Source organism: Oryctolagus cuniculus, chromosome 19 (genome assembly GCF_051225735.1).
Source record: "Oryctolagus cuniculus isolate XC-2025 breed Fujian yellow rabbit chromosome 19, ASM5122573v1, whole genome shotgun sequence".
Taxonomy (NCBI): domain Eukaryota; kingdom Metazoa; phylum Chordata; class Mammalia; order Lagomorpha; family Leporidae; genus Oryctolagus; species Oryctolagus cuniculus.
This window is the reverse complement of record NC_142885.1, coordinates 358,340-646,697: the sequence shown is the minus strand read 5'-3', so window position 1 is coordinate 646,697 and position 288,358 is coordinate 358,340. Positions and strand designations below refer to the sequence as shown.

The window sequence follows — 288,358 nt, the reverse complement described above, 5'->3', positions numbered from 1 at the left end:
AATACGATTTATATTCATTAATCCTTTTTGTAGAGTCTGATTCATCTCCAGCATCCAATCAGAAACTTCCTACCTTTCAAAATCATTTTTCCTTTATAATTTGTTAGTTTCTCTGCACTATGCTAGGTTTGAATATGGTTTTCTCCATAACACATGTTGAAATATGATTGTCTTTTAGATGGTATCAGGAAGTGAGGACTTTCAGGGGTCATTAGGTCATTTAGGATTCATGTTGTCCTGGCAGGACTGGGTTTCTTCTCAGAGGTGTGTGAGTTATTGCTCTTGCAACACTGGATTAGTTACTTCAAGGACAAGTTGCTTTGAAGCCTGGGAACTCTACATGCTTTGTCTCCTGTATGCATATAGTTACCTATCTGCCAGATGCTGTGGCCATGCTCTAGAACCCACTGGCTTCCAGAATCAGCAGCCAAAATCAACCTCATTATAAATTACCCAGTTACAGCAACAGAAAATGAACTTAGTACTGTAACAACCTCCCAATTATCTCTTTCATTGGTGCAATAATATCCTCCTTGTTTTGCATAGCTGTAACTTAACCTTATGTTAAGCATTGACATTCAAATCAAAATGATCTTGTAAAAATTAACATAATTTTTATTGTACTCACCACAATGGAGAAATAAATATCTGAGTTCATGGGTGTGCTAAATATTCTGATTTGATCATTGCAAATGGTATTCATGTATTAGAACATCATATTGGGCTGGGGCCACGGCTCACTAGGTTAATCCTCCAGCTGTAATGCCGGTACCCTGGGGTTCTAGTACCGGTTTGGGAGAAGCATCTGAAAGAGCAGACAATTCACTAAGCCACAGAGGCATGGTTTAAAGATGAAATCCATCAGAGAACACCAAGTATTTTTACAAAAGACTAAAAATAAATGCAGAAAGGCAGGAAATCAGAATAAGAAAGAAAGCATGATTTCCCCAAAGAAACACGACAACATATCAATATTAGAATGTGAAGATGAAGGCCAGCACCGTGGCTCAATAGGCTAATCCTCTGGGTTCCAGTCCCAATTGGTGTGCTGGATTCCATCCTGGTTGCTCCTCTTCCAGGCCAGCTCTCTGCTGTGGCCCAGGAGTGCAGTGGAGGATGGCCCAGGCCTTTGGGCCCTGTGGCCACACGGTAGACCAGGAGAAGCACCTGGCTCCTGGCTTCAGATGAGCGTGTTGCACCAACCGCAGCCCGCCGGCCGCAGCAGCCATTGGGGGGTGAACCAACGGCAAAGGAAGACCTTTCTCTCTGTCTCTCTCACTGTCCACTCTGCCTGTCAAAAAAAATTAATTAATTAAAAAAATGTGAAGATCAAGAGATTGATGAAATGCCTGAAAAGGAATTCAAAAGAATGGAGATACCTTGGAAAGATAAAAATAGATATACTATAAGATGAGCATTCTCACTCTTGAAAATTTACCCAAGGGAAATGAAATCAGCATATGAAAAAGTTAATCTTATGAGCATAACAAAAACTGAAAATATATCATTGTAAAAATTGAGAGGGAATGAGAGAGGAAGAATGAGGAAGGATGGAGGTGTTGGTCAGAGGGAGGGTAGGGTAGAAAGTATCACTATGTCCCTAAATCTGTATATATTAAATACATTAATGTTGTTTACTTTAAATTTTAAAAAATTAGAAAAAGATAAAATCTAGGGTCCCCCTTTGCAATTAATAAGACATCTTGGAAGCTAACAAGTTCTATATCCACTTTCATTGTAACTGGTAGCAAAATAGCCAGGTTATTTAGGCAGATGCCTTTAAAATACACTTTAATTTTCATAACAATGTTGATTTTACTTATTGCATTAAGGTGATTTTTTCCTAACATAACCCTATGAAGTGAGTTGTTATTCATATTTTGTTAAGAATATTTACTAGTATCATGTATTTGGTATGTTGTAGAAGCAAGATTCAAATTACAGAAGATCAGTATCAAAAAACACAAATTAGCATTGCATAATCTTCGGAGTCATACTCACTTTTTAATGATACCTATTCATTTTAATACCAGTACATGAAATTTAATATACATAATGCCTATATTATATATTTGTTACTATCCTTTTTGTATTCATATCTATGTGTTTTCAACTGGAAAATAGGTAAACTACATGTCTGAGGGAAAAATAATGTTAGGTCCCTCTACCATGACTGATAAGACACACAGTGAAGCACACTATCTTTAATTCAGTTCTTCCCTCTGAACTCCATAGCAATCATTCCTGAGAAGTCATTACTCACAATCAACATGTTTGAACTAGTCACTACCAAACAATTAAACTTGCTTGAGGATGGAAACCCATTGCTAATATTCTATACCATTTATACTATTTATCTTCTGTTATGAGTAAATTTTTTACATATATATGTGTATCAATGTTTAATGTTTTAATTACTATTTATGCCATTAAGAGAGGTTAAATATGTTTTTGGAGCATATACAAGTTTATTTTAATATTGCATTGTTTATTTTCCTATTATAACTTAGGAGGTGATGTGATTCTTTCAACATAACATGGTATTTTTATTTTTTTTATAGTTTTTTTTTTTTTGACAGGCAGACTGGACAGTGAGAGAGAGAGCCAGAGAGGAAGGTCTTCCTTTGTCGTTGGTTCACCTCCAATGGCCACTGCGGCCGGCGCGCTGCAGCCAGTGCACTGCGCTGATCCAAGGACCTGGGGCATCCTCCACTGCACTCCCGGGCCACAGCAGAGAGTTGGACTGGAAGAGGAGCAACCAGGATAGAATCTGGTGCCCCGACCGGGACTATAACCCGGTGTGCTGGCACCGCAGGTGAAGGATTAGCCTGCTGAGCCACGGCGCCAGCTGGTATTTTTATTTAAAACTATGAGATAGTGGAGGTGGAGCCAAGATGGTGGAACAGTGAGGGCACGCACTGATGGTCTGGGAAAAGATAGTTTAATAAAAGTGGAGTTACTGTAGCCACAAGAAAAGGCTCAGCAAAAAAATTGCAGAGGAAACTCTTCTGGATCTAGTGGATGTGACACAGAGGACCTACGGGGAGAGCAAGGTCACCCACCACGTGGAAGCTGAGCCGCAGGAGCCACAGCACCGTGGAAGCCGTGCAGCCGAGTCTGGCAGCCAGCGCTGGAAGGGGAGGTGAGATAAAAACTTCGGTAACCCAAGACATTGACGGGGAAAGGCAGAAAGAGCCTAGAGGGAATGAAAGCCCAACTGGGAAAAGTTCATCAGGTGGACTGGAGGAGAGAAAAAATGAACTTAAGGGAAACCGGCACGGACATTAGTCTCTCTCTCCACTCACCTTACAAAGCCGAGCAAGACAAAGAGCAGGTGCCATTTTGTGTATGTAAAGCGGTGCCCGCCATTAGCCAAGCAGAAAAACCTGACTCTGGTGGGGAGAAATAACAGGAGGTTAAGACCTAGTTAGTGGGGCCGGCGCCGTGGCTCAATAGGCTAATCCTCCACCTTGCGGCGCCGGCACACCGGGTTCTAGTCCCGGTCAGGGCGCCGGATTCTGTCCCGGTTGCCCCTCTTCCAGGCCAGCTCTCTGCTATGGCCAGGGAGTGCAGTGGAGGATGGCCCAGGTGCTTGGGCCCTGCACCCCATGGGAGACCAGGAAAAGCACCTGGATCCTGGCTCCTGCCATCGGATCAGCGCGGTGCGCCGGCTGCAGCGGCGGCCATTGGAGGGTGAACCAATGGCAAAGGAAGACCTTTCTGTCTCTCTCTCTCTCACTGTCCACTCTGCCTGTCAAAAAAACAAAACAAAACAAAAAAAAAGACCTAGTTAGTGAAAGTGAGGAGCTAATGAACTGAGACTGTGAAAATCTGAGGGGCTGGCAAGAGAACTCACCGAGTACACAAACTCAGTAACTTGGGCAAACTGGTGAGACTGTTGAGAAATTTGAGACAACATTGAGGGCTGCATAAACTCTGTGTGGTTCCAAGGGTAAGCAGACAAACACCCACAGGGGCCAGATTTCATACATCAACTACCCTCAATTCCACTCAGCTGTGTGGAATTACTTCCCAACAGAGTCAGAAAAAAAAAAGAGAGAGAGCAAGCAAGCGAGAGAACAATCTGGGTGAGTCACCTTTGGCACACCCTTAACCCTGAAGAACCAAACAGAGCTCTCTGGCCACACCCATCAAAGCCTCTAAGGATCCATCAAAAGCAGACAGTCCACTTAATCTAGAGTCACAGTATAACGAGAAGAAACCAAAGAATATCTCCAATATGCCAAACAACAAATGCAGAAACCGAGGTAACAAGAACAAGAAAGACACTATGACGCCCCCAAATGAAATAGACACCCCAATTCAAGATTATGAAGATGATGAGATAGAAGAAATGCAAGAAGAGGATCTCAAAACATTGATAAGAACATTAAGAAGTTCTCAAAAACAAATTGTTAAACTACAGAAATCCTTAATGGACAAGATAGAAAATCTCTCTCGTGAAAATGAAATATTAAGGAGGAATCAAAATGAAATGAAACAACTAGTGGAACAAGAAACTGTGATAGTGATGAGAAATCATAATGAAATGAAGAATTCAATTGATCAAATGACAAACACATTAGAGAGCCTTCAAAACAGAATGAGTGAAGCAGAAGAGAGAATATCGGACTTGGAAGACAGAGAACAGGAAAGGATACAGTCAAATCAAAGAAAAGAAGAGGAAATTAGAAATCTAAAAAATATTGTCGGGAATCTTCAGGATACTATTAAAAAACCCAACATTCGGGTTCTAGGAGTTCCTGAAGGCATGGAGAGGGAGAAAGGATTAGAAGGCCTTTTTAGTGAGATATTAGCAGAAAATTTCCCAGGTTTGGAGAAGGACGGAGACATCCTAGTACAGGAAGCTCATAGAACCCCTAATAAACATGACCAAAAGAGATCCTCACCATGTCACGTTGTAATTAAACTCACCGCAGTGAAATATAAAGAAAAGATCCTAAAATGTGCAAGAGAGAAACGTCAGATTACTCTCAGAGGATCTCCAATTAGACTCACAGCTGACTTATCATCAGAAACCCTACAAGCTAGAAGGGAATGGCAAGACATAGCCCAGGTACTAAGAGAGACAAATTGCCAGCCCAGAATATTATACCCTGCTAAGCTCTCATTTGTGAATGAAGGTGAAATAAAGACCTTTCACAAAACAGAAATTGAAAGAATTTGTTGCCACTCGTCCAGCCCTGCAAAAGATGCTTAAAGATGTGTTACACACAGAAACACAGAAACACGGTCATCAATATGAAAGAAGGTAAATGAAGGAAACCTCACAGCAAAAGATCACAGGAAGTTCAAAACATATCTTTGGCAAAAGGCAGGGCAAAGTTACTACTTATCAATAGTCACATTGAACATTAATGGCCTGAACTGTCCAGTTAAAAGACACCAATTGGCTGACTGGGTTAAGGAACAAAACCCATCTATTTGCTGCTTACAAGAAACACATCTTTCCAGCAAAGATGCATACAGACTGAAAGTGAAAGGATGGAAAAAGATATACCATGCCAACAGAAATGAAAAAAGAGTGGGCGTAGCCATCTTAATATCAGACAACATAAACTTTACCACAAAAACTGTTAAGAGAGAAAAAGAGGGGCACCATATAATGATCAACGGATCAATTCAACAGGAAAATATAACAATTATCAATGTATATACACCTAATTACAGGGCACCGGTTTATTTAAAAGATTTGTTAAGGGACTTAAAGGGAGACTTAGACTCCAATACAATAGTACTGGGGGATTTCAATACTGCACTCTCAGAAATAGACAGATCAACAGGACAGAAGATCAACAAGGAGACAGTAGATTTAAATGACACTATACCCCAAATGGATCTAACAGATATCTACAGAACTTTTCATCCTACACAGAAAGCATTTACATTCTTCTCAGCAGTACATGGACCCTTCTCTAGGACTGACCACATACTAGGTCATAAAGCAAGTCTCAGCAAATTCAAAAGAATTAGAATCATACCATGCAGCTTCTCAGACCATAAAGGAATAAAGGTGGAAATTAGCAACTCAGGAATCCCTAGAGCATATGCAAATACATGGAGATTGAACAACATGCTCCTGAATGAACAATGGGTCATAGAAGAAATCAAAAGAGAAATCAAAAATTTTCTGGAAGTAAATGAGGATGACAGCACAACATACCAAAACTTATGGGATACAGCAAAAGCAGTGTTAAGAGGAAAGTTTATATCAATAGGTGCCTACATCAAGAAATTGGAAAGGCACCAAATAGATGAGCTATCAATGCATCTCAAGGATCTAGAAAACCTGCAGCAAACCAGACCCAAATCTAGTAGGAGAAGAGAAATAATTAAAACCAGAGAAGAAATTAACAGGATTGAATCAAAAAAAAAATTACAAAAAATCAGCCAAATGAGGAGATGGTTTTTTGAAAAAATAAACAAAATTGACAACCCATTGGCCCAACTAACTAAAAAAAGAAGAGAAAAGACCCAAATCAATAAAATCAGAGATGAAAAAGGAAACGTAACAACAGACACCACAGAAAAAAAAAAGAATCACCAGGAATTACAACAAGGACCTGTATGCCAGCAAACAAGGAAACCTATCAGAAATGGATAGATTCCTGGACTCACGCAACCTACCTAAATTAACCAGGAAGACATAGAAAACCTAAACAGACCCATAACTGAGACAGAAATTGAAACAGTAATAAAAGCCCTCCCAAAAAAGAAAAGCCCAGGACCAGATGGATTCACTGCTGAATTCTACCAGACATTTAAAGAAGAACTAACACCATGTCTTCCAAACTATGCAGAACCATCAAAAAAGAGGGAATCCTTCCAAATTCTTTCTATGAAGCCAGCATCACCTTAATTCCTAAGCCAGAGAAAGATGCAGCACTGAAAGAAAATTACAGACCAATATCCCTGATGAACATAGATGCAAAAATCCTCAATAAAATTCTGGCCAATAGAATGCAACAACACATCAGAAAGATCATCCACCCAGACCAAGTGGGATTTATCCCTGATATGCAGGGATGGTTCAATGTGTGCAAAACAATCAATGTGATACACCACATTAACAGACTGCAGAAGAAAAACCATATGATTATCTCAATAGATGCCAAGAAAGCATTTGATAAAATACAACACCCATTCATGATGACAACTCTAAGCAAACTGGGTTTGGAAGGAACATTCCTCAATACAATCAAAACAATTTATTAAAAACCCACAGCCAACATCCTATTGAATGGGGAAAAGTTGGAAGCATTTCCACTGAGATCTGGTACCAGACAGGGATGCCCACTCTCACCACTGCTAGTCAATATAGTTCTGGAAGTTTTAGCCAGAGCTATTAGGCAAGAAAAAGAAATTAAAGGGATACAAATTGGGAAGGAAGAACTCAAACTATCCTTCTTTGCAGATGATATGATTCTTTATTTAGCGGATCCAAAGAACTCTACTAAGAGACTATTGGAACTCATAGAAGAGTTTGGCAAAGCAGCAGGATATAAAATCCATGCACAAAAATCAACAGCGTTTGCATACACAGGCAATGCCACGGCTGAGGAAGAACTGCTAAGATCAATCCCATTCACAATAGCTACAAAAACAATCAAATACCTTGGAATAAACTTAACCAAGGACGTTAAAGATCTCTACGATGAAAATTACAAAACCTTAAAGAAAGAAATAGAAGAGGATACCAAAGAATGGAAAAATCTTCCATGCGCATGTATTGGAAGAATCAACGTCATCAAAATGTCCATTCTCCCAAAAGCAATTTACAGATTCAATGCAATAGCAATCAAGATACTGAAGACCTTCTCAGATCTAGAAAAAATTATGCTGAAATTCATATGGAGATACAAGAGACCTCGAATAGCTAAAGCAATCTTGTACAACAAAAACAAAGCAGGAGGCATCACAATACCAGATTTCAGGACATACTACAGGGCAGTTGTAATAAAAACAGCAAGGTACCGGTACAGAAACAGATGCATAGACCAATGGAACAGAATTGAAACACCAGAAATCAAGCCAAACATCTACAGCCAACTTAAATTTGATCAAGGATCCAGAACCAATCCCTGGAGTAAGGAAAGTCTATTCAATAAATGGTGCTGGGAAAATTTGATTTCCACATGCACAATCATGAAGCAAGACCCCTACCTTGCACCTTACACAAAAATTCACTCAACATTGATTAAAGACTTAAATGACCCGACACCATCAAATTATTAGAGAGCACTGGAGAAACCCTGCAAGATATAGGTACTGGCAAAGACTTCTTGGAAAATACCCCAGAAGCACAGGCAGTCAAAGCCAAAATTAACATTTGGGATTTCATCAAATTGAGAACTTTCTGTACTTCAAAAGAAACAGTCAGGAAAGTGAAGAGACAACTGACAGAATGGGAAAAAATATTTGCAAACTATGCAACAGATAAAGGGTTGATAACCAGAATCTACAATGAGATCAAGAAACTCCACAACAACAAAACAAACAACCCACTTAAGAGATGGGCCAAGGACCTCAATAGACATTTTTCAAAAGAGGAAATCCAAATGGCCAACAGACACATGAAAAAATGTTCAAGATCACTCGCCATTAGGGAAATGCAAACCAAAACCACAACGAGGTTTCACCTCACCCCGGTTAGAATGGCTCACATTCAGAAATCTACCAACAACAGATGCTGGCGAGGATGTGGGGAAAAAGGGACACTAACCCACTGTTGGTGGGAATGTAAACTGGTGAAGTCACTATGGAAGTCAGCCTGGAGATTCCTCAGATATCTGAAGATAACCCTACCGTTTGACCCAGCCATCCCATTCCTTGGAATTTACCCAAAGTAAATGAAATTGGCAAACAAAAAAGCAGTCTGCACATTAATGTTTATTGCAGCTCAATTCACAATAGCTAAGACCTGGAACCAACCCAAATGCCCATCAACAGTAGACTGGATAAAGAAATTATGGGACATGTACTCTATTGAATACTATACAGCAGTCAAAAACAATGAAACCCAGTCATTTGCAACAAGATGGAGGAGTCTGGAAAACATCATGCTGAGTGAACTAAGCCAGTCCCAAAGGGACAAATATATGTTCTCCCTGATTGGCGACAACTAACTAAGCACCAAAGGGGAAACCTGTTGAAGTGAAATGGACACTATGAGAAACAGTGACTTCATCAGCTCTTGTCCTGACTGTTGATGTACAATGTAATACTTTATCCATGTTAGTATTTTTTTGTTATAGTACTATTGGTCAAACTCTGTAATTAACACACAATTATTCTTAGGTGTTTAAAGTTCAAGTGAAAAGTGATCCCTGTTAGGAATTTGGAAAACATTATGCTGAGTGAAATAAGCCAGTCACAAAGGGACAAATATCATATGTTCTCCCTGATCGGCGACAACTAACCGAGCACCAAAAAGGAAACCTGTTAAAGTGAAATGAACACTATGAGAAATGGTGACTTGATCAGCCCTCACCCTGACTGTTGATGAACAACTTAATACGTTACCCCTCTTAGTATTTTTTTGTTTGTTCTACTTAATACTTTTAGTTGAATACTGTAATCAATACACAGTTATTCTTAAGTGTTGAAACTTAACTGAAAAGTGATTGCTGGTAAATATAAGAGTGGGAATAAGAGAGGGAAGAGATGTGCAACTCGGGACATGCTCATGCTGACTTGCCCCAAACAGTAGAGTTAGAAACATACCAAGGGATTCAAATTCAATCCTATCAAGGTGGCATGTACCAATGCCATCTAACTAGTCCAAGTGATCAATTTCTGTTCACAATTGATCATAATGATAGGACTAAGAGCCAAAGGGATCACATAAACAAGACTAGTCTGCAAATACTAACTGATAGAAAAAAAAAAGGGAGCGAACGATCCTACATGGGAAGCGAGATACACAGCAGACCCATAGAATGGCAGATGTCCTAAACAGCACTCTGGCCTCAGAATCAGCCCTTAAGGCATGCGGATCTGGCTGAAGAGCCCATGAGAGTATTTCAGGCATGGAAAGCCAAGACACTCTGGGAAAAAAAATGACCTAAATGAAAGATCTCTGCGAGTGAGATCCCAGTGGAAAGAACAGGTCATCAAAGAAGGAGGTACCTTTCTCTGAAGGGAGGAGAGAACTTCCATTCTGACTATGACCTTGCCTAAATATGATCAAAGTCGGTGAACTCAAAAGGCTTCCATAGCCTTGGCAACTCATGATAAGAGTTGAGTACTGATGCCATAAACAAGAGTGTCAATTTGTTAAGTCAACAGCAGGAGTCCCTGTGCACTTACTCCTCATGTAGGATCTCTGTCCTTAATGTGCTGTACAGTGTGATTTAATGCTATAACTAGTACTCAAATAGTATTTTTCACTTTGTGTTTCTATGTGGGTGCAAACTGTTGAAATCTTTACTTAATATATGCTAAACTAATCTTCTGCCTTTCCAATACATAAGAAAATCTTCAAAAAAAATACAGAGTGACTAGATTTTCCTCCTTCAGTGTAATTCTGAAACAAAGTGACTCATAAATTATATTTAAACAAAGTGAGAAAATATGGCCTTTTTGAACAAGATGGCACCAAAACAAAGAAGCTCCTGCCCCTTCCAAAGTGGATGTCAAGGCAAATGCTGAGGACAAGAAAACAGCACTGAAAGCTATCCACAGCCACCTATAATAGAGAGACAGGGAGAGAGGGAGAGAAAGGGAGAGAGAGAGAGATAGAGGGAGGGAAGAAGGGAGAAAGAGCAAAAGAGAAGGAAGGAGAAGTAGTAGTAGCAGTAGTAGTAGTAGAAGTCGGGGTGGACAAAGAGGAAGAGAAGGAAAAGGAAAAAAAAATAGGGAGGGAAGAAGGAAGAAAGGAATGAAGAAAAACAAATAAAACAGTGTAACTCTGGATGAAGCCCAAAGATCCCTAAAAGTGCACCTCCAGGAGAAACAAGTTAGATTAGCATGCCATCAATTCCCCTGACAGCAGAGCTTCCATGAGGAAGACGGAAGGCCACACACACTTGCATTGCTTGAGGATGTCAAGGCCAGCTAACACCAGATCAGACAAGCTGTGAAGCAACTCCGACTTAGATGTGGCCAAGGTGAACATCCTGATCAGGCTGCTGGAGAGAAGAAAGCATTTAATGAAATGGCTCTGGATTATGCTGCTTGGATTTTATAGCAAAATTGGAATCATCTGAACTGGGTCCAGAGGACCAATTCAAAGTACCCAATTTCATCATTAGCATAAAAGCAATAAAAATACAGCAGGAAGTAAGTTTGAGAATGTCTTCTAGATCATGGTAAAGGATTTAAGTTTAGTTCTGAAATAATGGCAATCAGAGAATTCTGTAAGTGGAATGACATGCTTTAATTTCATTTGAAAGTAAATTACTCTATTTTCTAAATTAATAATAAAACCAGATAGAGAGTATTGAAAATGGAAAACTATGCAATTGAAGTAAAGACGATAGAGCTGCCTGTTTCAATAACCCATAATAAAAATGGTAATTACATGGACCAGAGTGCTAGGAAAGGATAGGGTCAAAAATTGTCATATAAGGGAAATATTTCAAAGACAGTAACAGGGAGGTTTTTATGTACTAATTAGTTTATGTGAAAGGAAAAGAGAGAGAAGATGATTGATGAGTTGATGAGCATCACTATGATTATTTGCAGTTGAACAATTGAAAATTGAAATTCTCAGCTATTGAGATGAATGTCAGATTAGAGAATGTTCTTACTAAACATTTAAATGGGTTATTGTACAGCAGATTAATAGAAGTGAGTAAAAAGAAGAGGTCCAGAATAAATATATAAATTTAGGATTCATTGGTACATAGCTAACTTTTGTTTAATTTTATTAAGTATTTATTTATATATTTATTTATTTGAAAGGCAGAGTGACAGAGAAAGAGACAGAAAATGAGGGAGAGAGAGTGAGGTCTCTTTTTAAAAGATTTATTTATTTATTTGAAAGAGTTACACAGAGAGTGAGTAGAAGGAGAGAGAAAGAGAGAGAGACAGAAGTCTTCCATCTGCTGGTTCATTCCCAATGGGCCACAATGGCTGGAGCAGTGCTCATCTGAAGCCAGGTCTCCCAAATGGGTACAGGGATCATCTTATACTGCTTTCCCAGGCCATAGCAGAGAGCTGGATCAGAAGTGGAGCAGCAGGGATTCGAACCGGCGCCCATATAGGATGCTGGCACTGCAGGCGGCAGCTTTACCTGCTACACCACAGCACCCAAACACCCTGAGAAAGGTCTTTAATCTGCTGATTTATTTCCCAAATAGCCACAAGAGTTAGGTTTGGGCTAGGCTGAAGCCAAAAGACAGGAATTGCATCCTGATGTCCCACATGCATAGTGGGGGCCCAAGAATTTGGGCCATTTTCCACTGTCTATCCAGGTGCATTAGCAGGGAGATGTGTTTGAATCAGAGCAGCAGGGATTCAAATCAGCACTCTAACATAGGATGAGGGTATTACAAATAGCAGCTTACCATATTGTGTCACAACATAACACTGGCCCCTATTTTCATTATTTAAAAAAATTAAATAAAAATTGTAAGTATCCATCAGATATATTTATTTCAACATACACATAAATTATTTAATGCCCAATCAGGCTAAATATATCTATCTTTTTAAACATTATCATTTACTTTGATAGAAATGTTTAAAATCATTTCTTATAGTGTTTTTATAGAAAAATGTGCAGTATGGAGTCGGCACTGTGGCACAACTGGTTAATGCCCTCGCCTGAAGCGCCAGCACCCCATATGGGCACTGGTTCTAGTCTTGCTGCTCCTCTTCTGATCCAGCTCTCTGCTTTGGCCTGGGATAACAGTAGAAGATGGCCCAAGTCCTTGGGCCCCTGCTCCCACATGGGAGACCTGGAAGAAGCTCCTGGCTCCTGGCTACAGATCGGTGCACCTCTATCCATCACAGCCATCTGGGGTGTGAACCATCCAATGGAAGACCTCTCTCTCTGTCTCTCCTCTCTATGTAACTCTGACTTTTGAACAAATAAATAAATCTAAAAAAATTTTAAAAATTTTAAAAAGTGCAGTAAATAATCATTACCTAGGGTGACCTTGCTGTGCAATAGAATATCAGAACTTCTTAATCCTATCTTTGTCTTTGCATCTATTAAATAACCTTTCCTCATCCATATATATTATTTTTAAAATGCATTTATTTGAAAGGCAATGGCCAAGAAAGACATAAAGAGGGCACATCAGAGAGTGTGTCTACCTCTTGGTTCACTCACAAATGTCCACAATAGCAGTTTTAGGCCAGTAAGAAGTCAGAAGTCAAGAATTCCATCAAGGTTCTCACATGTGTAGCAGGAACCCAAACACTGGGTTGTCAACTGCAACTTTCCAGGCACAAAACCAGAAAGCTGAGTCAAACGTGTGAAGTAGCCTAATTTCAAACCAGGCACTACAATATCACATGCAGGCATCCCAAGTGATGGCATACCCACTTTACCATAATGTCTAACCTTATAGATGATATATAAAACCATGGAATTGAAGATATTATCCATGCACTTAATTGAGTACAGAGAGGAAAAAAAATAAAGGCAGGAGTTTTTTCAAGGGAAATGGATTTTATAGAATAAGAATAAGCAGAAAATGAGATTGGAGATAGCTAAAGAAAGAGAAAAAATAAGTGAATATGGATATTCCAGATGTTAGGTTCAGAGGATATTTCAGGGAGATATAATTATTAGCTGATTTCACTGTTAGGCTGAAAAAAGAGAGCTGATAATTGCCAATTTGACTCTGCATGGTTAGGTAGATAATTGGTGACCTGGAATAGTACAACTTTGGTAGAATGATGGAGAAGCATATGACTTGAATACTTGCAAAGAAAGTGTGGAATCAAATCCAGCAAGTTAAAACATTTCCAGCTAATCTGTTGTGAAGGAAGTAGAGAAATGAAATTAGTACAAAAAGTATTAATGGATGTCATGGACAAATTTTTAAAGAGACCCTCATGACACACAGTTCCTGATATTTATACCACTGTATAAACCTCTCCTAATGCTTGTGAATTACTTCAAAGTTATAGTTATGGTGAAAGTGAGGGGTTGTCGCTCACCTTATTACCTCGTATTATAAAAGACTCTATTGCTTACAGATTCTTTCTAAAGTCACCCAGCATCTTGATTGCTGCTTTGCAAATGGCCAGCTCCCTCATACCCTGATGTGCTGACACAAAGAATTTATTAAATAAAAAATTATAAATTTAAGCTTCTAAGTTTGTGCTAATTTGTGTATTTCATAGAAAAGAAAGAAAGAGGAAATCCATGGATATAGGGAAAAAGAACAACTGCACAAATCTACTCAGTTAATCTATAGAAATTAGAAAAGGAAATCAGAGTATATATTTTGATATTTGGTTCCATGTGACAGGAGCCTGAACTTTTCCTTAATTTTAAATTTTTTGGGGGGTCAGTACCTCCATGAAGTGTCATGTTTTCTCACAGCATCATATAGATACAATAGATGCTTCACCTATTTTGTCCCCATATTTTGCACCTCCAAAACTCACATGGCCCTTTTTTTATGCCCTTTATATTTTCTATCCTAAGCCAGCCAACTGCCTGGATTCTCCTGCTAAACAGCACTGAAAAACCAATAAAAATGCTCTGAAGTAGTAGACATGATAGAGAATAAAAATTTGAACTTCTTCAAGGAGAACACCATAGGACAGGGAAAGGAGTCTTGGACTTTTCAGGTGTGATGAGATGCTATTAAAGATTTTTGAATATCAAGATATATTTATTTTAAATCAAATCAGGCTGCCTGCTATTATTGAACAGGATAGATGTGTTGGACAACAATTATATTGCTTATGGTCTTTATGGTCTCTGTGTTTGCTTGGAATAACGAGAAATTATACACCTGTAATATAGAAAAGAGTAGAGGATGTCCAAAAATATAGGAACATGGGAGAATTGAGTGTGTTGAGGACAAATATACAAAAAACTGAAACTTTGAGGCAAGATAGATAATAAAGAGATGTGGGTTTCCATTTGACTTTATTTCAATTTTTATTTTGAAGGCGTAAAGGGAGGAGAAAGTTATGAAAACTTCTGATATAGCAGTAAAGCATATATTAAGTATGAGTGGTTGTAATTGTTCATAATATAATGAACAAAAATTGATTAATGAAATATGTGCATATTCTAAAGAATAAATTATATAGAATAAAGAACAGCATTGACAAGAACAGATAGAATTGTTGTCAAGATGGCATGTATTGGCTATTTTTTATCATATTCTATAAGACTAAACGGTGACATTATTGCTGTACATTTCATGACTTTTAAAGGCATGAATTACCATGTTGGCTAGTTTTTCATAAGGAGATGCACTTTACCAATTAATGTTTTTCAGGAAATATAGTATCTAAAATTCAGGCTTTTTAAACGTGACAACATAGGAAAGAAGATAGAATCCTTGTTTTGGCTATGACATGTATGAGCTTAAAAACTGACATTCCTGATTTTCTGAGAAGAGAGATTTGGAATAAATTGAAAACCAACAACTTTTCTGATAACCATCAGAGAACAGAGATCACAGGACAAACGTGCCTCTCGAAATCTCAAGAGACAGAGCATACTGAAAACAACCACTGAGATGTTTATCTGAGGAAAAAGATACTGGAGATTTACACTGATAAGGACACTTTATGACAGTTTTAGTGAATTGATGGAAGCTAAGTGTAGATTGGCTTGAGACTGAAAACTCCTTTGAGCCACAGTCTTGGGGTACTCCACATTTTTGTGAATTTCAGTTCCAGGAACCACATCAATTTCTCACAGTAAAGAGATGAGAAAGGTCTTTATTCAAGCAGCAGGACGAGGGAAACAACCATTTTGAAATATGCTCCAAAGTTTCTTCATGACAAGCTCCTCCTTCCCAAGAGAAAATAAGTTTATCAGGACCTCATGAACCTGGAGAATGGCAATGAGACAATTCCAAATCTCTTTAGTCTTACTGTGTCACCCAGAAAGATAAGCAAAAGAATCTAACAACTACAAAGATCAAATCCCCAGAATTCAGTAACATCATGGAATACTTTGCTCAGCCATATTTTATGTCACATCAACAGGACTCCTCCAGTAGAGCAGTAATGAGTAAAAATGGAAAGAGCTATAAAACAGATACTGTATTTAAGAAAAATTCTTGGGAAGAAAAAAAAAAGGATTAATCAGGAAAAATGGGAAACAAAACCAATGAATAATGTAAAGTAAGAAAAAAATTTACACATTAGTTCCACATATTAACAAAAACTGTAAGCCATATTAGAAGCCAAGAGAAATCTTAGTTTGAAAAGATCAAGTAAGAAAAAGGATCAGATCTAGACAGGATGTGTTTTTGGAAATTAGTAGATAAGAAATACGTAATAAATACAACTACATGGTAAGGACTGAAATGAAAACATGTTTACAAATGCAAATATAGTGGGTAACGTAAGCAGAGATATGATAATGTTAACAAAGAATCAGCAGAAAATACTGAACATCTAAATAACTGTACACAAATGAAAAAACAATGCCTTTTTTAGGCTTATCAGTAGACTGCACTCAGTCAAGTGGTGAAAAATATCAGTGAGTTTGAGACATGCCAACAGAAACATCCCAAAGACTGAAAATGGATGAAGTTTTCCCAAATTAAAGATAGATTCTGAACTATGGATCCCAGAAGCTTACAGAACAGCATTCAGGATAAAAGGTATGCAAATTAACACAAGGTCAAATCATATTAAACTGGAAAAAACCCTAAAGTGAAAATCTTGAAATGAAATAAACTGGAAGAAAATGATTACATTAACCTTAAAGGAGAGGGAGGGGAAGGAATGTATTGGATTTCTCTTCAGAAGCCATGTAAGCAAGGAGTGAAATATTTAATCTATTGAAAGAAAAACAGACTTAGAAATTTATGGATAATGAAATTATTCTTCAGGAAGTAGAAAAAAGACATATGACAAGAAAGTAGAGGAGGTTTATCATAAAATAAGTTATTCATAGAAAAGAAAAATAGTATAGTTCATAAAGCAAAGATTTACATAATGAACAGTGTCAAGGAGGAAATAAATGAGAGTAAAAATAAATTTTTATTTCCCCTATCCTTAATTGACCTAAATGACAACTCTCAAGTTATAATAGAAGAAACATTAGGTGATTTTAATATATACATAAATTAAATAAGTGACATTAATATTATCATAGATATCAGAGAAGATAATATTGATAATATCTTGATACGTGTCATTTAGACTACCCAGGATATAGCATACTGTTATTTAAAAGTGCACTTAGACTAGCTGTAAATGCATATCAAAAATTCTAGGACAATCCCTAAAAATAATTTTTAAAGAAGTATATTTGTTAAAATAGAAGAAAGAAATGTACTTACAAAGTGAACAATTAAAATCTGAGAAAGCAGAAATAAGATAAAGATAGAAAAGGGAAACAAAGAACAGTAATAATGAATAGAAAAGAATCACAAACAGACAGGGATTAAATGATGCCAATAATCACTATAAATGTGACTATTCTATCAGCTTAAAGACATGGATAACCACAGGTTAGGGAGACATGAAAACAAGATCCTTCTACATGTTGTCTCTAAGAAACCCCCTTTAAATATGAGGGCACAGACATGAAAAGAGAAAGAGCACAATAACACTAATATAAAAAAACCCACAAAACTAGAATATCTATGCTAATTTCAAACAAAGGATATTTCAAGGCCAGGTAAGTTATCTGACATATCAAATAATGATCTCCTATAAGACAAAAGTCTCTTTAGTATGTTAGTAGCTTATATCAGAGCATCAAAATACATGAGGCCAAAACTGAGAGAACTATAAGGAAGAATAGACATCATATTATATTTGGAGATTTCCAAACCTGTATTTTAGTAATTTATAGATTCCGCAAGTTCAAACTCAGAAAACATATTTGAAATGAACAAGATCATTAATCAAAAAGATTGAATTAACATTCATATAATATTTCAGCCACAAACAGCAGAACATTCACTCTTCTCAACTTCTCATAGATAATGAAAAAAGATAAACCACATTTTGGTGAATAAAATATACCTTAATAAATTAGTGAAATAAAAATTATTCAGTCTATCAGTTGATGATGATTTAAACTTGAAATCAGCATTTGAAATATAGTCAGAAAAATCTCAGCACATGTGGAGATTAATGACACATTTTAAAATAATACTTCTAAATTTGTTAAAATATATTAAGGGACAGGCCAGCACTGTGGCATAATGGGTAAAAGCCACTGCGTGCAACATTGGCATCCCATGTGGGTGACAGTTTAACTCCCAGCTGCTCCACTTCCAATCCAGATCCCTGCTAATGTGCCACAGAAAAGAGAAAAAAATAGCCCAGTCTTTGGGCCCCTGTAACCACATGGGAGTCCCAGATGAAGCCCCCAGCTCCTGGTTTGGGCCTGGCCCAGTTCTGGCCATTGCAGCCATTTGGGGATTGAACCAGAGGATGGATAATCTCTCTCTCTCTCTCTCTCAATCTCTCTCTCTCTCTCTCTCTCTCCCTCTCCCTCTCCCTCCTCTCCCTCACCCTCTGTATAATTCTTTCAAATAAAAATTAAAAAGAAAAAAGAATTAAGGATAAAAAAGCAAACTCAGGCACAATAGCAACAAAAATAATAAAATACTCAGTAATACTATTAACCAAAGAGGTGAAACACTTCCATACTTACAATTGCAAAATATCAATGATAAAATTAGATACACAAATAGGAGATCATCCTCTGATCATGATTTGGAAGAATTATTATTATTAAAATGAAAATGCCATATAAACTGATCTATGAAATCCCTACAAGAAGATCAATATCCTTTATATAAATACAGGAAACAATTCTAAAGTTTAATTGTAACCACAATATAATATAATAAGCACACAAACTTGAGCAAAGAAAACACTGGAGGAAGATATAATTCTTCTTGATTTAAAAATGAATTACAAGGGTGGGCACTGTGACGTAGTGTGGTAAGCCTTCACCTGTGGTGCCAACATCCCGTCTCATCCTGCTGATCCTCTTCAGATCCAGCTCTCTGCTATTGCCTCAGAAAGCAGTGGAAGATGGCCCAAGTGATTGGGCCCCTGCACCCTCATGGGAGACCCAAAGGGAGGTAATGTCTCCTGGCTGTGGATCAACACAACTCTGGCCATTATGCCCATTTGGGGAGTGAACCAAAGGATGGAAGACCTTTCTCTCTGTCTCTCCTCTCTGTCTATAACTCTAACTCTCAAATAAAGAAATAAAAAAAAATTAAAAATGATTATAATGCTACAGTAATAAAACAACATACTACTGGCCTAAACAGACTATGGAACAGAGTAGAGATCCCAAAAATAAATCCATGCACATACAGTGAATTGGTCTTCAAAAAGAAGCTACTGCCATCCACATGAAAGACCTGGATGAAGTCCCTGACTCCTGGCTCTTACACTCTCTCTCTCCTTCCCTTTCTCTCCCTGTCTCTGTCATTCTGCCTTTCCTGCAAATAAAACAAATCTTAAGAAAATGATTCTATAAAGGTATGCAGGGGGAAAGCTTAACATTAACATGGCAAAGATTTTTTGGATATGACTGCAAAAGTATTGGAATAAAAGCAAATATAGACAAGTGGGGTTACATCAAACTGAAAAGCTTCTTCACAATAGGCAGCAATCAACAGATTGAAAAGACACTCTGCAGACTGAGCAAAAATATTTCCAAATGCTACATGTAATAAAATGTTAAAATCCAAAATATATGAGATATTAAAATTCAAAAGTTAAGCAACCTAATGGCAAATGGATAAATACCCAAATAAAAATGGTCTTGCAGGGAGACAAAAATAGTCTGAAAAGCCCTGTAAAACTAGAGGAGAAATTGAAGAAATAGTTGTTAATATCATCCCAAATCACAAAGTAACAGATCCAAATGGTTTTACTAGTGAATTATATCAAATGCTAAAATGAAGAAATATACTATTTCTCTGAAATCTCTTCCAAAACAAAGAAGCAGAGGGGACACCTCCTAATTCATTTTATTCAGTCAGTGTTACAGTAAAACCAAACCACATAAAATCATAACATGAAAGAAAACTCAGCCTTAACTCTTATGAATATAGGTCTAAAATCCTCAACTAACTATTAGCAAATTAAATACAATAATACATAAACACAACATGCGCTGGAGAAATGTTATCAAAATTGAGTTATATGAGGCCAATTCAAGATTCAAAAGTCAAAAATTGTAACCAAACTATGCACCAATAAAAGAAGAAAAGCTATACATTATAAATTGTTGAAGCATTCAACAAAATCTAATACACATTTATTGCAATAACTCTCAGTAAATAAGGAATAAGGAGCATTTCTACAACTTTATAAATAGTATCTACAAAACAACCCTATAGTTGACATCATACATAAAGGTAAGAAACTGTAGCTTTCTCCACCATCAAGAACAAAGTATGGATGCTACTTCAGAACTTTTCTATGCAACATCATAATGTTAAACCTAGCTAGTGCAGTAAGAACTAAAAAGGATACCAAAGAGATAGAGTTTTAGGGAAGCAATTAAATGTTTTCACTGATTATTGTACCATCTATCCCCAAAATTTCTAGGTACTGAGAAAAAAAATTCTGAACTAACACACTTATAGCCAAATTTCAGGCTAAAATGCTAACATACAAACATCAATTGTTTATATTTATACTTAGAATGTATGATTAATGATACAATATCATTTAATTAGCATAAAATGAAATATTTGGATACAAAATATATAGAAGATGTACAAGTGCAATATCAGAAAACTCTCAAAAATAATAAACTATATAATAAATTCAGGAACCAGCACTGTGGCGCAGCAGGTAAAGCTACCACCTGCAGTGCCAGCATCCCATTTGGGCATTGGTTCCTGTCTGGTGGCTCCACTTCCAATCCAGCTTTCTGCTGTAGTCTGGGAAAGCAGTAGAAGATGGTGCAAGTCCCTGGGCCCCTGCATTCACATTGGACACCCAGAAGATGCTTCTGGCTCCTGGCTTAGATTGGCCCAGCTCCAGCCGTTGCAGCCATGTGGGGAGTGATTCAGTGGATGGAAAACTTACTCTCTCACTTTCTCTCTCTCTCTTCCTCTCTCTCTCTCACCTCTCTGCCTCTCTGTAACTCTGCCTTTCAAATAAATAAATAAATCTTTAAAAAGATAAATTCAGAAATATTTCTACCTGAAGTGTGGGAAGATTCATTCATTCTTCCCAACCTGATCTCTAAAGCCAACAAAATCTGTATTATCCCAAGCAAACTATTTTACTATTTAGTCAATATCAACAAAATAATTCTATAAATTATTTGGAAATAAAGACAGAATAGTCAACAAAATACATAAAATGAAGAAGAAATTTGAAGACTAATGATACAGGAATTCAAGATTACTGTGAAGTTAGTGCAATCAAGACAGCATGGTATTAGTGAAAAAACAGCCACAGAGATCAATAAGCTGGAAAAATATTGCATAATTAGAACTTCAAAAATATACCCAACACAATTTTGACAAAGGAGCAAAGGCAACTCAATAGAGAAAGAACAGATTTTTCACCAAATGGATTCTAGCAAAAATAGATGTACCTATTGAAAAAATTACTCTAGATGTTGACCTCACACCTCTCATAAGAATTAACTCAAAATGGATAGTACACTTAAGTGTGAGGAAAATACAAAATTCCTAGAAGACAATGTTGGAGAAAATCTAACCAATGGTGGTTTTAATGGTAAATTTTTATTCAGTTGTTTATCATTTTATTTATTTATGTGAGAGGCAGAGACACAGAAAAAAGTAAAAAGACAGATAGACAGAAACAAATAGCTCCTATCCACTGGTTCATGTCTTGGATGCCCATAACAGTCAGTCAGAATTCAATTTGGGTCTCCAATGTGTGGAAGGAACCCCATTGGTTGATCCATCACTATGCCTGCAGGTGTCTGTATTGACAATAAGATGAATCAGAAGCAGCTAGGTCTGAAACTCAGACACTCCACTACAAGACAAAGGCATCTTAACTGCGAGGCCAAAACCCCTGTCATTGGTAAAAATTTTTGAAATCAACATAAAAAGCATAATCCATCAAAATGTTATAATTTAATAAATAAAATACTTGCAGTTTGCAAAAGATCTGATAAACAAAATGAAGAATACAGTGACCAAATGGAGATTTATTTGCGAAACAGACTATCAGATTTAAAAATTTATATCAGAAAACCTCTTAAAACTTTAGAATAAGGCAAAAGCTCCCCTAAAATGACCAAAGAATCTGGATAAAGACTTTAACAAGGGAGAATTGCAGAATATGCAAATGGAAATATGCTCAACACCATCTCTCATTAGAGTATCACATATTAAAATACAAATGATATATCAGTAACATTAGAATGTTAAAAATACCAAAAAAAAAAGACTTCATAAAATGCTGTATACAGAGTAACAATAGCTTTCCTTTAGTACTTTATTGGAAAATTCCATGTATTTTTAACATGGTCTAACAACCACACACCTAAGTATTTAACTAACTGAATTTAAAATTTATGTCCACATAGAACCTACACATGCATTCTAAACAGTTTTAATCATATTCCCCCAAAATTAAGGAAGTAGCAGAGGATGGCTATAGTGTTTGAGTCCCTGTCATGCACATGGGAGACATAGATGAAGCTCCTGACTCTGGCCTGGTTCAGCCCCTACTGTTACAGCCATTTTGGGAGACAACCCAAAGTTGGAAGATGAATCAATCAATTTCTCTCTCTCTTTCTTGCTCTCACTCCCCCCCACCCCCTTCTCTCTATAATCCTGCCTTCTGAATAAGATAAATAAATCATTTAAAAATGAAAAGAAAACACTACACAAATTCTGGTAGACAGACATCCTTCAGTGTATCTTATAAATCCTTAAAATTATCAGAATCATTTAAAAAAAAGAAAATTCTGCTACATTTCATAAAACAGAGGGAGTTAAGAAGATATGACAACAAATGTGACATGGTAACCTTGATTTTACCCTGGGCATTAGGAATAAACTAAATTATAAATAAATCTGTACCAATTATAGATATTAGTTAATAATAATCTATCGATAGTGGTTCACTAATGCAAACAAATACACTATACAATACTATTCTACATTGTTAATAACTGAGGACATTGTTGCACAAAGCATGGGATCTTTCTGGACAATATTCTCAACTTTTATGAAAAAATGTGAAACTTTTCTAAAAATAATATCAGTATCCCTGGGTTTGAATACCTCTGCTTCAAATTCCAGCTTTCTGCAGATGTGCACCTTGGGCAGTAACTATGTGATGTTTTAAGTTGTTGGGTTCCTGCCACTCATGTGGAAAACCCAAAATTAGAGCCTCACTGTCACAGAAATCTGATGAATGAACCAGTGAATGGGAGATCTGTTTCTCTGTCTCTCTCTGTGTGTCTCTGTCCCTTTGTTATTCAAATAAAACAAATAACATTTTCTTTTAAAAAAAAGAAAAGATATTTTTCAGAAGAAGAATCTTCAAATTCTTTAAATTTTGAGGGGCTGGTACTGTGGCATAGTGGGTAAAGCCGTCGCCCACAGTGCCAGCATCCCACATGGGCAACAGTTTGAGTTCTGGCTGCTCCACTTCTGACCCAGCTCTCTGCTGTGGCCTGTGAAAGCAGTAGAAGATGGCCCAAGTGCTAGGGCCCCTGCACCCATGTGGGAGACCCGGAAGAAGCTCCTGGCTCCTGGCTTCAGGTTGGCACAGCTCCAGCTATTGCGGCCAATTGGGGAGTGAACCAGAGGATGGAAGACCTCTCTCTCTGTGCCTCTTTCTCTTTGTGTAACTCTGCCTTTCAAATAAATAAATAAATAAATCTTTCAAAAAATTCTCTAAATTTTGAATTTAATAGAGTAGTAATATTTATTTTAGCTAACAAGATGCTGATTTTGATGCATTTCCTAACTTGACTATTTAGTTGCTTTGTAATTATGAAAATGAGTCACATTATTGATAACAAATAAATAACTAAGTAATAATTTCTCTTTCTTACATGAAAATAACAAAATTTCATTTCTCATGCCTGTAAATCAGAGGATGAAGGCTATGGAAGAACATTAAAATAATAAAAATGAGGTAGTTTCCCAGTTTTAGATAGCATGTTAACTAATTAAACATGTTGACACAAAATTAACTGAAACTCCCTGGGATTTACCATATTTAGCCTAGGAAATCTGTATTTGCAATGACTAAGCAAAGTCTAGCAAAAACAGTGCTAAACATAATATAGTGTAACAAGAATAATTTATAGTTATTTGTGTTGGTCCCATAATGTACTTTAAAATTTTATATTGAAATATGATCATTTCATTATGTTCACTGTGAAATACATGTAAATATATAACTGTCACCCTAGGCATGTTCCTCATTGCAGTTATTCCTGTAAGTTAATTGTTCCCATTTCACAAATAATCTGCTTTTTTTTTATTCTTTTTTTGACAGGGAGAGTTAGACAGTGAGAGAGAGACAGAGAGAAAGGTCTTCCTTCCATTGGTTCACCCCTCAAATGGCTGCTACAGCCAGCACACTGTGCTGGTCTGAAGCTAGGAGCCAGGTACTTCCTCCTGGTCTCCCATGTGGGTGCAGGACCCAAGCACTTGGGCCACCCTCCACTGCCTTCCTGGGCCACAGCAGAGAGCTGGACTGGAAGAGGAGCAATGAGAACAGAACCAGCACCTCAACTGGGACTAGAACCTGGGGTGCCAGTGCTGCAGGCAGAGGATTAGCCTAGTGAGCCACGGCACCAGTCTATAATCTGCTTTTTGACATTCATCTGCTACAAGCATCATTTTCAATATTAAGCAAAGGAAGGATTTGATGCAATATACATATTTATTATCCATTTTATGTACATATTTATAAATTTATATGAATGTATACATTTTAGGTGCTTCAAAACCAATGCCATTGTTGTCTGAATGAGTAACCTGGAACAAGGGTACTGCAAAAAATTATTGAGAAATGAAAAAATACTTGTCTGGGCACTGGAAATATAATACAACAAAGAAAACATATCCAGCTAACACCTAAGTAACTCATTCTTCAAAAATAACAATAACAGTGGAATTAAGTAAAAATTTTATAATAAATGTAATCAAAATGTTAGAAAACAAAACTTGGAGATGTTTATATGAGTGTTGACACAATATTACCTAAAATGCCTATATGACCAAAAGACCACAACAGAAAATTAATGATTAAAAATCTAACTTGGGGCCAGTGCCTTGGCTCACTAGGTTAATCCTCTGCCTGTGGCACTGGCATCCCATATGGGCACTGGTTCTAGTCCTGATTGCAGCTCTTGCAATCCAGCTCTCTGCTGTGGCCTGGGAAAGCAGTGGAGGATGGCCCAAGTGCTTGGGCCCCTGCACCCACATGGGAGACCAGGAAGAAGAACCTGGCTCCTGGCTTTGGATCAGTGCAGCTCTGTCACAGCCATTTGGGGAGTGAACCAACAGAAGGTAGACCTTTCTCTCTGTCTCTCTCTCTCTCACTGTCTGTAATTCTATCTGTCAAATAAATAAAAAAAAAACTAACCCAAGAAGTTGTATAAAGGGGCTGGCATTGTGGTGAGGATAGCTAAATTGCCTCCTCCAATGCCTACATCCCATTTGGAGTACTGGTTCAAGTCCCAGCTGCTTAGCTTCTGATCTCTGCTAATGTGCTTTAGAAAGCAGTGGAAGATGATCTAAGTTCTTGGACTCTTGCCACCAATGTGGGAGGCTGAAATGAAGTTATGGGCTCCTGGCTTCAGCCTGGCCAGTGCCAGCTGTTGCAAATGGCAGATGTGATGAGAAGAACTCTCTCTCTTTCCCTTTAAGATAACTAAATAAATCTTTTTTAAAAAAATTTAAAAAAGAACTTGCATAAATAAAAAATAAAAAATAAGCTAAAAGAAGACAAGAATAATAAATATCATAAGGATAACCATAGGAAATAACTGAATAGAAAATGTATAACACATAAGGCAACAAAGGCAGGTGTTGATTCCTTTGATAATCCAACCAACTAGCTGACAAAACTAAAAAGAATAAAGGAAAGAAATGCAGATATTCAACAACAATGATCAAATAGTGTCATGACTACAAACCTGAAAATCTAATATAATATTGAAATGCAAAGAGGGAATTACAAGAAAATTTACATCAATAAGTTTGAAAAGCTAGACCAAAGAGATAAATCGCTAAGAAAATAGCACTTTCAAGAATGAACAGATAAAATATACGGCATAAATCTTCCCACAACTATGAAACAATCTTACAAAGAAAAATCCCACAATAGATTACTATAACTGAACTATATATTAAACACTGAAATGAGAGATAATATCAATTTTTACTTTTGATCATAAGTTGTAAAACAATTATACTTCTATTTATCAGCAAAACAACTCAAAAAGAAAAAAAGTAACTCAGATATAATATACCACAGCATATATGTGTGTATAAAGCATAAAGTAGATGATAGATGGTAGGTAGATAGATGTTAGATATATACAGAGACAGATACATGCCACAGAACATGAAATTCCATAAAACATTAGCAACATTACAGGAAGTAATACAGAGATGTCAATTTTTCTCCAGGATTACCCATCTACCTATCTAGTATAAACTTCGTAAAAGTTTAGTGAGTTGTTTTATGTGTATGGGATGAATTAACAATTTAAAAAAGTATATAGGAAAGTGGCAGAGTGGCCAAAACACACTTGAATGAGTATAATTTGGTATTGCCCTATTGTATCATTTTTGTAAGTTGATCATAATTCAAATATCAATGTATTGGAGGTAGAATATGAAATCCATTTATATTTTTTGTAATATCTATTTTCAACCTATTTTTAAAAATGTTCTCAGTAATATAATCTCATACATTTAATTCTGTTTTCCAATTGCTTTCTGATGTTCCTTCATATCATGTTAACTTCATGTTTTCATGTATCATTATTTTTCAACTTGAATAGACTGCTTAGTATCAGCAGATATATCTCAACTAATACTTGTATATACATGTAGCTATATGATCACTTTTTTAAAAATATAAATCAAGGTTCCTGTATGTTAAATAATTACTCAAAAGTTTAGTAAGCAAAATTGCAGGTAGTGTGCTATTCCTCCCTTTGCAACTTGTATTTTGTGAGGTGTATTGTGCATATATCTCTCATGTAACTCTGGGAATCAAAGGAGACTGGTAGTGTTTACATTTATTTTCAAATAATAGAATGAGAATCTCAGTGGATCCTGGTTAAGGAACTACTATAAACCATAACAAGATATTTAATGTTCTTTTGTACTCATTGGCTTTGTAATTATACATAGTAACTTTTTTTTAAATGACATGGGTATCACTACAATTTAGTGGTTCTGCAAGTATGCTCATCAGACAAGTAACATAGCCCTACTTGTGAATTTGTTTGAAATATAAATTTTTAAGTCTCTCCTAGTCCTACTAAATAATAAATTTAGACTTGCATGTTGGAATTGAGGAAGATTAAAAAAACTCAGAAAATTTATTCCAATACAAGCTGAATTTTTCTTTTTTAAAAAAAACTATTTTAATTTTTAAAGGTAAGCAAATTTCATATATATAGATTTAGGAACATAGTGATACTCCCCACCTTATCCTCTCTCCTGCCCACAGTCCCACCCTTTTTCTTCCTCCCTGTTTTATTCCCTCTCAGTTTTTACAGTGGTCTACTTTTAGTTTACTTCATACCCATAAGAATAACCATATACTAAGTAAAGAGTTCAATAAATAGTAAGAAGAAAAAAACACTGTTCCTCAACAGTATATACTAGGACTGTAAACAATCATCCAATCTCAAAGTAGCAATTTCACTTCTATACATTTTTTTGTACTCTGTTTGATACCTTAGATCAGGGAAAAAATGGTACTTGTCTTTTTGGGAACAATGTCATATAAAAGGATACTTTAAGTTCATGAGAAATTGAATTAAATGATAAATTTATTTGGTATAAAAATTGAAATCCATGTTTAGTTATCTCACAAATATATTCTCATGAACTTTTTGAAGTACCCTCAACTCATGAGTTTCTGTAGGAAAAGGACTATTAATGCCAGTTAAAAAAAAAAAGAATACAGAGTAACAAAGAAAACAACAACAATCCAGTGTCTTAACCTAATCAACAGAGAAGGGAACCTACAACAAACACCACTAATGCAGAGTCATTGAAATTGTTTTCTCTAGGGGTAAACCTAGTCCCTGATGCCTGCACTATCTCTCTTCAACTGCAGGAATAGTCAGTGAAATATTACAGTAAAAAAGGAAATATAAGGTTTAAATGTCAATTTCTGAGCAGTAAAATATGAATATATTGGATGATGTTTATATAATGGCTAATCCATGAAATATAAAAACAAATACAACTTATAAATGAGATTACTGGAAAGATACACACTCATACACACACACATGAGCAGGAAGTGAATAGAAAATTAAGACGGTTCATGCAGGTGAGGGGCTGTCATTTATGTGGTGCCTGGCTCTTTTCTTCCCAGGGTGACCTGATTCCCCAAGTTCTCAGAAGACATTGGAAGCAAGGTCTCAGTCCCAGACCTTGATCTCTCAGAATAGCTGTGTCTCGGATCTGACCTCATTTTATGTTGCCAACATAAGTTCCATAGACTAGGTAACTACAGTAAATTCTCATCCACCATTAGCTGCAGACAGGCATTAATCTAAACTCTGATCCAGAGATTAGCTATTTTTTGAATATGATAAAATGTGTGGGGTTTTGCTTCTGATTTCTTCTTTTTTAAAAAAATATTTTGACTTTCATTATTTTTGTGGTCTTTCATTTCTTAATTAATTTTTATTGCCAAATAGTATGCCTTATAAAAGATATACTGAACTCTGTTTTTCTTGCACATTAGTATTTGGGTTGCTTTCATATTTGGCTTTCATGAATATTGCTGCAGTGAGCCATTATGGGCATATAAATTTTGTATCTTTTAATGGCCTACCTGGGAGATAACCTGCTGAGGCCATAAATAGTCCCATGTAGAACATGTTGAAAGACTGTCAAATTATTTTTCATAATGCCTGCACTATTTTATTTAGGTATATGATGGTTCCATGTTCTTAATGTCCCTGTCAACATTTATCTATGACTGAATCAGTCATTTTACTATATATGAATTTATATCTTCCTGAAGATTTGATTGCATTTCAAATGACTAATATTTTTTGCTGTATTAAAATTAAATCTCTTACTGAAATCACTGCTTTGTTTTAAAAATTGCATGTTCTTATATTTTGTATTTTTCAAATATGAAATCCAAGTTTTTTAAATTTTTCTTAGTGGTATTTTCAGTTTGATGCTACATTGAATGTTAATGCTAGTTGTACTTTCATAATATTTATTTATGATACACAGAAATATATTTGATACTTATATCTTTATTTTATAATCTGAACATCACTGAGTTTTACTTTGGCATTTTTGTGAATACCTCAGAATGTCTTTTGCTTGCAAGATATGTCTTAGGTGTTACAAATCATGTTTGTCCCTTTGTATGCAATCTGGAATTTTTTCTTTGTGTGTGTGTGTGTGTGTGTGTGATTTTCACAAGTTGTATGAAAAAAAAATTTCTCCACAGTCAAGACAAGTGCTATTCAAAGTCATGAAATCTTAAAATGTTAATTCTACTTCTATAGATTACCATTTAGGTGTTCTATTAGTTATCAAATATCAGAGATTGTATTTGTCCTTTTGTGGCTGGCTTATTTCACTAAGTATGATGTTTTTCAATTACATCCATTTTGTTCCAACTGAAAGGATTCCATTTTTTTTAACTGCTGTGTAGTAAGTGTTCTGTGGTGTACATACCCCATAATTTATTTCATCTTTAGTTGATGGACATTTGGATAGATTGCATATCTTATCTGTAATGAATTGAGCTGCAATAAATATGGGGGTACAGGTACTCTTGCATATGTAAATTTCATTCCCTCTGGATAAAAATCCCAGGAGAGGAATGGCTGGGTTATATGGTAGTTCTATATTCATGTTACTGAGGTATCTTGATACTGTCTTCCAGAGTGGCTATACCAGTTTACAATTCCACCCACAGTGGATTAGAATACCTTTTTCTCCACATTCTCACCAGAATTTGTTGTTTGTTGATTTCTGTATGAAAGCCATTCATATGTGGGTGAACTGAAACTTCATTGTGGTTTTGATTGTATTTTCCTGATAGCTAGTGAATGTGACCATTTTTTCATGTGTCTATTGGCCATTTGGATTTCCCATTTTGAAAAATGACTGTTTAACTGGGTTTTGTGTTTTGCTGTTGTGGAGTTTCCTGATCTGTTTGTAGATTCTGGTTATTAATCCTTTATCAGTGGCATGGTTTGCAAATAATTTCTCCCATTCTGTTGGTGGCCTATTCACTTTGCTGAGTGTTTTTTTTTTTTTTGCAGTGCAGAAATTACATCTCAAATTGATGTAATCCCATTTGGCAATTTTGGTTTTGATTCGCTGAGCATCTGGGGTCTTTTCCAAGAACTCTTGGTCTATGCCAGTGCCTTGTAGTGTTTCCCAAAGAATTATTTAATAATATGATGATATTGAGTCATAGATTTAGGTCATTAATATATTTTGAGTGGATTTTTTGTAGTGAGTAGGGTAATATTCTTGTTTCATACTTCTGCATGTGGAATCCCAGATTTCCCAGTACCATTTGTTGAAGAGAATATCCTTGTCCCAGGGATTGATTTTAGCTCCTTTGTCAAAGATAATTTGGTTGTAGATGTGTGGATTGATTTTTGGAGTTTCTATTCTGATTAATTGGCCTGTACATCCTGCAAATTCTTGGATGTTTTGATTATAAATGTCATGCAGTATATCTTGCGTCATAGAAGGAGTTTAGCAGGATTTCCTCTTTCAATTTTTTGAATAGGTTTAGAAGAATTGGAGTTTGTTCTTTAAATGTCTAGTAGAATTCAGCAGTAAAGCCATTAGTCCTGTGCTTTTTTTTTGCTGGGAGGGTCTTTATTACTGATTCAATTTCTATCTTGTTTTTTTGGTCTGTTTAGGTTTTCTGTGTCCTCATGGTTCAATTTAGGTAAGTTGTATGAGTCCAGAAAATTAACCATTTCTTCTAGGTTTCCTGATTAGTTGGCATACTGTTCTTTGTGGTAATTGCTAATGATTCTTTTTATTTCTATGGTATCCACTGTTACATTTCCTTTTCCAGTTCTACTTTTATTTCTTTGTATTCTTCCTCTTTTTTGGTTAATTAGGCCAGTGTTGTTTCAATTTTGTTTATTTTTTCAAAAAACCTGCTTTTCATTTTGCTGATCTTTTGTATTCTTTTTTTGGTTTCAGTTTTGTCTATTTTTTTCTCTAGTTTTAAGGGTTTTTTTCCTCCTACTAATTTTGGGTTGTTTTATGCTTGTTTTTCTAGGACCTTGAGATGCATTGATAGCTCATTTATTAGGTTCCTTTCCAATATATTTCTTTTTTTTAAGATTTATTTATTTATTTGAAAGGCAGAGTTACAGAGAGGCAGAGTCAGAGAGAGAGAGAGGTCTTCCATTTGCTGGTTCACTCCCCAGTTGGCCGCAAAGGCTGGAGCTGCTCTGATCCAAAGCCAGGAGCCAGAAGCCAGAAGCTTCCTCCAGGTCTCCCACATGGGTGCAGGAGCCCAAGCACTTGGGCCATCTTCTACTGCCTTCCCAGTTCATAGCAGAGATCTGGATCAGAAGAGGAGCAGCCAGGACTAGAATTGGTGCCCAAATGGGATGCCGATGCTTCAGGCCAGGGCATTAACCCACTGCACCACAGTGCTGGCCCCTCCAATTTCTTGAAGTAGTGACCAGTTGCTATAAACTTTCCTCTTAACACTTCTTTTGCTGTATCCCAGAAGTTTTCATATATTGTATTGTCATCTTTATTCATTTCAGAAATTTTTTTCTATTTTTATTTCTTCAGTGACCCAGTTTCATTCAGGATCATATTGTCCAGTCTCCATGTATTTGCATGTGGTCTAGAGATGCTTGAGTGGTTGATTTCCAGCTTCATTCCTTTGTGGTTATAGAAGAAGCATAGTATGATTTCAGTTTTTTTGAATTTGCTGAGACTAGCTTTGTGGCCTAGTATGTGGTCTATCCTAGAGAAAGTTGCATGCACTAGTGAGGAGAATGTACATTCTGCATCTGTAGGATGAAAAATTTTGTTGGAGCTGATGCTGAGGCATAGCAGGTAAAGCTGCCACCTGCAGTGCCAGCATCCCATACGGGCACTGGTTTGAATCTAGGCTGCTCCACTTCTGATCCAGCTCTCTGTTATAACCTGGGAAAGCAGTGAAAATGACCCAAGTCCTTGGGCCCCTGAACCCTCATGGGAGACCCAGAAGAAGCTCCTGACTCCTGGCTTTGGATCAGCACAGCTCAGGGCATTCCAGCCAATTGATGAATGAACCAGCAGATGGAAGGTCTCTCTCTCTCTCTCTCTCTCTCTCTCTCTCTCTCTCTCCTTTTCTCTGTTTGTAACTCTGACTTTGACATAAGTAAATAAATCTAAAACGAAAAGTTCCGTAGATATCGGTTAGATTCTTTTGTTCTATAGCGTCTATTAGCTCTGTTGTTTCTTGCTGATTTTCAATCTGGTTGATTAGTTCTTTGCTTCAAGTAGAGTATTAAAGACCCCATTACTATTGTATTGGGGTTTATGGCTCCCTTTAAATCCATTAACAGTAGTCACATATTCCTGTTGAATTGACACCTTCTTTGTCTCTTTAAAATTTTTTTATGTTAAAGTCTATTTTGTATGATATTAGGATGGCTATACCATCTGTTAACATGGAATAACTTTTTTCATCTGTTTACTTTCAGTCTGCATGTGTTTTTGTTTGGGGGATGTGTTTCTTATATGCAGCAATTAGATGGGTTTTTTTTAATCCATTCAGCCGCTCTGTATCTTTTAACCGGAGAGTTGAGGCCATTTACATTCAAGGTGAATATTGATAAGTAACAACTTGGCCCTGCCATTTTTCCATAAATATTCATATTGTTTACTTTGGTTTTCCTTTAAACTTTTACTTGGAGATTTTCTGGTTTCACCTTTTGTAGCGATGACTATGTTTCTGTGTATAGCATACCCTAAAGCATATTTTTTATGGCTGTAGGAGCAGTGACAAACTCTTGATTTCTGATTGTTATGAATTCTTTATTTCACCTTTATTCATAAGTGAGAGCTTTGCTGAGTATAGTATTCTGGGTTGACAATTTTTTTTGCTTAAGACTTGGAATACATCTTGACATTCTTTCTTAGCCTGTAGGGTTATTGTCGCTCCCCCTCTTCGTGGAGGAGCAACACTGAACCCTGCGCTGTTCTTTCGTCTGCTCGGCCCTCCCCGGGTTTGCTGCTGGTTCTTCCCGGGTTGGCTACTATCCCTTCCACCTCCGTGGAAGGGCAGTTCCCCCTGGCCGCATTCCCCACTTCCGCAGGGGAGCGGCACACCGCCGGCCGGGTCTCTCGGGGGCTGCACGGGTTCCCTTAGATGTTCCCCATAGATGTTCCTGGTGCATGCCGTCTCTCTCCTCCTTTATAGTCCTCCTCCGCCAATCCCAACTCGGCTGAGTATGCTGCTCTCCAATCAGGAGCAAGTCCTACAGTTAATTGGTTGAACTGGAGGCAGCTGTGCGGAAGCTGTTTACTTCTCTCCCAGCGCCATATTGTGGGAGAGCAGATGCATAGAATAAGTCCTAATTCGAGTAACTTAGTCCAGTCCGGATTGCTCCCCACAGATCCCCCTTTCTTTTTATTTTTTAGCGTTGATACGCGCCTGTCTTCGGTGTCCCGCGGAACACACTCTGCTCTACTTGCTAGAGTTGCCACAGGCTCTTACAAGTCCTATCAATCAGGAAAACCGAATCCGGGTCCTCTCTTCGCCATTGTGAGGAGGTTTTTAGGCGCTGATGCATGCCTGTGTTCGGTGCCCTGCAGCGCATGCTCTGCTCTGCCCGCAGGGGCTTACAAAACCTATCAGGCAAACCGAATCCAAGCCTTCTCATTGCCTTATTGTGGGGGAGACTTATTAGTGTTGGTTCGTGCCTATCTTCGGTGACCTGCAGCTCATACTCTGGTCGAGCTTTGCTGGCGCTTACCGCCTTAAATCAGGCAGACCGAATCCAAGCCTTCTAATTGGCATGTTGAGGGGAGGCCTTATTTTTCTCTATTTCTCTATCTCCGGGCATTCCTACCTCTCCCATTTCACTTCTATCTTCCAGCATTCCCATTTCTCTTTTACTTCACTTCCAAACTTCTGTTTCTCTTATCCCTGCGGCTTTCCGGCACCTCGCCCCGCCGGCGGGTTCCCGGCTCTGCGCCGCTTCAGCCCGCGCGCCTCTCTGCGCGGCTTCCCGGCTTTGCGCGGTCCGCGGTCTCCACGCTTAACCCTTTCGCGTCTGAACCACGGCCTACGCCAGCGTTCCCTATCTATTCACGCCCCGTGCTCTCTCTGCACGCGGCGGCTTCCGCGAGTAACACAGCGTAGCTTGCGTCTCCGCCACTAGGATTCAATCTAAGTTCCCCGGGCTAGCCTGGCGAATTCAACCCAGCGTACGTCTCCGCCCCACGATCTGGCTTCCCGTCCTTTGCTCCCCGGGCTAATCAGACGGATCCCAATCTGGCTTGCGTCTCAGCTTCTGGTTTTAACTTTTCACCCCCTATTCCCGGGCTAACTTGAGAATCCCAAAGTGGCTTTCGTTTCCGCCTTGGCCTGCCCCCCGCGGCTTCAATTTCCCTAACATTTTTCTCTACCCGGTATGTTTCCCCAAGCTTTCCTCCAACGATATTCCTCCCTCATTTCTCCTGGCCTCTCCCCACAGTCCGCGTCCGAGTCTGTTTGTTCTAGCTTTCACTTTCACTTTCGACCTTAGAGATTTCTCCCAGCTTCCCCCCGTAGTCCGTATCCGAATCTATGCCTAGGCTTTCAATAGCTTCTTCCGGCTCCTTTTTCGTCCGGCTTTTCCCTAGGCTGTTTGCTAGTCTCTCTCTCCGGTATTTTCCCAGTTCTTCCCGTTTCTTCCCTCCTAAGTTTTTTATCCGTCCTAGGTTTCCTATCCGAGCTAGGTTTCCTATCCGAGTCACGGCACCATTATGTCGCTCCCCCTCTTCGTGGAGGAACGACACAGGACCCTGCCTAGGCTTCATATCCGAGTCACGGCACCATTATGTCGCTCCCCCTCTTCGTGGAGGAGCAACACTGAACCCTGCGCTGTTCTTTCGTCTGCTCGGCCCTCCCCGGGTTTGCTGCTGGTTCTTCCCGGGTTGGCTACTATCCCTTCCACCTCCGTGGAAGGGCAGTTCCCCCTGGCCGCATTCCCCACTTCCGCAGGGGAGCGGCACACCGCCGGCCGGGTCTCTCGGGGGCTGCACGGGTTCCCTTAGATGTTCCCCATAGATGTTCCTGGTGCATGCCGTCTCTCTCCTCCTTTATAGTCCTCCTCCGCCAATCCCAACTCGGCTGAGTACGCTGCTCTCCAATCAGGAGCAAGTCCTACAGTTAATTGGTTGAACTGGAGGCAGCTGTGCGGAAGCTGTTTACTTCTCTCCCAGCGCCATATTGTGGGAGAGCAGATGCATAGAATAAGTCCTAATTCGAGTAACTTAGTCCAGTCCGGATTGCTCCCCACAGTTATTGATGAGAAGTCTGATGTGAGTCTAATTGGAGATCTTCTGAAAGTAAATTGGTGTTTCTCTGGTGCATATTTTACAATCCTTTTTTTATGTTTTACTGTGAAGAGTTTGACTACAATGTGTCATGGTGAAGATCTTTTCTGGTCATGTCCATTAGGAGCTCTGTGTGTTTCCTGTACTTGGACATCCCTTCCTTTCTCTAAATTAGGGAAGTTTTCTGTAATTATTTCACTAAATAGGCCTTCTAACCCATTCTCTATTTTTAAACCTTCAGAAATTTGTAAAGCCTGTATGTTGGGAGATTTGATAGTATCAAATCTCTGATACTTTTTTAGCTTTTTAATTTCTTCTTGCTTTTTTTCTTTTTTTCTGACTGTAAATTTTCCAGAGACTTGTCTTCTAATTTGTATATTCTTTCTTCTGCCTCATTGAGTCTATTCCACTGCCTCATTGAGAGGCTTTCCACTGTATTTATTTTTGTTCCTTGAATTCTTCATATCCAATAATTAATTTGATTTCATTTTAAAATCTCAATTTCATGGGGAAACTTTTTTGTCATGTTTGGATATTAGTTCATGAATTTGTTTTTGATTAATTACAGTTCTATGATTAATTTTTTGAATTCCATTTCTGCTATTTCTTCCATCTATTCTTCACATTCTATTATTTAAGAGTTTTGTTCTTAGCTGGCACCGCGGCTCACTAGGCTAATCCTCCACCTTGCGGCACCGGCACACAGGGTTCTAGTCCCGGTCGGGGCACTGGATTCTGTCCCGGTTGCCCCTCTTCCAGGCCAGCTCTCTGCTGTGGCCAGGGAGTGCAGTGGAGAATGGCCCAAGTGTTTGGGCCCTGCACCCCATGGGAGACCAGGAGAAGCACCTGGCTCCTGCCATCGGATCAGCGCGGTGTGCCAGCCGTGGTGGCCATTGGAGGGTGAACCAACGGCAAAAGGAAGACCTTTCTCTCTGTCTCTCTCTCTCACTGTCCACTCTGCCTGTCAAAAAATAAAAAAGAGAGAGAGAGAGAGGAAGGGGAACTGCTATTGGGTACGCAGCTTCTTTTGGGGGATGATCTAAATGGAATGTAGCCTACAGGAACTACTAATGTGGTGAATCTTCCTTTTTCAGAATATCTTGCATGCATGTCATTACCCACTTTACGGATACCATTGTGTGCCACACCACATTTTTCAAGGGGGTATTCAAATAAAACTTTCAAATCTTTAATTACAAAATAAGGTTTCTTTCTGCTTTTTTCTATCATTTTTAAGTAATTCAAAATTTAAATATGATTAAGAAATTTTATACTTGACTAGGGTAGAACTACCAAGTCTTTAAGATTTTCAAACATTTTATGGTATCTACAAATCTAAGCAAGATGATAAATAGTATACATAATACATATTTGGGAATTTTGAAGAAGTCATTTTATTCTTTAGCTTTAGATATACATCATTTAGTACCTTGGTCTGCCTTTTACTGATATATATTCATTTCATAGTTTAAAAGCTTTGAAGTATTGCCAATATAATTTGTAACCATTATTTAAGGATTAGAAAACTCAAAGTAAAATTAGATTTTGTATGATTACATCACTCAGCAATGATGACTGTGAAAGGACTGTCTTTACGCATTGTCTCAAACATCCTTTTCCTTTACTCCTGAACTGATTCCAGTAATTTCCACTCCCCTGACCATTCAAAATTTGTTCTCCCCAGGTTGACAGTTATTTTTATAAAATTAGAGGTCATCAGCTGGTGCCGTGGCTCAATAGGCTAATCCTCTGCCTAGCGGCGCCGGCACACAGGGTTCTAGTCCTGGTCGGGGCACCGGATTCTGTCCCGGTTGCCCCTCTTCCAGGCCAGCTCTCTGCTGTGGCCAGGGAGTGCAGTGGAAGATGGCCCAAGTGCTTTGGCCCTGTACCTACATGGGAGACCAGGATAAGCACCTGGCTCTTGCCTTTGGATCAGCACGGTGCACTGGCCACAGCGCGCCAGCCACGGCTGCCAGTGGAGGGTGAACCAATGGCAAAAGGAAGACCTTTCTCTCTGTCTCTCTCTCTCACTGTCCACTCTGCCTGTCAAAAAATAAATAAATAAAATTAGAGGTCATTTCTTCAATGTTATTTTATATAACCTGCCAGCAGTATTGTTCTCAACATAAACATCTCCAAAATTGCTTCCTCATTTGTCTTCCAAAATATTTGCATCTAGGGAGTGATTTTAGCTCATTTGTCAAATGTTAGTTGGTTGTCAATGTGTGTGTTCATTTCTGGGGTTTCTATTCTGTCCTATTTGTTTACATGTCTATTTTTGTTCCAGTACTAAGCTGTTTTGATTACAGCAGACCTCAATTATGTATTGGAATCTGATATTCTGATGCCTCCAGCTTCATTTCTGCTTAAGATTGAGTAATTGGGATCTTTTTTCTTTCCATATGAACTTTAAAATCAGTATTTTCTATAATTGTGAAGAATGTCCTTGGTATTTTGATTAGGATTGCTTTGACTCTATCAATTCCTTGGAGTAGTATGGACATTTTGATGATATTACTTTTTCCGTTCTATGAACATGAGAGATTTTTTTTCCCATTTTTATGTCCTTTGTTTCTTTAATTAAGGTTTTGTAATTTTCATTGTAGAGATCTTTCACATTCTTGATTAAATTTATCCCAAGGGTTTTTTTTTCCTATTGTGAATGGGCCTAATCTTACAGTTCTTTCTCAGGCAGAGAATTGTTCATGTATAAGAATGACACTGGTTTTTGTGTGATGATATTATATCCTACAAATTTTCCTAATTCTCTTACGAGTTCTAATAGTCTCTTAGTGAAGTCTTTTGGTTCCTGTATATAAAGGATTATATTATCTGCAAACAGGGATAATTGGAATTTCTCCTTTCCAATTTGTATCACTTTGATTTTTTTTTTTTTTGCCTAATGCCTGACTAAAACTTCCAGAAGTATACTGAAAAAGAATAATGAAAATGATCATCTTTGGTTCCAGACTTAATGAAATTCCTCACAGCTTTGCCTCATTCAAAATGATGCTGCCTGTGGTTTAGTCATATATTGCTTTGATTGTGTCAAGGTATGCTTCTTATATCCTGAATTTTAAAGGTTTTTATCATGAAAGGATGTCATTTTATCAAATGGTTCTCTGCATCTATAGAGAAAATCAAATGGATTTATCCTTCATTTTATTGATTTTAAATAACATATTTATTTCCGTATGCTGAACTACCCCTGCATCCCTTGAATAAATTCTACTTTGTGTCTTATTGATGTATTATTGATGATTTTATTGATGTATTTCATACCATTTTGTTGAGGATTTTTGAATCTATGTCCATTACGGATATTGGTGTATAGTTCTTATTTATTGCATCTCTGTGCTTTTGCAATTGAGCTAATTCTTGTCTCAAAGAATAGATTTGGATTGATTTTATCCCTTTCAATTGTTTTGAATGATTTAAGAAGGGGGATCAGTTCTTCCTTCAGTTTGATAAAATTCAATTGCTTCTGGGCTGGCACTGGGGCATAGAATGTCAAGCTTCCACCTGCAGTTTCTGCATCCCATATGGGTGCTGGTTCAAGCCTCAGCTGCTCCACTTCCAATCCACCTTTGTTCTAATGCACCTTGGGCCCTTCCACCCATGTGAGAGACCCAGAAGGAGTTCTGTGCTCCTGAATTTGACCTGGCCCAGCCCTGACCATTGCAGCCATTTGGGGAGAGAAACAGCAGACTGAAAATCACTTTCTCTGTCTCTCTTCCTCTCCCCCATCTCTGTCTTTTAAATAAATAAATATTTTAGAAATTAATTCAGTCTCTTCTATAAATGATGTTTGGAAAGTTGGATTTCCACTGCTGTAGTTCAAAATCAAACCTATATCTTACTCCCTATTCAAGAATCAACTCACAATGGATCAAGGATCTAAACCTCATACATGAAACCATCACATTACTGGTGAACAACATAGGGGAAAGGCTATTGGCCTAGGCAATAAATTCTTGAATAAGATAGCAGAAGAACAAGTAATAAAACAAACACCAATAAACTAATGTGTTTACATCAATCTAAGAAATTGTTTCATGAACCGGCCGGCACCGCGGCTCAATAGGCTAATCCTCCGCCTAGTGGTGCTGGCACACCGAGTTCTATTCCCAGTCAGGGTGCCAGATTCTGTCCTGGTTGCTCCTCTTCCAGGCCAGCTCTTTGCTGTGGCCTGGGAGTGCAGCGGAGGATGGCCCAAGTGCTTGGGTCCTGCACCCCATGGGAGACCAAGATAAGCACCTGGCTCCTGCCTTCAGATCAGCATGGTGTGCCAGCCACAGCGTGCTGGTTGCGGTGGCCATTTGGGGGGTGAACCAACAGAAGGAAGACCTTTCTCTCTGTCTCTATCGTTGTCTATAACTCTCTCTCTCTGTGTGTCTCTTTCTCTTTCTCACTGTCTACTCTGCCTGGCAAAAAATAAATAAATAAATACATAAATAAATAATTGCACTGTGGAACTCAGCACAGCAACTCCAGAAGCTGCCATTAACTCAAGTAGGGAAGACTACCTAAGGGACAGGTATGAGAAAGAATAATATTAGTAATATTTTGGACCTGTTGGGATTTAAATACACAATAGGTAATCAAAGAGAAGTCTCAAGTAGGCAGTGTGATATACTGATCTGAAATTAAGGAGGGGTTCCTGCACTGTAGATACAAATTAGGAAACCATTAGTACAAACAAGGTTGTACAAATCATTAGAAAGGATATCAAAGATTGAGATCTACAGCACTTCTATATTTAAAAAGGAGGAGATGAGAAATAAAAACAGACTATGATGGGTACACTAGAAAAGCAATAGGAAAACTAGGTGAGTGATAGTTTTCATGCTTATTTCAGAATATGTATGGTTGATAATGAGCAGCATTTGCCATTTTTTATTTTGGATGATAGCCACTCTAACTGGGGTGAGGTGACACCACACTGTAATTGTTATTTGCATTTCCCTGATGGCAGTGATCCTGGAATTTTTTCATCTGTCTTTTGCCCGCCCTTTTTTTAAGGATTTATTTGTTTATTTCAAAGTCAGAGTTACACAGAGAGACAAGGAGAGGGAGGGAGAGAGAGAGGTCTTCCATCCTTTGGTACACTCTCCAAATGGCTGCAATGGCCGGAGCTGAGCCAGTACAGAGGTAGGAGCCAGAAGGTTCTTCTGGGTCTCCCACGTGGGTTCAGGGGCCCAAGAACTTGGGCCATTTCTACTGCTTTCCCAGGCCACAGCAGAGAGCTGGGTCAAAAGTGGAGCAGCCAGGACTTGAACAAACACCCATATGGAATACTAGTACTGCAAGTGGTGGCTTTACCTGCTATGCCACAGTACTGGCCCTATGTTGGCCCTTTTTATTTCATCCTTGGAAATGCTGTTTATGCCCTTGGCACATTTTTAACTGGATTATTTTGTTGTTGTTGAGTTTCTGCAACTCCTTATATATTCTTGATATTAATCATTTATAGGATGCATTTTTCAAATATTTTCTCTCATTGTTTTGATTACCTCTTCACTTTGTTAATTATTTCCTTTTTAGTGAAACAATTTCTATTTTTTTTGACAGGCAGAGTGGACAGTGAGAGAGAGAGAGACAGAGAGAAAGGTCTTCCTTTGCCATTGGTTCACCCTCCTTTAAAATGTGAATATGGTTTATTGCCCTTGTCTATCCTCTTGAAGAACAGTGATTTTCTTACTTGATATCTATTGAATTCTTTACTTAGTGGAGTTTTAAAAGTATGTCATTGTAAAAATTAAAAGAAAATTTGAGAAAAGAAGGAAGAGGGAAGATGGGAGCAAGGGCAAGAGTGAGAGTTGGTGGGAAGTATTACTATGCTCCTAAATCTGTACATATGAAATACATGGAATTTGTTCACCTTATGTAACTAAAAAATTAAAAAAGAATTCTGTTTAGAACTTCAATTTCTTTATAGTTCATGGTTAGATGTGATTCTTTATTAAATGGCTCAGAAATAGAATTGCTTTCATTTTTTAAATTTGGAAGGCATAGAGACAAAGAGATAGGAATGTAATGAAAGAGCTAAACTCTTCATGTCCACTCCATGAGTGCCTAAACACTTGGGGTTAGGTCAGCAGAAAAGGCATTCAATCAAGGTCTCCTAGGTGGGTAGCAAGAGCAGTTATCTGTCTCCCAGGGTCTGGATTATCAGGAAGCTTGAGCCAGGTTCTAGAGCCATAAATGAAACCCAGGTACTCTGACATGGGATGCAGGCATCTTAACTGCTAGTTTACATACCTGCTCCACAAATGAAATATTCTAGCACAACTGAACATTGAAATGCTGAACTGAAAGTTGACCTATCATAAATTTATGTGATAATAAACAGAAACACTAAGGACATGCTGAATATAATATAGCCATTTGTTTCCCTGCCTAGGACTCCTGGAAAAGGATGACATGAGGCAGCTGTGGGAATCTCTTCAGTGTAGACACTTGAGAATTAACTTTTTTTTATTGGAAAGACAATACTGGGTTATGCTGCAAATTTGGGCTTTAGGTTCTGTAATTCACTTTCATGAAATTAATTTTATTTTCCATTTAGAGTTCTGATGGTTTCTTGTAGTAATAATCATTAGTTTTTATGCAGAAGTGTATGTTTACCTACTTAGAGCTTTGAATGTAGTAAATTATTCAAAGGAAATAGCTGCTGTCGAGAGCAGTGCATTTTTAGTAATAATGTCTATTACTGTATGAGTGTCTCTAGAAAAGTTGTCACAGACTTGGTGTTCTTTTCCTTTTGAGAATTACCCTAACAGTTTCCTTGAAAACCCCAGGAGGCCAATGAAGTGATCCTAACCACCCCCAAACTTAGAGAAAGCAAATGAGGACATTGATTTCATCCTGGAAGGTCTTCACTTGTGGTGAAGAAATGAGCAGAACTCATCATACACTTTGGTTATTAACATCTGTTTTGTTTAGATAATTCTGATTTCACAAGCTGGGAATTTGTACAACTGTTGTGTGTGCATGTATATTTTGCTGCATCAAAGTAGCTGCTATATGTTATTCAGATTTGATTTTTTTATATTCTTAGTTATACTGTAGGATTTGTGTGTAGTAAAATCTGATTCTTGCATCACATGCATTTGGGATTGTCTTTTAATAAAGAAATAAGAATTTTAATTACTGTTTTCTGAAGGCCAACTTCATATGTATTTAAATTTCATAGTAGCTCTGCAAAGTCGGTGTTTTATCTCCGCAGATGAGGAGACAGATGCTGAGGAGCAAGATAATTGGCTCAAAGTCTTGTGACAGACTAACATGTTGCAGGACCTGGATTGGAACCAAGACTGGTGAGTTAAGTACATGTTGTCTCTACTACTCAAACCTGAATTACACACTTCTCCATATTTCTTTTTATTGTGCCTTGTCTTCACTCGAGTTTGGCTTACCAGTCTCTCTGGTCCATCCAGCTACAGAAGCTGGGGATGTTGAAGTAGGGCTTGGGGATGGGGTATACGCTTCAGTGCTGCTGAACAGGGTAGAGGCCAGCTGATGAATGGTGATGGCTACAGTTCAGCTTAGGGGGGAAGTATGGCATCTGTTTGATGGCTGACATTACCAAGAAGGCACCAGACCCTGGACAGATGCTTCATGAGGTGGAGAACATACTACAAGCATCATGTTGAAAAATGTGTTTCTCGGCCGGCGCCGCGGCTCACTAGGCTAATCCTCCACCTAGCGGCGCCGGCACACCGGGTTCTAGTCCCGGTTGGGGTACTGGATTCTGTCCTGGTTGCCCCTCTTCCAGGCCAGCTCTCTGCTGTGGCCAGGGAGTGCAGCGGAGGATGGCCCAGGTGCTTGGGCCCTGCACCCCATGGGAGACCAGGAAAAGCACCTGGCTCCTGGCTCCTGCCATCGGATCAGCACGGTGCGCCGGCCACAGCGCGCCGGCCACGGCGGCCATTGGAGGGTGAACCAACGGCAAGGGAAGACCTTTCTCTCTGTCTCTCTCTCTCACTGTCCACTCTGCCTGTCAAAAAAATAAAAAATAAAAAAAAAATTTAAAAAAAATGTGTTTCTCTTCTTGTCTCATTGGAGTCAGCCTAACTGGATTCTTTATCTGTCTTTTCTTCCTGGGGCATCTCAGTTTCTGGGAAGCTTGTTTCTGAATTTTGGAAAGCAAGAACTTTTGGTGTGGACCATCACTCTTTCAGCTGGGGTTGGCTTTTGCTAGCTCAGAGCTTGCACTCTTGTCCAAACTCTTTTCTTCCTCAAACTGCCAGCTGCCTCCATGAAAAAAGGAAAAAACAGCAGCACCCTAGGTTCATTTTCTTATTCGTTCCATGATGCTATGTTATCTCTTTGTCCTAACGTAGTAAGTAGCTGTTCTAATAATCTAATGAATTTTAATTGGCTAATACAAATGTGTTAGAGGAAAACCTGACCTTTTTTTTTTTTTAATAGGGAACTCTATGTTGTCTGTCTTGATCCAACTCCTTGGTGACCTGAGCCATGAGAATTTTAATCTACAGGCTCTGGGAAGACACAAAACCCATGAAGTGTGGGATTGCTCTTGTCCTTTTTTTTTTTTTTTTTTTTTTTTAGTGCCTGTTTGTTGAAGGATGTAACAGTGACCATTGAATGACAAAGTGGCTGCTTTTGGAGGTAGAAGCACACAAGTGTCCAAAAAGCAGCATCTAAACAGGAGATAAAGTGATTTGCTCTTCACATTAGTTGGCAGATGCATTCTTTTTCAGGGAGTGAAGAAGATACAGAATCCAAGTTAGAGAGGGCAGTTTGTAGGGAGGAAGGTGCGGTTGGGAAAATGAGCTTAGGGTGAAGCCTTTCCAATAGTGTTCTCACAAGCATGCATCCAATAAAAGCAATTTGAAAGATGAAATTTAGCCATTCCTTAGTGTTATATATATGACAGTGTCATTGACCCTGTTATCATAAATAGCTATGATTTTTCAGGATGCTGTATAATAGTTGTTTATACTCTAGGGAAAATGAGAAGACTTGGTATATGTACTTTAGAAAATAAAATATTGGCAATATATCACAGATTACCATTTTTATTATAAAATTTTAAAATTGAAAAGCCATGTTTCTTTCCACCGTGACTACTATGGACATGCATTGGTTGTTCAATAAGTATTTGTTGAACTCAATAATAAACAATTGAACCGATGAGTAAAAGCCTATTGATGAATTTCTTGAGAAAAAATAAATCAAGGATTGGATTAAGATGGAGGAATAGAGGGAGCTTACTGTTGTAGAAGATAGTATGAAAAAAGTGGAGAGAGTACAGTCTCAAGGAAGAGTTAGGGAAGAAATGGCAGAGGAAACTCCACACAAATAAGAGGGACACTGTGGACCATGTGCAGGGTGTGGACATGCACAACTCAGAAACCCAGCAGCCAACAACCTCAGCAGCAGCTCAGGAAGTGAGACCAAACTGGAGCAACCCAAGCCACTGGTGATAAAGTTGCAGAAAGATCCTGGTGGGAATCCAGCTAGGAGCCCTAGGTAGGACAGTGTACCTGCCATGTTTCTGTCTCCCTGACCACCCTGAAACTGGCATTCTGTAACAAGCTGATAGAGAGCAGGCATCATTTTGGACATATGTAATAGATGCACCAGTGTCTGCACACCCAGCAAACAGCAGAGCAGAGAAACTTGAATTTGGTGGGGAGAACTGATGGGGGGGCTGGGTGCTCATGACTGTGGGAGGCTTGTGTGCTGGGACTGTGAGAACACTGATGCTGTGTGGGAGGGCTCAGGGTGTGGCTGGGACTTTGGGCAGTCACTGTGGGAAGTTGCATGTACTCAGGGCTCACTGATTACCTGGAGAGGATCAGGGCATATCGGTCTCCCAGATATGTGCCAGGGGTCAGAATATGTGTGGAATCCACTGCTGCTTTCCCAGGAGCATTACTATAACTGGTTTGGAAGTGTAGCAGCCAAAATTCAAATCAGCACTCATATAGAATCCCAGTAGTGTAGGAGATGGCTCAACCCATTATTTTTTTAAACTTTTATTTAATGAATATAAATTTCCAAAGTATGGCTTATGGATTACAATGGCTTCCCCCCCATAACATCCCTCCCACCCGCAACCCTCCCCTTTCCCACTCCCTCTCCCCTTCCATTCACATCAAGACTCATTTTCGATTCTCTTTATATACAGAAGATCAGTTTAGCATACATTAAGTAAAGATTTCAACAGTTTGCTCCCACACAGAAACATAAAGTGAAAAATAATAGATGATTTTTTAAATGAAGATGAAATCAGATCAGACCTATTGTCATGTTTAATCCCAGTGAAAGTCAAGTTGGGAATTGATAATTTCTTCTCTTTTTTTTTTTTTTTGCAGAAGATCAGGTTAGTATACATTAAGTAAAGATTTCAACAGTTTGCACCCCCATAGAAACACAAAGTGAAAAATACTGTTTGAGTACTCATAGCATTAAATCTCAATGTATAGCACATTAAGGACAGAGATCCTACATGAGGAGTAAGTGCACAGTGACTCCTGTTGTTGACTTTACAAATTGACACTCCTGTCTATGGCATCAGTAATCTCCCTATACTCCAGTCATGAGTTTCCAAGGCTATGGAAGCCTTTTGAGTTCTCCGACTCTTATCTTGTTTAGACAAGGTCATAGTCAAAGTGGAGGTTCTCTCCTCCCTTCAGAGAAAGGTACCTCCTTCTTTGAAGACCTGTTCTTTCCTCTGGGATCTCACTAACAGAGATCTTTCATTTAGGTTTTTTTTTTTTTTTTTTTTGCCAGAGTGTCTTGGCTTTCCATGCCTGAAATATTCTCTTGGGCTTTTCAGCCGGATCCACATGCCTTAACGGCTGATTCTGAGTCCAGAGTGCTGTTAAACAGCATTTTGAAAAGAAGTTTTTGGGGCCATGCTATGGCATAGTGGGTAAAGCTGCTGCCTGCAGTGCCGGCATTCCATATGGGTATGACTTTGAGTCCTGGCTGCTCCACTTCTGATCAAGCTCACTGCTATAGCCAGGGAAAGCAGTAGAAGATGGTCCAAGTGCTTAGGTTCCTGCACCCACATGGGAAATTCAGAAGAATCTATTGGCTCCTGACTTCAGCTCAGCCCAGCTCTGGTCATTGTGGCCATCTGGGGAGTGAACCAGCAGATAGATGATCTCTCTCTCTCTATCTCTGCATCTGCCACTCTGTAATTCTGCCTTTCAAATAAATAAATAAGTCTTGAAGAAAAGAAGTTTTAGACTTTGATTAAGTGTAAATTATCCCTGTACTCAATTATAGATTTTAATTTTTTCTTGTATCTAGGAAATCTTTGCCTAACTTAAAGTAAAAAAAAAAAATTTTCTTCTGTGCTTTTTCTTTCTGGAAGTATTGTAGTTTTCAGTACTACAGTTAGATTTGTGGCATACTTTCTTTTCAATTTTGTAAATAGAAGCTATTTTATTGGAAATTAGTATCTCACTGTGCTAACACCATGTGTTGAAAAGGCTATACTTTCTCCCCTGCACTGTGATAGTGCCTCTGTAGAAAAGCTGTTCACTGTGTTTGGATCTTCTCTGGAACCTCTTTTGTGTTCCAGTCATCTGGCTTTCTGTATGACAACAGCACACTTTAGGTTAGTATAAATTTATAACACTTAAAAATCATCCATTTGATTTTATTATTTTTCAGAGTTATTTTGGCTATCCTAGATTCTTTGCATTTTCATATGCACTTATATCAGCTTATTACTTTAAAAATAACCAGGTTGCTAAATGAAAGATCTCTGTGAGTGAGATCCCAGCAGAAAGAATGGGCCATCAAAGGAGATATCTTTCTCTGAAGAGAGGAGAGAACCTCCACTTTGGTTATGGCCTTATCTAAATAAGGTTGGAATTTGTGAACTCAAGAGGCTTCCATAGCCTCAGCAGCTGGAGCTAAGAGCCTTGGGTGATTACTGACATCATAAATAAGACTGTAAATTATTAAATCAACAATGGGAATCACTGTGCACCTGCTTCCCATGTAGGATCTCTGTCCTCAATGTGTTGTACTATGTGAATTAATGGTAAAACTACTACTCAGGCTGGCGCCATGGCTCACTGGGCTGATCCTCTGCCTGTGGCACCAGCACACTGGGTTCTAGTCCCAGTTGGGGTGCCGGTTCTGTCCCAGTTGCTCCTCTTCCAGTCCAGCTCTCTGCTGTGGCCCAGGAAGGCAGTGGAGAATGTCCAAGTGCTTGGGCCCTGCACCCACATGGGAGACCAGGAGGAAGCACCTGGCTCCTGGCTTTGGATTACAGCAGTGCACTGGCTGTAGTGGTCATTTAGGGGGTGAACCAATGGAAGGAAGTCCTTTCTCTCTGTCTCTCTCTCTCTCACTGTCTAACTCTGCCTGTCCAAAAAAAAAATCAGGCAGACTTTATTTTATTTATTTATTTATTTATTTGACAGGTAGAGTTACAGACAGAGAAAAAGAGAGACAGAGAGAGATCTTCCATCTGCTGGTCACTCCCCAAATGGCCAGAACTGGGCCAATCCAAAGCCAGGAACTTCTTTCCGAGTCTCCCACCTGGGTGCAGGGGCCCAAGGACTTGGGCCATCTTCCACTGCTTTCCCAGGCCAAAGGAGAGAGCTGGATGAGAAGTGCAGCAGCAGGGACTCAAACTGGAGCCCACATGGGATTATGGCACTGTAGGCAGAGGCTTAGGCCACTACACCACAGTGCCAGGTCCCAGACTTTATCTTCAAACTTAACTTTACTCTGACTGAAGTTATCCCATCTCACAGATATTCATCTGCATGTTCAGGCTGTTGAAACAAGATGTCGTGTAAAATGCTAATGGACCACGTGATTTGTGAGCTCATTTCCTTTAGCAATAAAATTTTTGTATGATATGTTATGCCCACTTAGATTGTCCCTAAAGACCACCAAGGGGCCTATACCATTGTGAAACACATGAGTTTTATTGCAGGTCTGGGCTTGGGCGATCAACTATCACTGATGCCATGGGTCTGGTTGAAAGCCCCAACTTCAGTGAAGGGGGTTTTTATAGGGTTTTCAGAGACAATCTATACATTCTAGCACCATTCAGCAAATCATCTCATTCCATGGGAAATTCAAAGAACATCTCTTAAAATTGATTAGTGCATCCAGCAGCAGGAATGGACCTATTAAAAGTGGTGGGATGGCTTTTGGGGTTGATGCCTTTTAAAATGATTGGCTAAAGTATAGGGTCTGAGCCACTAGGGTGTATGTGCCAAACTGCAGGGTCTCAGGATATTATCAATTACCTTAAGTGCCTGAAAAGACACCTGAAACTTTAGGTATCTCCCTGCTATCTGATGATTGGCTGTTTCTAGGCGGGGTTTATTGCAAGGGGAGTCCTTTCAGTTGGATAATCTTTGCATTATGGATTAGTCCAGATGTATTCTTCCTCTTTGTCATTTGAAAAGTGTGTAGAATTACATAGGTTTTTCAACTTTTTCTCCAGTTTTGTTTACTTCTTCATCCTGTCACAATGAAATTGATTATGAAAACAGGCTGGTGTTCAGTCATCGGGACAGACAAGTGCTTTTGGATGCTTGGCTCAGGGGCAGTGGTGTGGCTTCTTTATGTTGACACTATCCTTGCTGACAGAGGCCATGCCATGCACTGAGCAGTGCTGTGGGGCCTGCTTCACCATGTCTGAGATTAATTCTAGGCAGCCAAGGCATGAGCCAAGTTTTGCATGGAGCTAAGGCCTCACAGCCAGCATGATTCATGTAGTAACCAGTCCTGAAGTGAGCAATCCTCTGCCTGCAACAGGAAGTCCACCAGAGGCACACTCACTGTCCTCTGTGAGACATGGGGAACTCCTGGCCACACTGCCATGGGTCCTTGCCCCTTGTAGAGACTCCAGCTCCAGGCTCCACCTCTGTCCCTGTGGGACTGTCCTTGTTCTCTGCAGTGATGCTGGCAACCCAGTTTCCTGTAACAGAGAATGGGGAGCCATGCCGGGGTCATGCTGAGGTCAAGGTCGTCAAAGTCAGAGGGGCCTCTGGGTCCATACAGAAGGTGCTGCAGATCCTCAGGCTAAGTTTTACTGATTTTCAAGTGCAAATGACCTATGGCCTGACCAGAGTCACTCCATTTTGTCCCTGATTGTCCTGTATTTTTTTCTAACCAGTCCCACAACTGCTAGCTACTCAAAAACTAATCTTCTGAGAGGTTTTTTTGTAAGTTTATTTACATTAAGTACTGGGAAACTTGTTAATATCCCCAAGATAAGCATAATGTTGCTTGCTCTAGCTCCTGTAACAAATGCTTGGCTTTGTAATTAACTTCAACAAGATATGGTTTTGGCCTTTAGAAGCTTAACTTTGAGCTCCTTCAGGGCAGTGTGATTTGGAGAGCACACGCCCCTGTGCAGCCACAGGCTTTTAGAAATAAAAGACTCCATAATTAGGCCCTGAGACTTCAGCACTTATTAATATTTCTGAAATTAATAATCTGTGTGGGTTCTTGCCATGAATTCAGAGACAAATTCTGAATACTGGCTCAAATAGACCAGATGATAAGCTGAGTTTTTAAGCTTTTATTCAGTGAGAGAAACACATAGGAGAGTGAGGGCTCTATCTAAAGGAGAAAGGAAAGTCTGGAAATTAAGTAGGGGCCATACCAAGCAAGGAGCAGGCCAAGAGCTGTGGACTTGTCTTGTGAGGCCCACACCATCGGGGAGAGTGAGGCAATGGTGTTCTTCCACAGGAAGCACCAGGGACAGGCTTCAGTGAACATGTCCACCTTTATTAATGACCATGTACCTTTTCAAAGGGCAGGCAGAAGGGGCATAACTAATTCTGGGCAACCCTAACTCTATAGGATAGAACCAACACTGGCACCAATATGCATCTCCAATTAGCTTGAAGGTCTCATAGTTAGGGTAGCTTTCCAGGTGGGCCTGGACCACCCCCCGCAACAGTTTACCTAATTAGCAGGTGGGGGTGGGAGAAAATGTGCCTGAGGCTCCCACCTCCCACCATCAAAAAGGCTAGCCACATGGGCTAGGCAGAAAGTCTCACAGGATCACCCACATCTCCCCCCTTTGTTTTAGGGCAAGTGTGACTCTGCTTAGCGTGGCACAGCAACAAGCCGCAGCCCACAATAAGCTTTAAATTAAATTGAAGAATGCCTAGCATGGGGATTAAGGCAGGGGGAAAAGAAGGGCAAAGGGAAAAAGGCCAGGCCCACCATGTTCCAGGCCTTTATAATTGGCAGGCGGTGCACAGGTATGGGAAAGGAGGGGCATGAGATCACATGGGGGCTGGGGACAGTGTGATGAGGGTGTAGCCTTCCAGCTCTTGTCTAATGATATATGACTGCCTGCATCATCCCCCCTTCAGAGACTCCATTCCCTTAATCCTAGGGATGTTGAAGGGTGTAGAATCATCACATCCTCTATAGCTGCTTCCTATTTATGAGGGATGTAGTGCAGGCCCTGCCTGTCCTCAGTCTGGAAGTCTCTATCTCATCTAATAAATTCTCTTTGTGAACTGGAGCAATCTTGGTCACCACCAATGTCTGTGTCCCCTGTATGGTCAGTGACTCCCAGAAGTTGTTGAGTTCTGGAACATATAAGTTTGTTAATTAGTATGAGCAAAACTGGAACATGACCAATTGTAAATGGAGTGCCCCTTTAAGATGAAAAGACCACATCCTACAGACTCCCAGATAGTGGGTGGTGATACATTATAAACCCATTTAGCTCGAGTATAGAGAATTATATTAGAAGAACATATTAGGAGTTTTTTTTAACTTTTATTTAATGAATATAAATTTCCAAAGTACAGCTTATGGATTACAATGGCTTCCCCCCCATAATGTCCCTCCCACCCACAACCCTCCCCTTTCCCACTCCCTCTCCCCTTACATTCACATCAAGATTCATTTTTTATTCTCTTTATATACAGAAGATCAGTTTAGCATACATTAAGTAAAGATTTCAACAGTTTGCTCCCACACAGAAACATAAAGTGAAAAATACTGTTTGAGTACTAGTTATAGCATTAAATCACAATGTACAGCACACTAAGGACAAAGATCCTACATGAGGAGTAAGTGCACAGTGACTCCTGTTATTGACTTAACAAATTGACACTCTTGTTTTTGGCCTCAGTAATCACCCTAGGCTCTTGTCATGAGCTGCCAAGGCTATGGAAGCCCCCTGAGTTCACCGACTCTAATCATATTTAGACAAGACCATGGTCAAAGTGGAAGTTCTCTCCTCCCTTCAGAGAAAGGTACCTCCTTCTTTGATGACCCATTCTTTCCACTGGGATCTCACTCGCAGAGATCTTTCATTTAGGTTTTTTTTTTTCCCAGAGTGTCTTGGCTTTCCATGCCTGAAATACTCTCATGGGCTTTTCAGCTGGATCCGCATGCCTTAAGGGCTGATTATGAGGCCAGAGTGCTGTTTAGGACATCTGCCATTCTATGGGTCTGCTGTGTATCTCCCTTCCCATGTTGGATCATTCTCTCCCTTTTTGATTCTATCAGCTAGTATTTGCAGACACTATTCTTGTTTATATGATCCCTTTGGTTCTTAGTCCTATCATTATGATCAACTGTGAACAGAAATTGATCACTGGGACTAGTGACATGGCATTGGTACATGCCACCTCGATGGGATTGAATTGGAATCCCCTGGTATGTTTCTAACTCTACCATTTGAGGTAAGTCAGCTTGAGCATGTCCCGAATTGCACATCTCTTCCCTCTCTTATTCCCACTCTTATATTTAACAGCGATCACTTTTCAGTTAAGTTCCAGCACTTAAGAAGAATTGTGTATTGATTACATTATTCAACCAAAAGTATTAAGTAGAACAAACAAAAACAATACTAAGAGGGATAACATATTAAGTTGCTCATCAACAGTCAGGGTAAGGGCTGATCAAGTCACCATTTCTCATAGTGTTCATTTCACTTTAACAGGTTTCCTTTTTGGTGCTCAGTTGTCACCAATCAGGGAGAACATATGGTATTTGTCCCTTTGGGATTGGCTTATTTCACTCAGCATAATGTTTTCCAAATTCCTAACAGGGATCACTTTTCAGTTAAAATTTAAACACCTAAGAATAATTGTGTGTTAATCACATTAGGAGTTTTATTGTTAATAACAGAGAGAATCACAGAGGCAGATACACCATGCCTACCTTCAGGAGCAGCACTCTTGATGTGAGGAAAGCAAAGGCTTTACTTTTCTTTTTGCTTAAGATCTCTGGCTTACAGGAATAATCAGGCATGTCTTTTGAGTACACCTGTGAGGACTTGAGAGGTAGACATTTAATCCTAATTTTACTGAGGTAGTCATGTTCAGTAGCACCTGGTAAGGTCCCTTCCATTTAAGCTGTAGCCCATCTGAAAAGGATCTTTCTATGAATGGCTTGTTCAGGGAAAGGTGCTGAAGTTGGTTTGTAGAGGGTCAGCTTTCAGAGACTGGGTCCAGGGTTTGGCATTTCAGGCTGCTATCCACACAGGCTGCAGAGTAATCTCTGGAAAGCACAAGCAAAATGTTTGCCCATCATTATGAGGGGATCAGGCCCCTTCCATTGTTGGGTGGTTGGGTCCCTCCATCAAACCAGAGGCAATTGGGTTGCACCTGTGAAAGGTCTCCAGTGTCTCACTGCTGGTGGCTCTCCAGGGGGTGAGACCTGTAAGAACTTTACGGTGAAAGGAGCAAAGTTAATACACTCATAGTGGGGGTACCGTACTCTCCCCTCTGTTTTTTAATCATAGTCTTAAGGTCCTGCATGTGAAATTAGTGCACAGTGACTCCTATGGTTAATTTAACAATTCACACTCTTTTGTGTGCTGTCAGTGATCACCCAAGGCTCTTGACATGAGCTGTCTAGGCTATGGAAGCCTTCTGAATCCACAAACTCCATCAATATTTAGAGAAGGCTGTAAGCAAAGTGACAGTTCTCCCTTTGAAGAGAGTACATCCTTCTTTGATGACCACTTCTTTCCACAGGAGTCTCACCCAGGGAGACTCTCCATGTAGGCACACCTTTTTGCACAAGTGTCCTGACTTTCCATGCCTGAAATGCTCTTGTGGGCTTTTTAGCCAGACCAGAATGCCTTTAGGGATGACTCTGAGGTCATTGAGCGTTACTAAGAGCAATTGCCATTCTATGAGTCTGCTGTATGGACTGCTTCCCATGTTCAAGCATTTACTACTCTAATTCTATTAATTCTATTGATGTGATCACTTTAACAATTAGTGCCTCCTATATGACCAATCTAAAACTTAATGGAATCAAATACAGTCACTTTTAGACTTAATCATATGTATATATATATATATATATATATATGTTAAAACTTAAAATGTCACTTTCACCATCTAGCCCAAGGGGATTTGGGATCCCATGGTGAAGTAAATCCAGCTGCGAAATTATGATTTAAGCTCTCATTTTGGCTATGTTGTTACACAGAATATGTTAGTCACTCCTTTCATAAGATCTAAAAATCAAACTACATCTTGAGAAATCCCTCAGGACAGAGTCAGTGTCCCATCTTAAAGAGAATAGAGAAATGTGGGAGCAAGTCAGGCTTGCCAGAATGCCCACTGACAATGTCAAATGGACTCTTAGCAAGTGGTTTTAACCATTAAATAATAGCTTATAAAATATTTACTGTAGGTCCAATGCCTTCTATAAATATTAAGAATACATGTATTTAAATATATCTTAAATATCTAACATGATGTGGCTTGTTTAAACAGCAAACAGAAACATAAAACATTTTTTAGTTTCTTTCTATTGACAAATTTAAAACATCTGACAAAGAGATTCAGGTCACATGAATCAAATGTATCTTCAATTAATTTTAACTATTAAATTTATGAGCAATCTTTCCTTTATAAACCAATTAAGACAGAGCTCAAAATAAATTTTCCCATGTAGACATACAATATGAACACACACATAACACAACATACAAGGTAGAACAATAAAGAAGTTTTAGTAATAGTTTCCTAAAATCTTTAGCTTTTTTTTTTATTACCAACCAATTAAAATTACTTTCTGTTCTTGGTCAACTTGATTAACCATACTTTCTTCCCGTAGGAACCTGTAGTGCATTATTCAATTCATCTGTTTACAGAACAATTCAAAACCACTGAATTCAATAGAAGTGGCTGGGAAAAAATCCATCAGAACCTCTAGGAGGGCAGCTAAACACAGAACCAACAATGTTTTAGTTTAGAGCAGCAAATCTGATATACAAAACTGTGGATGAGAAAAAACTTTAAATAGCTATGTTAAACATGATAAACTCATTAACCAATAAGAGGCATTTGCTTACTTTACACAGTATTTTCAAAAGTACCTGTAGGATTTTACAAAACATTTAATTCTTTTAGGCCTCTGGGCCTTTCTCATTAAGATAACCATCATGTCTAGTAACACAAGATCATTAGACTTTTTAACTTTCAGACATTTGTATCAGTGGCATTTTATATTATCAAAACTTAAAATTTAGCATGACTTCACATTTTAACAATACCTGTAATATAACCTAAATAGCCTCATTGATTAGCTGGTGTCTCTTCAAGATGAGAGACATATATCCTTTGACATTTCCAGAAACCTAACTGGAAATATCAAAGTCCAAATTATTTGGAACTTTGATTTTTTTGAATGCCTGTGAAAGATGACAAGAAGTCTTAAAATATCTGGTTAAAATAAGATCCTTAACATCATGACAAAGTATAGACCAGATTTGATCAAATCATAACTCCTTTAAAACGTTGTTTTAAACAATTAGAACTTAAGAGGCATTAAGAGAACATAATAGATTACTTTAAAATAACAGAAAATCTGTCTCTTTGGTTGTTCAAAAGTCAGAAATAAAACCTTAAATTTAAGACCTGGTGCATTGAATCAAATCCCATAATTTGGAACAGTTTTAAGAGTCAGAACTAGGGAAAAAAGAATAGCACCCACATGGGAGACCAGGAGGAAGCACCTGGCTCCTGGTTTCAGATCAGCACAGCATGCTGGCTGCAGCACGCCAGCCATAGTGGCCATTTGGGGGGTGAACCAATGGAAGGAAGACTTTCTCTGTCTCTCTCTCTCTCTCACTGCCTAACTCTGCCTGTCAAAAAAAAAAAGAAAGAAATCAACAAATGACAAAACTGATGAGGATGTGGAAAAAAGTTACCCTGGTCCACTGTTGGTGGGAATGTAAACTGGCACAAGCCACTGTGGAAGACCGTATGGAGATATCTTACAAATCTGATTATAGACCTACCATTTGATCCAGCCATCCCACTCCTTGGAATTTACCCAAACCAAAAGAAATTAGAATATGCAAGAGTTATCTATAACCCCATGTTCATTGCAGCACAATTCACAATAGCTGAGATCTGGGAACAATCCAGATATCAATCAATTGTTGACTCAATAAGAAAATTATGGTATATACACACTATGGCGTACTACTCAGTTATTAAAAAAAAAAAAGGAAAGAAAAAGAAACCCTGTCTTTTGCAACAAGATAGAGGAAACTGGAAACCATTATACTTAGTAAAATAAATGAGTCTCCAAAAGACAGATATCATGTTTTCCCTGATCTGAGGTAGCTAATAGAGTACCTAAAATGTAATGTATTGGAGTTAGATACACATTTTGAGATTTGATGATTGTTTAGAGCTCTTGTCTCTTCCATTGAGGAACAGTGATTTTTTTTTTTTTTTGCTTCATACTATTTGCTGACTTGTTGAACTCTTACTTAGTGTAGGGTTAACTATACAATCATTAAGTAAACTGAAAACAGATTTTGTAAAAGTTAAGTGGGAATGTGAGAGGTAAGAAGAGAAAGGGTTGGACTGTGTGTGGGAGGGAGGGTATCAGGGGAAGTGTCACTTACATTCATTAGTCTGTATATATGAAATATATCAAACTTATCTTAAATAAAATTTTAAAAGTAAATATTTAAAATTCAAAAAATTTATACCAATAACAAGGAGAATTTTAAAGGTGTTTATATATAATATATATGTGTGTGTGTTTAATTTATGACATTACAATATAAATGTACATATATATATAATTTGTAATATAAATATATAGAGAGCAACGTTTTGAAATTTTTATAATGTATTTATCATCAGAAAAGAATAGCTCAGCTTTCTGTAATAATCCAGTTTCTGATCATTACAAGAATGAAGAGTAAGCCACCAAGTTGTAGCTCATAATCTCTGTTTCTCTGTGTCTCCAAGTCTACCAACCTCTAAAATTAAATAAACATACATAATTCTGGGATAGAAATCACATTAAGATCCCACTATTTTCCCGCATAATTTTCAGAAAATATACTAGTATCTAAACACACAGTGGCAAATTTATCTATGTATAAAATATATGTATATTATATATGTTACATATATTCATATATATATATATATCATTGAGGAGGAAGAATTATTACCCTTGGCTAAAATGGCCCTGAGACACTGTGTACCTGACAGTTTCCAGGGCAACTTACAGAATGTTGGGGGTGATGATGATCTTACAATAAAAGTGAAATCACCATGGCCACAGAGTCACAGAGCTAGGATTGGCCTAGAATAAAATATTTGTGCAAAAGAGTGACTACAGTGAATTTAAAATTTTACTTAAATTTTCATTATTAAAGGTTAATTTCAAGTTCCATGAATGTCTGTAAGGCGAAGAATGAAATCTCCTGCTAATGAGTGATGGAACTGGCCTTAAATTGTTCTCATATACTGTGAAAATAAAATTTGTACATCTTCCAGAATTTGATGGCCTTACAATGTTAAAGTAAGTCATGGTAGACTGAAGTTCCCTGTACTAGAATTGGCACAAATTAGGTTATTATTTATTGAGATGGTAATGATAAATGTGAATCAACATGAAAAATAGAGAAATGTATTCAATATATTGACAGTTGTGTGTACAAATGGTAAATTTAGTAGAAGCAGGAATAAGGTTACAAGGAGATGTAACAGATATTAATAAAAATAGCCCTAAATACACATTTAAATACAGAAAATTTGTGCTCTCTTAAATCAAAGAAAGCTTATGCCATTGAATTCAGTAATTTTAAAACCAAGATAAAATTGTCTCGATCCAATGCATGGAAATTTTAAAGAGAATGACAATTTTGATTCTCAAAATATAAGGAAGCTATAAAAAAGTGTCATTGAAAGTGTAAAGGAATGTAATGTTCTAAAATTATTTGATAGGCCATAAAGATGGAGGTTGCTAAGACAACTTGAACATTATTTAGTGCATTCATGATATGAAAATATAAGTGCCCAAGAGAATCATCATTCCTTGGCAGTGCTAAGATTGCTTTCCATGTGGATATTGACATACTCAGATGAAATTAATAAAATGAAAGACAAAATAAAAAATAGAAACCTGATGCACATGGAAATTAAAACTTTGCCTTGCCATTAGTAACAATGTATATTTTAATGTGAGCCATAACTAAAAAATATGTGGATGAATATTTGGTGAAAAAACAGTCCGGAATAAACTGGAAAAATTACAGTATGATACAGACTTGCAGTTTGGAAAATTTCCACAATCAGAAAATAATTTACAGTTCCAGGAGCATCTAGAAACATTAAGAATGTATCCTATGCTGATGACCATGATGGTGCTGGCACTGCAATGTACTCAAATCCTATACACATGACAGTTGCTTGGACAACTTCCAGCATTTAGAATGAGTTGATGACCACACAATTATAAATTAAACCATGGTACCCATCATTTCCCTGTTAGGAATGTCACAAATTGGGTTATTCATTACACATGCAGGTGATAGTAGTAAATGACAAAATAAATATGCATTCCATGGAAGACATTTAATTTTGATTATATGGTGTATAAATTAGTAATTTGGAAGAAACAGAGTCATAATCATATAGAGATGGGCTAATAATGGGATGGTGGAGTAGGGAGGGAGCTTACTGCTCTAGCCCAGGAGAAGATAGTTTTAAAAAAGTGGAAATAGAGTAGTCTCAGGGAAGAGTTAGGGAAAAAATGACAGAGGAAATTCTACTGACATGAGAGGGACATGGTGGACCCACATGGAGGGCATGGTGCCCACGGCTCATGACTCCAACAGCTGAGAGTCTATGCACTAGAACTGGAAAGTGAGGTGAGACAAGACCACAGTAGCCTGAGCCACCAGCAAAAATGTGGCAGGAACCTAGAGGGAATGAGGCTTATATATCTGAGGGAAAGTGTGCCAGCCAAACTAGAGGAGAGGAAAAAAAGGGACAGTACAGACATGTTTCTCTCTCTCCAATCACCTCACAAAGGCATGCAAGCTGATAGAGCAGGAGCCATTTTGGTCATACATAACATCTGTGCCAGCTTGTGTCTACACCAGGCAAGCAGCCAAGTGGAGACTCCTGATGCTGGTAGGGAAAAATAACAGGAAACTAGGAACTTGTGACTGTGTGAAACTTCTGAAGCAGGACTGTGAAAAAATAAAAAACTGAGGGTGTGTAGGAAGATTTGTGGTGTGACTGGGACTTTGAGCACTCTCACTGGGAGAGGCCACAAGCTTGGGAGTTCCTGGTTACCTTATGAGAGACATTTCTGGAGAATCTGAATTTATACTGAGGACTACACAGATCCTTTATGTGGTTCTTTGGACAGAGCGGACAAATATTATACCTGCTGTGAGTCTAATTGGAGATCCTCTGAGAGTAATCTGATGTTTCTCTTATGCATTTTAGAATCTTCTCTTTTTGTTTCACTGTGGCAGTTTGATTACAATGTGTCATGGCAAGGTTGTTTTCTGATCATGTCTATTCAAAGTTCTGTTTGCTTCCTGTACTTGGATGTCTCTTTCTTTTCCCAAACCCAGAAAGTTTTCTGCTAGTATTTCACTAAAAATGCCTTCTAATCCTTTGTCTCTCACCATGCCTGCAGGAACTCCTAGAACCAGAATGTTGGTCTTATTTTTTTTTATATAGTATCCTATAGATTCCCAACAGTCTTTTTTAGATTTCTAATCTCCTGTTCTTGTGTTTGGTTTGACTGTATACTTTTCTGTACTCTGTCTACTAAGTCTGGTATTCTCTCTTCTGCCTCACTGATTCTGTTTTTAAGGCTCTCCACTGCATTTTTTATTTGTTGTAGTGAATTCTTCATTTCATTTTGATTTCTTTTTAATATCTCAGTTTCATGTTCTGTTGAATTCATTTCATCTTGATTCCTCCTGATAATTTTTATTTCATGGGAGAGATTTTCTTTCATGTCCTTAATGGATTTCAGTAGTTTGTGCCTTTGCTTTTGCTTACTTCTATAAAATCTTATGACCAAATTTTTGAGTTCTATTTCTTGCATTTCTTCTCTCATCATCTTCATGACCTAGTATTGGAATGTCATGTTCTTTTGGGAGCATGATGATGTTTTCCTTATTCTTGCTTCTTGGATTCTTGCATTTGGCATTTGTGGAAATACTCTTTTTTTTCTGGCGGTTTTTATCATTGTATTATGACTGTAGATAAATGGACTTTCTGCTTTCACTGAATCTCTAGAGGCTTGTAGTGGGTGTGGCCAGAGAGCTCTGTTCAGTTTTCAAGGGTAAAGGGTATGCCTAAGGGGACACACACAGGTTTGGCATGGTAAATCTTTTTTTAATCAGAAGGGAATTATATTCTGTTCAGCTGAGTTCTTCTCTTCAATGGAAACCAGTGCCTGAGTACTAAATCAAGTGGGTATAATATTCACTATGTCCCAAGGACCACATAAGGATCTGTGCTCTCAATGTGGGACCTCTGTTCTTAGTGAGAATTAACAGTAAATCTAGTCTTCAAACACCTGTTTAGCTGGGAGCCTAGGAAAAAGTGCTCAGGCAAGTAATATTGTGAAAAACTAGTTCTAAGTAATATGAAAGATAACCCAGAGAAAACAGCAGTCCAGCAAATCATTCAACCTCACTGAAACTACCAGCAGCTACATCATTCATTTTCTATTAAATCTATTTATAATAAGATTTAATTTGATGAACACTTGCAAGAAGCTGTGGGGACTTAAACAGGGATGAAGAGCTATTTCTTATGGGTAGTAATGGAGGTGGAATGGATTAGTTGCACAGCTATTATCTAGATGGGAAATAAAAGAGTTACTGAAGCTAGATGCATCATAGCATTTGTAGCCCTGTTATCATGGGATAGCCAAGCAACCTAGGAAAAGTGTTCCTCCTGAGGGTATCCTGAGGCACTAACTGAATGTAAATCAGATTTATATTAATCCAGAAAGGACTTTGTAAATTGGAAGGAATAAAAGTACACATTTTCAATAAAAATGAGGGCCACCTGCAGGAGCAGGGAATAATGCAACAAAAAAAGGTTGTAAAAAATTACAAGTTAAATTAATACAAAAATGTACTACAGGGGCCAGCACTGTGTCACAGCAGGTTAATGTCCTGATCTGAAGTGCTGGCATCCCATATGGGTGCTGGTTTGAGACCTGGCTGCTCCACTTCCAATCTAACTCTCTGCTATGGCCTGAGAAATAGTAGAAGGCCCAAGTGCTTGGGTCCCTGCACCTACATGGGAGATCTGGAGGAAGCTCCTGGTTTTGGATCAGCACAGTTCTGGCCATTGTGGCCAATTGGGGAGTGAACCATTGGATGGAAAATTCTCTCTCTCTGCTTCTGCTCTTTTTATGTAACTCTTTCAAATAAATAAATCTTTTTTTAAAAAAAAATACTACATTTATGCTCCTGCTTCTCTATTGCAATGGGTACCACATGGATAGACTTCATTCCATGTTCTTGTCTCGTCTCAAGGCAATTAGGAATAGAATGAAAAAGAGTAGAAAAGTGGCATCATGAATGAAAAAGGTATTATGCACTCAGTAATACAGGAAAATTCAGATGAGTGTTGCAACTTATAGGGTTTCAGGTTGTCCCTTTAAAGAATGAGAGTAATGTATGTGGCAACATCTACTTGCATATTCAAATAGACCTTGGGTAGTGGAGTCTAATCCAGATGTGCACACAGATAAGTTGAAATTTCTCATGGGTATATAGGTCACCACACACTCATTCCCTTGTGTTGCACACAACACTTATTATCCAGGGCCAGGGTACACTATTATGGCTGGAACATGTGTCACTTGATATGCCTATGGTCACATCATTGGTTTCCACTACAATAATGTGGGGAAAGAGTCCTGGGTGGCCAAAAAAGCAGCTATAAAACAAGTAACTTTGTAATTGATGAAGATGGTATTCCAAATAACTGTTGAAATAACTGTTACTCAACTTTTAAATATTTATTAACAAAATTTACACAAGAGAGCACAGTTCAGTTCATATACTTGATTCCACTCAGAATAATGAGAAACCAAAAGTTCCGGTTGCATAAGAGAAAAATTTCTGAAGAGTGGTTAACCACTCTCTGTCACAATTCATTATGAAAACTGCCCAATACTCACTAAGGTGTGATTCCACCAAAGAATTCTTCCAAACAAATTATACTTCAGGGACTTCTCTCTGTAATCTTGCTATGTTTTGTGCAAGTTTGCCTAATAATAAAGGTATTTCCCATTACAATAAATCATAGGATTTTTTCTTTCTGTGAGTTGTCAGGTAACCATTGAGAGGTGACATATGGTACATGACTTTTCTATACATGTATGTTTTCTCATTTCGGGGTCTCTTCATGTGAATTGATTAATGGCAGAAAAAATTTTTCACATTCATTAAATTGAAATTTTACTGTATGAATTCTCTGGTGTTAGTTGATGTTTCTTTTTTTTTAAGATTTTTATTTATTTGACAGAGTTACAGACAGTGAGAGAGACAGAGATAAAGGTCTTCCTTCTGTTGGTTCACTCCTCAAATGGCCACAGTGGCCAGAGATGCACTGATCTGAAGCCAGGAGCCAGGTGCTTCTTCCTAGTCTTCCATGTGGGTGCAGAGGCCCAAGCACTTAGGCTGTCTTCTACTGCTTTCCCAGGCCACAGTAGAGAGCTGGATTGAAGAGGGGCAGCTGGGACTAGAACTCACACCTATATGGGATGCCAGCATAGCAGGTGGAGGTGGAGGATTAATCTATTGCTCCACAGCGCCGGCCTGATGTTTAATTTCTGGCTATGGTTTTTTGAGGTCTATTGCACTTGAAGAATATTGCCTTTTTTGAGTTGCATATTTATGCAAGCCTGAATTCTATGAAAATATACTTCCACATTCATTACACTCCTGAGAAACCACTTGTGTGAATTTTCTGATGTATAATGCCATTTCTGACAAATGGCTTTTTGTCACACTAATAATATTTCTGAACTTCTTCATTTTCTTTAAAAATTTATGTTATTTATTTGAAAGACAGAGTTAGAGAGAGACAGAGAAGCAGAAAGAGGTCTTCCATCTGCTAGTTCACTCCCCAGAGGGATGAAATGGCTGGAGCTGCAGCGATCCAAACCCAGGAGTCAGGAGCTTCTTCTGGGTCTCCCACGTGGGTGCAGGGCCATCTTCTACTGCTTTCCCAGGCCATAGCAGAGAGCTGGATCAGAAGAGGAGCAACTGGGACTAGAACCAGTGCCCACATGGTATGCCAGCATTTCAGGCCAGGGCTTTAACCTACTGTGCCACAGCGCTGGTCCCAACCTTTCTTCCTTATGGGAGTGCCTATTGTATGGGATGTAATTTCCAGCAAAAGGCTCTGTCACATGGTTATGTTTACTTTGGAAAAAGTCCTTCACATTCATTAAGTTCTCTCCCTTGTTTGATCTACATGTTATGAGGTATTCCTTCTGACAAAAGGCTTTCCCACATTTATTACAAGATTTCCACCATGTAATAAATTCTCTGATGTTATATTGTGTGATTTTAGCAGAGTTTTCCAACATTCATTCCATTCATAAGGTTTCTCCCCCATGTGAATTCTGATGTTTTATGAGGTGTTACTTATGGATAAAGGCTTTTCCATATGCATTATATCCGAAGTGTTTTCCCCCATATGAATTAGATGATGTGCAATGAGGGCTGAATTATGGTAAAAGCTTTCCAAGTCATTATGTCCAAGAGGTTTCTCTTCCTGTGCATTTTCTGATGCATTCTGAGATGTGACTTATTGCCAAGGGCTTTTCTACAGTCATTGCATTCATAAAGTCTCTCCCTGGCGTGAATTCTGTGGTGTGATATGAGCTATGATTTATAACATATGATTTATAAAGGCTTTTCCACACTTATTAGATTCACAAGGTTTCTGCCCTGTGTGAGCTGTTTTGATATGAGTATAACTTATACAAAAAGGCTTTTCCACAGTCATTACATTTATGAGGTTTCTCCCCTGTGTGAATTCGCTGGTGTATGATGAGGTTTGACTTTCGTCCAAAGGTTTTTCCACAGTCATTACATTTATGAGGTTTCTCCCCTGTGTGAATTCGCTGGTGCACGATGAGGTGTGTCTTTTGTCCAAAGGCTTTTCCACATTCATTACAATTATGAGGTTTCTCCCCTGTGTGAATTTGCTGATGTATGAGGAGGCCTGACTTGTGTCCAAAGGCTTTTCCACAGTCATAACATTTATGAGGTTTCTCCCCTGTGTGAATTCTCTGGTGTATGATGAGGTGTGACTTTTGTCCAAAGGCTTTTCCACAGTCATTACATTTATGAGGTTTCTCCCCTGTGTGAATTCGCTGGTGTATGATGAGGTCTGGCTTTCGTCGAAAGGCTTTTCCACAGTCATTACATGTATGAGGTTTCTCCCCTGTGTGAATTCGCTGGTGTATGAGGAGGGATGACTTGTGTCCAAAGGCTTTTCCACAGTCATTACATTTATGAGGTTTCTCTCCTGTGTGAATTCGCTGGTGTATGATCAGGTCTGGCTTTCGTACAAAGGCTTTTCCACAGTCATTACATTTATGAGGTTTCTCCCCTGTGTGAATTCGCTGGTGTATGATCAGGTCTGGCTTTCGTCCAAAGGCTTTTCCACAGTCATTACATTTATGAGGTTTCTCCCCTGTGTGAATTTGCTGATGTATGAGCAGGGCTGACATTTGTCCAAAGGCTTTTCCGCAGTCATTACATTTATGAGGTTTCTCCCCTGTGTGAATTTGCTGGTGTCTGATAAGGTCTGAGTTTTGTCCAAAGGCTTTTCCACAGCCATTACATTTATGAGGTTTCTCCCCTGTGTGAATTCGCTGATGTTTCCTGAGGCCTGACTTGTGTCCAAAGGCTTTTCCACAGTCATTACATTTATGAGGTTTCTCCCCTGTGTGAATTTGCTGGTGTATGATCAGGTCTGGCTTTCGTCCAAAGGCTTTTCCACAGTCATTACATTTATGAGGTTTCTCCCCCGAGTGAATTTGCTGATGTATGATGAGGTCTGGCTTTCGTCCAAAGGCTTTTCCACAGTCATTACATTTATGAGGTTTCTCCCCTGTGTGAATTTGCTGATGTATGAGGAGGGCTGACTTGTGTCCAAAGGCATTTCCACAGTCATTACATTTATGAGGTTTCTCCCCTGTGTGAATTCTCTGGTGTATGATGAGGTTTGATTTTTGTCCAAAGGTTTTTCCACAGTCATTACATTTATGAGGTTTCTCCCCTGTGTGAATTCGCTGGTGTATGAGGAGGGATGACTTTTGTCCAAAGGCTTTTCCACAGTCATTACATTTATGAGGTTTCTCCCCTGTGTGAATTCGCTGATGTATGAGGAGGGCTGACTTTTGTCCAAAGGCTTTTCCACAGTCATTACATTTATGAGGTTTCTCCCCTGTGTGAATTCGCTGGTGTATGATGAGGTTTGACTTGTGTCCAAAGGCTTTTCCACAGTCATTACATTTATGAGGTTTCTCCCCTGTGTGAATTCGCTGATGTATGAGGAGGGATGACTTGCGTCCAAAGGCTTTTCCGCATTCATTACATTCATGAGGTTTCTCCCCTGTGTGAATTCGTTGGTGTATGATGAGGTCTGACTTTCGTCCAAAGGTTTTTCCACAGTCATTACATTCATGAGGTTTCTCCCCTGTGTGAATTCTCTGGTGTACTATGAGGTCTGACTTCCACAAAAAGCCTTTTCCACATTCAAGGCATTTATAAAGTTTCTCTCTTGTGTGAATTCGCTGATGGTTTATGAGGTATGACTTCTGTGTAAAGGCTTTTCTACAGTCACTACATTCATGAGGTTTCTCCCCTGTGTGAATTTGCTGATGTTTCCTGAGGACTGAATTTTGTCTAAAGGCTTTTCCACAGTCATTACATTCAGAAGGTGAATTAAAACTGAGTGATTTTCCACAAGGTTTACATGTGTAAAGTTTTTCCCTTGTATTTAGTTTCTGGTTTATTGCAAGATGTGACTGGTGAATGACAGGTTCAACATACATAATGTACTTATAAAATTTCTTTCTTGTGTGAGTTTGTTGATGCATATTGAGGCTAGCATTTTCATGGATAGCTTTTTCTATTTGCGTTACTTTTCCAAAAGTGACAGTTGACTTATTACAGTTTTCTGCCATATGAACCCTCTCAGATTTACAGAACGTCTTTCTTGTGAAGACTTTTGCTTGTCCAGTGGGTCCAAATGGCTGCTTCATGATGTGAATATTGTCAAGCTGGCTAAGAGGCTCACAGAACTGGAGAGATTTTCCAGGTATCTTAGTGTTATCAAATTTCTCTCCAGCCTGTAGTTGATCAGGCCCACTGGGGGGATACACAGTGTGACATTTATTGCATTCCTCAGGCTTCAATCCTGAATAGATTCCCTTTTTAATAATCAGTGTTGGAACATGGCTTGAATTTAAACTAAGTGTTTTTCTTAATTCAATTCTCTTGAGAGCTGATGTCTTGTTATTTTTCATAAAATCCTGATTCAGATTTTTGTCCTGACTTTTCTGGTTGATCCTAATCAGGTCATCCCTTTTCATGACCACTGAAATGAGAAAAAAGCAATCATGTCACTGAGTCACATGTAAATGTTTCTCCTGGCATACTCAATGTAAAGGGAATGAAGTTACTTGTTATCCAAGTGGCATGAGATGTTCACAAAATCAGTATGAGGTAATTATTTGTGATCATTATATGGTTTTTCTCCTTAATACATTAATATACCATGAGGTTTCCCAATGTTCAAACATGATCCTTTTTACTATGGGAATTTGTCAAGGATGGTAGAATGACATTTGTGCTATGATGTGTGGGATACCTGCATCTCAAAACAGTGTCAGTTTGAGCCCTGGCTACTCTGCTTTCAGTACAGCTCTCTGCCTATGTAAACTGGAAGGAAGCAGATAATGGTTCATGTGCCTGGGAACCTGTGAGAAACCAGGGAAGACTAGAGGGATTCTAGAGTTTTGGCTTCAGACTAGTTAGACCTAAGTGTTGCAGGCATCTGGGAAGTGAGCTAATAGAGGACCTCTTTCTCTCTCTCTCTTCTCTCACTATCACTCTGCCTTTCAAAAGATGAAATAACTATAAAATATTTTAAAGAATGGGCAAATATTTAATAAAAATATTCACCCACTACCTAGCAACCATTTTTTTCCCTGTCCTTTTTTCCCAGTTTATTTTTATAAAAATTGTGTGCTTTTTCCTTCTCTGATATCTCAACCATAAACATGAAAAAGTTTTAATGATCATTTACTTGCAGGTGGAGAAGAGTGAAATGTGCCTGTACTTTAAGCAGGACAACATTTAAGGAGTAGGATTTAAATCTATGAGTGTCTCATGCTCAGTCTTCCTAGGTAAACATCATTTGTGGGATTTTTCAAATGAAAAACTACTTTGTCTTTACTCTATGACAGCTTCCCCAAATTCCTAAGGACACCCAACACCTTCAGCTTCTCAGAAGTACAACAGGTACAGAAAATTCCCAATATACCACTTTAGTTAAACACTCCCAATCAGTTTGAAGAATTTGTTTCTGCAAACCGGGAATTGCTCATCTTCTTTGAAAAGTGGTTTCTAACTCATTCTGAAATCATCAGTGCTGGTTACCTCCTCTAAATTCTTTCTAGAAACATTCCTGTGTGATAATTTGAATTTCTGGAGGCATTTGATCAGTTGCCTCCTATTTTCACTGAAAGCTTCATTTCCTATGTTTTTCTTATCTTTTTATTTGCTTATTTTCAATGATACTGAAAATAAGAGAAAAATCATACTTCAAACTCCACCCTAAAAGAAATCTGAGCCACTCAACATAACCCCACGAGGCTACTTGACCTTGGGTCTCAAAATCTCATTACTTTCTTGGTGAGTCCAGGATCACTTATTTTCATGTTTTATGTAAGTTCATCCTTAGTGTAGGATTTCTTTTTTCAAACATTTACTTTATTTATTTGAAGGCTAGAATTATAGAGAGAGAGACAGAGAGAAGTCTTCCATCTGCTGGTTCACTCCCCATATGGGAACAACAACCAATGCTGGGCCAAAATGAAGTTAGGAGCCAGGAGTGTCTTTCTTGTCTCCCACATGGGTACAGGGGGCCAAGGATTTGGGCCAACCTCTGCTCTTTTCTCAGGTGCATTAGCAGAGAGCTGGATTAGAAGAGGACTAGCTGGGACTTGAACTGGCACCAATATGCAATGCTAGTGTTGCAGGCTGGAGCTTTAACACACTGCACCACAGTGTCATTCCTAGCTTCATAATTTCTGATGTCACAGCACAGAGGCTTACTCATGACCATCTTTTTTTTTTTTAAGATTTATTTATTTGAAAGTCAGAGTTACACAGAGAGAGGAGAGGCAAAGAGAGTAAGGTCTTCCAACCAATGGTTCACTCCCCAGTTGGCCACAATGGCCAGAACTGTGCTGATCTGAAGCCAGGAGCCAGGAGCTGCTTCTGGGTCTCCCTCAGGTGCAGGGGACCAAGGACTTGGACCATCCTCTACTGCTTTCCCAGGCCATAGCCAAGAGCTAGATCAGAAGTGGAGCAACTGGGTCTCAAACTGGTGCCCATATGGGATGCTGGTGCTTCAGGCTATGGTGTTAATTCACTGCGCCACAGCACCAGCCACATGACCATCTTATAGCATTTGCTTATTTACTTCCTTGAGAGTAAGAGAAACAGAATGAAAGATAAAGACAGACTGAAACAGAGGTTTGCCAACTATAGGCTCACTCCTCAAATGTCTCCAACAGACTATAATTTTCTTATTTATTTGAGAGGCACAGAGGAAAAGAAAAGAAAGAGACTAAGAAAGAGAGAGTTCACATTTATTGATTCAGTCCTGAGCAAGTTCTATGCCTGGGCAAAATCATGAGTGGGAACGCAATCTGAGCAATGAGTTAGAAATAAGTTTCTGGGGGCTGGCATTGTGGCATAGCAGGTAAAGCCACCACCTGCAGTGCCAACATCACTTATGGGCACCAGTTTAAGTCCTAGCTGCTCCACTTCTGATCCAGCATTCTGCTATGGCCTGGGAAAGCAGTAGAAGATGGCCCAAGTCCTTGGACCCCTGTACTCATATGGGAGACCTGGAAGAAGCTCCTGGCTCCTAGCTTCAGATCAGTACAGCTCCAGCCACGACAGCCAATTGGGAAGTGAACCAGTGGATGGAAGACCTCTCTTTCTCTCTCTGCTTCTCCTTCTTCTCTCTCTCTGACTTTCAAATAAATAAGTAAATCATAAAAAAAAAAAAAAACAGAAACAGGCTGGCATGGCAGCTCAATAGGCTAATCCTCTGCCTGCGGCACTGGCACACCAGGTTCTAGTCCTGGTCGGGGTGCTGGATTTTGTCCCAGTTGCCCCTCTTCCAGGCCAGATCTCTGCTGTGGCCCAGGAGTGCAGTGGAGGATGGCCCAGGTCCTTGGACCCTGCACCCACATGGGAGACCAGGAGAAGCACCTGGCTCCTGGCTTTGGATCAGCATGGTGTGCCAGCCACAGCACACTGGCCATGGTGGCCATTGGAGGGTGAACCAATGGCAAAAGGAAGACCTTTCTCTCTGTCTCTTTCTCTCACTGCCCACTCTGCCTGTCAAAAAAAAAAAAATTAATCTTAAAAAAATAAGTTTCTGTATGTTGCCTAATTAACAAGCACTGAAGGAACTAATATAATAAGTGCATGAAGGAAAAGGTATGAAAGTGTAGAGAAGGACAAGTTAGAATTGGAGGAATGTATCAAACCTAGATAAAAGCCTTAGTAACATCAGAAAATGACTGGATTTTTTTTTTAATCAAAGAACATCTTCACTAAGAACAAAAGTTAGAAAGATATTGGTATCTCTAAATGCCTGTGTCTGATGCACAAAAGCAGCTGTCATCAGGAGTAAGGCTTGAGAAAAATTCATGGAAAGAACACCAGTCAACATCTGCACACTTTCTGCCTTGGCTTCCCTGTCATGTGCAGACTGACCTGAAAGGCTCAGATTCAAGCATTCATCCACCATCCATGGCTCTTCTCCTCGCTCCAACTTGAAGATCAAGTCAGGTTTGGTAATGCAGTGCCCTATTAATGGAAACAAAGTAAGACTTTGTAAAATTACTATCTTGGGTTATTTAAAGGACTACAGCTTGGTTCAGGAGCTATGCAACAAATGTTCCAATTTGAATCTTTTGTTAGATGGTAGATATTCAGATTATTCATGGACTCAATTTCTAATCCTGCCCAATATTAAACATTATAAAGTGTTCCCTTATTTGTCAAATAGCAAGAAAATGTTATCACTGGGCATGTGATGGGTGTCACTCACCCAAGGAGAACAGGCTGCTGTAGGTCTCCAGCATCACATCTCTGTACAGGATTTTCTGAGCATTGTTCATTTTCTGCCATTCTTCCCATGTAAAGTACACAGCCAGGTCTTCAAATGCTGTCATCACCTATAATAATACACTTCCAGTCAACATGTTAACTCTGTCACAAAATAAACACTGACATTTGTATATGGATATGAAGGAAAAAAGGAAGGATATGGTTTCACATTAGACTTGTGGAGTGTTTAGAAAGCCACACGGAGCATTCAACAGAGTCAAACCCATGATCTACTGGCTGTGAGACATGCCCAAGCTGGAGGGAAACAGGAGGTTCAAATCACAAAGGCCACATCTGTCAAGGGGAATTGCACAGCAGGCTAGAAGGGGGGCAATACTGACTCTTGACTGGGCAATGTTAAGGAGAAGTATGTAGAAGCATTGAGAAAAAAAAGGCAAGAAACCATCAGTGAAACTATGATGGGAATGAACAGAAAACAATTTCCAGGAAAACACCATGCATATCATTTCCAATATGTCAAAGGAAAAATATATTAAAAGACAGGTCAGACATTTAGCTTAGTGTTGTTTATGATGCCGTCTCAGAGTGTCTGTGATTTCCAATGCCAGCTCTAGTTTCTAGCTCCCAGATAATGCAAACCTGGGGAAGCAATGGTGATGTCACCAATGAAGGAGGCCTAGATTCCATTCCTCAATCCTGGCTTCAGTCCTGCCCCACCTGTTTGGTATGGTTATCTAGGAAGTGAATTAATGTGTCAAAGCTCTCTATCTCTCAGTCCATCAACTTTTTTCTCTATCAAGCTAATAAATATTTTTAAGTAAGAGAGAAAATACAGGTAAGACAAAGAATACAAATTAGCTTTTGCCCTTGTCTATGATTATTCTAGTGATAAACAATTGAAATAACATTATACCTAATTAAAGTGAAAGCAATGGAAATACTTGCCCAAAACATTCAAATGATAAACATTTGAAATGACATTATACATAATTAAATGAAAGCAATGGAATTATTTGTCCAAAAAGAGAACCTGGGAATGTCTGCAGTACAATCTGCATTTGTGACTCACTGAGAAAAATGCTTAGAGATTTGTTTCAGAACCTGCAATAGTCACCAGAATTGTGATCCAGCAGGCTAAGCCTCCACCATCAATGCTGGCATCCCATGTAAACAGAGGACTTGAGTCCTTGCTGCTCCACTTCCAATCTAGTTCCCTGCTAACCTGATTGAAAGAGCAGTGAAAATGGCCTGAGTATTCAATGTGGGAGACCCATGGAGTCCCAGGCTCCTGGCTTTGGCCTGGCCCAGTCCCAGCCATTGTGGGCATTTGGGGAATGAAACAGTAGATAGAATATATCACCTTTTGTCTCCCTGTCTCTCCCAATCTCTGCAAGTCCACCTTTCAAATAAATAATCTTAAAAAAATAAATGAGCCTCCAGTAGATTCTTTTCTCCACACATTCCTTATCCTATTCCAGAATCCAATTCAACTTCTCAAAGGTATTAAGAACTCCATTACTCTAACAATTTGAAAACAAACTTAACTGATTTGTGTTCCAGCACTAGGTAACTCTTCCTCTTGCAGAATGCTAAGTGTTTACTTCATAGGTAGCACTAAAACACTGTTCAGTACATCATCTATGTGTAGAATGTTTCAGACATGACCCCAAAAAGGTAGCATATTGTTCTTAGTTTCAACTCAATTCATGTAACAAATATATATTTTGCTATAGCAACAGAAAGACAAGAGACCAAACTGCATTATTATAGATGACAGTAATGTTTCATAATCATGCCAAATTCATAATTCATTTCTGTATATTCTGTGATAACAAATTTTATGTTTATTTTTCTATTTTAAAATTTTGTAAAGATTTATTTATTTATTTGAAAGTCAGAGATACACAGAGAGAGGAGAGGCAGAGAAAGAGAGAGAGGTCTTCCATCTGCTGGTTCAGTCCCCAGTTGGCTGCAATGGCTGGAACTGCACCAATCTGAAGCCAGGAACTAGGAGCTTCTTCTGGGTCTCCCACATGGGTGCAGGGGCCCAAGGACCTGGGCCATCTTCCACTGCTTTCCCAGGCCATAGTAGAGAGCTGGAGCAGAAGTAGAGCAGCCAGGTCTCAAACTGGTGCCTATATGGGAAGTCGATGCTTTAGACCAGGGCATTAACCCACTGAGCCACAGTGCCAGCCCCATATTTTCCATTTTAATTAACTAGTATACTGGGACTGGCACTGTGGCTAGCAGGTAAAGCTACTGCCTTCAGTGCTGGCATCCCATATTGGTGCCAGTTCAAGTCCCAGTGGCTTCACTTCCAATCCAGCTCTATGCTATGGCCTGGGGATTCAGTAGGAGATGGCCTAAGTCCTTGGGCCCCTGAACCTATGTGGGAGACCCAGAAGAAGCTCTTCACTTCTAGCTTTGGACCAGTGCAACTTCGGCCATTGTGGCAAACTGGGGAGTGCACCAGCAGATGCAAGACTCTCTCTCTCTCCCCCTCTGCCTCTCTGTAACTCTGACTTTCAAATAAATAAAAAAAATCTAAAAAAATAAATAAATAAACTAGCATTAAACACCAAAAATGAGTACTGACAAGCTGGGGAATAATTAAAAAAAAAAAAACACTTACAGGTGATATATTAATTTTCTTTCCTCTTAGAAACATGTGGAGGACCCAGAATCATACCTGGGAGAGAGGTGAATGGCAGGAGTTCAAAGAAAACTCGGGAGGCCAACGCTGTGGCATAATGGGTAAAGCTGCTGCCTTCAGTGCCAGCATTCCATATGGGGTCTGGTTCAAGTCCTGCCTGCTCAACATACAATCTAGCTTTGTGCTATGTCCTGAGAAAGCAGTGGAACATGGTCCAAGTCCCTGGGCCACTGCACCTGCATGGGAGACCCAGAAGCTCTTGGGTCTTGGCTTTGGATCAGCTGAGCTCTGGCCTTTGCAGTAATTTGGAGGGTGAGCCAGCAGATAGAAGACTTTCTCTCTCTGCAACTCTTTCAATAAATAAATGAAATCTTAAAAAAAAAACCCTCTGGTTTCCTTCTGCACTGAACAGTGGGGAAAAAAAGGATATAATAGAATGAATAAAGAATAATAAATACATTAACCAAGAAAACATCAGCTTCACTGTGGAGGAATAAACCTCTAAAAATAGAAATACATAGGAAAATGCACCCACCTATATTAAGTGGCAGAGATTAAACAGAAGTTATCATTGGTTTAACGAAAGCATTATCTACAAATTTTGTAAAATAATAATGTAAAAGGAAAAAGAAAAGTTGAGTGTTCAAATGGATAAGGTTATCAGAGATAAACATTATGTTATTAAAGTTTATACTAAAGAAAGTTAACAAATACACATAATGTATATTTAATGCAGTGCACTTTACCAGTAATGATTCCAAGTAGCACCTTTCCCTGTATTCATCCCTTCACAAAACCCTGGATTGGGGCTGGCACTGTGGCCTAGCGGGTAAAACTGCCACCTGTAGACTGGCATCCCATATAGGCACTGGTTTGATTCCCAGCTGCCCCACTTCTGATCCAGCTTTCTGCTATGGCCTGGGAAAGCAGTAGAAGATGGCCCAAGTCCTTGGGCCCCTGTACCCATGTGGAAGACCCAGAAGAATCTCCTGGACCCTGGCTTTGGATTGGCACAACTCTGGCCATTGCAGCCAACTGGGGAGTGAACCAGCAGATGGAAGAGCTCTCTATCTCTCTCTGCCTCTCCCTCTCTCTGTGTGTAACTCTTTCAAATGAATAAATAAATCTTTTTGAAAAAGACCCTGAATTTCACCATTTCAATTGATTTACCCCATGAGATACCAGTAAATGTGATAGAAATAGACAATTTGTTAAAATATTTATTTATATGAAAGAGTTACACAAAGAGAGAAGGAGAGGCAGAGAAAAGAGAGAGAGAGAGAAGGAGGAATAAAGAGAGGTCTTCAAACTGCAGGTTCACTCCCCAGATGGCTGCAATGGCTGGAGCTGTGTAGATCCAAAGATATGAACCAGGAGCTTCTTTCAGGTCTCCCACAAGGGAGCAGAGGCCAAAGGACTTGGGCCAACTTCTACTGTTTTCCCAGGCTGTAGCAAAGAGCTGGATCAGAAGTGGAGCAGCCAAGTCATCAACTGACACCCATATGAGATGCTGGCACTGCAGGCAGTGTCTTTACTTGCTATGTCACAGAACCAGCCCCAGAAATAGACAATTTGTAAAGTATTTGCCTTCTCAGATTTTCTTGTTCTGACAGTTATCTTCTGAAAAACCCTGGGGCCTGCCTGTTGAAGAGATAGTATGTAGGCTGGCACCGTGGCTCACTAGGTTAATCCTCTGCCCGTGGCACTGGTATTCCGGGTGACAGTCTCAGTTGGGGTTGCTGGTTCTGACCCAGTTGCTCCTATTCCACTCCAGTTCTCGGCTATGGTCTGGGAAGGCAGTGGAGGATGGCCCAAGTGCTTGGGCCCTGCACCCACATGGGAGACCAGGAGGAAGTGCCTGTCTCCTAGCTTTGGATCAGCATAGCATACTGGCCATAGCAGCCATTTGGGGGGTGAACCAATGGAAGGAAGGCATTTCTCTCTGTCTCTCTCTCTCTCACTAACTCTGCCTGTCAAAAAAAGAAAAAAAGAGATAATATGTAGCCAAGATTCACCACAAACCCCAGACACTTAAGTGAAGCCTCAATCAGTTCCCCAGATGACTGAACTCTGATTTCTGCTCCTGGACTGATCATAGGAACTGCCTAGCTGAGTACAGCCCAAAACACAGAGTCAGAACTGCAAATCAAATGGCTATTTGTTAAGCCATTGTGTTTTCTGATTTGTCCTACATCAAATGCTGATATATATCAGTAAGTATGGCAAAAAGTTGAATTACATGCAAACTACAATGCATACAACTTCAAAATTTCATTTGGAAGTTCCCATAAAACAGGGCCAGCATTGTCACATAGCAAGTAAACCTGCCGTCTGCAATACAAGCACCCCATATGAGCACTGGTTCATGTTCTGGCTCTTCTGCTTTTGATCTAGCTTCCTGCTGATGGCCTGAGAAAAGCAATGGAAGATGATCCAAATACTTGGGCAAATGCTACCAATGTGGGAGATCCAGGTGAAGATCTTGGTTCCTGACCTCATTCTTTCCTGGCCCTGCTCAATGCAGCCATCTGTGATGTGAAAAAGCAGAAGGGAGATCTCTCTGGGTCTCTCCTCTATATACAATACTTTCAAATAATTTTTTTAAAAAACTTAGAAAAAAAGCTCCTATAAACACAATCTTTGCCTATCAATTAGACCTTAGAGGTTTCACCTCACCCTGGTTAGAATGGCTCACATACAGAAATCTACCAACAACAGATGCTGGAGAGGATGTGGGGAAAAAGGGACACTAACCCACTGTTGGTGGGAATGCAAACTGGTCAAGCCACTATGGAAGTCAGTCTGGAGATTCCTCAGAATCCTGAATATAACCCTACCATTCAACCCAGCCATCCCACTCCTTGGAATTTACTCAAAGGAAATTAAATTGGCAAATAATAAAGATGTCTGCACCATAATGTTTATTGCAGCTCAATTCACAATAGCTAAGACCTGGAATCAACCCAAATGTCCATCAACAGTAGACTGGATAAAGAAATTATGGGACATGTACTCTATAGAATACTACATAGCAGTCAAAAACAATGAAATCTGGTCATTTGCAACAAAATGGAGGAATCTGGAAAACATCATGCTGAGTGAATTAAGCAAGTCCCAAAGGGACAAATATCATATGTTCTCCCTGATCTGTGACAACTAACCAAGCACCTAAAAGGAAGCCTGTTGAAGTGAAACAGACACTTTGAGAAACAGTGACTTGATCACCCCTTTTCCTAACTATTGATGAACAACTTAATACTTTATCCCTTTTAGTACTTTTTTGTTCTACTTAATACTTTGGTTGAACTCTTTAATTAACACACAATTATTCTTAGGTGTTTAACTTTAACTGAAAAGTGGTCCTTGTTAAATATAAGAGTGCGAATAAGAGAGGGAGGAGATGTACAATCTGGGACATGCACAATCAGACTTGCCCCAAATGGTAGAGTTAAAAACGTGCCAGGGGATTCCAATTCAATCCCATCAAGGTGGCATGTACCAATGCCATGTCACTAGTCAAAGTGATCAATTTCAGTTCACAATTGATCATAATGATAGGATTAAGAGTCAAAGGGATCACATAAGCAAGACTAGTATCTGCTAATATTAACTGATAGAATTAAAAAGGAGAGAACTATCCAACATGGGAAGTGGGATACACAGCAGACTCATAAAATGGCAGATGTCCTAAACAGCACTCTAGCCTCAGAATCAGCCCTTAAGGCATTTGGATCTGGCTGAAGAGCCCATGAGAGTATTTTAGGCATGAAAAGCCAAGACACACTGGAAAAAAAATTAAAAAAATAAGGAGGTGGAAGGGACGGTAGCCAACCCGGGAAGAACCAGCAGCAAACCCGGGGAGGGCCGAGCAGACAAAAGAACAGCACAGAGTCCTGTGTCGTTCCTCCATGAAGAGGGGGAGCGACATAATGGTGCCATGACTCAGATAGGAAACTTAGGAGGGAAGAAACGGGAAGAAGTGGAAAATACCAGAGAGACTAGCAAAGAGCCTAGGGAAAAGCCGGACAGAAAAGGTGCCAGAAGAAGCTATCGAAAGCCTAGGCATAGACTCGGATATGGACTGTGGGAAAGAAGTTAGGATTTAAAGTGAAAGCAAGAAGAAACTTAGACTCAGATACGGACTGCAGGTTGAAAGTGAAAGTGAAACCTATAAGAAACTTAGACTTGGATACGGACTGTGGGGAGAGGCCAGGAGAAATGAGGGAGGAATATTGTTGGAAGAAAACTTAGGGAAACATACCGGGCAGAGAAAAATGTTAGGGTGGATGAAGCCACGAGTGCAGGCCGAGGCGGAGACGTAAGCCACCTTGGAATTCTTTAAGTCAGCCCGGGGAGCAAAAGGCGAAAATCTGGAACCAGAGGGAGAGACGTGGGCCGCCAGGTTGGAATTCGCCAGGTTAGTCCGGGGAACTTGGACTGAATACCGGTGGTGGCGGAAACGTAAGCTACGCTGTGTGACTCGCGGAAGCCGCCGCGTGCAGAGAGAGCACGGGGCGTGAATAGATAGGGAACGTGGGACTGGCGCGGAGGCCGTGGTGCAGGCGCGAAGGGGGCGCGGAGACCGCGGAGCGTGCGCACAGAGCTGGGAACCCGCCGCAGGGCGGGCGCCGGGAAGCCGTGCAGATGAGAGAAGTGCGGGCTGAAGCGGCACAGAGCTGAGAAGCCGCCGCGGGGCGAGGTGCGGAGAAGCAGCCTCGGGGCGGGCGCCAGGATGCCGCAGGGATAAGAGAAACAGAAGTTTAGAAGTAAAATGAGAGAAATAAGAATGCTGGTAGATAGAAGTAAAATAGGAGAAATAGGAATGCCTGGAGATAGAGAAACAGAAAAATAAGGCCTCCCCACAACATGGCAATGAGAGAGCTTGGATTCGGTCTGCCTGATTAGGGAGGTGGTGAGCACCTGCGGGCAGCTAGCAGCTTATGCGCTGCAGGTCACCGAAGACAGGCACGAATTAACATCAATAAGTCTCCCCACAATACCGCAATGAGAAGGCTTGGATTCGGTCTGCCTGATTAGTAAGGCAGTAAGCACCAGCAGGCGGCTCGACCAGAGTATGAGCTGCAGGTCACCGAAGATAGGCACGAACCAACACTAATAAGTCTCCCCACAAGACGGCAATGAGAAGGGCTTGGATTCGGTTTGCCTGATAGGGCTTGTAAGCACCTGCATGCAGTTCTAGCAGAGCAGAGCATGTGCTGCAGGGCACCGAACTCAGGCACGCATCAGCGCCTAAAAACCTCCTCACAACATGGCGAAGAGAGGACCCGGATTCGGTTTGCCTGATTGATAGGACTTGTAAGCGCCTGTGGGCAACTCCAGCAAGCAGAGCAGAGTGTGTGCCGCGGGGCACCGAAGACAGGCACGTATCAATGCCAAAAATAAAAAGAAAGGGGGATCTGTGGGGAGCAACTCGGACTAGACTAAGTTACTGGAATTAAGACTTATTCTATGCATCTGCTCTCCCACAATATGGCGCTGAGAAGGGAGAAACAGCTTCTACACAGCTGCCTCCAGTTCAACCAATAAACAGCAGGACCTGCTCCTGATTGGAGGAGAGCAGCGTACTCAGCGTGTGGGTAGCAGAGTTGGGATTGGTGGAAGAGAACTATAAAGGAGGAGAGAGACAACATGCACCAGGAACATCTAAGGGGAACATCTGAGGGAACATCTGTGCAGCCCCCGAGAGAGCCGGCCGGCGGTGTGCCACTCCCCCACGGAAGTGGGGAAAAGTGGCAGGGGGAACCGCCCTTCCACGGAGGTGGAAGGGACAGTAGCCAACCCGGGAAGAACCAGCAGCAAACCCGGGGAGGGCCAAGCAGACAAAAGAACAGTGCAGGGTCCTGTGTCGTTCCTCCATGAAGAGGGGGAGCGACAGATTTCTGTACTTAATATGTTGTTCAATGTGAATTAATGCTATAACTAGTACTCAAACAGTACTTTACACTTTGTGTTTCTGTGTGGGTGCAAACTGTTGAAATCTTTACTTAATATATGCTAAATTGATCTTCTGTATATAGAGATAATTGAAAATGAATCTTGATGTGAATGGAATGGGAGAAGGAGCTGGAGATGGGAGGGTTGCAGGTGGGAGGGAAGTTATGGGGGAAGGGGGGAAGCCATTGTAATCCAAAAGCTGTACTTTGGAAATTTATATTTATTAAATAAAAGTTAAAGAGAAAAAGAATACAGTGGGCAGAAGCATAGCCCAGGTACCAAGTATATAACAGACTAGATTTTAAAATGATGCTTGATCTTACCTATTAAAATAATTTGTGGACCATCAATGGATTATATTTTACAGTAAAATAGTAATAATTTGGTGCATTAATATGGCTGGAAAACAGGGTGAATGCCTTGTAAAGTCTTTGTGAATATTTAAAACTGCACTATCTAGAAATTCTTGACCCAAAACATCCTGAATTCATCTATCCATCACATCCAGTTATCTGTATATTTTTAACAAAGCTATATTTAAAAAAAACTGCACTTAAGTAGTGGTTTCTGACACAAATTAGGCAAGAGACAAATATTAGGGTATCATGGAGCTCCTGCTTTTACTCCTCTTCTAGTCTAAATGAGAATTGCCATGAAATTATAGACAAACTCTTGAGGATTTGAGTGATGGTCTCATGGGCCATTGACTGTTGGCACACAGCTACTGGTCATTTTTTCTATGTATAGTGTATGAATTGTGCCATGCAAATGCCTATATCAGCACTTATCTGGTAATTGCCTTTCAGTGACTTCATTCTGCAAATTGAAGGACCTCAGTCTTGAACTTCAATCTTACATAACCTCACCTCAGACCCAGAATAAAATTATTACTTAGTTCCCAGCATCATACAATGTAAACAGAAAATGAAGTTGTAGGCATCAAACAAGAATAGTATCATGAAATAGTGAATTCCCTTGTCCTTTCTAAAAATTATTGCTCCCCACAGTGGTAGCCACACACTTCTGACAGCAGGAGTTGCTGATTTTAGAATTATGCTGGAAAATTCTGTGGGGATTCCTGAGAAGAAAGTGGGAAGGCAGCACGCAACACTCAATTGTTGTTGATTGATCTTTTACAATTCATTTTCTCTCACTGATTTTAAATATACCTTTGTTTTTATTTGACAGGTAGAGTTATAAACAGTAAAAGAGAGACAGAAAGGTCTTCCTTGTGCTGGTTCACTCCCCAAATGGCTGCTGTCACCAGCGCTGCATTGATCCAAAGCCAGGAGCCAGGTGCATCTTCCTGGTCTCTCATGGGGGTGCAGGGGCCCAAGCACTTGGGCCATCCTCCACTGCCTTCCCTGGCCACAGCACAGAGCTGGACTGGAAGAGGAGTAACCAGGACTAGAACCTGGTGCCCATATGGGATGCCAGTGCCACAGGTGGAGGATTAACCAAGTGAGCCATGGCACCAAACCCTAAATACACCTTCTGACCAGCATTTATAATTTCAAGCACTTAGAAATAGGAGCTCTAACACTTGATTTTACTGAATCAATAATGAAAAATATAGTCCCTAAGATATAAAGAGAGTGAGGATCACAGACTGAAACTAATTCAGGATCCTACAAGGACTAAATTTGAGGTCAAGCTTGAGCTACTTATCACTAATAGAAGCAACCAGTGTTATCTGATCAAGTTTTACTAGATGGGAATGGTATCCCATATTTGTGCCAGTTTGTGTCCCAGTCTCTCCACCCCGATCCAGCTCCCTGCTATTGAACCTGGGAAAATAGCAGCAAAAGATGGCCCAAGTGTGTGGGCCTCTGCCCACACCACAGTGCCAGCCCTAATAAGTCTTAAAAACCTAAAGAAATAAAATGTATAATATATCAATTATAGTTGTATATAGGTATAAATTTCTGAAAAGTACATAATTTCATCCTTTTAGTCATCTAAAACTTATTTGTAAATTATATAATTAAAAAAAGATAAAAAGACATTGATTCTTATGTCTCTTCAGCATAAGACATCAACTTTTCCAGGTTCTAGATGCACTTATTCACAGAGTTTCATAGAAGAAATCAGTAATGTGGCTCAAATAACAGTCTTACCCAGGGAATCCCCCTAAATTTAAACAGGGTGCTCAATTTCATTTTAGAAAAGTTCCAAAATATGTATCAGAAGAAAAAAATTATTTATTTGGTACATCTCATTTTAACTATAGTATTACCTAAATTTCCAATAGTCAGATGTACTCAAAAATTCCCACAGGTGGGAGAGATGGCCTAACACAGCAAGTAATTATTAAAATACAAATGTTAAGCTACAACTTAACTAGGGAAAATAACACTCCACAGGTCCCAAACTAAAATAATTAAGATGACATAATAAAAGGAAACTCAATGTCTTCATGCATTAAAATGTATTACATTAAACTTAATAAACAAAAAGGTGATTATTCCAGCTGTTTCCCACTTGGCAGCCCAATTTTACCTGTTGAATCTGGAAAAAAGTAAATGGCATCTCATGGTAGATTACTAAAATCTTAATGCTATATGCCATCGATTATGTCCACCATACTTTATATCTAATATTAACATATCTCATGCCTCTTAGTAGATAAATGACCTGTCTTAACTATTACAAAAGTGGCAAATGTGTTTTTGCTCAAAGCTTTTCCAACAGCTCCTCAGTCTAGTTTGCCTTCATTTTGGAAAGACACTTTTTCTAGGGTATACATGAGCATCTCATTGACTTGGCCATCAAACATAATTTTTGCAAAGAATTTAACTGTACCCAGCTTTTATCAGGAGCACAAGAATATATCACATTGATGACTTCCTCCCTTCATGAGACTATTTGCCACACTTGTGAAGAACATACAATGCTAATACCTTTTAGTCCTTCCTGGGTTTTGGTGCAATGCATGCCTCATTTAAAAAATTAATTGTCATGGATGCTACAAATCAGTCCAGCTTATATGGTCCCCCTTCCAATGAAAAGTCAAATTGAATTCTGTAGGCACTATCCTTAGTGCTCTCAGTGACTTCTTCACTCGTGGAGATCATATGCCTTCTAAATCCTCTGGATCATTTGTGATATCCACTACTTCTCAAGGGCTGTGATGCAAGGAATAACCTCTCTTGGAACCTTGCTATGTGCCAGTAAAATTAAATTAGATTTCTATTAATTGTGCTAGACTAGAAAAACAGTCACCTACACACCTTGAGCCTGTGATTCTCCAAACCTTGTTATCTAGTAGGACTTTGGCCATGGATATAGAACAGTAAAACATGAGAATGGCTACTAAGGCCTACTTAATAGATGATATACCCAAACTTGGCATACTCCATTTGGCAAAAGGGATGGCTTCCAATGTCTGCTGTCTATGTCCAGATGCCAGGGTACAGCAGGAGGTCACTATTCTAACAATAATAAAGAAAAACCATTTAAGTTCAGCTGGACACCATTCTGCTGACTGTTGATTTCATTACTATTAATCTGGATGCCTTCACTGGTGACAATCCAGAGACCCAAAGTAGTCACAGCATTATCTGCTAACAAAAGCTTAAACCAAGAGTTATGGATTAATATCTGTTATAACACGATTCCTCAGAACCCATCTAGTCCAAACCTTGAGAATTGGAAGCTGTTATGCTTGGCCCACCCATATATAGGACGTAAATTGTGCCAGATGGGCTCTATATCCTTGTACTGCAAGGAAGATGTCATAGATATTGATGCTCCAAACTTACCCAGCTCCCTGCTAATGTGTCTGGGAAAGCAGCAAAGGCTTGCCCAAATGCTTGGGCCCCTGAACCCATGTGATATCTGGAAAAAGCTCCTATCTTACAAGATCAGCCTGGTCTAGCCCCAGTCATTGCAGCCATTTTGGAGGAGAACAAACCAGAAGGAAGATCAGTCTCTCCCTTTCTCACTCTAACACTGCCTTTCAAATATATAAATAAATCTTTTAAAATGTAATCATTTCAATAGATTCCTCAGTGCTCAATCATGATGACTTTTATTATCTTAAGGACATTTTCATTTCTTTTTTAAAGATTTGTTTATTTGAAAGGCAGAGAGGAGGACGGTGTGCTGCAGTATGCAAAGCTGCCATCTGTTATACTGGCATCCTATATAGGCACCAGTTCAAGTCACACTTGTTCCACTTCTGATTTAGCTTCATGCTAATGGCCTGATAGAGTGGAAGATGGCCCAAGTACTTGGGCTCCTGCCACCCCCATGGGTGACTCAAAAGACGCTCCTGGTTTCAACCTGGCCCTTTACCGGCCATTGGAGAAACCAGGGGTGTGAAACAGATGATGGAAGATCTCTCTATGTCTCTCTCTCTCTCTCTGTAACTGTGACTTTCAAATAAAGAAGTAAATAACTTTTAAAATGATTTTAGAAAGGGCAGAGAAACACACAGAAAGTGGGTGAAGAGAGAGAGGAAGAGAGGTCTTCCATATGTTGGTTCACTCTCTAAATGTCTGCAACAGCTATGGCTGGACCAGGCTCTCAGGTCCCCTAATAAGTAGTAGATCTTGCACTTAGGTGAAAGGAACTGAAGAATTTGAGCCACTACCCCATGCTTCTCAGAGATATTAAGCAGGAAACTAGTTTGGAAGTGAAACACTGAAAACTTAGATTAGCACTGCAATATAGAATGTGGGCATCACATGCAATGACCAACAAATTAGAAAACCTGGAAGAAATCAAGACACATGCTAGGTAAAAAAATTGAGCCATGAAGACATATAGAAAACCTAAACAAACTAAAAACCAAAACAGATATTGAATCAGTAACAAAAACCCTCCAAAGAAAAGCCCAAGACCAGAAAGCTTCACTGCTAAATTCTACCAGACTTTTAAAAATAGAACTAATTGGCCAGTGCTGTGGCTCAATAGGCTAATCCTCCAGCTTGTGGCACTGGCACACCAGGTTCTAGTCCCAGTTGGGGCACCGGATTCTGTCCCCATTGCCCCTCTTCCAGGCCAGCTCTCTTCTATGGCCTGGGAGTGCAGTGGAGGATGGCCCATGTGCTTGGGCCCTGCACCCCATGGGAAACCAGAAGAGGCTCCTGGCTTTGGATCAGCATGATGCACCGGCTTCAGCGTGCCGGCCGCGGCGGCCATTGGAGGGTGAACCAATGGCAAAGGAAGACCTTTCTCTCTGTCTCTCTCTCACTGTCCATGCTACCTGTCAAAAAAAAAAAAAAAAAGACTAATTCCAATTCTCCTTTAGCTATTCAAAGCAATTGAAAGAGAAGAGTATTCCCAAACTCCTTCTGTTTGACCAGTGTCACCTTATTTTCTAAACCAGAAAATGATACAATAGAGAAAGAGAATTAAAGAACAATATCTCTGATACCCACAGATCCCAAAATTCTCAACAAAATACTAGCTAATAAAATCCAACAACAGATCATAAAGATAATTTACCTGGACCAAGTGGAATGTACCTGTGGTATGCAGGGATAGTTCAACATATGCAAATCAATAAATGTGATATGTGACACTGGCAAACTAAAGAATAAAAACCACATGATGATCAATAGATGAAGAGAAAGTATTTGATAAAAAACAGCCTTTCATTATAAAAACCTTAAGCAAGTTGGGAATAGAAGGAACATTCCTTATCACAATCAAGGCAATATATGACAAATCTTCAACCAACATCATATTGAATGGGAAATTGTGGAAGCATTTCCACTAAGATCTGAAACCAAAGTTGCTCTCCCTCACTACTGCTGTTCAATACACTACTGACAGTTTTAGCCATGGCAATAATGCAAGAAAAAGAAATCAAAGGAAAACAAATTAGAAAGGAGAAAGTCCAATAATTTGTTTGCAGATGACATGATCCTAAATATTGGGAAGCCAAAAGACTCCACCAAGAGATTATTGAAACTCACAAGAAAGTTTGGCAAAGTTGTAAAATATGAAATCAACACACAAAAATCAATAACCTTTATATACACAAAAATGCCATGGCTGAAAAATAACTTATCAGAACAGTGCCATTCTCGATAACCATAAAATTTTTTATTACCTTGGAATAAATTTATTCAAGGGTGTGAAAGATCTCTATAAGAAAAATTACAAAACATTAAAGAAAAAAAGAAAATACAAAAAAAGGAAAAATCTTTGATGTTCATAAATTGGAAGAACAAATATCATCAAAATTCCCATTCTACCAATAGAAATTATTTTTAATTTTACTTTTACAATCATTTATTTATTTGAGAAGAAGTTATAGACAGAGAGACGGAGAGACAAAAAGCGATGCCTTCTAACTGTTGGTTAATTCTCCAAATAGCTGTAATGGCTGGTGCTGGGCTGATCTGAACCCAGGAGCTAGGAGCTTCCTCCTCATCTCCTATGTGGATACAGGAGCCCAAGCACTTGGGCCATCTTCCACTGCCTTCCTAGGCCACGAGCAGAGAGCTGGATCATAGGACCAGCTGGGACCCAAACTGGCATGCATATGAGATGCCAATGCCACAGACAGAGGCTCAAACTACTATTCCACAGTGCCAGCCCCTCAAAAGCAATTTACAGATTCAACATGATCTCAATCAAAATACCAACAACATTCAGAAGGAAGACCTTTCTCTCTCTCTCTGTCTATAACTCTACCTGTCAAAATAAAAAAAAATAGAATAATTTTAAAAATAAAAGAACATACAGCATCACCTGATGGTTCAGGAGCATGACAAGTAGGGCCCTGTGGTGGCTTATTACTGAATAGTTGCTCAAGTTGATCTGAGGTGTGTTTGTTGTCAGCCATTGTTTGATCATTATGTATTTCACCAAGGGGGTCATTTATATGCCATGCAAACTAGAATGAAGATTCATAATAAAACTCCTGAGTGTCATAAATTTTTATCAAAATTAACAGGTCAGTTAGGAGCTCTTAATAAATAGTTGGGGGCTGGCACTGTGGTGCAGCAGGTTAAAGCCCTGGCCTACAGTGCTGACACACCATATGTGCTCCAGTTCAAGTCCCAACTGCTCACTTCTGACTCAGCTCTCTGCTCTGGCCTGGGAAAGAAGTAGAAAGATGGCCCAAGTCCTTAGGCCCCTGCACACATGTGGGAGACCTGGAAGAATTTCCTGGCTCCTGGCTTCAGATCAGCACAGCTCTGGCCACTGTGGCCATTTGGGGAGTGAACTAGCAGATGGCAGAGGTCGACTCTCTTTCTGTTAGACTGAACTTGGATGGGACTCAATTATCCCAATGAGAGACTTCAATGATGCAAAAGCAAAGAGGTTTATTGTTCTAGCTTGATCTAGGGTCCACTCCTCCAATCATCACGGTCATCTGATGAGGACCCATCCCATATACTTTGTGGGGTTTATATAGAGTTTTCAGAAACATTCTACATATTATAGCACCATTCAGCAAATCATCTCATTCTGCGGGAATTTAAAGAACATCTCTTAAAATTGATTAGTAAATCCAGTGGTGGGAATAGACCTAGTAAAGGTGGTTAGATGGCTTTGGGGTTGATGCTTTTTAAAATGATTGGCTAAAGTGTAGGGTTCAAACTGCTAGGGTGTATGTTCCAAACTACAGGGTTTTGGGATGTTATCAATCGCTGTAATGGCCTAAAAAGACACCTGGAAAAGATTCAGATTCCTTTTGAAGCATTCATCAGTAGCCTCAACCAGTTTTTATTGTCCATTTAATGGCTCCAATAATTTATGGGTACATAGGGCTGATGTTGGCAAGATCCTAAAAACACCCTTTGAACCCTGCTTCAGCAAATGAAAATACAGAAAATATATATTGGAAATAAGCTTTATTAATTTACATACATGAAGAGAAGTTTTTAAAAGGCATACTATTTGGACAGATCATATTACTTTGCTGTAAAACTCTAAATCTAATGAAAGAGTCCAGAATTGTCTAGATTAGAGATTATCTTTTTGTTTTCCTTAAGGCTTATAAAACAAATATAAATGTCCTAAAGTGCTAGATTAACCTGAAAAAATTATGTTCAAAACACAATTTTTATTCATTAGAGTTTAACACTGACAGAAGGGAAAGTCATTCAGTAAAGAGGTAGAAATGCTTTCAGACTTAATATTAAGAATGTTGGTTTCCCAAATGCTTTTTCTTATCCATTCAGCTTAAGGCGAATTGGTATTTGCTGCATCAGCAGTCTGACTGCATGTCTTAGGGAATGAAAAATAGAGGTCTGTAGAGATGCCTGAAGAGTTGGTGCTTTTAAGTTAAGATTCTTCTCAGCTGCTGAGGAGTACATTCCATCGAGTGCATAACTATGAATGATTCAGAAGATTTATAAGACTTAAGATACTCAGTTGTTAAGTTTACGAATTTTGTGGGAAATTATGGACTTACTGTGTCACCTGAGTTTGCTGTGTTAAAAAATGAATACAAAGATTCTTTTTAAATAAAACTTAAAAAAAGTATAGGCTTGTATTGAACAAGATGTATCTAAACTTCATAAAATGCTGTTATTTTAATATAAAACATACATAAGCATATCTTTTAAACATAAATAATTGATTATAAAAGCTTGTGTTTCTACTCAAATACACTTGTGAAAAGAAATGACAATTTATCCCCAAAATAATCTAGAATTTCCTAACAGTATCTAACTTAAATAATGAAGGAAAACATCCTAAAACATCTTTTGTTTGTGTGAACTTAGTTACAGTACCTTAAATTAGCATTCTCCATCCCAAAGGTTATTAAAAGTTTTGAAAGGGAGATAAACTCCATGGGGTTGGTAGATTTTCTGTTCTAAATTCTTCATGTACTTGGGGCTGGTGATGTGGTGTAGAGGTTAATCCTCTGCCTGTGGTGCCAGCATCCAGTATGAGTACCGGTTCTAGTCCCAGCTGCCCCTCTTCCAGTCCAGTTCTCTGCTATGGCCTGGGAAAGCAGTGGAAGATGGCCCAAGTGCTTGGGTCCCTGCACCTGCATGGGAGACCAGGAAGAAGCAGCTGGCTCCTGGCTTTAGACCCATGTAGCTCTGGCCATTGCAGCCATCTGGGGAGTGAACCAATGGAAGGAAGACCTTTCTCTCTGTCTCTCACTCTCCCTCTGTCTGTAATTCTACCTCTCAAATAAATAAATAAAATCTTAAAAAATATATTCTTTAAATATTCATATTAATTACAACCTCTTATTTTAGAAAAATTAGGGTTAATGGTTTATGACTTCTGCTAGTCTGTGATTGTTACAAAGTAAAACTTCTAGTCAAGGTATGAATTTATAAATTCCTTATTGGCAATCAAATTATTATAACAAAAATTGTCATACTGAGTTAATAGTCTTTAAATAAATACAAATTAGGAGAATATTTAGCAACTTAAAAACACCTGGCGGCTGGTGCCACGGCTCACTAGGATAATCCTCCACCTTGTGGCGCTGGCACACTGGGTTCTAGTCCCGGTTGGGGCATTGGATTCTGTCCCAGTTGCCCCTCTTCCAGGCCAGCTCTCTGTTGTGGCCAGGGAGTGCAGTGGAGGATGGCCCAAGTCCTTGGGCCCTGCACCTCATGGGAGACCAGGAGAAGCACCTGGCTCCTGCCATCAGATCACCACGGTGCACCAGCCGCTGCATGACAGCTGCGGCGGCCATTGGATGGTGAACCAATGGCAAAAGGAAGACCTTTCTCTCTGTCTCTGTCTCTCACTCACTGCCCACTCTGCCTGTCCAAAAAAAAAAAAAAAAAAAAAAAAAACAACAACAACAACAAAATACACCTGGCTATCAAAATTATTCAGATGCAGACAAGATAAGACTCCTTGTGGGGTAACCACATGCTGAATATCTGCTTTTTTATTTACATGTCACTGTCACAGGCTGAACAGCAACAGAACACAGTATAAGAATGATGAGCACTCCTCTAATTCTAGAGACATATGTGCCCTGTCAGGACTTCATTGGCCTAGCTCATCAAAAGACTCAGGAATAAATGTTTCTGTTTTCAAGAGAATTGTGGGGCTGGTGCCATGGCACAGTAGGTTAATCTTCCACTTGTGGCACTGGCATCCCATATAGGCACTGGTTCTAGTCCCAGCTACTCCTCTTTCACTACAGCTCTCTGCTATGGCCTGGGAAAGCAGTAAAATGTGGCCCAAGTGCTTGGGCCCCTGCACCCATGGGCAACTAGGAAGAAGCACCTGGCTCCTGGCATTGGATCAAGCAGCTCTGGCTGTTGTGGCCATTTGGGGAGTGAACCAATGGATGGAAGACCTTTCTCTCTGTCTCTACCTCTCACTGTCTGTAACTCTGCCTCTCAAAGAAATAAATAAAATCCTTCAAAAAGTCTGTTAAAGTGAATTACAACCACCATTGTATGTTTTCTTTCACAACTTCAAGTGGACATAGCTCACAAAATAAAATAAATCATAGGCTGATGCCATGGCTCACTTGGCTAATCCTTCACTTGTGGCACCAGCACCCCAGGTTCTAGTCCCAGTTGGGGTGCTGGGTACTAGTCCCATTTGCTCCTCTTCCTGGGCCCAGGAGGGCAGTGGAGGGTGGTCCAAGTGCTTGGTTCTCTGCACCCGCACAGGATAACTGGAGGAAGTACTTGACTCCGGGCTTTGGATCGGCAGAGCACTGGCCATAGTGGCCATTAGGGGAGTGAACCAATGGAAGGAAGACCTTTCTCTGTCTCTATCTCACTGTCTATAACTCTGTCAAATATAAATAAACAAACAAACAAATAAATAAATCATAGTTTCATAAACGCTAAAGCTTAGACAATTGGTACCAATGAATAGCTTCTTTCATAGTCTCTCTTTATAAATAATTAATAAACCAATTATTTTCTTCCTACTCTGCAAAGCCAGTCAATGTAATTGATTTTGAATTTAGTTTCCAAATCACCCAGAAATGCACAATGTTAATGCTTTTGCAGCATTATAAGAGCATAAAATAATAGCAATTTTTAATTCTTACACTTTTTAACATTAGAGAGTTCTAAGACATTAAATGGCATTTTTTTTCTAACCCATGTAAGACTAACAATATGCAGAAAAACATGAGGATTTTTGTTATGCAGATAAATAATTGTGCTTTGCCTCGAATCATGCTTCAACTGTGGTTATTCTTCCCCTCCACTGAAGCCAGGAAGAAGAGAGTCCTGTGAAACTAATGAAATGCCCCTGGTGTTCTTAAATGATTACTTTTTGGCAGGAACTTCCAAGGAACAACACCACAGTCATAGTGAACTTCTTCTATGGTTGGAATCTTCTCTTTGCTTCCAGGAGACCAAGAGAAGCCACCTGGAGATCTCAGGGGAAGGCCACATGGGAATGGAGAGTCATTCATCTCCTCTGGAAGCAGTTGTGTCTGTGAAATTTTTTGCTCATAGTAAATTTGACAGGTCTCTATCCATTGATAAAGAAGAGACTCATCATAAAAATTAGTAATACAGAAAAAAAATCATTGAAATCTCATTTTTTTCTGCCACAGGCAAGTGGAACAACATCTCTCACAGTAAAACAGACTGTAAAGAGTTTATCCAATATCTCTGGCTCTCCTCACATTCTAAGGACAGACCTCGGAGAACTTCCAGCTGCCTCTTCCAGAAAGGTAAATCAATACATAAATTGTTAATAAAAAGAAAAAAGAAGTAACTTTTTTTCTGTATTTCTGAATAGGATTCCTGTCTTTGAATCAATATCTCATGATTTTTATTCATTTTTCCTTCTTTGGAATTGGAGTAGGAGTAGGCAAAAACATGCATGAAAGAAGGGGGAAAAAAGCTTAAAGTACTAGATTGTAAAGTAGGAACAAATGGACAGGAAGGCTGGAGGTGAAGGGGTAAAGACTAGGTTAGGGAAAAAAAGCCAGCTTATTAAATCCTTAAAAAGAGAAAGGAAGAAAGGAGGGGGCAATAGAGAAGTATGGTTATGTTCTTCTGGAATCACCATCTTATGCAATCTGTTCTCTTTGTATTAATAAAAATAAAAATGTTTAACAACTGAAAGTTCATTCCTTTATTGCATCATTACTGCCTCATTCCAACACTCTATAAAAGCAGAAACCAAAGGCAGGCATGGGTTGCAGGGTGGAAGTGACAGTGCTAGCTCTATTTCTCTAATGTCAACCTCTGCACCCCAACTTCTGATCCAGCAAAGTTCTATACAGTACCCAGAATCAGCTTCATAAAATAAACCACTTAGGGCAAAAGCTCAGAAAAAATCAATGTCCCCATTATTCTTTGCCTATGAAGCACTCATAAAAATTAGCATGCTGCTAAAGAAAATGAGATTGTGGCCCAGCTATGTATAAAGAATGTAGGGATGTAAAGTCAGGAGGCAGTTTGGTGTTTTATGAGCACCCAAAGTGAACTGCAGATGATGGAAGGGGATGCATTACAGAATGGGAGCTGAGTAGGCAGCCCAGCCAGTAGTGACCACCAAGCCTTTAACCTGAGATTTGTATTTGTGAAGTGTACAAATGAGTTCTACCTATAACAACAGTAATTACTTTTGCCTTAGGACACAAGGCAAAACACACTTTTTCCAATTTTTATCTGTTTTTCATTTATTTGAAAGGCAGGGGAAGATGGAGAGGGAGAGAGATTTCTTCCATTTTCTGGTACACACCCAAATGCTCACAACAGCAGGCAATGTTTAGCCTGAAGCCAGGATCCCAGAACTCCATGCAGGCCTGGGTGAGTTCAGTTGATTCTGAGGACACACAGTCTTCAGTGACCCCTGTCTTTATAAAGACACATCTCAATACAAAATAAAACTCCCTACTCAGGACTCTTGAGATCCAAGAGAAAACTCAAATATTTTCCAGATGAGTGCAAAACAGAAATCTGGAGCCAACAAGTTCCCTGCCTACCTGAGAATCAGCCTGCTCACCAGGGAGATCTAGGGAAGAGGACTAAGCAAAACCACTTGGGACCTGTGCCCAGAGTCTTATCTCTTGAGTGAGCATAAAGGCAGCCCAGTCATTGGGCACTGGCAGTTTTGGACCACCTTAATCCTGAAGTGGCTACACAAACTAGTCAACTCCAATTTGGGCTGAGTTATCAGACTGGCAGTCTGGCCAAAGATTGTCACCCATTAAGGAATCTGGACACAGGAATGGCCAAAAAAGAACCATCAGGAGATGCGCACAATAGGAGTCAGAGTACTAAGTGGGTAATAGATGCACAGATCCTAGACCAAGGCAACAGGCAATGCCAACCTTCTCTTTTGTTGCAAAGTTTTCTTATTTTATCTTAAAGGCCTTGAGAAACAGATCTGTAGACATCTCATGTGTAAGACAAACATGCATCATTCCTAATTGGCCTATAAATATTAGCATTCTTGGCCTGATCAATAAGCCTCAGGAACTAGCTCAGGGAGGGGCAAGGAAAGGGAATCACTTCTGTCTCATTTCTAGGGAAGTACACTTCCTCCATGAACTGCTTCTTACAAAATATTTCTCCAATTTTCCAGGAGAAATACATCAACTCTGAAAAGGCTACTTTTTTTTTTTTCCATAGAGCCCAACACCTGTCTCGGGAATCACCTGTGATGCCAGGTAGATGGATAAGAAAGCCAATTGGAATCATCTACTAGAAGAGAAGATACTTTACCCAAATCACTATATTTTACTCTACAGAAAAATGCAAACTGAATCTCAAAGAACTCCAGTCGATCAATCCCCTGGTTTAAGCAAAGGGCATATTTGCATTACTCCAGATATGCAGGCCTCTCTTTCTGCTGTACCTTCATGTGGACTATCTGCATAGGGATACAGAGTGAGGGGGAGGCTGCAGCAGTAAAAAAGGTCAATGTGTCAATTATGAAACTGATTTTTAATTATCTCAAATTCAGTCATAAAAATTCTGCTCTAAGCAAGACACACATAAAGCCAAGCTCATCCCTTTCTCAACAAAAATTTAATGCTAACTGCATATTTAGGAGTGTACTATTGCATTTAATTCCAGTACTTCTCTACATCTTATTTTTTAAGATTTTCTTTATTTGAGAGGTCGAATTATAGACAGTGAGAGGAAGAGACAGAGATAAAAGTCTTACATCTGCTGGTTCATTCCCCAAATGACTATAACTGATGGAGCTGCACTGATCTAAAACCAGGAGCCAGGAGCTTTTTCTCTGTTCGTCCTTGGGTACAGGGGCCTAAGCACTTGAGCCATCTTCTACTACTTTCCCATGTCATAGCAGAGAGCTGGATCAGAAGAGGAGAATCTGGGACTAGAATGGTACCCATTCATGTCCCAGCTGCTCTACTTCTGATCCAGCTCTTTCATGTGCCTAGGAAAGCTACAAAGTTTGGTGCCTATGCTCCTACTCCCACATGGGAAATGTGGAAGAAGATACTGGCTCCTGACTTTAATCCAGTTCCAACCCCAGGTGCTGTGGCCATTAGGGGTGTGAAACAGTGGATAAATGATTTACATCTCTCTTTCTCTCTTTGTAACTCTGCCTTTCAAATAAATGAATATTTTTAATTTTTTAAAAAATTTAACAAATGGCCCTAAATATTCTGACTCATCTTGACATGTAACAAGAGCCAAGAAAGTTGCTGCTGACTTTATGTAGTGCCTCCTCAATCCATTCTATAAGAAAAAAAATATGTATTTCTTTTGCTCTCCAAGCACTCAAATCCAAAAGAAATAATACTACCCAGTGCGGCTCTCTTTAAGGCTGCTCTTGCACTGAAAAAAAGTAAAGGAGCAAGGGGCCCAAACCCTGTGTGGCAGGCTGGCAGTCCCCTCCTCACTCTGCATCTGAGTTTCTGGCTAGAGATGGAGACAAAGGCAACTCCAGATGCTGCAGTGGTCCACAAACAGCCTCAATCACAGACATGACTTGTGTGTGTGCAACAGAAGGAGAGCACAAAGCACTATGTAAGGGAGGAATACAATGAACAAAAAGGAAAGGATGTGAATGGACATAGCCAAGAATTTCCCCACTCTGCTGATCATGATCTCAAGGATGTCCAGGTCAGAATTCCATTTCACTTTGCAAAACCCACTCCTTGAAGTTTTCTCCTCCTAGGTGTATTCTGTGAGGAATCTGTCCTCCTGTGAGAGAGGGCACCACCACAGACTGAAAACCAGTCAAAAAGCAGAGTGATGGCTTCAATTCTCAGAGGTGAATGGACAACCACATCTATGAATTCTGCATTAAAAAATAAGCTTCCTTCTGCTCTAGGAAACTAATGTAGGTTTGGGCTAAAATGAGAAACACAGAGACGAGCTGGGTCTGTTAGGTGGGAAGAAAGGAAGTTTGATTTCCAGTTTTTACTTTGTAGCATGTTAGTTTTGAGAGGATTTCATTTTCCACTTCTACTTGAAGAAATGGAAAGGTAGAATCAGTGCCAGCCTAACACACAGCAGCTTTAGCCACTGATGACATCACAGCTTGCTACCCAAAAGTGACAGTCAAAATAAACTCAACAAATGAGAACCAAAATAAAACAGAAGAGTCTAACATAATACCAACAGTTGTTCAGCAGGTATTACCCAGATCTTGTCACACAAGTCACCAGGATAAAGGGTAGGGCTGGCTTTGTAGCACAGTGGATTAAACCACCACCAAATAAAATGCTGGGATCCAATATGTGTGTCCATCCTTTAAAAAAGATTTATTTATTTGAAAGTCAGAGTTTTGGGGGCCAGTGCTGTGGCACAGCTGGTTGAGACACTGGCCTGCATCCCATATGGTCCCTGGTTCAGGTCTTGGCTGCTCCACTTCCAATCCAGCTGCCTGCTAATGTGCTTGGGAAAGTGGCACAGTATGGCCCAAGCCCTTGGTCCCCTATATCCACATGGGAAATCCGAAGAAGCTACTGGCTCCTGGTTTCAGATCAGCTCAGATCTGGCCACTGTGGCCATTTGGGGAGTGAACCAGCAGACTGAAGACCTCTCTATCTGTCTCTATCTCTATCAGTAACTCTGTCAAATAAATAAAATAAATCTTAAAAAAATGTCAGAGTTATGGAGAGGAGGGAGAGTCAGATGGGATGGCATTGTGGACTAGCAGGTAAAGCTGCTGCCTGCAGTGCTGGCATCTGGTATAGGCACCAGTTCATGTCCTGGCTGCTCCACTTCTGATCCAGTTCTCTGCTAGTGGCCCTGGAAAAGTAGAAGATGGCCCAATACCTGGGTCCTTGACACCCAAGTGGGAGACCTGGATGAAGCTCTTGGTGCCTGGCTTGGGCCTGGCCCAGTCTTGGCCATTGCAGCCATCTAGGAAGTAGACCAGCAGATGGAAAATCTCTTTCTCATTCTCTCCCTTTCTCTATCTCTGCCTTGTAAATAAATAAATAAATGCTAAAAAAGAGAGAGATCTTCCATCTGAGATGGCTGCCATGGCCAGGGCTGAAGCACACAGAAACCAGGAGCCAGGCACTTCATCTGGGTCTCCCACATGGGTTACAATGGCCCCAACACTTGAGTCATCTGCTGCTGCTTTTCTCAGACCATCAGCAGGGAGCTAGATTAGAAGTGGAGCAACTGGGACATGAATGGCTGTTCATCTGGGAAGCTGGCATTGCAGATGGTGGCTTTCCCCATTGTGCCACAATGCCAGCCGAGTCACAGCTGTTCCACTTCTGATCCAGCTCCCTGCTAATGCAACTAGGGAAGCAGAAACAGATGGCACAAGTACTTGGGTCCTTGCACCAATGTGGGACACTGGGTTGGACTTCCAGGCTGGGCCAGCATTATTCATTGCAGTCTCTTGAGTGAACCAGCTGATGCAAATCCCCATCTTTCTGTCTCTGCCTCTTTCTCTGTAACTCTGCCTTTAAAATAAAATTTTTAAATCATAATAAAATAAAGAGAGAGGGTGAGAGAGTAGCCACAGTAAAGTAACAGAGCAAAGCTACAGTTGTGCTGTCCCTCAGCAGCCTTCTGCCTTAAGTGGGAAGTCTCCAGCTTACAGACACTGACATAAAAGACACATTCACAACATATTTCAAAACAAAAGATGAGAGGTTTACAAGGCATATTGACTTTATGATGACTTTCATTCAATAGGTACACTGGGTTTAGATATATGCCTTTTGTGCAGCCAAGTTAACCCAGGGTCTAATTCAAAGAGATGTACTGAGGAAGATGTGCTGCCAGGGGAGAGAGCTGCAATATCCCACTGCTCTTGTAACATCATAAAGAGAAGGAAAAGAAGCAGCGCCATGGCTCAATAGGCTAATCCTCTGCCTAGTGGCTCCAGCACACCGGGTTCTAGTCCTGGTCGGGGTGCCGGATTCTGTCCCAGTTGCCCCTCTTCCAGGCCAGCCCTCTGCTATGGTCCGGGAGTGCAGTGGAGGATGGCCCAGGTGCTTGGGCCCTGCACCCCATGGGAGACCAGGAGAAGCACTGCCTCCTGCCTTTGGATCAGCATGGTGTGCCGGCCATGGTGGCCACTGGAGGGTGAAGCAACGGCAAAGGAAGACCTTTCTCTCTGTCTCTTTCTCACTGTCCACTCTGCCTGTTTAAAAAAAAAAAAAAGAGAGAGAGAGAGAGAGAAGGAAAAGGGCTACTTATGTCCATGGTTATAAGGAGGACAGAAGCACAAACATTTCAGAAAGGGGGAGCAAATTACAAATATAGTAATTTTAGGAAAATAAAAGGAAGTAAATTTCAGAATATAATGTGGGGTAGAAACACACCATCAGCTCATCAATTTTCAAGGGATCCAGGAAAACTGCCCTGCCTACCCACAGACCAAATGTTTCAAAACACATTTTTTGATTAAATTCAGAAGATTATAGGACTCAGCACTCTGGGTGTTCAAATGCCAAATTAAGTTTTAGTTTCCACTATGGGCAGATGTAGCCAATCACTCAGATCATGAGAAAAACTTTTCCATAAGAAGGAACATGAAATATTCAGTCACACAGAATAACTGTGCTTAGTGCTCAAAGTGAACCCCAAGATAAGCACCCAGAAAACCTGTTAGGTCTTGGGGCCAGCACAGTGGTGTAGCATGTAAATATTTATTTATTTATTTAAAAGGCAGAGTTACAGAGAGGCAGAGGCACAGAGAGAGGTCTTTCATGCACTGATTCACTCCCCAAATGGCTGCAATGGCCAGAGCTGGATCTGTCTGAAGCCAGGAGCCAGAAGTTTCTGTCAGGTCTCCCAAGCTGTGCAGAACCCAAGAACTTGGGCCATCTTCCACTGCTTTCCCAGGCCATGCCAGGAAGCTGGATCTCAAACAAGCACCCATACGGGATGCCAGCACTGTAGGTGGCAGCCTCACCTGCCATGCCACAGTGCCAGTCCTCAAAATAAACCTATTTTAAAAAGCATTTTAAATGAGGGATGGGAGAGTTTGTTTATCCAAAGCAAGGATAGCATAAGATAACTACTACACAGAAGAAGCTCCTGGCTCCTGGCTTTGGATCGGCACAGCTCCGACCACTGTAGCCAATTGGGGAGTGAACCAGCATATGAAGACTTATCTCTCTCTGCCTCTCCTCTCTGTAACTCTGACTTTCAAGTAAAATAAATAAATCTTTAAAAAAAATAAGATAACTACTAGTACTCATTAACTTAAAAAATATAGAAATTTAATGAAATTCAAAATATAACCAAAATCATCATCTACTACACATTATAATCTTTATTTTGAGAGTCATATTAGAAAAAATTTAACCCCTCCCCCTCTTTGAAACATGCACATGGGACTGGTGTAGTAGGTTAAGCAGACCCTGGCAGTGCCAGCACCCCACATGGGCACTGGTTCAAGACCTGGCTGCTTCATTTCCAATATAGCTCCCTACTAATTCACCTGGGAAAGCAGAGGATAATGGCCCAAGTGTTTGGACCCCTGAAATCAAGTGTGAGAACCAGAAGAAGCTCCTAGCTTCTGGTTTTAGCCTGGCCCAGCCCAAGTCATTGTGGCCATTTGAGGAGTGAACCAATGGATGGAAGACCTCTCTGTGTCTCTCTGTAAATCTGCCTTTCAAGTAAATAAAATACATTAAAAAAAACCCTATACAATGTAGTATTTTGGTGATTCCCTCATACAAGGAAAGCTCAGATAAACTGTAGAGGAATCCTCCTGGCTTGATGCAATTCAGAAGGAGGATTGCCTTACTTAATGTATACTGAGCTGATCTTCTGTATATTAAGATAATCAAAAATGAATCTTGATGTGAATGGAAGGGGAGAGGGAGTGGGAAAGGGGAGGGTTGTGGGTGGGAGGGACGGTATGGGGGGGAAGCCATTGTAATCCATAAATCGTACTTTGGAAATTTATATTCATTAAATAAAAGTTAAAAAAAAAAAAAAAAAGAAGGAGGATTGCTTCTGTCACCCTGTGGTAGACATCAATGAGAGTTATTAATGGGAAGATGAATGGACACATCAGACTGCTTCCTCACATGGCACCTTTTCTTAAAGACATCACTGCTGCATTACCAGATTATGTCTCTCATGTGAAATATGTCTCTCCTAAAAATTTTAAAGAACTTGCCAGAAACTTATTGCAGAGCAGGGAATGATGTGCCAAGGACAGTGAGTTAGCCTGAGTAGTCCAGCAATCCTGTTCTTGGCTGTTTTCAAGTTCGTATTAATGTACACACAACATAGTTGCTGAGAAAGTGTCTTACAGTTGTTTCCTGGGTGTGAAGCAGCTCTTCTCAGCAGAAACACATCACTGCTTGTCCACTCGCAAGCACTGTGATAGGGAGTACATGCGAGAAAAGGTCAAAACACACTGGGTTTGAGAGGAAGAATGCTGTCACCCTAGCAACCTCTATCCAGGATTCCCTTTCTATTCTTACTTCCTAGGTAACCTTACTATGCTAAATGAGTTTCACAGATTAGTAATCTGGTGACAACAAGACTCTAACAGAATCTATGAATCACTCAGTTAATCAAGTGAAAACTTCATTACACTGAAAGTTAGTCTGTAGCAATAGTTTTCAGGGCCACATCTCTCTTTTTTTAAAAGATGTTTTATTTATTTATTTGAGAGGTAGAATTACAGATAGTGAGATGGATAGACAGACAGAAAGGTCTTCCTTCTGCTGGTTCACTCCCCAGTTGGTCAAAATGGCCAGAAGAGCTGCACTGTTCTAAAGCCAGGAGCCAGGAGCTTCTTCTGGGTCTCCCACATGGGTGCAGAGGCCCAAGCACTTGGGCCATCTCCTACTGCCTTCCCAGGCCATAGCAGAGAGCTGGATCAGAGGAGCAGCTGGGACTCGAACTGGTTCCCATATGGGATGCTGGCACCACAGGCAGAGGATTAACCTACTGAGCCACAGTGCCAGCCCAAAGCCACATCTTTTACCGTACTGTGTGGGCATCTCTGTGGGGGAGAGGGGCACATTTTCTCTTTTCTTCCTTACCCATCTTCACATTAACACCTTGTACAAAGGCGTCCACAAACCAGTCATTTTGAAAATCTATCACTAATATCCTCCCGTGTTGAAAATGTCATGGGGTTAAACACAGAACCCAGAATAAGAAAAGTAACTTGAAGCTGGTGTTGTGGCTGAGCGGGTAAAACCATATGGGTGCTGGTTCAAGACCTGGCTGCTCCACTTCTGATCCAGCTCTCTGCTATGGCCTGGGAAAGCAGTGGAAGATGGCCCATGTGCTAAGTCCCCTGTACCTGTGTGAGAGACCTGGAAGAAGGTTCTGGCTTCTAGCTTCAGATCCATGCAGTTCTGGCCATTGTGACCATCTGGGGAGTAAACCAGCAGATGGGAGCTCACTCTCTCTCTCTCTTTCTCTGTGTGTGTGTGTGTTTCTTTGCCTCTCTGTAACTCTGCCTTTAAAATAAATAAATAATTTTTTTTTAAAGTAACTGGCCAGCGCCGTGGCTCACTTGGTTAATCCTCTGCCTGCAGTGCTGGCATCCCATATGCACACTGGATTCTGTCCCATTTGCTCCTCTTCCAGTCCAGTTCTCTACTGTGGCCCAAGTGCTTCAGCCCCTGCACCTACGTGGGAGACCAGGAGGAAGCACCTGGCTCCTGGCTTCGGATCAGCACAGTGCGCCAGCCATAGTGGCCATTTGGGGGGTGACTATCGGAAGGAATACCTTCCTCTCTAATTCTGCGTGTCAAATTAAAAAAAAAAGTAACTGGCCCCCTTAATTAAAACCATATGGACTGTAAGATAATCAGCTTGGTGAAGCATTGAGTGACTGTAAAGAACTAGAGAAGAAAAATTGATACTTTTCTGTATTTATGTTTTCGTAGCTCTCCACTATGAAAATGCAGATTGAAGTAGCTCATTATTAACTCACACGGTAGACTTGCATTAATTTCAGTTCACTTCTCACTTTGCAAAGGGATTAGCAGCAGGTAATAAAAGTTGACATCCCTAATAACATGAGAAGAAAGAAGGGTTGAAGACAGAAATCGAAACACAGGAAAATAAATCAGCTACATTTCCATGGCCTCAAGCTCCAGATTGAAAGAGAGTCTGTTAATTAAACACGGAGGAGCGATCAATCCACAAAGCTACTGCACAAGCTTCACGTGCTGCTGGGAAAGTCAGCCAAACACACAGCGCCCCAGCTGAAAATGTGCCCGCGGGGTCCAGCATGGGGGCCAGGAGCCAGAACCTACTCTGATCTTCCATCTCCACCTCTCCACTGCCTCAGGCTCTGGCTCAGGGCCGCCGAGCCCGGCCCAGCTGGAACTACCAGGGGATATAGCCGGAGGCCAGCCACAAGGCATTCTCTGACCCACCCAAGTGAGAACTGGGCTTATTTAAATCTAGGGAATGGGACTCCTTCCTTCAGCGTGCTCTCAACTGCCCTGCTGGTGCCGTTCCTCATCCAGTGTACTTTAAGGAGAATTTGAGCGAGGCAGCCCGTGGGACTGGCCGAGCATCGGGAGACTGGGAAGTGGCGGTGGGAGAAGCAAGTGATCGAGGTCTGGGAGCCGCCACCCGCCATCGCACCCTCCCCTCTCCCACACACATCTGTGCCCCTCCTGTTCTCCATACTTGCTGTGGAAACTCTCGGGAGCACATCCCCTTCCTTCAGGACACACGGGGAGCAAAGCGGAGAGTGTGGGACAGGAGAAGTCGCTGGAACTTGGGGCCCACGGTGGCAGATGCAGAGGCACAGAAGCAGCGGGCGGCAGGTCTGGGGTGTGTGCTCCCGAACCGCCTGCAATTGCACTTGCAAAGCAAGTCTCCCCAGTGAATGTGGGAGAAGGAGCAGCGCGGCCTCTCAGGGCCCTCTCTGATCAGTAAATGAACTTCTGTTCCCAGCCCCGAGCCACAGGGAAAGGCACGCATGCGCACGTTCTCCCACATGCACACGCACAGGCGTTCAGAGCAGGAAACGTTAGAGCACCGGGTGACTCTGGGAAATGGAGTCCAGGCCAGGGCATTTCCTAGATAGACTTACTGGCCCTCTCCTAGGGCTTCAGTGTGGGGTGGGTGGAGACAGGCTGGGAACCAGAGAGCGTTTGCTTTTGTTTACAGCCCTCCTTCCCTTCCTTCCCACCCCAGATCTTAAGGGTCAGCTGCTGTTCTTCCTTTCTTGAACAAAATCTTAAGAAGTGACAGCCACTGCTGCTGAGCCCAAATCCCGGTTCCCTCACACACGCTGTTTCCCTCAGGAAAATCCCCTGCTGCTTTATTCCTGGACAGCTTCTCTCAAGTAACGAATGACAAGGATTTCAATGTAACTCTCAGCACAGGTGTACACGGCACAGTTTAACATCTAGATTTGAGAATACGATTTTTACTTGTGTCTTTTATTTGTGGTTCTTTTCAAAGCATTTTACACCACCCTCTAATTCACCAAGTACAAAAAAAAAAAGAAAGAAAAAAGAACTGGATTCAGGGCTAACATTGTCAAGTATCTTCTAGGGGCCAGATTAACAGAGTAAATGCCTTACTTTGTATCAATTATACCTTAGGTTAATTCTGGAGACCATATTCTCAATTTACAAAGAGAAAGCTGAGGTGGAAAGAGATTAGAATTGAATTTGCCCATGGAAGTATGGTAAAAAAGTCTAGGTTAAAGACCAACCAACATGAAATATTGGTTTAAGAAGTCTTTCGGGACCAGCACTGTGGCATAGTGGGCTAAGCCTCTGCCTTCAGCACCGACATTCTATATGGGGGCTAGTTCAAGTCCCTGCTGCTCCGCTTCCAATACAGCTTTCTGCTGTAGCCTGGGAAAGCAGCAGAAGATGGCCCGAATGCCTGGGACCCCGCATCCACATCAGAGACCCAGAATTTCCTGGCTCCTGGCTTTGGATCAGCTTAACTATGGCTATTGCAGCCATTTGGGGAGTGAACCAGTGCATGGAAGACTTCTCTCTCTCTCGCTCTCTCTCTCTCTCTCTGCCTCTGCCTCTCTGTAACTCTGCCTTTCAAATAAAAAAAAATCTTCTTTTAAAACAAGAAATATTTCTTTTATCTTGGAGCTCAGTTTCTAAAACCCCAGATTTCTCATTTCTAAAATAAAAAGTGAGGGAGAGGAAGAGTATCTACAATCCTAATCTTCACTGTAGAGAAACACATAGGATTATAACTTATCTAAAAAAGAAAGGAGGTTCAAAATTGCTATTGCTGTATGGTTATTTTTCTCATGCTTAATATCAAGATAGCATATAAATATTATGCATTCTTAGGTATATTTGTGGTGTTTGAATTTTAAGATTTTAAGTAGAAATGTAAATGGAAGCAGGATGACATGGAGTTCTGTTTGTGATTACTTCTGTCAATTATAATTCATGGGATTAGAATTGCTGGATTAGGAATGCTTAAATGTATCCATTCATTTCACACTAATGTTTATTATGTCAGGTGATATTCTTTGTGTAGACTGCTTTTTCTTGCAGATTGAAAATTCAGGAGGGCAAGAAACATGTTTGCTTTGACATTGAAACTCAGCATCTTGATAGAGTCATTCTTTTAGTTGAATGAATAAATGAGGCTATAAAAATTAAAAAAATACAATTTCTGATCCCCAATAACTACCTAGTTGAAGAGATAATGAAATAGATATCTATTTGATAACACACACAATTAGATGAATGTATAATTTGTTGCTCAGAGACAACTTTGATAATAAAAGAGACATATTCATAATGACACAGGGTTGAAATGTATAAACAGAAACCATCGAGGACCAAGCAGGTTAAATGTTCACCCTAGCTTTGTAAGGCATTCCATTCATTATTTAGTAAGCATTTACTGAGCATTCTTTTGTGTGGTGTGTTGAAAGAACTACCAGCCACATGATTTTCCTAGTTATTGGAGTAAGAGAACCTGAGCAATCAGAAAAATGTTTGGATGAACTAAGAGGCTTTACACAAAGGTAAGAAAAACAAAAAGCAAAGAGGTCAATTAAAAAGTATATCAAAGGTAATTTAGTAGGACCTGAACCAAGGTATGGTGGTAGTGGGAATGAAGAAGAGGCAACAGATTACAGGGAGATCCAAAAGGCAGAAACAACAGGATTTCAATGGTAGATGAAGGCAGGAGGGAACTCGTGTGTAAATCTTCATTTGGATTTTATTATTTAATGGATAAGGAGTTCTCAGTACATTCATGTTCATCAGTAATTAAAGGCTACCTCCAACTGACATAAACTTCCCCTAAATCCAAGACACAATCTCATGGGTAGCTACTATCTATAAGCCTTATGTTGATCATCAAGCCAAATATTTTTCACTGCTACAATCTACAATGGTCCTCATTATGATGCAGCTACTTAGAAACTAAAAGACATAATCCATTTCTATAAGAAAGGTCTAAATAAAAAAGTAAAATTCAGGGGCTGACGCTGTGGTGCAGCAGGTTAACACCCAGGCCTGAAGTACCGGCATCCCATATGGGCCCCTGTTCAAGACCTGGCTGCTCCACTTTCAATCCAGCTCTCTGCTATGGCCTGGGAAAGCAGTAGAGGATACTTGGTCCCCTGCACCCACATGGGAGACCTGGAGGAAGCTCCTGGCTGCTGGCTTTGAATCAGCACACTTCTGGCCATTGTGGCCAATTGGAGAGTGAACCATCAGATAAAAGACCTCTCTCTCTCTCTCTCTCTCTCTCTCTCTCTGCCTCCCCTCTCTCTGTGTAACTCTGATTTTGAAATAAATAAGCTAATAAATATTTTTAAAAAGGAGTAGTAATGCTCAATATTTATAAAAAGGCCAGCACCGTGGCTCAATAGGCTAATCCTCCAACTTGTGGCGCCGGCACATCGGATTCTAGTCCCGGTCACGGCGCCAGATTCTGTCCTGGTTGCCCCTCTTCCAGGCCAGCTCTCTGCTGTGGCCTGGGAGTGCAGTGGAGGATGGCCCAAGTGCTTGGGCCCTGCAACCCATGGGAGACCATGAGAAGCACCTGGCTCCTGCCTTCGGATCAGTGCGTTGCGCCGGCCGAAGCACGCTGGCCTCCGCGGCCATGGGAGGGTTTAACCAATGGTAAAAGGAAGACCTTTCTCTCTATCTCTCTCTCTCACTGTCCACTCTGCCTGTCAAAAAAAAAATTTATAAAAAAAAGTTAAGTTAAAAAACCCACAAAATCATATATTTCAAAGCTAAATTTGGAATACCTCACTAATTCACAATTTATAGATTCATCAACCTTAGGTAACTAAAGCACAATTAAGCAGGAAAGAAGTAAAAAAAATTCCTTGGGGAGGGGCCAGCACTATGGCATTGTGGGTAAAGCTGCCACCTGCAGTGTGGCATCCCATATGGGCATCGGTTCAAGTCCTGGCTGCTCCACTTCTGATCCAGCTCTCTGCTATGGCCTGGGAAAGCAGTAGAAGATGACCCAAGGCCTTGGGCCCCTGCACCCATGTGGGAAACCTGGAAGAGGCTCCTGGCTCCTGGCTTCAGATTGACACAGCTCCGACCATAGCAGCCAATTGGGAATGAACCAACGGATGGAGGACCTTTCCCTCTCTTCCTCTTCTTCTCTCTCTGTGTAACTATTTCAAATAAATAAATAAATCTTTAAAAAAACAATTTCCTGGAATAGCCAAAATGCACATTGTAAAGTCCAAGTAAGGTGTCTAGCCACTGGCTCTCCATATCATGACTCATAAAAACTCACTGTCCTGGCTATTCTGATATGAGTGGATGGACACAAAGCAGAAAAGAAAGCAATAGGTTTGAGCAGTGAATAAATGGAAAGGGCTCCAACAACAATGCTGCAGAGCTCTGTGGCCCCTAACTGAATGGGATATGCAGGCAGGCATCTCCTTAATTCCTGCGATGTCCTCAGTTGTCATAGGACCATAGAGCTGAGCACAAGAATCGGAGCTTTCAAGGCCAACATCCACAATTCACTTAGTGATAGTGGAGCTCTGTAGCTTCGCTTCATGAGTACAACTAAACCTCCACACTTGATATGTCATCCTGTTAGGATCCACTGGAACTGGAGAGTGTATGGGGTCAGAGGGAGTAGAGGAGCATGGTGTGTGGGTCTCATGGTGGTGGTAGCTGTGCAGAGGGAGGGGTGGAGGAGGAGAAGAGCAAGAGCCCCTAGCACTGTGGGAACGAGGAGCAAAGGAGGAAGGGAGACAGGGGTGACTTGTCTGCATTATGCCTGGTACTCTCCTGGGTATGATTGATGCAATACGAATACTGTGAATATCATGATTACCGTAAAGGTGATTTCAGTCCTGGTGGACAAATGACAAGGACATAGATAATTAAAAACAATGTGACAAAAGTTGTGGGTGCAGAATACAATCACCTACATCATTTGTGGATGCCATGCCCATCAGGTAGGAACCCACCAGGTTAAGGTCAGATCTCAGGCTGGCATTGTGGTGTAGAGGGTAAAGCTACCCCCAACAGTGCCAGCATCCCATATGGGCACTGGTTCAATTCCCAGCTGCTCCACTTCTGATCCAGAACTCTGCGGTGGACTGGGAAAGCAGATGGCACAAGCCCTTGGGCCCCTGCACCCTCATGGGAAGACCTGGAGGAATCTCCTGGCTCCTGGGTTCTGAGCAGTGCAGCTCCAGCTATTCCAGCCACCAACTGTGAAGTGAACCAGTGTATGGAAGACCTCTTCTCTCTCTGCCTCTCCTTCTATCTCTGTGTAACTCTGACTTTCAAATAAATAAATATATCTTTTTTTAAAAAAGAGTCAGATCTCAGAGGTAGCAGAGCCCAGAAATGACACCGTTGTATGAAATGAAAATAGGCAGATGGTAGGTAGAAGCTTGGTAACTAAAGCTGGGATCAGCACATGGATCTTGACTGGCAGGCTGTCAAACCAATCATCAACTTGGACTAGGCTGGGATCTCCCAACTTCTATCCTAGTGCCCATGTCTTGGCAGAGAGGCATAACCAAGAAAGAGAAAATCATCTCTGGCCTTGGCTGAGGGGACTGTGGGAGCTCCCCACATTTGAAGCCAGAATCTTTTTAACCCTGAGATTCCCTCTTTCATAGGAAGGCTCATTCCTGACCTTGTCTTCTTAGCATAAACCTCTCAAGCCACCAGACCTCCGATAGCCCCACATCACCGGGCACATGTGAATGTGAATGGCTGAATGAACAGAATCTTGAGGTATCATGCAAATGGAAGACTCATGAATCTATTCTCACCTTATGGGTGTACTTGAAGGTGAGAAAACTGAGGCAGGGGACTTTGGTCATGTTCAACCATAGAGTCCTCCTTACAAAGCAAAAAAAAAAAAAAAAAAAAAAAAAAAAGAAAGAAAGAAAGAAAGAAAACAAAACAAAACACAGAAAATCCTGTTCACACTTCAGAAGTGCCCAGCCATCCACCCCTGAGTACATGCTCCTGGAACAATGACAAATCCCCTAAGACCAGAGTTGGGCAGGCACTGTCTTGACAGTGTAGAAAACATTTGGGGAGGAAAGGCCCTGCTCCTCTAGAGCCCATTGGTTAAAGGATCCAGCAAAAGACACAGAGGCTTGCCACATCACACATCTGCCCACAGAGTAGGATGGTCACAGATGTGCTGTGAGCTGTGGCCTCGTGGTACTGGCTGCAGCTGTTGACACATCAGGGATGACTGGTGGCAGTGGTTTGAGCTAATCCTGCCTCTGGCCAGCATTGCAGTATGCATGGAGCAAGTCTGCTCCTGGAGTGCCTGATGAGGCCAAGGGATGTGTGTAGACCTACAGGCAGAGGAAGTATGCAGCACTGGCCTCAAGGTTGGAAAGTTGCCATAGCAACAATATTTTCAGAAGGTGATGTGGCAGGGGTAGCCCTGCAAGGCAGGGTGGACTCCTGACTACATGTCCATCCCCTTATGCTGCTCTGAACTTAGAGGAGCCTGAATTGAGTACAACAAGCTGGGTGGGTGATATTGAGAGACCACCAGATGAGATTCTGGTTAATGTATGCAGGTTATGGGTCATAATGACAACTTGATGTGCAATGTTGGGTGCTGTCCCATGTGTTTACTCACTTGCCTGATATGAATGAGGGTCAGACAGAGGGATAGTGGGCAATGGGATTTTCTTTTCTTTCTTTCTTTCTTTCTTTCTTTCTTTCTTTCTTTCTTTCTTTCTTTCTTTCTTTCTTTCTTTCTTTCTTTCTTTTTTTGACAGGCAGAGTGGGCAGTGAGAGAGAGACAGAGAGAAAGGTCTTCCTTTTGCTGTTGATTCACCCTCCAATGGCCACCGCGGCCAGCGCGCTGTGGCCGGCACACCACGCTGATCCGATGGCAGGAGCCAGGTGCTTCTCCTGGTCTCCCATGGGGTGCAGGGCCCAAGCACTTAGGCCATCCTCCACTGCACTCCCTGGCCACAGCAGAGAGCTGGCCTGGAAGAGGGGCAACCGGGACAGAATCCGGTGCCCAGACCGGGACTAGAATCCAGTGTGCCAGCGCCACAAGGCGGAGGATTAGCCTAGTGAGCTATGGCACCGCCCGCGCCATGGGATTTTCAAGAAGAACCTATGAGCAAGTGAAGCAGGCTGATTTCTTGCCTGGGGCTACTAGAGAAGAAGAAAGGTTTGCAGGCTAGAAAATGAGCAAAGACAGGAAACACAGCATCTCCTTTGCCCCTTCCCCAAGATGCACACCCAAGGTTAGCAATTGCCTTCCTCTTAAATCTGAATTGGTGCCAGTAACGATGTTGGAACTTGTGAATAAAGGGCCTAATGTGGCTAATATTCTGCTTATCTTTCCTACACATGGCCGAACAAATGATATTTGCTTAAAACAAATATAGGCATGCACATAGCTTGAGACTTGACTGAGAGTTCTTGCAAAATGTAAGTACTCCTTGCTGACTTGAAAGATGCTAAATGTGTGGCTCCATATTGGGATTGGGAGTTCTGTCATTAGAGCTGGATTTTGCCATTGGTGATGCACATCATTTTCTCAACTAGGTCTCTGACAACTCCTATGGCATTCACCCTTGCTAGACATTTCCTCAGGTTCCCAGCTGAAAGGCAGCCAAACATGAATCCCATTATCTAAAGACTAGCATCTGTGGTCTCTTTGCGTGAGACCCTCAGCTGTCCAGATGGAAGAGCAACAGCATCTCTCCACAAGAAACACTGGAGACAGGCCTGATGAGCCTGTCTGTTTTTTAGCAATCAGGCTCAGAATTTATAGGGGAAGAGGGGAAGAAAAAACCTTGGGTGGCAACAGCAAGTCTATAGAGCAGAAGGGGCAAGATGCCAAAAGACCTCCAACTAATTGACTTCTAGGTCACTTAGCACACATAGGCCCCTGGGCTCCTTTGTGCAACCAGCCCATGTCTGGGAGTTGCTTATCAGCTCTCTGTTTATGAACCACAAAAGCATAGCCACAAGGCTTCCAACAGGAAGAGGGGATGGAGGAAATGGGCCTGGAGCTCCTGCCACTTGCCAGCAGCCAGGCTGTGGGGTCCCTCCTGGGAGGCATAGCACACCATACACTCTCAACCTCCTGCATGGGCAGGGCAGGCAGTCCCATGGGATCACCCACAGAAATCTATCCGAACTGCAAAAGATTGTGATTGGCTAAATTTTATTATAGAATTTATATCAGAAATTTCCCACCAAAGTCTGCTTTATTCTGACTTTGTCAAACACAGTGATGGAGAAAGGACAAAAATCCTTATGTCCATGTTGATCTTTCACCTACACAACAAGCAGTCCCCTGTTTCTCTGACTTGCTAATACAGCCTCTCCCCCCAACCCCGCCTTGACCAGCCTTGCTCTGCCTCAACTTTTGGACACAACACTATGTGAAAACTCTGCTATCAGCCTGAGATCTCCCCCACTCCTCCCAAGCTGTCTCCCTCTATCTCAGTGCTCAGCCTCAGAGCCCAGCCTCAGCCCAAACCCCTCCCAGCTCACACTGTGACTTCAAAGGACCTTTAAATCTAGCCCAAGCTCTTCTCTATCTCAGCAGCCCTGCTTTAGCTCAGACCTCCAAGCTCCTTCCCACCACTTTGTGCTATATAAAGCACCAGTCTGTAAGACAGGGGGTTCTCTCTTTGCTGTGTTTGCTGGGAACTCTCTGCCATGCATTCACCTTGGAGTGAATCAACCTTCTGAATAAACCTGGTCTGCCTGTGGCTCCATGCTCTGTCTCCTCTTTCTTGGCACACAGCTTGTCTTGTTTTGTGGACTTGTGCATGGAGATTTAAGATTACTACCCCAATCCCCGACCATTTGAAAGCTAATTTATAGACATGGACTTGGCATGTGGCTCCATTAATGTGTGTCTGTGGTCTTAGAAGTTCTTTTGGCTGCTTTTATTGGGAGGTGACTGTCAGGAAATAAACTGCTAGGAAGAGATTGATGAGATTTCCTTTGAATTCTGTGGTGCTTCACTGAAACTTGGAACACTTTGGTGATGAAAAGCTCATTAACAATTCTTGCTCAAAGATGCTAAAAATAATCAGCTATCTAGATCATAGACCTTGGATAAATGTTCTCTCCAACTTGAAATTTCTTTTCTTTTCTTTTCTTTTCTTTTCTTTTCTTTTCTTTTCTTTGTTATTTGACAGGTAGAGTTACAGACAGTGAGAGAGAGAGAGAGAGAGAGAGAGACAGAGAGAAAGGTGTTCCTTCTGTTGGTTCACTCTCCAAATGGCCACAATGGCTGGAGCTGCACCAATCTGCAGCCAGGAGCCAGGTGCTTCTTCCTGGTCTCCCATGCAGGTTCAGGGGCCCAACCACTTGGGTCATCCTCCACTGCCCTCCTGGGCCACAGCAGAGCTGGACTGGGAGGGGAGCAGCTGGGACTAGAACCTGGTGCCCATAGGGGATGCCAGCACCACAGACAGAACATTAACCAAGTGAAATTTCTAGAGAAGACTTCACTTAAATGTTTTCAGCATTGATGTTTTCAGAAAGGAAATACAAAGAGCTACCCTTTTCCTTTGACTTAGCTGAACTTAGTTGTGGGAAGGAAGGGGAATGTGGAACCCAGTGACTTGTGATGTCTGGAGACCTAAGCTCCTAATGGCTACTCCCATGATTTCCTACAGCTTTTAAATCTGAGTGAAATCAGGTGAGAAACTCTAGTGTGCAAGCAAAGCACTCTGACAATCAATATGTGGTCCACAGTAGAGACTAGGGTACCTGAGGAGTCAAATAGTCATTTTTTAACATGGTGATTGCCTTAGAGCCATGAGCTTCAGCCCCCTGGGTGTAAGAAATTCCCAATTTTTGGTCCCCCAAATCCAGAGAGGATTTGGTACAGCTCATGACAAGAGAAGTTTTGACCAAACATGTGAAGCCCTTTTTGCATTCTTGATAGGATTTCTCAGGATCAAGGTTCTAAGCATTTTGACCTTGAGATTTCTAGCTGGACCCTTGGATATGTCAATGGATAATTTTGTATTTTCTAAAAACACTTGAAATCAGTTTAGCAGAAAATATTCTTAAATACAGATCTTAGGCTACTTTAGACACTAATTTCCAGAATGCTGCGGGAAAGAAAAAAACTAAATATCCCATTAAACTGCTAGTAGAGGGGCCAGTGCTGTGGCACAGTGGGTTAAAGCCCTGGCTTGACACTCCAGCATTCCATATGGGCACCAGTTTGAGTCCTGGGAGCTCCACTGTTGATCCAGCTCCCTATTCATGTTCCTGAGAAAGCAACAGAGGATGGCTCAGGTCCTCGGGCCTCTACATCCACATGGGAGACCCAGAAGAAGTTCCTGGATCCTAGCTTCAGATCAGCTCAGCTCCAACTGTTTCAGCCACTTGGGGAGTGAACCAGCAAATGCAAGTGCTCTCTCTCTCTGTGTCTCTGTCTCTCTCTGTAACTGTCTTTCAAATACACAGAATTAGTTACATGAGATTGAATTAATCATATTTATGGATTTCTATGCTTTTATTTAAATGTTTTTGGTTCTGCATTTCAGTGTTTCATCTAGATTCAGGAAGATTTCTACAATTTCTATTGGTTACTATACTTTAGTATAGTTTTATAAATAGATGGAAATGTTTACCTTTCCACCTACTTAATTCCTCTAAAATGCAAAACTTTTTTGGTTTCTTGTGGCAACGTTATTGTATGAGCTCAGTAAGAATCCATTATCAGGGCCGGCACTGTGGCATAGCAAGCAAAGTCGCTACCTGCAGTGCTGGCATCCCATATGGGCAATGATTCAGGTCCCGACTGCTCCACTTCTGATCTGGCTCTCTGCTATGGCCTGGGAAAGCAATGGAAGATGGCTCAAGCCCTTGGGCCCCTGCACCAGTGTGGGAGAACCAGAAGAAGCTCCTGGCTTCAGATCAGCCCAGCTCTGGCCATTGTGGCCATTTGGAAGAGTGAACAAGCAGATGGAAGACATCTTTCTCCCCTCTTGCCTCTGCCTCTTTGTAATTCTGGCTTTCAAGTAAAAATGAATAAATTTTAAAAAAGAAGAATCTATTATCATCATACCACAATATCCTTGAAAACGTTAGCATATACAAAAATTATGCACAGACTATCTGGCATCATGAACTCCTACCCTTGCAATTAGTGAATAGAGTTTTCACTTCTTGGTGAACCCCAAAACTTGAAAATACCAGATATTGCTGGTAAAAAAGAAAATATAAGCCTGTCTTGGATTCAATTTTTAACTTTCAGAATTTTTGGATCAGACATTATACATATTTAATGTAAGTAGTTAGCACACTGTAATACTCCTTCTTTCAGATCACAACTCTGTTCATTGTTTTTGTTTTATTTCAAAGATTTAGTTTTTCATTTATTTGAAAGGCAGAATTACAGACAAAGAGGGAGAGACAGAGAAAGAGAGGTCTTCCATCCATGGTATACTCCACAAGTGGTTACAATATATGGAATGGGGCAAGGCTGAAGTCAGGAATCAGGAACTTCATCTGAGTCTTCCCCATGGGTGACGGGGGTCCAAGCACTTATGTCATCTTCTACTGCTTTCCCAGATCCATTAGCATGGAGCCAAATAAGAAGTGACTCAAATTGGCACTCGTATGGGATGTAGGCATCAAAGATGGCAGCTGAACCACTGGGCCACAATACCAGCCCATGTTCATGGGCCTGAAAACTTTCACTGAGGTTAATAAGCATTTCCTGTGTACTTATATGATGTTAATTATGGTATTCTGCTATTCGCTTGTAACCTTGTTCATTGTTTTCACATATAACTTCTATATAGCTTATATGCATAGATGTAACTCAATTTGTTATCATCTTGTTGGTTTTGTTAAACACTTTTATTTTGAACTTTAGGCCTATTGAATGGCATACTTCTGCAGAAGTACAATTCCCAGCAAAATAATCCTGGCTCGGTACTTCAGGGCAACGACTTCTGTATACAGAACAGATAGATCTAAGTTTAGCAATGGACTACAGATAAAGTTAGCCTGATGACCACTCCTAAATCTTCCTTGTTAATCAAATGTGACTAAAAACATATTTACACTGACTTCTTCTCATCAAATGTTTCTATCTTGACATGGGTCTGCATGAAAAACCAGGTCAAATACAACTTTGCAACAAGAGACAGATGGAACATGATTGATCAGCTGTGATTTCAGAACTAGATCTTCATCATAAGGAAGAAACAAAAGTCAAGATGTAGTGAGTCACTGGTGTGAACTCTAAAGCAAATTAGATAAAGCAAAGAAGTTATAAAGATTTTTAATGAATGATGGTAGTAACTGGCACAAAAAGACTCTGCTAGAACTACAATCTCTAGAGTGCCCTCCCATTTTGAAAAAGAGATGAGAACTAGATATGATACTTAATATTCTCACACCTAATGCTACATCTATATGCTATTTAAAATGATTGTCATTCTATGAGTCTGCTGTGTGGACTGCTTCCCAACTCAACATGTCTTAGAATGCAATGTCTGGCCTCATTCTAAGTCTTTTTTTATTTTTGCTAAATATTTATTTATTTATTTGAAAGATAGCCTTACAAAGAGAGAGAGGGAGAGACACAGAGATCTTCCATCTGCTGGTTCACTCCCCAAATTGCTGCAACAGCCAGAGACGGGCCCACCCAAGTCAAGAGCCAAGAGCTTCTTCCAGGTCTCCCAAGTGGTTGCAGGAGCCCAGGACTTGGGCCATCCTCTGCTCATTTCCCAGGTGCATTATCAAAGATGGATCAGAAGTGGAGCATCTGGGACTCAAACCCATGTCCGTATGATGCTGCCAAGGCAGGCGGTGGCTTTATCCTCTACACTAAAGTGGAAGCCCCATGCACACAAAGTCTTAATCAGTGACTCTTCCTGGCTTTAAACTGAAAGTTTTCAGGCAGAAAAATCACTAATTTCTCTGGTTTCATTTGAGGTACAGAAATACTAGCATGTTGCTTTTATTACTGCTGTAGAATGGTGATGCACCTGCAAGATAAAGCTATGCAGAAACTGGCTGTGTAAACCTTCTATTTATGCAGAAGATCACTACAGCTAAACCCAGAACTTGGGAGTTTTTTCTTAAAGAAACACCTACAGCAGCTGCTGTTGTGGTGTAACAGGTAAAATGCCAACTATGACTCTAGCATCCTATATGAGTACTGATTTTAGTCTTGGCTGCTGCACTTCCAATCCAACACTTTGCTAATGGCCTTTCAAAACCAGTGGAAGATGACCCAAGTACTTGTGCCCTGGCTGCCCAGGCTGGAGACCATGAAGAAGCTCCTGACTCCTGGATTTGGCATGATTAAGCCCTGGCTGATGCCACCATCTGGGGAAGTGAAACAGCAGGTGGAAGATCTCTCCCTCTCTCTCTCCCTGTTAATTAATAAGTAAGCAAATAAAGAAATTAAAGAAATGCCTACAACCTCCTATCTTTTCATCCTTAAAATACCCTCACATTACCCCATAAATTTCATGAAGCACTCTAGGCTCTCAATGTTATCTGGATAATTTCTCTTCAAATGCAAAAAGAATTGGTTGACTTTTCCAAACACTTTGTATTGAAGAGACTACTTATTTTTCTTCATCTGTTCTAGACACCGTAAAAGTCAATTAACTGGCCAGTTCCACAGCTCAATAGACTAATGCTCTGCCTGTGGCAACAGCACACTGGGTTCTAGTCCCGATCGGGGCGCTGGATTCTGTCCCAGTTGCTCCTCTTCCAGTCCAGCTCTCTGCTGTGTCCCGGGAAGGCAGTGGAGGATGGCCCAAGTGCTTGGGCCCTGCATCCACATGGGAGACCAGGAGAAGCACCTGGCTTCAGATCAACGCGGTGCGCTGGCCGCAGCAGCCATTGGAGTGTGAACCAATAGAAGGAAGACCTTTCTCTCTGTCCACTCTGCCTGTCCAAAAAAAAAAAAAAAAAAAGTCAATTGACTATGGGTTAATGACTTGTTCTCTATTCTGCCCCATTGCTTAATGTATGTGCTTTAATGCCAGTGATATGCTAGTTTGATTACTATAGCTTTGTAAAATATATTAAGTAGTGTGACCATTCCAGCTTTCTTCTTTTACTTCAATATTGACTTGACTATTCATTATCCTTCACAGTTCTGTACAATTCTGGGGACTTTAAAATATTTTGTTAAAGAGGGGCTGGTTGGCACTGTGGTTTAGTGGGTAAAACCACCACCTGCAGTACCAGCATCCCATAAGCGTGCCAGTTCAAGTACCGACTACTCCACTTATGATTCAGCTCTCTGCTATGGTCTAGGATAGCAGTGGAAGATGGCCCAAGTCCTTGGAGACCTGGAAGAAATCCTGTTTCTTGGCTTTGGATCAGCACCCTGCCACAGCCTTTGTGGCCATCTGTGGAGTGAACCAGTGGATGGAACACTTGATTCTCTGTCTCTGTCTCTCTGCAATTCTTTCAAATAAATAAATCTTTTAAAAAGTTTTGTTAAAGAATAGCATTGAAACTTTGCAATTGCACTGAGTCTGTATATTGCTTTGGATAGTAAGAATATCCTAATACTATTCTAACTTATGAACTTGAGTAATGTTTCAATTATTTCTGTTGTATTCAATTTCTTCACCAACATTTTAAAATATTCAGCATTCAGGTAATTATCTTCCTAGATTAAATTCACTCCTATATATTTATTTTTTTCTGCTAGAATTTGTTTTTCAAAAAAATGGTTCTTAGGTTATATAAATTCTCTTAATTTTGTATTCTATAACAGCTGCAAAGAAAAAAAGCATCTGGCAAAACAAACCCAGATTCATTATTTAAAAATTTCAAGAGAGAGGGCCAGGGGCTGATGCTGTGGTGCAGCAGATTAAAGCCCTGGCCTAAAGCGGCAGCATCCCATATGGGTGCCAGTTCTAGAACCAGCTGCTCCACTTCCAATCCAGCTCTCTGTTGATGGCCTGGGAAAGCAGTAGAAGATGGCCCAAGTCCTTGGGCCCCTGCACCCAAGTGAGGACCTGGAAGAAGCTCCTGGCTGTTGCGGCCATCTGGGGAGTGAACCATTGGATGGAAGACCTCTCTCTCTCTCTCTCTCTCTCTCTCTCTCTCTTGCCATCTGGGGAGTGAACCACTGGATGGAAGACCTCTTTCTCTCTTTCTCTCTCCCTCTTTCTCTCTCTCTCTCTGCCTCTCTTCTCTCTGTGTAACTCTATTAAATAAATAAATCTTTAAAAAAGAGAGAGAGAGAGAGACAAGGCCAGTGTTGCAGTACAGATGGTTAGGCCACTGTCTACAGCACCAGCATCCCACATGGTCACTGATTCAAGTCCCAGCTGCTCCACTTCTGATCCAGGTCTCTGCTACTGTGCCAGGGAAAGCAGCAGTGGATGGCCCAACTGCTTGCACCTATGTTGGAGACTTGGATGAAGCTCCTGGCTCCTGGCTTTGACCTGGCCCATCCCTGCCATCAGTTGGGCATTCATTTGGGGAGTTGAACTAGTGAATGGAAGATCTCTGCCTCTGCTCTCTCTTTGTAACTCTGACTTTCAAATACTAAATAAATCTTTTAAAAAAAGAAATGCATCTCAATAAAATAAAGGCCATAAATGACAAGCTCACAGCTAACACCACAGTCAACAGTGAAAATTTGAAAACTTTTCCTCTTAGGCAGACATCGTGGAATACTGGGTAAAGTCACCATCTAATGCCAACCTCTCATATGGCATTGTTTGTGTCCCAGATGCTCCACTTCTGATGAAACTCCCTTTTAATGACCAGGAAATGTCAAAAGAAGATTCTCCAAATGCTTGGGCCCTTGTAACGCATGTGAGCCCCAAAAGAAGCTCCTGTCTTTCGGCTGGCCCAAGGCTGGCCATTGCAGCCATCAGGAATGAACCAGAGCATGGAAGATTTCTCTCTGTCTCTCCTGACTCCTTGAAAATATAAACATTTCCAGGGCCAGCGCTTGGTGCAGTGGATTAAGCCCTGGCCTGAAGTGTCGGCATCCCATATGGGTACTGGTTCTAGTCCAGCTGTTTCTCTTCTGATCCAACTCTCTGCTGTGGCCTGAGAAAGCAGCAGAAGATGGCCCAAATCTTTGGGCCCCTGCACCCATGTGGGAGACCTGGAGGAAGCTCCTGGCTCCTGGCCTCTGATGGCATAGCTCTAGCTGTTGCAGCCATCTGGGGAGTGAACCAGCAGATGGAAGACCCCTCTATCTCTCTCTGCCTTTCCTCTTTCTGTGTAACTCTAACTTTGAAATAAATAAATAAATCTTAAAAAAAGAAAAGAAAAACATTTCCTATAACAACAAAAAATACAAGGATGTCTACTCTCATCACCTCAATTGTGTATAGGACTGAAACATCTAGTGGGAGCAATTAGTGAGAAAAAGAAATAAAACTGGACCTTAGCTATTTAGAAAACCCTAATGATTCCATGAGAGGCTATTCATTGTCCTGAATTGTGCAGCATGTCAAGCCATTGTTTGTGCTGCCAGCATTCCCTAACAGAGCCCCAGCTCTAATCCCAGCTACTTTGCTTCTGATCCAGTTTCTTGCTAATATGCCTGGGAAAGCAGCAGAGGATGGTCCAAGCCTTATGTGCCTGTTACCCAATGTAAGAGACAATGATGGCTGCTGGCTTCAGCCTGCCAAAGATCTGCCTGTTGTAGCCATTCAAGAAATAAACTGTCATTCTTACTCTCTCTCCCCATCTGTCTCTGCCTATCTCAGAGTCTCCTGCTTTTAAGACAAATAGGGACCAGCACTGTGGCAGAGGAGGTTAAGTGGCCTCCTGTAATAACAGCATCTCATAGGGATACCAGTGTGGGTTCCATCTGCTCAACTTCCATTCCAGTTCTCAGGTAATACACCTGGGTCCAAGGTTCAAGTGCCTGGGCCCCTGCAACCACATGGGAGACCTGGAAAGAAGCTCCTGGCTCCTGACTTTGGCCTGTCCCAGCCCTGGTTATTGCAGAAGTGAACCAGCAGATGGAAAAACTGATTCTCTCTCTCTTTCTCTCTCTCTCTCTCTTTCTCTGTAACTGCCTTTCAAGTAAATAAATATTATAGCAAGCAAACATAGCAAATAAATATTTTTCAAAATTTCTTTCATTTATTTGAAAGGCAGAGTTACAGGGAGATAGAGAGATCTTTGATCTTGGTTCACTGCCCACATGTCTACAGTGGCATGGCTGGGGAGCCAGAAACATAGGTTGCAGAGGCCCAAGCACCTGAACCATCTTTCCCTGATTTTCCAGTGCATTAGCAAGAAGCTGGATAGGAAGTAGAAGAGCCAGGACTCTAATCAGTGCACACGTGGTATAGCGGAATGGCATGTGGTTGCTGGACTAAAATAGATAGATCTTTAAAAAGGAAAATTTAAAAAACTATTAAATCCAAAAATGCATTCCATAAAGTTGCAGGATACAGAATCAACCAGGTTGTAGTAATTGTGCTACATCAAAAATGTTTGAAGCAATGTAGATTTATCTTGGAGAAGGACAGACTGAAAGATTAATACCAACCGGCGCCGCAGCTCAATAGGCTAATCCTCCACCTGCGGCACCGGTACACCAGGTTCTAGTCCTGGTCAGGGTACCGGATTCTGTCCCAGTTGCCCCTCTTCCAGGTCAGCTCTCTGCTGTGGCCTGGGAGTGCAGTGGAGGATGGCCCAAGTGCTTGGGCCCTGTACCCCATGGGAGACCAGGAGAAGCACCTGGCTCCTGCCATTGGATCAGCGCGGTGCACCGGCCACAGTGCACCAGCTGCAGCGGCCATTGGAGGGTGAACCAATGGTAAAAGGAAGACCTTTCTCTCTGTCTCTCTCTCTCACTGTCCACTTTGCCTATAAAAAAATTAATGCCTTGCTAGTGAATAAATGTGGAATCTGATGTCACAGAGTAAAAGATGTAAGCATTGTGAACGTGTATTGTTTCCTAGGCTGCCATAAAATCATGACAAAATAGGTGACTTAAAACAACTAAAATGGGATAGGCATATAAAAATGTGGAATAAATATATATTCTTTTTCTGTTCTTGAGGCCGGAAATCTGATATCAGGGTGTCGGCAGGGCCATGTTCCTTCTAATGGCTCTAGAGAAGAATGCCTCCTTGCCTTTACCTAGCTTTTGATGATTGCCTGCAATCATTGACATTCAGTGGCTGGAAGCTGTATCTCTCTAATTTCTGCCCCTGTTGTCATGACATCTCCTTTCTGTGTGTCTTTATATGGCTTTCTTTTTTTAATATTTTATTTTTTTGACAGGTAGAGTTACAGACAGTGAGAAGCAGAGACAGAGAGAAAGATCTTCCATCTGCTGGTTGACTCCCCAAATGTTGGCAACAGCTGGAGCTGGGCTGATCCAAAGCCATGAGTCAGGAGCTTCCTCCAAGTCTCCCACATGGGTGCAGGGGCCCAAGGGCTTGGGCCATCTTCTACTGTTTCCCAGGCCATCAGCAGAGAGCTGGATTGGAAGAGGAGCAGCCAGGACTAGAACTGGTGCCCATATGGGATGCCGGTGCCACAGGTGGAGATTAAACTTCTGTGCCACAGCACTGGCCCCTGTGTGATCTGCTTATAAAAACAATACATATTGGGGGCCAGCACTGTGGTGTAGCAGGTAGGGCTTCCACCTGCAGTGCCAGTATCCCTTATGAACACCACTTTGAGTGCCAGCTGCTCCACTTTTGATCCAGCTCTCTGCTGTGGCCTGGGAAATCAGTAGAAAATGACCCAAGTCCTTGGGCCCCTGCCCCCACATGGGAGACCTGGAAGAAGCTCTTGGCTCCTGGTTTTGGATTGGCACAGCTCCGGCCATTGCAGCCAATTGGCGAGGGAACCAGTGGATGGAAGATCTCTCTCTCTCTGCCTCTCCTTCTCTCTCTGTGTAACTCTGACTTTCAAATAAATAAATAAATAAATGTTCAAAAGCAAAAAAAGTAGAGAATGAGATTTTGACAAAACATAAAATGTCTTTTCCTCATTTAATAATCAGAAATGTAAAATATTCTCTTGTAGTCTGTTTATTTTAACAAGCTGCTCAACCAGATAACTTGGAAATCAAACCTGATGATAAAGTACTAAAATTTAATTAGAAATTAGAATAATGTTGTTTCCAAAGGCTTGGACTCTGTCCCAAGTGTGGGGAGCGGGTCCCTGTGGGGAGCAGGGCCCATCTCCTGCAACATGGTGAAATAAGTACTGAGACTACCAAGACTAGACTAGACTACTGAGACTATTGAGACTAACTCTATGCGCCTGATCTCCCACCATATGGCGCTCTGAGGAAGTAAACAAATCTTACACAGCTGCTTCATCAATTAGCTGATTCCTGATCCAACCTCTGATTGGAGGAGAACAGCATGCCCCTAGCGTGGGCAGCAGAGCACGGATTGGTGGAAGAGGACTATAAAGGCAAGATTGAAGTGGCATGGAGGGATTCGCTTATGCGCCACAGACATCTCACAAAATGCACTGAAAGAATAACAAGAATGCGGACACACACCAAGTGGAATGCGGTTAGAATGCAGTTAGCACAGGAGCAAACTTGAGCACACAACGCAGTCATTCGCTTAAACAACAGTGTCCAGTCTGGTGTAGCTCCCCCCCCCCCCCCCCGTGAGCCCGCTGGGGAGCGACAAGTGGTTCCGTGACTCAGATACAGATGGGGGGAAAAAGCCATGGGGAGCGAGAGACAAAAAGCCACGGGCGAAAAATAGAGAGAAATAAGAAAGCTGGAGAAAGGAAAATAAGAAAAAGCCGCAGGAAGAAAACCGCAGGGAGAGAAAGAAAGCTGAGGGGAAAAAAGCTGCGGGGGGGATAAGAGAGCTGGGAAATAGAAAAAAAAAAATAAGAAAGTCTCCCCACAACATGGCGATGAGAGGGCTTGGATTCAGACTGCCTAGGGTGATAAGCACCTGTGGGCAACTCTAGCAGAGCAGAGTATGTGCCGCGGGGCACCGAAGACAGGCGTGTATGAACACCACAAAGAATAAAAAGAAGGGGGAGCTGTGGGGAGCAGGGCCCTGTGGGGAGCAAGGCCCATCTCCCCACAGCAGGTGCCAATTAAAATAATGAGGACATGGTTTTGGAGAGAATAAAACAGAGCAGTTAATCCTTTGCAAATGAGGACACAGAAGTCTATCAAATCTCAATGATAGTTACCAAATAATCAGGCCCTTGCTGCTTGCTGCTCAGATGGTCAATTCATCAGAGTGTTGGTAAAAGGAAAGGGTTAATTTAAAAAATCCAGTACTCTTGGGGGAAAGAGATCCCCCAATCCAAAGTGAGCTCTTTCCCAACAAGCCAACAGGACAGTTGCAGAGTGAGGTTGGAAATAGAACAATGAGTCTATTTGATTAACAATTATGCAGATTTTCATGCTTTGTTCTGATGAGGGTCCTACCTTGGCAGAGGAGTGTAGCATGGATCCCTCAGCTGGCAGTTCTTGATACGGAGCTCAACATCAGTTGGGAGAGCTCAACATCAGTTGGGAGGAGACTTTCTGTAGCTGGGTCAAAAGTCTGCCATTCCAAATCATCCCCTTTCAGTGGACTCCTAAAATTCTTATGAAAACAATATTCACAAGACTAGGGTTAGAGTAGATGCCTTCATGAAGGTAAAATGTGGGAAGGGAAGGTGCCTTTATTATGGCTAATAATTCCTCACTGTCAAGTTTTCTGATCCATATGTATGGAATAGGGGAATTGACTCCACTCTGGCTACTTTCTGCTGAATGAAAGTAATGTAGGGGAATTTTTGGAATGGAAAATTGACATTGTTTTGACCCTTGCTTTCTCCCTTTGAAGAGAGATAAAGGCAAGAACATTTGTTTAGCTTCTGGCTCATACATTCATTTGTAAAGTTTCTGTAACATAGTGACTTTAAACCCTAAGTAAATTCCCAATAACATTATTAGAATGTTAGTCCTCATTTAAAATTCCTCCTAAAATAGACCTGGTTCCAGATGGTATCCAGGAAATGAATTTGAAAGCCAGTCTCTACCTCCTTGGGAAAGGGGAGCCACACAGGTAGTTTCCACATGTTTTACCTTGCAGGTGCCTTATCATTTCACAGTAATAATAAAAGCAACAACATATTAACATTACTCTACCTAAACAGCAAATCATAAAACTGTTGGCAGCTTTCACTAAGAATTTTTAACCTCAAGTAAGTAAAGCCATTGACTAGGGCTCAGTTTGTAGGTCAGACATAGTATTAAACTGGATGGGCATGTTAGCTAGGAAAATGATCCCAGAGCTATTGGGATTTTATACACAATATCTTGTTTTGATGGGGGCACAAATTTCTTCTTTGGATGGCCATGAGGGTGTTTCAAGCCATTTGGCTTTGGGGGATTGCCTTCCTCAGTAGGGAAATTTAAGCTCAGTTATCTCTCCTTCACCATCCAATAGGCACCTGCATAATAAGAAAAAGCATAGTTCCTACCACTTTCTCTCTATATAACCCTGCTGTTTAAATAAAGAAAATCAATCTTTAAAAAAAAATGAATTCCAGATCCAAATTTCTGAAGGGGATGTCAATCACATACAGGCTTGCTGGACTATAGTGTTCCAAGCATCCATGCACATGTCCCTCGGAAGGCTTTAGAAGAAAGGTGGCTGACACTCATCATTTTTAGATTAATGAGCAGGTCATGTGACTGTGAGCTGGGAACCTCCCTGTTGTTTATGAGGTTGCAATAGTGAGATGGGCTGTCTAAGAGTGAACTGCTCTGCCTCTCCATAGTACATCATCAGTGGCTGTTATTCTTACATGCATTAAGCAGTCTTGGCTAGCAATGTCCAGATTTTTAAATATTTAAATTTTTAAATTTGAGTCAGTATTCTGAGTCCTAGTTCTTGCTTCTTGATTACCAAGAATTCCAAAACCTATCTCAGATCTGAAAACCCCAGTATGGGTGCTGTATATAGATTCTAGCATAATGTGAGAGTATAAGATGAGAGAACTCCAAACATTGTATTTAGTTAGCATACCTTAGAAATAGTGGCAGTCTGTAGAGGTTGCAAATCTACCTACCAGGGTGGTGAGACATTTAAGGGATTTTAATAATTCCCCAAAATTTATTAAAAGGAAAAACAGCAACATGATAAAGGCTGGCTTCCCATGAGTCCTAACCCTATTCATCTTCCTGCACTATACACCCTCACCCATCCGTGATCCATACCCACCCTACATAGCTTGTCTGGGCCGCAGCTGACAGAAATTTGATGGGGAGCTGATGACAAATGACCTAAACAGCATATTGATATAGGAATCACCCCGTAAGACCTTTGGATCTAGCTGAAAAGCCCATGACATCATTTCAGTCACGAAAAGCTAAGACACTGTGGAAAAAAAAAAAAAAAAACACTACATGAAGAATCTCTGTGAGTTAGACCTCAGTGGAAAGAAGGGGCCATCAAAGGAGGTACCTTTCTCTGAAGGGAGAAGAGAACTTCCACTTTGCTTATGGCCCTGTCTGAATACCGACAGAGTTTGTGGACTCAAAAAGCTTCCACAGCCTTGGCAGCACATGAGAAGAGCCTCAGGTGATCACTGACTTCATAATTAAGAGTGTCAATTGTTAAATCAACAACAGGAGACACTGTACACTTGCTTACCATGTAGGACCTCTGTCCTTAATGAATTGTACTATGAGAATTAATGGTAAAACTTGTCATCTTCAAAAGTACTTTATACATTGTGTGTCTGTGTACGAGCAAACTGTTGAAATCTTTACTTAGTGTAGAGTTGGTCTTTGGTATATAAAGATAATTAAAAATGAATCTTTATGAAGAATGGGATAGGAGAGGGAGTAGAAGGTGGGACAGGGAGAAGTGGGGGTGGGAGGGTGGGTATGGGAGGAAGAACTGCTGTATTCCTAAAACTGTATCCATGAAATTTGTATTCATTAAGTAAATGCTTTATAAAAGGAAAGGAGAGGAGAGGAAAGGAGAGGAGAGGAGAGGAGAGGGGAGGGGAGGGGAGGGGAGGGGAGGGGAGGGGAGGAAAAGAAAGAGCCAAGAATGGGACAAATATCCCTAAAGCTCCTGCATTTTCTAAATTGACAAGGGCTCCTCACTGTCTCCTTGGGCATCAACAGCCACAGACACAGTTGCTGGATGGTTTAAGGGATTTAAATGATTACTCCATCGCATTTACCAGATCTCTCACAAAATCTCTACTATAGGAAATCCACTTAACAGGGGCTGATGCTGTGGCATATTGGGTAAAGCAGCCACCTGCAGTGCCAGCATCACATTTGGGTGCCAGTTAGGGCCACCCCCTGCTGCTTCAGTTGTGATCCAGCTCTCTGCTGTGGCCTGGGAGAAGAGTGGAGGATGGCTCAGGTGCTTGGGGCTGCATCCAGGGTGGAGGGAGTCTGGGAGGAATCTCCTGATTCCTAGATTCAGATCAGCCCAGCTCTTGCCATTGCAGCTACCTGGGAAGTGAACCAGTGGATGGAAGACCTCTCTCTCTCTCTCTCTCTCTCTCTCTCTCTCTCTGCCTCTGCTTCTCTGTAACTCTGCCTTTCAAATAAAATAAACATTTTAAAAAATCCACTTAACAGCCAACTTCTCTTAAATTTAACACACATACAGGACATGCAGTATTACAATAGAACACCACTTTCTTAGTAATAGGAGTGTAACTATAAGCTGCTCAATCAGCCACAATGCAACTCAAGGTGCTTTTGGATGGAAATTAAATTGAACCACTCATATTTCACCAAATGAATACTCTTCCAAATTGGTGTGTGTGAACCTCTGGATCTCCTCACATCCGGAGCTGAAGAGGCAGCCCGCTACTCTGCATGGAGCAGGTAGTGGCACAAGCCAACCTTCAGAGCTGTCCCTGAGCTGTAACCCCACTGTCTGTGTGAGTGTGTGTGTGTGTGCATGGGCCCAGTGCATACAAACCTCTGGATCTCCTCGCATGTGGAGCTGAAGTGCCAGCTCCCTAGCCCCCTTGCTAAGTGACACAAGGAGACTACGAGATGCTCCAGCCAAGATGCCGCCTCATCACCTTGCCTGGCGTCCATATCAGCCTACTGCCAGAGCAGACCACAGAGGCAGACCAGGCCTCTGAGCAGGGGACCTCTCCAACTTCTCTTCACCTTCCACTGCAGTTTAGTTCACAGGTTCCAGAGCAAAGAAACAACCTGATACGTGTTAAATATCCTCCAGGAACAAATCTGAATGAAACCTACATTTGTTCTCAGGAAAATAGACTTTGCTTCACCTTCTACTGCAGTTTAGTTCACAGGTTCCAGTGCAAATATGGAATAGGAAATAATCATCAAGAACATGAACATAAAACTCACTTGCTGGGACTGGCATTGTGGTACAGCACATTAAACTATCACTTATGATGCCTGTATCTCCTATCAGAGTGCCAACTTGAATCCTAGCTGTGTTCTTTCTGATCCAATCTCCTAACTGTGCCTAGGAATTAGCAGATAATGGCCTGATTACTTGACCCCTTGCCACCCACATGAAATACTCAGATGAGGTTCCTGACTCCTGGCTTCAGTCTGGCTCAGGCCCAACTGTTGCAGCCATTTAGGGGAGGGAACCAGTGAATGGAAATCTCTCTCTCTTTATTCCTCCCCTATGTGTGTGTATCTCCTTCCCTCTCACTCTGCCTTTCAGCAAAATAAATAAATCTCTAAAAAATCTCCCTTCAGGATCAAGCATCTGGGGGATACTGCACTTTAGGAGGAAATGGATTGATTTGTTCAGAGTACTCAAAGCAGCTTCTTTATATCTCAGTTCTTTCTCTGTCCACACTTACATTTTTATAGCACTTATGACAGCATCAGTGTGAGTTTTCATTCATTTTCTCATATGTAGTGTGTGACCTATTACAAAGCAACCTTCCTGATTGTATGTCTTTTGCTTCTCCATCCCAAATACTTAGAATAGTGTCTAGTGCCTGACACGTGAAGATCATTTGTTGAATGAACAAACTGAACTATTTACTAAATGTTAATGAAGGAGCTTATGTTCAATCAGTCCATTTATAAAATAAAGCTCAGCTGACTATGAAATGTTTATATTGTATATAAATGTAGAATTTGCAGTCTGCCTTTGAACTTGGTCATAAGCATCAGTATCCTTGTTTCCTTAATTGTTGTGGGCAGTAAGAAGACTTCTGTCTGCTCTGTTTAAAGATCCCCATGGTTCTCAGTGTTCAGAGAGCTTTTCTGCTGGTGACCTTCCATGTCCACCTGGTTTCTCTTTGTACCAAGCCTGGACTTGAGGATTGTGATTGTGGCTATGGATCCCAGCTCAAAACTCAAAATGTACCTGTGGGGAGCAACCCGGACTGGACTGAGTTACTGGAATTAAGACTTATTCTATGCATCTGCTCTCCCACAATATGGCGCTGGGAGAGGAGGCAACAGCTTCTACCCAGCTGCCTCTCACCAACTTGACAAGCTGCAGGACCTGCTCCTGATTGGAGGAGAGCAGCGTACTCGGCGTGTGGGCAGCCGAGTTAGGATTGGCGGAGGAGGACTATAAAGGAGGAGAGAGACGGCATGCACCAGGAACATCTAAGGGGAGCACCTGTGCAGCCCCCGAGAGAGCCGGCCGGCGGTGTGCTGCTCCCCTGCGGAAGTGGGGAATGTGGCAGGGGGAACCGCCCTTCCACGGAGGTGGAAGGGACGGTAGCCAACCTGGGAAGGACCAGCAGTCAACCCGGGAAGGACCAGCAGCCAACCTGGGAAGAACCAGCAGCAAACTTGGGGAGGGCCGAGCAGACAAAAGAACAGCGCAGGGTCCTGTGTCGTTCCTCCACGAAGACGGGGAGCGACAGTACCCACTGAAATATTTTCTGATTTCCTCTTCAAGCCAATGGCTGTTTGACACAGTGTGGATTGACATCCACATACGTGTGACTTTTCCCATTTTTCTGGAATTGATTTCTATTTTAATTCCATTGGAGTTATGAAAGCAATGATATGACTCCAATTTTCTAAAAATTGTTGACACATATTTTCTGAAATAACAGATGATCCCACCTGGAGAATTGTTGACAGCTGTTGAGAAGAACACATGTTCTGCTGCTGTCAGGTAGAATGCTCTCTGTATAACTGTTAGGAAAAGTTGATTTATAATATTGCTCAAATCTACCACTCTTGAAAGTGGAGTAGTAATACATTCTGTTTGTTCCATTGCTGTTTATCCCTTCAGAGCTGTCAACATTTGCTTATATATTCTGGTGTCCTGAGGTTGGGTATGCATGTTGTTCAACCTAGAAAAGTACACAGAGGAACACTCAACAATATCAATAATAACATAGGAACAAAATGAGGAATTCAAAAAACACATAGAACAATGAAGAATCAATCAATTTTCAAGATGTAGAAAATGGTGAATAAAAAGAAATAAAAATAAATAGAAAACTTCTACTTCAAAGAAACACAATAGAAAAAACATTTTGTTATGTAGAAATTGGATTGGACTTGCATGACCCTCAAACTCTGATGCTTTTCCCTGGCATAAGTCCACGTCTTCTACTGAGAGCATCATCCAATGATTTCTTCAGAGTGATCCATCCCACCTGTCAATGCAAGTGTTAAGTGACCATAAAACTAGCTCCTGCTGCAGGGGCAAGGGTTATGCTTGTTCTTCCTGCTGTGGTATTGTTGGTGCATGAGGAGTTGGGGCTCAGGTATGCATATCTTATGAGGGAATGCACAGGCCCCAGGATTTAGCCCTGGCTGTTGACACAACATCTCTCTGTTCAGCACAAGGTACACCTGCTTCCACCTAAGTGTAAGATGCCCAAGGGTGACCAAATTATGTCTCTCTCAAACACAGCCAGGAGGGAGGGAACCCAGGCCACACCCACACTGAACACGGCTTCTCCACTCTGTCACCAGTGTCTTTAGTGAGAGAGGATGGCATCGGATTCCTATTTCAAAAAAAAATTGATGACATAAAACTCATCAAAATGGAATTAGGAATGTTATTATGAAAATGGGCAAATATAAGAGATTGTACAAAATTAGTAAGTATTAACTGCACTTCTGAGAGAATGTTAATTTTTTTGAGATGTGTATTTGGCCACTTTTTTCATATCAACTTTTTTTTTAAAGATCTGTGTTATTTATTTGAAAGGCAGAGTTAGAGAAAGACAGGTAGAGACAGAGAGAAATTTTCATTGGTTGGTTCACTCCCCAAATGTCCACAATGGGCCAAGCCGGGCCAATCTGAATTCAGGAGCCAGGAGTTTCTTCCAGGTCCCCAATGTGGGTGCAGGGATCCAAGTATTTGGGCCATCATCTACTGCTTTTCCAGGCACATTTGCAGAAAGTTGGATGGGAAGTGGAGCACCTAGGACTTGAACCGGCACCCTTGTTGGATGCTGACATTACAGGCCAAGGTTTTAACCTACTGTGCCACAGGTCTAGCTCCTATTTGACCACTTTTAAAATGTACTATTATTGTGGTCCTGACAAAACAAAATACAGCTGATGAATTTTATCATCTTAAGCATTTCGAAGTGTATAGTTGAGTAGTGTTGAGGATATGCACATTGTTGTGGGATGAATATTAGGAACTGTTTTTCCTTATGAGACTGAAACTCTCTACCCATTGAAAGAAAGTTTTTACAATTCCACCACCACCAACTCCCAGGAACTGCCATTCTACTTGCCATTGCCCAGACTATGGATTCTTTAGGAGATACAGTGATATTTCAGGGTCACATAACTGAAAGGGTAGAGGGAACCCTCTTGGAACTCAGTTTGTCTGCAAAGCTGGGTCCTGATTGTACCCAGGCACTCCCTGGGGTTTTTGGATTGAGCTATGTGTCATAAATGTGTGTGATTATTGACATGGCATGAGGCAGATGGAGGATGAGTCTTTGGAGAGGTCTTTTCTGCTGAGGAATCCCATGAAAGAGAATCCCAAGAAATGAAATCAATTTCTTGATGAAAGTCTACAATAGAACCTGGAACTCAGGGTGTCTAAGCTTTCTTTGCTGAAGCCCCATTGGAGAAAGCCATCTGTTCTCGTCTGTCCTTACTTTCTAGGGGCCCAGACTCAAGAAATCTAGGATGTGAATACTTTATAACTTTGCAGATATTGACTCAGCTCTTGCTATTGATACCTCAGGCATTTGGGCAGGAAGGACTCCATGGTGACATGGGTTGTCCCAAAGAAGGAAACTCTAGGCAAGGTCACCATGCTGATCCCACTTGGGCATTGCAACACTACTTCCCCTTTTGTGGGTATTTTTGGGAGCTTCATGTAGGCTGTCCTGTCCCATGTAGGAACAATTTATTGGAAGAGTTAAAATCTGGGTTAGCCTGTTAGGTCTACACTCTAGGTCATGGCAGGCAGAATGGGTAGAGGAATGTTGTGCTGGCACTCATCTTTTATGTGAATCCCAAGCTAGAGAAATGTTCAGATGGAAATCTGTGCTTGACCTTGCTAACAGAAAGTTACCTGGAACAGAAACAATATTGAAAGCCAGATGGGGTTATGATACCTATAGACCTGGCTTTAGAACCACTGCAGGAAGTTGAAAATGTACTTAACAGTCATACACTTCTCCCTGGGTGATGGGCAATTTCACCACACTGACAATGAAGCCCAATGCTGATTCACCTTGAGTGCAAGTGCAGAGGGATCTTCATAACCATGGCCAGTAATGGCCAATGCGACCTCCTGCTCCTGTTCTTTAAAAACAAACAAAAAACCCAGGTGCATAATTTGTTGAAGATATATATTTTCAGCTACATGTACAGTGTCAGTGGTAATGTAAAATGATGCAACCACCACAGAAAACAGTATGAATGTTCTTCATTACATTGAAAACAAAATTTTTATATTATCTGATAATCTCAGTTCTTATTAAATATCTAAAAGCATTGAAAGGTCAATATAAATAAAGTATTGGCACTGTTTGCCACAGCATAATTCACTGTAGCCAAGACTTTTAGTGTGGCCTGCACTCACAGTGCAAAGTTATGCAGGCACAGAGAAAAGAAAATCCTGTGCCATGGATGAACAGTAAGGTTATTTTCCTAAGTGAAATTAACCACAAATATCAGTCCCCAAAGACAAATACTGTAAGATTCCAACATATGAAGTATTTAAAGTAGTCAGAGGGGCCAGCGCTGTAGTGCAGTGGTTTAAAGCCCCACCTGCAGTGTCGGCAATCCATATGGGTGCCTCTTCAATTCCTGGCTACTCCACTTCTGACCCAGCTCTCTGTTATGGCCTGGAAAAGCAGTAGAAGATGGCCCAAGTCTTTAGGCTCCTGCACCTCTGTGGGAGATCTGGAAGAAGCTCGTGGCTCCTGGCTTCAGATTGGCTCAGCTCTGGCCGTTGTGGTCATTTGGGGAGTGAACCGGTGGATGGAAGATCTTTCTCTGGCTCTACCTATCTCTGTAACTCTTTCAATTAAATAAATCTTTTTTAAAAAATAGAATATGAGGGTCCAGCGCTGTGGCTCAGCAGGTTAACGCCCTGGCCTGAAGCGTCGGCATCCCATATGGGCATCAGTTCTAGTCCCGGCTGCTCCCCTTTCGATGCAGCTCTCTGCTATGGCCTGGAAAAGCAGTAGAAGATGGCTCAAGCCCTTGTGCCCCTGTACCCATGTGGGAGACTCAGAGTAAGCTCCTGGCTTTTGGCTTTGGGCCGATGCAGTTCTGGCCATTGCAGCCAACTAGGGGGTGAACCATCAGATGGAAGACCTCTCTCTTCCTCTCCTTTCTCTGCGTAACTCTGACTTTCAAATAAAATAAATAAATCTTTAAAAAAAAATAGACTATGAGAAGCATAAATTAGAAGGGTAGTTATGGATGGTAGAAAAGGTATGCTATTCAGTAAAAATAGAACAATCCTAGAAATCTGGTGTGTGTGTGTGTAGACACATGTATACATCACTTACCTTACAGTGACAACTGCCCTTGTGAGATACAGTACTCAAGCCCTCTTCTATCTGACCTTGTATAAGAAAAGGGCTCCCTCTGTTGGTCTTTGGTCACTCTTCAGGTGTTTGTGAGTAGGGCTGGTGGCAGGCTATTCCCAAGTGAGTAGAGAGTCATGACTGGTGTCATCTAGGAATGTTGGGAAAGACTGCAATGCCATATCTCTTTTCTCTCCCCAGCTTGGTCTCCTTAGTTATCACACTGTATTTGGGTGACAATGCAGGAAGATACACCAGTCTCTGCTGAATTTATGACAATGCAATTGCAATTGAATCCTATGAATGGATCTTCCTTTATAAGAAAATGGGCAGCCTCTCATCTTGGTCTGAGAGTTCTAAATGCATCCAACAATATTATTTCCAGTTTTATTTATTTTATTTTTTTTAAGATTTAATGAATTATTTGAAAGTCAGAGTTACACAGAGAAAGGAGAGGCACAGAGAGAGAGAGAAAGAAAGAGAGAGGTCTTCCATCTGATGGTTCACACCCAATTGGCTGTAATGGCCAGAATTGTGCTGATCCAAAGCCAGGGGCCAGGAGCTTTCTCTGGGTCTCCCACATGGGCACAGGGGCACAAGGACTTGGGCCATCTTCTGCTGCTTTCCCAGGCCATAGCAGAGAGTTGAATCAGAAGTGCGGCAGCCAGGTCTTGAACTGGCACCCATATGGAATGCCAGTGTTTCAGGCCAGGGCATTAACCCCCTGTGCCACAGTGCCGGTCCCTCCAGTTTTATTTTGGTAGGACCCTTGTCCAGGTATATCAGGCCAGAGAATAATCAATAATGTCTTTCCTGCTGGTGCTGTGGCTCACTAGGTTAATCCTCCACCTGTGGTGCTGGTACTCCGGGTTCTAGTCCCGTATGGGGCACCGGATTCTGTCTCAGTTGCTCCTCTTCCAGTCCAGCTCTCTGTTGTGGCCCAGGAAGGCAGTTTATGATGGCCCAAGTGCTTGGGCTCTGAACCTGCATGGGAGACCAGGAGGAAGCACCTGGCTCCTGGCTTTGGGTCGCCGCAGTGTGCTGGCCGTAGCGTCCATTTGGGGGGGTGAACCAATGGAAGGAAGACCTTTCTATCTGTCTCTCTCTCTCTCTCTCACTGTCTATAACTCTCTCTGTCTAACTCTGGCAAAAAAAAAAATAATAAAATAAAAATAAATAAATAAAATAATGTCTTTCCAACATTTACATTAACATTTCTTTCTCCATGAAAGATTTTCCTAGAGAGAAGCAACATGAAAGACTTGATTTTTCTCTTCTATATCATGGAGTTGCTAAGGAAATAATTCCCTCATTAACCATTGGAGTGATCAAAGTGAATTTACGTGAGTGGTGAACACAGGAGATAGAGCTGAGTGAAGGCAGAAGTTCACAGTGCAGTGGGGAGACAGACACTCCTGCAGTGAGCTCAATCAGTACTAGAGGTACTGGGAGAGGTTGAGCAGCATTGAGTGAGAGATAAATGAGAGGGTTGGATAGAAGAGCAAGAGGGAGTTATTCATTTGTGGTCACCATTTTATACTTAAAAATTTTTCTGGGCTACATTGTAATATTTGCATAAATTCATTTTTCTCTTTCAATATTTTATTTATATTTTCAGTTTCCATTCAATGATAATCAATTCCATAAAAAGTTGAGTTACTATGAATCAAAGCACAGTTGCAAAACACATATATATGAGAGTATTTCAGGCATGGAAAGCCAAGACACTCTGGGGGAAAAAAAAACCTAAATGAAAGATCTCCACGAGTGAAATCCCAGTGGAAAGAATGGGTCATCAAAGAAGGAGGTACCTTTCTCTGAAGGGAGAAGAGAACTTCCACTTTGACCATGGCCTTGTCTAAATATGATCAGAGTCGGTGAACTCAGGGGGCTTCCATAGCCTTGGCAGCTCATGACAAGAGCCTAGGGTGATTACTGATGCCATAAACAAGAGTGTCAATTTGTTAAGTCAACAACAGGAGTCACTGTGCACTTACTCCTCATGTAGGATCTTTGTCCTTAGTGTGCTGTACATTGAGATTTAATGCTATAACTAGTACTCAAACAGTATTTTTCACTTTATGTTTCTGTGTGGGAGCAAACTGTTGAAATCTTTACTTAATGTATGCTAAACTGATCTTCTGTATATAAAGAGAATCAAAAATGAATCTTGATGTGAATGGAAGGGGAGAGGGAGTGGGAAAGGGGAGGGTTGCGGGTGGGAGGGACATTATGGGGGGGAAGCCATTGTAATCCATAAGCTGTACTTTGGAAATTTATATTCATTAAATAAAAGTTAAAAAAAAACACATATGTAATCCAAAATAGAAGAACAGTATTTAGATATAAAGCAAAGTCATGTTCATTCACACACAGAGTGGACTCAGATCTGGTCAACCTGGTTGCTCATAGGAAGGTTTGTAAAGATGGTCAAATGTGACTGTGGAGAATAGGATTTCTGCCAAAGCAAAGACATTTTCTTCCTAGTACACAGCATGTAGCTGCAGGGACTAAGTATAGTTTATGGTCCACTAAGAAGAAGAGCACTGAGCCTTGTGGGAATGTTGGCTTCCCAAAGACATGCAGCAGCTGCCCTAGACTTGTTTATCTAATATGTCTTGCTAAACATGTTCCAGAGAAACCTTGGAGTTAGATGAGCACATGCATGAGCTGTACAATACGCTGTTGTAATCATTATCAATAAAGAAAACACACCGGGTTAGTTTGGCAGCACTTTGCAGAGGAACTGTTTCCATGTCCTGTCTCTCCTGTCTCTCCTTTCACTTGCACACTCATCTCTTCAAGATCCTGGTGAGTCATAAAGATGGGGAATTCCATACCTGGTGTAATGGAAACATAAAGTTGGGCTGCTTTATCTCCTTTAGAAAGAGGGACACTTTTTTTCTTTATTATTTCACAGGTAGAGTTATAGACAGTGAGAGAGAGAGAGAAATGTCTTCCATCCATTGGCTCACTCCCCAGATGGCCGCTACGGCTGGCACTGCACCGATCCATAGCCAAGAGCCAGGTGCTTCCTCCTGGTTTCCCATGTGGGTGCAGGGGCCCAAGAACTTGGGCCATCCTCCACTGCCTTCCCTGGCCACAGCAGAAAGCTGGACTGGAAGAGGAGCAACCGGGACTAGCTCCTGGTGCTCATATTTGATGCCACTGCTGCAGGCAGAGGATGAGCCAAGTGAGCCACGGTGCTGGCCCGAAGAGGGACACTCTTTACCAAAAAGTAATTGGATGCTTGCTGTAAAAAATTAGTAGTTGCTATCCTTGGAACCCTGATGAAGGCACTTTAAAAATAACTGATTGTTGGGTCAGCACTGTGGTCTAATGGGTAAAATCCACCACCTACAGTGGTGGGCACTGGTTGAAGTCCTGGTTGCTCCACTTCTGATCCAGCTCTCTGCTATGGCCTGCTATGGCAGTAAGAAGATGGCCCAAGTCCTTGGGCCCCTGCACCCATGTGGGAGACAAGGAAGAAGTTCCTAGCTCCTGGCTTCAGATTGGTACAGCACTGGCCATTGCAGCCATTTGAGGAGTCAACCAGTGGATGGAAGACCTTTTTCTCTTTCTCACCTCTCCTCTCTCTGTGTTACTCTAACTTTGAAATAAATAAATAAATCTAAAAAAACAGTAACTGATTGAGAGAAAGTTGGTCAAAAATAACATCAGGAGCCTTGAGCTCCTATTCTGTTTTTGCACATGTGATATCTCTGCTGGGATGCCATTAGTAAGGTTACAATTCCCTTGGCCTCTGTCCCCGGCCAGGAAGGTCAGTCAATGGGCTTGTCCCCACTGCCTCACAGAGACCTCTGCACTCTCAGCACCTGCTGTTGTGGTGGTGATATCTGAGTCCCCTTCAGGTGTGTCAGCGGTACTAGGCATGCTTCTGCAAGCCAAGGAGCAAGGGGAATCACCAGTGTTAACTGTTTGTCCTGTAGCTTGACCCGAAAATGCAGCTCCCTGGCATGAACATCTTCCTTATAATGTTTACAGAGGGCTAAAAAAGGGCTTAACGGAGTACAAGATACAGAGTTCTGGTACAGTGGGCATACTGGAGGGAATTGGAGAAGGGTGTGAGATGGTGCCATGGAACTGGAAAACTTTAATTAAAATCTTGGTTACTCCAGCCCAGTACACTGTTTGGGCTCAGGAATAGAGACTGGGCTTCTGTACAAGCCATAGATTAACTAAATAACAATGTCCCTACCACTTTTGAGCAGTTGCTGAGAGAGGGAGTGTATTCAGATCTTGGTCAACAAGTTGCTTATCCTTGGACGAAGGCTTATGCAAAAATTTCTAACATTCATTAAAAGTATGGAAAAAGATTCTTGATGTTAAAGACCTGTCCACTTCATTTTCTACAGTCCATCAGGGGCTGACTGAGGGCAATATGTCCTTTGTGCATAGGCTAGAAAAAGCTATTGGACATCAGGTAGATAATCAGGAAGTGGCAAAATATTACTAAAACAAATGGCTTATGAAAATGCAAATCAGGATTAAAAAATGTTTTAAAAGCTGTTGTCTCCAAAACCTGAAACTACGATGGCAGAAATGAATAAATTTCTTCAAACAGTACAGACTGAGACTTACAAAACTAATATACGGCTGCTGCCCTTAAACATCCTGATAACGTAAAATACTTTAGCTGTGGGAAGCAAGGTCATTTTATTATTTCTTTTTCTTTCACTTTTTTAAAAAGATTTAGTTATTTACTTGAAAGGCAGAGTTAGAGAGGCAGCAGCAGAGAGAGAGGGGGAGACGGCTTCCATTGGTTGGTTCACTCCCTAGATGGCTGCAATGGCTGCAACTGTGCTGATCCAAATCCAGGAGCCAGGAGCTTCTTGTGAGTCTCCCAAGTGGGTGCAGGGGCCCAAGGACTTGGGCCATCCTCTACTGCTTTCCCAGGCCATAGCAGAGAGCTGGATTGGAAGTGGGGCAGCTGACACTTAAACCAGCACCCTTATGGGATGCTGGCACTCCAGGCAGCAGCTTTAACTGTTATGCTACAGCACCAGCCCCATCAAAGTCATTGTAAAAGAAACTTTCTGTCATTGCCAAAATCAGTTACTCAACCTTCAAAAAAGTGCCCAGGGTCTGGACCAGTGGCATAGAAATCAGCTCTCTGCTATGGCCTGCTATGGCAGTAAGAAGATGGCCCAAGTCCTTGGGCCCCTGCACCTGTGTGGGAGACCCAGAAGAAGCTCCTGGATCCTGGCTTCAGATTGGTACAGCGCTGGCCATTGCAGCCATTTGAGGAGTCAACCAGTGGATGGAAGAACTCTTTCTCTCTCATCTCTCCTCTCTCTGTGTAACTCTGACTTTCAAATAAATAAATAAATCTTAAAAAAAGTGTCCAAAACCCAAAAAGCATATCACTGTACTAATCAGAGCTGCTCTGTTCTCTCAGTTTAAACTGAACAATTGGTCTGCTGAGGAGCTAATATAATAATAAGGAAAGGGAGAGGATGTCCAGCTTTGCATTCTTTGAATATATACAGGGTAGGGTGAGTGCACTGGTTTGAATTGATGCAGGGACTAGCATGTGATTCAATAGGTCAAGCTGCTCTTCTGACATTGGCATCTCATACTGGAGTGCAGCTTTGAGTCCTGGCAACTCCTCTTCCATTCTAGATTTTTGCTAGTCTGTGGAGAAGGCAGTGAATAATGGCCCAACCATTTCTGTCAACCATGTGGAAGACCTGGATGAAGCTCCTGGCTCCTGTCTTTCATCTAATTCAGTCCTGATGTGGTGGGCATTGTGCAGTAAGCCAACAGATAAGTGATTTCTGCTGCTTGTCTTTCTCAGTCTCTCTGATTCCCAAATAAAAACTAAATTAAAAATGAAGGAGTGGCCATTTGACATAGTGGTGTGACCACTGTTTGGGATGCCTGCATCCCATGTCAGAGAGCCTGGGTAAAGTCCCAGCTCTGCTTCTGATTCCAGCTTCATGTTGGTGTGCATTCTGAGACAGTGATGAGGGTTAAAGGAGTTGAGTCCGTGCCACCCTTGTAGAGACCCAGATTGTGTTTCAGGTTGCTGGTTTGGGCTTGGTCCTGCCCCAGCTGTGGCATAATGTTGGGGAGTGAACCAACAGATTTGAGACATATCCACATATTTTCTTTTCAGTACAAAAATAAAATAATTATTTTTAAAGATCAAGAGAGTTCTCAAAATCTTTAAAATAAAAAGATCAAGGTGTTTCAAAACTATCACAAATGTGTTCAGAACAGGAAACGCATTGTGAATATTATTGTATTATTTCTGCAGTCTCCATACAGGCATGTAGATGCTTAGAGGGGGTCCAGTTTTATAACGTTGGCCTAATGGGAATTGGGTAAGGTTTAGCCTTTATAGTATTTGATGCTGTCCCTGTTTTACTAACAGGATGTGGATATTGTCATCTTACAATTTGGTCATTTTAAGAGTAGTTAATTTTGAAATTATTTCAAACTTACAGAAATACCATGAGTGAGTCCCATTCATTGAGAATGCCCAGTTAGTATCCTTTTAGCACTTTTGCCCCTGACCCAAGATGTTTCTGCTAACTATAGGGTGGTCCCCTGATAAATAGCATATGAACCCCAATTTAAGAAACCAACATTAATCCAACACAACCCAATCCACAGAACTATCACATCTTTTTCCAACCATGTTAAAATATCGTTTCTCCCACTGTGATTCCATGTTATTTTTCTGGAATTCTAATATGAAATTCTAATATGAAAACTCTTAATAGATATCAAGAGCAGAGATGACTCAAGCTGGGTCGCTCCAGTGTTCCTTTCTGAGAAAATGTGGGCCCTGTATTCTCATCAGAAGCACCATGGGTCGATGCTGGGCTCTGCTAAGTCTCCCATCTGTGCTATGATGGATGCTATCAACTTGGTACTTAGTGAATTTCTGCCAGATTGATTCACATGCAACCTTTTAAGTATTTATTTATCCATTTTGAATGCAGAATTACAATGAGTGATCAGTACCTATATCTATGTCTACATCTATATCTTTTAAAAGGATTTATTTATTTATTTGAGAGAAAGAGAGGCAGTGAGAGAGAGAGACAGGTCTCCCGTCTACTGGTTAACTCCCCAATTGGCTGCAACAGCCAGAGCTGCATCAATCCACAGCCAGGAGCCAAGAGATTCTTCTGGGTCTCCCATGCAGGTGCAGAGGTCCAAGCACTTGGGCCATCTTCTACTGCTTTCCCAGGCCATAGCAGAGAGCTGGATCTCTCTCTCTCTCTCTCTCTCTCTCTCTCTCTGCTGGTTCATTTCCAAAGAGTTGCAATGTTAAGTTCTTTGTCAAGCTGAAGCTAGGATGAATGACTATTTCCCGGTCTTCCACATGGGTGGCAGGGCCCAAGCACTTGGGCCATGTTCTGAAACCTTCCCAGGTGCATTCACATTGTGCTTGATCAAAAGCAGGGAAGCTGGTACTTGAGGCAGCACCACAGCACTCTGATGTGGAATGCTGGTGTGGCAGGCAGTGGCAAAACTTGCTGCACCACAGCATTCATATATGCTGTGCTATATACACATTTTTATTCCTTTTTGGAATGTGTGGACTTTTATTAAAAATTATTCCAATATTATGCCAGTATCCTACTTCCTATCAAATTTTCATCCACTACCTTTAATAGTATTTTTAATCATCAATGCTATATGAAATGCTGGTGTTTTAATTCCCAATATTGTTTCTCATTTATATTTTGATCTAGCATCAAAGCTAAGGGCTCACTCTTCTGTGCTAGTTAGTGTGTCATTATGTTTTATATCATTATGAGTTCATAGATTCTTATCTTGTTAAAGGTATTATAGTCTGAAATTATGTGTTCTGATGCTCAAGTTATTCCAGATCCTAGAGGAATCCTCTTCAACACACCAAATTAGGGCCCCAATATCTACAGTTGGTGTAAGTACCATCTTAGGAGAAAAGATTCACTAATTCTTATCTTCCTTCCCTGAATTACATTTCCCTTAAAGGTGCCATTTCTTTCATCAAGTCTTGTTACTATTAATGAAGATTTACCATCCAGCAGTACTCTTCTATGTTTACTCTGGAGATGTTCTTTAATACTAAGGTCATTTTACAAACCAAAATCTCATCAAGTCACACTCCTCTTTCAACTGTGTGGATGGTTTCCCATGACCTTTGAACAGGGACCATAGGACTTACTATGGTCTTCAGAAAGACAATGCTATGTATGGGTTGTACCCTGTTAGGTCTTGTCTACCAGCTGTCTGCTCGCTATTCTCTTCTTACATGCTAGGACTCGGAAGGCTCTCAGTTGTATCATAGACTTTACAAATTTCCTCTCAACCCATCAAAATTACTAGAAGTTCCAAATGTGAGGCTAAACTCTGTTTTTAATTAAAAAAAATTTATTGTTTTATTTGAGAGGTAGTTACGGACAAAGGGAGAGACAGAAAGAAAAATCTTCTATCCACTGGTTTACTTCTCAGTAGACACAACAGACTGAGTTGGGTTGATCTGAAGCCAGGGGCCAGAAGCCTGGAGCTTCACTCTTCTCTCCCACATGGGTGCAGGAGCCCAAGCATTTGGGCCATCTTCGACTGCTTTTCCAGGCCAAAGCAGAGAGCTGGATTGGAAGAACAGCTGGAACTCAAACTGGCACCACAGGCAGAGGCTTAGCCCACTACACCACAGTGCTGGACCCTAAACTCTTTTAAAATAAGATTTATAGTATTTGTTTGAAAGGCAGAGATACAGAGAGAGAAGGTTGCAGTGGAGACAGAGATCTTCATCTGCTGGTTCATTCCCCAAATAGATGCAGTAACAGGGAGATGGCTCATAATGGAGCAGCTGGGACTCAAACCAGTGCTCACATGAGATGCTGGCATTACAGGCAGTGGTTCCATGTGTCAGCTACTTCATTTCTTCTTTCAAAGGAGTTCTCATCTCTAAGTGATTCAGAAAGATGTACCAAAGGACCTTTGAGATGGTTATGATAAATTATCTCTTTTAAATTTTACAATCCACAGGACACACAGTATAACTAAATTATTTACCAACACAACCTCATTCCTTGAGAGTGGCCTAACTCAGATGAGATATGTAATGAATGCTAATCTCTGGATAAAAAGTGATGATCATGTCCATAAAGAAGATTGCAGTATAGCTCAGCTGAACAAAGGATAACATGATACTGTGAGTTAGTCAATAGCAACACAAAAATATGGTGATTATTTAAAATGCATATTACAATAATTTCATCATGACAGCCTCCATTTTCGATACACCTTCAGTGTTCTAAGTTTCTACAGCACAAGCAGCAGTGTGGGCAATGAAAGATTCTTGCTGGGAGAGATAAGAGGAATCTTTTAGCATCACTGACTCACGCATTAGCAAGACAGACTTTCTGCAAATAATTGAAATCCATAATCAGCAGCTTTGTTCAAAATTTCATTTTCTGTAACTGTGAAAGTGAAATTAAGGGACGAGATTTGGGACAGAATTCTTAAAGATACATGAAGAAGGTTATTGAGTGGTACATAACTTGGCAAACCCACAGCAGCAGGTTTTATATAAGAAACAGATCACCATAAACAGCTCACTCACACCATCAGAGTGCCCAATTTTGTCTTCTACCTCTTTAACTTCATCTCCATTATCAGCAATTTTATTTATGTTTTAGAATTTAGTTCAAATTGAAGGTATAACCAGAGGATATCACTACTCCTAATCTAGGTAATACCAGTGAGCCAAAATACAGTGTCTTCAATGGCAAACATCCAACTTTCAGTATTATGCCAAACTTATTAAAGAACATGATACTGGGATTTTTTACAATGATGGAATAATAAAAATCATTAGAGCAATTTATCAGGTTTATAATGTACATCAAGTGAAAGTGCTGGCAGTGTGTGCAAATGTAGAGCACAGTGTGTAAATTGTTGAGTATTGTCAGGCAAAAGTGAGAAAATTAATCATGCTGGGTAAAAATATATGGGAACAAGAATTCAGCAGGCAATGTTAAGCAGAGAAGCACCACATGGAAGTATGGAATCATTGTTTAATGGATACCCTATTCTGGGTTCACAGCTGGGAGGTAGAAATACACTTGGAGATGCAGAGGTCCCTGATCCTCTTCATGATGACTTTTACCCAGCCCAACCAAGACAGTATTCTTAGTCATTCTCCCATGGAAGCAAGTGTCTTTGTGCCATGATCTCAGCTGTGGGCTCTTTCAATTATGCTTCCTCCAGTGCTGGACTTAAGTATCCTGTAAGTGAAGCAGATTTTCTTCCCCAGCAGAGCAGCTGGAGACAACAGTGGGGAATCAGGTGTCAATGATTGGGAAAATGTAATTGACCCTACAGAGCCCTCTAGTGGTGAATAGTCACATTCCCATGATTCATGACCCATTATTATAGCCCAATGAGGACCCCAGCAACACTCAGGCCTCCCAGAGTTAATTAAACCAAAGATGCTCTCCAGTTAGCACACCTTCTCTGACTTGTTATTGAGAGAGGCGCTTGAGGACTTAATCTAGGAGAGCTTCCTTGTCAGATGCTTTGACCCCCAAGAGGAGAGTTCTTGCACAGAGTAATCATAAGCCTCTATCCCTGGTCCATGTCCTTGGATGCAATGTGCAAGCTTCATGACACAGAAAAATAAGGAACAAAGGAAGAAAGAAAGGAAGGAAGGAAGGGAGAAAGGAAGGAAGAGAGAAAGAAAGAAAGGAAGGAAGGGAGAAAGAAAGGAAGGAAGAAAGGAAGGAAGGAAGGAAGGAAGGAAGGAAGGAAGGAAGGAAGGAAGGAAGGAAGGAAAAGAAAATAGCATTGTGGTGCAACTCATGGGTTTATCATAAATTTAGATAAAGCGGGGGCTGGTGCTGTGCCATAATCATTAAGCCTCTGCCTGTGGCACTGGTATCCCATACAGGTGCTGGTTCATGTCTCAGCTGCTCCACTTCCAATCCAGCTTTGTGCTAATGACCTGGGAAAGCAGTGGATGGTGGCCCAAGTGCTTGGACCCCCGTACCCATGTGTGAAGAAGCTCATGGTTCCTGGCTTTGAGTTGGTCCAGCTCTGGCCATTGTGTCCATTTGGGGAGTGAACTAGCAAATGGAAGACCTCTCTCTTGGTCTTTCCCCTTGTCTATCTATGACTGCTTGTCAAATAAATAAGTAAATATTTTTAAAAATTAGACAAAGTAACATTTATCTGTGTAATTTCTGTTCTATAAGTAAATCAGAAATTAGAGACTAAGCATAATTGGTTTTCAAATTTCCTATAAATCAAAAATTTACCTCTTGCAGTAGCATGCAGTAAAATTGAGTTTTTCAAAGAGGAAGAAGTTTAATAAGAGCCTTCAAAGAACTTTCTATGATGAGCCAAATTCACTGTTGCCAGAAAAAGATTTGTAAATTTTAGGAAGGCTAATTAGAAAAAATCAGATATGCCTTCCCCTAGCCACATGACTTTGTGAGATTAAGAAAGTGCTTTGGCTGGTGCCGTGGCTCAATAGGCTAATCCTCCACCTGCGGCGCTGGCACACCAGGTTGTAGTCCTGGATGGAGTGCCAGATTCTGTCCCGATTGCAGGTGCAGCGGCCATTGGGGTTTGAACCAATGGAAAAGGAAGACCTTTCTCTCTCTGTCTCTCTCTCACTATCCACTCTGCCTGTAGGAAAAAAAAAATAGAGAGTGCTTTGTTTCAACTTTTTCCTATTGATGAATACTGTCACTTGAAATTTTTTCTTTAAAACTAAATACTAATTACCAGTAATCAATCATCCAAATAAGTACATGATAATACACATTATTTTTTATTCAGCACATCATAGCGACAAATGTAGAGTAGTAGCACATTTATAGTCTGTTCTGGACTCTATTAAAATATTTATTTATGAGAGAGAGAGAGATCTTCCACCTGCTGGTTCACTCCCCAAATGACTCCATTGCTGGGACTGCGCCATGCAAAAACCAGGAGCATGGAACTCCAACGGTTCTTCCATAAAAGTGGGAAGTGCCAAAGTATTTCAGTAATGTTCTGCTGCTTTCCTACACACATTAGTAGTGAACTGGATCAGAACTGGGACTGGAACCTGAGTTCATCTGGGATGCCAGCATTGTGAGCAGCTGCTTAATCTGCACCAAATGCTGGCCCCTGCTCTTGATTCTTAAAGGAAGGACACAGTAATGTCTAGCTGAAGAGAGATATGTACCAGACTTGAGTTTTACTATGGACAGATGACAGACACTGTAGATTTAGGTGAGTTTATGCCCAAGGGGTAGGACTCATTTAAGTTTCTTTTTTTAAAGATATGTTTTATTTACTTGAAAGACAGAGTTACAGAGAGAGCCAGAGCCAGAGCCAAAGTGAAAGCAAGAGCGAGAGCGAGAGCGAGAGAGAGAGAGAGAGAAGATGTCTTCCATTCCACTGGTTCTCTCCCCAATGACTGCAGTGGCCAGAGCTGAACTGATCCAAGCCAGGAGCCAGGAGCTTCTTCTAGGTGTCCCATGTAGGTTAGGGGCCCAAGGACCTGGGCCATCTTCCACTGCTTTCCCAGGCCATAGCAGAGAGCTGGATCAGAAAAGGAGCAGGCAAGACTTGAACTGGTGCCCATAAAGGATGCTGGTGCTGCAGGCTAGGGCTTTAACCCACTGCACCATAGCACTGCCCCCATTTGGGTCTTCTAACAAATCCTGGTGTTAGCTTGACTTGTAAATAGAGACAATTAATAAATTGCACAATAACCTTGGTAAATAATAGAGATATCTTTTGTTTATTTAGAAGGAGACTTTTAAAAGTAATTTTATAAAGAATATAAGGAGGGACTAGCATTTAAGCCACCATTTGTGAGAATGAAATCCTATATGGGTGCCAGTTCAAGTTCTGACTGCTACACTTCTGCTACAGCTCCTTGATGATGGCCTGAGGAAACATTAGAGAATTGTCCAAGTGCTTGGGCTCCTTCACCATGTGGCAGGCATGGACGAAGTTCCTGGCTTTGACCTAACCCAACCCCTGTCTTTGTAGCCATTTGGGGAATGAACCAGATGATGGAAGATCTGTCTTTCTCTCTTCTCCGTAACTTTGACTTTCAAACACACAAATAAGTCTTTTATAAAATAGGTGATTTTATCCAATGTTAAAATGAATTCTTTAATGTTTCTTCAAAGGTCCTGTATTCTTCTGTATTGTAGGAAATAGCTGAAAATATTTAAACCCATTTTGATAGAGATTTTTAAAATTTATTTGAAAGAATTATAGAGATAGCTATAGAGATAGAGATATAGAGAAATATAGAGAAAGAGAGGGAGAGAGAGATAGAGAGAGAAAGAGAGAGATGTTGGTTCCATTTGTTGGTTTACATCCCAAATGGCCACAATGGCCAGGGCTGGGCTGATCCAAATCCAGAAGCCAGGAGCTCCTTCTGGGCTGCCCACATAGGTGCAGGACCCCAAATACTTGGACCATCTGAGACTTGAATTGGTGGCCATATGGGATGCCAGCACCATAGTCACTGGCTTTACCCACTATTTTCACAGTGCTGGGCCTCAATTTTATTTTAAAAATAATAAAAAAAATAAGTTGCATATTTTACTTACAATCAAATAGACTAAAAATAGGTACATTTGTTTTGGGAATCTCTAACATTTTCAATCATTATACCCATTTAAAAGTCTTAGTACATCAGCTTGAACAGATACGGAGGTCCAGGTTGGGTAGATTTTTCTCTTCTGTGGAATTTACATACATTCTATCATCCTAATGATTTTCAGTTCTTTAGCAATGCTTTATATAAAAGCACTCAAAATTTCATGGTTATAAAATGAAATGATGATGTGTATTGTCCATGAACCTTTTGAAATACCTTCTTATAAAATATAGGGGCTGGCAATGTGGCATAGCGAGTAAAGCCACCGCCTGCAGTGCCAGCACCCCATATGGGCACTGGTTTGAGACTTGGCTGCTCCACTTCTGATCCAGTTCTCTGCTATGGCCTGGGAAAGCAGTAGAAGATGGCCCAGGTCCTTGGGCCCCTGTACCCATGGGGAAACCCAGAGGAAAATCCTGGCTCCTGGCTTCAGATCAGCTCAGCTCTGGCCATTGCAGACATTTGAGGAGTGAAGCAGCAAATGGAAGACCTCTTTCTCTCTCTCTCTGCCTCTCTTTCTCTCTCTGTGTAACTCAAATTAAATCTTGAAAGAGACAAAGGAAGGAAGGAAGGAAGGAAGGAAGGAAGGAAGGAAGGAAGGAAGGAAGGAAACAGAAGAATCTGAAATGAATGAATGAATGAATGGAAGGAAGGAAGGAAGGAAGGGAGGGAGGGAGGGAGGAAGGAAGGAAGGAAGAAAGGAAGGAAGGAAGGAAGGAAGACAGAAAAGGAAAGAAAGAAAACAGAAGGGGTAACAAGAACCTGAAATGACTGAGGCTTATGTCCTTGTTCCATCAGTTCCAACTCTGAGTATAGATAAGGACATGGGGTGCCAGTTTCTTTCTGGCTACTTCTTGCTGATATGAACCATTGACATGGAGTGAGTATCTGTACTCTGGATTGGATTGATTGAAGAGCAGTCTTGGGTTTTTCCTGCATAATTGCTGGGGATTTAGTAGTCATATGCTCCTGTAAAGACTTTTGAAATATGTTAATTGTACATGGTAATAATGGAAGCATTATGACTATGAGGATAAAAGGAGAAATTAGAAACATTGCCCATGGTGGGAAAGATGGCCAAAATGAGGAGAACAAAGAGGGATATAGGAGAGCAAAAGAGTCCTGCCAGTTAATGTGAAGACAGATGTACGCCTGAGTGCTCCTGTTTTGTTTGGTGTGTACGTGCAGTCAAGGAGCTGTGGGGTAGTTAGTCTGGCCTGCTTCTGGTCCTGGGGCCCCTCATTTCCTAGCTGACCTGGGAGGAGAGCTGGCCTGAATAGATTAGTTTTAATAGGTGACATCTCTAAAAGAAATTTAGAGCTCTGCCTGCAATGTTACTGACCCTAGGTCATCCCTTCAACCATGCTGGTTACTTTGGAAGTTGGGAAGAGTGAAGGGCTTTTTCAGTTTAGGGATGGCCAACAGGGTCTGCAGCTCTGACCCAGGAGTCCTTCAACCTCCAGGGCAGTTCCATTTCCAGTAGTGTCACTCTTCGTAGAGTTGTCAGGCCCCTTCAGGAGCCATCTTCTAGCATGACTGCTGCTTGCCCAATGCCCAGATTGCTCATATTGCCAATCAGTGCCATTTGAGGTAGATCAGCTTTGTTGGGTCTCTTTGGTGGAAGACTCCTATGTAAGGCAGCCATTATAATTGGCCTGCCATCTATCCTTACATTGCTCCTGTACATTGGCTGCCTAAATAACTCTTCTTCCTCCTAGTCTCTGTTAAAGTGGACTACAGAGGCAGCCTTTGGGAAGGTCAGCCAAGGGGGTGCTCAATCCCATCCCTAATCCTTGGTGGCCAGAGCTACAAATCTATAGTCACAGGCATGTTATCACAGTGTTTTTCAGGGCTGGTACTGTGGCACAGCAGGTTAAAGCCCCAGCATGCAGTGCTGGCTCACCATACGGATGCCAGTTCAAGTCCCAGATGCTTCACTTTTGATCCAGCTCCCTGCTAATGCACCTGGGAAAGCAGCAGAGGATGGCACAATTCCTTGGGCCCCTGAATCCATGCGGGAGAACTAGGAAGAAGCTCCTGGCTCCTGACTTTGGAATAGTTCTGCTCATGTGGCCGTTTGCAGAGTGAACCAGAAGATGGGAGACTTCTCTCTCTCTTTGTAATTCTTTCAGATAAATAAAATAAAAATAAACCTTTAGAATAAACAAAAATAAAAAAAAGAAAGATAAGATTATGCCCATAAGGAAAGGTATGTCCCTCTAGGTAAGATCAAACATTAAGACCATCTTATCTAAATTGTCATGCATTTTGAAGTAATTATTAAGACCCTCTCTCCCTTAGTTTGGTTTGAAAAGGAAGGTTTCAAATGTTTGCTGTACAAAAAGTCTTTCAGAACCTTGAAGAGGACACATTTTAAACATAGAGCCCACAATGTTTCAATTTCCATGAGCAGTAAATTTGATTTTTAGTACAAAATGTGAATGATGAAAGACTTTAAATAGGTAAAATTGTAAATGGTTAAATTTATAAACTCATTAAATAAAAAGAAGAGGTGATTGCCTACTCCAGACAGTATTTTTGAAAGCATCTGCAAGATTTTATAAAACATTTATCTCTTTTAGGCCTCTAGGACCTTTTCATGAAGATAACCATCATGACTGATAGCAACACAACAAGATGATAGGACTTTTGTAGCATTTGGACATTTGTATTGATAGCATTTTACATCATCATAACATTTAGTACCATTTCACATCTTGACACTACCTTTAATATAACCCAATTAGCCTAATTAGTTGATGTCTCTACAAGATGAAAGAAATATCCTTTGACATTTCCAGGGGCCCAACTGGAAATATCAAAGTCCAAAGAATTTGGAACTTTATTTTTGAATGCCTGCAAAGATGCCAAGAAGGCTTAAAATGTCTGGTAGAAATAGGATCCCCTTAACACCTTTTTTTTTTTTTTCAAAAAAAACCTCAGATTTTATCAATGCACCCTTTAAAAAAGTATTTTTAAATTTCTGAAAGCAGTTTAATGTGAATCAAAAGCAGTTCCTGAGTAACTGCAGTAAACAGTCTTTTAAAATATATATATGTACACATATATATGTACACATACATACATACATATATATATATTAGCAACCTAGCTCATTTTGGTTCTGCCTTAATTTACCTCCCCAGCATTTAGTTGAATCAGTCCCTTTCTTCTTGTCAGCTCCCCATGTGCAAGTACAATAGCATCAGCTCTGGGAGTCGGCAGAGTGCAGGTGTTTCTTGTCACTCTGTGTGGTCATCTGCATGTTTACTAGGCCAGGTTTCCAGAGTCACTGCAGGTCACATTTCTCTTCGATCTCACATCACATGTGACAGCCATGGACTCCTCACGTTTTCTTCATTAGACGCCGAGACTGCCACGTGTGGAGCTTGTTGTAGGCTGTCTGCAGCATCTCTTCTATGTGGCTCACCAAATTTGTGCTTAAATACTGTCTCCGAATTTTTTCTTGGAATGGGCAGAGCTTTGTAACCTGGAATCGTTCCAAATTACTTTTCATTTTTATTACCTTTTCTTCTAGGAATGGTGTATTAACAGGAAAACAGGACCAGAAATGCCGCAGAAGTTCTCCAACAGCCACATACAAGTGTTTCAATTCAGACTGAATATCATTTGGCACCATCTGGTTTATGGCTTGCTGTGTCCCTCCTTGCATAAGTGCTCCTCCGGGTGACAATGCTGTAATGGTACAACTGGCAGCACCACTTGAGAGAACCTGAGTTAACCTAGGTGTATAAGCTTCCATTTCTTGCCTAATACTTTGAAAAGAATTAATAATGTCCTGACTTGTTGCATACTGTAGTGACTGGATTGGAGTCGGACCATGATAATACCTATCGGACTTCTTAAGGTTTAGTGCAATTGTTTTTACAGAATTATTTTTTCCCAAGTCTTCATATTCAATGGATTCTTGTAACTTTGCCCTTTAGACTGCTGGCTGAAAGCAGTCGGCATCTCTGGAATTTCCATCAATGCTGCTGGGCTCACCATTTTGTGCTTCTTGTTTCCTGAGACCTGCTGCCAGAACCATGGCACTGTGATGGTTGAACCGCTTGATGATGGCAGCATTACTATTCTCCTTTATGGACTTAGAATTGGAAGTAGACGGCACGGAGGAAATGCCATAGCCCTCATCTAATGGCTTATCCTCTAAAGCTGTCAAATCCAGTAGTGGGTTCTTTACTCCTAATGAAACCATTGTTTTTAATCCTTTTTCATCTATTTTGGCACATTCTGCAAAGAGATCCTTTGACCCTGTATTCAGCCTGTCCCTATGAAAATAATGGGACTGGAAAAACCGCGTCCAGAATTCCTTTTCTGTCATGTTGTGAGGAACATTTTCTGCATATTTCATTTTTACTGCTGGGTAAGTCCTAAAAATGGACTCAATGATATCAGAAGTTAAACTGTATCTCAAACCATTACAGCCATCTGTTTGGGGCCGGACATCAGCCAGAAATGCTGCAGAAATGCCAATGTCCTGCTTATGGTTGGATGTGGAAGAACTATCTGTTGTGTTCACATTTAAGCGATTGGCCCAGAATTCCTCAGCACTGATCACTTGACTCACAACCAGGTCTTTATAGAGCTGAAACAAAACAGGATCTTCTTGCAGCATTCTGTTTTTCTCTTCCAGTTCTTTATTTGCTTTCCTCTTAAATTTGGGCAGCAGCTGCTGAAGAAGGTCCTTTACTGCATCACGCTCTTTCACTGCTGTGCTTTCATTGGAAAAATGGAAGCTTGTTGTGTCCCCTGCATGCAGGACCAGCTGAAGCTGAATTTTAGCTTTTCCTTCTGGACTGATTTTCTGGCATTTAATGTCCGCATACATATGACTGATTGTAAACCTATCTTTGCCTTCAGGTGCCCAAGCAATTCTTTCTGCCATGAGGTACAGAGCTCCATCCTGTTTCTTCTGTCGCACCTTCTTTACAATCAGCAATACTTCTTCAGAGGAAGTTGCCATGATGGTTAGACGGTGCAGGTGGAAGCCACAACCCTGAGCAGGGAGTAAGTAGCTGTGTTGGGTCAGGTCGAGTTCCGCTGCGCTTCTTAGAGCTGCTGCTGGGAAGAGGTGGAAACCCAGTGGCCGCAGCCGTCGCCACCGCCTCTGTTACTGGGGGGTCTCGCCTCCATCGCTGGCTGCGAGGGTTCTGAGGGCACGTGACCGGAAGTTCAAAGGCGGGCTTTCGGGACACGTGACCATAGAGCGCGGCCGCCATGACACCTTCTGCTAATTCCCTCCCTCCCCCACCGGTTCCCGACTGTTTTGTTTCCTCTCTCTGGTCTTGAGCACTTAAGGATACTGGCATCCTGGCGGGCCACCCATTTGGTCTAGAGCTCCTCCGGTGCGGTCCAGCACCGTGTCTTCAACCCGCGGCGGCTCGCCGACTGCAGGCCGTAGGGAGCGTCATTGCAACGGCGGCTCGAGGGGGTGGGGATCCCTTAACATCTTAATGTAATATAGGCCAGACTTGATCATTGTTCAAAAGTGATCCCTCAAATGCTTTAAAATGAGCATATAATCAAACCACAACTCTTATTAATAAAGACTCAGGTGTTTTTAAACAATTGATCTCTTTGGTCTTTCTCTAAAATGGATAAGTAAAACCTTAAATGAGTTAGCACACAGAATCATCTCATAATTTGAAGCAATTTTAACAGAGAAATAGAGAAGAAAAGAGAGCTTACTGGAGTTGGTAGAAAACTGACAGAGTCACCAATTAAACAAAAAACTATTAAAAGGAGATGCTTTTAATCTATTTCAGAATTAGCAATTAAGACTATCACCAAATAGTTCTGCTGATTTCCTTGAGTTACATTTTGAATTGATCCTTTAAAAAATCTCCAAATTAAGAGATTTTCTAAATAAAAGAATATAGTAAATTTCAACCTTAATCTCAAGCGGTCTTGAATAATTTTTCATATATGAACATTTGTAAAAATATATTTGTTAACAAATTTAAATTATTTTATAGACTGTAAATCAGAGATTACAAAATAGGGGCCAGCACTGTGGTGCAGTGGGTTAAAGTCCCAGCCTGTGGCACCAGCATCCCATATGGGTGATGGTTCAAGTCCCGGCTGCTCCACTTCTGATCTAGCTCTCTGTTATGGCCTGGGAAAGCAGTGGAAGATGGCCCATGTCCTTGGGCCTCTGCACCCATGGAGATCTGTAAAAAGCTCCTGGTTCCTGGCTTGGGATCAGATCAGATCAGCTCTGGCCATTGCGGTCATTTGGGGAGTAAACCAGTGGAATGGGCAATCTCTCTCTCTGGCTGTACCTCTGTAACTCTTTCAAATAAATAATTCTTTAAATAATCTTCCTAGATTCAAGACAGAAATTCCTTCAAACCCAATATCCAGTTGAATTTTACAACTGAACCAAAACTTCATGCATGAGATCATTATTTACCAAAGACATCTTTTTGGATTTTAAACTGAATTTGAGCCTAGTTTTTCATCCAGAAAACACCTTGGGCTAATAATGTCTGGTCAACCATCAGCTACTTGGAACTGTCTGAAACAACTACATCTTCAGGCAGCTCCACGACCCCAAGGTTGACTGTGCCCAGTGGCCTGGGTGCCACAGATGAGTTACTCACTAGTGATTGTTCAACATCACATTCAATTTCATGAAGGAGGACATTCATCAGAGCAGATGGGCACCTTCTTGTTGAAGAGATTCCCAATGAGGACAATGTAATAGGTGACAGAATGAAGTGCTACTGTGCAGAGAGAGTTATGCCTGGAAATAGTAATGAACCCAGTGAGCCAGTTGGTTCGAGCATTATTCCACATGGGTTAGGAGAGCTATCTCCCAGGGTAATGTTTCCATGGGAGGGGCCCTTTATTTCCTTTCCACCCCTTGTGTGGAATATTGCTGGATAGAGGGCTTCATGGGTGTGGAATTCCTGAAATCCTACCAGGACTTTACAAAGGACTTGGTGGCCCACTTGGTGGAGGTCATGAGAAATTCCAAGGTGGCCAGGTTAAAATAACAGGCAAGACTTTGTCTCCATGAAGTATTAGCGAAGAGATTTTGGCTGCCGCTAGACAAGGCAGGGGAAAAGATAGAAGAAGGCTAGGCATGGGGCATTCTTTCAAGTGAAGTTGCTCAGGACTTGCCACAGTTCTTGAGATTTCTTTGCCAGCACTGCCAAATATATCACTGGAGATGGCTGGAACAGAGATTTTTGTCTTCATGTGGGAGAGAATCTAGATGTGATATAGAGTAGCAGTGCGAGATGTGGCTGCATTATGTTAGGTTTTAGGATTTTAGGACTCATAGAAGGATAGGAAGTAGCTAGTTAAAGAAGTCCTTATGGGCCACTGCTGTGGCATAGGGAATAAAGCCTCCACCTGCAGTGCCAGCATCCCAGGTGGGTACTGGTTCGTGTCCTGGCTGCTCCACTTCCAATCCAGCTGTCTGCTATGTCCTGGGAAAGGAGCAGAAGATGGCCCAAGTCCTTGGGTCCCTGAATCCATGTGGGAGACCAGGAAGAGGTTCCTGGCTTCTGGCTTCCGATCAGCAGAGCTCCGGCCATTGCGGCCATTTGGGGAGTGAACCAATGGAAGGAAGACCTTTCTCTGTCTCTCCCTCTCTCTGTCTGTAATTATAACTCTCATGTTGGGGTCTCAAGCCTGATGCTAGCCCCTGACCAGCAGGGGCAGCACAAGCCCTCCCCAAAAAGGCGAACGGGAAGGGTAAAGTCGACAGGTGAACACACCACAAGCACCCATGAGTTCTGTCGAAGCAGGAACCACTTTACTGAGGAAGTGTGCAGGCTTATAAAGCTTACAAAAGACATGCACAGTAGGGGAACCAATCAGTGAAAAGGTCATGCAGGCATGGGTGGACCACACACAGGGGCACCTTAAGCAAAGTATAGAGATCATGCACTGTCCATGTGTCTGGAACTAAAGCAGACCTATCCCTGCCAGTGGTCTGATGATCATATGTAGCTTAATGGCAGCAGCCACAGACACACCCCTCAAACATCCATTAGGCACCATATTGGGATGGAGATTTTAGGCAATGCCCAATACTCTCAAATAAAATAAGTAAAACCTTTTTTTTCTTTTTTGAGAGGCAGAGTTAGACAGTGCGAGAGAGAGAGAGACACAGAGAAAGGTCTTCCTTCCGTTGGTTCACCCCCCTAAATGGCCACTACAGCTGGTGCGCTGTGCTGATCTGAAGCCAGGAGCCAGGTGCTTCCTCCTGGACTCCTATGCAGTTGCAGGGCCCAAGCACTTGGGCCATCCTCCACTGCCTTCCCAGGCCACAGCAGAGAGCTGGACTGGAAGAGGAGCAACTGGGACAGAACAAATGCCCCATCAGGGACTAGAAACCCGGGGTGCCAGTGCTGTAGGCAGAGGATTAGCCAAGTGAGCCATGGCACTGGCCAATAAATAAAATCTTGAAAAAAAAAAAAGAGGCAGGCTAGAGGGGAATTGAGATTTAGAACCCATGAATTAAGCAAAATATGGCCTGAGGGAAGAAGGTCCTTTCACAGGAAAGAGTCACCCCAAATGCGAACCTAAGTTCTGAGTTCTCTAAGAGGAGACCACGAGAATCCCCAAGCTCGGACCGGTGTCCGTTTTAAGCTGTTACAGATAAGCATTTCCCCCAAGAGCAGGAAACTGACTAAACATGCCAGGCCCTAAGAGGGGCATGAACTGGCCCAACCAAATACCCAGGCCCTAAAGGGAGGAAGAAGCCTCATGAGCATCGCCCCAATATGCTTGAGGTGGCAGAGACCTCTCTTACCAAGCCAGGGGGTTGAGAATTAGGTTCGCTGTGGCCTGCAGTGATGAGATCTGGCAAAAGCTCTGTGAATGCATTGAGAAATGAGAAAGTGCAAGCAGATGAGAAAGTGATCTGGAGAGCATCTCTCAGGGCCATCTGAGTCAGAAGGGAAAAGGACATGGTGGGAAAGAGAAGGTGGGGGGGGCAGAGACAGTAAAAAGGGAAAAGAGTTCAGAAAGGAGAAGAAAGTCTGGAGAAAAGTTAACATGCACAGCTCTTACCAAAAGATATGGGAGTGGCTGATTGGGGCCAGTTGCCATTCCCTCACTCCCCCCTCACATGACACACCACACGGAAGGAGATGATACGAACTCACAGTCAGACTGAATTTATTCAAAGAAAACGAACTTGCAGAAGTTGACCAGCTGCCAGTGTGCACAAAGACCAAACATGTGGCTGAAGTCCCAGACACCAGCAACCAGGGCCTTATTATATCTTAGGTGGGTTAGGGTAGAGGTGGGGAATAGTAGGTGGAGATGAGCTTCTTCATATAGGTTTTCCAAGTTTTTCAAGGGCTTCCAAACCTGGAGAAGAATGTATGGGGTGAGGTGGGAACAATATAGGATGTGAGACTGAACTGGTCTCTTGAAAGAAGGCAGGGGTAACAAGAACCTAAAATGACTGACGCTTATGTTCTTGTCCAATCATAAGCCAAAGCCAAGAGCCTGGAACTCCATCTGAGTTCCCACACGGATGGCAGAGACACAAGCACTTGGGCTGCTTTCCCAGGTGCATTAGTGTTGTGGGTTAGCTTAGGCTCAAACTTCAATTTCATGTTCTTGCCTTTTACTTAAAGAAGAATTCTAAGTTCAGGCACAAATACAACATGCAGCATGATGAGGCTTATTTATAGTGAGAATACATAGGAATAAATAGTCTTTATTAAAGCAGAGTGTGGCAGGAAGGGGAAAGACAGACTCCCATACCAGCCTCTTCTGTGTCCACGAGGGGAGAGAGAGCAAGCATGCAGTCCCCTTCACCAAGCTTCTTATGAGCTTCCAAAAGGGCAGTGGTTACATAGTCTGCTTGACATGTGAGTAATAGGATTACCTGGGGGTGGAGGAGGTATGGCTTTCAGCTCATGAACTATCTATCTACCTTAGTTTTTCCACTTCATGAGCAGGGAGCTGGACTGGAAGTGGAGCAGCTGAGACTGCAACCAACATGCAGGTGGGATTGCTTGCATGTAGAGGTGGCGTAACCCATAGTGCCACAACACTGGCCCTGATATGGACATATCATTAACTAAAGTCTTTTTCATTTTCAATTCCTCAGTTATTGCATAATATACTTTTTCTGTCTTAGTAACCACAAATTATCATTTTAAAATCAAAATCTAGACATTTTAATTATAAAAATAATACATGGGGTGGCATTGTGATTCTGTAGGTTGAGCTGTTGCTTAGAATACCAGTATCCCATAACAGAAAGCCTGATATGAGTCCTGCCTGCTCTTCTGTTCCAGCTCCCTGATAATCCAGTTTCCTGGTAATGCACCTGGAAGGACAGACAGTGACCCAAGTGCCTAGATCCCTGTTGCTGTGGATTCATTTCTGAGAGGAAGAGGGTGGTGGGGGAAAGAGGTGCAGAGTCACCACACAGACCCCGGGAGTCGGTGAAAGCAGGCCTGAGGCAAGCAGTTGCTACAGCTGCTTATATAGTAAGGCAGCCAATCCAGTCAAGGGGCGGTCTATGCCCTAACCAATCACAGCCTGTTGCCAGGCAGTTTCCAAAGCCATCCTATCACAGCCTGTTGCCAGCCAGGCTCTGTTGCCAGGCAGTTTCTGAAACCATCCAATCACAGCCTGTTGTCAGTCAGGCTCTGTTGTCATGTGGTTTCCGAAGCCATCCAATCATGGCCTGTTGCCAGGCAGTTTCTGTTGCCAGTGGCCATCTTGGCATGACCTTCTCGTTCCACCACATTGATCCCTATCACCTATGTGGGAGACCCACATGGGATTCCTGGTCTCTGGCTTTATCCTAGCCCACCCTAGATATTGAAGCCATTTCTGGAAGAAAACAGTAGATGGAAGCTCTCTCTCTCCTTCACTCCCTCAACTTCTCCCTCTCTCTCTCTCTCTACCTTTAAAAGTACATCTTCATAACAACACACATATTAGCTATTAAAGACTGCAGAAGAGTATAAAATGAAAGCATGACTCCCTGCATTCTATACTAGTCATATTTCCCAGAACAAACTACTCTTAACTATTTCCTACATTATCTTCTGAGATTTCTATATGCATATATACAAGAGTACTTTAAAGTATCATGAAAATGTAATCAAATGATTAAGTCTGATTTGCTGTAATTAATTTCTTTTTAAATTTTTATTTTTATTTATTTGAAAAGCAGAGTTACAGAGAGACAGAGACAGAGAGAGTGAGAGTGAAAGTGAGGTCTTCCATCTGTTGGTTCACTCCCCAGATGGCCACAATGGCTAGAGCTGAGCAGATCCAAAGCCAGGAGCTTCTTCAGGTCTCCCATATGGGCAGAGGTCCAAGGACTTGTGCCGTCTTCCACTGCTTTCCTGGGTCATAGCAGAGAGCTGGATCAGAAGTGGAGCAGCTGGGACTTAAACAAGTGCCCAATGGGCACAGCAGGTGACAGCTTTACCTGCTGCACCACAATGTCGGCCCTTGTAACTAATTCCAAAGTCCATGCATACAAGAAGGTTTCAAAACCATTTGTGTAGTGTGTATTATGAAAAGAGGTGAATGAATTACAAGTTTTGCACCAAAATAATGTCATCTTTAATTCTATTTCTCATGAACTTTTTGAAGTGCCTTCATAAAGATATTTGTGCAGAGGGCTGGCATTGTGGCATAAATGGGTTAAACCACCACCTTGAATGCTGACATCACTTATGGGCACTAGTTTGTGTCCCAGCTGCTCCACTTCTGATCCAAATCCCTGTTTATGTGCCTGGGAAAACAGTGAAAGATGACCTGGTGGAAGCTCTTGGCTCCTGGCCCCTGGCCCCTGGCTCCTGGCTCTTGGATTTGGCCTGGCTCAGCCCCAGCCATTGCAGCCACTTGGGGAGCAAATCAGCAGATTCACAGGGAGAGATGGAACAGCTCTCCTTGCCTGTCTCTCTGCCTTCTGAATGAAATGACAATGAGTAAATAGCACTTTATAAAGAGATACATATGCATGTGTCCTTTTTTTTACAAAGGGGCATTTTTTCTGTACCTTGTTTTACATAGGTACTCTGTCCCTACACCATTTTTCAGACCTATTACATATTTAGTATTTGACTGTACAGATATAGCATAATGCATTTTACCACTTCTCTGTCAATATACATTTAGGTTGCTTCTGATTTATTCCCATCTTCAACAATACTACAAAGACCTGACTTGGTCTTTATGTATTTGACCAAATATATGTTAGATAAATTTGCAGTTGAATCCTAGCAAAGGACATTTACATTTAAAGAACTTTGATCTGCTAAATTATCCTCCAAAGAGAGTACTGTGTTATTCTCCTGCCAAAATGAGTGCAAGGGCCTGTTTCCCCACACCTTCCAAAAGTGTGTGTGATCAGAGTCAAAATCCCTTCCGATGCTTCCAATTTCCCATTTCTTCTGCTCTCTGTCTTCAACTTTTCTTTCCCTCTTTTTAGGTCTCTGATCACACTTGGCTTTTGCCAAATTAATCTGTGAATATGTTCTGCAATTATTTCCTCTCTACTTACCTTCTACACTGCCTTCTCTCACCCTCCAACCTCACTTTTCCTGCTCACAAACTTCCCTGATAGTTTCCCTGCTGCTCGGCACAACTGAACAGAAAGCAGGTGCTCACTCTTTCCCTGGTCTCCCAACCTGCCATCCTCTTCAACCAACAGAGAATGTTAATCAGGAAACTGGGAATAATTTCATAGGAAATAACACTGCCTGTGGTGCTGGCATCTAATACAAATTTCTTATACAGGAGTATGGTTTTGCATTTCATTACGCCCATTCTCTACTGCTTATAAACATTATCATATGAAAAAACAGAAATGAGTTAACTATATCAGAAATTATGTCAGAAATTAACTCTGAATTTTAAAAAGCTATAATATACATGGTTAATTTTGGCAATCTGCACAAATGACCTGCGTCCTATTACTTTTTGCTTTTGAGTACTTCCCAACCTCTCTACTGACCTCCACCTCCTCCCTCCTCCTTCACTCCTACTCCCTTTCTACACCACTGCCCCCTTTGCCCCTGAAGCTCTCTCCCTTTGGAAGCAGTCTTGTAGACTGACATTCAATCATGTGAGAAATGTTACTTATTTCAAAATGGTTCTGTAGGACAGGCCTGAATGGCATCTGATGGCAATCAACTGGCCTTCTAATAACCCTTAAATATGTTTCCAGCATACATGGGGCCAGTATTGAGGCATAATATGTAAAGCCACTGCCTGTGACACTGACACATGGGCTGTGGTTCATGTCGCAGCTACCCTACTTCTCATCCAGCTCCCTGGTAAGGTGCCTGAGAAAGTATCAGAGGATAGCCCAAGTGCTTGCGTCACTGCTTCTTCATGGGAAACGTGGATGAATCTCCTGGCTCCTGCTTTGATCCAGTCCAGCGCTGGCTGTTGTAGCCACTGAGGATGTGAACCAGTAGATGGAAGATTGATATCTGCGTGTGTGTGTGTGTGTGTGTGTGTGTTTATCTTTTCCTCTAACTCTGCCTATCAAATAAATAAATTTCTTTTTTTTTTTTTAACAGAGTGGACAGTGAGAGAGAGAGACAGAGAAGGGTCTTCCTTTTGCCATTGGTTCACCCTCCAATGGCTGCTGTGGCCAGCGTGCTGCAGTCGGTGCACCACACTGATCCGAAGGCAGAAGCCAGGTGCTTCTCCTGGTCTCCCATGGGGTACATGGCCCAAGCACCTGGACCATCCTGCACTGCAATCCCTGGCCACAGCAGAGAGCTGGCCTGGAAGAGGGGCAACAGGGACAGAATCCGGCACCCCGACCAGGACTAGAACCCAGTGTGCTGGCTCCGCTAGGTGGAGGATTAGCCTGTTGAACCACGGCGCTGGCCACAAATAAATAAATTTCTTTTAAAAAGTTTTAGAAAGGGGTCCACACTATGGTGCAGCTAGTTGAAAACATCCCTTGTAATACTGGCATCCCATATAGGTACCAGTCCTGGTGGCTCCATTTCACATCCAGCTCCCTGCCAATGGTCTGGGATCAAGTACTTGGGCCCCTACACCCAAGTAGGAGATCTGACTACTGGCTCCTGGCCTCAGTCTACCACAGCAGAGGCTGTTGTGGCTATTTGGGGAGTGAACCAGAAGATGAAGATCTCTCTCTTAGAATAAAAAAAAGAGGGGTCAGCACTGTGGCACAGTAGGTTAATCCTCCACCTTCTGCGCTGGCATCACATATGGGCGCTGGTTCTAGTCCCGGTTGCTCCTCTTCCAATCCAGCTCTCAGCTGTGGCCTGGGAAAGTAGTAGAAGATAGCCCAAGTCCTTGGGCCCATGCACCCATGTGGGAGATCCAGGAGAAGCTCCTGGCCCCTGGCTTCAGATCAGCAAAGCTCCGAACATTGCAGCCAACTGGGGAGTGAACCAGCAGATGGAAGACCTTTCTCTCTCTCTCTCTGCTGATAACTCTACCTCTCAAATAAAAAAAAAACTTTTTAAAAAAATAGAAAATAGATTAAAATTAAGGAGAACAAATAAAAAAAGCCCCTCTCTCATTCTGCCTTTCTGTTTAAAGAAAACTGACCACAAATATTCTGACTCAATTTGACATACGATGGAGCCAAGAAAGCTACTTCTGACTTTGTCTAGTGCCTCCTCAATCCCTTTCTGCAGAAAAAACAATTCCTCTTGCTTTCAAGCACCCAAAGCCAAAATGACCAGTGCTACCCAGTTTAACTCTGTTAAGGCTGCTCCAGCATTGAAGGAAAGAAGGAGGAAGGGACACAAATGCATGGTGCTTTAGATCATAGTTTCAGACCAGAATCTCATGGTTGGGGGGTGGGTGCTTTCTCAAGATGGGAGTCTCTGGTGCTCCAAAATGGAGTCCCTACTGTCCAGGTGTTACTTCATTACCAGCTTATGTATCTCATACAAAATATTTCTCTCTTACACATTTTATAAAACTTGCCAGAAACCTATAGCCATGAGGGGAAGGATGTGCCAAGGACAGCCAGTTAGCCTGATGAGTCTAAGCATCCTGTTCTCAGCTTTTTCCAAGTCGTATTAACAGGTAAACAATACAGTTGCTCAGAAAGTGGTCTTACACTTGTTACAAGAGCTGCTTCCCACCGGAAGCACGAAAATGCTGGTCCGTTCACAAGCACTGTGATAGGGAGGGCACTGGAGAAAAGGTCAAAAACAACACACTGGGGCTGAGAGGAGAAATGCTGTCACCCTAACACCCTCTATCCAGAAATCACTTTCTGTGTTCACTTCCTAGATGGCCTCATTATGCTAATGAGTTTCATAAACTGGTAATCTGGTGACAATGACATTCTATCAGGACACTGGAATCACTCAGTTATTCATGTGAAAACTGCATTACACTGAAACTCACTCAGCAATAGTTTTCAAGGTCATATCTACTCTACATCTCTGTGGGGGGAGAGGTGAACTTTTTTTCTTTCCCCTCTTCTTTTTGACCCCTCCTCCCATTAACAACTTGTATAGATGCTTCCACAGACCACAGTCTTTATGAAAATGTAGAACTAATATCGTCCTATGTCAAAAATGTCATGGGTTAAACACAGAACCCAAAATAAGACAAGTATCTGGACTTCTTAGTTAATTCAGTGTGGGGTCCAGGGCTATGGCAGAGTGAGTAAAGCTGCCCCCTTCAGTGCCCGCATCCCATATGGGCCATGCCAGGTGGATTGTTTTCAAAGGGAGGGGGGAATTTTTTCTAAGTCCCAGCTACCCCACTTCAATCTAGCTCTCTGCTATGGCCTGGGAAAGCAGTAGATGATGGCCCAGGTCCTTGGGCCCTGGACCCAGTGGGAGACCCAGAAGAAGCTCCTGGCTCCTGGCTCCTGGCTCCTGGCTTCAGGTCAGCCCAGCTCTGACCATTGCAGGCATTTGGGGAATGAACCAGCAGATGGAAGACCTCTCCCTCTCTCTCTGCCTCTGCCCCTCTGTATCTCTGACTTTCAGATAAATAAATAAATCTTTTTTAAAAAAAGTATGGACTGTAACATAATCAGCCTGCTGGAGCACTGGGTGACTGCAGAACTGGGCAGAGAAAGTGCTACTTTTCTGTATTTGTGTTTATAGTTCTCCACTTCATGCAAATCCAGACTAAAATAGCTCCAGTTGTTGACTGCACAGTTCGCTCTCACTTTGTAAAGGGGTCAGCGGCAGGCAATAGCAGTTGACATCCTTCCTAACAGGAGAAGGAAGAAGGGCTGATGACAGAAATTGAAAAGCAGCAATTAAGTCATCAGCTAAGATTCTGTGGCCTCAAACTCCAGATTGAAAAGTCTGTTAACTAAACACGGAAGAAGGATCAACCCGCAAAGTTACTGCTCACCCTTCACACTGCTCCCTCTGGCGAAAAGCTCAGCAGCAGGGCCACCGCTGCCAGGTGTGTCCATGGGGAATCCAATGCCCGATGAGGTGCAGAATGGGGGCCATGGAGCAGCTCCTATTCTGACCCTCCTTCCCACCCCTGCTGCCTCCCGCACTCCTCTGAAGGCCACTGAGCCCCACCCCGCAGAAGCAGCAGCCAGAAGGCATTCTGTGACCCACCCGAAGTGGGAGCCGGGCTTATTTAAAGAGTGAACTGGCAGCCTCACGGCCTTCCTTCCCCGCCCTCTCATCCGCCCTGCTTGTGCAGTTGTCCTGACCGGTGCTCTCTGTTTCGTAACCACCACATAAAGCACATTGAGGAAAATTTGAGCAAGGTAACACGGGGGCCGGCCGGGCACTGGGAGGCTGGGCAGTGGCGGTGGGAGACAAGAGAGCCCAGGTCCCAGCCCTGACCCTGCCCCGGGAACCCACCAGAATCACTGAGAAGTGAGCCACGTGGTGGAGCCGCCACCCGCCCTCTCACCCATCCCTCTCCCACACTCACATCTGTGCCCCTTCTGTTCTCCATACTTGCCTGAAAGTCCCGGGAGCCCATCCCCCTGCTTCAGGACACTCAGGGAGCAAAGCAGAGAGTGTGGGACAGAAAAAGTCCCTGGCATGTGGGACCCACAGGCGGCAGCTGAAGAGGCACAGAAGCAGCAGGTGGCAGCTCAGGGTGTCTCCGCAGACTTCCTGAGATTGTACGTGCAGGGCAAGAGCCACAGTGAATGTGGGAGAAGGAGCAGCGTGGCCTCTCAGGCTGACTCCCCATGAATGAACTTGCTCTGTTCTCAACTCTGCACCAGAGAGCAGGCACCGACATGCACGTACGCAGGAGCAGGTACTCCCACGTCCACACGCACAGGCAATTGGAACGCAGAATACGTCAGGGCACCTGGTGACTCTGGGAAATGGAGTCCAGGTGGCACATTTCTAGAGACCTGTGGGCGATCCCCAAGGGCTTCAGTGTGGAGTGGATGGAGAAATACTGCCAAAAGGGGGCATCCGCTCTGTTCACATCCCCTCTTTTCCTTCCCACCCCAAAATCTCAAGGATCAGTTGGAGTTGGTGTTCTTTCCTGAATCAAATCTTAAAGCATGGCACTCTCTTTTGTAACTGATCCCAAATCCTGGCTCCTTCATAACCTCTGTCTTCTTCCAGAAACATCTTATGGGTTGCATTGTTCCTGGAAACTTCTCTCACATAATAAATTATTATGAAAGCAATTATACCTTTTAGCAGAGGTGTAGAGGGTAGAGTTTAACATGCAGATTTGATAATACAATTTTATTTGTGTCTTATTGATGTTTATAGTTCTTCTCAAATCATTTTACACCATCTTTTAATTCCTCAAGCATAGAAACAAAGAAGGGAACTGGATACTGAACTAACATTGCTAAGTATCTTCTAGGAGCAAGATTAAGGGACTGAATGCCTTACCTCATAGCATTTATACCTTGGATTAATTCTGGAGACAGTATAATCAGGAGTTCACAAAGGGGAAACTGAGGTTCAAAGAGGTTAGAACTTGCCCATGGGAATATCATTAAAATGTCTAGGTTAAAGGCTAACTAAATTCTTTTGTCTTGGGGCTCAGTTTCTAAAACCCCAGATTTGTCATCTGGGGGAAAAAAGTGAGAGAGAGGGAGGCTGGTGCCATGGTGAAGCAAGTAAAGCTGCCTCCTGCAGTGCTGGCATCCCATGTGGGTGCTGGTTTGAGTCCCAGCTGCTCCACTTTGGACCCAGCTCTCTGCTATGATCTGAGAAAGCAGTAGAAGATGGCCCAAGTCCTTGGCTCCCTGCACCCATGTGGGAGACCTGGAAGAAACTCCTGGCTCCTGACTTCAGATGGGCACAGCTCCAGTCATTACAGCCAGTTGGGGAGTGAACCAGCAGATAAAAGATCTCTCTCTCTCTCCTTCTCTCTGTGTAGCTCTGACTTTCAAATAAATAAATAAATCTTTAAAAAAAAAAGTGAGAGAGAGCAAGAGTACCTACAACAATAATCTACACTGTAGAGAACATAGGATTCTAACTTGTCTAAAAAGGAAGACAATTCAAAATTGCTATTATTCCATTGTCATTTTCATTTTTTCTTATGTTTAATATCAAGATAGCATATATATTATGCAATCTTAGGTATACATATGATTTTTAAAATGTTTAAGTAGAAATGCAAATGGATAACTAGATGACATGGAGGTCTATGTTTATGATTGCTTCTGTCAATTCTAGTTCATGGGATTAGAGTTGTTGCTGGATTAGGAATGCTTAAATACTTATCCATTGCTTTCGCACTATTTACTGTCAGGCAATATTCTTTGGGTAGACTGCTCTTTCTTGCCAAATTGAAAATGTCATGGGGACAAGAAACATGTTTGCCTTGAAATTAACTCAGCATCTGGACAGAGTAAGTCTCTTAGTTCAATGAATAAATGAGGATATAGAAACAAGCAAATAAGAGTTGTGACCCCCAAGAACTGCCTAGTAGGGGAGACAAGGAAATAGGAATCTATTTGGAGACTGTCACAATTAGGGTTGAAGTGTATAAACAGGAACCATCCAGGCCAACAGGTCAAATGTTTGCCCTTGCTATGGAAGGCATTCCATTCATTTATTTAATAAGTGTTTATTGAGCAATCTTCTGTGTTGTGTGTGGAAAGAATTACCAGCCACTTGATTTCCCTAGGAATTGAAATAAGAGACACTGAACAACCAGATAGAAGCAGAGAGACTGGGCTGAATCACAAAAGGCTTTGCACACAAAGGTAAGGAAAATAAAAGACAGGGGGTAAATTAGTCTATTAAAGATAATTTAGTAGGATCCACGCAGAGGTACTGTGGCAGTGAGAATGAAGAAAAGGCAAATATTACATTGAGATCTACATGTAGAATCAACGGGAGTTCAATGCTTTAATATGGTGGATGAAGGCAGATGAAACTCATGTGTAAATCTTAATTTGGATTTTATTTTTAAAGGACAAGATGTTCTTACTACATTAATGTTCATCAGTAACAAAAGGCTACCTCCAATCAACTTACAAAGTTGGCATAAATCTAGAACACAATCTCATGGGTAAATGTTATGTATAAGCCCTATGTAAATCATCAAGCCTATTATGTAAACTGCTACCATATACAATGGTCCTCACTATGATGCAGTTACTTAGAAATTAGAAGACATGGGGTCAGCGCTGTGCTGTAGTGGGTAAAGCTTCTGCCTGCAGTGCCAGCATCCCATATGGGAACCAGTTTAAGTCCCAGCTTCTCCACTTCTGATCCAGCTCTCTGCTGTGACCTGGGAAAGCAGAAGAAGATGGCCCAAGTCCTTGAGCCCCTGAACCCACATTGGAGATCCAGAAGAAGCTCCTGACTCCTGGCTTCAGATCAGCTTAGCTCTGGCCATTGCAGCCATCTGGGGAGTGAACCAAAACATCAAAGATTTTCTCTCTCTTTCTCTCTCTCTCTCTCCCTCTGCCTCTCTGAAGTTCTGCCTTTCAAATAAATAAATAAAATCTAAAAAAATGCTGATGAGAAACTATTTTTAAAGAAAAGAAACTAGAAGACATAATCAGTGGCTATACGAACAACCTAAATAAAAATGAAATTCAAAATTACATAATTCATAGCTGAATTTGGAACACCTCACTAAGTCACAGTTCATGCATCCAGCAATCTCAGGTACTCAAAGTACAATGAGCAGGACATAAGTAAAAACATTCCCAGAATAGTCAAAATATGCATTATAAAGTCCAAGTGAGGTGTCCTGCCACTGGCTCTGCATCATGGCTCTTAAACTGGTTCATAAACTGGCTCCTCTGGCAGGCGTGAGTGGGCACAAAGAGAAGAAGAAAGCAGTCGGTGTGAACTGTGACTAAGTGGAAAGGGCTCCAAGAACAGTGATGCAGAGCTCTGTGGCCCCTAGCTGGATGTAATGTGCAGGCAGGCATTTTGATTTCTGGGAGACTACCATGCTCTGAGTTGTCATGGGGCCATCAGAACTGAGCAGAATCAACACATTCAAGGCCAACATCCACAATTCATCTAGTGATAATGGAGCACAGGAGCTTGGCTTTATGGGTACAACTAAGCCTCACTCCCTTGCTATATCTTTGTTTGGAGCCACTGGAACTGGAGAGCATATAGGGTCAGAGGGGGTAGAGGAGCATGGTGTGTGGGGGTCTAAATGTGGCAGCAGTGTGCAGAGGGAGGTGTGGAGGAGGAGGAGAGAACCAAGAGCATCTAACACTAGGGGCATAAGGATCAGAGGAGGAAGGGAGACAGGATGACTTGTCTGCATTATGCCCGGTACCCTCCTGGGTATAGTTGATACAACATGAATGATGTGAATATAGTGCTTACCCTAAAGACACTTCAGTCCTGGGGGACAGGTGACAAGGACATAGACAATTACAAAACAGTGTGATAAAAGGTGTAGGTGCACAACAGAATCACCTACATCATTTGTGGATTTCATGTCCACGTCAGGTAAGAACAACTGGACTAAGGTCAAATCTCAGAGGGATGAGAGCCCAGAAATGACAGTTGTCTGAAAAGAAAATAGGCAGGTGATAAGCAGATGCTTGGTAACTGAAGCTGGGGCCAGAGCATGGATCCTGACTGACTGGAGGCTGTCAAACTGTCATTAACCTGTACCAGGCTGAGATGTCCTAGCTTCTATCCTGGTGCTCATGTCTGTAGAGAGGCATAACAAGAAAGAGAAACTCACCTCTGGCTGTGGTTGACCAGAGGGACTGTGGGAGGTCCTCCATTTGAGGCCAGAATTGTTTTACCCTGAGGTTTCCTCATTCATGGGAAGGCTCTTTTTTTCTTTTCTTTTCTTTTCTTTTCTTTTCTTTTCTTTTCTTTTCTTTTCTTTTCTTTTCTTTTCTTTTCTTTCCTTTCCTTTCCTTTCCTTTCCTTTCCTTTCCTCTCCTCTCCTCTCCTCTCCTCTCCTCTCCTCTCCTCTCCTCTCCTCTTCTCTTCTCTTCTCTTCTCTTCTCTTCTCTTCTCTTCTCTTTTCTTTTCTTTTCTTTTTCCTTTTTTTATTTGACAGGCAGAGTTAGAGAGTGAGAGAGAGAGAGAGAGGCAGAGACAGGTCTTCCTTCTGTTGGTTCACCTCTTAAATGACCGCTACGGATGGTGAGCTGTGCCGATCCAAAGCCAGGAGCCAGGTGCTTCCTCCTGGTCTCCCATGTGGGTGTAGGGCCCAAGCACTTGGACCATCCTCCACTGCACTCCTGGGCCACAACAGAGAGCTGGACTGGAAGAGGAGCAACCAAGGCAGAATCCGGTGCCCCAACTGGGGCTAGAACTTGGAGTACCGGAGCTGCAGGTGGATATTTTCTTTTTTGCATTAAACTCTCCTGCCACCAGATCTCCCACATACCCACAGAGGGCAGATGATAATGACTTATTGAATGAACAGAATCTTGAGGTGTCAACTAAATAGAAGACTCATGAGTCAATACTCACCTATGGGTGTACTGCAATATGAGAAAATTGAGGCAGGGGATTTTGGTCACACTCAACCTAAGAGTCCTTCTTAAAAATCAAAATAAATAGGAGCTGGTGCTGTGGTACAGCAGCTTAAAGTTCTGGGCTGAAGCACCGGCATCCCATATGGGCACTGATTTGAGTCCCAGCTGCTCCTCTTCTGATCCAGCTCTCTGCTATGGCCTGGGAAAGCAGTAGAAGATAGCCCAAGTCCTTGGGCTCCTGCACCCATGGGGGAGACCTGGAAGAAGCTCTTGGCTCCTGGCTTCAGATCAGTGCAGCTCCAGCTGGTACAACTCCAGCCATTGAGGCCATCTGGGGAGTGAACCATTGGATGGAAGACCTCTCTCTCTGTTTCTACCCCTCTCTGTAACTGTCTTTCAAATAAATTAAATATTTTTTTAAAAAAAGCAAAATAAATAAATAAATAAATAATCCCTTTCACAGCTCAGAAGTACCCAGCTGCCAACCTCCATAGTATATGCTTCCAAAAAAAATGACAAATCCCCTAAGACTAGAGGTGGGCAAGCACTATCTTTGCACTTTCAAAACCATGTGAGGAGAAAAAGCCCCACCCCACTAGAACCCATTTGTCCAGGATATAGCAGAAGCCTCAGAGGCTGGCCTCACTGCACATTTGCCAACAGGGTAGGCAGGGCACAGAAGGCGTGAAGATATTTGTGGTCTCATGGTGCTGGCTCCAGCTGTTGACACACAAAGAATGGGTGATAGGCAGGCGTTCGAGCTAGCCCTGCCTCTGCCTGGCCACCACTTCAGTACGCATGGACCAAATCTGCATCTGGAGTGCCTGCTGAGGCCAGGGGATACATGGTAACCTGCAGTCAGAGGAAGTTTGAAGCACCAGCTTCAAGGTTGGAGAGTTGCCATAGCAACAACACTTTTAGGGGTTGATGTGACAGGGACAGCCCTGGGAAGATGAACCGGTCTCCTGACCCCATGTCTTTCCCTTTATGCTCCTCTGACTTACAACGTGAATGAGGCTCTGACAGAGGGACAGCAGATTGTGATTGGATAGATTTTTATTGTAGAATTTCTACCAGAAATCACCTTCATCAAAGCATGCTTTGTTCTGACTTTATCATACACAGTGATGGAGCAAGGACAAAAGCCTTGGATCCATGATGACCTCTTACATAGCAACAAGCAGGCCCCTGTTTTTCGGCCTTGCCAATACAGCGCCACCCTACTTTAACCAGGCCTGTCCTGCCTTGACTTTTGGACACATTACTATCAGAAGACTCCTGCTGTCAGCCCGAGATCTCTCTCACTCCTCCTCTCAAGCTACCTCCCCATATGTCAGCTGCTCAGCTTCAGAGTCCAGTCTCAGCCTGAACCTCTCCCAGCTCACACTGTTATCTCAAAGGACCCTGAAATCTAGCCCAAACTCTCCCTCTTTCTCATCAGCCCAGCATTAGCTCACATCTCCAAGCCCATTGCCTACAGTGCTAGCATCCCATTCAGGCACTGGTTCAAGTCTCAGCAGCTCTACTTTTGATCCAGCTCTGCTATGGCCTGGGACAGCAGTGGAAGATGGCCCCTGTGCTTGGGTCCCTGCACCCACAGGGGAGAACTGGAAGAAGCTCCAAGGCTCCTGGCTTTGGATTGGCCCATCTCTGGCTGTTACAATTATTTGGGGAATGAACTAGTGGATGGAAGACTTTCTCTCTGCCTTTGCCTCTATGTCACTCTGCTTTTCAAATAAATAAATAAATCCTTTTTTAAAAAATGTTTTATGGGGCTTATTAATGTATGATTAATCAACATTTCTAGTTTCCTTATATAATGTCAATTATAGTATAATATTCTGCTATTAACTTTTAACTCTGTTCATTGTTTAGGATGACAACACAATTTGTTATCTTCTTTGGTTTTGTTACATGTTTTTCTTTTTTAAAATATTTATTTCTTGGTATGTCTGAGTTACATAGAGAGAGAAGGAGAGGCAGAGAGAGCGAGCAAGGTCTTCCATCCACTGGTTCACTCCCCAGTTGGCTGTAATGGCTGGAACTGTGCCAATCCAAAGCCAGGAACCAGGAGATTCTTCCAGGTCTCCCATGTGGGTGCAGGGTCCCAAGGACGTGGGCCATCTTCTGCATCTTCCCAGGCCATAGCAAAGAACTGGATCAGAAGTGAAGCAGCCAGGACATGAACCAGTGTCTATATGAGATACCAGCATTGCAGGCAGCACCTTTACCCACTACTCCACAGGGCCAGCATTGTTATGTATTTTTCTTTTGAGCTTTATACCTCTTGCCTGGCAGAATTTTTCAGAAGTATAATTCCCAGCATAATACTCCTGGCCTGGCACTTTGAGATAGTGAATTCTGGCTACATAACAAATATAGCTAAGTTTATTAATGGACTGCAAGTAAAACTAGCCTGAAGACCACTCCTTCTAAACCCTCATTGTTGCTCAAAGTTGGCTAAAAATGTGCTCACACTGACCCCTTCTCATCAAATGTTTCTCTCTTACATGGGTCTGGGTCAAAAACCAGGTCAAATAAAACCTGGAAAAATTGGAACATGATCAGCTGCATTTTCAGAAATGGATTTTGGTCACAAAGAGGAAACAAAAATCAAGATGCAATGAGTCATTAGTGTCAATCCTAAATCAGGTTCGATGAAGCAGGATGGTTATAAAGGAAGGGATTTTTAATGAATTATTGTTTGATAGTAACTATAACAGAACATTCTGTCAGAACTATATCCTCTGGAGAGGGCTTCCATTTTGAAGGGGAGATGCTACCTTGATGTGATACTTAGTGTTCTCATACCTAATGCTAGAAATTTTGTACAGCACCCACAGTGAACTTCTGAGGAAGTTCTTTGACATTGTTGTTCCTGAGAAGCTGGGATTAGGATGCAGAGCACTAATTCAAACTTTGGAAAAATAAAATTACCGATGCTGTAAGATTGATCTGGGCATTGCCACGTGAGGTTGGCTGATATGTCTCAGAATAACAGTCACTTGTGTACTGCAGGACGCAGAGTAGCTCACTTTTGGCCAACCCAGCACAATACATACAACTCACTGTGTGTGCTTCCACTCCTGGAGCAAAGGTTACTGACTCATTTTGGGCTCTCTGGGAAATATTAAGCCATAGTATTTGATAACCAAAATGTTACTTTGAAGCTATAATGTTTAATCCAGTCACCTTGCCATGAGACCGCTCTGGGACACATATATGTGAATAATTTTATGATATTGAACAGCTAGATCTGACCAATGTCCCTTTAGTAGAGGGGGGAACACCCATTCCATGTCATAGAAAGCCCATGGGTCTGACCTTGCTACGGCAACTGCAAATGGGACTTGAAATTCAATAAACCTGTAGCAGGCTAAATCTTTTTAAAAAAGATTTATTTATTTACTTATTTATTTGAAAAGGAGAGAGAGAGAGAGGGAGAGAGAGAGAGAGAGAGAGAGAGAGAGAGATCTTCCATCCATTGTTTCACTCCCCTAATGGCCACAATGGCTGGAGCTGGGCCAATCCAAATCAGGAGCCAAGAACTTCTTCTGGGTATCCTGAGCAGGTACAGGGCCCCAGGACTTGGGCCATCTTCTTCTGCTTTCCCAGGCCATAGTAGAGAGCTGAATTGGAAGTGGAGCAGTTGGAGCTTGAACCAGTGCCCATATGAGATGCTGGCACTGTAGACAATGGCTTTACCTGCTATGCCACAGTGCCAGCATCCCATATGGGCACTGGTTCAAGTCCTAGCTGCTCCACTTCTAATCTACTCTCTGCTATGGCCTGGGAGAAGAGTGGAAGATGGCCCAAGTACATGGGCTCCTACACCTGTGTGAGACCTGGAAGAAGCTCCAAGGCTCCTGGCTTTGAACCAGCTCAGCTTCTGCCATTGAAGCCATCTGGGCAGATAACCAGCAGATGGAAGACTTCTCTCTGCCTCTGCCTCTCTGTAACTCTGCCTTTCAAATAAATAAATAAATCTAAAAAAAAAGCTGCACAGAAACTGGCTGTGCAATCCTTCTCATAATGCAGAGGATCTCTACAGCTAAACCCAAGACTAGAAACTTTATCTGAAGCAACGCCTACAGGGGCTGGTGTTGTAGTGTATCAGGTAAAACTGCCAACTTCTACTCAGTATCCCATATGGATGCTGGTTAGAGTCACAGCTGCTCCACTTCTGATCCAGCTCCATGCTAATGGCCTTGCAAAAGCAGCAGAAGGTGACTCAAGTACTTGTTCCCCTACCACTCATGTGGAACACCCTGAAGAAGCTCCTAGCTTCGTCATGATCAATCCCTGGATTATGCAACCATCTGAGAAGTGAATCAGCAATGAAAAAACACTGTCTCTCTTTCTTTCTCTGTTAACTTCACTATTATGTAAATAAATAACTAATAAAAGAAATACCTAAAACTTTGTCTCCTTTCATTCTTACAATACCCCAGTCAGACAGTCATTGTTCCTTTTCTCTGAGGTTTGAGGAATAACAAGAAATTGGGGCAATTAAACCAAAACTTCCATAATAAAAAATCAAGGCTCAGCCTCTTGTCTGTGTCTCTTTGCCCAAAGCTTTCTTGCCTGTATGGTATCAAAAAAATTTGGGACCAATGCTGTGGCATGGTAGGCTAAGCCTCTACCTGCAGTGCCAGCATCACATATGGATGGTTCTAGTCCCAGCTGCTCCACTTTTGATCCAGCTCCCTGCTAATGGCTTTGGAAAGCAGCAGAAGATGGCCCATGTCTTTAGGCCTCTACATCCATGTGGAAAGAATTTCCTGGCACCTGGCTTCAGATCAGCTCAGCTCTGTCCATTGTGGCCATTTGGGGAATGAACCAACTGATGGAAGACTCTCTCTCTCTCTCTCTCTCTCTATCTCTCTCTCTCTATCTCTCTCCCTCCCTGTCTGTAAACTCTGCCTCTGAAGTAAATAAATAAATCTTTTTTTAAAAAAAGGGAGTGATACAGCTGGCCTGACAAGCTAGTAATCACTGGACAAAAGAAGTCATTTGTTTCTGCAATAGATAAAACCCTGCTAGCCAAAATTGTCTGGAAAGGATTATTTAGGGGAGTTTCAGATCAGGTAAGAAAAATCCAAGTCTGGGAAGTAAATAACTACCACTTACACATAAACCCCAGACAAATTAAGCTCACCGGTACATCATAAAAATTCCCTAAAGAACATGTCATCGCCACCAATAAAAGGAAGATCACAAGCACCACTGAACAATTGGGATCTTGGACAAAGCTCAACATGCACCTGTCAGCCCCAATTTTAATCTATAAAAACATTTACCTCTAACTTCTTGGGGAGCCCTGAAATTAAGTGAAAAGTTCTCATCTCCTTACTTTGGACTTTGCCATAAACACCTCAAACTACCATCACTCAGTGTCAGTGATTGGCTTACTGTGTGTTGTGCAAGCACATATAGGTTAGGGAGTTCTTTTTGTTTTATTTTTTGTTTCTGTTTTAAAGATTTATTTATTTCTTTGAGACTCAGAATTACACAGAGAGAGAAGGAGAGGCAGAGAAGGAGAGGGAGAGAGTAAGAGAGAGAGAGAGAGGTCTTCCATCTGCTGGTTCACTCTCTAATTGGCTGCAATGGCTGAAGCTGCACTGATCTGAAACCAGGAGCTTCTTCTGGGTCTCCCATGTGGGTGCAGGGGCCCAAAGACCTAGGGCATTTTCCACTGCTTTCCCAGGCCAAAGCAGAGAGCTGGATCAGAAGTGGAGTAGCTGGGACTCAAAGTGGTGCCCATATAGTATGGCAGCACTGCAGGCAGTGATTTTTATCCGCTATGCCATGGGGCAGGTCCTGGTTAGGGGGTTCTATATCAACATTGCCAATGAGTTTGGGGGGATTATTCTGCATAGGAGCAGAGATGGTGCTTGAAACCCAGGCATGCTGACATAGAATGTAGGCATCTCAAGCAGTGCTCCAATCACTATGCTAAATCCCATTCCCTTAGTTTGTTAAATTAACTTTCTACTAGAATGCCAGAGAGACTGAGAAGACAGAGGAGATGATCCATCTGATGTTTCACTCCCCAAATGCCCAGAATGTCTGGGGCTGAGTGAGGCCAAAGCCAGGATCCAAGAACTCATTCCAGGTCTCCCTCATGGCTGGCATGGACCTGAGTGGCTTAGCCTCCAAGGGCAAACATTAGCAAGATGATGGGATTAGAAGAGCCAGGACTCTGTCCTAGGCATTCTTGTAGCTAAATGTGGGTGTCCCAAGTGACAGCTTAATTGTTGTGCCAAATTCCAGCCCAGCTAACTTTGTTGAGGTATTTTCCCTCACAAGTCTCTTTCTCTACTTAGAAGAGGGAAAACTGATTTTTCTTTGAAAAAATTGTCAATAAAACAGGGAGATTCTCACAAATGTAAATGAGATACACTCAGTATTATTTTAAATATATTATTTGAAAGTTTGCTTTTAATAAATTCAGGAAAGTAAGAAAATAATAGATTGTGGTTTGGGTACAAATAATATATCTAAACCGAGCATAACGTGAGTTTTAACACCTCTGCTTTAGAAGACATTTACAACTACATTGAAGTTGTGTAGAAGAGAATGATATAGAATTAATGAAAGCAGGAATGCAGGAGGTCAGATTCTTCTTTTCCCCTCAGGCTTCAATGCAGGACCACCAAGTCCGTATTGCAATGTTCGGATACACTATGTATATTTTCACACTGTTTTTGTCTGCCACTCTCTGAATCTATGTTGGGATTTCTTCCCCAAGCCCTCTTGAATCTGTAGAAATATCACAGCATGATATAGCTCCATCCCATTAAAACACTCAATAATGGATACATGACTCTTCCTTAAACTTTATATGAAGAAACACAGAATAACTCACCTGGAAGCATTTCAGAAAATGAGATAAACATTGAGGGAAAAAGCATTTGGCATGGTAGTGAAAAGACCCACATTCCATGTTATGGTACCTGGGTTCAAGTCCCAGTACTGATTCTGATCCAGCTTCCTGTTCATACACAAGCAGGTGAGCAGCAAGCTCAATAGTTATCTCTCTGTTGCCAGCGTGGTGGATTCAGAATAAGATTCTGGCTTCTGACTGCCCTGGCCAGTCCCAGCAGATGCAAAGACAATCTCTCTCCCTCAGTCTCTGTCTCTCTCTCTGTGAGTGTGTGTGTTCCTCTGTCTCTTAATCAGTATCTGTTTTCAAATGAAATTTTTTTTTTAAATTTGTTTATTTGAAAGGGAGAGTCACAGAGAGGAGGCAGAGAGAGTTTGAGAGAGAGGTCTTCCATCCACTGGTTCGCTTCCCAGATGACTGCAACAGCTGGAGCCACACCAATCTGAAGCCAGAAGCCAGAACCTATTCCAGGTCTCCCACACGGTTGCAGGGACCTAAGGACTTGGGCCATGTTCTACTGCCTTCCCAGGCCATAGCAGAAAGCTGAATCGAAACTTGAGCAGCCAGAACACAAACCGATGCCTATACTGGATGCCGGCACTGCAAGTGGTGGCTTTACCGGTAACGCTATGCCACAGTGCTGCCCCAGGAAATGTTTTCTAAAAATGAGAAACATCATGGACAAGAAAAATATTTTTTCTTAAGCCATCAGGGTCATGTTCAGCATCTTTACCTACATGTGGAAACTGCCCAAGTCTTCCAGAAGCTGCAATCATATCTTAGCTCAGTCTTGAGGGAAAAATGCTCTTGTTTTCCTGCAGGTGCTGTGCGTACATCACTGGGAGTAGCAAGCCTGTGCTTGACTCCTCCAGGGTGAGTTTTGGTGCAAAGCTCACTGTTTAGCGGTGGCTTGCTGCCCCCTGCTGGCCCTCTGGTGGAACTAATAAAGTGTTTGGCAGATACTGACAAATTGTTTACCAACTTTCAAGACCCTACATAATGATGAATAGCAAAGTTAAAGTGGTCACAACTTCCCATTTTATAAAGCTATAGGAATGGAGAGACTGAGCCTCCTCTAATCTCAGCTTCAACTGTATCCCATTACCTTTTTTATATGCATTTCATTTCCAATCATTTCACAATGTTTGCTATTGTCCTTTGTGATTTGTTTCTGTAGCTTCTAGGAGTGTGTTCTTATTTTCCACATATTGTGCACTTCTCAAATGTTCTTCTGTTACTGATATTCCAGGCGAATCTATTGTAGTCATAGGATGTCCTTTTTTATTTTTATTCTTTTAATTTTGTTGAGGTTCTTTTGTGATCTAGCAAAAGGTCTTCTGCAGACCATGTTCTGTGAGTACTTGAACAGAATGTGTATTCTTTTGTTCAAGTACATGGTCAAGTTGCTTTATCCTTTCCAATATATTGCAAACCTGTTCTGTCCATTATTAAGTGACATATTTCTGTCTCCTAATATTAATTTTTTAAGAATTATTATATCTAATGCTGGACTAGAGAGAGAGAGAGAGGCATTCCTCTGCTGATTTTCTTTCAAAATCGCTACAAAGCTGGCCAGTGTTGTGGCGCAGTAGGCAAAACCACTGCCTGCAGTGCCAGCATCCCATATGGGTCCTTATTTGAGTCCTGGCTGTTTCAATTCTGATCCAGCTCTCTGCTATGGCTTGGGAAAACAGTGGAAGATGGCCCAAGTCCTTGGGCCCCTGCACCCAACTCCAGCCATTTTGGCAATCTGGGGAGTGAGCCAGTGGATGGATGACCTCTCTCTCTCTGTAACTCTTTCACATAAATAAATAAATCTTTTGAAAGGGTGGGCTAGCCAGGAGCTGGATCACTAGAACTGCCAGAACTAGAACGAGTGCCACAATTGGTGGCTTTACTCCCTATGCCACAGTCCCCCTTCCTAATACTAGTCTTGACCAGTCTTTTCTCTATGATTTTTGTCATTTTCTTTCACTTAATGTTGGGCTAATTTGTTAGATGCATGCATATCTAGAATTAATCTTATCCAGGTTGATTGACCCTTTTATTACTCTAAAATGTCATTTATCTGTAGTACCTTTATTTTAGAGTTTCTTCTCTTATTGGAATGGTCAGCAAGTATATACATCTCTTTTATAATTACCTTACATGGCATATCCATATTTCATGCTTTAACCTCTAATACTTTTGTATTAGAAGCACCACTGTTCTGGTGCTTAAGGTTCATTTACTCCATGATTCTGGCTTTTTCAATTTATCTTAAATATTTATTTTATTTTATTTCATTTTGAAAGACAGATACAGCAATCATGAAGGGAGCACAGTCCAGAGTAGGCAAAGCAGCCCCTGGTACAAATCACCCCTGTGAGCTGTTTTGCTGCTTCCTGAATATTTCTTTGAATCAGAAATAACCTGAGCAACTAGTTGTTGACCTGGTGTCATTGGCCTAAGGAGTTTCAGACTGGCAGAAACCAGATTAAAATTCCAACTGAAATCTAGGGAAATGTATTTGGTAAGTATCAAACTTGTACATGGTGGTACCAGGTAATATCTCTTTTAATGTTTTGTTCAGCTGTTAGTGGACATTGGTTTTTTTGTTTTGTTTTGCTTTCAAAAGATTTAATTGATTTGAATGACAGAGGTACAGAGAGAGAGGGAGACAGAAAGAATTTCCATCCATGGGTCACTCCCCAATTGGCCATAATGACCAGGATTGGGTTGGTTCAAAACCAGGTATCAGGAGCTTCTTTTTCCACATCTCCCACATGAGTTCAGGGGCCCAAATTCCTGGATCATTTTCTGCTGCTTTCCCAAGCACAATAACATGGAGCTGGATTGGAAGTGGAGTAGCTGACAACATAGGAGGTGACTTTACCCATTATGCTACAATGCTGACCCCTGAACATTGCATTTAAGAGAGCTCTCCCTGGGGCCAGTGCTGTGGTGTGGTGCCAGTTTGAGTCCTGGCTGCTCTACTTCCAATCCATGTCTCTGCTCTGGCCTGGGAAAGCCAGTAGAAGATCAGCCAAGTCCTTGGGCCCCTGCACCTGTGTGGAAGACCTGGAAGAGGCTCCTGGATCCTGGCTTCAGATCACCACAGCTCTGGCTGTTATAGCCAATTGGGGAGTGCACCAGTGGATGGAACACCTGTCACTCTCCCTCTGCCTCTCCTCTCTGTGTGTAACTCTGATTTGCAAAAAATTAAATAAAATAGAAAGAAAGAGAGCTCTCCCTTTTGTAGTCAGATATCTCTTCCCTGAGAAATTGCTTTCTTATTTTTTTAAAAGATTTATTTTATTTATTGGAAAGATAGAGTTACACAGAGAGCTAGAGACAGAGAGAGAAGTCTTCCATCTGCTGGTTCACTCTCCAGATGGCCGCAACAGCCAGAGCTGCTCCAATCCAAAGTCAGGAGCCACAAGATTCTTCTGGGTCTCCCACATGGGTTCAGGGGTCCATGGACTTGGGCAATTTTCTATTGTTATCCCAGGCCATAGCAGAGAGCTGGATTGGAAGAGGAGCAGCCAGGACTAGAACCAGCACCCATATGGGATGCCGGCACTTCAGGAGAGGGTGTTAACCCACTGTGCCACAGTGCCAGCCCAAGAAATTGTTTTCTAACTTGGTTCTTTTACAGGTCTGGACTAAACAGCAATTGTGATCAGACCTCTATTCTTATTGCCCCTTAGCACTTATTTTCTAAAATAAATAAATTGTATTTGGAAACTACAAAAGAAAAAGCTGTTTTACTATAATGCTGCTTGACCTCCTTAAGACTGAATAAGAAATGGCCACTTAAAAGATCTCTGAATGGGGCTGGGGCTGTGATGTAGTGGGCTAAGCTACCACCGCAGGTGCCTGCATCCCATGTGGGCATGATTTCTAGTCCTGGCTGCTCCTCTTCTCATCCAGCTCTATGCTGTGACCTGGAAAAGCAGTAGAGATTTGCCAAGTGCTTGGGCCTCTGCACCCATGTGGGATACCCAGAAGGAACTCTTGTTCCTGATTAGGATTGGCCCAGCAATGGCCATTGTGGCCATTTGAGGAGTGAACCAGATGGAAGACCTTTCTCTGTCTCTCCTTTCCTCTATAACTCTACAGATGGTCTGGGTGGAGGCTTCTTGGAAATAGAATTCAGATGTTCACAGTCGATGGCTACATGTTTCCTCATGAGCTGTCAGTGAGGTCTGCCTTCTGTCATTGCCTTTCAGTGGGCTCCTGAAACTCCCATGCAAACACCATTATTCATAGGTCATTCAAAACACCAGCAACCAGTGAGTGTCAGCCAAAATATGAAAATTTTAACTAAGGTTAAAATTATATTCTGTGTATTAAGTACAATGAATCAGAATCATTCTTTTGAGTTTTCTTTCATAGGAAAAATTTTCAAAATTGTAGCTTTAAGGAGCTGGCACTGAGTCATAGCTGGTAAAACCACTGCCTGCTGTGCCATTATCTCATATGGGCACTGGTTTGAGTGACTGCTGCACTTCTAACCAAGCTCTCTGCTGTGGCCTGGGAAGTCAGTAGAAGAGGGCCCAAGTCCTTGGGCCCCTGCACCCATGTGGAGACCCCGAAGAAGCTCCTGTCTCCTGGCTTTGGATTGGCCCAGTTCCAGCAGTTGTGACCATTTTGGGGAGGTGAACCAGCCAATTGAAGACCTCTCTCTCTCTTTGCCTCTGCCTCTTTGTAACTCTTCCTTTCTAATAAATAAATAAATCTTTAAAAAAAAATGTTGCTGCTGAACACTCCCAAAACTGCCTGGAGGAACTGCTACAGCAACTTCAAATGGGTTCATTTGCCTGAGACATAGCAAGTCATTCACTGACTCTGGGGTAGTGAAAAGAAATTATAACTTTAGTTATATACTATCTCAGTTTCTTAAGACATCTAGGTATTGCTGTTAAGTATAAACGGGGTAAAGCAAATGACATAAATGTTTCTAAATATAAACTTAAGTACTCTTTTTTGTTTGCTGATAGATCAGGATTTCTCTCATTTGTCAGTTGAAAATGGCTAATCAGAATAAAAAATGAAAGGGACTCTGTGAAGAGGCTGGAGTCTCCCCTATTTAGAGATTAGAACCCAGGTATCTCCTCTACCCAGCACCATTCTAAGGTGGGCTGAGGGGTAACCCCCAGGGGACATCTGGAGGGGCCTAGGCCTGCCACTCCTTTCCTCTGTCCTGTTTTTGGCATGTGATGAAAAATATTGCATTTTGGATTTTTCTTTTCTGTCCTTGCACTTTAAAATCACCTTAACTGTAGCCTAGGGGAAGCTCTGAGGGCTCACTTAAGAAAGCCACCCAACCCCTCTCTCCCAAGAAAGGGGGGATTTTCTAATAGTGTTTTGAATTAGGCCAGATGCTTTTCCTGATCCCCCTCCTACCACCACCACCAATGTCATGGAGCTCTGACCCCTTTCCTGGGAAGCTAAATGCCAATAAGCCTAGAAAACTAACTTTCCACAAGTCCTTTCCTCTTCTAACCAAGAGCTCAGACTCCTCTCTCCCCAGGTTTCTTTCATGATCACTTAGCACCAACAGGGGGTTCTACTACTTCCTTAGTTGGTAACAGACAAGAGAGGGACCATGGGGGGAAAGGAAGACTCTGGTGTCTCCCCTCTTTTCCTGCTGGTCTGAGGACCAGGAAAAGTAAGACCCTCCTTCTTTTACATATCCCTCCCTCATTTTCCCATCCCAAGATAGATATATAATTTCTTTGATATTTATACACACACCTGGTAACACAGAAGATTAAAAAATAGGATCTGTAACAATAATAAAAAAATTATTTCTGGTTTAAAAATGATCTGGTTCCCTCCAGGGCAAGCAATTGCACAAATGTCCACTGAGTCTGGTCCAGGGACTAGGGAAGGATGGTCTTAAAAGGTAAAAGGGGGGAGCTACTACCCCAGCCTCAGGGCCCCAACTCTCCAACTCCCCAACTCGGTTGCATTTTATAAAACACTCATCCTCTGGGAATCGGGGTTTTAAAAAATGTCCATGCAGGGGAAGGGAGCCCCTTGAGGGAAGGCAGATGGTCACCTGGGGCCCTTTGGTCTAGACACAGTGGTGTGGAGAAGGGGAGGTGCTGACGGCTCACACCATATCTCAGGTGGTACCACCCTCTCATGACAGTTTCTGGACTCCTCCCCTTGTGGTGCCAGGGGAGGCTGAGCTGATGCTCTTGGGTTGCTGTTGGATTTGCTGTGGGCAGTATTGAGCTGTACTTCATCTTCAGGCATCAGCAGTGGCTGCAAGGCCACTTCCTCTATCTCAGAGACACCAGGTGGGGATTCTTGGCTGCTGTAAGATGTTTAACAGCCCAGATATGGGGTGGTTGGACCTGGTTCAGGGGACCCTAGTCCCTGGCCCCTTAGGCTTTCTGCCTTCCCCAAATGGGGGACAGCTGGGCGTCCAAGTGGAGTCTTGCTCGGTGGTGATCTCTTCGGATCAGCTAAGGAGGAAGCCCTATGAGGGCATGCCTGAGCCAGGTGTTGACTGAATGCCTGAGTCTCCCAAGCCTGGCCTCTTCCTCATGGACTGGGAGCTGGGTGACTGGTGCAGCAGCTTCTCTCATCCCTGGAGGGAGGCCACAGATTGTCATAACAGACTGGCGAGGGCTCTCATGTTGGACCTGTTGGTACCAAATGTGGATGCCTCTCGGCTTCCTGTTGCTGGGCCAGGAATACTGACAGGAAGGGAGAGGTGTAGCTGAAAGCTGGGTCTGGCTCAGGCTTCTGTTGCATGTCTGATTGGCCAGGCTCTTACAGGAGGTGGAAGTGGTGCCTTCTGAACACATGGACTGCAGCTCATCCAGTACAAAACCTGTTCTCTGTGCCGACTTGAGGCTGGAGTAATGAGAGCCACTGGAAAGTGGATCGAAGTGAAAGCTTTTGCCAAAGGTGGGAGAACAGAAGCTCTCGGGTTCCAAGCTGGGCTCTGAGTGGTAACTGGGATGATGGCTGCTCTCTGCAGTTGAGGTTGGCTTCCTCAAACTGTCCCCATGACTAACTTGGTGCTGGGGGAATGAGGCAGGGCAGCTGATGCACTGCTGCTGCTATAACCCGGCCGACACTTGTACATGGTTGGTGTGGGGGGCTGTCCTTGCCCCAAAAGCTGCTATCTCCATTAATAGCCAGGCAAAGGTGTGTTCGCAGTCCCATGCAGCTGCTCAGGTCTGGCATAGGAGGAGGCCGGGGTTTGGCATTTGCGGACTGGCTCTCTGTTGTTTCCAAGCTTCCCTTAGACTTAGTTCCCCTAAGCTCTCCCTGGATGCCATTATCCATGATCTTCACAGTAATCTGACACTTCTGGCTGAAGGAAGGGAGGTCTGATTACAATTGTCTTCTCTTTCTTTGGTCTTCCCAAATAACTGGGTGCTGGGGAATTGCAAAGTGCATTGTTACAGCAGCCATTGGTGAAGGGGCTCATGCCTCCCTGGAATTTACCCATAACCTGTTCATTGGCTGTGCGTCCCCAGGCCACCAGCACCACATGAAACCCTGTGAGGCCAGCTACGGGGATGAAGAATAAGCCAGCAACACACTTCACTGCCATTGTGACAGTGTGCAGACCCCTGAGAGCTCCTCTATGTGACAGAGGGCATAAAGGAGGCCAAAGCCAAATATACCCATAGAGTGGGCTGTCAAGGAAAGGAGGAAGAGGAAAACAATGCTCGTTCTGGCGGCCAATACAGTTGTTCACCCAGGGGCAGGGATGATCAAATTCCTCCACACAATTATCACAGACACTGTGTGGGAACGCCGAGGAGGACAGTAGCAGCGGCAGGTGGCACATCCTTTCATGCACACCTGGATGCCCTTGATCTCCACTGTTTTGTCAAGGGAGCTTGAAAATCTTCCTTGTCCTCATCTTCCTCAGCTTGAGGGAAAATGCCTGGGAACATGAAGGTGGCCCTACTGAAATTGGCCAGAACAAAGGGAAACATAAATGCATTGTAGATGGGCACTGCAGGTGACATATTCAGGCTTAGTTCTGGACACATACAAGCAAAGAAGAGTGTTGTAGCTCCCACTAAGAAGATAGCGGCTGCTGAGGTCAGGATGTGTTTCTGGGTCTGAATGTCTATCCAGACTCTGCGGGCATGTTGGAGCTCTGAAGGGACATCTAACCTACTGCATAGCCCAGGCCCACACAGAGGCAGAATGGATAAGACAATGGGATAAGGGAACCAACAGAGAAGAGTACAGAAAAACAAACAAACAAAAAAACAAACCAAAAAATTTCAGGGAAACCAAAAATTTAGAATTATCATCCTTCCACATCCACACACAAAACTGAAGGTCAAAATATCTCAAACGAAAGAAAGCATATCGGAGGGGGAAAGGTGATTGCAAGTGATAAATAACCGCTTCCCCAGAACAAAGTAGAACAGGAGGTTAAGAAACACAACTTGGGGGCTGGCGCCGTGGTGTAGCAAGTAAAGCCGCTGCTTGCAGTGCCGGCCTCCTATATGGACACCAGCTCGAGGCCTGGATGCTCCACTTCTGATCCAGCTCTCTGCTATGGCCTGGGAAATCAGTAGAAGATGGCTCAAGTCCTTGGGACCCTGCACCCACATGGGAGACCTGGAAGAAGCTCCTGGCTCCTGGCTTCAGATTGGCACAGCTCCAGCCATTGCAGCCAATTGGGGAGTGAACCAGCAGATGGAAGACTTCTCTCTCTCTCTCTGCCTCTCCTCTGTGTAACTTTCAAATAAATATAAAATGACTCATTTAGGACCGAGGTCTTGCATGCGGAGTAAGTGTACAACAACTCCTGCTCTAATTTAACAATTGAATCTCTTATGTATGTCAGTGATCACCCAAGACTCTTGCCATGAGTTGCCCAGGCTAAGGAAGCCTTTTGAGACCACAGTCTTTGTCAGTATTTAGGCAAAGCCAAAGGCAAAATGGAAGTTCTGTCCTCCCTTCAAAGAAAACTACATTCTTCTTGGATGGCTCCTTCTTTCCACTGGGGTATCATTCATGGCAATCCTTCATGTAGGACTTTTTTTATTTTTGCCACAGTGTCTTAGAATTCAATGCCTGAAATGTTTTCATGGGCTTTTCAACCATACAAGAATGCTTTAAGGGCTCATTCTGAGGTCACTATGCTATATAAAATGATTGTCATTCCGTGAGTCTGCTGTATGAACTGCTTTCCAACTCAACATGTCTTAAAATGCAATGTCTGGTCTTACTCTAAGTCTCTTTTTTATTGTTTTTTAAATATTCATTTATTTGAAAGACAGAGTTACAAAGAGAGAAAGAGACAGAGAGATCTTCCAGTGGCTGGTTCAGTCCTCAAATGGCTGCAACAGCCAGAGCTGGACCCATCCAATGTCAAAAGCCAGGAGCTTCTTCCAGGTCCCTCAAGTGGTTCCAGTGTCCCAGTACTTGGGCCATCCTCTGCTCATTTCCTGGGTGCATTAGCAGCAAGATGGATCAGAAGTGGAGCAGCTGGGACTCAAACCCATGCCCATATAGGATACTGGCAAGGCAAGCAGTGGCTTTACCCTCTACACCAAAGTGCCAGCCACATGCACACAAATCTTAATCAGTGACTATCCCTGGTTTTAAACTGGAAGTTTTCTGGCAGAAAAATCACTAATTTCTCTGGTTTCATTTGAGGTACAGAAATACTAGCATGTTGCTTTTATTAACGCTGTAGAATGGTTATATACCTGCAAGGTAAAGCTATGCAGAAACTGGCTGTGTAACCCTTCTATTTATATATAAGATTGCTACAGCAAAACCCAGAACTAGCAAGTTTTTTTCTTAAAGAAATGCCTATGGTGGCTGATGTTGTGGTGTAGCAAGTAAAATTGCCAACTATGACCCCAGCATCCCATATGAGTACTGCTTTCAGTCTTGGCTGCTCCACTTCCAATCCAACACCTTGCTAATGGCCTTGGAAGATGACTCATTGTTTGTGGCCCTGGCTGATGCAGCCACCTGGGGAAGTGAACCAGCAGATGGAAGATATCTCTCTCTCTGTGTTAACTAGTAAGTAAGCAAATGAGTAAGTAAAAGAAATGCCTCCAACCTCCTCTCCTTTCATCCTAAAAATACCCCCACATTACCCCACAAATTTCACGAAGCAGTCTAACCAATTACTGTCCCTTTTCCCTAAGGATGGAGAAGTAACAAAAAATAAAAACATCTAAAATGAAACCCCTATAAAACAAAAGCAGGACCAAGCATCTCCTCTGTCTCCCTTAGACCAAGGCGCCCTTATCCATATTGTACCAAAAATAATTCACTGAATTGAGGGAGTGATACAGCTGGCCTGCACACAAGAAGTCACTTTTCTGCAACAGATAGAAGCCTGCTGGCCAATATTGTCTGGATGGGTTTATTTAGGGGAGTTCCACATCTAGGTAAGGAAACATCCCAGTCTGGAGCAGCAAATAACTACCAATTGTATGTAAACTCCCAGATTCACTGACGCCCACTTGAACACCATTACACTTCCCTAAAGAATATAGCATCTTCAACTAGGAAGATGAAGGTCAAAAGCATCACGAACCGATCAGGAACCTGGACACAAGCTGAACATGCATCTGTCACCTCTAATTTCAATCTATAAGAATCTTTGCCTCTAACTTCCTGGGGAGCCCTGGAGTTAAGTTCCTTCATCTGGTCTTTAAAATAAATGCTTCTTTACTCCACCACACCAAAGCCAGTGATTGGCTTACTGTGTGTTGGGCAAGTATATACAGGTTTTAGGGGTTCTACAGCAACACCACCAACCAGATTGGAGGTATGTCCTGCAATAAGGGCAGAGATGGGACTTGAACCCAGGCATGCTGACAAAAAAGATAGGCTTCTCAAGGAGTGCTCCAATCATTATGCCAAATCCCATTCCCTTACATTTTTAAACTAATTTTTTCTTTGGATTCCAGATAGACTGGACACAGCAGAGATCACCCATCTGCTGGTTCAGTCCCTAAATGTCCACAATAGTTGGGGCTTAGAGGCCAAAGTGAGGTGCCAAGAACTCATTCTAGGTGTCTCTCATGGATGGCAGTTGGGCCATCTTCTGTTGCTTTTCCAGGTGCATTAACAAGGAGCAGAATTGAAAGTGGAACAGCTGGGATAGGAACCAGCTCCTATATGGGATGCCAGTGCTGCAGGTGGTGGCTTACCCACTATACCACAGCATCAGCCATGATTATATTGCACACCTCTGCTTTTGAAAATATTTAGAAATATTTTGAAGCTGCAAATTACTGATTTGGGCTTGTGCTGTGGTGCACCAGCCTGTAGCATCTGCATCCCATATGGGAGCCTGGCTGCTCCACTTCTAATCCAGCTCCCTGGCAATGCACCTTGGAAAGTAGCAGAGGATGGCCAAGTCCTTGTGCCTCCACACTGATGTAGGAGATCCAGGACAAACTCCTGACTTTGGATTAGCTCAACTCTGGCAATTGGCATTTTGTGAGTGAGCCAGTGCATAAAATACACAGCTATCTTTCTAGCTATCGCTCTCCCTACCTCTTTCTGTACCTATTTCCAATAAAATAAATAGAAAAAAATACAGTATGGCTTTGGGGGGCCACTACTCAACGCTCCCTCCCCAGATTTAAAAAGTCAGTGATAGAGAATTAATGAAGGCATTAGTATAGGAGCTCACATCTTTTCCTCTTGCCTCAGACTAAACCAGCAGTGAGTGCTCCCCAAGTCTGTACTGCAAAATCCTCATAAATTTGTTATCACACTTTCATTATCTGCCAATCTCTGAATCTGTGTTGGGATTTCTTCTCCCAAACACTCTGGGATACATATAAAAACAACATAGCCCAGTGTAGCTTCATCTGATTAAAACACTCAGTGATGGATAATTGACTTTATGTAAAAAAAATAAATAAGCCACCCAGGAACATCTTAGTAAATGATTGCTTCTCTGTTGCTAGTTAAGAGAAACTCCCAGGGAATAAGCACTTGGCCTGGTAGTTGAAGACCCACATTCCATACTGTGCTGTCTGTCTCAAGTCCCAGTACTGATTCTGTTCCAGCTCCCTGCACATGCACAACCACGGAAGCAGCAAGCTCAATAGTTGTCTCTCTGCCACCAATATGGGAGATCAGATGAGTGACCAGTTTCTGATTTGGCCTGGCCAGTTCCAGCCCATGCAAAATCACTATCTCTCCCTCTTTCTCTCTTTGTTTATGTGTATGTGTCTGTCTCTCTTTGCCTTTCAAATAAAAATTTTTTAAAAATGAGAAACATCCTGGACTGCAACAAGGCTCATGTGCAGGATCATTTCCTCCATGTGGAAATGGCCCCAAGTCTTCCAGAAGCTGCAGTGGTGCTTCCTTAGCACAGTCTTGAAGGAAAAATGTTCTTGTATTTGCTGTAGGCACAGCACCTACACCACCTGGTGGATTAAGAATGTGCACCATATGAGGCCTCTTGGGTGAGTTCAGGATCAAACTCATTGTTCAGTGGCTTCTTGCTGCCCTCTGCTGGACTTCTGATGCAACTAATACATTTTTTGTTAGACACTGACAAACTGCTTACAGACCACCCTACACAATGAAGAATAGCAGAGTTGAAGTGATCCCAGTTTTCCATTTTAGCACTTAAAAAGCTATAGGAATTGAGAGGGATCATATTCGTAACCTGTTTAACTGCATCCTATTTTTATGTTTTATTTTCATTTCCTATCATCTTGTATTTTTTACTTTCACTTGTTATCTATTTTCTATAGCTCTCTATTTAGGAATATGTTGCTATTTTTCATATATATGTGCACTTCTCAAAGGTCCTTCTGTTATTGACACTCAAGATAAATCCCTGTGGTCATAGAACATTCATTGTTTTATTTGTATCTTTTCAGTTTATTTAGGCTCTTTTGTGACCTAGCAAAAGTTCTTCTGCAGAGTATTACATGTGCACTTGAACAGCAAGTGTATTCTCTTGTCCAACTATACCGTCAAGTTCTTTCATGATGTTCATGTTTCCTATATCCTTTCCAATATATTGCAAGCTACTTTGCAAACTTCTTTCCATTACTGAAAATGGCAAATACATGTGCCCTAATACTAGTTGACAACTCTACTTCTCCCTTTTTGTCTCTCTGTGACTCTGCTTTCAAATAAATCTTAAAAACATCCCTAAAGAATAACATTGAAATTTTCATTGCAAGTGCATTGGTTTGATTTTATCTTCTGTAATGTTTCTGAGTTCTAACATTTGTAATGGACTCATTAGGGTTTTTTGACATTTGAAATTCCAAAAGAGGGAAGGGATGGATGGACAGAGAGCAGCCACGTGTTGGTTCATGCCCCGAATGATCACAGTAGCTGGGGATGAGTTAAGTCAAAGCTAGGATCTGAGAGTTCAATCTAAGTTTCTCATGTGAGGGAAAAGGACAACTTGAAGCATCAACCCCCTGCTGTCTCTGTTAATGATACACATGCCATGTAACAGACAACTAATTCCACTACGTTCTTATTTTTATCAGTTTGCTCTCTTTCTTGCCTAATAGCTCTAGTTTGAAGTTCCACTGCTACAAGCAAAAGAAATGATGAGGGCAGGGATCCTTATCTCCTTGATATTAGAGGAGACGTGGTGTGCTGGCTGCAGCGCACTGCCTGTGGTGACCATTGGAGGGTGAACCAATGGCAAAAGAAGACCTTTCTCTCTATTTCTCTCTCTCACTGTCCACTCTGCCTGTAAAAAAAAAAAAAGAGAGAGAATGTGAATAATTCTCATTTGAATATTCCAGAATTAACATACATCAAATGATCACATCATACCCTAAAGTATCTACAACTATTTTTCAGTTGAATATTTATAAAGGCAAATATTATCAGGTTACACTAAAAAAAAAAAAAAGAAAGAACAATATAATCTATACAGGACTAAAACTTTTTTTTAAACTTTTTTGTATTAATACAGAGAAATGTTTCATGCATTGCATAGCAGGATAAAACTTGAGGGGCCAGCACTGTGGCATAGCTATAATTCTAACATTTGAAGCTAAAAAAATTTTTTCAGAGAAAACTCAAGCCGAAACAAGAAAGCAGAAGAAATAAACAGTAAAATGGAGAAGGTGGAGACAGGAAGGGGTAATTCTCCCCATCTTCATGTAGGAAAGAAGCAGTGCTGTAATGCTAGCATGTGGCAAGGATGCCTCCCCACCAAGACCCTACAATCTCTGAACCTTGCCATCAACCACCATACTCACATATGGATCCTCTTTGGACTCTGCTGATGCCTCTGGGACAGTCATACAACCCCTGCTGTGCATGTAAGCCAAGCCCAGGAAGAGCCAGTTCAGATTTACCACCCACATGCTCTTGTCTGTTGGCTGGCAGGGTGAAAAACCCTGCAGGGTTTACTACATACCAATTGTAAGAAGGCGGCATGTTTGAATATCCTGGGGATTTTGTATTTTCACCTGGGTCAGAGACAAAGGATTGTGCTGCTTAATGCTGAACACAGTTGCTGCATCAGCAAAATGATTTCCTTCTTTTGCCTGGAAATGCAGGGGTTACACAAGTGGTACAGATAATATTAAACCTTTTAAAGTGTCCAGGTCCTGCTGCTCCTCCAGGGTGAAGTCCACAGTCCACACCTGTAACAGTGCATTTCTCCAAAAGGTATCAGCTCTGGGTCACAAAGAAGGATGTCAGGGAGTTCATTCTTCTCTTTATGTCTATCTTGCCTCTTATATAAGATGAAGCTAATTTTTGTATGCTATAGGCCAACAGAAAGGAAAATGACACTCAAAACATATCAATTTCATATTAACCTTGCAATTATGAAATTTACTATAATAGAGTTTCCCTTATTCAGTAAAAGATCACAGTGTAATCTGTAAACATAAGTGTAATGTGTAACTGAAGGGTGTTAGATCAAGTGAGACGTCCATTCAAAGTAGATCAGGCTAACAATGTTTAAAAAACTTTGGAAGGATGGCCTTGTGGCATAGTGTGTAAAACCACAGGGAACCTGTTTAAGATCCAGTTGCTAACTTCCTTTCCAGCACTCTGCTAATGCACCTGGGAAAGCATAAGATGGCCCATGTCCTTGGGCCCCTGTAGCCACCTGGGAGACCTGAGAGAAGTTCCTGGCTCCCATCTGTTCCAGTTCCAGCTGTTGCCACCATCTGGGGAGTGAACTAATGATGGAAGGTCTCTCTCTCTTTCTAAATAAATCTATTAAACAATAAATTTTAGGGGATGGTATAGTGCCACAGCAGATTAAGCTACCATCCGAACCCACAGCATCCCACATGAGCACCAATATGAGCCACACCTACTCCATTTCTTATCCACTCCCTGTGAATAAATGTGGAAAACCAGTGGAAGATGGCTGAAGTACTAAGACTTCTGCCATCCACCTGGGAAACTTGGAAGAAGTTCTGGGCAAGTATTGGCCCAACCCCAGCCATTGTAGCAATTTTGGGACAACCAGCAGATGGAAGATCTATCTCTTTCTCTCTGTAACTCTCTTTCAAATAAAGAAGTAGTAAATAAAACTTTTTTGGATCATCAGGTTACACTTCACAGAAAAGACATATCTCTTCATCAATGTGTCCTCATGAATATAAAATTGCAAAACACACTGGCAAAAAGGCAAAGAAAAAACTAGACCAAGTGATGGGAACTACAAATGCACCATATCTAGGTGAGTGGTCCTGGACTGTGTTAACTGAATGAATCACTGTTTTTGAAAATTATTTATAAACAAATGTATACTTATAAGCTTTTTCATATTTCTTCCAAAAATCAATGTAATTGCTATTGTTTACATGAAAGATATTGTGTATGTCCTCAAACAGGGCACATAAACTTGGAAAGTTATCTTAGAAGATGTGCATTTTTTTTAAAGATTTTATTGGAGCTGGCACTGTGGTACAGTGGGTTAAAGCCCCAGCCTGCAGTGCCAGCATCCCATACAGGCAACAGTTTGAGTCCCGGCTGCTCTACTGCCAACCCAGCTTCTGCTGTCACCTAGGAAAACAGTGGAAGATGGCGCAAGTGCTTGGGCCCCTCTACCCATGTGGGAGACCCAAAAGAAACTCTTGGCTCCTGGCTTTGGTTCAGCTCAACTCTGGCTGTTGCAGACATTTGGGGAGTGAACCAGTGGAAGGAAGACCTCTCTCTCTCTGACTCTACCTCTATCTGTAACTCTATCTTTCAAATAAATAAAAATAAATATTTAAAAATAACAGATCAAAGGGACAAGATTTTATTGATTTATTTGAGAGGTACAACTACAGACACAGAGAAGGAGGGATAGAAAATATTTCTTCCATCTGCTGGTTCACTCCCCAAATGGCCTCAATGGCAAGAGCTGAGTCACTCAGAAGCCAGGAGCCAGGAGCTCCTTCAAAGTCTCCCACGTGGGTGCCAGAGCCCAAGCACTTGGGCCATCTTACACTATGTTCCCAGGCCACAAGCAGAGAGCTGGATCAGAAGGTGAGCAGTCAGGACACAAACGGGTACCCATATTGGATGCTGGTGCAACATCACCGGCCCCCAGAAGATTTGAATTTGAGAGTCAACGTCTGGAAGGAGAATGAAGAAATAGAGAGGAAGAATTGGAGAAGACATGATGACCAACCATTAGGCATAGAGTAGTCAGAATAGTGAAGAAAAAGACAGGAAGCATGAACACAATTTGGTACGAATTGGTTACACAGAGGGTTGAAAGTGGAGTTCAATTCCATGATGTGTACATGAAAGACTGTGTGGACACTGGCACAGGAAGTTGAAATTGGAAAAAAAATCAACAAGAATATGATGCAAAGAAGTGAGACTGGTACCCATATGGGATGCTGGCACTACAGGCCATAGCTTAATTTTTAAGTCTTGAAAAAAAGATTATTTGCACACAATTTATACCTGCAAGACTCAAAGAATCTCCTGAGAACACCTATTTGGTTGGTTCAATAAAAAAAGAATATTGGAGCCAACATTGTGGTGTAGCAGGTTAATCCACTGCTGGCAACACTGGAATCCCATATAGGTGCCAGTACAAAACCTCTCTGTACCACTTCCCATCCAGCTCCCTGCTAAGGTATCAGAAAGCAGAAGATAACCCAAGGGTGTGGTCTCTTCCACCCACGTAGGAGATATGGAAGAAGCTCCAGGATCCTGGCTTCAGACTGTCATAGCAGCAGTCAATGCAGCCATTTGTGTAACGAATCAGCAGACAGAACCTCTCTCTCTCTCCTCTTTCTGTAACTCTTTCTTTCAATTTAATAAATAAACCATTAAAAAAAGATGAAACATGACCACTGCTGGACAATAGTGGGAGTCAGAGAGTATTCTTATTTTATATATTATTGTTTAACGTTGCCTCCTCCAGTTCTTCTATTTTTAGAACTGTACTTTTGTACAAGCAATCCATTGGGAAATGATAGCAATCTGTCATCTCCAAAGTAACTGATACCTGAAGGTTATGGCCATGACAACACTGTTAAATATGTGAACAGTTAAATAGACCTCAAATGCTTTCAAATGCTCAAAATTGGCCAAAGGAAAGGAGAATGAAGCATATATAAAACATGTTTAAAAAAATCATAAAATGAAAGATTAAAACATCATCTCAAAAAGTTGACTCCAGGCTGGCACCATGGCTCACTAGGCTAATCCTCCACCTGTGGCGCCGGCACACCGGGTTCTACTCCCGGTCGGAGCACTGGATTCTGTCCCGGTTGCTCCTCTTCCAGTCCAGCTCTCTGCTGTGGTCTAGGAGTGCAGTGGAGGATGGCCCAAGTCCTTGGGCCCTGCACCCTCATGGGAGACCAGGAGAAGCACCTGGCTCCTGGCTCCTGGCTCCAGATCAGTGTGGTGCACCGGCCGCAGCACACTGGCCGCAGTGGCTATTGGATGGTGAACCAATGGAAAAAGGGAGACCTTTCTCCCTGTCTTTCCCTCTCACTGTCCACTCTGCCTGTCAAAAAAAAAAAAAAAAAAAAAGGTTGACTCCATCTAAAACTATGAAAACATATATCTAAGTCCACTTTTTATTGTCAGAAGCAATCCAACTGACAAAAAGTACTGAGGGTTTAAGCCATAGAGGCCAAGGGTGATAGATAGGAAATACAACACCTAAGCAATCTAACCCCGAGAGTCTTTGCCAAAGGCTGCAATGTGGATTGCAGAGGAAGGATACTGCAGAGGGCAGGGACTTGTGCAGTGAGGATGCATAATCAAGGCCTCAGTAGAGTGTGTGCCATGTGAACTTAGGTCACTCCCTATTTCTGCCTCCATGATAGACAAATTGCTATGAAGATCCCCCCACCCTTCATGACTCCCTACTTTTTTCAGATCATAAAGGAATCTGAAAACCAGAAGAGTTACTCTGGTTTATCTTACTCATGCTTTCACCCTCTACATGGGGTACACAGAAGGCACATAACTTGTTTCCTCTGTTAACAGGTCTATGTATCAAGGGAGGCTACATCTGGAGATAACACGGGTGCCTGGCATTATTCTAGATTCTGGATTTGAGTGTAAAATGATGGAAACATGGTACATTGTGGTCTCTGGTGGGATGGCCTGTGCTGCGGCTCACTTGGTTAATCCTCTGCCTGCAGTGCTGGCATCCCATATGGGCACCGGGTTCTACTCCTGGTTGCTCCTCTTCCTGTCCAGCTCTCTGCTGTGGCCTGGGATGGCAGTGAAGGATGGCACAAGTGCTTGGGTCCCTGCACCTGCATGGGAGACCAGGAAGAAGCACCTGGCCCCTGGCTTCAGATAGAAATAGATTCACACTAAATTTTGTAGCATATAAGTAGCTGATACTAAGTGTGAAAAACTTGTATAATGCCCACATTTGGATACACAATCCATAGAGATTATTAGGGAAAAAGTGTAACCATGAACAAGGAAAAGTCTTCCAAAACAGTGTTTGTTCCAAATCAACTGTGGTTTCTGAAATGGGTCTCAAAATACAACTTTTAAAATAAATGTGGTAAATTAAATAACCCTACTCAAACATAAATAAATAAACCAGAGTTTGTGACATCTACAAATCATTTGATATTTGTCAATGCACTTCACCATAGCTCTAGATATCAAATATGACAAACTACATTTCACATTAATTGGAAAACAATAATTTTTTAAAAAAATCATAGTAGACAAGACACACACCCTGGTATTTGATGTGAGCCTCCCAATCAGCAGCTTAAACTGATGCAGCACAATCCCTGCCCCACCGCTCCTGGTTTTGATTTAGCCCAGACTCAGTTGTGAGCCTTGGAGGATGAAAGCACTGTATCTGTTTGTGTCTCTGCCTAAAAGATATAAAAGAATAAATGAAAGAAATGTACTACTCCACTCATAAGCAGGATGCAGCTACAGAAGAGATGTTGACTCTAAGCCCCTCAACGTCCCTTAGGATTAAGAGAATGGGGTCTCTGAGGGGAGAATGTTGTAGGCAGGCATATAGAATAAAATTCATTAGGTGTGTGAGCTAAAAGACCACACTTTCACCATGCCCCTGTGTGACCTCATACCCCTACCTGGCCACACCTGTGTCTCCACTGGCCAATCAGGTTAATTAACCTCTCCCCTTTGGAAGTGGAATAAAAGTCTGGGACATGGTGTCCTTCTCTCTCCTTTCCTTGGCCTTTTGCCAGTATGGGGCTTGCTGCGGCACTGCACCTCCAGGGCTCGTGGCCTTTGGGCCACCCACCCCATGCTTCCTGGCCTAGATGTTCCTCCATGTGGCTGGTTCCTAGTACTCAGCATGAATTCAGATTTGCTTCTCTCCTGTAGATAGGGTTCTCATTCTCCTATGCATTTCTTTCACTAAATAAAAGCTTAAAAATGTAAAAAAAAAATTTGGCTGTCTTCTGCTCTTTTCCCTATTTCTAAACTTTGCAACACAAGCAACCGCAAATGTGCTGCATTAAAATAGATTTGCTTACTGTGGACATTGCAAGGAGGTTTGAGGGTAAGAAATGCCACTTGTGATAACGTCATTGCATACTGGAGTGCCTTGCTGGAGCCTGCTTGTCCTACCTGATCCATCTTCCTGCTAATGTTCATCCTGAGATGATGATTCAAGTACTTGAGTACCCCCCATAAACATTGTAGCTGCAAATGCAGTTTTTGGATGCTGGATTTAGCCTGTCCTAGCCACAGCTGCTGCAGGCCCCTGGGCAGTGAGCCAGCAGATGAGAAGGTCTTTCTGTCTCTGCCTTTCAAATAAATGAAAATAAATAAGACATTAAAGAAAAATGACAGCAAAAGAGAACAATTAAAATATCCTATTTTAATGAATTCTACTATATAAATTATCATGTTCAATGTGGATTATCTAAATATACCAATTAAAAGAGATTGAAACAGCCAAAATAAAACCAAGACCAAACTATGTGTGATCTGTAAGAAAACCATTTTAAATATAAAGACACAAAAAGATGATCTGATTCTGAGTTAATTAAAGAAAAAATTGGATTCCAGCATTATAGTGCTGTATCAAGATTAGCTTCCTACTTATGATGCTGGCATCCAGCAGAGTATCAAATATCAGCTGCTCTGTTTTCAATTGAGCTCCCTTCTAATGTCTAGGAAAGCAGTGATGATTGTCCTAGTACCTGGCTCCTGCCACCCATGTGGGAAACCCAAATGGAGCTCAGGTATTCTCCAGATGAAGAGTTAGGGTCCTGGCTTAGGCCCAGCCCAGCCCAATCCAGCCCATTGCAGCCATTTGCAGAGTGAACCAGAGGATGGAAGATCTCTTTCTCTGTCACTCTCCCATTCAAATAAATAAATATTTAAGAATGAATAAATTTCACTTGCATATGAAATGTGAAAGATCTGCATTACAACATGGTGACTCCACCATCATCAAAAACAACTACATGATAGAATGCATATGGCGGTGAGGTTTATTTCACTTCTACACACATATTTATCACCACTAATGTGTTAAATTATTCCATTTTTTCAAGTGAAAATATATAAGTACATTAAGAGTAGGATAAACACAAAGATAGCTTCAGTTCTGATTAGGATTTAGGTCAGAAAAATTTTAAGTGTTACACAATGAAACTGAAGGCAGTTTTCCAAAAGGATAGTACACTGTTTCCTTAGCATCAATCTGTGCAGAGTAAAATCCATACAACTGAATGGGCATTACAGATACATCAGTGGTAATCAGTACAAATAAATATAAAAGTGGAAATACCAAGTCACTGGAAACTGGTATTTAGTAATGAATAATCAGAGATGCCAGTTACTACTAGATGGAATAAGAAAATAAGGTCATCCCAGTGTTGACAAGTCACAAAATACACATCAATGAAAATTTAGTAAATCCCTCCACTCTATGAATACTTCATATTAAATATGAATTTATCCACAACCTGCAGCCTAACAATATTTTTCTCACATATTTAAAATATTTGCCATGCATTAGCACTGGTGGGGAATTAAAAAAAGTAACAGTCACAGACATCGAATAATAATCTAGAAGAAAGCAACGTTCCATAACTCCTGGAACCACTGACGTGAACTGCCTGAACGACAACCTAGAATACAAACATCTGGGGAGGCCGGCACCGTGGCTCAATAGGCTAATCCTCCACCTTGCGGAACCAGCACACCAGGTTCTAGTCCCGGTCGGGGCGCCGGATTCTGTCCCGGTTGCCCCTCTTCCAGTCCAGCTCTATGCTGTGGCCCAGGAAGGCAGTGGAGGATGGCCCAAGTGCTTGTGCCCTTCACCCCATGGGAGACCAGGAGAAGCACCTGGCTCCTGCCTTCGGATCAGCGCGGTGCGCCGGCTGTAGCGCGCTGGCCGCAGTGGCCATTGGAGGGTGAACCAAGGGCAAAGGAAGACTTTTCTCTCTGTCTCTCTCTCTCACTATCCACTCTGCCTGTCAAAAAGAAAAAAAAAAGAAAAAAAATCTGGGGAAAAAACACTCAAGGCAAAAAAGGAAGACATCTTTTTAGTGTAAAATATCAATAGTTAGTATCAGCATCCTGAAAAGTTGAAAAGCCAAGAGACAAACACAAGCAAAACTCCTCTTTGGAAGAAGCAGATCGTAAACTACAAAAAGAACCACAAAGAATTAGACCTGGTCACTTCTGAGGGCAGTGGGGGAAGAAATCAGGAAGACACCTGAACTGACAAATGCCCATTCATTCACTTGGGTAAGCATTCTGTGGGTGTTTATATTTTTATGTAAAGTCAGCAGAAAATAAGGCTACTGAACAGTAATCAGGCCCTTGCTTCTCGACAACTGGATTCACCAGAGAGGAAAGCATTTATTTCAAGAAGCTGGCATCTTGGGAAGAAAGAGATCTCTTCATCTAAAATGTGCTCTTTCCACCCAACAAGCCAGCAAGAGCTGTTTCTAAGAACATGGGTCGAGGGGCAGACACTGGTATATGGGGTAAAGGCACAACCAGCAGTACCACTGTCACATATGGGCACCAGCTGCTCTGCTTCTGATCCAACTCACTGTGAATGCAGCTGGGAAATCAGTGGAAGGTCACCCATGTGCTTGGGCCCCTGCTACCCCCTTGGGAGACCTGGGAGATGCTTCTGACTCCTGGATTTGGTCTGGCCCAGCTCAGGTGATTGCAGCCATGTGGGGAATGAACTAGCTGATGGAAAATCTCTCTCCATCTCTTCCTCTCTATCTCTTCCTTTTGAATAAAATAAATAAATCTTTTTTTAAAAAAATGGGTAGCTTCAGATGGAGGTTAGAAATCAAAGTGATTCTATTTAGTTGACAATTTGGCAGCTGTTCAGGCTTTACACTAATAAGTGCTCATCTGGGGATATCCAAGGCATCAACCAGGTGAAGATGTTTTGATGGGGCTGAAGCTCCTTTGTTAGCTGGGTCAAAGCCTGCTATTCTGGGCTGGTGCTGTGGCACAGCAGGGTAAAGACCAGGCCTGTGGCACCAGCATCCCATATGAGATGCTCCTTTTCTGATCCAGCTCTCTTCTGTGGCCTGGGAAAGCAGTAGAAGATGGCCCAAGTCCTTGGGCCCCTGAACCCACATGGGAGACCCAGAAGAGGCCCCAGGCTCCTGATCAGCTCAGATCTGGCCATTGCAGTCATTTGGGGAGTGAACAGTGGATGGAAACCACATAGGATCCCTGATCATTATAATAATCACTTACATAATATTAAGTCAAATTATGTATAAATATATTAAGTATATTGAATATTTAATTAATAGACATAGACATTTAAAATATATTAAAAATCTCAACTCTGAAAACTCAGTTTTCTAAACCCAAAGTCAGAGAATACATGAGATAATCTTGACAAAACACAAAATTTCTTTCCCTTCTGTAATAACCAAAAGGTAAACAAAATTCTTTTGTGCTGTGTTTCTTCTAATGGGAAGCTCCTCCAGATTACTTAGAAGTTAAACCCAATGGAAAGGTACCGAAACTTAGACACTGGAGGCTGTGAGCATTCAACATTATAAAAGAATGAAAAAACTTAGAAAAGATTACACCTGTTGCCGGTACTGTGGCTTAGCAAGTAAAGCCACCGCCTGCAATGCTGCGATCCCATATGGGGGTCAGTTCACGTCCACTTCTGATCCAGCTCTCTGCTATGGCCTGGGAAAGCAGCAGAAGATGGCCCAAGTTCTTAGGCCCCTGCATCCCTGTGGGAGACCCAAAAGAAGCTCCTGGCTGCAGCTCAGTGCAGCTTTGGCCATTGTGGTCATCTGGGGAGTGAACTATCAGATGGAAGACCTCTCTCTCTCTCTCTGCCTCTCTGTAACTCTGCATTTCAAATAAATAAATACATCAAAATTAAAGAAAATAATACACCTTAGAAACAAAAGCAGAAGGGCCGGCGCCGCGGCTCACTAGGCTGATCCTCCGCCTTGCGGTGCTGGCACACCGGGTTCTAGTTCCGGTGGGGGCACTGGATTCTGTCCCGGTTGCCCCTCTTCCAGGCCAGCTCTCTGCTGTGGCCAGGGAGTGCAGTGGAGGATGGCCCAAGTCCTTGGGCCATGCACCCCATGGGAGACCAGGAGAAGCACCTGGCTCCTGCCATTGGATCAGCGCGGTGCACCGGCCACAGAGCGCTGGCCGCAGTGGCCATTGGAGGGTGAACCAATGGCAAAAAGGAAGACCTTTCTCTCTGTCTCTCTCACTGTCCACTCTGCCTGTTAAAAAAAAAAAAAGCAGAAAAAAAATCCCATAGAACAATTTAAATACATCTAGAAAAGTCAGGTGTAGGGGCCAGTGTTGTGGCGTGGAGTGTAAAAGCCACCACCTGTGACACAGGCATTCCACATGCACACTGATTCTAGTCCCGACTATTCCATTTCTGATACAGTTCCCTGCTAATGTGCCTAGAAAACCAATGAAAAATGAAAAAGTCCTTGGGCCCCTGACAGCTAGGTGGGAGAACCAAAAGAAGCTCCTGATTCCTAGCCGTTGTGGCTCAAGTTCAGCCATTGTGACAATTTGGGGTGTGAAGCAGTAGACCAAAGATCTCTGTCTCTCCCTCTCTCTGTAAACTCTGCCTTTCAAATAAAAAGAAAGCTTAAAAAATATTAGGTGTAGGGGTTGGTGCTGTGGCGTAGCGGGTCAAGCCACTGCCTGCAGTGCCAGCATCTCATAAGGGCACTGGTTTGAGTCCTAGCTGCTCCATTTCCTATCCAGCTCTTTGCTATGGCCTGGGAAAGCATCAGAAGATGGCCCAAGTCCTTGGGTTCCTGCACTCACTTGGGAGACCTGGAAGAAGCTCCTGGCTCCTGGCTTCACATCAGCACAGCTCTGGCTGTTGTGACCATCTGGGGAGTGAACCAGCAGATGGAAGACCTGTCTCTCTCTCTGCCTCTTCTCTCTCTGTGTAACTCTGACTTTCAAATAAATAAATAAAGCTTTTTAAAAAATTAGGTGTAAAGATCAAGTACTCTTATTATCCCTAGTCTCCTAAGATAAATATTTCTTTCAAGATTAATTTATTTCCAAGGTAGAGTTACAGAGAGAGAGAGAGAGAGAGAGAGAGAGAGATCTTCCATTGGCTAGTTCATTAGCCAAATGGCCACTACAACCAGAACTGAGCCAGGCAGAAGCCACTGCCAGGAGACTCATCCAGGTCTCTACATGGGTGCAGGGTCCCAAGGACTTGCGCCATCCTCTCCTGCTTTCCCAGGTGCATTAGCTAGGAGATGAATCAGAAGTGGGCCACGAGGAATCAAACCAGTGCCCATATGGGTTGCTGCTATCACAGGCAGCATCTTAACCCGCTGTGCCACAATGTCAGCTGTAAAGACAAGCATTTCTCATGACAGGCCATAACTAAACAATAAAGGAGGAGAAAATAGCTTATAAGAGATGGCTAGTTGTTGGAAAGGAGTCAACCAAATGGAAACTGTAAGAAGCTGCAGTTGAGAAGATGGTTGAAAATGTTATTAGAGGGGCCAGGCACTGGAGCGTAGTAGGCTAATCCTAGGAAAGCAGAGCAAGATGTGCTTGAGAATGGGGGACCCACAAGAAGCTCCTGGCTCCTCTTGGATTGGCTCAACTCCAGCCATTGCGGTCATTTGGGGAGTGAACCATGGATGGAAGACCTTTCACTCTGCCTCTCCCTCTCCTTCTCTCTCTATCAAAATTTTAGGCACTGTGGTATAGAAGGTTAAGCCTCCTCCTCAGTGCCAGCATCTCATGTGGACTCTGGCTCAGTTGAGTCCCAGCTGCTCTACTTCTGATCCAGCTCTTTGCTAATGCACCTGGGAAAAGCAGAGGAAGGTGGCCTAAGTACTTGAGTCCCTGCAGCTGTGTGGGAGACTCAGCAGGCGCTCCTAGCTCCTGCTTACTGGCTCCTGCCTGACCCAACCCCCACCCATTGAGGCCATTTGGTTAGTGCATCATTGGATGGAAGAGCTCTTTCTTTTCCTCTTTCTCACTTTGTATCTCTGCCTTTCAGATAAATAAATCCTTTTTAGAAAGTTATCATACTTTAAAATCAAATATTAAAAATCTCTAGCAAATATTTATCATTAATATTTATATTTTCTAAAAAAACTTTACTGATTTAACATAGGGGACTAAATCCTAGTTTTATTTATTTGAAAGACAGAGTTACAGAAAAATAAAGCCAATGAGAAAGAGATTGTCTATCTGGTTCACTCCCCAATCATCTACAACAGCCAGAGCTGGGACAGGTTGAAGCCAGAAGCCAGGAAAGTCCATGTGGTTCTCCCACATCTGTGGCAGGGGTCACAGCACTTGGGCCACCTTCTGCTATCCCAGGCACATTAGCAGGGTGCTGGATTAGAAGTGGAGCAGTCTGGACTCAAAGAAGCACTCTTATGGGATGCAGGTATGATCGACTGCACTTAACCTATGATGCTGCCCCCACTTTGAAAATTTTTAATGTCAGGGCCAGTGTTGTGATGTATGGGTAAGGCCACCACCTGTGATGCTGGCATCCCATATGGGCACTGGTTCATATCACAGCTGCTCTACCTCAGATCAAGCTCCCTGCTAATGGCCTGGGAAAAGCAAAGGAAAATGGCACAACTGTTTAGGCCCCTGCTACTGATGTAGGAGACCTGAATGGAGCTCCAGGCTCCTGCCTTCAGTCTGGCCCAGTGCTTGATTATTACAGACATCTGGGGATGAACCAGTAGATGGAAGATGTCTGTCTCTGTCTCTCTAACTCAGCCTTTCAAATACATAAATAAATCTTTCAAAAATTCTAGACTTTGGGATATTGACTTAGAATTATTTCTTATTGGGGCTGGTGCTGTGGCATAGTAGGTTAAGCCTCCACCCGCAGTGCTGGAGTGCTGGCATCCCATAAGGACACTGGTTCAAGTCCTGGTTACTCCACTCCAATCCAGCTCCCTGCTAATGACCTAAGAAAGCAGAGAAGGTGGCCCAGAGTCCTTTAGCCCCTGCACCCATGTGAGAGAGTGGGAGGAGGCTCCTGGCTTCCGGCTTGAGATCTGCAAGGTCCAGCCATTGCAGCCCTCTGGGGAGTGAACCAGTGGATGGAGGACCTCTCTCTCTCTCTCTCTCTCTCTCTCCTTCTCCCTCTCTCTGTGTGGGGAGCAACTGGGAGCAACTCGGACTAGACTAAGTTACTGGAATTAAGACTTATTCTATGCATCTGCTCTCCCACAATATGGCGCTGGGAGAGGAGGAAACAGCTTCTACACAGCTGCCTCCAGTTCAACCAATAAACTGTAGGATCTGCTCCTGATTGGAGGAGAGCAGCGTACTTGGCGTGTGGGTAGCAGAGCTGGGATTGGTGGAAGAGGACTATAAAGGAGGAGAGAGACAACATGCACCAGGAACATCTATCTGAAGGAACACCTGTGCAGCCCCCAAGAGAGCCGGCCGGTGGTGTGCCGCTCCCCTGCGGAAGTGGGGAAAGTGGCAGGGGGCCTGCCCCTCCACGGAGGTGGAGGGACGGTAGCCAACCCGGGAAGAACCAGCAGCAAACCCGGGGAGGGCCGAGCAGACAAAAGAACAGTGCAGGGTCCTGTGTCGTTCCTCCACGAAGAGGGGGAGCGACATAATGGTGCCGTGACTCGGATATGAAGCCTAGGCAGGGTTTGGTGTCGTTCCTCCACGAAGACGGGGAGCGACATAATGGTGCCATGACTCGGATAGGAAACCTAGGTGGGAAGAAGTGGGAAAATACCAGAGAGAGAGACTAGCAAAGAGCCTAGGGAAAAGCCGGACGGAAAAGGTGCCGGAAGAAGCTATTGAAAGCCTAGGCATAGACTCGGATACGGACTGTGGGAAAGCTAGAACAAACAGACTCGGACACGGACTGTGGGGAGAAGCCAGGAGAAATGAGAGGGGAATATTGTTGGAAGAAAACTTAGGGAAACATACCGGGTAGAGAAAAATATGTTAGGGAGGATGTAGGCGCGGGGGCAGGCTGAGGCGGAAACGTAAGCTACCTTGGAATTCTTCAAGTCAGCCCGGGGAGCAAAAGGCAAAAATCTGTAACCAGAGGCAGAGACGTGGGCCGCCAGGTTGGAATCCGTCAGATTAGCCCGGGGAGCGGAAGACGGGAAGCCAAACCGAAAGGCACAGACGTGAGCTAGGTTGAATTCGTCAGGTTAGCCCGGGGAACTTAGACTGAATGCCAGTGGCAGAAACGTGAGCTGGGCTGTGTGATTCACGGAAGCCGCCGCGTGCAGAGAGAGCACGGGGTGTGAATAGATAGGGAACGAGGGGCTGGCGCGAAGGCCGAGGTGCGGGCGCGAAGGGCGTAGAGACCGCGGAGCGCACGAAGGGCGTGGAGACCGTGGAGCACACGAAGCCGAACCGTGCAGAGCCGGGAAGCCGCCGCGGGTGAGGCACCGAGAAGCAGCCTCGGGGCAGGCGCCAGGAAGCTGTGGGGATAAGAGAAATAGAAGTTTAGAAGTAAAATGAGAGAAATAGGAATGCTGGCTGATAGAAGTAAAATAGGAGAAATAGGAATGCCCGGAGATAGAGAAAGAGAAAAATAAGGCCTCCCCACAACATGGCAATGAGAGAGCTTGGATTCGGTCTGCCTGATTAGTAAGACAATAAGCACCTGCTGGCGGCTAGCAGCTTACACGCTACAGGTCACCGAAGACAGGCACGTTATCAACACCAATAAGTCTCCCCACAATATGGCAATGAGAAGGCTCGGATTTGGTTTGCCTGATTGGTAGGGCTTGTAAGCACCTGCAGGCAGTTCTAGCAGAGTAGAGCATGTGCTGCAGGGCACCGAACACAGGCACGCATCAGCGCCTTAAAACCTCCTCACAACATGGTGAAGAGAGGACCCGGATTCGGTTTGCCTGACTGGTAGGGCTTTCAAAGCACCTGTGGGCAACTCTAGCAAGCAGAGCAGAGTGTGCCGCGGGGCACCAAAGACAGGCATGTATCAACGCCAAAAATAAAAAGAAAGGGGGATCTGTGGGGAGCAACTGGGAGCAACTCGGACTAGACTAAGTTACTGGAATTAAGACTTATTCTATGCATCTGCTCTCCCACAATATGGCGCTGGGAGAGGAGGAAACAGCTTCTACACAGCTGCCTCCAGTTCAACCAATAAACTGTAGGACCTGCTCCTGATTGGAGGAGAGCAGCGTACTCGGCGTGTGGGTAGCAGAGCTGGGATTGGTGGAAGAGGACTATAAAGGAGGAGAGAGACAACATGCACCAGGAACATCTATCTGAAGGAACACCTGTGCAGCCCCCAAGAGAGCCGGCCGGCGGTGTGCCGCTCCCCTGCGGAAGTGGGGAAAGTGGCAGGGGGCCCGCCCCTCCACAGAGGTGGAGGGACGGTAGCCAACCCGGGAAGAACCAGCAGCAAACCCGGGGAGGGCCGAGCAGACAAAAGAACAGCGCAGGGTCCTGTGTTGTTCCTCCACAAAGAGGGGGAGTGACATAATGGTGCAGTGACTCGGATATGAAGCCTAGGCAGGGTTTGGTGTCGTTCCTCCACAAAGACAGGGAGCAACATCTCTGTTATTCTGCTTTGCAAATATTTAAATAAATAAATCTGAAAAAATTATTTCTTGTCCTTGGTAACTTACTGTTTAGTGAAAACTTAGCAAGTAATTTTGAACAGCTATATGTTAACAACTTATGAAAACATTTACCAGGCTGGTGCCACAGATCACTAGGCTAATCCTCCACCGTGCAGTTCCAGCACACCAGGTTCTAGTCCCAGTCGGGGCACCGGATTCTGTCCCGGTTGCCCCTCTTCCAGGCCAGCTCTCTGCTGTGGCCAGGGAGTGCAGTGGAGGATGGCCCAAGTGCTTGGGCCATGCACCCCATGGGAGACCAGGAACAGCACCTGGCTCCTGCCGTCAGATCAGCGTGGTGCACCGGCTGCAGTGCACCAGCCACAGCGGCCATTGGAGGGTGAACCAATGGCAAAAGGAAGACCTTTCTCTCTCTCTCTCTCACTGTCCACTCTGCCTGTCAAAAAAAAAAAAAATTTACCAAAAGGCCCAATGGCTTGTATATATTTTAAGCCAAGAGTACATGTATTTAGAAAAATCTTTTACATTTAGCAATTCAAAAAAAGTCATCCTACTGCAGAGTAGCCCTTGGTCTCTCTAGCTGTTACACTGCTTTATCTCTCTTCAGCCACTCTAAGTCAGAGATGCTCTTATCCCTGGGCAGGAAAACCTGAGGTCTAATTGCATAGGGTCCCCAAATCTGTAATCCATCCTGTGATTACCTTGAGGAGAGGATCTGGGTTGTGCATGGCACAAGCATCATGAGCCATCGGGGTGGGATTCCCTTTGTACCCAGTCATCCTCCTCACCTTGCACAGCTCGTACTGGGCATTCTCTTCAGTGTGTGTTCAGTTTGTATACCACCTCCAGCTCATGTCTGCCACCACGTGGCTTCTGCTGTGATGTAGTGAACAGCAAGATGGCCCTGTGGTGTCAAAGATCAGGCAGAAATGCTCACCTGTTGGCTTGATGCTGATGTTTGCTCCATCTCACACATATCCATGAATCCAGCAAGACTTGCAGCATCAGCTTGAACCTTGCTGTGGATTCTGACCCAGCACTGCTACATTATCTTCTCTACCCCCTCTCCAGTCAGTGTACACTTGAGTCTATTTCTCAGGAAGGTGAGGAGAGGGAGACATCCCTTAGGTTGCAGGGACCTGATGATGCACAAGGTGCCACAGAAAAGACCACCAATTCATTTTTCAGCCATTATACTTACATTGCCTGAGAAACTAACATATTAGATAAGTATGGTTATTCTCTTAAGTCATGATCTTGCCACAGAACAACTTTAATTTGGACTTCATAGGAAGCAATGAACACTGCATCATCTTTTCATCTATTGTTTGTGCTTAGCTGAAAATTACGTTGTGATTTTAAATAACACAAATAAGCACAACCAACTTTTACACATACAGCAGTACACACACATAATGCATAGCATACATTATGACACAGAAAAATATAGAAATCTCTGCAACTCTTTTTAAATCTTTTAATCAGGCCCTATGGCTCACCATGTGGGTAGCCAATTGCACAGGGATGAATGTTGGTAAGAAGAGCTTATTTCTAGAAGCTGGCATCTTGGGAGAGCCAGAGAGAAAGGTCCTCCACCAGCTGAACCACCCCCAAAATGGCCACAATGGCTGAGGCTGGGCTAATCCAAAGCCAGGAGCCAGGGCCTTTCCCATATCTCCCACATGGGTACTGGGTCCCAAGCCCCCCTGGGCATCTCCCACCACATTCCCAGGCCACAAAGCAGAGAGCCAGATCAGAAGAGGACCAACAGGGACATGAAACAGTGACCACATGGGATGTCAGCACTACAGGTGGAGGTCCAGCTCTATATGCCACAGCACAGCCATGAGAGAGCTCTTGATATAAAATGTTCTATCTCTGTTAAAGGGTTAATTTTTTAAGATTTATTTATTTATTTGAAAGTCAGAGTTAGAAGAAGAGGTAGAGATAGAGAGAGAGAGAGGTCTTCCATCCAAAGGTTCACTCCCCAATTGGCTGTGATGGCCAGAGCTGTGTCAATCCGAGGCCAGGAGCCTGAGATCATTCTGGGTCTCCCACTTGGGTGCAGGAGCCCAAGGACTTGGGCCATCTTCTACTGCTGTCCCAGACCATAACTGCTTAAGGGTTTCTTAAAGGACAAGGGTAGCTTCAGGGGGAGGTAAATAAAACAATGAGTCACTTAATTGACAATATGTAAATGCCCAAGCTTTTTTCTGATGAGGCCTCTTAACCAGGGGGCTCAGCATCAGTTGGGTGAAGGCTTCTTTGTCAGCTGGGGCAAAAGTCCACCATTATACAAATGCTACTATTCACCAGAGTAATTCAGGCAATATACAATATCAGTAATTGGTTTTTGCTATATAAAATGTGAAAAGGAAAAGAGAAGGAGGATGGCTTTAGTATGGTTAAAATTCCTTTTTAAAAGCTCCAATCAACTGAATATAATTACTTCCTGCTGTTAGTAACCTCAATTAACCTTATTGTTCCTGAAAAATTTACTTGAGCATTTAACTCAGAAAGCAACTTCAGTCCCAGTGATGGTACTGGACACTAACATACATAAAGATAATTATATCCTCATTTCAGATTCAGTAAGCACTCTGTTGGAAAAACATGTTTTATTGCTTTATTAACTCTTGTTCCTCACAGTCAATTTTATCAGAGGCCTTTGTGGAAATTTACAATAGATTTTTAAAAAAAATTTTTTTAAATTTATTTGACAGATAGTCGGTGAGAGAGACAGAAAGGTCTTCCTTCCATTGGTTCACCCCCCAAATGGCCACTACAGCGGGCACTGTGCCAATCTGAATGAAGCCAGGAGCCAGGTGCTTCTTGTTTCCCATGTGGGTGCAGGGCCCAAGCACTTGGGACATCCTCCACTGCCTTCCTGGTCCACAGCAAAGTTGGACTGGAAGAGGAGCAACTGGGACTAGAACTCGCACCCATATGGGATGCCAGTGCTGCAGGTGGAGGATTAACCAAGGGAGCCATGGTGCTGGCCCCTATGATAGATTTTTTAAGAGACCAGGGAGCCCCAGGGTCTCTGCTCTACCACTGGGCTGAGGCAGAGCTGAAGCTTCTGCTTTTTCTAAATTGACAAGGACTCCTAACCTGTCTCCTTGGGCATCAACAGCCACAGACACAGTTGCTGGAAGGTTTAAAGGATTTAAATGCTTACTCCGTCCCATTTACCAGAACTCTCACAAAACTTCTACTGTTAGAAACCCACTGACGCTGTGGCATATTGGGTAATGCAGCCACCTGCAGTGAGTGCCAGCATCCCATGTGGGTGCCCATTGGGGCTGGTCCTGGGTGCTCCAATTGTGATCCAGGTCTCTGATGTGGCCCTGGGGGAGCAGTGGAGGATGGCTCAGGCCCTTGGGCCCTTGCATTGGGTGTGTGTTGGGGGGGAACCCAGAGAAAGCTCCTGGCTCCTGGATTCAAATCAGCCCAGCTCTGGCCATTGCAGCCATCTGAGAAGTAAACCAGTAGATGAAGGACCTGATGGAACAAGGAAGAAGGACATAAGCCTCAGCCATTCTCCTGCATTGAAGGAAAGAGGTAAACATTGGAATGTACTCTTTGACCTAGAAACACAATTGGAGGGCCTGTGCTGTGGCATAGCGGGTAAAGCCGCTGTCTGTAGTGCAGGAATCTTTTAGGGGTGCCGGTTTGAGTCCTGGCTGCTCCATTTCTAATCCAGCTCTCTGCTATGCCTGGGAAAGCAGTGGAAGACAGCCCAAGTCCTTGGGGCCCTGCACCCATGGGAGAGACCCAGAAGAAGCTCCTGGCTCCTGGCTTCAGATCGATGTACCTCTCTCTGGCCATTGTGGCCATCTGGGGAGTGAACCAGAGGGTGGAAGCCTTCTCTCTCCCTCTCCTTCTCTCTCTGCTTAACTCTGACTTTCAAGTAAATAAATAAATCTTTAAAAAAAAAAACAAAACACCTCAATTGGGTCTCACACTCTGCTGTCTTCATACTCCACCCCTTACAGCCACCTGAAAGACCAGTTCCAGGAATTCCCCTCTGCCTGCTGCCCCCTACCTCGCCCCCATCCCCAGCCTTCCCTGGGGGTCAGGGCCTTCTGTCAGGTGTTCCATCATGGGTACGTGGGCAGTTGCAGTTGGTTACCATCTGTACGGATTTATTTTCCCTGAATAAATTTGGTCCGGCTATAAATTCATACACTACTTCCTCTCTATTCTGTGCCTCTTTTCCTAACAGGACACCCCCCCGCCTCTGCCTCTCTAACTCTGCTTTTCAAATAAAATAAACATTTAAAAATCCCACTTAATGAGGCCAGCACTGTGGCACAGTGGGTTAACGCCCTGGCCTGAGGTGCCGGCATCCCATATGGGCGCCGGTTCTAGTCCTGGCAGCTCCACTTCCAGTCTAGCTCTCTGCTAGGGCTTGGGATAGCAGTGGAAGATGACCCAAGTCCTTGGGCCCCTGCACCCATGTGGGAGACCCAGAAGAAGCTCCTGGCTCCTAGCTTCGGATCTGCTCAGCTCCGGCTGTTGCGGCCATCTGAGGAGTGAACGAGCGGATGGAAGACCTCTCTCTCTGCCTCTACCTCTCTCTGTAACTCTGTCAAATAAATAAAATAAATCTTTAAAAAAAAATCCCACTTAACAACCACCTTCTCTTAAATTTAACACATATGCAGGCCATGCAATATTACAATAGAACACCATGTTTTTCTTAGTCATAAGATCGTAACTATATCCTGCCCAATCAGCCACGATGCAACTCAAGGTGATTTTGGATGAAAATTAAATTGAACCACTCATATTTCACCCAAGAGGAAGAAATCCTCATACAAACAACCAAATGAGTACTCTTCCAAAAAATATCCAAATTTCCTCACAGGGAGGCTGAAGTAAAAATCTTAGAATCCATCTCCTACACACCAGTACCACAAAAAATGACCTAAACCAGGTCCAAATGCCATGAGCCCAAAGAGCAGAGACAGAAATTGCAGGTATGCCCCTGGTTCAACTTACCCAGTCTCAGAGCTGTTGACTCTGGACACAAAGGGGAGCCATTGACTCCCCGCAAGGTAGCTAATGCCACAGCGGGAACAGAAAGGAAAGTCCCGGAGAGAAAGTGCTCTCAGAAGCTGCGGGGATGTCCCCAGAGTCCCAGCCAAAATGTTAGCTCAAAAGTGGCTCTGGGGTGGAGGTACAAGTGACCATTGCCCTCCTTACTAATGTGAAGGTTTAAGCCACTTGAAAAATACATTCCAGGGGCCAGCGCTGTGGCTCAGTGGGTTAATGCCCTGGCCTGAAGTGCCAGCATCCCATATGGCCACCAGTTCTCATCCCGGCTGCTCCTCTTCCCATCCAGCTCTGTGCTATGGCCTGGGAAAGCAGTAGAAGATGGCCCAAGGCCTTGGGCCCCTAACCTGTGTGGGAGACCCGGAAGAAGCTCCTGGCTCCTGGCTTCAGATCGGTGCAGCTCCAGCTATTATGGCCAATTGAGGAGTGAATCATCGGATGGAAGGCCTCTCCCTCTCTCTCTCTGCCTCTCCTCTCTGTGTAACTCTGACTTTCCAATAAATAAATAAAATCTTTAAATAACAACAACAACAACAACAAAAATACATCGCGGACTTCTGGGCTAGCTCACCAGTGTTGTTTCCAGACACATAATCCGGCTCTGGATGCTCACCGCTTCAATTCGCCATAGCTGAGTGCTGGCCAGAGGAAAGGGTGTATTTCCAGAAGGCAGCTGCAGTCTTGGGAAAGAAAGTCCTCCCAATCCAAAGAAGCCTTTTTCTACCCAACCGCGCAGCCCAGAGGATGTTTAAAGGGACAGCAGTAATTGGAGCACCAGGCTTGAAATAAAACAATGAGTCTATTCAATTGACAATTATGCAGATTTTCAGGCTTTGTTCTGAGGAAGGTCCCACCAGACAGTCAGGGGAGTCCAGGGTGTCAGGAGGGAGGTGCTTTCTACCTCAGTTGGGGGAGGGTTCTCTGTCAGCTGGGTCAAAAGCCTGCCCTTCCAAATCACCTGCTTTTTTTCAGTAGGCTTCCGAAACTCTTCTGCAAATATTACTCACAAGATTAGGGGAAGGTAGGATGCCTTCATTAGGACTACCATGCTGTTGGAGGAGGGTGATCAGGGTTTATAAAGAGGTTGTAATGCAGGGGGTGCTGGTGTAAGGACTAAATGGCCTAATGGGGAGTCCTTGTAAGAGTGGACAAGATGCTGCTTCTCCCCAGAACCTGTCTATTAGCAAGACAGAAGTGGTGATCCCACTCCCCCAGTTTCTAATTTTATCATGAGAATAGCAAGGAAGCAATGCTCCGCCCTTCTGAGCATCTAGTTTTATCAGGAAAATACAAAGAATTTGCCTATCCTACTATTCAGCTGGATTTTTGTTTTATCAAGAACAAGCTAGACAGGATTGTTGATGGGTTTTGTCCCCAGCCTCTGACTAATTGTTAGCTGTTATTATTCTGCTCATCCAAATTGCGGTTAAAAAACTCCACTCCATTTTTCAGGTCTCCCTCTCTTGGAGACCCCCTAATGGCTGCTGTGGCAAGAGGTTTCTCGTGTAAATAAATCTTGCTTTGCTCACTGCGTGTCCACAGGGAAATTCCTTGTGAGACACGCACCACAGGCACCTTCCTTCATCACCATTTTCCCCCATTACTTTGGTGTGGTGAAGTCATGGAAGAGTTGACAGTCTCTGGTTTCAGATGTCATGGCTTATTGCTAGATCAATGACAAGGCTTAAGTTCTCTGATTCCTCCTGGTGGTCAGCACCTGAGTCCTTCAGCTCTGCCTCAGCCTAATGGTAGAACAGAGACCTGGGGCTTCCCTGCTCTCTTAAAAACCTACTGTAAATTTCCACAGATGCCCCTATGAAGTTGATTGTGAGGAGCAAAAGTTAACAATAGGATTTCTTTCTTTCTTTTCTTTTTTTTTTTTTTTTTTTTTTTTGGACAGGCAGAGTTAGTGAGAGAGAGAGACTGAGGGAAAAGTCTTCCCTTTTCCATTGGTTCACCCTCCAAGTGGCCGCTCCAGCTAGCACTTGGTGGCCAGTGCACTGTGCCAATCCTAAGTCAGGAGCCAGATGCTTCCTCCTGGTCTCCCATGTGGGTGCAGGACCCAAACACTTGGGCCATTCTCCACTGCCTTCCCAGGCCACAGCAGAGAGCTGGACTGGAAGAGGAGCAACTGGGACAGAATCTGGTGCCCCGACTGGGACTAGAACCTGGGGTGCTGGTGCCGCAGGTGGAGGATTAGCCTAGTGAGCTGTGGCACTGGTCAATAATGGGATTTCTAAGAGCTGGGTGTCTACTTCTCACTGTTTCTACACACACACACACACACACACACACTCCTCTCCTAGACAAAAGATTTCCCAGGTACAAAATTAGGTAATGTTATCAGACTCAGTAGCCTTCTTTGCACCAAGCAAACAGTGTTTTCCAGGTGTGTGTTTATTGGAGGGGAAGACTAGAACCACCTATGAAGTTATTGGGATAAGGCAGGACTTTGTAGTATGAAATATTGGGCTGTTTCCCAAGGCCTGCTTCTATAGGCAGCCCATAAAGAAGTCATCGACAAGTCAAGGTCCGTCTTGGCTTGTGGAATTCCTGGGATAAAAAAGTCATGTACTCCCATGTTGAAGGAGAATGATCAAACAAGAACATTCTGCTAAAATTAACTATGTTATGACTGTGTTGCAGAAAGCCCGATAAGTTGCTTGTGTATGGTGTTATCCTCTGTGTTGCCTTGACCTATAGCTGGTTATGTATAAATATCGCTGAGACACTGGAATAAAGGAGCCTTGTCTTGGCTCCATTCTCTGATCCTTGTCCTTCTTTTCATTCCCACTGCCCCCTTCAGGTTCTGTTTGACTGGTGCTGCTGGCCTGCACATGCTTCTAAGACTACTGCATAACTTCTGCAGGGCACGTGTTTTGTTTCCCATGGCTGCTTTCACAGACATAGGCTAACTTCTATCTTCCTATCTAAAAATATTATTGAAGAACATGAACGCCTTCAATAGAAAAATACCCTTAGAAACAAAAGCTGAAGGAATTGTCTGATTACATGGGAAAAATTAAACACATTAAGGAAATGCCCCTGGAGAAGAAGCTAAGGGTCCTTGTATTTGTGCAAGAAAGAACTCAGGTGTGAGACAGAGAGCAGTGGAAAGCAAAGTAGCAAAGTTTATTAGGGTTGGGATGTCCGTAAGAACAGATGGGCACCTCTCCAGACAAACCAGAGAGAGTGCCTAGTTCACATTTAGGCTGGGGCTTTTAAGGGGCTGGGTCTTGCCTTTCCACCTTTTTGCTGTCTCCTTCTTCTCCAGAACAAAGGACTTCTTGGGTGTAAATACAAAAAATTCCTTTCTGAGTTTCCCACTGAAGTCAGACAGGGGAAGCCTGGCTAGCTTAGCCAAGGGGTTTCTCTCTAGGGTGCCTGCCTTAGAGGAAGGATGCTTATCAGGCCAGGTAGAAGGGGCAGGGCCCCCTGGAAGGTTATCAGGGTCTGAGGGCAGGACTTTGCAGTGCAGATACTGGACAGCACCTGCAATGTTATTGGGTGACTTTGAAATGCGAATGCTGGACTGCTGTAGATGTCCCTTTCCTTAGGCCCTTGTCACACACATAGGTTAATTTCTGACTTCTTACCTAACAAAAAGACAGAAGAATCAAGTTATCCTAGTGAAGTAGGCATAACCTTAGGTTTCTAAATAAAATAGTTTTAATGTCAGGTCACAACAGTCAGAACCAAGGAGGAAGAAATAACTTACAGGAGATGCCTAGAAATTTGACAAAGAAAATCAGCAATTAAGTAGAAATTACTAAAAGGGAAATTGCATTAAAAATAGATTTCAAAATGAAACATTAAGACTTATATGTGTATATATATATACATATATATATAAAGTATATATATGACTTATTACAGATATATATATACATACATATACACATATATGTATCTTTTTACAGATAAATATATATACATATATATATATATACCTGTAACTAAATAACTTTATTGCTTTAGCATGTTGCCCAAATCCATAGTTCTGTCTTTGTACTTATATAACATGAGAAACTCATAGAAATAATTTCCTTCTAATCTCAGCCAAAGCAACCTCACACAAAGTTATCTGCTACAAATCTGTAACATTCTTATATTCCCTTATATTCCTTAAGTTATTTGTTCTGCTTTGTTCCTCTCTCTCCTTGCCAAACACCAGTTTTATGTCATGTTAGGACAAAGATCACTTGCATTCTTTGTGCAAGGTGTCCAGTGTGTAAGAAATCTTCCTAGCCAAATGAATCAGTTTACAGGTATTTATTGGGATTCCCCTCCTGGGCAAGGTTCACCAGTTCCAACAGAGTGGGGGCCAGGGAAGTCACGCTTCAGAGGTTGGGAGGGCTCCTTTTATAGATACAGGGCATGGGGGTTAAAGGTTGAGGTGCTTCTGATCCTCATTGGTTGACCTTTAGGTGCACGCGGGACCTTGGCAAGCACTTTTTGTTCCTGGAAGTGTGGGCCTTCTCTCTTGTGGATCCCAAAGCTACCTCTTTGTTATTTGGAACACATCTTGGGTGCCAAGACACATTATCATTCTCATTTTTCTCTTCCCTATCTATTGGTTCCTTAATTTGCATTTTGAAATAATCCTAAAAAGCCTTTAAAATAAGAGCAAAGAATTTCAAATTATTCTAAAGTAGTCTAAAATGGTTTGTCTTATATCAATGATTTATGTAAACAAAAAAGTCCATTGTCTTTTACAATTTTTAAAAAGCAAACAGTACAGGGGCCGGTGCTGTGGCACAGCAGGTTAATGCCCTGGCCTGAAGCGCCGGCATCCCATATGAGCACCAGTTTGAGACCTGGCTGCTCCACTTCTAATCCAGCTCTCTGCCCCAGGGTCAGCTCATACCCAGCAACCACAATATGAGAGCCTCACTCCCTTAGGAAGAGCTGTGGCAAGAGGACTGCATTGTGGATTTAGTGACCTGTTTCCTAACTGAGGGGAATTACATTATCCAGGAGGAAAAACAAGGGACAGGGGATCCCACAAATCATGGGTTGTCCCCCAAATTTCATGCATGAAATCTGGATTCTCCCTGAGAACCTGTGCATCCTAACCACACAATTTGGAAAAATACAGAGCTCTAGGGCTGAGCCAAAGTCACCACATTCAGGAATGAGAAGATATCCAGTGTCCCATGTGTCCCATGCCAGATACCATCTTTTTTTTTTTTTTTTTTTTTTTTTTTGTTAGGCAGAGTGGACAGTGAGAGAGAGAGACAGAGAGAAAGGTCTTCCTTTGCCATTGGTTCACCCTCCAATGGCCACCATGGCCGGTGTGCTGTGGCCGGTGCACCGCACTGATCAGATGGCAGGAGCCAGTAGCCAGGGGCTTTTCCTGGTCTCTCATGGGGTGCAGGGCCCAAGCACCTGGGCCATCCTCCACTGAACTCCCTGGCCACAGCAGAGAGCTGGCCTGGAAGAGGGGCAACCAGGACAGAATCCGGCACCCCAACCGGGACTAGAACCCGGTGTGCCGGCGCCGCTAGGCAGAGGATTAGCCTAGTGAGCTGCGGCGCCGGCTGCCAGATACCATCTTGCAAGCAGGAGGCAACTAATCCCACAAACTCACCATATTCCAGATTCCAGGCATCCTTCTGATGGTTTTTGTAGTGAGAGAACTTCACACATGACAAAGAATGAGCCTCGTGGAACCACTATAAGCAGCAGACTGGAGAAGCTGTATTTAGCAGCATGAAGAAAAAGAACCCATGTTGCTCTTCATTGTTGATCCAGTGTGTCTGATTGGACAGTTTGCTGAGCCAATGAGAAGGCATCATGTCAGAGAAGATGCAGCCAATCAGAGTCACACCTACTAGATTTCTGTGACAGTTGGGGAAAAGGGGTGCCATTCATCCAGGCTGTGGCTGGTGGGGGTAGTGAGGGTTGAGTACTGGGCTCAGGTCTGGAGGTGCTCACCCTCCTTGGGCCTCGCTCTCCTAAGAGCAGGGGCTGCTGTCACCTTCATGATGACTCAACCACATGAGAGTGGAGATCTCTCCCACCCTCCAATGTCTGTGATTCTGCTGGCATCTTATGACCTGGAGCTTCCAATAAACTCCTTTACAAGAGATGAAATTTACTCAAAATTTAATGAATTCTGAGCTTTTCATTTTCTTCATTTTTTGACTTAATTTTGTTTTAGGTCATTTTGCTTTTTTAATGATTTGAAAAATATTTAAAGATACTCTATAGAAGTTTTCTAGTCTGTATTTTGTCCTTTAAAATGGCTTTCTATTTTTTCCTGCTGCTACATGGAAAGCCACTTGATATATATTGATCTTATACTCACTAATATCACTTAATTCTCTTGTCAGTTTATAGTTTGTTTTGGATTACCTCTGTAGATTGTAGAGTCAACCACATATATTGAAAATTTTGTTGTTTAATTGGGTGTAGAAGGGACATTCCTCAATACAATCAAGGCAATTGATGAAAAACCCACAGGCAGTATCATAGCGAATGGGGAAAGGTTGGAAGCATTTCCACTTGTGAGAGGCCAGAGCCATGCCATGACAGGCTTCTCACAAGACAAAAAAACTGACTAGGCCCAGGATGCCCCTGGTATGAGAAGATGAAACCTGACACCGGGCAGTCCTTGGTCCTGTCTGCAGGACCAGGTGGAGGCAACCAATAAGGTGGGCCGCCCTTGCTCCTGCAAGCCCAGGGGAAGGAAGGAATGCAGATGTAATACTTGTTTGCCTGGGAACTATAAAACCCTGAGAACAAAGAGAAGGGGGTCTTGGTCTCCCAGCACTGCATTGCATGGGAGGCTGGGGCCCCAGCATGCTGGACCTACAAATAAAGTCCCTTCATTCTTTGCATTACGGTGAGTCTCACTGGTTCTTTCTATCTGGGCAATTGGGAACACAACACACTGAGATCCGGTACCAGACAGCAATGCCCACTCTCACCATTGCTATTCAATATAGTACTGGAAGTTTTTGCCACAGCCATTTGGCAAGAAAAAGAAATTACAGGGATACAAATTGGGAAGGAAGAACTCAAACTATCTGTCTTTGCAGACAATATGCTTCTTTAGGAGATCCAAAGAACTCTACTAAGAGACTATTGGAACTCATAGAAGAGTTTGGCAAAGTTGCAGGATATAAAATCAGTGCACAAAAATCAACAGCCTTTGTATACACAGGCAATGCCATGGCTGTGAAAGAACTTCTAAGATCAATCCCATTCACAATAGCTACAAAAACAATCAAATACCTTGGAATAAACTTAACCATAGATGTCAAAGATCTCTATGATGAGAATTAACAAAACTTTAAAGAAAGAAATAGAAGAGGATACCAAAAGATGAAAAAAATCTTTCCTGTTCATGGATTAGAAGAATCAATATCTTCAAAATGTCCATTCTCCCAAAAGCAATTTATAGATTCAATGCAATCCCAATCAAGATACCAAAGACATTGTTCTCAGATCTGGAAAAAAATGATGCTGAAATTCATATGGAGGCACAGGAGACCTCGAATAGCTAAAGCAATCTTGTACACAAAAACAGAGCTGGAGGCATCACAATACCAGATTTCATGACATACTACAGGGCAGTTGTAATCAAAACAGCATGGTACTTTTACAGGAACACATGGATAGACCAGTGGAACAGAATAGAAACACCAGAAATCAATCCAAACATGTACAGTCAACTTATATTTGATCAAGGAGCTAAAACCAATTCCTGGAGCAAGGACAGTTTGTTCAACAAATTGTGCTAGGAAAACTGGATTTCCACATGCAGAAGTATGAAGCAAAACCACACCTTACACCTTACACAAAAATCCACTCAACTTAGATTAAAGATCTAACCTTACTACCTGACACCATCAAATTATTAGAGAACATGGGAGAAACCCTGCAAGATATAGGCACAGGCAGACTTCTTGGGAAAAACCCTAGACGCACAGGCAGTCAATGCTAAAATTGGTCGGTAGAGGCAGGAGGTGGACATCGGTTGGAGACACCAGGCGGTCGGCTGCTAGCTGGTCGGTGCTTGCAGGTTGTTTGATCTCTGCTTTCGTCCCTCCCTGGAAAGGGAGGGAGGCCTCTATGTCGAGAGGCAGTGGCCGCCGTAGTTCCGAGCGTGAAGTCGGACTTCTCACGCTTGTGTGCTGAGGACACTCAGATGTTGGCCTCAGCTCCTAGGCTGAACTCGGCAGACTGGCCCATGAACACCTCTGTCCTGAGACAAAGGAGAGGATCAGCCAGAAAGCTAGGCGCGGCAGCAAGGAAGAGGCCAGGCAGTGGGAACCCTGCACTCTGGGCAGCAGACCGAAAGGTGACAAAGAAGCTGAAGATGGGTGGTGGAGAGAGGTATAACATTCCAGCCCCTCAGTCTAGAAATAGTAAGAACCAACAGCAGCTTAACAGACAGAAGACCAGGGATCAGAATTCCCAGATGAAGATTGTTCATAAGAAAAAAGAAAGAGGACATGGTTGCAACTCATCAGCAGCCACATGGCAAGCCATGCAAAACGGAGAGAAGAACAAAAACTTCCCAAATAATCAAAACTGGAACGCGAACTTGTCAAGTCCTAGCTTACTTTTTAAGCCACAAGCCAATCAGAACTATGCTGGAGCCAAACTCAGTGAGCCGCCATCCCCGAGTGTTCCCAAACCACCTAGCCACTGGGGTCCTGTTTCCTTTAATCCTTCAGATAAAGAAATAATGACATTTCAACTTAAAACCTTACTTAAAGTACAGGTATAAAACTGTTAAGTGCTAATGTTTAAATTGGCCTGAAACAAATTTGACTAGGGAGTTTATTTGTGTAAAACTGATTAGTATAAGCATATATCTCATTTGTTTTGTGTGCACTGTGATATAATGGTAGTATCAGTGCAACTTAAGATAACTAAATAATTGTAATTCCTACTAAGTGTCCTCAATTGAGTAACTTTGAGGTGAAACCATTCAAGTTTGGATTCTCATTCGTTTAGATTTAGGGGAGGGCAAAAGAAATAAGTTTTCTATTGTCTGTTGGGGGAAAGTAGTTATGATTATCATTCATGGATCAGTAGTGAGCTGCTTAAGGTCAGTGAATCAAATTAATCACCTAACACAAGGATCAAAAACTAGTTGAACCTTTGAAAGTTTATGTTCTAGAAACAAACTAGTAATGTCAACAACCCAATGCACTGCCAAAAGAAAATGTGAATTTTCCTTAATAAGTTACAGTTCAGTGGATTATGCAGTGGTGAATGGGAAGGGCACAAGTTTACCCATCAGCCTTCTTTAACTGCAGTTCGATAGGTGTCTGCTAATGAATGCATCCAAACCATTTTTTATAGGAACAGTATTTGATGGTCACTCAATAGCTTTCAAATACATATTTTGTATTATAGCACTGCACAAGCTATTCTGTCAGTGACCTTAACATCCCTGCAAAGCTTGCTTAAAGTGGGGAACTGTATAATGTGAACCTTCACTAGGGAAGAAAGAGCCATGTAAATACATGTAATCTTGTAGCATATGTCAAGTTTTCTTGGCTTTTATCTTACAAAGAGTATTTTGGTATGAACTTGCTGAATGTAAGACCATGGATTGTTTTTTATACTATGGCCTAATTTTAAAGGTCTGAAATGTTTTTAGTTTGCCCCTGTGCTGAAGTGCCAGTGTATGTAATGACTGATTGGGATGTAAACTATATTTCAGAGGAAATCCTAGTGTGTAATGAGTTTTATAATATAACTGAAAAAGCTTTAAGCTGCTAAAACACTTCCTATTTTTGAGAGATGTGAAATGCAGTACAGGAACACCCCTTCTCCCATCTCCAATCAAGCCCAAAGTTGAGCTGTTGTAGAGTTCCTCCAGTCTTAAAGATTCCTTTTGGTTTTCACAAATTCTTAGGTTCTATGATTCAAAAACACTTGAAATGTGTAGTACCAGTGGAGTTTTGTGTAATAAGTAATCCAGGGGACAACCTATTATATAAAAGCATTTCTTGCATATAATACCTAGGTACATTTTGAAAGGTAAATTCAAAATAAAACTTAAAAATTAAGCCAGTTACACTGTTAAAAAAATGCTAAAATTAACAATTGGGATTACAGCAAATTGAGAAGTTTCTGTACCGCAAAAGAAACAGTCAGAAAATTAAAGAGGCAACAAACAGAATGGGAAAAAATGTTTGCAAATTATGCAACTGATAAAAGATTAATAACCTGAATCTATAAAGAGATCAAAAAACTCCACAAAAACAAAACAAACAACCCACTTAAGAGATGGGCCAAGGATCTAAGCAGACATTTTTCAAAAGAGGAAATCCAAATGGCCAACAAACACATGAAAAAATGTTCAGGATCACTAGCCATCAGGGAAATGCAAATCAAAACCACAATGAGGTTTCACCTTGCCCCAGTTAGAAAGGCTTTCATACAGACATCAACGAACAACAGATGCTGGTGAGGATGTGGGAAAAAAGGCACACTAATCTATGGTTGGTGGGAAGGTGAACTGGTAAAGCCATTATGTAAGACAGTTTGGAGATTCCTCAGAAATCTGAATATAGCCCTACCACACAACCCAGCCATCCCACTCCTTGGAATTTACCTAAAGGAAATTAAATTGGTAAATAAAAGAGCTATTTGTACCTCAGTGTTTACTGCAGCTCAATTCACAATAGCTAAGACATGGAATCAACCTAAATGCCCATCAGCAGAAGACTGGATAAATAAATTATGGGATATGCACTCTATAGAACACTGCACAGCAATTTTTAAAAAATCTGATCATTTGCAACAAAATGGATGAATCTGGAAAACATCATGCTGAGTAAAATAAGCCAGTCCCAAAGGGACAAATATCATATGTTCTCCCTGATCTGTGACAACTAACTGAGCACCTAAAAGGAAGCCTGTAGAAGTGAAACTGACATGATGAGAAACAATGACTTGATCAGCCCTTGTCCTGACTGTTGAGGAGTAGCTTACTATTTTATTCTTTTTAGTATTTCCTTTTTCTACTTAATACCATTGGTTGAACTCTTTAATTAACATACAATTATTCTTAGGTGTTTAAATTCAACTGAAAATTGATCCTTGTCAAAAATAAGAGTGGGAATAAGAGAGGGAGGAGAGGTACATTTTTGCACATGCTCACTCGGACTTACCCCTAATGGTAGAGCTAGAAAAATGCCATGGGGCTCCAAATCCCATTAAGTTGGCAGGTACCAATGCCATCTTACTAGTCAAAGTGATCAGTTTAAGTTCATAATTGATCATAAAGATAGGATTATTTGTCAAAGGGATCACATAAATAAGATCAGTGCCTGCTAAAAATAATTGAAAAAATTAAAAAGGAGAGAATGATCCAACATGGGAAGCAAGATACACAGCAGACTCCTAGAATCACCAATGCCCTAAACAGCACTCTGGCCTCAGAATCAGCCCTTAAGGCATTCAGATCTTGCTAAAAAGCCCATGAGAGTTTCTCAGGCATGGAAAGCCAAGACACTCTGGCAAAAAAATGACCTAAATGAACGATCTCTGTGAGTGAGATGCCTGTGGAAAGAGGGGACCATCAAAAAAGGAGGTACCATTCTCTGAAGGGAGGAGGAAACTTCCACTTTGATTATGGCCTTGTCTAAATAAGGTCAGAGTTTGTGAACTCAAGAGATTTCCATAGCCTTGGCAGCTCATGACAAGAGGCTCGGTGATAACTGACATCATAAATAAGAGTGCCAATTGTTAAATCAACAACAGGAGTCACCCTGCACTTACTTCCCATGTAAGATCTGTGTCCTTGATGTTTTGTACTATGTGAATTAATGGTAAAACTAGTATTCAAACAATACTTTACACTTTGTGTGTCTGTGTGGGTGCAATCTGTTGAAATCTTTCCTTAGTATATACTAAGTTGACCTTCTGTATATAAAGATAATTAAAAATGAATCTTAATGAAGAATGGGATGGGAGAAGGAGTAGGAGATGGGATGTTTTGCAGGTGGGAGGGTGGTGATGGGAAGAAAAACTGCTATAATCCACAAGTTGTATTTTCAAAATTTTTTTTCACTATTTTTTTTAACTTTTATTTAATGAATATAAATTTCCAAAGTACGGCTTATGGATTACAATGGCTTCCCCCCCATATCATCTCTCCCACCTGCATCCCTCCCCTTTCCTACTCCCTCTCCCCTTCCATTCACATGAGGATTCATTTTCGATTCTCTTTATATACAGAAGATCAGTTTAGCATATATTAAGTAAAGATTTCAACAGTTTTCTCCCACACAAACATAAAGTGAAAAATAATAGATGATTTTTTAAATGATGATGAAATCAGATCAGACCTATTGTCATGTTTAATCCCAGTGAGAGTCAAGTTGGGAATTGATAATTTCTTCTTTTTTTTTTTTTTTACAGAAGATCAGTTTAGTATACATTAAGTAAAGATTTCAACAGTTTGCACCCCCATAGAAACACAAAGTGAAATATACTGTTTGAGTACTCGTTATAGCATTAAGTCTCAATGTACAGCACATTAAGGACAGAGATCCTACATGAGGAGTAAGTGCACAGTGACTCCTGTTGTTGACTTTACCAATTGACACTCCTGTTTATGGCATCAGTAATCTCCCTATGCACCAGTCATGAGTTTCCAAGGCTATGGAAGCCCCTTGAGTTCTCTGACTCTTATCTTGTTTAGACAAGGTCATAGTCAAAGTGGAGGTTCTCTCCTCCCTTCAGAGAAAGGTACCTCCTTCTTTGAAGACCTGTTCTTTCCACTGGGATCTCACTCACAGAGATCTTTCATTTAGGTGTTTTTTTTTTTTTTTTTTTTTTTTTTTTTTTTGCCAGAGTGTCTTGGGCTTTCCATGCCTGAAATACTCTCATGGGATTTTCAGCCATATTGGAATGCCTTTAGGGCTGATTCTGAGGCCAGAGTGCTGTTTAGGACATCCGCCATTCTATGAGTCTGCTGAGTATCTCACTTTCCATGTTGGATCACTCTCCCCTTTATTTATTCTATCAGTTAGTATTAGCAGGTACTAGACTTGTTTATGTGCTTCCTTTGACTCTTAGTCCTTTCATTATGCTCAATTGTGAACTGAAATTGATCACTTGGACTGGTGAGATGGCATTGGTACATGCCACCTTGATGGGATTAAATTGGAGTCCCCTGGTATGTTTCTAACTCTACCATTTGGGGCAAGTCAGCTTGAGCATGTCCCAAATTGTACATTTTCAAAATTTGTATTTATTAAAGAAAAGTTTTCTAAAAACAAAATAAAATTTTGTTGTTTAATATTTGATCCATTTATCTAATGCTTCCATTTTGTTGTTTCCTTTTCCTGACTACACTTCTAGTACAATGTTGCAGAAATAGAATGGAAGGAGGTAGCTTTGTCAGAGTAAACTCCCAGGAAAAGAGCTTTCATTGTCTTATCTTAATGATACTGATTGTTATGGGCTCCTCAGAGACAATTTTGATTATAATAAAAAATTCTGATATTTTACTTCTCTTCTAACAGTTTCTTTAAAGCTTAGATGCTGAATTTAATCAAATGCTTTCTAGCATTAAGCTTAAATATTTATGGATTTTATTCTTTTATTTTTAATGATTTATTTGAAAGGCATATTGATAGAGAACTTTCATCCATTGGTTCACATCTCACATGATGACAACACCCAAGATGGACTTAGCTGAAGCCATCAGACAGGAATACTAGCTGGATCTCACACATGAGTGTCAGAGACTCAAGTATTTGGGCCATTTTCTGCTGCTTTCCCAGGTGGAACAGCAGGGAACTGGGCAAAATGTCAATCATTCAGAATTTAATCTAGCACTCTGATATGGGACTCCAGCACCACAGCTGGTGGGTTAACCCACTGTGCCACAAGGGGAGCCATTGATTTTGAGTGTTTTCTTTTTTTTTTTTAGGCAGTAGCTTGATGTACTATATATATATTTACATACATACATATATATATTTGAAAGGCAGAATTACAAACATACACACAAACACACACACAGAATCTATCAGTGATGGCTAGGTCTGGGACAGATTGAAGCAGGAGGCTTGAACTCCATCTGGGTCTTCCACAAGGGTGCAGAGGCCCAAAGCTTTGTGTCATCTTTCACTGCATTCTTAGGCCTATTAGCAGGGAACTAGATCAGAAGTGCAGAAGGGGCTGGCACTGTGGTGTAGCAGGTAAAGCCACCACCTACAGTACCAGCATCCCATATGGATGCCAGTTTGAGTCCTGGCTGCTCCACTTCTGATCCTGCTCTCTGACTGGAAAAACAGAAGATGGCCCAAGTCATCAGGCAGCTACCCTTGAGTGGGAGATCCAGAGAGAGTTCCTAGCTCCTGGCTTCGGATCAGCTCAGCTCCATTCATTACAGCTATCTGGAGAGTGAATCACTGGATGGAAGACCTCTTTTTCTCTGTTTCTGCCTCTCTGTATTTCTACCTTTCAAATAAGTAAATAAATCTTAAAAAAAAAAGAAAGAAGTGTAGCAGTTAGTACATGAAGCAGTGCCTATATAGGGTGTCATCATTTCAGACAGTGGACCCAAGATATATTTTTAATAACTGTAATGCTTGATATCTTGGGGATATTTGAATAGATAAACACACAGGTATATGACATACATCCCAGGGTTCATTCTTACCTTTTGGGTAGAGCTAAACATCAATGGCTCCTCAGCACTCCAACTCAGAACCACTCTCAGAGGGCTTATACACTGCACTGATGAGTAAACTTGCTTCAAGTGTCCCACAGAGAGAAATTACTGAAATGCATCAACTGGACTCTCTAGGGAGCAATAGTGACATGCAGTAAAACTCCAAATCCAGTGATTGGTTGGCACCTGTCTGTTGGGTCTTGTGCCTACTCATGTGGGTTAAGGGAGCCCAGGAAGGCTGCAAAGACTGCAGCTGGCAAACCTGTCATTTGGAGGTTCAGAAAAGGGAGCAGCAGCATCTTTCTGTAACTTGGGGTCCCAGCAGGGAAATCTTCTGATGTTTCCTCCCAGTAGCACAGAGGCTGCTTCTCTCCTCCAGGGTCAGGCCCCAGATTTCAGGTCTCTACAAAATTGAAATGTTCTTTTGCACCCCCAGCCAGTGCTGAAGTGTTCTATGACCCCTTGCTAGCTGACAGCTGCTGTCATCTCAGCATCCCTTGTGACCTGGAGGATGGATGGACTCTTGTGGCAACAGTGTCCTGTTCAGAAACTCAGTCTCAGAGGAAACAGGTTTGGAGGAGTGGTGACTCGGTTTCTGAACATGAGGGACATTCATAACATGTTGAGGTACTGTAGAGTCTGACACATACAAACCGCTTGACAAATACTTGCCATCCCAGGAGCACTCTCAAAACATTGTGGGGGGCACTGTTGTGGCATAGTGGCTTAAGCCACTTCCAGTGATTCTAGCATCCCATGTGGATACCAGTTTGAGACTTGACTGCTCCATTTCTGATCCAGTTCAATACTAGCATGCCTTGGAAAGCATCAGAAGATGGCCCAGGGGCCAGTGCTGTGGCATAGCAGGTGAAGCCACAGCCTGCAGTGCTGGCATCCTATATAGGCACCAGTTCAAGTCCTAGAAGCTCCACTTCTGATCCAGCTCTCTGCTATGGCCTGGAAAAGCAGTGGAAAATGACCTAAGTCCTTGGGCTCCTGCACCCACATGGGAAGACCTGCAGGAAGCTCCTGGCTCCTGGCTCCAGATGGGTGCAGCTCCAGCCATTGTGGCCAACTGGGGAGTGAACCAGTGGATGGAAGACCTTTTTCTCTCTCTCTCTGCCTCTCCTTTTCTCTCTGTGTAACCCTGACTTCCAAATAAGCAAAATAAATCTTAAAAAAAGAAGCTGGCCCAAGGACTTGGGCCCCTGCCTGCCATGTGGGAGGCCTGGATGAAGCTCCTGGCTTCTGGCTTCAGCTCGGCCCATCTCTGGATATTGCAGGCATTTGTGGAGTGAACCAGTGGAAGGAAGGTCTCTCTCTCTCTCTCTCTCTCTCTCTCTGTCTCTTCTCTCTCTCTCTCTCTGTAGCTCTATTTCAAATAAATAGATTTTTAAAAAGACTTAGAAAACAACCTACCAAACATTCTACATGCTGGGCACAGGATCAGTTCCCAGTGTCTGGGTCCCCATTCATTGTAATGATGTTATCACACCATTGCATTCGTTGGCTATATGATTTCAAACACAACCAGGAAGATACTCAAAGACTTATTTTTTAAAACTAGATTCATTTATTTATTTGAAAGGCAGAAGGGCTGTCTTTGAGGGGTAATGGGTAAAGTTAGCACCTGTGATGCTGCCATCTTATATCTTTATGTTCTGGCTACTCCATTTCCAGTCCAGCTCCCTGCTAATGGCCTGGGAAAAGCAACAGAGGATGGCACAAGTGTTTGAGCTCCAGCCACTCGCACGGAGACTGGAAGAATCTCCTGACTCATGGCTTTAGCCTGAACCAACACCAGCCATTGTAGCCATCTGGAGGGAGTGAACAAGCAGATGGAAGATTTCTCCCTCTGTCTCTGTCTCTTCCTCTCTCTGTGCAACTCTGACTTTCAAAAGAAACAAATAAATCTTTAAAATATAGAAGGCTGAGTGACAGAGAAGGAGAAAGATAGATAGTTGAAAGAGAGAGAGAGAGATCTTCCATCTATTAGTCTACTCTCCAAATGGCCACAATAGCTGAGGCTGAACCAGAACAAATCCAGGAGCCTTGAACTCCATTCAGGTCTCCCATGTGGGTGTAAGGACCCAAGTACTTGGGTGATGACTCCACTGCTTTCCAACATGTATTTATAGGTGTTGGATTGGAAGAGGAGCAGTAAGGACTCAAATGAATGCTCATACAAGATGCTGGCATTGCAGGTTGAGGCCTAATATTTGCACATAGTGCTGGCCCTGATTTTCACAGATTTCTATTGGTCACAATGGATGTCACATAGAATGCTTGTTTTCTTGGAAACAAGCAGTTAGACAGTCACTCCAAAGACACCATGCTAATCTGTCATACAGATCTGGATGTACTAGGAATCTCACATCAAGTATGCCCACTGTCACAGAATTTCTGGAGCTTACCCATGTCATGCAAAAGCTGGAAGTGATAAGTGATATCACATGGAGGCTGCTAAGGTGGCATGTGTGGCACTTTTCCTGCACCAAGCCAAAAGCCTATGCCCTCATTTACACAGTGAGGAGAGTTAGAGACAGTGGGAGGATGTTAATAGGTGAGGAAACAAGAGCCCTTGGAACAGACAATCCAGAGAGGGGAGCACAAGGAGACTAATATGTGAAAGACCCTGAGACACTGGAACATCTAGAAGAAAAGTCAACCAAAGAAACAACCTGAGATGTGTTAAATAGCCTCCAGGAACAAGTCTGAGTGAAACCTACATTTGTTCTCAGGAAAATAAACTTTTCTGTGCCTTCTACTGCAGTTTAGTTCACAGGTTCCAATGCAAAAATGGAATAAGAAATAATCATCAAGAATATAAACATACATAAAACTCAGTTGCTGGGACTGGCATTGTGGTACAGCACATTAAACTATCACTTATGATGCTTGCACTCCCTATCAGAGTGCCAACTTGAATCCTAGCTGTGTTCTTTCTGATCCAATCTCCTAACCTGTGCCTAGGAATTAGCAGATAATGGCTCGATTACTTGACTCCTTGCCACCCACATGAAATACTCAGATGGGGTTCCTGACTGCTAGCTTCAGTCTGGCCCAGGCCCAACTGTTGCAGCCATTTAGGGGAGGGAACCAGTGAATGGAAGTCTCTCTCTCTCTCTCTCTCTCTCTGCACTCCTCCTTCATGTATGTGAATCTCCTTCCCTGTTACTCTGCCTTTCAGCAAAATAAAATCTCATATCATGATCAAGCATTTGGGGATACTACACTTTAGGAGGAAATGGATTGATTTGGTCAGAGTACTCAAAGCAGCTTTTTTATATCGCACACTTATGTTTTTATAGCACTTATTATGGCATCAGTGTGAATTTTCATTCATTTGCTCGTATCTAGTCTGTGACCTATTAAAAAGCAGCCTTCCTGATTGTGTCTTTTTGCTGCTCCATCCCATATACTTAGAATAGTGTCTAGTGCCTGACATGTAAAGAACATATGCTGAATGAGCAAACTGAGCTATTTACTAAGTGTTATGGGGGAGCTCATGTATAATCAATCCATTTATAAAATAAAGCTCAGCAGACTATGGAATGTTTATATTTTATATAAAATATATATGACTTTGCAGTCTGCCTTTGAACTCGGTCATAAGCATCAGCATCCTGGTCTCCTAAATTTGTTGTGGGCAGTAAGAAGACTTCTGTCTGCTCTGTTTAAAGATCCCCATGGTTCTCAGTGTTCAAAGAGCTTTTCTACTGGTGACCTTCCATGACCACCTGGTTTCTCTTTGTACCCAAGCCTGGACTTGAGGATTGTGATTGTTGATATGGGTCCCAGCTCAAAACTCAAAATAGGGGCTGGCGCTGTGGTGCAGTGGGTAAAGCCACCAACTATACTGCTAGCTTTCCATATGGGTACCGGTTCAAGTCCCGGCTGCTCCACTTCTGATCTAGCTCTCTTCTGTGGCCTGAGAAAGCAGCAGAAGTTGGCACAAGTTCTTGGACCCCTGCACCCATGTGGGAAATCTGGAAGAAGCTCCTGGCTCCTGGCTCAGGATTGGCTCAGCTCCGGCCATTGTGGCCATCTGGGGAATGACCAACAGATGGAAGACCTGACTCTCTGCCTCTCCTTCTTTCTCTGTGTAACTCTGCCTTTCAAATAAATAAATAAATCTTTAAAAAAAACTCAGAATGTACTCACTGAAATATTTTTTATTTCCTTTTTCATTTCTTCTTCAAGCCAATGGCTGACAGTGTGGATTGAGATCCACGTATGTGTGACTTTTCCAGTTTTTCTCAAATAGATTCCTATTTTTATTCTATTGGGGTTATGAAAAACAGTGGTATGACTTCAATTTTCTAAAAATTGTTGACATATTTTTTTCTGAATTAGATGATCCCACCTGGAGAATTTTTGACAGCTGTTGAGAAGAACACATGTTCTGCTGCTGTCGGGTAGAATGCTCTCTGTGTAACTGTTAGGAAAAGTTGATTTACAGTGTTCAAATCTACCACTCTCTATTGATTTCCCACCTAGATATTCTCTTTTATTTTGAAAGTGGAGTATTAGCCTCTTCTGTTTGTTCCATTGCTTTTTACCCCTTCAGAGCTGTCAACATTTGCTTTACATATTGTAGTGCTCTGTGGTTGAGTATACATGTTGTTCAACCTAGGAAAGTACACAGGTGAACAACTTAATATCAAGAATAATATGGGAACAAAATGAGGAATTCAAAATATACATAGAACCCTGAAGAAGACTCAATAAATTTTCAAGATGTAGAAAATGATGAATAAAAAGAAAAAAATAAAAACTTCTACTCCAAGGAAACACAACAGAAGAAATATTTTGTTATGCAGAAATGGGGTTGGGCTTGTATGATCCTCAAGCTCTGATGCTTTTCCCTGGCACAAATCCATGTCTTCTACCGAGAGCATCATCCCAGGACTTCAGGGAGTGATCCATCCCACCTGTCAGTGCAAGTGGTAAGTGAGGATAGAACTAGCTCCTGCTGCAGGGGCAAGGGTCATGCTTGTTCTTCCTGCTGTGGCATTGTTGGTGCATGAGGAGTTGGGGCTCAGGCATGCACATCTTATGAGGGAATGCACAGGCCCCAGGATTTAGCCCTGGCTGTGAACAAATGGTCCTATGTTCATAACAAGGCACACCTGCTTCCACCTAGTGTAAGATGCCAGGGGTGACCAAATTATGTTTCCCTCAAACACAGCCAGGAGGGAGGGGATCCAGGCCTCGCTCACATTGAACATGGCTTCTGCACTCTGTCATTAGTGTCCTTAGTGAGAGAAGATGGCATCTGCTGATTCCTATTTAAAAAAATCAACATAGCAGCTCATCAAAATGGAATCAGAAATGTTATTGTGGAAATGGGAAAATATAGGAGATTTTACAAAATTAGCAAGTATTAATGGCGCTTCTGAGAAAGCATAACATGTTAACTTTTATGAGATGTGTATTTGCCTTTTTTTTTTTTGACAGGCAGAGTGGACAGTGAGAGAGAGAGACAGAGAGAAAGGTCTTCCTTTGCCATTGGTTCACCCTCCAATGGCCGCCGCGGCCGGCGCGCTGCGGCCGGTGCACCACGCTGATCCAATGGCAGGAGCCAGGTACTTCTCCTGGTCTCCCATGGGGTGCAGGGCCCAAGCACTTGGGCCATCCTCCACTGCACTCCCAGGCCACAGCAGAGAGCTGGCCTGGAAGAGGGGCAACTGGGGTATTTGCCTTGTTTACATCAAGAGTTCTTTTTTGTTTTAAAGATTTGTTTTGTTTATTTCAAACACAAAGTTAGAGAGGTAGAGACAGAGAAATCTTCCATCCACTGCTTCACTCTCAAAATGGCCACAATGGCCTGAGTTGTGCCAATCTGAAGCCAAGAGGCAGGGGATTCTTCCAGGTGCCCCATGTGTGTGCCAGGGCCAAGTACTTGAGACATTTCCCACTGCTTTCCCAGGCACATTAGTGAAGAGTTGGATGGAAAGTGGAGCACCCAAGACTCAAACCGGCATCCATATAGCATGTAGGCATCACAGGCTGGAGCTGTGCCATAGCTCCAGCCCCTATTTGATCACTTTTTAAATGTACCGTTAGTGTGGTACTGACAAAACAAAATACAGCTGATTAATTTTATCATTTAAGCATTTCTAAGTGTATGTTGAGTAGTGTTGAGTATAAGCACATTGCTGTGTTTGTTGAGCAATGTGGAGGATAAGCACATTGCGGTGTGACCAATATTTAGAACTGTTTTTCCTTATGAGACTGAAACTCTACCCAATGAATGAAAATTTCCTATAATTCCACTATCCCTAACTCCTAGTAACTGCCATTCTACTTGCCATTGCCCAGGCTACAGAGTCTTTAGGAGGTACAGTGATTTCTCAGGGTCACATAACTGAGCATTTAGAGGGAACCATGTTGGAACTCAGTTCTGTCTGTGCAAAGCTGGGTCCTGATTGTACCCAGCACTCCCTGGGGTTTTTGGATTCAGCTATGTGATATGGACACGGCATGAGCCAGAAGGAGGATGAGACTTTGGAGAGGTCTTTTCTGCTGAGGAATCCTATGAAAGTGGATCCCAAGAAATGAAATCAATTTCTTGATGAAAGTCAACAATAGAACCTGGAACTCATTGTGTCAAGCTTTCTTTGCTGAAGACCCACTGGAGAAAGCCATCTGTTCTGCTCTGTCCTGACTTTCCAGGTGCCCAAACTCAAGAAATCCTGCAGATATTGGCTCAGCTCTCACTATTGATACCTCGGACATTTGGGCAGGAAGGACCCCATGGTGACATGGGTTGTCCCAAAGAAGGAAACTCTAGGCAAGGTCACCACTCTGATCCCACTTGGGCATTGCAACACTACTTCCCCTTTTGTGTCTGTTTTTTGGGAGCCTCATGTAGGGTGTTCTGTCCCATATAGGAACGATTTATTGGAAGAGTTAAAATATGGGTCAGCCTGATAGGTCTACACTCTAGGTCATGGCAGACAGAATGGGAAGAAGAATGATGTGATGGTGCTCATCTTTTATGTGAATCCTAAGCTAGAGAAATGTTCAGACAGAAATCTGTGTTTGGCCTTACTAACAGAAAGTTACCTGGAACAGAAACAGTATTGATAGCCAGATGGGGTTATGATACCACCAGACCTACCGTTAGAACCATTGCACAGGGGCCAGTGCTGTGGCACAGTGGGTTAACACCCTGGCCTGAAGTGCTGGCATCCCATATGGATGCTGGCTCAAGTCCTGGCTGCTCCACTTCCCATCCAGCTCTCTGCTATGGCCTGGGAAAGCAATAGAAGATGGCCAAAGTCCTTGGGCCCCTGCACCCACATGGGAGACCTGGAAGAAGCTCCTGGCTCATGGCTTTGGATCGGTGCAGCTCCAGCCATTGGGGCCAACTGGGGAGTGAACCATTGGATGGAAGACCTCTCTCTCCCTCTCTGCTTCTCCTTTCTCTGTCTAACTCTGACTTTCAAATAAATAAATAAATCTTTTCTTTTAAAAAAAGAACCATTGCACGAAGTTGAAAATGTACTTAGCAGAGTCATATACTTCTCCCTGGGTGAGGAGCAATTGCACCACATTGACAATGAAGCCCAATGCTGAATCACTTTGAGTGCACGTGCAAAGAGATCTTCATAACCATGGCCTGAAAATGGCCAATAAGATCTCCTGCTCCTGTTCTTTTAAAAAAAAAAGAAATACCCAATTGTGTTGGTGAAGATACAAAGATTTTCAGCCACATGTGTGTTGTTTGTGGTAACATAAAATGGCACAACCACCACAGAAAACAGTGTCTCTTAATTACATTAAAAATAGAATTTTATGTGATCTAATACTCTCACTTCTGAGTATACATCTAAAAGTATTGAAAGTTCAATATAAGCAACATATAAATATTATTCACCACAGCATAATTCACTGTAGCCAAGATTTCTAGTGTGGCCTGTACTCACAGTGAAAAGTTATGCAGGCACAGAAGAAAAGGAAATCCTGTGACATGGATGAACCTTGAATATATTTTACTAAATGAAATTAGCCACAAGTATCAGTCCCCAAAGGAAAAATACTGCAATATTCTAATCATATGAAATAAATAAGGTAGTCAGAGGGACTGGCACTGTGGGGCAGTGGGTTTAAGCTCCTGCCTACAGTGCCAGCATCCCATATGGGTGCTGGTTCTAGTCCTGGCTGCTCCACTTCTGATCCAGAACTCTGATATGGCCTGGGAAAGCAGGAGAAGATGGCCCAAGACCTTGGGCCCCTGCATCCGAGTGGGAAGCCTGGAAGAAACTCCTGGCTCCTGGCTTCAGATTGGCTCAGCTCTGGTTATCTTGGTGTTTTGGGGAGTGAACCAGTGGATGGAAGACCTCTGTCTCTGGCTCTACCACTCTCTGGAACTCTGCCTTTCAAATAAATAATATAAACCTTTAAAATAAGTAAAATAGAATACTAGAAACAGAAAGTAGAAGAGTGGTTATAAATGGTAGGAAGGGTATGCTATTCAGTGGAAATGGAATTTTTAGATTAAAAAAATCCTAGAGATCTGGCGTGTGTGTGTAGACACATGTATATGTCACTTACCTTAGAATGACACCTGCCCTTGTGAGATACAGTACTCAAGCCCTCTTCTACATGACCCTGGATAAGAAAAGGGCTCCTCCCTGTGTTGGTCATATGTGACTCTTTGGGTGCTTGTGAGTAGGGCTGGTGGCAGGCTATTCCCAAAAGAGTGGAGATTCATGACTGGTGCTATCTAGGAATGTTGGGAAGACTGCAATGATGTCTCCTTTCTCTCTCCAGTTTGCTCTCCTTAGTTATCACACTCTCTTTGGGTGAGAATACAGGAAGATACACCAGTCTCTGCTGAGTTTATGATGATGCAAATGCAGTTCAGTCTGTGATTGGATCCTCCTTTGTAAGAAAATGGGCAGCCTCTCATCTTGGCCTGAGACTTGGAAATGCATCCAATAAATATAGTTCTAGTTTTATTTTTGTAGGACCTTTGTCCAAGTGTATCAGGCCAGAGGATGATCAATAATATCTTTCCAACATTTACATTAGCATTTCTTTCTCCATGAAGAATTTTCCTACAGAGAAAAAACATGAAAGACTGTGATTTTTCTCTTCTATGTCATGGAATTGCTAAAGAAATAATTCCCTCATTAACCATTGGAGTGATCGAAGTGAATTTAAGTGAGTGGTGCACACAGGAGATAGAGCTGAGTGAAGGCAGAAGCTCATAGTGCAGTGGGGAGGCAGACACTCCTGCAGGGAGCACAATCAGTGTTAGAGGGACTGGGAGAGGTTGAGCAACATTGAGTGAGGGAGAAATGAGAGGGTTGGATAGAAGAGCAAGATGGAGTTATTCATTTGTGTTCACCAATTTAAACTTAAAAAATTTATTGGATGTATAGGAACATTTGGATAAATTCCTTTTTTCTCTTTCAACATTTCATTTATTTTATTTGCAGTTTGTGTTCAGTGCAAATCAATTCCATAACATGAGGAATTACTATGAATCAAAGCATAAGCCCACAAACATATATGCAATCCAAAATAGAGGAACAGCATTAGATATGAAGCAAAAAGTCACGTTCATTCACACACACAGTGGACTCAGATCTGGTCAACCTGGTTGTTTCCAGGCAGGTTTGTAAAGATGATAAAGTGTGACTGTGGAGAATAAGATTTCTGCCAGAGCACTCTTAGTGAAGACATTTTCTTTCTAGTACACAGAGTGTGACCTCAGGTACTGATTAAGGATAGCGTATGACCTACTAACAAGAAGAGCATTGAGCCCTTGTGAGAATGTAGGCTTCACAAGAACATGCAACTGCTTTTTCAGACATGTTTGTTAGGGTTTGCAACCATGACTGGGAACTACAACCAAGACCATGCTGAGCAAAGAAAAAGTTTTATTAGGGCGAAGAACTGCCAGGAGTATCCTCAGAGGGAGAAGCGCTCTGGGCTCAGGTGTAGGGCTGGGGTTTCATAGGGAACTTGTACCAAGGGAGGTGGGAGATAGGTGGGAGATGGATTGGAGCAGCCAAACAAATGGATGTGGGATGTGGGCTGGAGCAGCTGGAGAAGATACCTGATACCAGGAGGTACAGTATGTCTGCCTGATTTATAACTAGGGGCAGTTGTGGGAACAGTGAGGCACAGAAAGTCTCTCAGGCCTGATTTGTGGGAAAGATGAGGCTCTCCATAAGCACAGCACCTCTGTGCTTTTGCTTTCTGATGCCAAGAAAGAGTGGGGGAGATGCCTCAGGCCAGTGTGGATTCAGGACTCTCACAATGTTTATCTACTATATCTTGCTAAACGTGTTTCAGAGAATCCTTAGTTCTATGAACACATGCATGTGCTCTACAATAGGCTGTTGTAATCCTTATCAGTAAAGAAACCACACCTGGTTAGTCTGTGCACACTTTCTGGAGGAAGAGACCCCATGTCCTGTTTTTCCTTTCATTTGCACACCCCAACATGTAACCTTGGTTATCCAGACTACTGTGACCAAATTAGATATTGGAACATCTAAGCATCAGCGTGTGAGCATGCAAACTAAAGATTTCAGGGATGGTCTGGTTTTGAAAAGATTTCTGTGTGTCAAAGTAGTTGTAAAAGATTGGCTGCAGAATAAAATCGACTATTAGGCTTAAAGCTCCCTGTCACTGGTTCACTCCCCAAATATCTACATTGGTCAAGATTGTGCCAATACTAAAGGTGGTGTCAAGAACTCTATATAGGTTTCCCAAGTGGGTGACAGGAACCCAGTTAGTTGAACCATCACCATTGCTTTACAGGGTCTGCAGTAACAGGAAACTGGAATATGGTTCTGGATGAAGATATCAAACTTATGCAGTGTAATGTAGGATTCAGGCATCTAACTACTAGACCTGCCTGCTTCTCTTATCCATATTTTTAAAATACATATAATATATGAAGAATAATTTTATTTGCTTTTAGCTGTGGATTTAAGATTTTTTAAAATAATTATTTATTTATTTGAAAGAGTTACACAGAGGAAAAAAAGAGAGAGAAAGAGAGAGAGAGAAAGAGCAAGAGATCTTCTTTCCACTGTTTCATGCCTCAAATGGCCACAATGCTCTGGCTGGAACCAGGAGTCAGGAGTTTCTTTCAGATCCCTCACATGGGTACAGGGGCCCAAGCACGTGGACCATCCTCCATTGTATTTCTGGGCATATTAGCAGGGAGATGAATTGGAACTGGAGCAGCTAGGTCTTGAACCACCACCCATAAGGGATGATGGTGTCACAGGCAGTTTCTTTACCCACTATGCTACAATGCTGGCCCCCTAGCTGTAGATTTAAAATGCATGTAACAATAAAAAATAATGCTAAATGACAATTTTTCTAATGACTGTTGAGATGACATTAAATTGGAAATATTCTGTTTCCCATTTAGCAGATAGACTGGATTAAGAGACAAGGAGATGGGACAGGCACTATGGTATAGGAAGCTAATCCTCCTCCTGTGGTACTCAGATGGGCACTGGTTGGTCTCCTGGTTGCTCCACTTCTACCAGCTCCATGATAATGGCCTGTAAAAGCAGTGGAAGATGGCTCAGATGCATGGGCCCCTGCACTCACATGGGAAACCCAGAAGAGATCCTGGCTCCTGGCTTGGGATTGGCTCAGCTCTGGCCATTGTGGCCATTTGCACAATGGACCAGATTATGGAAGAGCCCCCCACTCTTCTCTCTGTCTAAAACTCTGCCTCTCAAATAAGTAAATAATAATAGTAACAGATAGAAGGAAAATGATAACTGATGATTGGAAACCCTAGAGAAGAGAGAAGTGAGTCCTCACCACAAAAGAAATCAGGCTAAGACCATCATATTGCAGCAATTCAGGAATCCGAGCCTGTCCGGAACTGCTTCTTATTTGTGACAGTGAACACGACGGAGATAGAGGTGAAAGAGCTGCACCTGCTGAACCCCAGGTTTTGTGTTTCGACTGTTCAATCTGAATAGTGCTGGTCACTGTTTCATCATCCTCTCCACCTTAACACAAACAGACATAAATCCCATTTATTATTTGCTACATAAGCAACACCATATACTTTAGCTCTTCCAATGTTCAGTCATTTTGTGGAGTAACCGAAGATTCATATAAGAGAATAGTTCACTCATGGTCATAGTTGATATGTCAGAATCAATTCATGTTTAGCTGCCACATAATGAGTTAGGAGATGCATTTGAAACTGATAAGGAAATAGTTTTGTATTCTTAAGTTCAAAAATTTATAATCATGTATAATTTCCCACTTTACTCAGACATCTACAGGTTATTTCACAGCATAGCTGTGACACTCCCATATATTGAAATCACTGACTGTTCAGATTGTGTACCTATCCCAGTAATTGTGTGGGAAAGACATGTGGAAGGCCAGCACAGAGAAATACTTGAAGGTAATCCCAATCATGGTTTAAATTTTCTGTCCATAGAGCCACCCCCTTGGTACAGTTATGATCTTCTCTCCTAGACGTTGGTACAGATGGCCTTGGCTGAGCAAGGATGCCCATATTTTAGGAGTCACATTCAAGGATATGATTATGGATGTGCCAATGAAGTTCAGGCCCTGCTTGAGACATCTGAGGGAAAGCTGTAGAGGATGTGATTCTGAAGAACATCTGCTTCATGAGTACTAAGACATATGGATTCTAATTCAACAAAGACTTTTTAGGAAAAAAAAATGTAGCATTCACTTATCTAACATTTTAACCCTCATGTATTCACCTGAGGTAGTGAAAATACATAATATAAAACATTTTCCCAAATCTGCCAGTAGGCAAGGAGATAAGACCAGAGAGTCCTGGATTATATAAAGCAAAAGGTCATAAATGAGATTAAAATAAAATCAGAGAGATGTTTTTCAGATGCAGAATAGGATTGCAAATTGGGAGACAGATTCAGTTTAAGGTGAACCACGGTTCTTCTGAGGTGGAGCAGGACTGAGGCTTTTATAATAAGGAAAGGGAGGGGATGTCCAGCTTTGCATTCTTTGAATATATACAGGGTAGGGTGAGTGCACTGGTTTGAATTGATGCAGGGACTAGCATGTGATTCAATAGGTCAAGCTGCTCTTCTGACATTGGCATCTCATATGGAGTGCAGCTTTGAGTCCTGGCAACTCCTCTTCCAATCTAGATTCTTGCTAGTTTGTCTGAGATAGCAGTGGATAATGGCCCAAGCATTTCTGTCAACCATATGGAAGACCTGGATGAAGCTCCTGGCTCCTGTCTTTCATCTAATTCAGTCCTGATTGTGGTGGGCATTGTGTAGTAAGCCAACAGATGAGTGATTTCTGCTGCTTGTCTTTCTCAGTCTCTCTGATTCCCAAATAAAAACTAAATTAAGCCGGCGCCGTGGCTCAATAGGCTAATCCTCCACCTTGCGGCGCCGGCACACCGGGTTCTAGTCCCGGTCGGGGCGCCGGATTCTGTCCCGGTTGCCCCTCTTCCAGGCCAGCTCTCTGCTATGGCCAGGGAGTGCAGTGGAGGATGGCCCAGGTGCTTGGGCCCTGCACCCCATGGGAGACCAGGAAAAGCACCTGGATCCTGGCTCCTGCCATCGGATCAGCGCGGTGCGCCGGCTGCAGCGGCGGCCATTGGAGGGTGAACCAACGGCAAAGGAAGACCTTTCTCTCTCTGTCTCTCTCTCTCACTGTCCACTCTGCCTGTCAAAAAAAAAAAAAAAACTAAATTAAAAATGAAGGAGTGGCCATTTGACATAGTGGTGTGACCACTGCTTGGGATGCTTGCATCCCATGTCAGAGAGCCTGGGCAAAGTCCCAGCTCTGCTTCTGACTCCAGCTTCATGTTGGTGTGCATTCTGAGAGACAGTGATGAGGGTTAAAGGAGTTGAGTCCGTGCCACCCTTGTAGAGACCCAGATTGTGTTTCAGGTTGCTGGTTTGGGCTTGGTCCTGCCCCAGTTGTGGCATAAAGTTGGGGAATGAACCAACAGATTTGAGATACACCCCATCTCTACTTTTCAAGTACAAAAATAAAATAATTATTTTAAAAGAGCAACAGGGTTTTCAAAACCTTTAAAATAGAAAGATCAAGCGTTTACAAATTCTCACAAATATATTCACAAAAAATGTATTGTGAATAGTATTCTATTTTTTGTGCAGTCTCCACACATGTAGATGCTTAGAAGGGGACAAGTTTTACAACTTCGGCCTAATAGGAATTGGGTAAGGTTTAGCCTTTATAGCATTTGATGCTGTCCCTGCTTTACTAACATGATATGGATATTGTCATCTTATAATTTGGTCATTTTAAGAGTAGTTAATTTTGAAATTATTTCAAACTTACAGAAATACCATGAGTGAGTCCCATTCATTGAGAATGCCCAGTTATTATACTTTTAGCACTTTTGCCTCTGACCCACCTCAAGCTGGGCCCCTCCAGTGTTCCTTTCTGAGAAAATGTGGGCCCTGTATTCTCATCAGAAGCACTATGGTTCGATGCTGGGCTCTGCTCAGTCTCCCATCCACTCTATGATGGGTGCTATCAACTTGGTACTTAGTGAATTTCTGCCAGATTGATTCACACTCAACCTTTTAAGGATTTATTTAGGTGTGTTCTCATGTGAAGGGAAGGAATGTTGGGGATCCGGAGTCTCGAGGTTGAGACATTTTCGGTCCCAAAGAGGAAGAAGCCACTTTTGCCGCTGCACCGGCCCATGCCGGCCCTTCCTCCCTACATCCAGCCTGGCCCCGCAGCGCTGCCTCTTCCTAGTCTCCCTCCTCGGCTCTCCCTGCATGTTGCGGGGTCACCAGGCACCTGGGCTGTGGCAAGGAGCCCGCCGGAGGCCGGTCAGGCGGGGCAGGTGGCGCGGGCAACATCCTGAAGTTTACATTAAACTTCTCCGAGTGGAACCCATGACTTCTGATGAGGACGCTAAAGTTGTGGCTGAACTGCAGGCACAGCGAGGCCAAGAGGGCAAGGACAGCTCTCATCTGATGAATGGTCCTGTATCTCAAACCACTTCTCAAATTCCATCCCAGCTTTGAGTCAGGCACCAACAACTAAGGTTTCATAGCTAAACCCTAATGCGAAAGTGTGGGGGACTTACATTACATTTGGAAGCAAGTAGTGCAGCTGTCGGTTTGAGTGCTACATGGGAGGAGACAGCTGGCCATGGTGCAGACTGCAGCCCGCAGGGATTGGATGTCAATGGTGATGGTGACAAAAGTCGTGAGAATGCAGCATTACCAGATTTACCTGAGTCAAATCAGACATGAACGCTTTGGCTCTGGATCATGCAGAATACGAATCTCTACCTGAAAATAGTGAAACAGGAGGAAATGAATCTCAACCAGAAAGCCAGGAAGACTCTCAAGAAGTACTTAAAAAAATTGGAATTCTGTTTATCTAGGGAGACTCTTGCTAGTGCCATGTATCTTACATCACAGATGGACAGTGAGCAGTATGCTCTAATTACAATGGTAGCTACCCTTGACTATATCAAGAAACTCAGTACTAGTGTGGATTCGATTGTTGAAGTGCTAAGATCTTTACCTTTAGTCCTGGTGGGTGAGAAGGGAGAAAAAGTAAGGCCAAATCAAAATCGTTGCATAGTAATATTGTGATAAATATCTGAATCTACCCCTGGGGAAGAAGTAGAAGCACTATTCAAAGGAAATAATTTACTGAAATTTATTAACTGTGAATTTGCCCATAATGATAATTGATTTATTACATTTGAAGCAGAAGCTGATGCACAACAGGCTTACAAATACCTGTGAAAAGTCAAAACTTTTCAAGGAAAACCAATTAAGGTGCAGCTAAAAGAAAGGCAATAGCTATAAACCCATTTTTGCCAAAGAATGGATTTAGGGCTCGACGAACCTTTATACACAGCAGTGTTACACATCATTTATTTACCTCCAGTATACAGCCCCCAACAACAGTTTCCTCTGCACAGCCTGACTGCCCCCAGACATTGTCAACAATGCGTAGCTATTTCGATCCACCCTTGGTAACTCTATTTCCAAATACTGGATTTATACATGGGTTCAGGTCTCCAACCTTCAAGCCTGCAGCCTCTCCTCTGACTTCACTCAGACAGTATCCTCCCAGAAGCAGGAAAAATTCCTTTGGCTATAGGAAGAAAAGGGAGGAGAAGTTTACAAGCAGCCAAACTCAGTCTCCAACATGACCAAAGCCTCCATCACAACTTTGAACTGGGGCTGTCCAACTTCCCCTCATTACCTGGAGCTGCAGGCAATTTGATGACAGGACTTGTTTGAAAACAGGCCATCTAGCTCGGTAATAGGATTATCAAAGGAAAGGAGCCTCCATGCAGATGCAATAGGAACACTATTCCTGTAGTGGTCCCAGAGAGCCCTCACTGCTGGCTTCTTGTGCTGTATCAGCAACATATGAATGATCCCCCCCACCAGCCCATTTACCTGAGGATCCCAAGGTGGTAGAAAAGCAGAAGGAAACCCACAGTGTGGACAGACTCCCCCTGTGCTTACTACAACTGCGTGTAAATCAGTGCAGGTGCATGGAGCTGCCACAGAATTGCGAAAGCCCAGTTATGTGGAGATTTGGCAGAGAACGAGTAAAGAGCCACCTTCTTCCCCACTGCAACCCCCAAAAGAGCAAAAGTCAAACCCCCGCAGCTGTAGGAAGGAGGAGAAGAAGCTTGCTGCACCTGTGGAGAAACAGAGGGAGCCCCTGCCCTCAAGTCCACTCCCAGAGTCTCCAAAGACCAGGGAAGGCAGCCTGGGCACCAGCTCTCACCCCCAGCTGTTGGAAAGTGTCTTCACAGAGGACAGGACACTCCCCCCAAGTCTCCTCAGTGAAAATCCTATGTCTGGGAGTGGTTGCATAGAGCTGTATTAGCCACAAGTGAAACACTTCCCACTCAGTATGAGAATGAGCCACTGGTTAGGCACTTGCAGTGTCTGTGAGCCCCATGGAATGCCTGCAAGTTATTTTTTCTTCTGTGAGTCAGATTCTCCCCCTCTAAAAAAAACTGTTTTTCAGGATTTAATTAATATAAACCTTATTTTTGGTTGGTGCTTAACTGGAGGTGATGTGTAAGTCTGATTTTTTTCAGGATAGAAAATGCATTTATCCCAAAAGATTTATGTTTTTTATTAAGTCTCTGTGTGGTTCTGAATGCAAGCTATATATAGTAAATTTTTCTAAATTAAGGGAACTATGCTGCTTTATTTTTTAAAATAATATTGATCTACAAGTGCATATCTCAGATGCTCCAGCAGATGGCGACCTCGGCCTCAAGCTGGAAGGGGGTTGGCAGTGTCAGGTCGCTGACACACTGGCATGGGAGCTGTGCTTTCATCTAAACTGTTAACAAGTGAGTCCAGCATTTAAAAATACATATAAATGTACATATAGGCCTTTTTGGATCCAGCGGGCAGAAAGAACCTGCAGAGCGCACCCTAGAGAAACCTGAAAGCTTTGAGCTTTGACATCCAGCCAGCAAGTACCCAGCTTCTCCCCTCAATTGCAAGTGGCTATTAACTAAAATCAATTCAAAACATGTGAATAGAACCTAAATGAAAATATACTTTTTGGCCACTGACATGTTGCCAGTATGTTGTATCATGAAATGGTTTTGATCCCTGTGAGCTGGCTGCTTTGGCTCTTGGCCTAGTGCACCTGTTCCATGCACATTTCTGTCCACATTCCCCCGCCCTCAGGCACTCTCTCAGAAGAGTCCTCATCTTAACTCCACTGGGATGTCTTCCTGAACCTCTGCATCAGCACATGGATTTAAAAGTTATGTAATGGTGAGAGAATGGTGTTTGTGGTTTTATTCCCCTCTTTGGCTGGTGGAGGACAAAAATTGTTGCTCTTTTTACCTCCAAGATGAGGGCTTCATTGATTCACTTCTAGAAGTGTTGTACTTCTGAAGAACAATATAAATTATTTTGTTTTAAAATGCCTAAAAGTATTCTCTTTCATTTATTTGACAGATAGAGGTATGCAGTGAGAGAAAGAGACAGAGAGAAAGGTCTTCCTCCCATTGGTTCACCCACCAAATGGCCACCATGACCAGAGCTATGCTGATCTGAAGCCAGGAGCCAGGTGCTTCCTCCTGGTCTCCCATGCAGGTGCAGGGGCCCAAGCACCTGGGCCATCCTTCACTGCCTTCCTGGGCCACAGCAAAGAGCAGGACTGGAAGGGGAGCAACCGGGACTAGAACCTGGTGCCCATATGGGGTGCCATTGCTGCAGGTGGAGGATTAACCAAGTGAGCACAGCACTGGCCCCCAACATTTTTCTTTAATTATTCTAAGCAACAGACATTAAAATATTTCCTGCTACATGTAACCATACAGTTTATTCCATGAAATGTTATTTAACATGATTGAGGTTTTTAAAAAAAATTATTTCCATCCAATATTTAAAGGCTTGAATTGCATTTAAACTTGAAAATGACTTTGCCTTAACTTTTGTATAAGACAGCTTAGAGTTCATGGAGACACCCCGGGTTGGCATGAGTGGATCAGAATTACTCAGTTACTGTGTGGATATTTTGTTGCTAGTTTTACCGAGTAAGCATACCACAGTACAAGAACTAGCAGTAGTTTTTGTAATATACCTTGAGGATCTTAAACAGTTGATCTTTTTTCTGATTGTTTAAAAATCCTGTAAATGCAAATAGTTGATACTGTATTAAAAATGTGCACTTTGGGAGTGTGCTTTGCTTGTACAGTTGTAAATAATCAGAACATATTAATAAAGGTTCCCTACAGAGAAAATCTGATAAAATTACTGATATATTATAAATGTTGATGTTGAGCTGGATGTAGATATACTTAATGCTGTGGTTTGAATATTATTTTAATTTGTTGAGTTTTTGTTCCCCCTCTCATACCGGTGTGTTGAACTGATTTTGTCTCTTTGCTGCAAAAGGGAAATAGAAAGTTTTATTAAAAGCTGTGAGATGTTTTTATACTCTCTTTCAAAATATGGAAATGCATATTAGTCATATTCAATGTGAAAGAGTTCTGAAGTACAATGTAGTAAGCAGAAACTGGGAGGATCTTTAAGTCAAAATGGAAAATGATCTACTAATTCAAATAATATATGACTAAGTGTGATTTACCCTGCCAGAGAAAACCTGCCTGGTGTCTCTCACTGTTTCCTTCAGAGAAGTAGTCATTATTCAAAGATGTAGAAATACACATATTGCTAATAAGTTTCAAATGCCTGATTAAGGAATGAGAGAATTAATTTCTTGGTAGCTGTCAGATCGCTGGACCGAAAACCCAGAAATAATTGACCTCTTCAAACCAAACCAAGAGATGCTGTAAACACTCAAAGGGCAAGCTCTGAGATCTGGGGCCCTTTGTGTCACTTCTTAGGAGCAGGTGCCAGGGTGTGCTCAGTCATCCCTGTCCCCACACACCAGTGAGTCTGTAACAGTAAGTCCTTTCTCAAACATGTGATATTTGCAGCATGAAGTGTGTGTGTGATTAGAGCCAACTGTGGTTGGTTGGTTGCAAACTAAAAGGCTAGAGCTGAAGAGCAGCATGCAGGAGGGCAGTGGGCACGTGGAGTGGTGTCAGCACAGAAAAGGGGCTGTGCTGGTGGGTTCTGCTGCCATCTGGACAAGGTCAGTGCACTGTAATTACCGCCTAGCCAGTGACCATCTGTTGCATCCAGAGCCAAAACCTTGCTCAGATGTGATTTTTATAGTAAAGGTTATATGCCAAATAACTTTTTAAAAAAAGATTCATTTATTCAAAAGTCAAACTAACACAGAGAGAGGAGAGGCAGAGAGAGAGAGGTCTTCCATCTGATGGTTCACTCCCCAATTGGCTGTAATGGCTGGAGCTGTGCCAGTCGGAAGCCAAGAGCCAGGAGCTTCTTCTGTGTCTCACTTGTGGGTGCAGGGGTCCAAGGACTTGCGCCATCTTCTACTGCTTTCCCAGGCCATAGCAGAGAGCTGAATCACAAATGGAGCAGCCAGGTCTTGAAGTGGTGCACATAAGTGATGCTGGCACTTCAGGCCAGGGTGTTAACCCACTGCCTGATATTAAAATAGTGCACTCAGAGAATTTCATCATGACAGCCCCCATTTTGGACTACCCCTTCAGCACTGTAAGTTTCTACAGCACCAGCAGCAGTGTGGGCCATTAAGGATTCTTGCTGGGAGAGATAAGAGGGAACTTTCAGCATCAGTGATCCATGCAATAGCAAGACAGAATTTCTGCAAATAATTTAAATCCATAACCATCAGCTTGTTCAAAACCTTGTTTTCCATAACTGTGAAAGTGAAATTAAGGGAGAGATTTGAGACAGAATTCTTAAAGATATGTGAAAGAAGGTTACTGAGTGGTACATTAAAATTGGCAAACCCACAGCAGCAGGTTTTATATAAGGAACAAATCACCCATAAACAGCTCACTCACACCATCAGAGTGCCCAATCTTGTCTTCCTTCTCATCAGCTTCACCTCCACTATTGTCGCTCCCCATCTTCGTGGAGGAACGACACAGGACCCTGAGCTGTTCTTTCGTCTGCTCTGCCCTTCCCGGGTTTGCTGCTGGTTCTTCCTGGGTTGGCTACCGTCCCTTCCACCTCCGTGGAAGGGCAGTTCCCCCTGCCACATTCCCCACTTCCGCGGGGGAGCGGCACACCGCCGGCCAGCTCTCTCGGGGGCTGCACAGGTGTTCCTTCAGATGTTCCCCTTAGATGTTCCTGGTGCATGTTCTCTCTCTCCTCCTTTATAGTCCTCCTCCGCCAATCCTAACTCAGCTGCCCACACGCCGAGTACGCTGCTCTCCTCCAATCAGGAGCAGGATCAGCTCCTGGAGGTCATCACTCAAGTTGGCAAGAGGCAGCTGTGTAGAAGCTGTTTTCTCCTCTCCCAGCGCCATATTGTGGGAGAGCAGATGCATAGAATAAGTCTTAATTCCAGTAACTCAGTCCAGTCCGGGTTGCTCCCCACACACTATCAGCAATTTTATTCCTGCTTTAGAATTTAGGCTCTCTTTAGTTCAATTTGAAAGTATAATCAGAGGATATCACTATTCCCAATCTAGGTAATACTAGCAAGCAAAAACACAGTGTCTTCAGTGTCAAACACCGTTCAGTATTATGCCAAACTTATTAAAAAACATGATACAGGAATTTTTACAATGATGAATAAAAATCATTAGAGCAATTTATCAGGTTTATAGTACACACAAAAATTAAGTGTTGTCTGTTAAATGTAGAGCACAGTGTGCAAATTGTTGAATATTGTCAGGGAGAAGTGAAAAAATTAAGACAAATCATGCTGGGTAAAAGTATATGGGAACAAGATTTCAGCAGGCAGTGTTAAGCAGAGAAGCACCACATAGACGTATGGAATCATTGTTTAATCAATGGATGCCCTAGTCTGGGTTCACAGCTGGGAGGTAGAAATACACTTGGAGATGCAGAGGTCCCTGATCCTCTTCATGATGACTTTTACCCAATCAAGACAGTATTCTTAGTCATTCTCACATGGAAGCAAGTGTCTTTTTGCCTTTATCTCAGCTGTGGGCTCTTTCAATTATGCTTCCGCCAGTGCTGGACTTAAGTATCCTGCAAGTGAAGCAGATTTTCTTCCCCAGCAGAGCAGCTGGAGACAACAGTGGGGAATCAGGTGTCAATGATTGTGAAAATGTAATTGACCCTACAGAGCCCTCTAGTGGTGAATAGTCACATTCACATGATTCATGACCCATTATTATATCCCAATGAGGACCCCAGCAACACTCAGGCCTCCCAGAGTCAATTAAACCAAAGATTCTCTCCAGTTAGCACACCTTCTCTCGCTTGTTATTGAGAGAGGCGCTTGAGGACTTAATCTAGGAGAGCTTCCTTGTCAGATGCTTTGACCCTCAAGAGGAGAGTTCTTGCACAGAGTAATCATAAGCCTCTCTCCCTGGTCCATGTCCTTGGATGCAATGTGCAAGAATCATGACACAGAAAAATTAACAGAAAGAAAAAGAATAAAAGAAAGAAAAAGAATGAAGAAAACAAAAAGAAATAAATTGGAAGAAAAAAGAAAGAAGAAAAAGAGAAAAAAGAGAAAGGAAGGAAGGAAGAATGAAAGAAGAAAGAAAAAGGGAGAAAAAGACAGGCAGGCAGGCAGGCAGGTAGGAAGGCAGGCAGGAAGGAAGGAAGGCAGGCAGGAAGGAAGGAAGGCAGGAAGGAAGGAAGGCAGGGTGGCAGGCAGGAAGGAAGGAAGGAAGGCAGGTAGGCAGGCAGGCAGGAAGGCAGGCAGGCAGGCAGGAAGGCAGGTAGGCAGGAAGGAAGGAAGGCAGGCAGGAAGGCAGGAAGGTAGGTAGGCAGGCAGGTAGGAAGGCAGGCAGGCAGGCAGGCAGGAAGGAAGGCAGGTGTTGGGTCTTAGTCCACCCAAAGGAGGATGGACTGGGTCCAAAGAAAGGTAAGTGCGCCGCTCGCCCGTTCCCCAGCCTCCCGATCCTGGAGACAGTCAGACGCAGTGGTGAGTCAAGCAAGCAAGAACTCCATTTATTGGCACATGGCAAAGCCTTTTAAAGCACAAGACCACATGATTACTGGGGCAGGGCATAAGGGCCAATTACTTAAAAGGTCATTTTACAGGGCAACTTTTTACAGGACCAGTAATATGTCTGTACACATCATCAGTTGTCACCTCCCCTGATGCTGCGCGGCCAATCAGCTTTGGTGGTAAATGACTTTGGGCACCGCCCACCTTACTTCCTTTGGGCGCCATCTTTGAATTGCCATGTGTGCCTAATTTCCCTTCAGCCACCATCTTTGAATTGCCTCCTGTGCCTAATTTCCCCACAGGCAGGAAGGAAGGAAGGCAGGTAGGCAGGTAGGCAGGCGGGCAGGCGGGCAGGCGGGCAGGCGGGCAGGATGGCAGGAAGAAAAAAATTGTGTTGTGCAACTCATGGTTTACCATAAATTTAGATAAAGTGGGGGCTGGTGCGTGCCACAGTCATTAAGCCTCTGCCTATGGCTCTGTTATTCCATATAGGTGCCAGTTCATGTCTTGGCTGCTCCATTTCCAATCCAGCTCTGTGTAATGACCTGGAAAAGCAGTGGATGGTGGCCCAAGTGCTTGGACCCCTGCACCCATGTGAGACCCAGAAAAATCTCCTGGCTCCTGGCTTTGGATTGGCCCAGCTCTGACCATTGTGGCCACTGGGAAGTGAACCAGCAAAGGGAAGACCTCTCTGTCTCTCTCCTTTCTGTCAAATAAGTAAATATTTTAAAAAATAAAGTGAAATTTTTTCTATATAAGTTCTGTTCTATAAAGTAAATCAGAAATTAGAGACGAAGCATAATTGGTTTTCCAATGCTCTATAAAACAAAAATTTACCTCTTGTAGATTCTCACTCCCCCTCTTCATGGAGGAACGACACAGGACCCTGAGCTGTTCTTTTGTCTGCTCAGCCCTCCCCGGGTTTGCTGCTGGTTCTTCCCAGGTTGGCTACCGTCCCTTCCACCTCTGTGGAAGGGCGGTTCCCCCTGCCACTTTCCCCACTTCTGTGGGGGAGTGGCACACCGCTGGCCGGCTCTCTTGGGGGCTGCACAGGTGTTCCTTCAGATAGATGTTCCTGGTGCATGTTGTCTCTCTCCTCCTTTATAGTCCTCTTCCACCAATCCCAACTCTGCTACCCACAAGCCGAGTACGCTGCTCTCCTCCAATCAGGAGCAGCTCCTGCAGCTTGTCAAGTTGGTGAAAGGCAGCTGTGTAGAAGCTGTTTACTCCTCTCTCAGCGCAATATTGTGGGAGAGCAGATACATAGAACAAGTCTTAATTCCAGTAACTTAGTCTAGTCCGAGTTGCTCCCCACAGATTCATGCACTAAAGTTTACTTTTTCAAAGAGGGACAATTTTAACAAGAGCCTTCAAAGAATTTTCTATGATGAGCCAAATTCACTATTGTCAGAAAAAAATTAGTAAATTTTAGGAAGGCCTATTAGAATAAATCAGATATGCCTTCTATTCACATGACTTTGTGAGACTGAGAGTGCTTTGTTTCAACCTTTTTTTTTTTTTTTTTTTTTTGACAGGCAGAGTTAGAGAGAGACAGAGAGAAAGTTCTTACTTCCATTGGTTCACCCCCAAATGGCTGCTATGGCCGGTATTGCACGGATCCAAACCAGGAGCCAGGTGCTTCCTCCTGGTCTCCCATGTGGGTGCAGGGCCCAAGCACTTGGGCCATCATCCACTGCCTTCCTGGGCCACAGCAGAAAGCTGGACTGGAAGAGGAGCAACTGGGACAGAACCAGCGCCCCAACCAGAACTAGAACCTGGGGTGCTGGTGCCACAGGTGGAGGATTAGCTTAGTGAGCTGTGGCGCTGGCCTGTTTCAACCTTTTTCTACTAGACTGATGAATATTGTCACTTGAAATGTTTTCATTTGAAACTAAATTCTAATTACCAATAATCAATCATTCAAATTAGTACATGATAATACACATTATTTTTCTTTTAGTACATCATAGTGACAAAACTGCAGTAGTACCACATTTATAGTCTGTTCTGGAGTCCTTATTAAAATATTTATTTTTTTCTTGAATCTGTTCTGCTTTCTTAGTTTTTTTTTTTTTAATTATTGATTTACTTATCTGAAAGTCAGACTTTTCAGAAGAGAGAGAGGGAGAAAGAGAGAGAGGGAGTCAGGGAGAGTATAAAGTACTGTTTGAAGATTACTTTTACAGTTAATTCTCATAGTACAACACATTAAGGACAGAGGTCCTACATGGGGAGCAAGTGCACAATGACTCCTGTTGTTGATTTAACAATTGACATTCTTATTTATGATGTCAGTAATCACCTGAGGCTCTTGTTATGAGCTGCCAAGGCTGTGGAAGTCTCTTGAGTTCACAAACTCTGACCTTATTTAGACAAGGCCATAATCAAAGTGGAAGTTCTCTCTTCCCTTCAGAGAATGGTACCTCCTTCTTTGATGGCCTGTTCTTTTCACCGGGATCTCACTCACAGAGATTTTTCATTTACGTCATTTTTTGCCACAGTGTCTTGGCTTTCCATGCCTGAGAAACTCTCATGGGCTTTTTAGCCAGATCTGAATGCCTTAAGGGCTGATTCTGAGGCCAGAGTGCTGTTTAGGGCATTTGTGATTCTAGGAGTCTGCTGTGTATCCTACTTCCCATGTTGGATTGTTCTCTGCTTTTTAATTCTATCAATTAATATTAGCAGGCACTGATCTTATTTATGTGATCCCTTTGACACTTAATCCTATCTTTATGATCCATTATGAGCTTAAACTGATCACTTTGACTAGTAAGATGGCATTGGTAAATGTCAACTTAATAGGGTTTGGAGTCCCATGACCTATGGCAAGAGAACAAGTTTTTCAAATGCTGTTTAATTAAAAGCATATCCATGGGGTCTTGTATATTTTTTCTTATTTAATCTTTCACCTCTACTTATGGATTGAATTCTTTTTTGTTTGTTTTTTGTTTTTTGTTTTTTGTTTTTTGACAGGCAGAGTTGACAGTGAGAGAGAGAGACAGAGAGAAAGGTCTTCCTTTGCCGTTGGTGCACCCTCCAATGGCCGCTGCAGCCAGCGCATTGCAGCTGGCGCAGCACGCTGATCTGATGGCAGGAGCCAGGTGCTTCTCCTGGTCTCCCATGGGGTGCAGGGCCCAAGGACTTGGGCCATCCTCCACTGCACTCCCTGGCCACAGCAGAGAGCTGGCCTGGAAGAGGGGCAACCGGGACAGAATCCAGTGCCCCGACCGGGACTAGAACCCGGTGTGCTGTTGCTGCAAGGCAGAGGATTAGCCTAGTGAGCTGCGGCGCCGGCTGGATTGAATTCTTAATTCCATGTGAGGAGAAATGTAGGTCAAAGTTTTAGTAATATAACAAAATTGCCTTACAAAATATAACATGGCAAGAATTTGCATTCATGTGTACTTCTTTTCAAAGCTCATAATCATAAACATGTACATCTTTAGGGGTACGTATCAGATGCAATTTTTTTTTTTTACAGGCAGAGTAGACAATGAGAGAGAGAGACAGAGAGAAAGGTCTTCCTTTTCCATTGGTTCACCCCCTAATGGCCACTGCAGTTGGCGTGCTACGGCTGGCACACCACACTGATCCGAAGCCAGGAGCTAGGTGCTTCTCCTGGTCTCCCATGTGGGTGCAGGGCCCAAGCACTTGGGCCATCCTCCATTGTACTCCCAGGCCACAGCAGAGAGCTGGACAGGAAGAGGAGCAACCGGGACTAGAACCTGGTATGCTAGCGCCGCAGGTGGAGGATTAGCCTATTGAGCTACAGCGGCACCCAGATGCAAATTTTATCTGGAATATCACCTTCTAGCTTATTCACACTATTGTTCTATATGACTCATTTGTAGTACTGCAAGGAGATCCCCCCTCTATTGGACCCACTTCCAATAACACCAACCTCTTATTCATATTTTCCAGTTCACTGTAGTTATTCATTTAATCATACATTGAAAAAGACTCTAAATTCTCATTCACCATGTCTTCTGGTTAAGGATGTAAACTTGGTAACTCCAAACATTTGCAGATCCTGTGGCTGCATCTGACAGAGCATATGACTAGTGTATTTATATTGGTCTAATTAAACTCATCTTTACAAAATCACTTAATATGTGTATCTGTCTATATCTAAAAGTTACACAATTTTTTGTCCATGAATACTTCATATCATCATGCACAGATTGAATATTTTCACATATTCACATCACCATTCCCTGTTCATGTGGAATGGATAATATGACATAATGTCTCTACTGATGTCATAAGATTTATACATAGGGGCTGGCACTGTGGCATAGTGGGTAAACCCACTGCCTGCAGTGCCAGCATCCCATATGGGAACCAGTTCAAGTCCTGGCTACTCCACTTCCAATTCATTTCAATAATAATTTTACTTTGCACATTGGAATCGAAGGGTGAACCCAACCACCACTCTCTCCATTCATCTTCTCTTCCAGTTATGATCATAAGGACATCTATATATTTCCAAGATCAAAGAAAATTAATTTTTCTCCAGTAAGGTGATTACTTAATTATTCTTCAGCTTATTTTCAGTTTTCTCTTATTTTTAATTCAACTTTCTGCAAACTTTTTGAAATATGCTTCTTATGTTGGTTGCTAAATAATATGAGCCTGGCACTGTGGCATAGTGGGTAAAGCCACTGCCTGCAGTGCTGGAATCCCATATAGATGCTGGTTCAAGTCCTGCCTGCTTCACTTCCCACTCAGCTTTCTGCTATGGCCTTGGAAAGCAGTGGAAGATGGCCCTAGTCCTTGAGACCCTGCAATCACGTGGGAGGCCCAGGAGAAGCTCTGGATCCTGGTTTCAGATTTTCTCAGCTCTGGCTGTTCATAGCCATTTGGGCAGTGAACAAGTGGATGAAGACTTCTCTCTCTCTCTCTCTCTTTCTCTCTCTCTCTCTCTCTCCCCCCTCCCTCCCTCCCTCTCCTTCTGCTTCTCTGTAAATCTGCCTTTCAAATAAAAAAATAAATATTAAAAAAATCCTTCCCTATTCTCATTAGAGAACAGACATGAACTAAATTGAAAAAAAAAAAATGGGGCCGGTACTGTGGCACAACCGGTAAGCCTGTTGCTGGCAGTGCTGGCATCCATATGGACACCAGTTCAAGTCCCAGGTGCTCCACTTCCAATTCAGCTCTCTCTATGGCCTAGGAAAGCAATAGAAGATGGCCCAAGACCTTGAGCTCCTGCACCTGCTTGGGAAACCTGGAAGAAGCTCCTGGCTCCTGGCTTCAAATCAGTGCAGCTCCAGCTGTTGCAGCCAGATGGGGAGTGAACTAGCCTGTAGAAGACCCCTCTCTCTCTGCCACTCCATCTTTCTCTGTGTAACTCTTTCATATAAATAAATAAATCTTTAAAAAATTTTTAAAAATAAAAACTCAATAGTCTCATGGCTTTCTAAAGTTCTGTGCATTTTCCTTCTCTTTTTTAAATTAACATGATATCCTCCAGAAGCTAGTGTTCTGTTTTGTTTCAAATATTTATTTATTTAATAGGCAGTATTATGGAGAAGAGAGGGGAAGAGACAAGGGGGGGAATAGAGAGAGAGGGGGAAAGAGAGAGAGAGAGAGAGAGAGAGGGAGAGAGAGAATATTCCATCCTTTGGTTCACTCACCAATGGCTGCTATGTCCAGGGCTGGGTCAAGCTGAAGCCAGAAGTCAGGATCTTCATCCAATTCTCCACATGAGTACACACTCTCAAGCACTTAGGGCATCTTTTGTTGCTTTTCCAGGCATGTTAATAAGGAGTTATCAGAAGTAAAGCAAGCCAGGACTAGAATCAGTGCCCAAATAGGATGCCAGCACTCCAGGCAGCAGTTTAACCTGCTAAGCCACATGCTGCCTCTCCATTTTCCTTCTCTCTTTCCTAAAGAGGAGAAAATATGTATTGATCTATTTTCAGTCTTAGTCTATTTTGTGTTGTTACAAAACCAGTGTACAATGTGTAATTTATAAAGAAAAAGTGTATCTTACAGTCATATGAGAAGTCCATGATCAAGAGGCCCCATCAGGAGAGGGCCATATTCCTGTAACTTAACTTGGCAGAAGTCATTACATGGTGAGAGAGAGTGTAAGAGATAAAACTTATCACCTCAAGGTCCTTTCAAAATTGGTGTCAATCTATTCCTGAGGGTTGAAACTATTGTCTTGGGGATTTTTTTAAAGATTTTCTTTATTTGAGAGGTAGAGCTACAGACAGAGAGAGGGAAAGACAGAGAGAAAGGTCTTCCATCTGATGGTTCACTCCTCAAATGGCGACAATGGCTGGAGCTTGGCCAGTCTGAACCTAGGAGCTAGGAGCTTCCTCCAGGTCTCCTATATCAAGGTAGGGGTCAAAGCACTTGGGTCATTCTCCACTGCTTTCTCAGGTGGCAGAGAGCTAGATTGGAAGAGGATCAGCCAGGACATGAACTGGTAACATATGGGATGCTAGCACCACAGGCAGAGGCTCAGCCCACAGTGCCACAGCACCAGTTCCAGGTATTATTAGGTTTTCATACATCATCTGGGATGATACATGTTAAAGTCAGACCATTTTTAAAGTTATATTGCATTTTTATTACTATTCCAATTTATTTGGCCTATAAGTAGAATTTTTATTGTAGTTATTCTATTTCACAGCTATTGAAATTAAATGTCAGTTTTTAATTTTTTTAATTTAAGGTAAACAGATTTCACGTATTTCATATATACAGATTTAGGAACATAGTGATACTTCCCACCTTATCCTCTCTCCCACCCACACATCCCCTCTCATCCTTTCTCTCTAATTCCCTGTCTTATTTTTCCTTAAAGATCTATTCATTTTTTATTTGAAAGGCAAAGTTACAAAGACAAAGGAAGGAAGAGACAGAGAGAGATCTTCCATCCACTGCTTTACTCCCCACATGGCTGTGATGGCTGGAGATGGGCTGGTCCAAAGCCAGGAGCCAGGAGCTTCTTCCCAGTTTCCCACATGGTTGCAGGGGCCCAAGCCCCTGAGTGATCTGATCTTTTCCAGGCACATTAGCAGGGAGCTGGATTGGAAGTGGAGCCTCTGGGACTGAAACTGGGCACAGTTCTCCCCACTACACCACAGTGTCAGCCCTACTTCTCTTACTTTCTACACTGATCTACTTTCAGTGGACTTTTTACTCTTAAGATTCACCGTATACTAAGTAAAGAGTACAGCACTGTTGTTCAGCAGTAGAGACAAGAGCTGTAAACAATCATAAACTCTCAAAATATCAATTTCACTCCTATACATTCCATTTTTTGCTGCTCTATTAGTTACCACAGATCAAGGAGAACATAGGAATTTGTCTTTTTGGGATTGGCTTATTTCACTAAATTTAATGGTTTTCGATTGTATTCATTGTGTTGCAAAACAAAGGATTTCATTATATTTTATAGCTCAGTAGTTGTATATTATATATACATATATATGTACACATATATATTTATGTATCACATTTTTTTATCCAGTCATCAGTTGATGGACATCTAGGTTGAATCCATATCTTGGCTATTGCTAATTGAGCTGCAATGAACATGAGGATACAGATAGCTCTTTCATATGCCTATTTCTTTTTTTAAGATTTAATTTATTTGAAATACAGAGTTACAGACAGAGGTAGAGACAGAGAGAGAGGTCTTCTACCCGCTGGTTCATTCCCCAGATGACTGAAATGGCCAGAGCTGTACTGATCTGAAGCCAGAAGCCAGGAGCTTCCTTCAGGTCTCCCATGTGGTGCAGGGGCCCAAGAACTTGGGCCATCTTCCACTGCTATCCCATGCTATAGCAGAGAGCTGGATCGGATGAGGAGCAGGCAAGACTAGAACTGCTGCTCATATGGGATGCCAGCGTTTCAGGCCAGGGCATTAACCTACTGCACACAGTGCTGGCCCCTCATGTGCCTATTTCATTTCACTTAGATTAATTCCCAGGATTAAGATTGCTGAGTCATATGGTATATCTACGTTCAAGTTTCTGAAGTGTCTCCATACGTCTTCCACAATAGCTGTGCTAGTTTATTTTCCCACCAATAGTGGATTAAGATGCCTTTTCCCCACATTCTGGCCAGCATTTGTTGATTGTTGATTTCTGTTTGAGAGCCACTCTGACAGGGGTGAGGTCAAACCTCATTGTGATTGTGATTTGCATTTCTCTGGTGACTAGAGTTGGTGAGCATTTTTCACTCACCTGTGGTTTTTAAAATTCTCTCTTTTGATAAGTGCCTGTAGAGCAGCAAACATTGGTTGCCCAGAGAACCAGCTATATCCTGTGCCTTCTTATGCAGTCACAGAGTTTCCACAGTCTCAGCACACAGGGCTCCCACTGTCAAGGGTTGCAGAGGATTTGCTCCACCTTGCTAGACTGTCTCATTCACAGAGAGGCAGACATTCCCAGAGCCTCGACAGTTTGAGCACTGGAGCCTATGACATGTTGAGAGATTGGGGGGACCTCAGTAATATGTGGGTGCACAGACTCTAGTGAATTTGCCCAGCCAGACTCAAAGTCAGTGGGAAACATGGAGTTTTCCTTCTGTTAGAATCTCTGGATCTCACACATGCACAATAGCCACCAACCAAATGCTTCCTTCTCCCCATCAGTAGCAAGTTGCATGCATTCAAGCTGCTGCCACTGGTACTGGTAGTAGATGGCATCTAGTCTCAGCCAGGTGCTGGGCAGGTGCACAAGAGCTTCTGCATCTTCTGTTTCTGTCCAAAATGGTGCCCACCTTCTCTCAACTGGTTATTGGGCACCATTGCTTAGTGAATGTAGTGAGAAAAACATGCCCCCTTGTTTTTTTACTGGGTCAGTGGGTACACTTTCCCCCTCAGAGCTCCAGGCCAGGCTCACATCAAAGTCTCCCTCTGTCTACATCACCAGTGGTATGGGTTGCTGCAGTCTGATCTCACCTCACTCTCCAAAGCTGGTGCTTTCTCCTCCTCTTGGCTGCTGGCATCATGTTGTGTCTGTGTTCATGCTGCATGTCTGCATCTTCCACACAGATCCATGGCGTTTCTCTCCTGTAGAATTTCCACCACAGTTTTCTCTAACTCTTCCCCAATAATGTACTTCCAACATTTTTTGAAACTAGTTACCACTAGTATATGCATTTCCCTATTCCACCATCTTGGAATCCTCCAACATGCATGCTTTTTATGCAATTTTAGGTATATAAAATCTGGAGATACTCTATTGAAACATGCTAACATGGCATCCCAAGGGTGTCCCTGTATTAAGAGGAACATAGTTAATATCATTGATTTATTTTTCCATTGTTCAGTTGTTAGTGACACGTGATCTTTCTTTGGAATTCTGTAATTAATTTGAGTAATAATTCTTAAACTTATATTATCTTTACTAACTTAAATTTTTTAAAAAATCAGTAGCAAATGAATGTCTTCATGAAACTAAGTTGTGTTTAATCATACCAATTAATAAATTGTGAGTGTCCTTTCAAGAATGTCTTTCCAGCCTGTAATCATGGTGAAACACTATTTTTGCAGAGGGAGGTTTATTGTTTTTGTTCTTCTAGCTTATATATCTGTTTTTCTGTATACATTTCTATCATAATCTTGTTTTGCACAGTAGAATGTAGGTACAATCCTGACCAGTTCTCTCACTACCACCTTCTTTCATTTTCTCTTTCAGGCATAGATATATTGACTTCCACATGTCTAGATGTTTCTAAGACCAGAGAAATTAATATATCTCAGTAACTTGCTTACTTCATTATTCCTCAGCTCATTTTACATTGTGCTTTAGGACTTTTATGAAAATTTGTTAATTAAAATGGAAAGGCAAACACAACATTCATCATTAGAGAATGCACATGAACAAGATAAAGTTGGCATGGTTATAAGACAATAGAACCATGTAAGCTGAGAGCAAATTAGTATCTTGTCTTTCTCCCATCCATGTACTAATCAGGCCTGACCCATCTTAGTTTCCAAGATCAGATGAGATTGGGGGTGGGAGGTTCAGGGTTGTATGGCTTTAGACAGTCTCTTGTCTTTCTGATGCTATAGCAAAAAGACATATTTGTTACATTTCAAATTAAAAATTAAGAGGAAATTTGCTAAATACCTATGAGATGTATTCTGAAACAGAACCTTTATGAGTCATAAAGATGATGTTGTGCATAGTGTTTTAGTTCAAGGCTGGAAATAAACACTCAATATGCTGCAGAGCCAAGCATTACCTAGTGTTAAAACATAAACAGGGGTCAGTGCCATGGCTTAGTCGGTTAATCCTCCACCTGTGGTGCCAGTATCTCATATGGGCACTAGAACCCATCTGGGTTCTAGTCCTGGTTTCTCCTCTTCCAGTCCAGCTTTGTGCTGTGGCCCGGGAAGGCAGTGGAGGGTGGCCCAAATGCTTGGGCCCCTGCACCTGCATGGGAGACCAGGAGGAATCAGCTGGCTCCTGGCTTCAGATCAGCACAGTGCTGTCTGTAGCTGCCGTTTGGGGGCTTAACCAACAAACAGAAGGAAGACCTCTCTCTCACTGTCTAACTCTACATCAAATTTTAAAAAAAAGCATAAACTGGTTATTTAGGTTATTTTGGAATTGCTAAAATGGTATGATCTTTGAGAGCTTTTTGGAGCCTGTACTTATATATAGATAAGACCAAGAATGTGTGGAGGACAGAATCTATTGTGTGGCCTTAAATAATTCTCCTTTCATTTCTCTCAGTCTATTAATGTAGGTTGCACAGACACTTTTTAATGTTATATTTTCAGGCAAATCATTCTATTATACATTTGAATTTTAACCTACTCAAATTAGGCTTAATTGAAGCCCTGAAACCCTTACCAGTAACATAAATTATAGTCAGAGCCAAAGGCTATTCTCTAATCATTGCATTAATTGAAACTTTTGTCATGTCTAAAAACTAGTTTTATCTTCAAGAGAAAGGGAGCTAGGAAGAATGAGACATATAGGTAGAGAGAACACTTTTTTGCATTAATTCATTCCTCAACACCCACAGCAGCCAGACCTGGGCCAAGACTGAATACAAGAGCCAGAAATGTTGTCCCAGTCTCTCAGAGGTGTGATAGAAGCCTAGTTAATTGATTCTGGAAGTCACATCCAGGCACTCTAAAGTAGAACTAGGGTATCTTAATAGGCATCATAGGCTGGTGCTGTGGCTCACTAGGCTAATCCTCAGCCTGCGGCACCAGCACTCTAGGTTCTAGTGCTGGTTGGGGTGCCAGTTCTGTCCCGGTTGCTCCTCTTTCAGTCCAGCTCTCTGCTGTGGCCTGGGAAGGCAGTGGATGATGGCTCAAGTGCTTGGACCCCTGTACCCATTTGGGAGACCAGGAGGAAGCACCTAGCTCCTGGCTTCAGATTGGCACAGTGCGACAGCCATAGTGGCCATTTGGGGGTGAACCAATGGGAGGAAGACCTTTCTCTCTGTCTCTCTCTCTCTCACTGTCTAACTCTGCCTGTCAAAAAAAAAAAAAAGCATCATAAGCACTGCACTAAATGCATAATGCCCATTTAAATGTTTTTCTTTGTCATATTTGAAAGTACTATATATGATTTTCCCCTGGTAATTCCTCTCTGTTTCTATCATAACTCTACTGATGGTTTCTTGTATTTTTCTCCTGAAGCCATCTGCATTCTCCTTAACATTACCCATCTAGGTATTCCCTCTAATCTCCCATTCATCCCAATCTCTGATTCTGCCTGACTGATTTTGCCATTTGTAATCAGACACTTCTCTTTCCAGTATGAACGTCTTCCATGACCTTTAGACTATAGTTCCTTCTCCATCTTGAATGCTTCTTTGTAGCTGTTCAAATAATACCTCACATTTGATGAATCTCAAATGAATCCTGCAGCATTCATTCTTCTTTTTTATTTGTATATGGTATTAGTACAGGCCAGCCATGTCTTAAATCAACATAATGGGATTTTTGTTGGACTCCTCATTTTCTATCAGGTCTAATTTCAGATCTTTCTGTTTCTTTGCCTTTAAATTTGTAAACTCATTTTTTTCATTACTCGATTTCATTTTTACACTAGGTGGACAGAAAGCAATCCTCCTTAATAAAGTTGACAATTAGCTTCACTCAGAACATTTTTAGCAATGCACGTTAAAAATTCATCTTACAAACTGTTCTGCAATCCAAATATACAACAACTTGAAAAATGATGTTTAGAAAACAAAAGCCAATGTAAAAAGACAGATTAAAGGCTATGGAGATGTACCTGGACTCAAATTGAGTTTTGTCCAAAAATTGCTGTATGTTGTCATCTTGCTTACTCCTGGTCCCCATGACAGTCTGGTTTATGTAATCTCTGAACTGCAATTCTTCCTGTTCCTTCATGGGTCTGAAGACTCTCATTTCCTCCTTGAATGACTTTGCATCCCTGTCTTCTGCTGAGAGTTGGGACAATGTTGGATTGCTGGTGGAACCAAGCCCACCACAAACTATAAATACACTCTTCCTGACCAATGACTTGACTGAGCAGGTGATGGAGGAGGCTCTGCATAAGAAGGAGATCTCATCTTTTCCTGCCTTCCACCTATCTTCCTACACATAAAGCATATTACCTGGATGTCCTGAAAGGAGCGCCCAGTGTTCTGGGCTTTGGAGAACAGAGTTGGCATCTACTCTCTTCACACAGCCTATGATGCTGCACCCCAGGGATTGAAAAACTGGTTTTCCAAAGGGCTTGGAGCCTGCACATCCAGGCATATATATCCTTCCAAAGCTCATGGCTATCCTATAGAGGGAACCACTGAGTACAATTCAACATTAAGCATACCCAAGATATGGACAAAGTTGTGTCTGCAGTGAGAGAAGTTGAAGGTGCTCCTGTCACTTCTTTTTCTGCTAGGATTGATGAGAAGAAAAACAAGGATCAGCCTGAATTGTACTGAGAAGTCTTTGATACAGGTGGTGGCTCAGCTCTCTCAAAACAGATAACTTTACCAGAGAACTGAAATTGTGTCACTGCAGAAGCCTTTGCTCTACATACTGGAATAGGTCGATCATGCACCCTGGATGAATCTGTTGCCCTGGCAACCATGATTGAGCGAATCAAAAGACACCTCAAACTAACTCATATTAGCTCTTGGGGTAGGAAGGACCTTAGCATCATGAGTCAAAGCTGTGGCCCTGTGTGCTGGTTCTGGGAGCAGCATCCTGCAGGATGTGGAAGCAGACCTGTACTTCACGGGTGGGATGTCCCATTATGATGGTCTGGATGCTACTTCCTAAGGAATAAATGCCATCCTCTGTGAACACAGTAACACTGAATGAGGCTTTCTTTCTGACCTTTGTGATAGTTTGGGTGCCCACTTGGAGAATAAGATTAATATTATCTTGTCAGAGACAGACAGGGATCTTCTTTGTGTGATATGAGGCATACAGAAACATCAAGATGATACAACCTACAAATTGCATCTCCACTCATGTGGTTATGTAACATGAGTCAGTGGAGTTGATGTATCATTCTGGAAGAGTATCTTAAGATGTATGAGGATGCTTCAAAAAGTTCATGGAAATGTTTATTTTGAGAAAACTGCATAGATTAAAAAATTCACAAAATAAACAACTTTTAAGTCCTTTTTCTGCAAACCTTTTGAACTGCCCTTATATTATCTTTTCTAGTTTATCTGGTTCAACAAATGTTTTCTAGTTCATAAGGAAATAACTGAACTACCATAATGAAGAGCAAATATTAAGAAAGATCAACTAAAATCAGTTTACTAAAGATTCTTGGGAAGTAACCAAGTAATTCTCTCCTTAGTTTAATTATAGTTGGGATATGTTAATCTAGATGTCTCTGCCATTGGTTAGTTTTAAAATGTCCTTTAAAACTTGGAATTGAACACCAATTTTTAGGCAGTAGCCAGTTTGGGATGATATGGTCTGTCTCTGTGTCCAGTTCTGTAGATCCACCTAAATTCCAGTCTTTCACCTCGGTTTCAGAATCAACATGAGATTTATTAGGAGGAATTTTTAAAAATATGATTGCTATTCATATTACTATGTCTTTACTGCTTTTCATTCTATAAAAATAAACCAAATTAATAACATTAGTTCAAGCCCTAATCCTTACCCTGGCCCCAGCCCTAGCCTTAGTCCTAACCCTAACCCTAAACCTAATCCTAGATCTAAACCAATTCTGAAGCCTAATACTAGGTCTATCCCTAGACAAAGCATTAACCCTAAATTTGGCCCTCATCTTAACCATAACCATACCTTAACTCTATAGTTAGCCAAAATCCTAATTGTATCCCAACATGGTGCTTTAACCCGATCTAAACTCTAATTCCATCCCTAACTTTAGCCTTAATAACTCAAGTATTAACCTTAATCCTAATATGAGCCCCAACTCTAACCCTAACACTAATACCAAAACTTAAACCTAACCCTGCCTTAACCCTAACCCTAACCCTGGCCTAAAACCTATCCATAGTCCTAACTTTAACTATCACACGAGCTCTAACCATATTCCTAACTCTGGCTCTAACTCTAAAATTTACCATAGAACTAAATATAACCCTAATCTTAAACTAATTTTAAATCTCTCCCCAACACTAATCCTATCCTTCTGCTTAGGCCTAACCCTAAAACAAACTAGCATTCAGTGTGAACTTGAACATAGTCCTGAAGCTAATTTTAATGCTATATCTAACACTAACCTTAAACTAACCATCACGCTAACCAAAGACTAAGCTTCATCCTAGTGATGATGACCCTAACTTCAACTATAACTGTATATTATATATAACAGCTCTCACTCTATATTATACATAGATATATAACCATATATAACCATATACATTTATAACCATATATAAATATATATATTATATATATATAATGTATATAAAACCACAGCTCTAACTCTATCCCTAGCCCTACACCTAAACTTATCCCTAATCCTAGCTCTATCCCTAGGCCTAACAATAGTCTTAACCCTATCTATAACTCTAGTCACAAATCTAATCCTAAATATAACACTAGTCCTAGACCTAATCCTTATTCTAACCCTAAAGCTAAACATAACTCTATGTGTAGCCCTAACCCTAAGCCTAGCCCTAACCATAACCCTAACCATGGCTTTTAATCTAACCTAGACCTAAGCCTAGACTTAACAGAACCCTAATCCTAAAACTAGCCCCGACTCTTGCCATAAGCCTAATACTAACACTGACACTAAACATAAACCTAGCTCTAAATCTTACCCTAACCCCAACCCTAACAATAGCCTTAATAATAGCACTCATTCTAAACCTTAACACCAATCCTAGCTCTCACCCTAGTCCTAATACTAACCCTAACACTCATCCTATATCTAGCCCTACACTTACTTCTAACCCTAAATGACAGAATTTGCATTCACATGAACTGTCAGGGTTTATATACACTTGAGTAACTGAAATGGTCAGAGAAACAGAAAGAGAGCCCAAGCCCTTTTGTGTTTGAATGGTGCCATCATTAGTCACCAATTCTGAAAACACCCCATTTTCAAGCAAATTGTTGTTAAACTTCTAGGTGTCACTGTGGTGATACCTATGGGAAGGCTTGTGGCTTAGGATGAGGAAAAACTGCAACTTGGCAAAAAAAATTCAGAAAACATCAGTCAGTTATTGAAGTCTAGTAGAGGCTTTATGAGTAACTGCCATGGATTGGCCCTCCAGTCCTAGTGTAAAATTTGTAGCAGGAGGAAAGCAAACAAAATGCTGAAAATGTATCATTTGAAACATATTAAGTGGAAAAATCAAATATAGAAGGCAGATCAAATGAATTTTATTGTCTACAGATAAAAAAATGAGCTGAATGCCAACAGTGGCTGTGCTCTATGATGCAAGATAATATCTGAGTAGTACTTGTGAAAATAAACTGCACCCTCTCAGGGAGGCCTGGAAAAGTGATGCTCACAGTCAAGCACGTAGATGTAATGGCTACAACACTCCACAGAAAAAGAAAACCTTGAATTTGATCCCAAGTCCGGCTCTAAATAACTCTTTTTTTTTTTTTGACAGGCAGAGTGGATAGTGAGAGAGAGAGAGAGACAGAGAGAGAGAGAGAGAGAGAGAGACAGAGAGAAAGGTCTTCCTTTTGCCGTTGGTTCACCCTCCAATGGCCGCTGTGGCTGGCGCACTGTGGCCAGCACACCACGCTGATCCAATGGCAGGAGCCAGGTGCTTCTCCTGATCTCCCATGGGGTGTAGGGCCCAAGCACTTGGGCCATCCTCCACTGCATTCCGGGCCACAGCAGAGAGCTAGACTGGAAGAGGGGCAACTGGTACAGAATTCGGCACCCTGACTGGGACTAGAATCTGGTGTGCCAGCACTGCAAGTTGGAGGATTAGCCTAGTGAGCCACAGCGCCGGCCCTAAATAACTCTTCAAACCACAAAAGAGAAAACAGGCATTTTGCATTTTTCCCCATCAGAATAGCGGCAAAATATGCAGTCATGGGAGCAGAGAGGAAAGGGAGGACTGAGAAACAATGAACAAACCTAAATCTGTTTGTGATTTAATGGTGCTGTGACTTTGCACCTGTTCTCAAAACTGCCCATTTTAAAATAACTTTATCTTTTTATCTTCTTGTGGTGCATTGGCTTTGGGAAGTGGGTTGGCATGGGGACACAGGAAGTCACCTGGACCATTGGCCACCTTGTGGGCTGCCTTAGATGCTGGAACTGAAGGCATCAAGATCAGCAATGGGGTCCAGCTCTGAGATTAGACCCAAGAACTCTGGGGCTGGCTGAGGAATCTTAGCTTCCAAGCAGGTCCTGGAGGCTGGGGTGCCTCAGCTTGCCAGGCTCTGCCAGATTTCCCCAGGTGCCAAAGTCTGTGCTGCAGGACAGGGTGCTGATGCATCCCTGCCCCCACTCCTGGCTTGCTCCCACCACTTGCCTCATAGCAAGCAGCCCTGGTTTCTTGAATGGATTCAATATTGTGTACATGGCAGCTTAATTTTCTGACTTTGTGTTGACTCTGAAACCAGATGCTATGGAATTATAGAGATTTACTGTATTTACCCAGAGTAACTGAAATGCTGTTTGTAAAAATTCACCTGAGTATTTATTTTAAATACATAATTCAAGGTTTAGATGGTTTCATTTTTAGATGCTTAATTTTGGTAGCAACCACAATATTTTGACAAAACTATTTGTAGAGAGTTCTTTCAACCATGAATTCATATAATATAAAATGTGTGTTGTGACTGATGTTATCATTTGCTGCTGACACTGTAAGCTCATGAAAACTGAGGAACTCAATAGCAAAACCTGCCCAGTTCAGTAAGAGGTGGAGCTCGCTGTGCTTTTCATTCCTTTCCAGCAGATGTCTCCCAGACTTGTTTCCATTACAGAAAAGATCCCTTTTTTGCAACATTTTATGTTTTCAGGTGGGAATGCTGCTTTCATTTTATAACCACAATGCTCTTCACAAGTGCCAGTAGTGGGAGGATTGAATAAATGCTGAGATCCCATTCAATGCCAGCTCAGTAAAGTAGAATAAACAGGAAATCAGATGTCATTTAAGGAATTTTTCCCAAATGTACAAGGTTTTTTATATATAATGTATTTTATTATATTTATATAATTATATTTATTATATTTATTATATTATTATATTAATATATTTTGTAATATTTATTTTATTATATATATAATAAAAGAACAAGCACTTGCCAAAAACAAATACAGTGCCAATCTTAAGTGATTTGGGGTACTAGTTTATTGTGTTTTATATCTCAGCATATCAATTATATTCTTTTGTATGCATCAAATATTACATAAGAATGTAAAATAGTCTTTACAAAAGAGAAGTAAATATAAGAAAAGTAAATATTACTAATATGCAGCAGTACATATTTATTATTTGCAAATGGTGCAAAGATTACAAGGCCCATTATTAGTAACAACACATGTGAATCATGACTTAGCAACATAGAGTGTAAAGGAAGTTACATATTTATATGAAAATACACATGCAAATGTATTCCAGTCTCTCTCAAGCACTCAGCATACACTGCTTCAGAAGCAGGAGGCATGAAGCTGTAACAGTTTGAATATACACAGCATACTGAAATCTCTCAAGCATAAAAACTGTACCTAATTTGCCATAATAGTTTCTTTCTTCAAGTATTTGCATCTCAACTCAAGCAAAGAAAATAATGAACACCAATGATTTTCATACTATGAAAATAGAAACAGGTTAACAGTTGTAAAAATCTTGAGAAATATGGAGCTTATGAGAATGAGAAATGCATTTCATAAAGAAGGCCATAGTGGATCTATTTCATTGGGGCTGTATTTTTTTTTTTTAATTTAAGATCTCTGTCTCTTTTTCTTCCCCCTTCCTCTTTGTAACTCTGCCTTTCAATTAAGTAAGTAAGCCAATCTTTAAAAAAAGAGAGACAGATATGGCTGCACATACCCAAAGGAATAGATACACAAAGGGAGAACGTTGGATACATGTAGTCTCCAAGTGCAGGATTTGACTGATACTGAACAATCAGTGGTAGGATGACAGCTGCACTGCAGTTATTTTCAGATCAGTGGCAACCCTCAATTCCACAATCCAACTTGAAAAAGTTAGAATTTAAAACTCTCTTTTCCCACTCAGGGATTACCTGAGCCACATGTACTGCAAAGGAACTAAGAGGGAGGATCTTCAAGCACATGTAGTCATCATTCAATTTCAAAGTCAGAGCTTTAAATGCTAAGGTTAGTCTGAAAGATATTAGGCCCTTTTAGCTTCTTAGGGAACACACACTATATCTTTATTTTTTAAGAAAGCTTTTATTTAAGAAATATAAATTTCATAGGTACAACTTTTGGAATATAGCAATTCTTCCCCCCATACCCACCCTCCCAACCCTAGGTCATCCCACCTCCTACTGCTTCTCCCATCCCATTCATCATTAAGATTAATTTTTAATTATCTTTATATACAGAAGATCAACTTCATACTAAGTAAAGATTTTACCAGTTTGCACCCACACAGACACACAAAGTACAAAGTAATGTTTGAAGACAAGTTTTACTATTAATTCTCATAGTACAATTCATTAAGGACAGAGGTTCTACATGTGGAGCAAGTGCACAGTGACTCCTGTTGTTGATTGAACAATTGACACTCTTATTTATGATGTCAGTGATCACCTGAGGCTCTTGTCATGTGCTGCCAAGGCTACGGAAGCATGTTGAGTCCACAAACCCCGTCAGTATTTAGACAAGGTCATAAGCAAAGTGGAAGTTCTCTCCTCCCTTAAGAGAAAAGTACATCCTTCTTCGATGGCCCCTTCTTTCTACTGGGATCTCACTCACAGAGATTCTTCATGTAGATCATTTTTTTTGCCACAGTGTCTTTGCTTTCCATGCCTGAAATGCTCTCATTGGGTGTTCAGCAGCTCTATGTTTTTAAGAATTATAATTCTCGGGCCAGCACTGTGGTGCAGTGGGTTAATGCCCTGGCCTGAAGCACCGGCATCCCATATGGGTGCCGATTCGGGTCTCGGCTGCTCCACTTCCTATCCAGCTCTCTGCTGTGGCCTGGGAAAGCAGTAGAAGATGGCCCAAGTCCTTGGGTCCCCACACCCATTGGCAGACCAGAGGAAGCTCCTGGCTCCTGGCTTCAGATCGGCACAGCTCCAGCTGCAGTGGCCATCTAGGGGGTGAAGTAGTGGATGGAAGACCTTTCTTCTCTGTTTCTCCTTCTCACTGTCTGTAACTCTAACTCTCAAATAAGTAAAATCTTTAAAAAAATGTATAATTCTCTATACAAAGCTGCAAGTAAAGCTAGAACAAGCCTGTGACAACATCTGAGAACATTTGTACTATGAGGTTCCTGAGTTAAAGGGATTTAAGTAAATAGATGTGGTTGATTTCCAATGAATCTTTATTTACAAAAAGAGGTGAATCTTGTTTTTTTCAGAATATCTTGCATGCTTGTTATTACCCATTTTACAGATACCAATGTGTGCCACACCACATTTTTCAAGTGAAACTTCAAATAAAACTTTCAAATCTTTAATTACAAAATAAGGTTTCTTTCTGCTTTTTTTCTTTTATTTTTTAAGTAATTCAAAATTTAAATATGATTAAGAAATTTTATATTTGACTAGGGTAGAATTACCAAGTCTTTAAGATTTTCAAACATTTTATGGTATCTACAAATCTAAGCAAGATGATAAATAGTATACATAATACATATTTGGGAATTTTGAAGAGGTCGTTTTATTCTTTAGCTTTAGATGTGTATCATTTAGTACCTTGATTTGCCTGTTACTGCTATATATTCATTTCGCAGTATAAAAGCTTTGAAATATTGCCAATATAATTTGTAACTGTTATTTAAAGATTAGAAAACTCAGATAAAGTAAAATTAGATTGAGTATGATTACGTCACTCAGCAATGATGACTGTGAAAGGACTGTCTTTACTCATTGTCTCAAATATCCTTTTCCTTTACTCCTTAACTCATTCCAGTAATTTCCAGTCCCCTGACCAATCAAAGTTTGTTCTCTCCAGGTTGACAGTTATTTTTATAAAATTAGAGGTCATTTCTTCAATGTCATTTAATATAACCTGTCAGTAGTATTGTTCTCAACAGAAAACTCTTCTCCAAAATAGCTTCCTCATTTGTCTTCCAAAATATTTGCATCTAGGGAGTGATTTTAGCTCATTTGTCAAATGTTAGTTGGTTGTCAATGTGTGTGTTCATTTCTGGGGTTTCTATTCTGTCCCATTTTTTTACATGTCTATTTTGTTCCAGTACTAGGCTGTTTTGATTACAGCAGACCTCGATTATGTCTTGGAATCTGGTATTCTGATGCCTCCAGCTTCGTTTCTGCTTAAAATTGAGTAACTGGGGTCTTCTTTTTTCCATATGAACTTTAAAATCAGTTTTTTCTATAATCGTGAAGAATGTCCTTGGTATTTTGATTAGGATTGCTTTGACTCAATCAATTACTTGGGGTAGTATGGACATTTTGATGATATTACTTTTTCCATTCTATGAACATGAGAGATTTTTCCCATGTTTATGTCTTTTGTTTCTTTAATTAAGGTTTTATAATTTTCATTGTAGAGATCTTTCACATTCTTGATTAAACTTATCCCAAGGGTCTTTTTTTTTTTTCTACTGTGAATGGGCCTAATCTTACAGTTATTTCTCAGGCAGAGAATTGTTCATGTATAAGAATGACTCTGGTTTTTTGTGTGTTGATCTTACATCCTGAAAATTTTCTTAATTCTATTATGAGTTCTAATAGTCTCTTAGTGGAGTCTTTTGGTTCCTGTATATAAAGGATTATATTATCTGCAAACAGGGATAATTGGAATTCCTCCTTTCCAACTTGTATCACTTTTTTTTTTCTTAATGCCTGACTAAAACTTTCAGAAGTCTACTGAAAAAATAATAATGAAAATGGTCATCTTTGGTTCCAGACTTAGTGAAATTCCTCACAGCTTTTCCTCATTCAATATGATGCTGCCTGTGGTTTAGTCATATATTGCTTTGTATCAATGTATGCTTCTTCTATCCCGAATTTTAAGAGTTTTTATTATGAAAGGATGTCATTTTATCAAATGGTTCTCTACATCTATCGAGAAAATCAAATGACTTTATCTTTCATTTTATTGATTTTAAATAACATATTTATTTATTTGCATATGTTGAACTACCCCTGAATCCCTTGAATAAATTCTACTTGGGGTCTTATTGATGTATTATTGATGATTTTATTGGCGTATTTCATACCATTTTGTTGAGGATTTTGAATCTATGTCCATTATGGATATTGGTATGTAGTTCTTATTTATTGCATCTCTGTGCTTTTGTAATTGAGCTAATTCTTGTCTCAAAGAATAGATTTGGATTGATTTTATCCCTTTCAATTGTTTTGAATAATTTAAGAATGGGGATCAGTTCTTCCTTCAAAGTTTGATAAAATTCAGCTGCTTCTGGGCTGGCTCTGGGGCATAGAATGTCAAGCTTCCACCTGCAGTTTCTGCATCCCATCTGGGTGCTGGTTCAAGCCTCAGCTGCTCCATTTCCAATCCACCTTTGTTCTAATGCACCTTGGGTCCCTGCGCCCATGTGAGAGACCCAGAAGGAGCTCTGTGCTTCTGGATTTTACCTGGCCCAGCCCTGACCATTGCAGCCATTTGGGGAGAGAACCAGCAGACTGAAAATCTCTTTCTCTGTCTCTCTATCTCTCCCCACCCCGTATCTCTGTCTTTTAAATAAATAAATAAATATTTTAGAAATGAATTCTGTCTCTTCTATAAATGATGTTTGGAAAGTTGGATTTCCACTGCTGTAGGTCAAAATCAAACCTATATCTTACTCCCTATACAAGAATCACAATGGATCAAGGATCTAAACCCAATACCTGAAACCATCACATTATTGATGAACAACATAGAGGAAAGGCTATTGGCCTAAGCAATGAATTCTTGAATAAGATAGCAGAAGCACAAGTAATAAAACAAACACCAATAGACTAATGTGATTACATCAATCTAAGAAATTGTTTCACAAAAAAGAAAATAATTAACAAAGTGAAGAGGTAATCAAAACAATGAGAGAAAATATTTGAAAACTATGCATCCAATAAAGGATTAATATCAAGAATATATAAGGAGTTCCAGAAACTCAACAACAATAACATAATCCAGTTAAAAATGTGCCAAGGCAGGAACCAGCATTTTCAAAAGATGAAAAAAAAGGGCCAACATAGGGCCAGTACTGTGGCATAGCAGGTAAAGCCACCGCCTGCAATACCTGTATTCCATATGGGTGCTGGTTCAAGTCCTGGCTGCTCCACTTCTGATCTGGCTCTCTGCTATGGCCCAGGAAAGCAGTAGAAGAGGGCCCAAGTCCTTGGGCCCCTGCACCCACATGGGAGACCCAGAAGAAGCTCCTGGCTCCTGGCTCCAGACTGATTCAGCTCTGGCCATTGCAGCCATTTGGGGAGTGAACCAGTGGGTGGAAGCCTCCCCCCCTTCTCTCTGTGTGTAACTCTGACTTTGAAATAAATAAATAAATCTTAAAAAAAAAAAAAGGCCAACAGACAGATGAAAAAACTCCAGGATCACTGCCATCAGGGAAATGCAAATACAAATTACAATGTGAGTCCCCTCACCCCAGTTAGAACAGCTGTCATTCAAAAATTAAAAATGGAAAATGCTGGTCATTATCACTCATAAACATTCTGAAATAAGCATTAAAACTATCACTCACCTAGTTTTCCTATTGCTTTTCTAGTGTATCCATAATAGCCTGTTTCTTTTGATTTTTTCTCATCTCCTCCTTTTTAAACAGAAGTGCTGTAGAGCTCAATCTTTGATATTCTTTCTAATGACTTTTACATCCTTGTTTGTACTAATGGTTTCCAAATTTGTATCTCCAGCCCAGGAACCCCTCCTTAATTTCAGATCGGTATATCACACTGCCTACTTGAGACCTCTCTTTGATTATCTATTGTGTATTTAAATCCCAACAGGTCCAAAATATTATTAATGTTATTCTTTCTCATACCTGTCCCTTAGGTAGTTTTCCCTATGTGAGTTAATGGCAACTTCTGCTGAGATCCACAGTGAAATTATTTATTTATTTATTTGCCAGGCAGAGTAGACAGTGAGAGAGACAGAGAGAGTTATAGACAGTGTGAGAGAGAGACAGAGAGAAAGGTCTTCCTTCCATTGGTTCATCCCCCAAATGGCCACTACAACTGGCATGCAGCACTGATCCGAAGCCAGGAGCCAGGTGCTTCCTCCTGGTCTCCCATGTGGATGCAGGGCCCAAGCACTTGGGCCATCCTCCACTGCACTCCTGGGCCACAGCAAAGAGCTGGACTGGAAAAGGAGCAACCAGGACAGAATCTAGTGCCCCAACTGGGACTAGAACCTGGGCTGCTAGTACTGCAGGTGGAGGATTAGCCTAGTGAGCCACAGCACTGGCTCACAGTGCAATCCTTGATTAATCTCTCTTTCACAACTCCTCTCTTGTCTGTAAACAAATCCTATCAAGTTTACCTCAAAAATGTTTCCAGAGGTGAGAAATATCTACCTTTAGTGCACCAACAGATGCAGTCTATATTAGTAGGCTAATTGCTTTACTTCATTGTTTTTTTTTTAAATGAAATGCTCAGTTAATTGATTTTAATACAGGAGTCTGCTACAAGTGAATGATGAAAACTGTTTATGTGATCAGGAAAAAAAAAAGGTAAACTAAATCCGTCATTTTCTTTTGCAAAAATGTTAGCAGTGATAACTTTTCTGGAAATAAAACAGGATTGTACCTTCCCTGGGTCATAGCAAGAAAATATTTCACTATATCAATGACCTTGAATGCTTTACAGATAGCTGATAATTGAATTTGTTAAGGAACCATTTCAATAGATGGTTGCTATAGAATTTTGACTGATATGGTTAAGTTCAGAGAACTTAAAACAGTTTTACTAAGCAAGGCAATAGAAAAGTTGGTGATAATTGAGGAATGTGGAATTCTAAGAAGTTTTCTTTTAAGGGTAGGGCCAGCAGAGCAACACATCTGGTCAGAGCAGGGGCTACCTTGGACTGTGTGCTCCAAAATGTCCTCTCAGTGCACCACTGGGAAAGAGTGGCCATTTAAGAATTGATTGCTGGTCTGGGGAGCCAAGATGGCGGAATAGTGAGGGCGCACACCGATAGTCTGGGAAAATTTAGTTTAATAAAAGGGGAGTTACGGTAGCCTCAGAAAAAAGAACCAGGAAAATATTGCAGACAAAACTCTTCTGGATCCAGTGGGCGTGAATCGGAGGACCTACTGGGAGAACAAGGTCGCCCACCGCGCGCGAAAGCCGAGCCGCAGGACCGAGCCGCGGGACTGAGCCGCGGAAGCCGAGCCGCGGGACTGAGCTGCGCAAGCTGCAGGGTCTGCGCGCAAGTGCTCGAAGGAGAGTGCAACAGCGGAGAGACTTGGGACGTCCAGGGCTCCAAATCCACACATCGGCGCTGGAAGGGGAGCAGACCTGCGTGGAGAGCGTGGGAGCCCACAGTTCGGGACACCAGCGGCAGACTCAACACACCAGCGCTGGAACGCGAGGTGAGCCGAACCTCGATAACCCGAGACACCGGCAGGCAAGCGGAGAGAGGAGACTAGAGGGAACGACCCCCGGGGCGGGGGGGACTTCACCAAGCTAACTGGAAGAGAGAGAGAGGGAAAAAAAAAAAAAGGTGACTGGTACGGACACGGGTTTCTCTCTCTCCGCTCACCTCTCAAGGGCGAGCAAGACAAAGAGCAGGCGACATCTTGGACAAACGTCATAAGCAGAGTGACCTCAGGTCTGCACCGGCCCTGAGCCTAGCAGCAAAACCTGACTCTGGGTGGGGCGAATTAACAGGAGATTAGGAACTAGTAAATTTATGGTGCTACTGAACTGAGACTGTGAAAAAAGAGACGGTGGGGGAGAGAACTCACGGAATTCACGTGAGCACTCTCCAGAGACGCTACAATTCCGTAACTTTGGCAACCCAGTGGGAGACTGAAGGAGAATTTGAGCCCACTCTAAGGGCCGAACAGATTCCCTGTGTGGTCCTTGGGAAAGAGCTTCTGATCTCTGGCTCCTGTGGGTATATCATTTGCCTGCTAACTACCTCCAACTTCGTTCAGCTGTGCAGAATAACTTCCCTTTTGAATCAAAAAAAAGAGAGAGAGAGAGAGAGAGAGGTTTACCACGCCTAACCTGGGAGTGTCACCTTTGGCACACCAAACAGAGCTCTCAGGCCACACCCATCTCAAGCCCTAAGGCTCAATCAAAAACAGATAGTCCACTTAATCTAGAGTCATAGTATAACAAGAAAAAGCACCACAGTGAAGAAACCAAATATCTCCAATATGACAAATAACAAACACAAAAACCAAGGTAATAAAAACAAGGAAGTCACCATGAAGCCCTCAAATGAAAAAGACACCCCAATTCAAGATTATGAGGATGATGACATAGAAGCAATGCAAGAAGCAGTTCTCAAAAAATTGATAAGAACATTAAGAAGTTCTCAAAAACAAATTCTTGAACTACAGAAATCCTTAATGGACAAGATAGAAAATCTCTCTCGTGAAAATGAAATATTAAGGAGGAATCAAAATGAAACGAAACAACTAGTACAACAGGAAACTGGGATAGTGACTGAAGTGAAGAATTCAATAGATCAAATGAAAAACACAATAGAGAGCCTTACAAACAGAATGGGAGAAGCAGAAGAGAGAATATCGGACTTAGAAGACAGAGAACAGGAAAGGATACAGTCAGACCAAAGAAAAGACGAGGAAATTAGAAATCTAAAACATATTGTCGGGAATCTTCAGGATACTATTAAAAAACCCAACATTCGGGTTCTAGGAGTTCCTGAAGGCATGGAGAGGGAGAAAGGATTAGAAGGCCTTTTTAGTGAGATATTAGCAGAAAATTTCCCAGGTCTGGAGAAGGACAGAGAAATCCTAGTACAGGAAGCTCACAGAACCCCTAATAAACACGACCAAAAGAGACCCTCACCACGACACGTTGTAATTAAACTCTCCACAGTGAAACATAAAGAAAAGATCCTAAAATGTGCAAGAGAGAAACGTCAGATTACTCTCAGAGGATCTCCAATCAGACTCACAGCTGACTTCTCATCAGAAACTCTACAAGCTAGGAGGGAATGGCGAGATATAGCCCAGGTACTAAGAGAGAACAACTGCCAGCCCAGAATATTATATCCTGCAAAGCTATATTTGTGAATGAAGGTGAAATAAAGACTTTTCATAACAAACAGAAATTGAAAGAATTTGTTGCCACTCGTCCAGCCCTGCAAAAGATGCTTAAAGATGTGTTACACACAGAAACAAAGAAACACGGTCATCAATATGAAAGAAGGTAAAGGAAGGAAACCAAGGAAGGAAAGCTCACAGCAAAAGATCACAGGGAATCCAAAGCATATATTAGAACTTATCTTTGGCAAATGGCAGGGCAAAGTTACCACTTATCATTAGTCACATTGAACGTGAATGGCCTGAACTGTCCAGTTAAAAGACACCGTTTGGCTGATTGGGTTAAAAAACAAAACCCATCTATTTGCTGCTTACAAGAAACACATCTTTCCAACAAAGATCCATACAGACTGAAAGTGAAAGGCTGGAAAAAGATATACCATGCCAACAGAAATGAAAAAAGAGCAGGCGTAGCCATCTTAATATCAGACACCATAAACTTTACCACAAAAACCGTTAAGAGAGACAAAGAGGGACACTACATAATGATTAAGGGATCAATTCAACAGGAAGATATAACAATTATCAATGTATATGCACCTAACTACAGGGCACCAGTTTATCTAAAAGATTTGTTAACGGACTTAAAGGGAGACTTAGACCCCAATACAATAGTACTGGGGGACTTCAATACTCCACTCTCAGAAATAGACAGATCAATAGGACAGATCAACAAGGATACAGTAGATTTAAACGACACTATAGCCCAAATGGATCTAACAGATATATACAGAACTTTCAATCCTACAGCTAAAGATTATACATTCTTCTCAGCAGTACATGGAACCTTCTCTAGGATTGACCACATACTAGGCCATAAAGCAAGTCTCAGCAAATTCAAAAGAATTAGAATCATACCATGCAGCTTCTCAGACCATAAAGGAATGAAGTTGGAAATGAACAACTCAGGAATCCCTAGAGCATACGCAAACACATGGAGATTGAACAACATGCTCCTGAATGAACAATGGGTCATAGAAGAAATCAAAAGAGAAATCAAAAACTTTCTGGAAGTAAATGAGGATAACAGCACAACATACCAAAACTTATGGGACGCAGCAAAAGCAGTGTTAAGAGGAAAGTTTATATCAATAGGTGCCTACATCAAGAAATTGGAAAGGCACCAAATAGATGAGCTTTCTATTCACCTCAAGGATCTAGAAAACCTACAGCAAACCAGACCCAAATCTAGTAGGAGAAGAGAAATAATTAAAATCAGAGAAGAAATCAACAGGATTGAATCAAGAAAAACATTACAAAAAATCAGCCAAACGAGGAGCTGGTTTTTTGAAAAAATAAACAAAATTGACACCCCATTGGCCCAACTAACTAAAAAAAGAAGAGAAAAGACCCAAATCAATAAAATCAGAGATGAAAAAGGAAATGTAACAACAGACACCACAGAAATAAAAAGAATCATCAGAAATTACTACAAGGACTTGTATGCCAGCAAACAGGGAAACCTATCAGAAATGGATAGATTCCTGGACACATGCAACCTACCTAAATTGAACCAGGAAGACATCGAAAACCTAAACAGACCCATAACTGAGACAGAAATTGAAACAGTAATAAAGGCCCTCCCAACAAAGAAAAGCCCAGGACCAGATGGATTCACTGCTGAATTCTACCAGACATTGAAAGAAGAACTAACTCCAATTCTTCTCAAACTATTCAGAACAATCGAAGAAGAGGGAATCCTCCCAAATTCTTTCTATGAAGCCAGCATCACCTTAATCCCTAAGCCGGAAAAAGATGCAGCACTGAAAGAGAATTACAGACCAATATCCCTGATGAACATAGATGCAAAAATCCTCAATAAAATTCTCGCCAATAGAATGCAACAACACATCAGAAAGATCATCCACCCAGACCAAGTGGGATTTATCCCTGGTATGCAGGGATGGTTTAATGTGCGCAAGACAATCAATGTGATACACCACATTAACAGACTGCAGAAGAAAAACCATATGATTATCTCAATAGATGCCGAGAAAGCATTTGATAAAATACAACACCCGTTCATGATGAAAACTCTAAGCAAACTGGGTTTGGAAGGAACATTCCTCAATACAATCAAAGCAATCTATGAAAAACCCACAGCCAACATCCTATTGAATGGGGAAAAGTTGGAAGCATTTCCACTGAGATCTGGGACCAGACAGGGATGTCCACTCTCACCACTGCTATTCAATATAGTTCTGGAGGTTCTAGCCAGAGCTATTAGGCAAGAAAAAGAAATTAAAGGGATCCAAATTGGGAAGGAAGAACTCAAACTATCCCTCTTTGCAGATGACATGATTCTTTATTTAGGGGACCCAAAGAACTCTACCAAGAGACTATTGGAACTCATAGAAGAGTTTGGCAAAGTAGCAGGGTATAAAATCAATGCACAAAAATCAACAGCCTTTGTATACACAGACAATGCCATGGCTGAGGAAGAACTTCTAAGATCAATCCCATTCACAATAGCTACAAAAACAATCAAATACCTTGGAATAAACTTAACCAAGGACGTTAAAGATCTCTACGATGAAAATTACAAAACCTTAAAGAAAGAAATAGAAGAGGATACCAAGAAATGGAAAAATCTTCCATGCTCATGGATTGGAAGAATCAATATCATCAAAATGTCCATTCTCCCAAAAGCAATTTATAGATTCAATGCAATACCAATCAAGATACCGAAGACCTTCTTCTCAGATCTGGAAAAATTGGTGCTGAAATTTATATGGAGGCACAAGAGACCTCGAATAGCTAAAGCAATCTTGTACAACAAAAACAAAGCCGGAGGCATCACAATACCAGATTTCAGGACATACTACAGGGCAGTTGTAATCAAAACAGCATGGTACTGGTACAGAAACAGATGGATAGACCAATGGAACAGAATTGAAATACCAGAAATCAACCCAAACATCTACAGCCAACTTATATTTGATCAAGGATCTAAAACTAATTCCTTGAGCAAGGACAGTCTATTCAATAAATGGTGCTGGGAAAATTGGATTTCCACGTGCAGAATCATGAAGCAAGACCCCTACCTTACACCTTACACAAAAATCCACTCAACATGGATTAAAGACCTAAATCTACGACCTGACACCATCAAGTTACTAGAGAACATTGGAGAAACCCTTCAAGATATTGGCACAGGCAAAGAGTTTCTGGAAAAGACCCGGGAGGCACAGGCAGTCAAAGCCAAAATTAACTATTGGGATTGCATCAAATTGAGAAGTTTCTGTACTGCAAAAGAAACAGTCAGGAGAGTGAAGAGACAACCGTCAGAATGGGAAAAAATATTTGCAAACTATGCAACAGATAAAGGGTTAATAACCAGAATCTACAAAGAGATCAAGAAACTCCACAAAAACAAAACCAACAACCCAATTAAGAGATGGGCCAAGGACCTCAATAGACATTTTTCAAAAGAGGAAATCCAAATGGCCAACAGGCACATGAAAAAATGTTCAAGGTCACTAGCAATCAGGGAAATGCAAATCAAAACCACAATGAGGTTTCACCTCACCCCGGTTAGAATGGCTCACATACAGAAATCTACCAACAACAGATGCTGGCGAGGATGTGGGGAAAAAGGGACACTAACCCACTGTTGGTGGGAATGCAAACTGGTCAAGCCACTATGGAAGTCAGTCTGGAGATTCCTCAGAAACCTGAAGATAACCCTACCGTTCGACCCAGCCATCCCACTCCTTGGAATCTACCCAAAGGAATTTAAATTGGCAAACAAAAAAGCGGTCTGCAGCCTAATGTTTATTGCAGCTCAATTCACAATAGCTAAGACCTGGAACCAACCTAAATGCCCATCAACGGTAGACTGGATAAAGAAATTATGGGATATGTACTCTTTAGAATACTATACCGCAGTAAGAAACAACGAAATCCAGTCATTTGCAACAAAATGGAGGAATCTGGAACACATCATGCTGAGTGAAATAAGCCAGTCCCAAAGGGACAAATACCATATGTTCTCCCTGATCGATGACAACTGACTGAACACCAAAAAGGAAACCTGTTGAAGTGAAATGGACACTATGGGAAACGGTGACTTGATCAGCATAGCCCTGACTGTTAATGAACAACTTAATACATTATCCCTCTTAGTAGTTTTTTTGTCTGTTCTACTTAATAGGACTGGTTTAATTCTGTAATTAATACACAGTTATTCTTAAGTGTTGAAATTTAACTGAAATGTGATCCCTGTTAAACATAAGAGTAGGAATAAGAGAGGGAAGAGATATATAATTTGGGACATGCTCAAGCTGACTTGCCCCAAATGGTAGAGTTAGAAACATACCAGGGGACTCCAATTTAATCCCATCAAGGTGGCATGTACCAATGCCATCTCACTAGTCCAAGTGATCAATTTCAGTTCGCAATTGATCATAATGAAAGGACTAAGAGTCAAAGGGAGCACATAAGCAAGTCTAGTACCTGCTAACACTAACCGATAGAATAAATAAAGGGGAGAGTGATCCAACATGGGAAGTGAGATACTCAGCAGACTCATAGAATGGCAGATGTCCTAAATAGCACTCTGGCTTCAGAATCAGCCCTAAAGGCATTCAGATCTGGCTGAAAAGCCCATGAGAGTATTTCAGGCATGGAAAGCCAAGACACTCTGGCAAAAGATCTCTGTGAGTGAGATCTCAGTGGAAAGAACAGGTCTTCAAAGAAGGAGGTACCTTTCTCTGAAGGGAGGAGAGAACCTCCACTTTGACTATGACCTTGTCTAAACAAGATAAGAGTCGGAGAACTCAGAGGGCTTCCATAGCCTTGGAAACTCATGACTGGAGCATAGGGAGATTACTGATGCCATAGACAGGAGTGTCAATTGGTAAAGTCAACAACAGGAGTCACTGTGCACTCACTCCTCATGTAGGATCTCTGTCCTTAATGTGCTGTGCATTGAGATTTAATGCTATAACGAGTACTCAAACAATATATTTCGCTTTGTGTTTCTATGGGGGTGCAAACTGTTGAAATCTTTACTTAATGCATACTAAACTGATCCTCTGTAAAAAAAAAAGAAAGAAAAGAAAAGAAACTATCAACTCCCAACTTGACTCTCACTGGGATTAAACATGACAATAGGTCTGATCTGATTTCATCATCATTAAAAAAAAAATCATCTATTATTTTTCACTTTATGTTTCTGTGTGGGAGCAAACTGTTGAAATCCTTACTTAATGTATACTAAGCTGATCTTCTGTATATTAAGATAATCGAAAATGAATCTTGATGTGAATGGAAGGGGAGAGGGAGTGGGAAAGGGGAGGGTTGTGGGTGGGAGGGACGGTATGGGGGGGAAGCCATAGTAATCCATTATTCGTACTTTGGAAACGTATATTCATTAAATAAAAGTTAAAAAAAAAAAAGAAGTTTTCTTTTAAAAATTAATCAATTACAATATGTTTTTACAGTGCTTTAAGTGATCTGGTAGAGAAGGCTGTGTTTATTCTATATACTTTTGTTTGCATGTGTAGGCAGTACAAATCTTGAAACATATTTTATAAATTTACTGTGACAAAATATATGTATGTTAGCAAAATTGAGACTGTAAAATGTGCATATTGTTTACTGCCCTTGTCTATACTCTTGAAGAACAGTGGTTTTCTTACTTGATATCTATTGAATTCTTTACTTAGTGGAGTTTTAAAAGTATGTCATTGTAAAAATTAAAAGAAAAATTAAGAGAAGGAAGAGGGAAGAAGTGAGCTAGGGCAAGAGTGAGAGTTGGTGGGAAGTATTACTATGCTCCTAAATCTGTACATATGAAATGCATGGGATTTGTTCACCTTATGTAAATAAAAAATTGACAAAGAATTCTGTTTATAACTTCAATTGCTTTATAGTTCATGGTTAGATGTGATTCTTTATTAAATGGCTCAGAAATAGAATTACTGTCATTTTTTAAATTTGGAAGGCATAGAGACAAAGAGATAGGAATGTAATGAAAGAGCTAAACTCTTCATGTCCACTCCATGAGTGCCTGAACACTTGGGGTTAGGTCAGCAGAAAAGGCACTCAATCAAGGTCTCCTAGGTGGGTAGCAAGAGCAGTTATCTGTCTCCCAGGGTCTGGATTATCCGGAAGCTTGAGCCAGGTTCTAGAGCCAGAAATGAAACCCAGGTACTCTGACATGGGATGCAGGCATCTTAACTGCTAGGTTACATACCTGCTCCACAAATGAAATATTCTAGCACAACTGAACACTGAAATGCTGAACTGAAAGTTGACCTATCATAAATTTATGTGATAATAAACAGAAACACTAAGGACATTCTGAATATAATTTAGCCATTTCTTTCCCTCCCTAGGACTCCTGGAAAAGGATGACATGAGGCAGCTGTGGGAACCTCTTCGGCGTAGACACTTGAAAATTATTTTTTTTTATTGGAAAGACAGTACTGGGTTATGCTGCAAATTTGGGCTTTAGGTTTTGTAATTCTCTTTCATGAAATTAATTTTATTTTCCATTTAGAGTTCTGATGGTTTCTTGTAGTAATAATTATTCCTTTTTATGCAGAAGTGTAAGTTTACTTACTTAGAGCTTTGAACATAGTAAATAATCCAAAGGAGATAGCTGCTGTTGAGAGCACTGCATTTCTAGTAATAATGTCTATTACTGTATGAGTGTCTCTAGAGTAGTTGCCACAGACTTGGTGTTCTTTTCCTTTTGAGAATTACCCTAACAATTACCCCAGGAGGCCAATGAAGTGATCCTAACCACCCCCAAACTTAGAGAAAGCAAATGAGGACATTGATTACATCCTGGAAGGTCTTTATTTGTGGTGAAGAAATAAGCAGAACTCATCATACATTTTGGTTATTAACATCAGTTTTGTTTAGATAATTCTGATTTCCTAAGCTGGGAATTTGTACAACTGTTGCATGTGCATGTATATTTTGCTGCATCAAAGTAGCTGTTATATGTTATTCAGATTTTATTTTTTTATGTTCTCAGAGTTATACTGTAGGATTTGTGTCTAGTAAAATATAATTCTTGCCTCACGTGCATTTGCGATTGTCTTTTAATAAAGAAATAAGAATTTTAATTACTGTTTTCTGAAGGCCAACCTCATATGTATTTAAATTTCATAGTAGTTCTGCAAAGTCGGTGTTTTATCTCTGCAGATGAGGAGACAGATGCTGAGGAGCAAGATAATTGGCTCAAAGTCTTGTTACAGACTAACATGTTGCAGGACCTGGATTGGAACCAAGACTGGTGAGTTAAGTACATGTTGTCTCTACTACTCAAACCTGAATTACACAGTTCTCCATATTTCTTTTTATTGTGCCTTGTCTTCACTCGAGTTTGGCTTACCAGTCTCTCTGGTCCATCCAGCTACAGAAGCTGGGGATGTTGAAGTAGGGCTTGGGGATGGGTATAGGCTTCAGTGCTGCTGACCAGGGTAGGGGCCAGCCAATGAATGATGATGGCTACAGTTCAGCTAGGGGGGAAGTATGGCATCTGTTTGATGGCTGACATTACCAAGAAGGCACCAGACCCTGGACAGATGCTTCATGAGGTGGAGAACACACTTCAAGCATCATGTTGAAAAATGTGTTTCTCTTCTTGTCTCACTGGAGTCAGCCTAACTGGATTCTTTAGCTGTCTTTTCTTCCCGGGGCATCTCAGTTTCTGGGAAGCTTGCTTCTGAATTTTGGAAAGGAAGAACTTTTGGTGTGGACCATCACTCTTTCAGCTAGGGTTGGCTTTTGCTGGTTCAGAGCTTGCACTCTTGTCCAAACTCTTTTCTTCCTCAAACTGCCAGCTGCCTCCATGAAAAAAGGAAAAAATAGCAGCACCCTAGGTTCATTTTCTTATTCATTCCATGATGCTATGTTATCTCTTTGTCCTAATGTAGTAAGTAGCTGATCTAATAATCTAACACATTTTAATTGACTAACACAAATGTGTTAGAGGAAGACCTGACTTTTTTTTTTTTTTAAATAGGGAACTCTATGCTGTCTGTCTTGATCCAACTCCTTGGTGACATTAGCCATGAGAATTTTAATCTACAAGCTCTGGGAAGACACAAAACTCATGAAGTGTGGGATTCTCTTGTCTTTTTTTTTTAGTGCCTGTTTGTTGAAGGACGTAACAGTGACCGTTGAATGACAGAGTGGCTGTTTTTGGAGGTAGAAGCACACAAGTGTCCGAAAAACAGCATCTAAACAGGAGATGAAGTGATTTGCTCTTCACATTAGTTGGCAGGTGCATTCTTTTTCAGAGAGTGAAGATGATACAGAATCCAAGTTAGAGAGGGCAGTTTGTAGGGAGGGAGGTGCGGTTGGGAAAATGAGCTTAGAGTGAAGCCTTTCTAATAGTGTTCTCACAAGCATGCATCCAATAAAAGCAATTTGAAAGATGAAATTTAGCCATTCCTTAGCATTATATATATGACAGTGTCATTGACCCTGTTATCATAAATGGCTATGATTTTTCAGGGTGCTGTATAATAGTTGTTTATACTCTAGGGAAAATGAGAAGACTTGGTATATGTACTTTAGAAAATAAAATATTGGCAATCTATCACAGATTACCATTTTTATTATAAAATTTTAAAATTTAAAAGCCATGTTTCTTTCCACCGTGACTATTATGGACATGAATTGGTTGTTCAACAAGTACTTGTTGAACCCAATAATAAACAATTGAACAGATGAGTAAAAGCCTATTGATGAATTTCTTGAGAAAAAATAAATCAAGGATTGGATTAAGATGGAGGAAGAGAGGGAGCTTACTGTTGTAGAAGATAGTATGAAAAAAGTGGAGAGAGTACAGTCTCAAGGAAGAGTTAGGGAAAAAATGGCAGAGGAAACTCCACACAAATTAGAGGGACACTGTGGACCATATGCAGGGTGTGGACATGCACAACTCAGAAACCCAGCAGCCAAGAACCTCAGCAGCAGCTCAGGAAGTGAGACCAGACTGGAGCAACCCAAGCCACTGGTGATAAAGTTGCAGAAAGATCCTGGTGGGAATCCAGCTAGGAGCCCTAGGTAGGACAGTGTACCTGCCATGTTTCTGTCTCCCTGACCACCCTGAAACTGGCATTCTGTAACAAGCTGATAGAGAGCAGGCATCATTTTGGACATATGTAATAGATGCACCAGTGTCTGCACACCCAGCAAACAGCAGAGCAGAGAAACTTGAATTTGGTGGGGGAGAACTGATGGAGGGCTGAGTGCTCATGACTGTGGGAGGCTTGTGTGCTGGGACTGTGAGAACACTGATGCTGTGTGGGAGGGCTCAGTGTGTGGCTGGGACTTTGGGCAGTCACTGTGGGAAGTTGCATGTACTCAGGGCTTGCTGATTATCTGGTGAGGATCACTGCATATCAGTCTCCCACATATGTGCCAGGGGGTCAGAATATGTGTGGAATCCACTGCTGCTTTCCCAGGAGCATTACTATAACTGGTTTGGAAGTATAGCAGCCAGAATTCAAATCAGCCCTCATATAGAATCCCAGTATTGTAGGAGATGGCTCAAACCCATTATTAAACAACAGCTCCCTCTCCTGTCTTCTGTGGTGAACTATTTCTAACATGCTTACTATTTTAGAATTAAGTGTTGTTTTATTGGCATCTTACGTATTGCACTATAAAATTTAATTTATCAGGTACATTTTTCCTTTTTCTTTTTTTAAAAAAGATTTATTTATTTACTTGAAAGTCAGAGTTACACAGAGAGAGAAGGAGAAGCAGAGAGAGATAGGTCTTCCAACTGCTAATTCACTCCCCAGTTGGCTGCAATGGCCAGAACTGTGCCTATCCAAAGCCAGGAGCCAAGCATTTCCTCCGGATCTCCAGTGAGGGTGCAGGGGCCCAAGGATTTGGGCCATCTACTACTGTTTTCTCAGGCTATAGCAGAGAGCTGAATCAGAAGTTGAGTAACTGGTACTCAAACTGGTGCATATATGGGATGCTGGTACTCTGGGAAGAAGCTTTACCCACTATGCCACAGAGCTGGTCTCATAGTATATTTTTCAAGGATTTTTTTTTTTTGCTTTGAATTTCATTCTTTAAACAGCATTTTTTTTAACTTCTTTAATGGATATAGATTTCCAAAGTACAGCTTATGGACTGCACTGGCTTCCCCCACCCCCCCGATGACTTCCCTCCCACCTGCAACCCTCCCCTTTCCCGCTCTCCCATTCATATCAAGATTCATTTTCAATTTTCTATATATACAGAAGATCAGTTTAGTATACATTAAGTAAAGATTTCAACAGTTTGCACCCCCATAGAAACACAAAGTGAAATATAATGTCTGAGTACTCATTATAGCATTAAATCTCAATGCACAGCACATTAAGGACAGAGATCCTACATGAGGAGTAAGTGCACAGTGACTCCTGTTGTTGACTTTACCAATTGACACTCCTGTTTATGGCATCAGTAATCTCCCTATGCTCCAGTCATGAGTTTCCAAGGCTATGGAAGCCTTTTGAGTTCTCCAACTCTTATCTTGTTTAGACAAGGTCATAGTCAAAGTGGAGGTTCTCTCCTCCCTTCAGAGAAGGGTACCTCTTTCTTTGAAGACCTGTTCTTCCCACTGAGATCTCACTCACAGAGATCTTTCATTTAGGTCATTTTTTTCTTTTTTGCAAGAGTGTCTTGGCTTTCCATGCCTGAAATACTCTCTCGGGCTTTTCAGCCAGATCCGCATGCCTTAAGGGCTGATTCTGAGGCCAGAGTGCTGCTAAACAGCATTTTGAAAAGAAGTTTTTGGGGCCATGCTATGGCATAGTGGGTAAAGCTGCTGCCTGCAGTGCTGGCATTCCATATGGGTATGACTTTGAGTCCTGGCTGCTCCACTTCTGATCAAGCTCACTGCTATAGCCAGGGAAGGCAGTAGAAGATGGCCCAAGTGCTTGGGTTCCTGCACCCACATGGGAAATTCAGAAGAATTTATTGGCTCCTGACTTCAGATCAGCCCAGCTCTGGTCATTGTGGCCATCTGGGGAGTGAACCAGCAGATGGATGATCTCTCTCTGCATCTGCCACTCTGTAATTCTGCCTTTCAAATAAATAAATAAGTCTTGAAGAAAAGAAGTTTTAGACTTTGATTAAGTGTAAATTATCCCTGTACTCAATTATAGATTTTAATTTTTTCTTGTATCTAGGAAATCTTTGCCTAACAAAGTAAAAAAATTTCTTCTATGATTTTTTTTTCTGGAAGTATTGTAGTTTTCAGAACTACAGTTAGATCTGTGGCATATTTTCAATTTTGTAAATAGAAGCTATTTTACTGGAAATTAGTATCTCATTGTGCTAACACCATGTGTTGAAAATGCTATACTTTCTCCCCTGCACTGCAATAGTGCCTCTGTAGAAAACCTGTTCACTGCTTGTGTTTGGATCTTCTCTGGAACCTCTTTTGTGTTCCAGTCATCTGGCTTTCTGTATGACAACAGCACACTTTAGGTTAGTATAAATTTATAACACTTAAAAATCATCTCTTTGATTTTATTATTTTTTCAGAGTTATTTTGGCTATCCTAGATTCTTTGCATTTTCATATGCACTTATATCAGCTTGTTACTTTAAAAATAACCAGGTTGCTAAATGAAAGATCTCTGTGAGTAAGATCCCAGCAGAAAGAATGGGACATCAAAGGAGATACCATTCTCTGATGGGAGGAGAGAACTTCCACTATGATTATGGCCTTATCTAAATAAGATCAGAATTTGTGAACTCAAGAGGCTTCCATAGCCTTGGCAGCTCGAGATAAGAGCCTTGAGTGATTACTGACATCATAAACAAGACTGTCAATTATTAAATCAACAATGGGAATCACTGTGCACCTGCTTCCTATGTAGGATCTCTGTCCTCAATGTGTTGTACTATGTGAATTAATGGTAAAACTACTACTCAGGCTGGCGCCATGGCTCACTGGGCTGATCCTCTGCCTGTGGCACTAGCACACTGGGTTTTATTCCCAGGTGGGGTGCCGGTTCTGTCCCGGTTGCTCCTCTTCCAGTCCAGCTCTCTGCTGTGGCCCAGGAAGGTAGTGGTCATTTGGGGGGTGAACCAATGGAAGGAAGTCCTTTCTCTCTGTCTCTCTCTCTCTCTCACTGTCTAACTCTGCCTGTCCAAAAAAAAAAAAAATCAGGCAGACTTTATCTTCTTTTTTTTTAAGATTTTATTTATTTATTTGACAGGTAGAGTTACAGACAGAGAAAAAGAGAGACAGAGAGAAAGATCTTCCTTCTGTTGGTCACTCCCCAAATGGCCAGAACTGGGCCAATCCAAAGCCAGGAGCTTCATTCTGAGTCTCCCACCTGGGTGCAGGGGCCAAAGGACTTGGGCCATCTTCCACTGCTTTCTCAGGCCAAAGGAGAGAGCTTCAAGAGAAGTGCAGCAGCAGGGACTCAAACTGGAGCCCACATGGGATTATGGCACTGTAGGCAGAGGCTTAGGCCACTACACCACAGTGCCAGGTCCCAGACTTTATCTTGAAACTTAACTTTACTCTGACTGAAGTTATCCCATCTCATAGATATTCATCTGCATGTTCAGGCTGTTGAAACAGGATGTAGTATAAAATGCTAATGGACCACATGATTTGTGAGCTCATTTCCTTTAGCAATAAAATTTTTTGTATGATATGTTATGCCCACTTAGATTGTCCCCAAAGACCACCAAGGGGCCTATACCATTGTAAAACACATGAGTTTTATTGCAGGTCTGGGCTTGGGTGATCAACTATCACTGATGCCTTGGGTCTGGTTGAAAGCCCCAACTTCAGTGAATGGGGTTTTTATAGGGTTTTCAGAGACAATCTATACATTCTAGCACCATTCAGCAAATCATCTCATTCCATAGGAAATTCAAAGAACATCTCTTAAAATTGATTAGTGCATCCAGCGGCAGGCATGGACCTATTAAAGGTGGTGGGATGGCTTTTGGGGTTGATGCCTTTTAAAATGATTGGCTAAAGTATAGGGTCTGAGCCACTAGGGTGTATGTGCCAAACTGCAGGGTCTCAGGATGTTATCAATTACCTTAAGTGCCTGAAAAGACACCTGAAACTTTAGGTATCTCCCTGCTATCTGATGATTGGCTGTTGCTAGGTGGGGTTTATTGCAAGGGGAGTTCATTTATTTATTTTTTCTTTCATGAGCTTCAGGGTTCAGGGCCGGTCAGGCCCGAGTTACAAGATGGAGGCCTATTCTAAAATAGCTGCGCTTTGATCCAGGCTCAGGTCTCTCAGAGATACAACACAGTTTACTCATACATTCACCTACTGAAGAATATCCTGTTTCAAAATTTAGTTTGATTTTTATATTATTGCTCATGTGGAAATTTGATTTCTTCAATCATTGCAGTTGGATAATGTTTGCATTTTGGATTAGTCCGGATGTATTCTTCCTCTTTGTCTTTTGAAAAGTGTGTAGAATTACATTAGTTTTTCCAACTTTTTCTCCAGTTTTATGGATGTCTTCATCCTGTCACAATGAAATTGATTATGAAAACAGGCTGGTGTTCAGACATCAGGACAGACAAGTGCTTTTGGGTGCTTGGCTCAGGGGCAGTGGTGTGGCATCTTTATGTTGACACTATCCTTGCTGACAGAGGCCATGCCATGCACTGAGCAGTACTCTGGGGCCTGTTTGGCCATGTCTGAGATTAATTCTAGGCAGCCAAGGCATGAGCCAAAATTTGCATGGAGCTAAGGCCTCACAGCCAGCATGATTCATGTAGTAGCCAGTCCTGAAGTGAGCAATCCTCTGCCTGCAACAGGAAGTCCACCAGAGGCACACTCACTGTCCTCTGTGAGACATGGGGAACTCCTGGCCACACTGCCATGGGTCCTTGCCCCTTGTAGAGACTCCAGCTCCAGGCTCCACCTCTGTCACTGTGGGACTGTCCTTGTTCTCTGCAGTGATGCTGGCAACCCAGTTTCCTGTAACAGAGAATGGGGAGCCATGCCGGGGTCATGCTGAGGTCAAGGTGGTCAAAGTCAGAGGGGCCTCTGGGTCCATGCATGAGGTGCTGCAGATCCTCAGGCTAAGTTTTACTGATTTTCAAGTGCAAATGATCTATGGCCTGACCAGAGTCACTCCATTTTGTCCCTGATTGTCCTCTATTTTTTTCTAACCAGTCCCACAACTGCTAGCTACTCAAAAACTAATCTTCTGAGAAGTTTTTTTTTGTAAGTTTATTTACATTAAGTACTGGGAAACTTGTTAATATCCCCAAGATAAGCATAATGTTGCTTGCTCTAGCTCCTGTAACAAATGCTTGGCTTTGTAATTAACTTCAACAAGATATGGTTTTGGCCTTTAGAAGCTTAACCTTGAGCTCCTTCAGGGCAGTATGATTTGGAGAGTACATGCCCCTGTGCAGCCACTGGCTTTTAGAAATAAAAGACTCCATAATTAGGCCCTGAGACTTCAGCACTTATTAATATTTCTGAAATTAATAATCTGTGTGGGTTCTTGCCATGAATTCAGAGACAAACTCTGAATACTGGCTCAAATAGACCAGATGATAAGCTGAGTTTTTAAGCTTTTATTCAGTGAGAGAAACACATAGGAGAGTGAGGGTTCTATCTAAAGGAGAAAGGAAAGTTTGGAAATTAAGTAGGGGCCATACCAAGCAGGGAGCAGGCCAAGAGCTGTGGACTTGTCCTGTGAGGCCCACACCATCGGGGAGGGTGAGGCAATGGTGTTCTTCCACAGGAAGCACTGGGGACAGGCTTCAGAGTACATGTCCACCTTTATTAATGACTATGTACACTTTCAAAGGGCAGGCAGAAGGGGCATAACTAATTCAGGGCAACCCTAACTCTATAGGATAGAACCAACACGGGCACCAATATGCATCTCCAATTAGCTTGAAGGTCTCATAGTTAGGGTAGCTTTCCATGTGGGCCTGGACCACCCCAGCAACAGTTTACCTAATTGGCAGAAGGTGGGGGTGGGAGAAAATGTGCCTGAGGTTCCCACCTCCTACTATCAGTCAGGCTAGCCACATGGGCTAGGCAGAAAGTCTCACAGGATCACCCACATCTCTCCCCTTTGTTTTAGGGCAAGTGTGACTCTGCTTAGTGTGGCACGGCAACAAGCCACAGCCCACAATAAGCTTTAAATTAAATTGAAGAACGCCTAGCATGGTGATTAAGGGCAGGGAGGAAAAGAAGGGCAAAGGGAAAAAGGCCAGGCCCACCATGTTTCAGGCCTTTGTAATTGGCAGGCGGTGCACAGGTATGGGAAAGCAGGGGCATGAGATGACACAGGGGCTGGGGACAGTGTGATGAAGGCGTAGCCTTCCAGTTCTCAAGTCTAATGATATATGACTGCCTGCATCATCCCCCTTCAGAGACTCCATTCCCTTAATCCTAGGGATGTTGAAGGGTGTAGAATCATCACATCTTCTATAGCTGCTTCCTGTTTATGAGGGATGTAGTGCAGGCCCTGCCTGTCCTCAGTCTGGAAGTCTCTGCCTATCTCATCTAACAAATTCTCTTTGTGAGCTGGAGCAATCTTGGTCACCACCAATGTCTGTGTCCCCTGCATGGTCAGTGACTCCCAGAAGTTGTTGAGTTCTGGAACATATAAGTTTGTAAATTCATATGAGCAAAACTGGAACATGACCAATTGTAAGTGGAGTGCCCCTTTAAGATGAAAAGACCACATCCTACAGACTCCCAGATAGTGGGTGGTGATACATAAACCCATTTAGCTTGAGTATAGAGAATTATATTAGAAGAACACATTAGGAGTTTTATTGTTAATAACAGAGAGAATCAAAGAGGCAGGTACTTCATGCCTGCCTTCAGGTGCAGCACTCTTGATGTGAGGAAAGCAAAGGCTTTACTTTTTTTTTGCTTAAGATCTGTGGCTTACAGGAATAATCAGGCATGTCTTTTGAGTACACCTGTGAGGACTTGAGAGGCAGACATTAATCCTAATTTTACTAAGGTAGTCATGTTCAGTAGCACCTGGAAAGGTCCCTTCCATTTAAGCTGTAGCCCATCTGAAGAGGATCTTTCTATGAATGGCTTGTTCAGGGAAAGGTGCTGAAGTTGGTTTGTAGAGGGTCAGCTTTCAGAGACTGGGTCCAGGGTTTGGCATTTCAGGCTGCCCTCCACAAAGGCTGCAGAGTAATCTCTGGAAAGCACAAGCAAAACCTTTGCTCATCATTATGAGGGGATCAGGCCCCTTCCATTGTCGGGTGATTGGGTCCCTCCATCAAACCAGAGGCAATTGGGTTGCACCTGTGAAAGGTCTCCAGTGTCTCACTGCTGGTGGCTCTCCAGGGGGTGAGACCAGTAAGAACTTTATGGTGAAAGGAGCAAAGTTAATACACTCATAGTGGGGGTACCGTACTCTCCCCTCTGTTTTTTAAGCATAGTCTTAAGGTCCTGCATGGGAAGTTAATGCAGTGACTCCTATGGTTAATTTCACAATTTACACTCTTTTGTGTGCTGTCAGTGATCACCCAAGGCTCTTGACATGAGCTGTCTAGGCTATGGAAGCCTTCTGAATCCACAAACTCCATCAATATTTAGAGAAGGCTGTAAGCAAAGTGAAAGTTCTCCCTTTGAAGAGAGTACATCCTTCTTTGATGACCACTTCTTTCCACAGGAGTCTCACCCAGGGAGACTCTCCATGGAGGCACACCTTTTTGCACAAGTGTCCTGACTTTCCATGCCTGAAATGCTCTTGTGGGCTTTTTAGCCAGACCAGAATGCCTTTAGGGATGACT

General features: G+C 42.0%; 2 protein-coding genes, 1 long non-coding RNA gene and 4 pseudogenes across 15 annotated transcripts; 3 read left to right on the top strand and 4 right to left on the bottom strand.

The window, feature by feature from the left end:
- Nucleotides 1-63,164: 63,164 nt before the first annotated feature.
- Nucleotides 63,165-208,350, bottom strand: LOC103345782 (uncharacterized). 6 transcript variants are annotated; one of them, XM_070067886.2, is made up of 6 exons: nucleotides 133,488-133,618; nucleotides 126,871-127,103; nucleotides 121,249-121,408; nucleotides 70,508-70,634; nucleotides 70,171-70,263; nucleotides 63,165-66,748 (listed from the first exon to the last, which is right to left on the bottom strand). In XM_070067886.2, the coding sequence occupies exons 3-6, from the start codon at nucleotides 121,267-121,269 to the stop codon at nucleotides 64,071-64,073; spliced, it is 2,919 nt and encodes a 972-aa protein (XP_069923987.1). In that variant the 5' UTR covers nucleotides 121,270-121,408; nucleotides 126,871-127,103; nucleotides 133,488-133,618; the 3' UTR covers nucleotides 63,165-64,070. The 6 variants fall into 6 exon arrangements, with proteins under 6 accessions (XP_069923987.1, XP_089177011.1, XP_069923988.1 ...); XM_089320885.1 differs by lacking the exons at nucleotides 121,249-121,408; nucleotides 126,871-127,103; nucleotides 133,488-133,618 and adding exons at nucleotides 98,724-98,791; nucleotides 100,370-100,446; nucleotides 101,077-101,595; XM_070067887.2 differs by lacking the exons at nucleotides 126,871-127,103; nucleotides 133,488-133,618 and adding an exon at nucleotides 208,236-208,350.
- On the bottom strand, nucleotides 147,387-149,624 carry LOC100346349 (general transcription factor IIH subunit 1 pseudogene; annotated as a pseudogene). The gene has a single exon (XR_016226376.1). The product of XR_016226376.1 is annotated as a general transcription factor IIH subunit 1 pseudogene (transcript).
- LOC138848411 (palmitoyltransferase ZDHHC5 pseudogene) lies at nucleotides 175,166-208,370 on the bottom strand (annotated as a pseudogene). Its single transcript, XR_011386160.2, has 5 exons — nucleotides 208,236-208,370; nucleotides 203,544-203,745; nucleotides 192,282-201,478; nucleotides 187,693-187,869; nucleotides 175,166-186,840 (listed from the first exon to the last, which is right to left on the bottom strand). The product of XR_011386160.2 is annotated as a palmitoyltransferase ZDHHC5 pseudogene (transcript).
- Nucleotides 208,371-215,976: 7,606 nt separating this feature from the next.
- LOC138848414 (proline-rich nuclear receptor coactivator 2-like) lies at nucleotides 215,977-216,404 on the top strand. The gene has a single exon (XM_070067889.2). It carries the CDS (start codon nucleotides 215,991-215,993, stop codon nucleotides 216,402-216,404), a length of 414 nt encoding a protein of 137 aa, XP_069923990.1. The 5' UTR covers nucleotides 215,977-215,990.
- Nucleotides 216,405-237,214: 20,810 nt separating this feature from the next.
- LOC138848415 (la-related protein 4B pseudogene) lies at nucleotides 237,215-239,146 on the top strand (annotated as a pseudogene).
- Nucleotides 239,147-242,034: 2,888 nt separating this feature from the next.
- Nucleotides 242,035-245,933, bottom strand: LOC149120267 (uncharacterized). Of its 5 annotated transcripts, none has more exons than XR_016225756.1 (3): nucleotides 245,661-245,933; nucleotides 242,731-243,926; nucleotides 242,035-242,467 (listed from the first exon to the last, which is right to left on the bottom strand). It is a non-coding gene; the product is annotated as an uncharacterized LOC149120267 (long non-coding RNA). The 5 variants fall into 5 exon arrangements; XR_016225754.1 differs by having other exon boundaries at nucleotides 242,035-242,348; XR_016225757.1 differs by having other exon boundaries at nucleotides 242,035-242,344.
- On the top strand, nucleotides 244,584-258,317 carry LOC149120266 (NIF3-like protein 1; annotated as a pseudogene). Its single transcript, XR_016225753.1, has 3 exons — nucleotides 244,584-245,145; nucleotides 256,865-257,832; nucleotides 257,942-258,317. The product of XR_016225753.1 is annotated as an NIF3-like protein 1 (transcript).
- Nucleotides 258,318-288,358: the final 30,041 nt, after the last annotated feature.

Bases quoted from the DNA above. Each gene is read 5' to 3' on its own strand.
- LOC103345782 (XM_070067885.2), bottom strand. From the start codon at position 101,103: ATGTGCTCCCGAGAGTTTCCACAGCAA. The intron at 70,264-70,507 runs GTGAGTGACACC...TTCCATTAATAG, and splicing joins CAGCAGCCTGTTCTCCTTGG to GGCACTGCATTACCAAACCT. The intron at 66,749-70,170 runs GTCAGTCTGCAC...TTCTCATTTCAG, and splicing joins CTTGAATCTGAGCCTTTCAG to TGGTCATGAAAAGGGATGAC.
- LOC138848414 (XM_070067889.2), top strand. From the start codon at position 215,991: ATGGGTGGTGGAGAGAGGTATAACATTCCAGCCCCTCAGTCTAGAAAT.